The sequence below is a fragment of the Myotis yumanensis genome, unplaced genomic scaffold (genome assembly GCF_028538775.1).
Source record: "Myotis yumanensis isolate MYYU_CA2020_CCGP unplaced genomic scaffold, mMyoYum1.0.hap1 SCAF_5, whole genome shotgun sequence".
NCBI classification, from domain to species: Eukaryota; Metazoa; Chordata; class Mammalia; order Chiroptera; family Vespertilionidae; genus Myotis; species Myotis yumanensis.
The window spans coordinates 91,450,134-91,734,304 of record NW_027223756.1 but is presented as its reverse complement, the minus strand read 5'-3'; the positions used below and the strand labels follow the sequence as shown (position 1 = coordinate 91,734,304).

At 49.4% G+C, this 284,171-nt stretch overlaps 8 protein-coding genes, 1 non-coding gene and 2 pseudogenes across 21 annotated transcripts; 6 read left to right on the top strand and 5 right to left on the bottom strand.

Annotated features, from left to right (window-relative positions):
• The first annotated feature begins 28,068 nt into the window (after positions 1-28,068).
• LOC139011505 (T-cell leukemia/lymphoma protein 1A pseudogene) lies at positions 28,069-28,631 on the top strand (annotated as a pseudogene).
• A 28,190-nt stretch (positions 28,632-56,821) lies between these two features.
• LOC139011805 (U6 spliceosomal RNA) lies at positions 56,822-56,928 on the top strand. The gene has a single exon (XR_011471638.1). It is a non-coding gene; the product is annotated as a U6 spliceosomal RNA (small nuclear RNA).
• A 2,275-nt stretch (positions 56,929-59,203) lies between these two features.
• Positions 59,204-74,195, top strand: ATP13A1 (ATPase 13A1). Its single transcript, XM_070416537.1, has 26 exons — positions 59,204-59,593; positions 62,039-62,128; positions 62,231-62,421; positions 63,867-63,939; positions 64,121-64,276; positions 64,359-64,428; positions 64,505-64,611; positions 65,106-65,235; positions 65,358-65,413; positions 65,910-66,036; positions 66,112-66,249; positions 66,327-66,447; positions 66,810-66,967; positions 67,270-67,445; positions 67,526-67,636; positions 68,972-69,097; positions 69,740-69,848; positions 71,181-71,380; positions 71,455-71,551; positions 72,020-72,180; positions 72,251-72,365; positions 72,469-72,665; positions 73,090-73,232; positions 73,423-73,534; positions 73,624-73,767; positions 73,853-74,195. Exons 1-26 carry the CDS (start codon positions 59,204-59,206, stop codon positions 73,961-73,963), a joined length of 3,609 nt encoding a protein of 1,202 aa, XP_070272638.1. The 3' UTR covers positions 73,964-74,195.
• Positions 74,196-76,175: 1,980 nt separating this feature from the next.
• GMIP (GEM interacting protein) lies at positions 76,176-85,967 on the top strand. 4 transcript variants are annotated; one of them, XM_070416533.1, is made up of 21 exons: positions 76,176-76,298; positions 77,235-77,319; positions 77,714-77,789; positions 77,899-77,956; positions 78,573-78,698; positions 78,779-78,843; positions 78,950-79,057; positions 79,627-79,707; positions 79,784-79,954; positions 80,046-80,183; positions 80,551-80,747; positions 81,068-81,174; positions 81,245-81,334; positions 81,623-81,700; positions 81,774-81,928; positions 82,223-82,411; positions 82,514-82,651; positions 82,754-82,950; positions 83,244-83,631; positions 84,946-85,012; positions 85,140-85,967. In XM_070416533.1, exons 1-21 carry the CDS (start codon positions 76,280-76,282, stop codon positions 85,514-85,516), a joined length of 2,910 nt encoding a protein of 969 aa, XP_070272634.1. In that variant the 5' UTR covers positions 76,176-76,279; the 3' UTR covers positions 85,517-85,967. The 4 variants fall into 4 exon arrangements, with proteins under 4 accessions (XP_070272634.1, XP_070272637.1, XP_070272636.1 ...); XM_070416536.1 differs by having other exon boundaries at positions 77,172-77,319; XM_070416535.1 differs by having other exon boundaries at positions 76,393-77,319.
• Positions 85,968-86,475: 508 nt separating this feature from the next.
• On the top strand, positions 86,476-90,260 carry LPAR2 (lysophosphatidic acid receptor 2). 2 transcript variants are annotated; one of them, XM_070414069.1, is made up of 3 exons: positions 86,476-86,570; positions 87,962-88,703; positions 89,417-90,260. In XM_070414069.1, exons 2-3 carry the CDS (start codon positions 87,971-87,973, stop codon positions 89,728-89,730), a joined length of 1,047 nt encoding a protein of 348 aa, XP_070270170.1. In that variant the 5' UTR covers positions 86,476-86,570; positions 87,962-87,970; the 3' UTR covers positions 89,731-90,260. The 2 variants fall into 2 exon arrangements, with proteins under 2 accessions (XP_070270170.1, XP_070270169.1); XM_070414068.1 differs by lacking the exon at positions 86,476-86,570 and adding an exon at positions 86,724-86,900.
• Positions 90,261-129,809: 39,549 nt separating this feature from the next.
• On the bottom strand, positions 129,810-137,135 carry CILP2 (cartilage intermediate layer protein 2). Its single transcript, XM_070414067.1, has 8 exons — positions 137,007-137,135; positions 136,022-136,120; positions 134,966-135,238; positions 134,286-134,441; positions 133,068-133,346; positions 132,647-132,746; positions 132,297-132,454; positions 129,810-132,102 (listed from the first exon to the last, which is right to left on the bottom strand). The coding sequence occupies exons 1-8, from the start codon at positions 137,068-137,070 to the stop codon at positions 129,812-129,814; spliced, it is 3,420 nt and encodes a 1,139-aa protein (XP_070270168.1). The 5' UTR covers positions 137,071-137,135; the 3' UTR covers positions 129,810-129,811.
• A 508-nt stretch (positions 137,136-137,643) lies between these two features.
• Positions 137,644-145,750, bottom strand: YJEFN3 (YjeF N-terminal domain containing 3). Of its 2 annotated transcripts, none has more exons than XM_070416529.1 (6): positions 145,193-145,750; positions 141,325-141,433; positions 139,793-139,903; positions 139,436-139,549; positions 139,208-139,358; positions 137,644-137,904 (listed from the first exon to the last, which is right to left on the bottom strand). In XM_070416529.1, exons 1-6 carry the CDS (start codon positions 145,249-145,251, stop codon positions 137,699-137,701), a joined length of 750 nt encoding a protein of 249 aa, XP_070272630.1. In that variant the 5' UTR covers positions 145,252-145,750; the 3' UTR covers positions 137,644-137,698. The 2 variants fall into 2 exon arrangements, with proteins under 2 accessions (XP_070272630.1, XP_070272631.1); XM_070416530.1 differs by having other exon boundaries at positions 139,829-139,903.
• An 87-nt stretch (positions 145,751-145,837) lies between these two features.
• NDUFA13 (NADH:ubiquinone oxidoreductase subunit A13) lies at positions 145,838-154,554 on the bottom strand. Its single transcript, XM_070416531.1, has 5 exons — positions 154,429-154,554; positions 148,329-148,407; positions 147,086-147,157; positions 146,187-146,256; positions 145,838-146,016 (listed from the first exon to the last, which is right to left on the bottom strand). The coding sequence occupies exons 1-5, from the start codon at positions 154,520-154,522 to the stop codon at positions 145,897-145,899; spliced, it is 435 nt and encodes a 144-aa protein (XP_070272632.1). The 5' UTR covers positions 154,523-154,554; the 3' UTR covers positions 145,838-145,896.
• Positions 154,555-154,620: 66 nt separating this feature from the next.
• On the top strand, positions 154,621-156,540 carry TSSK6 (testis specific serine kinase 6). Its single transcript, XM_070416528.1, has one exon. It carries the CDS (start codon positions 155,366-155,368, stop codon positions 156,185-156,187), a length of 822 nt encoding a protein of 273 aa, XP_070272629.1. The 5' UTR covers positions 154,621-155,365; the 3' UTR covers positions 156,188-156,540.
• A 5,639-nt stretch (positions 156,541-162,179) lies between these two features.
• GATAD2A (GATA zinc finger domain containing 2A) lies at positions 162,180-271,716 on the bottom strand. Of its 8 annotated transcripts, none has more exons than XM_070416520.1 (13): positions 271,416-271,716; positions 224,104-224,191; positions 200,041-200,306; positions 175,964-176,096; positions 175,706-175,837; positions 173,725-173,814; positions 172,962-173,093; positions 172,624-172,791; positions 170,494-170,773; positions 168,379-168,677; positions 167,658-167,732; positions 167,177-167,372; positions 162,180-163,682 (listed from the first exon to the last, which is right to left on the bottom strand). In XM_070416520.1, the coding sequence occupies exons 2-13, from the start codon at positions 224,116-224,118 to the stop codon at positions 163,552-163,554; spliced, it is 1,917 nt and encodes a 638-aa protein (XP_070272621.1). In that variant the 5' UTR covers positions 224,119-224,191; positions 271,416-271,716; the 3' UTR covers positions 162,180-163,551. The 8 variants fall into 8 exon arrangements, with proteins under 8 accessions (XP_070272621.1, XP_070272620.1, XP_070272622.1 ...); XM_070416519.1 differs by lacking the exon at positions 271,416-271,716 and adding an exon at positions 255,620-256,070; XM_070416521.1 differs by lacking the exon at positions 271,416-271,716 and adding an exon at positions 255,620-256,070 and having other exon boundaries at positions 168,379-168,674.
• Positions 165,130-167,167, bottom strand: LOC139011173 (large ribosomal subunit protein eL42-like; annotated as a pseudogene).
• Positions 271,717-284,171: the final 12,455 nt, after the last annotated feature.

Sequence of the window (284,171 nt, the reverse complement as noted above, 5' to 3'; positions counted from 1 at the left end):
CATGGGAAGTAGGCAAAAGGGTATGCCAAATGGGCAGTTTACAGGTAGTGCAGTCTGGAGATTTGCAAAGGCCTTCAGGTATGCAAAGAGCTAGGGGTCTTCAAAGGATTTCTACAACAAGGTTGTTAATCTTTCCATCGTAATAGACAGCTCCCTGATGGAGAGGATGACCGTATTTCCAGGTGAGCTCCCAGGTCCCATGTGCAACTCCCAGCCAGGTTAGAATGTGCCTTCTTTAATCAGAACAAAACAATCACAGTTAATGCATGATTAATATTTCTTACAATTATAGCTGGTCTCCAATATTCTACTTCTGTCTCTATTAACATAACATATGTGTTATATTGCTCTTTCGGATTGTATTTCTTGGTTTCTGATCAGCATAAACTGGATTTCTTGTTTAACAAGAATTTGCTCGCCCTAACCGGTTTGGCTCAGCAGATAGAGCGTCAGCCTGCGGACTGAAGGGCCCCAGGTTCGATTCTGGTCAAGGGCATCTACCTTGGTTGCGGGCACATCCCCAGTGGGGAGTGTGCAGGAGGCAGCTGATCGATGTTTCTATCTCATCGATGTTTCTAGCTCTCTATCCCTCTCCCTTCCTCTCTGTAAAAAATCAATAAAGTATATTTTTAAAAATAAATAAAATAAAAAAAATTAAAAAACAAAAAGAATCTGCTCATTGTCACTTGATCATTATTTGCACTAAATTTCCAAGAAACTCAGCCTCAGGAATTACACAATGCCTCAGTTTCAATTGCAAAACTGGCAAGAGAGAAGGGAAAGAACATTTACTCCTACATGGAAATAATCCTATATAATAAAAGCCTAATATGCAAATCAACTGAACAGCAGAACGACTGGACACTATGACATGCACTGACCACGAGGGGGCAGATGCTCAACGCAGGAGCTGCCCCCAACCAGCAAGCCCCAGGCCAGCCAAAGCGGGGGCCAGTGGGAGGCCCCCGATTGCCCCGCCAGTTGCCCCACAGATCAGCCATGATTGCCTGCCAGGCCTAGGGACCCTACCCATACACGAATTTTGTGCACTGGGCCTCTAGTACTATATAACTAAAATTGCAATCAACTGCATTCTTGGCCTTCAGTATATCTGAGTGTAGTAAATACACTTGTAAATAAATAGGAGAGTGGAGTGTGTAATAATAGACACAGAAATTATCTAAATATAGAGGAGTTAACTTTAAAAATCTATAGAAATGATCAGCCAGTGTGCCACACCAACTTTTCCATAATAATTTCATTTTAACTATTTGAATCGGTGTCAATTCTGACAAACCCTACTGAGGAAATAAATGCATATTCCTTCATTAACCACTTTGTTATTTATTTTTCATTCATTTCTTTATTCGCTATACATTTATTTAAACTGTGCGAATCATGCAAAGATGAATATAATTCATTGACCCCTGTTCTTTGTTTCTGGATAGTGATATATTGACTGGAAAATCACCTGCCTTATACTGGTGTCTCTTTTCTCTCCCCTTCCCCCCAAACAAGCCAATATGCTGAACTCCCACTTAGTATACGGTATTCTCAAAGTCACCTAGGAGTTTAGGAATGTGCTGTCAAGAAGCTTTTCTCAATCTTTCTTCATTATCATTTTTTGAGGATTCCTTACAGACTGTTTTTTCCTAAAGCTCCCTACCCGCATTTCAATAGCTCAAATGTACTGCTCTTCTGTTTATGTACTTGGGCCCTTTGTAGGACCACATCCCATTCCAATATCTGAGACTGTTTCCATACCCTGAAAGCCAATGTTTGCCCCCTTGGAAGTGATATTATTCCTCCTGAGAATGCGTGGTCTGGAACCTAAACTACCACACAGTGTGATGGGTGTCTCGCTGGCTCTCACACGTTGTTCCTGGACTGAAAATCTAACTGTGCAGAAATTTCATTTCTTTATTCTAAACTTTTCTCCTTTTTTCCTTTTTGATTCAAACTAGCCTTGTCCAGCCCAGGAGCACCCTCACTCACTCATCTCCCTCTCCCTTGCACGTCCACTCATTTAATCATTAAGCCCTCAGGACAATTCAGTTCTGGCCAGCATCAAGTAATCTTAGGAACAAAGCTTTCGGTCTGTTGACCACAGAGACAGTGTTAGTCAAACTAAAGATAACATCAAGGTCTCCATTGCGTTTCAGCTCCAGACCTAGAAAAGTAGAACAACCCCACTGACCACACACTTGTGGAACCAGACAAAATGATGCCATGGCTGACATGGACCCGATGCAATGACCAACAACCCCCAACCCTAGCACTGACTAACCAATAGAGACCATGACCCTAACCACAACCCTACGTCCCTTAGTCATTGAGTTTAATGATTTTTCCCCCAATATAACCCATTCCTTAGACGCCGTCAGGGAGCCAGGTCTTAGAGCATTAGCTCACCTGTGACTCTGGATTTGGCACCATATTCTTAAATAAACTTTTACTTTCTTTGCTGCAAACTCCTGTTTGCATTTGATTGGGCTTTATAGTTCAGTAACAGAAGTAAGAGTTCCTTGAAAGTCTTCAGAAACTGCTAAGTGCTAGAGATGTATCTTTGCGCAAGAGAATTACTGTCCTTGTCCTCATGAAGTTTTACAATTTATAAATTATAAAAGTAATTTTAAACTGTAATTATGGGTCTGCGCAGGGTAGGATGTACTAAGTAGCAGGAGGTCATCTCTCTTACTAGAAAAAAAAGAAGTTAAATTAAAAAATCATAGTTTCAGCCCGGCTGGCATGGCTCACTGGTTGAGCATTGACCTATGAACCAGGAGGTTAGGGTTTGATTCCCACTTATGGCACATGCCCGGGTTGCAGGCTCGATCCCCAGTGTGGGGCATGCAGGAGGCAGCCAACCAATGATTCTCTCTCATTGATGTTTCTATCTCTCGCTCCCACTCCTTTCCTCTCTGAAATCAATAAAAATATTTTTTAAAAATCAGTGGAAAGAAATATCTTCAGGCAAGGATTAACAAAATAAAAAGTACTAACAGGAAACATAAACTGACCTAACAAGATCCTTGCTGAGGGTAGGTGTGGACAAAAAAAGGGCCGCATGCTGACCTAACTCAGGGAAGGCCTGCATGGTGGCCTTGCAAACCTATAGACCTTCAGTAACCACAAAGGATGGTCTGAAATTAAAACTTTTTAATTAAAAATCAGTTTATGGTGGGTAGTCATGTCCTAGGCCAGTATCTTCCCTGACAAAGATCAACTTTGACCTCTACTGAGCCTTTGTCTTTCTGCATCTAAGATAACATACCTGGAATATCAGGGTAACTTGCAACTTCCCTTTTTCTGGACTCCTCAGGGTTCAACAAATGGCACCAGGGTGCAGATCATAAATTCCTTCATTGTTAGTTATCTTGTTAATTGTTAACTGTTAACTATCCTGTACCCACCTACGTAAAAGAAGTATGGTCTATCATTTTACTTTTTATCCAATCCCAGAGGTTTCCTCTCCTCCTTTGCTTTCTCCTGTCTCCCTAACCCATCACCATTAGATTTCATGTAACCCACTTGTCTTCTTTGATTGTAATGTATAAAACAAGGTCAAAAACCACCATTCTCCAGAACAAATACATTGAGATTCTGCTTCCAGGCAATTGTCGACAGTTTGGCTCAAATAAACTCGCAAAAATTCTTTACAGGTTTGAATGTTTTGGTTTTTTTTTTTATGTTAACACTAGAGGCCCAATGCATGAAATCCGTGCAAAACTAGGCCTTCCTTCCCCCAGCTGCCAGCATCAGCTTCCCTCCAGAACGCTGGACCTGGGCTTCCCTATGGCCACCGGCAGGCACCAGGGACCCAGGCTTCCCTCACAGCCCTGGCTTCGTCCAGAAAGACAACCGGAAGGATGTCCAGTCTAATTAGTATATTAGGCTTTTATTATTATAGATAGGCCAGGGTGATCAGACATTACCTGGGGGATGGTGGAAGATGCGGGAACCTGATCTTATATCTGGAATAATTAGATATCAAGGAGAGGGATTCTGGCTTAGCAAGGTTGTTGCTAAAACTGTGCTCTACAGATCATGCCCAATGATGGAGCCTAGTTGAAAAAGAGCTCAGAGGAACCTGATGAGATTAGTGGAGAGAATCTTTGTCAGGGCCTTTACTGGGGGAATAGGAGCCAACAGAACTTTTGGTCGCTGAGCAGCTTGGTGTGATAAACTAGCATCTCAAACTCATGGCCGTTTCTCCAAATGGGACATTTAGTAAGTACTGGAGTGACACGGGAGACTGGGGAACCTGGGAAGCAAATACTATCTTCTGGAGTTTCATAGTGTTAACAAGAAAAGTATTCTGAGATGTTTTAAATTAAATTACAGTGAGTTGGAGAGTGAAAGAGCCTGGGGCCACCTGACAAAAGACTGCTCATATTTCTGAATGTATGTGGGAACTTTGAATCAACATCCAGACATCTACTAGCTGACCACTAAATAGGCCACTGCACCCTGCATGTGCATGAACTTTCAGGACCGCTGCCTCTATCCAATCAAAGGTGGTAAATATTTCTTCTTTGCAGACTGGGCTCCTATACTAGAATTCACCACCCCCACCCCCCAACCTTACCTCACCCCCTTTCACATTATTCCATCCCCATTATCTACAGCCAGTGTAAATTCTTTCAAAACAACTTACATCTTTTTCCCCCAAAATATAATGTATAAAAAGCGCTCCTCAACTTCAGGATAGCAGACAGCAACTCCACTTAAAGTTGCTGCTGGTGGTTTAGACTTCATGCCCCAGGACCGGTCCTTTATGGTCCAATAACCCTTTTCTTTCAAAAAGCTTTTAGCCTTAAGTTATTTGTTTAAGAGTGCTCAGGAGACAAAGCCTCCCAGCAAACACAGCAGAGGTCTTCACCTCAAGATATTTTCTAGATTTTGCATCTTTTGAGCTGGAAGAGGAGAAAAGTAAGCAAAACACCTCTGACAGGCGAAACTTATGGGACTGAGGACAGAAGAGACCTGTCAGGCTCTCAATCAAGTGTGGAGAGGTGCCATGCCCCAGGAGAAGGCTGAGCTGGACAGGCAGAGTAACAGCCTCCATCTACTAGTCCCTAGAAAACAATTTCTTTTTTTTCTTTTCTTTTTTTCATATGCCAAAACTTATTTATTTATTTATTTATTTATTTATTTATTTATTCAAATTTTGTTTTATTGCTTAAAGTATTACAAAGAGTATTACATATGTCTCCTTCCCGCCCCCCTTGACATTTCCCCGGCCTCCCCTACCCCCCCCCCCCCCCCCGTGTCTTGTGTCCATTGGTTATGTTTATATGCATGCATACAAGTCCTTCGGTTGATCTCTTACCCCCCCCCCCCCCCCCCGCAACCCTCCCCGGCCTTCCCGCTGTAGTTTGACAGTCTGTTCGATGCTGCTCTGCCTCTGTACCTATTTTTGTTCATCAGTTTAGAAGACAATTTCTTGTCTCACACATGTGGCTAGCCTCCCTGTCAAGATCTCCACTAGATTTTGAAGTTGCCTGTGTAAGAATCTAAAGAGATAAGCTCCGATGTCCAAAAGAAATCTGCCAGACTCTCAGTTAAGAATTTGAAAAAGGCAGTGTCTACGGAACAGCACAAACTAGGAGAGACGGGGTCTAACTGAAAATGTACCCTACCCCAACTCAGTTGTTTCTAGGATCCAGTTAGCAGAGGAAAGGTAAAGCCCCTTGGGGATGCTAACTTTGTCTTCCGTTTCTATGGCTCTCTTGTAAAAATGTCCTGCACACAATAACTTGTGGGAATTCCAACAGGCAGCAAAGTGTGAACAACAATCAAAAAATAAAAACATGCAAGAAATAATAATAATAAAGAAAAATAATAAATAAATACATGCAATGCAAGTACAGACCCAAAGATGATCCAAATGTTGGTGTTAGCAGATAAATACCTATCATAATTATGTTAAGAAGAACAGTACAAAACTGATGAAAAGATGGAGAATTTAACAGGACTATAAACTATAAAAAAAATCAAATGTACATTTCAGAACTTAAAATGTTCAAAGTTAAGAACTCGTTGTATAAATTTAACAGCAGTTAGATATAACAAATGGCATATTTAGTGAATTTGAACACAAGACAATAGAAAATATCAAAGCTGAAAAAATAAAAACAACAGATCAGATTATAAAATATATGTGTTTGTACAGTCTAAAAGCAAAGAGGAAATCTCAAATACAGCCAGGGGAAAATAAGACACATTATCCTCAAAAAGCAACAGTAAAACTAAAGGTTGAATTTTCAAAAGAAATTATGGCATAGAAAAAAAAATAGAAAGATCATTAAAGTGCTGAGAAAGAAAGGGAGAAAGAAAGCTGTAAAGGGCTGGGAGTGGGAACCACTATAATTGCTTATCAAGCTACTAGTCCCCTGGTAGGCACACTGCGGCTCGCGAGCCACATGCGGCTCTTTGGCCCCTTGAGTGTGGCTCTTCCTAAGCCTTAGGAGTACCCTAATTAAGTTAATAACAATGTACCTACCTATATAGTTTAAGTTTAAAAAATTTGGCTCTCAAAAGAAATTTCAATCGTACTGTTGATATTTGGCTCTGTTGACTAATGAGTTTGCCGGCCACTGGACTAGTCTGACTAAATGGAGATATGAGTAAGTAACAAAAAGAAAGCAAGCAAGAAAGAAAGATGGCATAAATAAATGAACAAGTGAAAAAACAGAGGTAAGTGCTGCTTGACCCTTAGGTCACGGGATAGATTTACATTAAACTGTGGAAGTATTGATTAATGGGCTGGGCCCCGCCATGTGCCACTCCAGATTCATTTATCCTCACCTCTATCTTCCCCAACTCTGTGTCCCCAGCTCCACTCATTTGCCCTTGTTTTCTGTGATAATAAAACGAGCAACAAGGAGAGCTCACCCTACCTGTGCTCTGGCTGTAAGGACCTATGGGGTAGATGGAAATCCCAGTAGATCCTTGGAGGACCCAGGTAACACAACCCACAACTGGGGAGGATGCAATGTGCTGTTGAGAAGACTTTGACCAAGGGGAGAGGAAAACAGGAAGGAACAGCAGATAAATTGCTCACTTTTCCTCCCCTCACCAACTGGCTACTCCTGGATGTGATGGTTTTATATCATTCTCAGGAGACATCCCGCAAGGCCAAACACCAATTTGGTCATTCCTATCACGCATCCCTTGTATTTGCTTTTCCTCTTTCCCTGCCTCACTTCCTCTTGTGCCCCTTATTCATTTTTCCCTGACATTGTATTGCCATCTCGCAATAAAGGAATAGCACATAAGCCTTTGGCTCAAGCATTGTATTGTGGAGAGCCAGCATACACCATCAGGGAATTTAACCATAAGTCTACATTCATAGCCACAGAGGTTAGTAGTTTTATATTCATTTATTAAAAGATGAGCCAAGAAAATTTCATCTTCTAGGTTTCCTACTTCTTAAATCTGAACTATGAGCAGAAATTGTACAAAATGTTTGAGACTTCAATCACCTTTCTAGCCTGTTTCTTTTAATAATGCAGATGATTATTAAAAGGCATTGTTTGTGATAAATTATTAAATCTATTCAATGCCTCGTGAGGAAAGTCCTCTTCATTTTTATATGAGATGAGAAATGATATAACTCCTAATCACTGTATTTAGAACAATATTTTTTCACTGAATTTCCTGAATGCTTAAGAGGACAACTTTCCCATTGGATGATAGCCAAGATCAGCTTTCTGCCAGTTTAACTATAGATTTAACTGAAGTAAAGAATCTTTTCAAGAACTTTGACTGTATCATTCTACAGAGCAGGAGAAAGAAGAGTAATGAGGGTCAGAAACAGATATTTAAGTAAAGTCGTGGCCCATCCTGAATCTTTAGTGACCATGTAGTGGGATCAGTCAAAGAATAACATCTGAGCACAAGATGGGAAAATTCACATAATTTTTTTCTGTTTCAGTCAAGCTTTTCACATATAAACTTAGTTAGTAGCACTTCAGTATAAAATTTCTTTCCAAAAGGATCTATTTTCTTCTATGTCAGTGAAACAGGTTGAGATCTTAAGTGAGAAGTGAGATTATCTGATATCTAGCAACAAGGCTAATTAGCATCCACCTCTCAGAGCAGTATAAGTAGCTAGGTCTGTACTTCCTTGAATGTATAATCAGAATGAATTACTATTATTACTGTTGTTGTTTATTTTGTTGTTATTGCTTATTTTTTTACAGACTAATCTCTGCATTAAAGTTATTCATTCATTCATCTTTTTATTTTTGAACAGCCAGGTTCTCTACTTCTGGTGAAAGTACCCCAAATTTTGGCCACCACCCCAATATCAGCCCATGATTGAAGAGTAGGGCTAATCCCCACTTCTAGATCTCGAAGTGGATATGGTACCCATATCTAGTCAGTTAGTATGTTCCATCCCGTTGGCTAAAGTGCTATTTTCAGGACTGGACACGTGACCCAAATCAAGCTAATGATTGTGAAGTTTGAGTGGCTGAGAAAGAGAAAAGCCCCCCTGAACAAACCCACCATCGTGGACATCAAACCAATAGACAGCAAGAGTGCAAGTCCTGGTCTAAATTTTTAGCCCTTGAGTTTGGCTTTGGATATTTCAATTTTATGAGTCAATAGATTCCATTTCATTGTTGTAGCAGACACTTGCAGCCGGTTTCTGTCACTTGTATTCCAAAGAGTCCTGACAACATAGAAGTTGGACTTGGAGGTGGAAAATTACATACAATAGAATCTAAAATGTAGACTATGCTGAGTTGATGTGCTGTGGAGGGAAGTGACTATCCCTTTGTCCCTGAGATGGAACGTTGGAAACTCTTATCATGGTGATAGAAAAGCGATTGTGTAAACTATTGCCTGTGTATCTGTGTATTCCAAATCTGTTTCTACCAAATCTGAAATCTTAAGGAAATTGGTAGAAAAAAAGAAAGTCAGGGTGTGTTTGCTACTCATTGCAACTCTCAGGAATTTTCTGCAAAAAAAACAACTACAGTTGAAGCTAGGATATTTAAAAGGAGAGATGGTAGATTAGATAGATAGATAGATAGATAGATAGATAGATAGATAGATAGATAATATGAATGTACATCTTTGCTAAGAAAGATGTTTTTGCACAGTCAGCAAACTAAAATAGATATTTCTTATTGCTAGGTTGGAAAAGCCAAAATATTTGTTTGGAGACTGTGTTAAAAGTGACAGATAAGAATAGGACTGCCCTGGCCAGGTGACTCGGTTGGTGGGAGTGATGTGTATGGGATTCCCAGTCAGGGCACATATCCAGGTTTTGGGCTTCATCCCCAGTAGGAACTGAAGAACTGATCGAAATGGATAGAAAAGACTGAGAGTCACTCTGACTGCAAACCCCACCCCTGCCACGTCACATTGCAATCAGGAGGGAACCTGCAGCTCCCTGAGGAATGAAGAGCTTGGACAACACATTTATTGCCCCAATTTTTATGGTTGCCATCCAAGGGACTGGCTTCTGGCTCACCTATATCTGGGAGCTGACGGGCCTGGCATTCACTAGTCCTCAAGGACCACTGAAATCCAAGAAGTGGTTTGTTTGTTTTTTCAATTACAGTTGACATGCAATATTACATTAGTTTCAGGTGTACAGCATAGTGGTTAGACATTTATATAACTTACAAAGTGATCCCGTTGTTCAGTCTAGAACCCACCTGCACATACATAGTTATGGGCTTCATCCCCAGAGAAGCCCATATTGTTGACTATATTCTCTGTGCTGTACTTTACATCCCTGTGACTGATTCTTAACTGCCCATTTGTACTTCTTAATCCCTTCTCCTTTTTCATCCAGCACCCCGACCCATCACTGACCAAACAACAAGCCCTCAGTCAATACTGGTTGATAACAGTCTTTCTGTGCAATATTTGAATGGGAATTGAAGAAAAAATGTTGCACAGGCAAGTATGCAGATGTACTCTGAAATTACTTGTGGTTTATGAGAACTGAAAGTCACTAGCGATCAAGCATAAAGATTTATTATTTTTTATTACTTTTATTTTGTTAAGGAAAACGAGGTACAGTGAACCATTACTATTCCATGAGAAGGTAAGGTTCAAGTCCTTGTCTTTCTCTTTATAATGTGGGGTGGGGGTGGTCATTTACCTACTCAATCTAAGCCTTCCGGTTGCTTCATCTCTAAAAATGAAATAATAATATCTGCTCTGCCTCCCCTACAAGGGTGTTGTTTTGAAATGAAGAGTGTGATGCATATCTGGGGTTCAGGGATTACTTATAGCTTCTCGATGTTGCTTCCTTCTAAAATTTGACATAATAGTATTTTGAAATGTTATATTGCTCCCCAGAAGCAAACTTGCAAAACTAATGATGAAAAATAATAACAAGAAATAAGTTGCACATCACACTTACTTAAATTAATGGTGTTTCCGAAACCATACTGACGTCTAAGTGGAAAGTGAATTCCACTTATAATTGTTCTGGCTCAGTTTGTACTATGGCAACATAAGAGCTTGTCCGAATGCCCAGAAGTTTACCTTTCAAAAGTCACAGTTCTAAGAACTGCACCAGGAAATGGCTTTGGAATCCAGAGCCCAGGGCCACTTCTCTGTGTGGGAATTTGCCAGGGAGACAAAGCATGGTGTTCAGCAGCATCCACCCCAGGGTCCTTAAATGGAGTGATTTCTGTGTGCGAATTTCCTGGAGCCTGAAGGTTTATAGGAGAGCTGTCTCTCCTGCTCTGATCCTTTTGTGTCACCTTAGAAGACGCCTTGGCTTGTATTTTCTTTAAGATGCTCTGAAGGTGTCTGCTTGGATGTTATCTGAGAATGTGAAGACTCCCCAAGGATTTGAAAGCCATTTGATGACCCCTAACGTTTGCCTCTGCTTTTTTTTTTTTTATCAGCTCAACTTCTCATGGCCAGTGGGCTGGATCTAGGTGAGAAGTGGCATTGCCTAGATTGAACTCTGTACCAGGACACTGTAGGCATGAAGGCTGTGGTTGGACATGTTGCAACATTGCTCCTCCTCCCTCTTTTGCTTTCCCTTGCAGACTAACTAGTAAAGACAAATAATCCAAACACTAAATTCCTAGAACGAACTCAACCAGGAGAGCACAGCTGGGAGGTTTTTCCTAGATAGCAGGACTACACTCCAATCCCAAATCAAATCTTTTATTTGTCTATCTGATAGATTCTTGTTGAGTGCTTATATATCCTCTAAAACTAAATATCTCTTAAATCACCTTTAAAGAGAGAGAACATGTTTGGAGAAGAAATTATTTTTTTTCTATTTTAATGTCTTTCATTTTAAATATGGTGCCATTTTTAAAAACTGAAGAATAACTGTAGTAGATGGAAACAATGTATTTTCAAGTTTTCTTCTTTTGTTTATATAAAGCAGAGTTTGCATTCAATGGAGATATGGAAATCTGTTTGAGAGGCAGTTAAAATTTTTGATTGCTGTTTTGTGTTTTGATTTTGATTTCCTGTTCTTTGATTTTTTTCAAAGAGCACTCAGATTTGGTCATTGTTTTTGCTGTACCTATGGAATCATTCTGTGTTTTGAAATATTTCATTGTGAAATGTGTGCCTGCAGAGATTTAATCAGATAGAATTCATTTTCCCAAATGCTACAAATTTGGGTTGATTTCTTTTAATTTCTTTTAATGATTTTTTTGTCTAAAAATCTGCTAACAACTGGCCATGTTTTGACTTAAGATAGGAGCTTGGATAAATGATCTTGTGAGGTCAGTGGGTATCAACCCATGTTTTGGGAAGATATGCTATAGAAAGAAGAAAAGAGTACCTGCTTTTATATTTATACTAGAGGCCCGGTGCACAAAATTCATGCACTGAAGGGGGCGGTCCCTCAGCCTGGCCTGCTTGCTCTTGCAGTCCAGGAGCCCTCGGGGGATGTCTGACTGACAGCTTAGGGGAGCGGGCCTAAGCCTGCAGTCAGATATCCTTAGTGCTGCCGCAGAGGCGGGAGAGGCTCCTGCCACCACCACTGTCCTCACCAACCATGAACCCAGCTTCTGGCTGAGCAGTGCTCCCCCTGTGGGAGCGCACTGACCACCAGGGGGCAGCTCCTGCATTGAGCATCTGCCCCCTGGTGCCGGACACAGGCTTGCTGCTTGACACAGTCGCTGCAGGAAAGAAACATCTGCACAGCATATGTTTCAAGGGACCTGGCATATGTAGCATATTGTTCTTAATATGTTTGCTCTTCTTAGTGCCATGTGTTTTAACCAAGGTCACCTCTCTGAGAAAGGTTGTTTCCCCAGGTGGGGATTTTTCCCTGAGGTTAGGGAGGGGATACAACCCCTTAATTAAGTGCCAGGCGGGTAGTTAAGCTACATAATCTTTACTCCCTGGAATGGAGATAAGAAACGCCCTAACCTTTGTAATAGAAATTGACAGGATTAAAATCGGCTGGTATAAATACGGATGTAACAAGACAATAATCATCAGATCCTCATCAATTCCTAACCAGAACTCCGACCAGCACTTTGGCTGGAGATCCTGGCTAGAGGTCCTGACTAGGCTGCTGATCAACTGAAGGCTGTCTTCGTGTCAGTCCTTCTTCGCCGACGCCGTCCACACATTTGGGGACCCCTGGACCTGCTGGGGCAGGACCCCAGCATCCTGGTGGTCAGTGAGTGTCATAGCAACTGGTCGTTCTGCCATTGAGTCAACTTGCATATTAGCCTTTTTATTATATAGGATTTGACTTCCCAGGTATCAGTTAGCAGATATATACTAGTTTACATTAGAGAGAGAGAGTGGAAGGGTTGGGGAGAGACAGACAGAGAGAAACATATCAATAAGAGACACATCAATTGGATGCCTCCCACATGTGCCCCGACCAGGGCAGGGGTTGAATCTGGGACCCTTCATTCTGTGGGCTGACGCTCTATCCACTGAGCAAAACTGGCTAGGGCCAGATATATTATTTTTGTGATATTGGTTTGGTTTTGTAGTTGGGAGTTAAAAGAATTCTTCAGTAGCATAGTAGCTCAAGATATTTAGTTTGTCTTCACTACACCAAGAGTGTAAAGAACTTATTGAGATGAGTTGTCTACATAACACCAAATATCTGGATATTTGAAAACCTATCAATAGCTTGGTAATGTTTTCCAGTTTTTAATCTAGACATAGTACTGTGTATGAACCCAAAATAGGAATCCTGCTGTATAAAGGTGATTCATTGCGAAACATGATATGTCATCACACATTTTATTTTGCATGACTGCAATCCTGGATACTATGCTTTCTTTATATACTTTGTCACTGTTTACAACTCAGCGGTTCTCAACCTGTGGGTCGCGACCCCTTTGGCAGTCGAAGGACCCTTTCACAGGGGTCGCCTAAGACCATCCTGCATATCAGATATTTACATTACGATTCATAACAGTAGCAACATTACAGTTATGAAGTAGCAATGAAAATAATTTTGTGGTTGGGTCACAACATGAGGAACTGTATTTAAAGGTCCAGAAGGTTGAGAATCACTGGTTTACATCATCATTACATAATTGCCAGAGAGAGAGAGAGAGAGAGAGAGATAAAAAAAAGTCTGGAGGAAATCTATATAATAAAAGCCTAAGGGACCTTTACGGCGGCAGAAGGACCAGAATGACCAGCGGCCATGATGCGCACTGAGCAGGCAGGAAGGCGAGCGGTTAGGGGTGATCAGGCAGGCAGGCAGGTGAGTGGTTAGGGGTTATCATACAGGCAGGCAGGTGAGCAGTTAGGGGTGATCAGGCAGGCAGGCGAGTGCTTAGGCGTGAGCAGTCCCAGACTGCGAGAGGGCGCAGGCCAGGCTGAGGACGCCCCACCCCCACCGTGCCAGTGCATGATTTCGTGCACCAGACCTCTAGTTTCAAAATAACAGTAAAGTAACTGAATCAATTCTGACTAAGCTATCTGTTCAGTTTTAGAAGTAGTCCTCTTTGTGCCATCCCAGAGTTCCAGTTACTTCTCCAGGTGCCTATTTCCTGCCTTCCCGGACTGAAAACACATGTAAGAGAAAGCCACCCTTTTTGAAGGCTCAAAAGTCTTTGACCATCTGTTTCTATTCCCACTGCCTAACCTTCTTTTTGGCACCTATTGAATTCTTCAGTTCAATTATTGCATACTTCAGCTCCAAACTTTCTGTTTTGTTCTTTTCTATGTTTTCTATCTCTTTGTTAAATTTGACATCTTTTTCTTGTATTGCTTTCTATCATTGTTTATCTGTGTTCTCTTGTAGCTCTCTGATCATTTTGAGAACAATTATTTTGAATGATTTGTCAGTTAATTTTCTATCTCCATCTCTTTGGGGTCGGTTACTGGAGGTTACAGTATTCCTTTAATGGAGTCATACTTCTGAGTCTCTCTAATTCCTGTAGCCTCATGTAGGTGGCTGCACATTTGAAAAAGCAGTCATCTCTTCCAGACTTTATAAGAAAGATTTCCACCTACAGGCGGGTGCACACTGGAGTGTTGATGTGTCCCTGGGTCTAGTGGAACAGCGTGCCAACTGAGAGATGTGTGGTGTCACGGGGCTGGGGTAGAGGGCATGATGTCTCTTCACCTCAGGCCACTGGGAGCACAGCATCGACAACTGTGTAGTCCTTGGCAAGGGCTACTGAATGTCAACAGTGGTGGCAACAGCTATCAGGTTCCTTAGCTGTGCCTCCATGTTCAGTGGTTAGGGACTGAAGGGGATGGCCAGAGCTGCTGATATACATACAATTGGCTGTGGGGACCAGCTTCATGTGCCTGTGTAGAGGTGGGGGCCAGTTGCAGGCACACATATGTAGTTGTTGGGGCCAAGATAGACAACTGCTGGAGTACTGGTAGTTTGGAGGCCCTGGCTGTCGACACATACTACATTGCTTGCTGGGTCTCGGTCCAGGGTCGAAGGTGACCTGCTTTCCAGACAAACCTGCAGTGCAGCAGGGTGAGGGTGTTGGACTGATGGCATGCAGGTGATCGGCTGTAGGGACTACAGCTCAGGGGACCACGGTGGGGCAGGCCAGTGACAGGAGACAGAGCCTTCTCTGGGCCCACAGAGGCTTTGGTAGGCATGGCTGCCAGGTGTGCCCTGCTATGACTGCAGAATCTTCCCTGGGTGTGCACACACAGTGAAAGGCTAGTGAGGGGTGTCAGGCTGGAGGGGTGCAGTTGCACAATTGGAGGGGCTAGCTAGACCCTAGCACACACACAGCTGTGGAGACAGCATTGGGGTTCTCAACTGGTATTTTGCAATCGCGAAGGCTCCAAGGCCTGGGTGGCTTCTGATGCAATTCCTGGGTTCCAAAGGTGGAAGGAGGGTGCAGGGTGGGACTCAGAGGCTGGAGTCAGTGAATGTGAATGCCCGTAGGGAAAGCTGCCAAAATCTGCAGGGAGTTTATGGCAACCGTGCTGGCCATTTGTTTCTTCCTTATTGTTGAAAGCAGCTGGTTTGTCTGTAAAGCAGGTCACTGTGAACCTCAGTCACTTCCGTGCATGGCTGCTATGGTAACCACCACTTTTCTTTATTGTTCTAGCCATCTCTCCATGTCTCCGCGTTACCGACCTGGGTAGGGTGAAATTGAAGTGGAACCCTCATGCAGTGCCCCAGAGAGCTAGGGATGCTAGTAGCTCACCCCGCTCTTCTTTCCTGGTGAGGGAAACTTTTTCTAGCGGGGGAGTTCTCTCTTGGCAATAAACAATGCTAGTTTGGGGGATGAGATGATGCAGGGAAAATAAAGCTGTATTCCTTCTCTGTTTGTGTGGTTATCCTCAGGGGTTTTTTAATCCATTGTGTGGCCGAAGTTTCTTAAATGGAATCCAGTCTCTCCCAGAGCTGTTTTCGTTCATTGAGAGCTGTCTAATTGTTGATCTTTGTCGGGGGCAGAGGCTGGAGTCTCCTATCACCATCTTGATGATGTCATGTTGGCCTCAGTAAATGCTGATGAATGTACAGATGCAGGTCTTACCACAACCCATGGTTGCCGTGTTATCATTGACAATATTTCACAAAAGTGCAAACAGCCTCTAAATCAGTGGTTCTCAACCTTCCTAATGCCGCGACCCTTTAATACAGTTCCTCATGTTGAGGTGACCCTCAACCATAAAATTATTTTGCTACTTCATAACTGTAATTTTGCTACTGTTATGAATCGTAATGTAAATATCTGATATGCAGGATGTATTTTCATTGTTACAAATTGAACATAATTAAAGCATAGTGATTAATGACAAAAACAATATGTAATTATATATGTGTTTTCCGATGGTCTTAGGGGACCCCTGTGAAAGGGTCGTTTGACCCCCAAAGGGGTCGCGACCCACAGGTTGAGAACCTCTGCACTAAATGGTCAGGATCTGCTATGTCCCATGCTTAGAAGTGTATATTTCTGATGATGATAGACCATTTTTTACCGTGTCCTCTAGCTGACTATGAGTGACACAACTTTTTATTTGGAAATTGTGTGCCACTTCTTTCAGGTCTAGAAATATACACTTCTAAGTAGAAAGGGTGGCCACCAGCTGGCCTCACAGTGCACACAAAGGGTACGCAACCTCTAGGATTTGCTCAGTGATTTATGTGGTCCATTTCCATTGGCACCTGGGATGGGGAGATACTCTATTTACTTCAGAGTTTTGTTGAGTCTCAAATAAGACAATGTGTGTGAACACTCTTTTAAAATTATAGAACACTATAGAAAATAGCATCTATACTAATAAAAAAGTAATATGCTAATTAGACCAGACATCTTCCAGATGTCCTTCCGATGTCCTTCCGGACAAAGCCATAGTGGCGGGGGCTGAGGCAGAGGCAGTTAGGGCAATCAGGCTGGCAGGGGAGAGCATTTAGGGGAGATTAGGCTGGCAGGGGAGAGCAGTTAGGGATGATCAGGCCAGCAGGGGAGAGCGGTAGGGGCAATCAGACCTGCAGGGAGAGCAGTTAGGGGCAATCAGGCCAGCAAGGGAGAGTAGTTATGGGGGTCAGGCAAGCATGCAGAGTGTTTAGGGGCAATCAGGCAAGCAGGCAAGCAGTCAGGGGTGATCAGGTCAGCGGGGAGAGCGGTTAGGGGCAACCGGGCCAGCAGGGGAGAACAGTTGGGGGGTCAGGCCAGCATGCAGAGTGGTTAGGGGCAACCAGGCAGGCAGGCAGGTGAGCAGTTAGGAGCCAGTGGTCCCAGATTGTGAGAGGGATGTCCGACTGCCAGTTTAGGCCCAATCCCTCGGGAAACCGGCAGTCAGACAACCCCCGAGGGGTCCCAGATTGCAAGAGGGTGCAGGCAGGGCTGAGGGATTCCTCCCCGCTCCCCTGTGCATGAATTTCATGCACCAGGTCTCTAGTATTATTAATAATGCTAAATAAATTATTAGGTAAATTTATCCTTATGAATCTATGCTGTCAATACTCACAGTGTGGATTATGTGTTATCAAATCTTGCTACATACTGGGCTAGGCAATTCTCTGACTTCCTTGTCTCTTAAAGAATTGAACTTTGTACATTTCCATGTTTTATAGTATTTTACTCCAGTAAACATTTACCCCTTTACTTTTCTGTTTAAGGGTTTCTTGGTTTTATGTAGTTGCTTCACGTGACTGTTAATTTTGTTTTACATTTTGGAAGAAGAGTACATATTGGGCAATTTGTCCCTTTTATTTAACCTTTTCTAACACTATTGAGAAACTATAAGAAATTGTTCTTTGATAGTTTTCACTTTTCATAGTGACTCAAGTTCTATGGGGCAAGATTTTTCTATTTTAAAATAAGTCTTTATCTTACTCAATTCACATGGGTTGCTGTTTGTCCTGATTGGCCAGACACTGGAAAACTGTAGAAGACATTTTCACAATGGCTCGGCATTTCAAAATTCATGCAGATATTAAAAACTATGAATTTTCCAGACACTCCAAATTTCAGATCAGAATTTTATTTAAAATGTTTAATGCATTAGCTATTGATATGAGATTTGGTTTATTCTAAACTCTATTCGAACATTTGTGTGCCTCTCATGTTGCAGGCAAGCAACAAATGTCCAACACGGATTGAAGCGTTTAAGGTCATGTCCTCGGGCGGGAAGAGAACCTGGAGCTCCTGCCTGACTTTCCCTGCGTCATACTGCCTACCTTGCAGAAATCTGGAGCCTTTTGCTGCAGAAAGCTGCCAACCTCAATTCTTGCTGGACTCCATCCTTGAGCATGTACCTAATCACGCTGTCTCTTAGGGGATTTGAAGCTGCGGGAATTTCTGCATCTTGTATTCATGGCCATGTATGGTAGTGTCATGTTGGCTCCAGAAAGTTTCAAAGACTAGTGCAGTGTGTGTAGTTCTGACCTGGACATCTGAAATCTACTTGAAAAAGATAGAAATTATTCTATTTGTTTTTCAAAAAAGTTACAACTTCGGTGGATTTAACCTCTTACCCATTTTTTCTTATCATTACTAATAAAAGAACCCTCATCACTTTAGATTGTTTTACAACAATGCTCAGGTCTCAGATCACAAAATGATCTGAGAAATATCTTTAGACATGGTAAATATAAAAATAGTCTTCCTTTGTAAAATTAATTACTCACAGTGACTTCATTCATTAATTGCCTCAAAATCTTGCCCTCAGTAGGAACCTCCATGTTCACAAAAAAAAAGCAGGCATGGCTGAACCAGTTTGGCTCAGTGGATAGAGCGTTGGCCTGCGGACTCAAGGATCCCAGGTTCGATTCCAGTCAAGGGCATGTACCTTGATTGCGGGTACATCCCCATTGAGGGGTGTGCAGGAAGCAGCTGATTGATCTCTCTCATCGATGTTTCTAACTCTCTGTCCCTCTCCCTTCTTCTCTGTAAAAAATCAATAAAATATATTAAAAAAAGAAAAGAAAAGCAGGCATGGAAGGGAAGCTGAGTGGGAGTAGAAGCAAAGCATGGCTCTCCCCTCTTATCCTTCATAATGTTCTGTATTTGTAAATCTTTAAGTCAAATTTTTCATACCTTTGGAGAAATCATTGAGCATTTTTTTTCTTGGGACCTTTGCTAAATTCAGTTAAAGGTAATTTTAGGAAGACTTTGTCCTCCGATATAAGCCACCCTTGTTCTAGTGGGCACCTGGTCCATCTCTGGGCGTCAGTGACTATCTGAAATGTTTCCTAATGCTGAGTCCAAATCTGTTTTCCTACTGTTATTTCTTGAGGCTGCAATGAGGTAGAGTATGACTCAGTTTAAAAAAGAATGTTTTAAGAGAGTTACTTAAAGATAAAAGTGGTAAAAATAGAAGAAATTATTCTTACATCCCTTAGGATGTTTAAGTGGTTGAAAAATCACTTATCAGAGATGTTGTAGAGTATTATACGGTAGTTGGACCACGTCATTGCTCAGCTTCTAGCATGAAAACTGATTCTACAAACATCTGTTCTTTTTGCCACATCGCTAAAACATTTCATCTGTAATTTCAGAGAATCATAGAAATCATTCTAACCTCCAAAGAAATGGTTTCTGCCTTGTGTTTAAAATCCGTTTATCTTGCTTCATTTGTTTACTCAAACTCGTCTCAAGTTTTTGTTCATTGCATTTGGACAAGTGAAAATAATGTATATCAGAACCTCTTGAAAAACTTTGATTATGCAAAATCTAAAGTGCTGTAAAGCTCTGTCAAGTCATAATCCTTGAATAGTACCACAACATTTTATTTTAACAATTTTTAATGGACCTTTGTCTAAGTTCCATTTATGCAATGGTACAGTTTTGACAGTTAAAGCATACTTTGTACTTAACTATCTTTTTATTTTTTCAGTTTACTGGAGATTTCACATTTTCTGCATGACTCAGGTTTATTGTTTAAACTATTAATTGGAGTATTGAGCTGTAATACAATTATGCTCTCAGGGCTAGAAGACTGTGTGTGTGTGTGTGTGTGTGTGTGTGTGTGTGTGTGTGTGTGTAGAGTTCCTGCTTTTCCCTGTACTCTCCATCCCCAATAGCTGTCACAGTGCACTTACCTATAGCAATATTTATATATTTTTCAATTTGTTGTGGCTTGGAAATCAGAGATATAAGCTTATTAGAACAAAGTGTCAAGCAAGGATGCATAAATTCTGAGACCCTAAGATATAAAATACATCAACTTTCATGCATGGCTCTTATGTAATGTTTATTTTTGCAGCTCCAGGTGCTTAAAAATTAACTTCTTGTTCTCTCTTCTATTGTGAAGAGGAGGGCTGAAGTTGTGAGCTACTTGAAATAATGTGAAATCTAGAAGGTATTGCTCTATTATTCACCCCATTCCTTCCCTGACCTTCACAATGGCAGCTGCATCTCCGGCAGCACGTGCTGCCTCTGGAGGGGGCCCAACAGGTACCTGGAGAGCAGCGCTCTTTTGGTATCAAAAGAGGAGCCAGGCCAGGGCATGATTCTAAACCAGATATCTTGGCTATTTTTATTAGTTCTTGATAATCATCTCATTTAGTGAATATTGTTTCACGGAAAACTGTAAAAAAAAAACAAAACGCTAGATTCAAAGAAGTCAGAAAGGAAGCAGAGGAAAGAATCTCTCCCAGCAATATCCACTCAGAACAATGGCACTGAGACATGGGAGTCCAGAAAGAGGACAGAAGGACATTTGTAAGAGGATAAAATCTCCTAGAGTCAGGAAGAACTAGCACAATTTTTCCTTGAGTACTTTGTCACAGTACTTTGTCACCGGTTTTCCAGGAGGCGTATTTGGCTCTTTGTTGCTGGTAGAAGACATGCTCCAGGATCTTGCACAGGGGCACCATCCCAGGTGTGGCACCAGGAGGACATCCTGAGGTCACTAATGTCAATGGTGAAAACTGTAACCATAAAAAGAAAGGGCTTTCTTGCCCTGGCCAGTGTGCTCAGTGGTTAGAGTGTTGGCCTGGGCACTGAGGAGTCACGTGTTCCATTTCAAGTCAAAGGCAGGTGCCTGGGTTGTGGGTTCTATCCTGGGCTGTGCTGGAGGCAACCAGTCAATGTGTCTCTCCCACATCGATGTTTCTCTCTCTCTCTCTCTCTCTCTCTCTCTCTCTCTCTCTCTCTTTCTCTCCCTCTGTATGTGTCTCTCTCTCTTCCCCTCCTCCCTCCCTCCCTTCTAATCTCTCTAAAAAGCAATAGAAAAATATCTATCCTTGGGTGAGAATTAACAAAAAAAAAAGGGAGGAGGGCTTCCTTGAATCTGCTGCTACCCTCTATCATGTATCCCAGGCAAAACCTGTTCCCTCAGCCTGCCAGAAACTGTGCTCCCAAGCTCTGAACTCAATGCCCAAATACAGTCTTAGGTAAGTGCTTGTAAACTTCAATGTGCATATAAATCACTTGGGGGTTCATATACACTTTGGTTCAGCACGTCTGGAGTGGGTCTGAGCTCCTGAACTAGCTCCTTGGTGATGCCCATGCCAATTGCCCATGAGGCACTCTTTGAGTAGCAATGTTTGAGAATTTCTCAACTCTGATTAAATTAACTAGAAGTCTTGAAATGAAAGGGAATATGCTATATAATAAAAGGCTAATATGCAAATCGACCAAATGGCAGAACGACCAGTCGCTATGATGCACACTGACCACCAGGGGGCAGATGCTCAATTCAGGTGCTTCCCCCCGGTGGTCAGTGAGCTCCCACAAGGGAAGCGCCATTCAGCCAGAAGCCAGGCTCACAGCTGGCAAGCACAGCAGCAGTGGTGGGAGCAGAGAGGCCCTGGACTGCGAGAGCCCCAGACTTCAAGAGGGATGTCCGCCTGCCAGCTTAGGCTCGATCCCATTGGAATCGAGCCCAAGTCGGCAGGCGGACATCCCCCAAGGGGTCCCAGACTATGAGAGGGCACAGGCCAAGCTGAGGGACCCCTCCCCCCCCCCCAGTGCACAAATGTCATGCACCGGGCCTCTAGTATAGTTATAAAATAAACCAGCTTCTGAACTGCACAATGTTAGTGCTAAAGAGACATAAAGAACATCCAAATATGGAGGCCTAGATAAAAAATAGAATCTTAATAAACACTTATTTCCCACATTCTGGAGGCTGGGAAGTCTAAGATCAAGGCGTTAGCAGATTCGGTGTCTAGTGAGGGCCCACTTCCTGGCTCCCTAGTGAGTGATAGACCCTGACTTCCAATCCATGCCTTTTCGGGTCTCCATGAAATGAGTTTAGAAAACACGGAAAGAGAGGGGCACTGGGACTGGTGAGGGAGTTAGGGCATGAAACGCTTACAAGTAGAATAAAATTATGCAGTAGCGTCAACAGAGGGGGAAAGCAACTAGGAAGAAAGGAAACAAGTGATAGGAGCAAAAGAAATCTGTTGGTTGGAAGAATATAAAATATCAAGGGAGGCATATTGTAAAATTAGAAGATCAAAAGGCAAGATGCTGTCAGTTCAAATTGCTCAGACATTCTCAAAGAAGCTTGAGGAATTGTTTTTTATACTTACTTCCATTATAAGTTTCCAGTCATGAAAATGACAGCTAAATTAGCAAACTTCTCTAAAATCCAGGTACTTGCCCAGCCTGGCTGACAGCTTGATTTTAGCCTCGTGAGATGGAAGCAGAAAACCCAGGCGATCTCGCCAGATCTCTGACCTATGGAATAGTTGACACTTTTATTATCTGCAATAAATGTGCTCATGTGTTTGTGGGGACTTGGTAGGCAGCAATAGGACTGTAATAATTTTAGGAAGGGTGAGTAAGGGAGTGGAGAGTGAGGAGGGAAAGGGGGAAGGGAGGAAAGTCAACTGTAAGGGAGTCTTAGAGGAGGCTGTGGTTGGGAGCAGTGGGGCTCAATTCTCCTGGGATCTCCTGAGAAGTGGGCAGAATGCCACCCAGAATTATCCATCAAAACTATAAGACCAGCCCTAGCCAGTTGCTCAGTGGTTAGAGCATTGGCCTGCATACTGAAAGGTCATGGGTTTGATTCTGGTCAAGGGCATGTACTTCAGTTGTAGGCCCGATCCCTGGCCCCAGTCAGGGCGCATGCAGAAGGCAATCAATCAATGTCTCTCTCACATCAATGTTTTTCTCTCAGTCTCTCCCCATCCCTCAGTCCAGCTCATCCACTCCTAGGGTAAGGGGGCCTTAATGACCCTGCACTTCCAAGCAGAGCTTCAACATAGTCCCAGAGTGCCCCAGGAGGAAGAGAGAAAGGCACTACAGAAAGACATACCAGGTAAGCTTCTTTTTTCATTGTATTTATATATTAGTGGCCCGGTGCACAAAATTTGTGCACATTAAAAGGGAATTAATTAGAGGAAATATTTTAATATTGCTCTTTGCCCTTTCTCTATAATAGAAGTGTCAGAGATGAAAGAAAATTAGTAAAATGTATATGAAAATCTCTCTCCTGTCAGAGTCTGGGGCGCACCGTGGTTCCTAGAATCAAGTCCCTGCCCACCACCCACACACGCTTCGAAAAATGCAAGAGACCCAGACCCAGCCGGCCCCACCCCCATTGGGTGAGACCCAGACCCGGCCGGCCCCACCCCCGTCAAGCCCCTCTGGGCAAGGGGCGGGGGCGGAGGGTGCAGCCTGAGGGCCCTTGCCCCGGCCAGGTGCCATGCAGCCCCAGGTCCCTGCTGTTTGGTCATGATGTTACAGTGTCCCGACTAATTTGCATATTCCTCTATTCTATAAATACGTTCGCTTTTTTAATTTTTCAATATTATTTTGTATTGGTTTCAGGTGTACAGCATAGTGTTAGATAATCATAAGCTTCGTACCGTGAAAGGCACTGTATAGAATGAATGTGAACTTGCACAGAATTTTCTGGCAAGTTGTGGCTAAAAATAGAGGTAGGCCAAGGTGATATGAGCGGGGTGCTTAAAATAATAAAGTAAAATAATAATAAAAATCCTGGAGTGTCAGATCTGAGACTCAGAGAAGAGAGGGCTCATGCTCAAAGGAACCAAGCCTGCAAAGCAAGGTCAAAGGAAAACTCAGTCCCCATGACCTCCAGCAGCCTCTCCACTGCTCCCAGCAAACTTAAACCCCGAACTCAAGATGAGCTGTTTATCGAATTCCTGTCTACTTTATGGGCCTCCTTCTATGTTCCACACGAGACTACAAGGTTACTTCTGGTTCATTTGATATTTAAATATGTAGTGCTTTGTACAAGCAATTATATTTGGTGTTATAGGGTATTAACAAAACAAAACCATACCCAGCTTCGTGTTGCTTATTAAAAAAAAAAAAAAAATACCAGGGTAGCTCAGAAAAGTTGAAATTGAGCTCATTACTATATTTTCACTTTGTCAACTCTCTAAAATTCATTTTAGAACCTTCTTAGCTTCTCCTAACTATAGCATGCTTTTCTTTCTCTACGGCTTCTGGACTAGGAGTGGAATTGGAAAGAAATAGACAGAGCAATAAGATCCCCAAGCTTCTTGCAGACAAAGTCTTGCATCTTGTTCCAGACTAGCAGTCATCCTCATTTACATCTATTTTAAATAATTAACCTTCTTACTTGTCCTACTGAGTGTATCATATCTTGAGCAACCGAAAATTTACCTAGCAACTGAGTAATTGACAAGGAGTTATTTTTGCACCCTAACATGAGCTTGATAAGAAGCTTTTCTGAGCTCTTAATTTTATTTTATTTAAATTTCGGTTATAAAAATTTAGAGTTGGTTTTTTAGATGCTCTAACTACTTAAATAATCTATTCACTAGACTAGGCAAACATTACATTTGAGCACCAGTCTAAGTATCTGGATTTATAACAAATGAAAACATGCAAGTATTAGTTCACAAAAGATTGAACAAAGACAGCTTAAACTAGACCTCCATTGAAATGACTTAAAACATTTTATTTACATAGAACTTTCTGCAACACATCTAAAGCACTATGTTTTGTCCACTTGAAGGCATACTTTTCTCTAATGTTTTAACAGCTGTGAAATTGGGGTGTTTGTTACCTTGCTCTAGATCAAGAAACTTTTATGATCTACTTGCTTTTGCCTGCAAATGCACCAACATCAAAAACCCTAAATCCGTGATAGAAGAGAGAGTGCACGATTGGCCCAGAGGGATGGCAAAAGGAAAGGAACATGGACTACCCTGACCCTAACCTTAACCCTAGCTCCAACCTTTACCCATAGAGTAAAACCAAGGCACATCATTACCAGTGGAGAGTAAAAGTGGACTAGAATTAATAACATCAGAAGAGTCCCAGCAGAAATACAAAATGTTGGAAAAGCCCTGCTAAGTAGAGAAAGAATAGGTGAGGCAAAGAGAGAGATGTGAGTAGGTGCAGAGGAGGCACTAAGAGAAAGCTGTCAGGTAGAGTGGGTGGATAGGCAGGTTGACAGGTGAGAGGAGAAGAGATGAATGCTGAGATTGGAGAGAAAGTGTGAGGAGAGGGCAGGGCAAGAGAGTGAGAAAAATTTAAGTGCCATCCAGGACAGGCATTGATAGCGCAATTGTATGTGAATAGCATTCAGAAACCACTGCTCCGTAAATGAGTCTTTTCTGTTGCTTCAATATCTACTTTCTAGTGTCATGTAGAGCTAGTGGAGATGGAATTAGATAAAAATCAATTTGACCTCTAATCTTACTCTTTATAATCAGTATCTGCCGGGGCTGACCAGCAGAAGCTGAGCGAGGGACGCACAGATGACTCTGACACAGGTTTCTGTGAAAGAGAGGGCTAAGGGACTCTTTTACTTCAGTAGTAAAAGCAGTCCTGTTCGCCTGCCTCGTTGGCTTTTTATTGTAACAACAGCTGGAACTCAAATTAACCTCTAGATCAGCGGTTCTCAACCTGTGGGTCGCGACCCCTTTGGGGGTCAAACAACCCTTTCACCGGGGTCGCCTAAGACCATCAGAAAACACCTATATAATTACATATCGTTTTTATGATTAACCACTATGTTTTAATTATGTTCAATTTGTAACGATGAAATTGGGGGTCACCACAACATGAGGAACTGTATGAAAGGGTCGCGGCATTGAGAAGGTTGAGAACCACTGATCTAGATACAATCACTAGGGTAAGTATCCTTGAGAAAGTATCTGTTTCTACAAGGTCAAGTCTTTAAAGACTGTCATTAAACATAGAGATTCCAGCAAGACACCCCAGGCGACCGGACTTGTTTAGAAAAGTCAAGGTAGGGGCTGCCGCCTTCAGCAAGGTCCCCTCAGAGGCCCTGACCTTTCAGAGAATCCTCCTTACAGACCTTCCAACCAAGTCTCGTGCTTCCCCACAAGTATCTATTTAGATTCTAAATTATTGTCCTAACCAATAGCATTTATACTTTCAAAATGTAATCTGTTTAATGAAATCTCAAGGTAAGTAGGTAAATAAGTAAGCTGGGATTGTGAAAATTTGCTAGTTTTCTTTGAAGGCAAATATGTATAAAAAAAGAGGGCTTAGTGAATTCATCTTCACTTTACAGAAGAAAATACGAGGATAGATTTACTGTACTCGATAAATTGATAACTTCAGTTTAGTGTATTCACGATAAAAATGTTTGAGGTTGCCTAAAAGCTATAGAAATAATTTTCTCAGTGAAGATCAGTTTAGAATTCTCATTTCTTGTGAGGAAAATTAGATGCAATTTAATGTAATCAAATGAGAGGAAAAAGCAAAGGAGGCAGGATTTCAGAAGGAAAGTTTCATTCTGACAGAAAATAGCGCCACCTGCTGCTAATCACAACTTTTTTTTCTTTAAAAAAGAATTATGACATTTTTTATTTAAAATTTTTAATTTAAAATTAAAATAGAAAAAAAGCCCCATTAAGTACATTAAAATAAAATGTAAATAAATAACACAACAAAAAACACAGTCTACAACCTCACTCTCTTCCTCTTCTCTTGCTTCAAAGAAGTAAGCACTTTCAACCTTTTTGTTGTATTTTCTTGTATTACTCTTTATACATCATTTTGGTAACAACTTTAAACTTATGCCTCTTGATTTATACATTTTAGATACTATATGCTAATTTCATGTTATTAAAAATGAATATTTAGCTTTCCTTCTTCCCTATTCCCATCATACTATTTACTCTGCAATTTTTTATTATATAAGGTCAGAATTTCCATTTTACATTATATTACAGTATTGCATTACTCTTTCCTTCTAAGTCTTCTAATATAGCATCTTTATCATCTTTCTTGTTCTCTGCTTTTCCTGGATTGCCCCTTTGTTTTTATTTGTATAACCTTTTGTTAATATCATCTTAATTTTTTCTCATTGGCTATGTCAATGCCTGTTAGTAATTTATTTCTAAATGCTTACACATATTAGATATTCTATCAGTTTCAATCTTTCCTGGAAGCATCCCTTAGGGAATCTTCACTCAGCCTCCTCAAATTGGTTTCTGTTGCTCTGAGGCCAACTCAATATCTGTCATCTTGTCATTCTTTCCTGAACCACACATTTTCCTCCTCTTTGGAATATATCATCTAACAGCTTCTTAAGAAATGGAGCATGAGACGTTAATTTTTTTAACATGCTTTTATTGATTTTGAGAGAGATGAACATCGATGTGAGAGAGAAACATCAATTGGTTGCCTCCTGTATACATCCCAAAAGGAACAGAACCCACAACCCGGGTATGTGCCCTGACCAGGAATTGAGCCAGTGACTCTTCAGTGCATGGGACAATGCTCAACCAACTGAGCCACACCGACCAGGAGAGATGTGAATTTTTTGAGCCCTCATATGAATGACTATGCACTTATTCCACCATCACGCTTGATTGATATTTTGCTGGACATAAAATTATTAGTTGAAAAAATCCCCCTCAGGATTTTAAGGGTTTATAGCATTCTCTTCTCCCCGCCCCCCACAGCATTATCCTATATAATAACAAACTTAGGCTTTAGTGCCACCTTTGGGAAAACAAAAAGGAGCTGTCAGAACCTGGAATGGTGTGTTGCAGGATCAAAAGAAGGCATACAACCTTAGGAATTCTACCATAAAAGAGAGCGAGAAGTGTGAATCCGGTGTATTCATAGATCTGAGAAGGCCTCAGAATTCTTAGCAGGGCAGATGGAAGGTATTACTCTCCCAAAAGCACTTAGGAAAGACTGGGGGCAGTGACTGCTACTTCAAAAGTTGTGACAGCAATGCAAACCTTTAATAAATGTGAAATAATGAAGAAAATAAGGCATGACCAAACAGTCACAGTAATTTTCCAATAACTGATCATAAAGATATGGAAATCGGTGATTTACCAGGTAAAGAATTCAGAATAGTTTTTTTTTTAAAAAATCAATGAATTACAGCACAAAAAGACAACTCAATTAAATCATAAATAATACTCAACAAAATGAGAAGTTTAACAGGCAGATGGAAATAATTAAAAGCACCAAACAGACAAGTGAGAGGCTTTGCGAGGCTGTGGCTCTTGCTCCCTAGAAGGCAGAGGTGTCACGAGTGAGTGCCCGTTACCGTGCAGGAGCCTGCACCCTGGCCACCTGTGGGCCTGGCGGCCAAATGTGCGTGTGGATGAGAACGAGCACACCGGGCTGGCCGTTATCATCGAGACAGAAAGCAGCCCCCAAGTCCTCATGCGTCAGATAGACATCCCCCAAGGAGAGGCTGTGCAGCACTGCCAGCTGCCCCCCAGCATGCTGCCTCTCATGTGGCACCTCTATCCTGGCAGGCGGTACCGCACTTCCAACTCCAGTTTCTGGTGCATTGTGTACCACATCGAGATCGGCGGCATCTAGAACATGGTCCTTGAGCAGCTGCCAGACCAGTAGCACACGCCATGTGGTCCTGCGGTTCCTGTCCCTTGAGCCGCAGTCCCTCTGGCCTGCAGTGAATATGTCTGTCCTGTTCACCTTTTTACCAGCCCTGTTGTTCTGTCTGCCACCCCCGGGCCAGCAGGGCATGGATGGGCAGGGGATGAGCCCTACCTAGAGCCCGTGGGAACCTGCCTGCAGCCCCCTCAGCCTACCCCCACAGATTGGCACTAGAAAGCACCCAGGGTCCGTATAGCTTCCTCTAAGTGCCCAGGCTATACCAGTGTCCCTGGTTTTCTCAGCTGCCTGATGATTTGTGGTCTCTCTCTCTCTGTTGTGTCCCTCCCTCCCAGTATCTGATGTTGTGTGTTCTACCCACAGGACTACTTCTCATTCTCTTCCCTCAGCTCTGTGCACCTCTGGCTACAAGGCAATGGGGCCTACGTGCCTGAGTCCAGACCAGGCCTCAGAGGCCCTGTGTCAGCTCTCATGCAGTGTGTGCCTGCTCATGGCCATGTCTACAAAGGTCCCACCTGCCATACAGGTTCACATACAGCTCATGGGAAGGCCTGAGAGGAGCTGTGCTCCATGCTCAGTGCTCAGAAGCCTGTTGGTCAAGGGTCCACAGCCCCTGACCTCGCAGGAGGCTAGGCAGGCAAGCCCCATGGATGGACCTTCAGGCAGCCCTCCTGTAGTGCAGAGGTTGGAAGTTCCCCCCTTTTATAGGCACCCACACTCCTGGATGTTATGAGGTTGTATATGAACACTTTGTAATAGTGATTGATTACATGTAAGATAATTAAAAAAAAAAAAAAAAAAAACCAAACAGAAATTCTGGAGCTGAAAATACAATGAATGAATTTTTTCAAATGCAATAGAGAGCATCAACATCAAAATGAATAGAGCAGAAGAAAGCATCTGTAAACTATAAGACAGAAATTTTTAAATTGTCTAATCTGAAGAAAACAAAAAAGAATGAAAATGAGTAGAGAAAGACTGTGTGATTTATGGGATAACATCCACAGAACCAATTGCAAATTATTGGAATTCCAGAATGAGAAGAGAAATGGGAAGGTGAAGAAAGCTTACTTTAAAAAATTGGCTGAGAATTACCCAAAACCGGGGAGAGATTTGGATATCCAAGTACACGAAGTTCACAAATCACAAAACAAAATCAGCTTTCACAGGTCTTCTCCAAGACATATTATAGTAAAATTGTCAAAGAATTTTTACCGTCCTGTCTTTTGTGTGGTTTATCACACTAGTTAATTTGTGTATTTAAACCATTTTTGCATTCCAGGAATAAATACAACTTGTTCATGGTATCTTTTAATGTGCCCTTTTAATTTGGTTTGCTAGTATTTTGTGGAGGATTTTTGCAATTATGTCCACTAGAGATTGGCCTGTAGATTTTCCTGAAATTAAATCAGATGACACCTGATGAGACAGCTTTTCCAAGAGATTCATATCATGCTACCTAGAAAGTCTAAAATTTGCTGAAGTGACTCTGACTTCTTATCCAATTCGTAGTCTCTGAAGTTGCAACCTACAGGCTGTATTATGATAAGACATTTGTTCTAAATTGTTTCTTTTGAAATAACAATACTAACTTATTCCTTCATGTTTATTCCTACATTTTGTCTTCCCAAAGCACTTCTTTCAGTGTACCTTTGTTGTATTCTCTGTTCTAGGATACAGACTTTAAATGGGAACTGCGCCCTGACCTGTTTGGCTCAGTGGATAGAGCGTCGGCCTGTGGACTGAAGGGTCCCGGGTTCGATTCTGGTCAAGGGCATGTACCTTGGTTTCGGGCACATCCCTGGTGGGGGGTGTGCAGGAGGCAGCTGATCGATGTTCCTCTCTCATCGATGTTTCTAAGTCTCTATCCTCCCTTCCTCTCTGTAAAAAATCAATAAAATATATTTTTAAAAAAATAAAAATAAATGGGAACTGCCTGGGAGATCGATCTCCCTCCTGCCCCTTTTTATTATGCAAATGTGACCATAACAGGTTTCCAATCTGTGTACTTTCTGTCCATCCTGGTAGATGACACTCAGGAAAGGTCCTTTCTGGCATCCAGGGACAAGTGACTCTGGAAAATCCCGACTCTTGATCAGTGATGCTTTCTGAGAAAGATCTTGATAAAAAGGAGGAAATGCAAAAATTAATAACCAGAAACCTCAAAACGGAGTCGGGAGACTAGAAGAGAGAATTCTCATGCACAGGTCACTCCGTGTGCACTACTGTCCCCAACAATAAGAGACACACCTGGCATCTCTGACGGGAAGTGATACTATTCTATGACCTTCACAGGAGGAAGAAAAGATTCCTCCTTGCCCAGTAACAGCTCAGCCAATGGAAGACTGCCAGAACCTAGCCCAGTGATGGCGAACCTTTTGAGCTCGGCGTGTCAGCATTTTGAAAAACCCTAACTTAACTCTGGTGCCGTGTCACATATAGAAATTTTTTGATATTTGCAACCATAGTAAAACATTGATTTATATTTTTGATATTTATTTTATATATTTAAATGCCATTTAACAAAGAAAAATCAACCAAAAAAATGAGTTCGCGTGTCATAGGTTCGCCATCACTGACCTAGTCTGTTCCTACCTAACCCATCCTGGGGGACTTGGCCCTGAGCCCCTTAGAGGCATTGTCTTGCTATGCAGGATTTTTCATTTCCCTTTCGGATCTGTCCTCGAGCATCCAAGGCATCCAAGTTGTTGGCCAGGGTCCACCCCCACTCACCTGGCCATGGGCTTGGGGTGATCTGGTCTCCTCACTACACCCTTCCGACAGAAGCTATCACATATGGCCCTGCTGCCCATAAAGGACTTGGGGCTTCCCTGGCAATCAGGGCTCACAGTTGTCTATCATCTGATATCTCCCCTGCTCCACCCCTAATGGCTTTTGCTACCTAGGGAGCTCGGTATCCATCTTGGAAGTGCTTTGACAACTTCTTCAGCCCATTTCTGTGGACCTCCATGCCCCTCTATTCTTCAGACCACCCTTCGCTGCCTCTGGAGCTATTCCTCAATATGCTCCTGCCCTATACACTCAAAGCAGCTGAACTTACACAGAGGGCTCCGCCATTAGTCACTTTTTCTTCAGATAGCCCAAACTTCAGTCATATTGATATGTCCACATCTTCCTAATTAAATCATTATTCCATGCTTCATAAACAGCTTCAAACCCTGTCCACATCTTTGGATTTTTAAATATCCCCAGTTTTCCCCTCACTTTCCTCAAAAGGACACTACACAGATGACTCCGATAATTTGAGGAAATTCTTCAGCTTGCTGCCATGAAATCTACAAACATTCCTGAATTTACTTGTAATCCCATAGTAAAATTGAAGAATCACTTCTACCGAATTTTTGCAATTGTATCCTTAATCTCTGCATTCTCAGGAATGTGATATAAGCTAAGTAATTCTCCACCTTAATATTAAAATATGAATACTTTAGAAGCCTCCAAATATCTTCCTTGAACATTTGCTATCAGCATAAGCACCACACTTATGTAGGTCACACTGAAGCCACAGTATATTGGTAGATTAAACCCATCCTATATAATAAAAGGCCAGCAACCATAACGACTGGAATGACTACTCAACCAGTCGCTATGAGGTGCATTGACCACCTCTCAGTCCCTCCCACTCGCAGCATGGCGAACGGGGAACCATGTGGAACTGGGTGCCTGGTGGCAGTGGCTGGAGTGAAGCAGCCTGGGGCCCGGGTGCTGGAGGGAAGCTGGTGCCGGCAGCTGGGGGAAGGAAGGCCTACTCTTGCACGAATTTTGTGCATCAGGCCTCTAGTTTGAACATAAAGACTGATCCTCTTGCTGCAAAGTCTCTGTAGTACTTCCTAGAACTTACCCAAATCCACATTGGGGCCTCTGACCAAAGGCATCAAGGTTGCTTTGGGAGGTGTTCAGAACATTAGCAGGATTAAAGGAATCACCATTTTCCTTACAGGTATCTGAACGGTCCAACCTGAGAAGGAAAAGTTTGCGATAAGGAGGCATTCCTTGATTAGCTTTAGCCATTATCTTGATCAGACCCAAGTTAAACAGGGGCTGTCCTTGGGATGATGAAGCTAATGAGGTTGTCGATTCTATAAACAGGGAGTCCACAAACAACTCTTTGCCTGTTTCTACCAAGAGAATGAAGCTCTGAGCTCAGGAGTGTGGTGACTGCATAAGGACACAAACTAGTTTTTCCATTTATTTCAGTTCTGGTGATTACTGGAGAAAATTTTCCTCGGGAGGATCCAAACTCCTTTATTGTGTGAAAGAATTTTTAATGTGAAAATGATTATTTAATCTGACTGCAGGCCTTTGGTAGCAGGCTATCTGAGAGCATGATACGTTATTTTGTACATGACATTTCTGTGGAACTCTAGTTCATGAGTAATGGTCAAAGGGAAACTTGCCTTATGATTCTACAGTTGAGTTTTCTGCAATTAGTCGAGTGGGAGATACAGGAAATAAAGGAACAAACAAAGACATAAAGATAGTAAGAGATTAGGTGAATAACCTGTGGATTCTATTAAGACAACAGGGATGGGGGAGAAGATTACTTAGGTAGTACTTTAAGAAAGGAACTCTGAGCCCTAACCGGTTTGGCTCAGTGGATAGAGCGTTTGCCTGTGAACTGAAGGGTCCCAGGTTCGATTCTGGTCAAGGGCATGTACCTTGCTTGTGGGCACATCCCCAGTAAGGAGTGTGCAGGAGGCAGCTTATCGATGTTTCTAACTCTCTATCCCTTTCCCTTCCTCTCTGTAAAAATCAATAAAATATATATTTTTAAAAAAAGACAACAGGGATGGGGGAGATTACTTAGGTAGTAATTTAAAAAAGGAACGCTGAGCCCTAACCAGTTTGGCTCAGTGGATAGAGCGTCAGCTTGCGGACTCAAGGGTCCCAGGTTTGATTCCAGTCAAGGGCATGTACCTTGGTTGCGGGCACATCCCCAGTAGGGGGTGTGCAGGAGGCAGCTGATGGATGTTTCTCTCTCATCGATGTTTCTAACTCTCTATCCCTCTCCCTTCCTCTCTGTAAAAAATCAATAAAATATATTTTTTTAAAAAGGAACTCTGAGAAATTAACATTTAAACTGAAACTGAAAGGTTACCAGTGTGGGTGGGAGTATGTATATGGATATCAGGGAGGAAATGAGCAAAGATAACACTGCTCAGTATGGAGATAAAAACAATGATTGATTGTGTTTGTGTGGTTCTGAGAGGTTGCTTAATACCTGAATAACTAGTGGAGACACTATCTCAAATGGAAGATGAAAAAAGTCATTTTTACTTTGGGAAGGAAGTTACTGGCTTGGGGTTGAAATATCGTTCACTCTTGGTGGCTTATAACACATGCAAGTAGAGATTATATCTCAGAAATGTAACGAACATGAGTTTTTTAGACATTGTCATCATAGAGAGAACAATGGAAGAAACTGCACTATTTATGAGTTTCCTAAGACCGTGTATTGTAAAGGAGAGACGAGGGCTAGGACTGAGTCTTGAGATCTTCTAATACTGTGTTTTAAGAGGGATCTCACAAAGGACACCCAGAAGCCATGACTAGAATAGTTTAAGGCACTCAGGAATTAGAGATGTCACAGAAGCCCAGGAAAAATAAAGTTCCCAAAGGAGGTTATAGTACAATTTTGCTCTGGTTCCAAGTTAAAGGCTGAAAATATTCAGAAAAATGTTCTTTTGTGACCTCCAGGATGAAGGTAATCCACCCCGTTCTGACACATTATCAGCATTTTCCCATACAGTCAGTTAATTATTAACATTGATTTAGGAAGAGCTTTACAGTTTACAAATGTTTTTATAGACATAATTGTGAAATGGAAATATGTTAGTGCCAATGCTAATTACTAAGCCAGAACTCCAGCTACCATTTCCCTAAGATTTCCCCCAAATTAAACTCTTTCATTCTGTATGTGATGAGCCTGGCTGCTCTGTGGAGATTGTGGGACCAGTGGTAAATTTATGATGCTTGTCCTCTGTTAGGATCTGGCTGGTGACACGGCTGTGAAAGAATTCACAACTAAAATAAGAGATGCAGAAAGAAAGTTTACTTTTCACGAAGGGAAAGGGCCAGGTATTGCTAATTAATACAGGACAAGAAACAAAAATCAGCTTCCCCTTTTAAAAAGTAATGGCTGCTCTGGTCAGTTGCTCAGTGGTTAGAGCAGCCATGGGCAAACTACGGCCCGTGGGCCGGATCCGGCCTGTTTGAAATGAATAAAACTGAAAAAAAAAAAAAAAAAAGACCGTACCCTTTTATGCAATGATGTTTACTTTGAATTTATATTAGTTCACACAAACACTCCATCCATGCTTTTGTTCCAGCCCTCCCGTCCAGTTTAAGAACCCATTGTGGCCCTCGAGTCAAAAAGTTTGCCCACCCCTGGAGAGCGTCAGCCCTCAGATCTTGCGGCCATCGTACAGGTATCTGAATGGTTCAACCTGAGAAGGAAAAGCCGGTGAACGGTCGCCGGTTTGATTCCTGGTCAAGGGTACCTCGGTTGAAGGCTCAATCCCTGTCCCAGTTAGAGTGCATGGGGAGGCAACCAATTGATGTGTTTTTCTCACATCCATGTTTCTCTTTCTTTCTCTCTCTCTCTCTCTCTCTCTCCCCCCATCCACTCTCTCTTAAAAAAAAAAAATCAATGGAAAAAAATCCGTTGGTGAGGATAAAAATAAATAAATAGTAATGGCTGCTGTTGCTAGATGACAAGGGATGGAGGAGAATTTGGAGCTGAATTTGAGCAGATACCAGGGGCTGTCTTAAAAAGTTAATTTGTTTGTTTTTCAGGACACAGTCCGGCAGATGTCCTAGGGAGATGTTGTGCCGCGCCAGCACAGCCAAGGGTGATCCTGAGTGGGGGTGATGAAAGGATTGAGAAAAGACAGACAAGAGAATGAAAGCTGGGTCTCGGTGGGATGCTGCTCCCTGATGAGGAGACAGCACCAACGCCCACAAGCCGTGTCTTTATTTTATAGCAGATGCCACAAGGCAAAGTAGGGGCGTGATCAAGCTGTTTACAGCATTCTCGTGAGTCTCAACCCTACTCAACTACATGCAGCTGAACTCTATCACAAGGCACGTGGGGCCACGAGTTCGGACCACAGGTTCAAGCTTACAGCTATAGCTGTTGGCTATATTTGTGCTGGGAAGGCTCTGCCCTCCAGCTGGGACTTGCACATGGCCACGAGAGGACTGTGCCCTCTCATTAGTCCGAGGCTTGAACCTGTCCAAAACACTGTAGTCGCACCCCATAGATGTTTTATCAGTATTTTCCAAGCCTTTAAAACATGCTTAGAGCAAAAGTTATGAAGAGAAAAAAAAAAAGAAAAGTTCTGAAGAGTTCTAAAGAGGCTTGTTTAAAGGAAAGGGAACTTTTCTACTAACTAGAGACACCTTGGTGCAGATTATCCCTGAGTTGTAAAAACAGCAGGGAGGAGGGGGGTGCAAGAATGTAGCCTTGAGAGTAGTCTATCTTGTCTTGCAGTTTGAACAGAGGGGCTGTTTGAATCAGAGGAGCTAATAATCTTGGGGTTTAATTACCAGGTGTTTCTCATAAATTGTGGATGGCCACAGCAAAGAAAAAGACAAGCCTTTTTTTATGCCCTTACATCTCCCTGCGTCTTTCTTTTGGGGGAGGGGGGCGTTATAGAGCCTAATGACAGTCACAAACCTTCCAACCAGACATGAGTCCTTAAATTGTTCTGCCCACCATGAAATAGATTGCAAAGTAGCCTGGCCTCGTGTCCAAGGCCATAGAGGGCAGAGCCTTTGGTGTTGTCTGAACCCCAAATGTGGAGAAGCTAAGATGACTAAGGACAAGTATATCCAGAGTAGGGACAGGGCTCAGCAGGAAGGGTCAGGGGGTGGCTCTTAAGGTCTCGGTTGGGAGTTGAAGAATAAATACTGGTGCATTTAACCAAGAATCACTAAATGAGAAGTTGTAAAGTGGTGTCCCTGCAGTGGGGACAAGACTCCCCAAGTGACCATTGTGAAGGTTTCCTGAGATTTGGTGTTAATCCTGGGAATTAAATATTAATTAAATAATAACTCTGAACAGGAGGTCTTAGTAAAACATAAAACCTATGGATATCATTTTGTTATCTGTTAAATGAGAATATTATCTTCCCTATGTGCAAAGTAGCCAAAGCTTTCTTACTTTTGACCCCAGGAGAGGAGAGGGCTCCTGTTTGCTTTAGACCACTTTTCACATGCATGAGGTTGAGCTGGAAGGGGTTCACTCCAGGTGAATGTCTGGCATAACTAGCAGAGCTTAAAAGACTGGATTCTCTTTTATACTTTCTCTGGATAAGAATAAAGAGGTGGACAGTGGTGGCTGAGTTCCAGATGTCACTGGAAAGGGACCAGGACCAAGGTGTGTCTGCCCCAGCACAGTCTGGAATGTGTGAGTTCCTGACTTCATACAGGAAAGATTTTACAAAAGAGGTCCAGGTGATTTTGAGAGTATTATTACAACTGGGGACAGTGAAACAAAGGAAGGGCTTAAAACAGAAGAGGCAAAATGACAGCAACAGAAGTGAACTTAGACTGAGTTGCCTAGACGCAGGGAAGAAAGTCACAGTAACAGAAGTGAGCCACACTGGGCTGTGTGGACTCAGGAAACAAGTTACAGAGGCAAAAGGAAGGCAAACGGAAGGCCCTGGAGACAGGTTCAGGGGGTTAGCCTGGGATAAGCCACCACTGCCCTCTGCTCCTCTGATTATAAGTCTCCTTTAGAGCTGAGGAGAAAGAAAGCCTGAAAGAAGAGGGAGGGGCCCTCACCGGTTTGGCTCAGTGGATAGAGCGTCAGCCTGCGGACTCAAGGGTCCCAGGTTCGATTCCGGTCAAGGGCATGTACCTTGGTTGCGGGCACATCCCCAGTAGGGGGTGTGCAGGAGGCAGCTGATGGATGTTTCTCTCTCGTGGATGTTTCTCTCTATCTCTCTCCCTTCCTCTCTGTAAAAAAAATCAATAAAATATATTTTTTTTAAAAAGAAGAAGGGAGAGGGGAGAACAGACATGCTCAAGGGAGGGCATGCACTGGCATCCTTCATCTTAAGAGTTTTTATCTGTTTTTTAAAAGCAGGAGTTCTAGGGGACGTCTCAGAGGAAGATCTCAACACCATATTTAACAGCTTTCTAGGCATACCCTTTGATATGCTGATGTATCAAAATGAGCACATAAGGGAGTTTGGGGTCATTCTCTGGTGAGCTTCACTGCTTTACTTTTATCTTGGATTTGCCTAGCTCTAATTGGTTTTTGTTGTTGTTGTTGTTGTTGTTTATTCCTGACTTCATCTGATTTGGGGTTGGCTGGCACTCATAGCACCAATTGGGTCTCGATTATCTCCTTGACTAGGATGATTGAAGCTACTCCCTCTCTGGTTGTGGAGGAGAGGTGTAAATCATCTGCTCCTGAGTGTTCTTGGTTAGGGAAGATAAGATTTTGCAATTAATTAGCTGGCTTTCATTGCTTGGCCTTGTTTAACTATCTGTCTCATTCCACTTGCCAAAGAATTTCCTAGCTTCTTACTAGCCCGCCTCACTGACAATGAAACAAGAGTTGAGAAAGGACTTGCTCTCACTCCTGAATTGATCCATTTTTGGCAAATGGTCAGGTTTCTTCTTTTGGCCTGCATCTTCCCAGCGCGCCCAGCAAATACTGGTGCCCATTGTGTTCACTACCCTGTGAGGCATATGGCAGCTCAGGGATTGATGTGGAAATAATCCCCACCCAACATTTGCATTCCTTTGTTCCAGCCTCCAGAAAGGCTATATGTTCTCAGGAGAGATGGGAGAGGTTTTCTTCTTATCCAGCCTATGGGCTGGGTGGAAAAATCATTCCCTCATTTTCCATGTTAGTGGTTGCAATGGCCTTAGGCATGTGGTGAACACGGGTTATAAAGATGAGTGAGAGCAGAAGTTTCTAGACCAGCAGGGAGCAGGTGTTTCCTCAGGTGAGCCCAGTGATACAGGTGCATGGGTGGAGGCTATGCAGCCTCTTGAGGGGAGGAAAGGGGATGGACAAGAGAGAACAACGAGGAATCACTATTTATTTTTCCTAGTTTTAAACATATTTAAGTTTTTATAGACTATACTTGAATGGTTGAATAGCTTCAAAATTTTAATTTCCAAACTTGTTCCCAACTCAGGTTCTCTTTTCTTCTTGTTTTCAACTTGAAAACAGAATGCAATATATGCAGTATTGCTTTTTTTATTGTGACTGTGTATTGAGGAAAAGCAATAGAGCAGACACAATAAAATGTAGGGTGTTAGTCAGCAAAATGACAGACTTCGGGAGCTCCGAGCTCTCACTTCCCCACAGTAACATTTACAGAACAAGCAGGATCTGTCGGATTCCACTGGAGCTGCCAGCCCAGGAGACTCAAGAAGTGGCAACATTGGTCTCTTTCCTGTTCCCTGCTCCCACCACTGTCAGCCCTGGAGAAGCACAATTAGCCCCCAGAATGTGTGTGTGTGTGTGTGTGTGTGTGTTTTCCTTGCACCCAGACTTACTGAGCGCTCCTCTGTTTCATGATGATGTCAACAGGGCCTGAGACCTCTGTCAGCCATGTGTCTTTGAGTGCACACGAAGTTTGTATGATGGGTCCAGTACCAAAGGTTCCTTTGTCCCCTCGGCTTGAGAAGGGAATGTACCTTCCCTTGGGAAAGCAGCCCAGGGCTCATGGAGAAAATTTCCCTGTGTCCTCAGCCTCTTCCCTCAAACCGAAGACCCTAATAATTCATCTGGCCACCCCCACTGTCCATAAGAAGCCCAGGTCTGCAGAGTCCTCTCTCTCTGGCCCCCAGGTGGCCCTGGGTCTGTGTAGAGCAGAAAGGTTGAGGGACCGGGATGCCAGCTGCCTGCCTGGGTGGGGACTGTAGTGGGCTGGGTAGAGAAGTTTCTGAAGACATTCTTCTTTATGGCTTCTGACATCAGCGTAGAGAGAAGGCTTTATTCTGGCTTCTCAAAATTGCTTTAGCGATCCGAATGTCTTTGCCTTTCCATATAAGTATTTTTTAAAGATAAATACATTTACTTCTTTTTAACCACTGAACGTTCTACAATTTGCTGTGTTCATTTACCAATTCATCATCGATATCTTTCCATGTCAATACCTACAAATGTACCTCATTTAAATATATAAACCTACATTGATAGTATTGCATTGTGTGGATGTAACAGAAATTCTTTTTACCTTTTCCTTCTTAATGGTTATTTTTCCCCAGTTTTGTTATTTTACTAAGTAATATGGATATCAATATCTTATTACACATATATTTGCAAAAAGGTTCCCAACACCTATTTGCTGCCATTTAATTTTGCTTATTGTACGTAAACACAAAGATCAATTTTGCTTCAACTTAATATGGTCAAGGTTCTCAATCATTTCCTTAATGGCTTCTGGTTTCTCTTTCTTTCCCTTCCTTCCTTCCTTCCTTCCTTCCTTCCTTCCCTCCTTCCTTCCTCCCTCCCTCCCTCCCTCCCTCCCTTCCTTTCTTCCTTTCTTTCTTTTTTAATGCTTTAGACCTCTGCTCTGGAACTGTAGCATTAAAATGATCCACCTATGCTTCCCACGAGTACTTTCATGGCTTCAGTTTTACAGTCCCCGCCAGGTCGAGTCCCGGCTTATTTTCCAAGTCCTCCCAGGAGCCCGGGGGCCGGTCGTGCCCCTCTGGGAAGCCCGGGCAGGCGCTCTGTCCAGCCCGCGTCTTCAGGACGTTTTCCCGATTCCCTCCGGAGCTCGGAGGCGGCCAGCGCCGTCATAACAGACACGAGGGGAAGCTGTAACCGCCGGCAGCCATCCCTAGAGGGAATTACACGGTCCCAAGAATCTAAATTTTTTCCAAATTCTTTTTGGCTCCCTGACCAAGAGCTCCCAGGCGGACGCCCCAGGGCCGCGCCGGACGCCCTATGCCCCTATGCCCGCCGCGGCCGAGAGATAGATCCGAGGTGGGCCGGGAGGAGGTGGGCGGCGGGACGGCCGGCGGGACGTCCTCGCCGGCCTGCGATCCCGAGCCGTCCCGCGGACGTTCGCGCCGGTAGTCGAGCGCCATCGGGCGGCCGCTTTTCTGTAGTTTCTTCCCTCCGGAGTCCGGGCGAAACCCGCAAGGGAGAGGCTTGACCGCGGTGCCCGAAAGGGCCAGGCGGCTGCCCAGTCCCGGGAGTGCCAGGGTGTCCGCGCGTCGTCCATGCGCAAGAGGCTGGGTCTGCCTGGCTGTGCACTGCGCTCCGGCGTCAAACGGCCCTTGCGGCGGATCTGGACGCGGTGCCGACGCAGAAGCGCCCAGCGAGGACCGGATCGTCTGGGTGGCGGCCCGCACGGGGCTGGGAGGTGCTCCCCGGAGGCTGGCCCTGCAGCCCTGTGGGGCGCGCCCGCCACCCATCCTCTGCTCGCCGCACTGGCGCGGCATTTGCGAGTCGACCAACACAGGAAGGTCTCCTGCGCCCCCGGGGGGCCAGCCATGGGCCCTCGTGGGATTTTCAGTCCCGGAGACAAGGAGCCGCCTCTGCGCAGGCGGTTGGCCCGGAAGGACACCCGGTCGATGAAAAGGAACCGGCGGTGGACTCCTTAGTGGCCGTGCGCTTTCGCTCGCCTGAGATCCGATCCTTCCGCTGATGTTCGCGGAGGTTGTTGGGTGTCACTGGGCGGCTGCTCCCGGATGGCCCGGATAGCGGGAAGGGTGAGAAAATGGTCAAATTAGTTCGCTGAGGGTTGCTGTTGTTGTTAAAATTAAAATTACCTATTAAAAGGTAGAGATTAGCGAGATAAGAAATCCTAAACTTTATAGTAATGAAAATTACCAGTTATTGTAATTACCATTGTTTGCAATTAAATGTAATTGTTCTTATAAAAATACTGAATAGTCCCGCTGGTGTGGCTCAGTGGTTGAGCATCGACCTATGAACCAGGAGGTACCGGGTTTGATTCCTGGTCAGGGCACATGCCTGGAATGCTGGCTTCATGCCCAGTGGGGATGCAAGTAGGCAGCTAAACAATGGTTGTCTCTCATCATTGATGTTTCTCTCTCTCTCCCTCTCCCTTCCTCTCTGAAATCAATAAAAATATATTTGTTTTAAAATAATGAATAAAGTTTCTCTATCCAGGACGAGTATCCCAGAGATTGAAGATGGAGGGGCTTTGGTCCTTGGAATTTTCTAAATCCACCTGAGAGCCTGGGTACCACTCATTCTAACCATAGAGGTCCTGACCCACAACCTGCAGCATCTGGCCTGGAAAGTCAGACCACAACCTCTGCATCATCGACCCCAAACAGTCAGGACTTGGTCAATGCGGAAGCTTTAATCATGTTTCCAATTTAGAGCCAAGTACAGGAAATCAAGTATGTTCCCTTAAGCAATCAGGTAGGATGCCTGCCTTCCCAGGGACACCCACCAATGGTGGCCAAAGAAGGGAGCTCCTGTGGGGAGAGGGTGACAAGAGGAGAGCAAGACAAGAGGAGAGGGAGAAAAGGAAAGCCAGTACAGAAGCCTACAGCACCTGGTACTCCCAGGTGGCCTCCTAACCAAGGCCTGACACTGCTTATCTCCCAAGATCAGAAGCCATGGGATACCTTCAAGGCAATATGGTCCTAGACATTGGCAGCTGCAGCCAGCAGCCTCAGAGCCAGCCCCCTCTGCAAAGTCCTGCCACACCAGGCTCCACTCACCAGTGCCTTTTGGAGCCCTGGAGTCCCCCACCTCCTGGTAAGAGGACAGGCAGCCTGCCCAGCCCAGGCTTGAAAACACAGGCACCCTGGGGAATGTGATGAGAAAACAGCTATTTTGTGTTGCTGCCTAGGCATATTACAGAATGGCCAGCCTGCTCACATCAAGAGCCTGGACATTTAGATTCCCACAAGTTTCCACTTTGCTGTTCCCAGGGCACCTTCTACAATAACCACTTAGAATTGAGCATACGAAAAAGTTAGTGACCTCCACCCAAACACCTTACAAACAATAGGGGCTTGCTAGCCTGCTTTCTGTCTCCTGCTCGCTCATGACCTGAGATAGAGGACTGCCCTTTCCCCAGCACATGGTGCCACTCCTCCCTAACCCTTTTCTGGGATCTGTAAGTAGCAAATCTTAGGGTAGGGTGGGGTGGGGCAGATGTCATAGCCATCCTTGGGGCTCAAGGATGGAGCCACTGGTGGCCTCCCTTACCAAAAGGGAGGGACCTCAGGAGGAGGAGGAGTCAAGAGGCAAGGGAGGAACTCAGTTTGAGATACATTGACTTTGGGAAGCTCAGGGGCCCAGGGCAGAGGTATCCAGGAGAAGCTGGACATAGGGGACCAAGGTGTGACAGAGGGCCAGGCTTGGAGCTTGTGACCCAATGAGTAAGAGAAGGGACAACATGGAAGGGGCCTGAGGACTTGGAGGAAGTTCATTAACTATCAAGTTGGAGACCTTTCATGTTCGCTTCACAGCCTCCTGGTGCTAACAAAGTGCAGGGACCAGGGAGGCCACTCGGTAAACATGGGCTGACTTGCCCCCAACCCACCTGTTTCCACTTTGAATCACTGGAAGGGAATTTGCTGAATTAAACAGATTGGTGACCCAGCTCAGGTTAATTACCCAGGGAGGTGATACAAGGGATTACAAACCAAAGGAAATATAGACTCGAGGCAAAACTAAGAATCCAGACTGCAAACTAAGACTCTCAACATGCAGCTCACTGAGGCCTGAGGGCCTTGGCACTTGCTGTTTTCTTGGTCTGCGATAATCTGTTTTTTGCATTGCTTGCTCCCTAAACACCTTCAGAAATTTACTCAATCATCCTTCCTGACTTTATTTTTCTCCATAGTACATAACACCACCTGACATTCTGTATATTTTACTTATTTATTTCTCTGCCTTCCCAACTGAACTGTCAGCTCATGACAAGGGAGGCCTCTGTCTGCTTCACCCACTGCTGCATCCTGGTGTCTGGAACTGGTCTGGCACACAGTAGGGCCTCAGTGAATGTACACCTGGTAAGTGAACACTGAGAGTGTAATAGGGACACCTGGGTGTCACCCAGCACTGTCCCAGATGGAGAATGAAGGAGTCAGTACAACCTGCTGAAGATCTTGTATCTCCTTCCGTCTCCCTCAGAAACTCCAGTCAGGATACCTCAGACCAGTACCCTCCACTTGGTGGGAGCAGGGGGTGAGCCGTCGATGTTTCCAGCCCAGAAAGAACTTGGTCCGCACTTCGTAACTTGGAAAACCCTCTCCTCTTCTCTCAGCCCATCTAATCCCGCGGCTCTTCAGTCCCCATGGCTCCTGGAGGGTCTCTGAGTCTTCATTCAGCAGATGAGCTCCATTAGGTGTCAGGCGCTGAGGCTTGTCCACCCAAACCACACATGACAAGTCCCTGGTCCTTGTGAGAGGAAGGGCCCGGTGTGACTCCCCAGGACTGTGGCTGAACCTCCTATCTATTTGGTGTGGTCTCAAAGGGTGGACTCTGCAACGCTGAGCCCTGATTGTGCTGCCTACCTACCCAGCCCTCCCCTCGCCAAGCTGGACAATTGCTGAGATTCTCACATTTAAGGGACTAAGCCCAAATCCTGGTGTGACCTTCAGGGCACTTTTCAACATGACCCAACCTAGCTGTGAGACAAGGGCGCCGGTCATGTCAGGTTTCTGGGATTGGGGCCGCAGGGGCACCTTGAAGTTTGGGGAAGGGAGGTGCTCCACGCTCTTGGGCCGGGGCGGGGAGGCCGAGCCAGGACCTGTAGGACGCGCCCCCTCAGGAGTGGAGTTTTCTGAAGATCCTTGAGCCGGGGCTGCGCCACCCAGACAGTCCTGGGGCGAGACGGAGTCGTGGGGACTCCGAGACACAGCTGCAGCGTGTGGAGTCGCAGGGACCTGCGCCCTTCAGGGACCCCTCTCGCCTCCTCCAATTCGCGTCGAGGAGCCGCCCGCCTAGGGGGTCTCAGGAGGAGGCTGGCGAGGACAGCGGTGACACCTCGGAGGTGCCGAGCCCCGATGCTCAGCTCAGGGGAGATCCTCTGTCATCTGAGGGAGAGGCCGGCCGTGTCGCAGGGACCAAGTTCAGGCAGCGGCGGCATCAGAGGCCCCCTGGCTGGGCGCGGAGGGGGCCGAGCGGTGAGGACGCGCAGCACAGACCAGGCGCTGCGCCAAGTACACGCGGGTCCAGTGGGCGGCCGCGAGGGGGCTGAGCCCGGCCAGCGGGAGGCCTGGCAGCGAGGCGCGGCCGCAGGTGCCCACGCCGGCTCCCGCCTCGGCCGAGAGCCGGGAGCTGCTCGAGGGCCTGTGGCTGAGCGGGCGGAACCCAACGGTCTCCGGGGCTTCGGCAGCTCTCCCAGCCCCAGGGCCCAGCGCCGGCGGCGGCAGGGCGTGTGCCTGGAGCGCGTGCACTGCTCAGCGTCCTGGAGCGCAGGGAGGATGTGCTGAGCCCGGCCCGGGTGTCTGCTGTCCCGGCCCGAGGGCCGTGGCCGTGCGCTCCACCAGCACCGAGTTGGCGCTCCTTCCTACCTGCTGATGGAGCCTCCAGAGCCAGCCGCGCCTTTGCCTGTCTTCCGGATGCCGCTTCCATTGAAGATGGCATCTTCCTAAGAGAGTAGTAGGCCCTTCTTTCTGCTTCTCCCTCTGCCCTACTGCTGGGAGTGCGACCTCTGAGGCTGGGTCCCTGCCCTGTGGACAAGACAACTTCCCTGGAATGACAGTGCATCCGGGAGAGGAGCTGCCTGGAGCAGCCCTGCCAGGCCAGGCCTGGACTCTGTGCCTCCAGGCCAAGCAGGAGAGACATGCAAACTTTTCTGTCTGCCACTCTCTTGTGGGGCCCTTTGTAACTGCAGCTGAACCTTATCCTGACCAGGACAGCAGACCTGGAGGGGACCTTTCTGTGCGGTACCCTTGGTTCAGGCTGCTCCAAGAGCCACAGCTGTCTACAATGTCCAGCCCTTACTTCCAGGGGGTGACAGCCTAGCTCAGCTGTAGCCCACTCTCCTCTCCTGGAGCTTCTCTGGACATGTAACATGTGAACACAAGCTACCGGCTACGTGAGCCTGGAGCTATACTTCCAGGGATGTCTCTTGTTCTTTCCGCCCACACTTGTGCACGCACACACCCACTCCTCCCAAAGGCACACACACACCCACTCCTCCCAAAGGCACGCACGCCCACTCCTCCCAAAGACGCAGCTCGTTTTAAAATATGCTGATTCTGCCGAAACCGGTTTGGCTCAGTGGATAGAGCGTCAGCCTGTGGACTGAAGGGTCCCAGGTTCGATTCCGGTCAAGGGCATGTACCTGGGTTGCAGGCACATCCCCAGTGGGGGATGTGCAGGAGGCAGCTGGTCGATGTTTCTCTCTCATCGATGTTTCTAACTCTCTATCTCTCTCTCCCTTCCTCTCTGTAAAAAAATCAATAAAATATATTTTAAAAAAAATATGCTGATTCTTTCCCTAATAATTTCTGTAGACTATAATTATTTTTTAAATATATTTTTATTGATTTCGGAGAGGAAGAGAGAGGGAGAGAGATAGAAACATCAATGATGACAGAGAACCACCGACCAGCTGCCTCCCACACGCCCCACACTGGGGATCTGGCCCGCAACCTGACCAGGAATCGAACCATGACCTCCTGGTTCACAGGTCGACAATCATTGAGCCACGCTGACCGGGCTATGACTCTAATTAAATAACTGAAGAAACAGGCTATCCCATGCCTGGAGTAACTTGATTATTGCTAGAAAGAGGAGTTTGGAACTGACAAGTCTCCTCTAAGCTGACAAATTTAAAAGAATAATTTCAAAGACCAACCAAATTCCACTCATACTATGAAGGCAGAGATTGGGACTTGATCAAGCCTTGGCCTGAGCTGTCAGTTTGGATAGCCACCTATTTAGGGCTCCCCGCGTGTCTCATCTTGTCCATATAATATCCTACATGCACTTTATTCTTATGGAGTCTGCAACTTCATGGGGAAAAGGTGCTCCAATAGATATTACAGTTGTGGAGGGTATTGTAAAAAGGTATATGCTTCATTTGTTCATTTGTTTGCTGTAAGGGTTTGCAAAGGAACTTGTAGGGCTGGTTTAAAATAGAATGTGTGAATAGAAAAGTTGAGGCTAAGTAGGGCCAACAGATCAGAAATGACTGCCATTGCAAAGATGGTTTGTAGGTTTCCAGAGGAGGGAGCATGCCACACCATGCAGGAAAGCATCAGGATGGCTCAAGAGGGAGAGAAGAAAACAGACATTTTTCTGCCTGGAAGGAATAAGATGGGAAGAGAAAAAGTCTCCTCCTTTTGTCTGGCTTGAACACTACGCTAATGGCTGGAGCAGAGGCAGCCATCGTGCACCCATAAGGGAGTGACACCAACATCTGTTAATGGTGAAGTAGAGAGGTGGGTGGCATCTGAGTCACTGATGCCATTGTCGGGCCACTAGACGGCCTCTGGACCTCCCATCTCTCACACATTTAAACATTAAACATTAGATGCCTTTGTAGTTTAAGCCACTCTTCGTGGGATTTTCTGTTACTTTAGCCACATATCTGATACAGCCTTCAAGTCTCCATTGAAAATGGAGATAATACCCCCAAACACAGCAGCTCAATGCAGGAAAGGCCAAGATGTTAAGTATTCCAAGCTAAGAAGTCCACACACCCATTCACTCCTCAAGCCCCCACCCCAGGCCATGCTTATGTCAGGACAGAATGACTCATACCTGGCAGGGATCAGGATACAGCTATCTAGACTCTCAGCTCAGGGCTGTGTCCAGAAACCTCAACCAATCATGGGCCTGGAAGTACTGGGGGGAAAGGACGTTGTCTGGATGAGGAAGCTGGGCTCTGGAGCTGGCCTGGCTGGGCTTCCCAGGGCTCCTCCATCCCCATCTCACTCAGCATATAGGTTAGTTATCTGAAGCAGAAGGGACTGGGCAGGTCCATGGACTGGACATGGACAACTTTGTTGGCTCCTTCTGTAGCCTGGGCCAATACCCCCTCATCAAGACACTGCAGCTGGAGCTAAGGGAGTAAGGGGCCAGGGACCAGAATTCAGGGATAGGATATGAACCCTCTTCCCTCAACGGCAGGTACTGGCTCCTTCTGAGGAAGTGACTTTGCCCCATACTATGATTTCCCAAACTTCTTGCACCCCCACCCCCTCCATGAGCTGAGGAAGTGGTTAAAATGATTCTCTTTTCATGCTCTTCTGTAGCAATGCCTGCTCAGGGTGTTGGTAACAAGGGCTTCCCTCCAGGGGCCCTCAGACTGGGAACAGCAACTGGCTTCTGTCTCCTGCACTCATCCTCTAGTGTGAGACCTCCACGGGCCCTATTATGTGGTTGGGCTTTGCAGATGGCAGATGGCCACTGACTGCCTGTTACGTGCATAGCCCCAGTGTTTAATGGTGTGGCCACTGTTTGGCTAAATGTAAACTGTGGGATGTTGAGCTGCTGCCTGCCTCGGGTTGCTGACCATGTGCATGGCCTATGGATTTGGGATCTCTTGGCTGAATCTTCAGTTTTCCCAGGTCTTCCATATTTGCATTTATCTCCGCCCTCTCCCCCTCAAGAGTGTGAAGTTCCCATATCAAGCCAGAGGTCTGAACCTGAGCATGGCCCCAGCCTTGGACAAGACACCTTCTGCCAAGGCAAACCTGACAGACTCTACCCCAACCCTCAGGACAGGTCCAGCTACTGCAGCTCTGCACAGAGACTATTCCAGCAAAGCTGCCCAAGGAGCCTGGTGTCCAGCTCCTCCTGTAAATACTGCATCTGGAGTTGAGTCCCAAAGGCCCCTTCAACCCTAGCCTCCATGCCAGAGCCTGGGAGCCCTCCACAGCCTGTCTCCCAGCTCTCCTTAGGGCCTGCAGTCTCGATCCTACAGCCTCTCTGTGGTCTGTGCATATCCAAGCTCTCTGCTCTCAGACCAGAGTTCCTTTCTGTCTGTTGCGCCTGGGTTGCCTCTTTCACGCAAAATGAATCTTCGGTTTGACTCCACTGCTCCCAGATGTGATGATTCACAGAGGCTTTCTAAGAACATTGTTAGTTCAAGAACTGTCCTTGCCCTAGCCTTAACCCTACCTCTAAACCTAACCCTAATCTTCTAACCCTAAGCCCCTAATCCTAACCCTGAAACTTTAACCATAGCCCAAACCCCAAACCCTAACCCTAACCCTAACCCTCTCACCCTTACCCTTATCCATTAACCCTTACCCTAACCCAGAACCCAGACCCTGGACCCAAACCCTAACTTCCAACCTTAACCCTAACCCCTAACACCCTATCCCCAAACCCTAAACTTCAAACCCTTAAACCCCTAAACTTCTAACATCCTAAACATAAAACATGTTACCATTTATAACATCATGCAATTAAATGAAGTACAAGAGAAACTGATGCAATCAAGAGGCAGTAAACACAGGATACATGAGCATACTGGGGCACAGCATACTGGGGCATTTTTGTTGTTTTCTGTTTTGAATTTCCTCTTTATTACAGGACTACTTAAAAAATCAGCATATTACAAATTTAAATGCACTTATTATGTGTATTTCCCTTTACCCTAAATTACAGCTGAGGTAAAAAAAAAATTACTCTAAAAATATCTTTATTTCCTTTTTAAAAAAATATATTTTATTGATTTTTTACAGAGCAGAAGGGAGAGGGATAGAGAGTTAGAAACATCGATGAGAGAGAAACATCGATCAGCTGCCTCCTGCACACCCCCCACTGGGGATGTGCCCACAACCAAGGTACATGCCCTTGACCAGAATCGAACCTGAGACCCTTGGGTCTGCAGGCCGACGCTCTATCCACTGAGCCAAACCGGTTAGGGCTCTTTATTTCCTTTTTTAAATTTATCTTTATTGTTGAGAGTATTACAGATGTCCCCCATTTTCCCCCATTGCCCCCTCCATCCCAGGCCTTCACCACACTATTGTCTGTGTCCATGGGGTGTGTATATATGCATATGTTATTTGGTTAATCTCTCCCCATCCCTCCACCCCTCTTCCCTCTGAGATATGTCAGTCTGTGCCCTGCTTCCATGCCTCTGGATCTATTTTGTTCATTAGATTCCACATATAAGTGAGATCCTGTGATACTTGTATTTCTCTGACTTGCTTATTTCGCTTAGCATAATAGTCTCCAGGTTTACAGGATGTAAAACACAGCATACTGTTTCACAGCAAACTTTTTTCTTCATAAGTAGAAAGAGTACACTCTAAACTAATGATAAAATGATAGTATGGTAAATACATGAACCAGTAACATGATCATTTATTATTATCAAGAATATTGTATCATACATAATATATCTGCTATACTTTTATACAACTGTCAACAACGTCAATATGTTTACACCAATATTACCACGAACACGTAATGCATTGTGCTACAACCAAGATGTCACTAGGTTTTCACTAGACAGCATGATGTCACTAGGGAACAGAAATTGTTCAGTTCCATTATAATCTTTATAGGACCACCATATACGTGGTCTGTCATTGATCAAAATGTCATTATGTACTACATGACTATACATATAGGTGAATGGAACTGAACTGAGAGCCCAGAAGTAAACACCCATTTATAGCCATTAATGTTGGACAAAGGCAGAAAACATTAAATTGGGAAAAGAAGAGTCATTTCAATAAATGGTGCTAGGCAACTGACTTTTCACATACAAAGGAATGAAATTGGACCCTTACCTCACACCACATATAAAAATTAACTCAAAATAGATAAAAGGCTTAAATGTAGGAGGTTAACTTATAAGCTATCAAAGAAAACATAGGGATGAATCTTCATGATCTTGGATTTAGCTATGGTTTCTTAGATCGGACACTAAAGCACAAGCAATGAAAGAAAAAATACATACATACGATTTCCTCTAGATTAAAAACTTGCATGCATCAAAAGACTATCCAGAAAATGAAAAGGCAGCCTACAGAATGGAAAAAAAATATTTGTACATTATTTATCTGATAAGTCTATTCTCCAGAATACAGAAAGAACTTTTACAACTCATCAACAAAAAGACAACTAAACTTTTGTAATGGAGTTTAAGAGAACCTTCTCCAAAGACATACAAATAGTCAATAGCACACAAAAAATATTAAACAGCATTTTTCATGATGCAAATACAAATTAAAACCACACTCACTAGCCCTAACCAGTGTAGCTCAATGGTTAGAGTGTAGGCCCTTGCGCCAAAGGATTGTAGGTTCGATCCCTGGCCCCTGTTGGGGCATGTGCAGAAGGCAGCCAGTCAGTGTCTCTCTCATATCAATGTTTCTCTTTCTCTCTCTCCCTCCCTCCCTTCCACTCTCTCTAAAAATCAATAGAAAGGGGAGGATTAACCAAAACAAAAAACAAAAAACGCACACACACTGGAATGGTTATAATGGAGAAAACCCAGACTTCTGCTGAGATCTCCTGCCCATCCCCTTCATCAAGTCTCCCGGTGTTTCAATGACATTTCCAAGGTCTTAAGAGCAGAACACTACCCAAAGATTCATATCACAAAGCAGCAGCAATGTGATTGGCAAATATCTCTAATACATTACATCTAAGGTCAAAAGATATTTTACAAATAAAGATGTTTATAGATGGATGGAGGAGGGAGAAGGGATGGAGGTGGACACAAATGGGGGTTGGACACAATTTTACACGTCTGTGTCACAAGGAACACCTTCCTGTCGGTGGATCATCTTATATTTGGTACTTGCACTGAATTTTCATTATCTTCCAAATGAAATCAAAGTAGAAAAGCAAGTAAATATCCCCTAAAGAAATTCTCTAAGGTTATAAAACATATTCCGAAGGTTAGCTACTAAAAGAAACTAGTGTCATTGTCATGAGCAGCCACACACTGCCCTCTTATGGCCAAATGAGAAATGGTACCAGTGCTACAGTTCTCATGGTTCTATCCCTAATAAAAGTCAACACCAAACTGAGACATCTCCCCCAGGCTTGCTGTTAGACCAAAATAAATTTTGTTAAGATTTAATCTCTGGGTGGGAGGTGGGGGGGGAGGTGATGTGTGTGTGTGTGAATTCCAGTAGAAGTCATTATCTTGGCATTTCTCACTGTGAGAAAAAGTAGTCCAGTTCCCAAGTACAATATTTTTAGGGAGTATTTATGGAGCACCTGAGTCAGACCCTGTGTTCCAGGACAGAAAATAGTAAAAGTATGGAAATAACTTGTCTACATCACAGCTCTGTGTGTCTGATTTTTTTAAAAAAAATAATTATATAGCTTTAGCTAGTTTGGCTCAGTGGATAGAGCGTCAGCCTGTGGACTGAAGGGTCCCGAGTTCGATCCTGGTCAAGGGCACATGCCCAGGTTGCGGGCTCATCCCCCAGTAGGGCACGTGCAGAAGGCAGCCAATCAATGATTCTCCCTCATCATTGATGTTTCTATCTCTCTCACTCTCCCTTCCTCTCTGAAATCAATAAAAATATTTTTTTTAAATCGTAATTATAATTACCGCTTCAACTTCATTAGTTGTTGGTCTATTCAGATTTTCTGATTCTTCCTGATTCCGTTTTGGAAGATTGTATGTTTCTAGGAATTTGTCCATTTTACCCAGGTTGTCCTATTTGTTGGCATATAGTTATCTGTAATGTTTTCTTACAATTCTTTGTATTGCCGTGGTGTCAGTTGTTACTTTACCTCTTTTGTTTCCTATTTTATTTATTTGGTCCTCTCTCTTTGTTTCTTGATGAGGCTGGCTAGCAGTTCATCAGTCTTATTTATCTTTTCAAAGAACCAGTTCTTGGTTTCAATGATCTTTTGTATTTTTTTCAGTCTCTATGTCATTTATTTCCACTCTGATCTTTATTATTTCCTTCCTTCTACTTACTCTGGGCTTTTCTTGTTGTTCTCTTTCTAATTCTTTTAGATGTAGGGTTAGTTTATTAGAGATTTTTCTTGTTTCTTGGGGTAGGCCTATAGTGCTATGGACTTCCCTGTCAGGACTGCTCTTCAGTAGATGAGTAGTTTAAAAAGATGCTATGCAGCTGTAAAAAAAGAAGAATCTCTTACTCTTTGAAACAGCATAGAGGGACCTGGAGAGTATTATGCTAAGCAAAAAAAAAAGCCAGTCAGAGAAAGACAAGTATCACATGATCTCACTTATATGTGGAATCTAATGAACAAAATAAACTGACAAACAAAATAGATGCAGAGATATGGAAGCATATACCAAACTGACAAATCTTGGGGGCAGGGAGAGATAAGAAGAGGTTAACCAGAGAACTTATATGCATATATGTATAACCCATGGACACAGACAATAGTTCAGTGAAGGTCTGGGGAGGAAGCAGGAATGGGGTGGAGGGGGTCAATGAGGGGGAAAAGGGTACATCTGTAATACTTTCAACAATAAAGATAAATTTTTTAAAAATTATTATATAAAACCAAAGGATATTTGTGATCTCTTTCTTGTTATTTGAATAAAACATTCTAGAAAATTAAAAAATAATAACATATCTGTATAATTTCATCTAAGTTTATATAGATTTTTTTAAATATGTTTTTATTGATTTTAGAGAGAGGAAGGGAGAGAGAAAGATAGATACATCAATGATGAGAGAGAAACATCAGTTGGCTGCCACTGCACACCCCCTACTGGGGATCAAGCCTGCAACCCAGGTATGTTCCCTGATTGTGAATCGAACCGTGACCTCCTGGTTTATGGGTCAATGCTCAACCACTGAGCCACACAGGCTGGGCTTATATAGATTTTTTGTTGTTGTAGTTCGGTCTAGTTTTACCCATGTCACTGCTTTTAGCCTGGGGTATGTGCCAGAGCTGAGTGTATCTCAGGAGATAGTGTCAGAGCTGGTTCTGGAAATGGCTCTAGCTCTATCTTGGCTCTCAATCTGGGACAGGAGCTCAAGTCAGAGCTGGTGCTGGAGCTTGCTCTAGTTCAGGAGGTGGTGCTAGGGCTCATTCTGGTGTTGGCACTAGCTCTGGAGATGGTTGCAGTTTCATAACCAATCTCTATCCTACCTCTATTGCCAGCTCTAAAGCTAGAACCTTATCCAAATCAATTCCAGGTTAAAGACAGCATCAGGTTTAGAGGAATAGCCAGCACTGGCAACAGATTCACCTTTTAAAATATTTTGTACAGCCCTAACCGGTTTGGCTCAGTGGATAGAGCATCAGCCTGCGGACTCAAGGATCCAAGGTTCGATTCTGGTCAAGGGCATGTACCTTGGTTGCGGGCACATCCCCAGTAGGGAGTGTGCAGGAGGCAGCTGATCGATGTTTCTCTCTCATCGATGTTTCTAACTCTCTATCCCTTCCCCTTCCTCTCTGTAAAAAATCAATAAAATATATTTTAAAATATATATATTTTGTACAATTTAGGACATTAACTACATTCACTATGCTGTGCACCATCACCACTATATAGTTTCAAAATATTTTTATTACCTCAAATGGGACCTCATAACCATTAAACACTTCCTCCCCAATCCCTACTCATCTTAGATTCTGGCAACCACTAATTTATTCTAAGACAGAGAAAAACAAATATGATCTCATTTATATTTGGAATCTAAAAACATGGAACTCAGAAAAAAAGTAGAATGGAGGCTGCCATGGACTGAGGGGTAAAGAAAATAGAGAGATATTGGTTAAAGTATATGAACTTCCATTTATAAGAGGAATAAGTTCTGGGGATTTAATGTTCATCATGGTTACTATCGTTAACAATATTGGATTGTATACTTGAAAGTTGCTATGAGAGTGGAACCTTAATGTTCTCATCATAATAACAATAACAAAATTGTAATTAGGTGAGGTGATGGATGTGTTAACTAACCTTATTGTAAACATTTCATAATATAGATACATATGTATCATATATCACATTGTACACATTAAACTTACACAATAGATATGTCAGTTATATCAGTAAAGCTAGGAATAACTAAATAAATATCATAAATTGCCATTAAAATAAGTGAACATGGATGTTTATAGCAGCTTTATTCATAATTGTCAAAACTTGGAAGTAACTCGATTAGGTGAGTGGATAAACTGTGGTTCATCCAGATAATGGAATATTATTCAGTGGCAAAAATAAAGGAGCTATTTGGACATGAAAAGACATGGAGGAACCTTAAACACATATTATTAAATGAATAAGACACTTGAAAAAGTTCTATATTGTATGATTCCAGCTATATAATATTCTGTAAAAGGCAATACTATAGAGACAGTAAAAAGATTGATGGTTATCAGGGGTTGGTGGGAGGAGGGATGAATAGGGAGAACAGAGGATTTTTTAGGGCAGTAACACTACTCTGTATGACACTAGAGAATGATGGACGCATTTCATCATATATTTATTTAAGTCCATAGAATGTACATCATCAAGAGTGAACCCCAGTAAAATCTAAGCCATCTCACATAGCAATATGTTTACGGATAGATCTCCTAGCAGTGGTTCTCAACCTTCCTAATGCCGTGACCCTTTAATACAGTTCCCCATGTTGTGGTAATCCCCAACCATAAAATTATTTTCATTGCTACTTCATAACTGTAATTTTGCTACTGTTATGAATCGTAATGTAAATATCTGATATGCAGGATGTGTTTTCATTGTTCGTGACCCACAGGTTGAGAACCGCTGTAGGGCAAAGGAAACTAAGGAAAAAATAAATGGGACTACATCAAAATAAAAAGCTTCTGCACAGCAAAAGAAACCACAATCAGATTGAAAAGGGAACCCACTGGATGGGAGAACATATTTGCCAATGTTGTATCTGATAAGGAGTTAATATCCAAAATATATAAAGTACTCATACAACTCAACAAAAAGAAGACAAACAATCCAATTTAAAAATGGGCAGAAGGCCCTGACTAGTTTAGCTCAGTGGCTAGAGCGTCGGCCTGTGGACTGAAGGGTCCCAGGTTCGATTCCAGTCAAGGGCATGTACCTTGGTTGCGGGCACATCCTCAGTAGGGGGTGTGCAGGAGGCAGCTGATGGATGTTTCTCTCATGGATGTTTCTAACTCTCTATCCCTTCCCCTTCCTCTGTAAAAAATCAATAAAATATATTTAATAAATAAATTAATAAATAAATAAAAATGGGCAGAAGACCTGAATAGACATTTCTACAAAAGGACAAACAAATAAATGGCCAAGAGATACATGAAAAAAATGCTCAAAGTCACTCATCATTAGAGAAATGCAAATTAAAACCACAATGGAAATCACTTCACACCTGTCAGAATGGCTATCATCAAAAAATCAACTGACAAGTGCTGAAAAGGATGTGGAGAAAAGGGAACACTATTTCACTGCTGGTGGGATGCAGACTAGTACAGCCACTATGGAAAACAGTATAGTTTCCTCAAAAAATTAAAAATGGAACTTCTATTTGACCCAGCGATCCCACTTCTGGGAATATACCCTAAAAACCCCAAAACTCCAATCAGAAAGAATATATGCACCCCTATGTTCATAACAGTGTTATTTACAATAGCTAAGATTTGTAAACAACCCAAGTGCCCATCAGTAGATGAGTGGATAAAAAAAAAATCTATGGGACATTTATACTATGGAATACTATGCAACTGTAAAAAAAAAAATGGTTCTCTTACCCTCTGGGACAGCATGAATGGACCTGGAAAATAGTATGCTAAGTGAAATAATCCAAACTGAGAAAAACCAGTATTACATGATCTCACTTATTTGTGGACTCTAATGAACAAAAGGAACTGACAAACAAAATAAGACCCAAAGCAGGGAGGCATGGAACAGATCAAGATACCTCAATGTGGGGTTCAAGAAGAGATAAACCAAATAACTTATATACTTAGATGCATAGCCCATGGATATACTCAATAGGGTGGTGAAGACTGGAGGGTGGGTAGGGTCTTGGAGGAGGGGGGGAAAGAGGAAGAAAATGGGAGACATCTGTAATACTATCAACAATAAAATACTTTTTTAAAAAGAGTGAACCCTAAATTGGTGGGGGGTACAGAAAAAGGTAAAGGAGCGTAAGAGGTGATAGAAGGAGACTTGACTTTGGGTGGTGAACACACAATGCAGATTATGTATTATAGAATTGTACATTTGAAACCTATATAAATTCTATTAACCAATGTCACCCCAATAAATTCAAAAAAATTTTTTTAAGTGTGACATTGCGTGCTCGCTTCGGCAGCACATACAGTAAAATTGGAATGATACAGAGAAAATTAGCATGGCCCCTTGGCAAGGATGACACACAAATTCATGAAGCGTTCCATATTTTTTTAAAAAATAAATTAAAATAAAATAAAGCATGACGCTGGGTGATTATGATGCGTCAATGCAGGTTGACCAATTGTAACAATGTACCACTCCGGTAGGGAATGTGATAATATGGAAGGCTATAAATGTGATATTATAGGAAACTAGAGGCCAGGTGCACAAAATTCATGCACTTGTGGGGAGGGGGGGTCCCTCAGCCCGGCCTGTGCCCTCTTGCAGTCCAGGAGCCTCAGGGGATGTCCGACTGATGGCTTAGGCCCCCTAAGCCATCAGTTGGACATCCTTAGCACTGCTATGGAGGCAGGAGAGGCTCCTGCCACCGCCACTGTACTCACCAGCTATGAGCCCAGCTTCTGGCTGAACAGAGCTACCCTGTGGGAGTGCACTGACCACCAGGGGACAGCTCCTGCATTAGCATCTGCCCCCTGGTGGTCAATGCATGTCATAGCGACCAGTCGTTCTGCTGTTTGGTCTATTTGCATATTAGCCTTTTATTATATAGGATAATTGTACCTTTCTCTCAATCTTGCTTGGAACTAAAATTGCTCTAATAAAATAAAGGGTTTTTAATTTTTTCCAGTTTTATTGAGATATAATTGGCATACATCACTATATAAGTTTAAGGCATATAGCATAAACTTACATTGACTACAGAATGATTACTACATGTTTTTAGCCTCTATCATCTCATATAGATACAATAAAAAAGTGAAAGCAAGAAAGAAAATGTCCTTGTGATGAGAACTCAGAATTTACTGTCTTAATAAGTGTCATATATATCATACAGCAATGTTAACTATAATCATGCTATTAGATGCCTAGTACTTATTAACCTTGTAACTGGTTTTTGTACCTCTTGACCACCTTTCTCCAATCCCCCTACCCCCATCATCACCAAGGATTTTCAAAGTCTGAGAGAAGAAAAATGTGCTTCTGTAATTTGGAATTGCATTGAAGATTAGAATAGAGAAAACAATTACAGTCACGCAGAAATTTACATGTTGTTTCTCCAAAATTCTTTGATGATCTTTGAAGAGGCCATAAGGAGCCCAGTCAAGGAAGAACTGACTGAGGCTAAATTGTTTGGTGTTTGACAAAAACTCACACAGAAAAAAAAGAAAAAAAGGACTCGTTTTTAAAATAAGACTGCTTCAGAATTCAAAATGTCATCATCAGAAAAGGACAGCCGAGTTAAATAGGGCATTCTCAATTTCTCTCCTAACTACTTGGATGCCAACTTTGATTTCACAATTTCAAATTACCTCTATGCTTTAAAACCGTTCTCCCCGAGAAGGTTTCCTTTATACTGTGTAATGGGGCAGAAATAAACGTCATCGTTATTTTATTAAATATAGAACAGTGTCTGTCTTGCTGCATTTAAGTTCTCCTTTACACAGTCTTACATTTATGTAACTTAAGAATATGCCACCAGATTTAAATATCCAACAAAAAGTTTAAAAAGTAGGTCAAATAAATTGCTGTATCAGAGGACACACAGAAACACTATAAAAATAATTCCACTTTTTTCTCCCATGTATTGTTTAATTAATCCTACTATAACTACTACTACTTGTCACTGTTAAGTAGTTCTATTGCGGTTTTGTTCAAATGATAGCGAGAAAGTAAATAAACACCAATTTTTCATATTTGTATATTAAAGCAGTAACTTGGTGTATTATCTTCTACATGACGGCTCCTGCCCAGGGTGGCGGTGTCCTGAGCTAGCTCCCCAACCCGCCCCACAGCCCTGCCCAGCACCCCAATAGAGAAACCCCCGGCCCCAGGCGACCTCCCTGGGCCCCGCCCCCTCAAGCCCCGCCCCCATGACAAACCCCGCCTCCCCAGCGCGTCCAGGGCCGGGAGTTCCGGGCTGGCCCCGCCCCCGCGGTGTCAGGCTCCTCCCCGGCCGGCTACCCGGCGGCCCGCTCTCCGCGCAGCTCCGAGGCGCGCCGGCCGCTTCCGCTCCAGAGGGCCCCGCTGGCGCCAGCCCTCCAAGCCTCGTCTTTTCCGGTCTCAGGCAGGCGTGGCGGGCCGGCCGGCGCCCCAGCCCCTCCATATCCTCTCTGTCATGGCGGCGCCCTGCCTCTCCTTCCGGCCAAAGCTGTCATGGCGGCGCCCTGAATCGCCCCTTCTGAACCTCCTAGGACCTACTAGCCCCTGACGATGGTCTGGCTCTCAGTACTTCCGGCTGCCATGGCGGCGCCCAGGGTTCACCGGAAGTGAAACTTCGAAAGTGAGGCGGGCCTCTGCCCGGAAGCGAGCGCGGCGCTAGGAAAGATGGCGGCGGCGGCGGGCAACGCGCTGCCTAGTGGGGCCCGGTCTGGTGCGGCCCGGCCCGGCGGACAGCCCAGGCCCGTGCCGCAGCCGCGCACGCTCCTCGCCGCCGGGCCGGCGCTCATCGCGAGCGGGGACGAGCTGGTCGCCGCCGTATGGCCGTACCGGCGCCTGGCGCTCCCGCGGCGCCTCACGGTGCTGCCGTTCGCCGGGCTGCTGTACCCGGCCTGGCTGGGCGCCGCGGCCGCCGGCTGCTGGGGCTGGGGCAGCAGCTGGGCGCAGGTCCCCGAGGCCGCGCTGCTCGTCCTCGCGACCATCTGCCTCGCGCACGCGCTCACCGTGCTCTCGGGGCACTGGTCCGTGCACGCTCACTGCGCGCTCACCTGCACCCCGGTAAGTGCGCGGCAGGAGCCCCACCTCCATCGCGTCGGGTCTCGGGGCGGGTCGCAGCCGGCGATCACGTCCATCCCCGTCCGGCCCGGGCCTCCCATCGGCTGGGCCTGGGTCCCCAGCGGCGCCCTGGACTCTGTAGCACCGGCATAATTTGGGGGGGCCGCTGCTGACTTGCTGTGCGACCCCAGCACGGGTACTTCCTTTCTTTGGGGTTCCTCCCGGTGTTGTCATTTAGATCCCGTTCGGTAATACCCGTGAGAAGCCTAGCGCAGGGCCCACCATATGTCGCTGTTGGATCGTTCCCATCCTAGCGGGCACGCGGCTGTTCCTCCCGGAAACAGCCCTGCCTTCCTCCCACCGTGGTTTGCAGAGTGTGAGGCGAGACCTGCCGGGGCGGTTTTCCTGTGTGTGAAGCCTGGTTTGGAAACTGCACGTCGGTCCTGCCGTCCAGTGCCCGGAGGCCGCTCGTGCGGCCACCAGAACGAGCTTGAAAATACAGTTCATAGCCGCGCTTAAAAGAGCTATTGGTGACCAAGTGACTTCCCTGTTTGGGGTCCCTTTCCGCCTGTCTGCAAGGTGGGGGTGCTGATGGTGTGGACTTCCGTCAGGATGCGACCCGTAGCCCCAACATGGGGATGAGGGAGAGCTGCCCTGGGTCAGCAGTCGATGTCCCCGGGCCTGCGGCAGATGACCCCGCGGGTTTGGAGCAATGGGTGGAGAGGTCAGCCTCCAGCCAGCCTCCACCTGACCCAGGTGTGTGTCTGCTGAAAGGGGAAAGGGGGCAGCACCGAGAGCTGCAGAAAGAGGCTGGAGCCCCACCTTTGACCTGACTGGAGCTGAATCTTCTTTCTCTCTGAGCATGTCATCTCCCTCATCCCACAAGCCTTATATCAGGGAGGGGGCTCAAGCTTCGGGGCCTGGTAGAGCTGAGTCAGTACCATGGAAGACCTCAGCGAGGGACAGAAAAATGGAGGGAGGTTACGGGGGGTGGGACACACACATCCGAAGGTCCAGCTGCCTTTGGGCCTGTAGCTTCAAAGCGGGACAGCCGCCTTCGGAGAACAGGGAGGAGCTAAGCAGCCATGGGGTTAGGACGGTCAGATCTGGGTTCGCATCAGAGATCGCAGACACCAGTGCTTCTGCTCTCTGGGTTTCAGTTTCCGCTTCTGTAAAGTGAGAGCCGTAACACCTGCCTCGGGATGCCACGGTGAGAAGCGTGGTGTCTGCAGAGCCCCTGGTATGGGGCCTGCGCGGGTGGTGCTTGGTACTTTTCTTCCGTGGCCTCACCAGGGTTCAGAGAGAATGTGTTGTTTTCTGCCTGCTTCCATTGCCCAGGAGCTCTCCGAGGGGCAGGGCCTTGTTCGTCATAGTCACTGCTGTGCCATCACACACACACACACACACACACACACACACACACACACGGCAGAGCGGCAGTGGGGTGGGTGCAGCTCGTGCTGAAGGAGTGCTAATTGAGCTCCATTTGCTGCTTCTGTGTCCTAAGTGCTGAGGAAACAGCAGTGAACAAAACCCATTGCCTTCATAGGGCTCGTGGGGGAGACTTGTGCTCAGCAGTCAGTGCCAAAGAGGGAAAATAGAAATGAGATAGGAACATAGTGATGGAACTTCACATGGGCATCCAAGTGTGGCCTCCTAAGAAGGTAACGTGTGAGCCAAGGCCGGGAAGCTGTGTGACCACGTGTCCTGGACAGAGAACAGCACATGCCAGCAAGTTCCTTGGTTGAATCAAGGACAAGCCTCCAACCCCATTGCTCCTCCTTCTGGAGGACACAGCAAGGATCGTAATGGGGCCCTAGCCAGTTTGGCTCAGTGGATAGAGCGTCAGCCTGTGGACCAAAGGGTCCCGGTTCGATTCCGATCAAGGGCACATACATAGGTTGCAGGTTCCTCCCCAGCCCGGTCCCTGGTTGGGGTGTGTGTAGGAGGCAACCAATCGATGTGTTTCTCTCACATCGACATTTCTCTCTGTCTTTCCCTTTCTCTTCCGCTCTCTAAAAATTAATGGGAAAATACTCTCCGGTGAGGATTTTAAAAAAGAATAGTAATGGAGCCTGGCCAGTGTTGCTCAGCGGTTGAGCATCAACCTATGAACCAGGAGTTCATGGTTCAATTCGTGGTCAGGACACATGACCAGGTTGCGGGCTCGATCCCCAGTAGGGGGCGTGCAGGAGGCAGCCAGATCAATGATTCTCTCTCATCACTGATGTTTCTGTCTCTCCCTCTCCATTCCTTTCTGAAATCAATTTAAAGTTGTTTTTAAAGAATATTAATGGGGTTGGGGACGGAAGCCAAGCAACATGAGAACGGTGAGCTGTGACAGGGCTTGGTTCATGTGGATCGAGGGTGCACCCCTTGCCGGACAGTGGTGCACTGTGCACTGCAGTGGCTGAGAAGGACTCAGCAGCATCCCTTTGCCTCTCACAGGAGTACGATCCCAGCAAAGCAACCTTCGTGAAGGTGGTCCCGACCCCCAACAATGGCTCCACTGAGCTCGTGGCCCTGCACCGAGATGAGGTAGGGACCACCTGCCAACCTGCTCAGTGCAGGTCTTGGGTGAGATTCCCAGGCACTGGCATCCCAGTGAGGGCCTCTGCCACAGACAGCCTTCTCCCACAGGGTGAAGACGGGCAGGAGGTGCTGTCCTTCGAATTCCAGAAGATCAAGTATTCCTATGACGCCCAGGAGAAGAAACGCTTCCTGCCCGTGGCCTTTCCTGTGGGAAACCCCTTCTCTTACTACCAGAGCAGCAGAGGGTTTCAGGAGGACTCGGAGATCCGCGCAGCAGAGAAGAAGTTTGGGAGTAACAAGTGAGTCCTGACATCCCATGTGCCCCTCCTGCTGACAGGACTGGACCTCTGCCTGGGTCATGGGCCTTGCACTGCCCCGGCCGGTGGCCTGTTTCTGCCCCTTTGAACTCCTGGGTTGGGGTGCAAGTCTCCCCTGAACTTGTTTGCTGACAGGAACCTCCTGGAGGGTTCTTGGGGAGGACCCCTCCTGGGGATCCTGGCCATGGGATACAAGAGTTGGTTCTTTATCCTTGTCTTGTTTTTGTAATTCCCCAATTCATTTTAAATTCTTTCTTTTTAAAAAAAATTTTTTTTTTTTATTGATTTCCAAGAGGATGGGAGAGAGAAATATAAACATCGGTGATGAGAGAGAATCCTTGATTGGCTGCCTCCCATACACCACCTACTGGGGATCGAGCCTGCTATCTGGGCATGTGCCCTGACCAGGAATTGAACCTTGACTTCCTGGTTCATAGGTTGATGCGCAATCACTGAGCCACACCTGCTGGGCTTAAATTCTTTCTTTAAATATAGTTTCTTGCCTGTCTCCTCATATCCTGGCACTTAAAGAATGGTGGTAAAAAAGAAGTTAGTGATCAGGATAGCTCTTACTTGTACCAGGTAGAATAGCAGGTGCTCTGTACACACTTTAATCTTCACCAAAACTGCCAGGGCTCACCCATGCCTGGGAGAGGGCAAAGCTGAACTTCAGAGCCCCCTCAGAACCTGGGGAATTCTCTCTGAACTTAATTGTGTACCACAACTATCAGTCTAACAGGAAGATTTTTCAGAAATGTTTACTGGTCCTCACTCCCCAACCCCACCCCCACTCCCCAGGTCCAGGCTCCCTTAAAGGCAGCAGACACAATACAGGGTGATTTTTAGTTTGTTTTTATCACTGTGGGGCCACTGTGGTCTCTTTATCATATTCCACCTTCAGGAACCCACTACATACCATGCTGCACACCCTTAGCGCCCCCCTTTGTCACATTTCTGAGGCTTTTATTCAGGGAGTTTTGGGGAAATCCTGGCTCCAGACCTCTCTCCACAGTGGGATGAGCTCAGGCCCCAGGGGCTCAGAGGCATCTGGCTGCCAGGCCTCCTCTGTGCACCTTCAGCTTCAGGGCTCCTGTTCCAATCAGAGGTTCCTTCTCCACTTGCTTTGTCTGCTGCCCAGATGATGGGTTCTCCTCTCACGGGCCCCCACTCGGATAGGGGTGCGGCATGAAGAGCTTGTTGCCAATTCAGAAGCTTCGTCTGGGCTCTGCAGAGCAGAGGGCTGGGGGTTGTCAGCATGCTGCCCCAGTGAGGGGGGAGAGCCATCCTTGAATGGAGAGTCCTGTCGTCTAGAAGTTTGCCAGGGCTTCTCATTTCCTGAGGAGGCTGCAGTGCCTCCAGGTAGAGGTGTCAGGGTGGGGCCTCCGAGGCCTCCCACGTGAACAGGGTCTGGGTCTGGTTTCTTGCAGGGCCGAGATGGTGGTGCCTGACTTCTCAGAGCTGTTCAAGGAGAGAGCCACAGCACCTTTCTTTGTGTTCCAGGTAAAACAGCAGCTCCAGCACATCGTCCCACCCATCCTTTAGGGCTTACCCAGCCAGCATGACCTGTGTCCACTTCCAAACCCGAAAACTTCCCTGTCCTAATGGGTCAGAGTGCAGGGGTGGAATGCCCTCGGTGTAGGTCCAGAGCTCAGCAGGCATCCTCCTTACGTTTCTGGGGCAGGTGTTCTGCGTGGGGCTCTGGTGCCTGGATGAGTACTGGTACTACAGCGTCTTCACGCTCTCCATGCTGGTGGCCTTCGAGGCCTCCCTGGTGCAGCAGCAGATGCGCAACATGTCGGAGATCCGGAAGATGGGCAACAAGCCCCACACAATCCAGGTGAGGCCAGCAGGGTCCCAGAGGTCTTGGCGGGCCTAGTGCAGGTGTGTTCCCAGAGCTGACCATGCCCCACCCCACTCAGGTCTACCGAAGCCGCAAGTGGAGGCCCATCGCCAGCGACGACATTGTTCCCGGGGACATTGTCTCCATTGGTGAGGCCCAGTTCTGCTCTTTCCTGGTGGCATCTTAGCCTTGGCTTCTGCCTGACCCTCTGGTGCTACCCCACAGGTCGCTCACCACAGGATAACCTGGTGCCGTGCGATGTGCTGCTGCTTCGGGGCCGCTGCATCGTGGACGAGGCCATGCTCACAGGGGAGTCAGTGCCACAGATGAAGGTGTGGGGAAGGGGAGACCTCAGTCCCCTCAGGTGTATTGTGGACCATTCTTGAAGGAGCCACCATCCAGGGGAGTGCCAGGATCTTGTCCAGGCGCCCAGGAGGAGGGATGGAATCCTGGCCAGGAGGCTGGAGGAGGCAGAGTGGGTGCAGCATCTGGGCAGAGCTGCTGATCTCAGTGCCCTGGACAAAGGGAAATTGGGTGGTGGTGGAGAGAGGAGAGGAGAGTCCCAGAGAGTTGGGACATCTAGGTGCCCTGAGATAGCAGATCGAGGTGGACTGAGAAATGGGGAGGGTGTGATTTCTGGGAGAGGCCAGGTGCAGGGTCACAGGGAATCGACAAACGTGCAACTGGAAAAAAGGTGAGATTTGCTGGGCCAGGTAAAGAGCAGGTGGGCTCCACCAGCGCCAGGGTTCAGCTCTCCAGAGACGGGGTGGGGAAGGAGGCTAAGGTGGGACTGACCATTGGCTTCACTGTCCTCCCTCCTCCCCAGGAGCCCATTGAAGACCTCAGCCCCGACCGGGTGCTGGACCTGCAGGCCGACTCCCGGCTCCACGTCATCTTCGGGGGCACCAAGGTGGTGCAGCACATCCCCCCACAGAAGGCCACAACAGGCCTGAAGCGTAGGTGCCTTGGGAGTTTCAGGGGTGTCCTGGCCCCCCCCTCCTGACCCCCTCCATGTGTGCTTGGCTATGAGGGAGTCCAGACAAAGAGACAATGGCACTGCCTCTGCTTGTTTTCACAGCTGTTGACAGTGGGTGCGTGGCCTACGTCCTAAGGACTGGATTCAACACATCTCAGGTGGGCATCTTGCCTGACTGGGGAGGGTGGGCTCCATGGCAGATGAACAGTCAAGATGGCAGTCCTTTTAGACCCCAGGACATCCACCTCACAGGCTCGCTCTGGCAGCGGGTACTAGGCCAGAGGCCATGCGGAGGAGCCCAAGATCAGGCTCGCTCTCCCCTGCTGAGGGCCTGGTGGGAAATCAGAAGACTGCCTGATAGAGACAATGGCCAGACCTCCTTCCAGTAACTCCTGCGCTATCTCGACCACTTTCTTCCCCCACCTCCAGGCCTTGGCCACTGGTCTCCTTAGCTCTTAGTCAAGTTGCAGCTGCCGATGTATCCATATGGTCCCTGGACCATCTTGTGTGGTGGATTGCAGGACTCACTGATGGGCCTGGGGCTGCTGCTCTCTGTCAGCTAAGGAAGGATCTGACCCTGATGCCCTCAAGCAGGGAGGCCACCACCCCATCCCCAAACACCCCCCAGAAAGGCCTCTGACTCCGTCCTTCCAGGGCAAGCTGCTGCGCACGATCCTCTTTGGGGTCAAGAGAGTGACTGCAAACAACCTGGAGACCTTCGTCTTCATCCTCTTTCTCCTTGTCTTTGCCATCGCGGCAGCCGCCTACGTATGGATTGAAGGTAAGCACCACGTTCCCCGCCTGTCTGCTGGGTGCCATGCCCACCACCACAGGCTGGCAGGCCCTGTCTCCATAGGCACCAAGGATCCCAGCCGGAACCGCTACAAGCTGTTTCTGGAATGCACATTGATCCTCACATCAGTCGTGCCCCCTGAGTTGCCCATTGAGCTGTCTCTGGCTGTCAACACCTCCCTCATCGCCCTGGCCAAGCTCTGTGAGTACCTGAAGCAGGGCTGGGGTGCCAAGGGGCTGGGGCCTGGCAGGACCTCTGACCCTGGCTCCACCTTTCAGACATGTACTGTACGGAGCCCTTCCGCATTCCCTTTGCTGGCAAGGTGGAGGTGTGCTGCTTCGACAAGACGGGAACCTTGACCAGCGACAGCCTGGTAGTGCGCGGTGTGGCTGGGCTCAGGTGAGCGTGGAGACCTGGGCCCAGAGGTACCCAGCCAGCAGCAGAGGGCTTTCTGAGGGCTCATGGCCTGAGTGCTGCCCACCCAGGCCCCCAAAGTAGGGCCTGTCAGAGGTCTGCTCCAGTGGGCTTCCTGTGCAGTCTCAGTATGAGTGACAGCGGCACAGGAATCATCTTAGGCTCCAAGCAGCCACATGACCTGTGGGAGCATCCGTGATACAAGTACAGATGTCACAAGGACCAAACCGACACCCCTGCTGCCCCTGAAGTGACTGGCACAGATATGGGGTCCCATCCCTCTTCCTGGCTGGCAATTCCCAGAGGGGTCCCTTCACCTTATAACCAACTATTCCCCTTCCTTGCAGAGATGGAAAGGAGGTGACCCCCGTGTCCAACATCCCTGTAGAAACACACCGAGCCCTGGCCTCATGCCACTCGCTAATGCAGCTGGATGATGGAACCTTGGTGGGTGACCCCCTGGAGAAGGCCATGCTGACAGCCGTGGACTGGACACTGACCAAAGGTGAGGGGCCAGAGTCTCAGGCCCAATGCAGACTCACCACCTGCTCTCACGCTCCCGGGAAGGCAAGCCAGACCCCTCAGGCTGGCGGGTGGGCATGCACACACTTGGTTGTCCTCCTGGGTTGGAACCCACCCCACCCAAAGCTACGGGGCAGGGTCCTCCAAGCCCAGGTCTCCCAGCTCTTATCCCCAGGAGCCCGCAGGCCCTGGATCTGGGGATGGGGGGAGGAAGGAGGGGCAGGCGGGGGCCTGGCTGCCTCTTTGGAGCTAAGGCCCTCAGGACTCGTACTTATTTGTTTCCAGATGAGAAAGTATTCCCCCGAAGTATTAAAACTCAGGGGCTGAAAATTCACCAGCGCTTTCATTTTGCCAGTGCCCTAAAGCGAATGTCCGTGCTCGCCTCCTACGAGAAGCTGGGCTCCACCGACCTCTGCTACATCGCGGCTGTGAAGGGAGCCCCTGAAACCCTGCATTCCATGGTGAGTTGGAGCACAGCCCTGGGGTTCAGAGTGGAGGTCAGTGTGAGGTAGTTGGTGACATTCCTCTGCGTTTCCTACAGTTCTCCCAGTGCCCACCCAACTATCAGCACATCCACACGGAGATTTCCCGGGAAGGAGCCCGCGTCCTGGCTCTGGGGTACAAGGAGCTGGGGCACCTCACCCACCAGCAGGTAATGGCCCAGGCCCCTCACCCATGTCCCCACACCTTGTGTCCTCACAGTGCCCCTGTGAGCAGGCACGATTTCATCTTCCTCCTCCCCAGACTCTACCTTTGGAGACTCCAGGTGGCACTCAGTCCTCAGTCCCTTCTCCACAGTGCCCTGCCTCCCTGGGACCCAGGCCCATCCTGGAACCTAGGGCTTCCTTCCCCCACATCCATGGGTCCTCATGCACCCTCAGTAAGCATCAGAAGACATCTTTTTATTCAGAGAGGAAGGGACGGGGAGAGAGAGACAGACAGACAGACAGACAGACATCAGTGATAAGATAGAATCATTGATCAGCTGCCTCCTGAATGGCCCCCTATTGGGGATCCAGCCCGCAACCCGGGCATGCTCCCTGACCAGGAATTGAACCATGACCTCCTGGTTCATAGGTCAGTGCTCAACCACTGAGCATGCTGACTGGCCCAGGAGACCATTTAGATTACCATCTCTAGTCTAGTTCTGACCCAGCCCAGTTCAGTCACCTGGTTACTGCATGCTTTGGGGACATCCCCAGCTCTCAGTCATACCCCCATGTCCCATCAGCTCTTCTCCCACCTCCACTGCCAACACTCCTTTACCTCCTTCCACCTTGGCCTTTGTCTAGGCTGTTTGCACCCAGTGGCCAAGAGATCCTTCCAGAATGCATGCCTGATCACACCCCTCCAGAGCCACTCCTGCTTAATGCCACCCCTCTTACAATCCGGGACCCCTCAGGGGATGTCAGAGACCCAGTGCACAGATTCAGCCCGATTCCCGCAGGTCAGGCTGAGGGATCCCACCAGTGCACGAATCCATGCACCAGGTGTTTAGTGTACATATAAGATCTTTGGTTAATCTCTTTCCTTCCCTCCCCCTTCCTTCTAAGATTCATCAGTCTGTTCCATGTTTCCATGCCTATACATTGAACACCTGCCCCTGGTGGTCAGTGTGCATCATAGCTGCTGGTCAAACAGTCGCTTAGGCTTTTATATATATAGATGCCTTCCCCAGTAGAAGACAAGCTTAATGAGGGTGGGCATTTTTGGTTTCTGGGATGAGGTAGAGGGTGAGCACATGCTGGGTGGTTAACAAGGAACAGTTGACAGAAGCCAAGATACAAGGTCTCTGTGGGGACATGCCATGCCCACACCAGGGAGTAGAAGCACTGGGGGCAGGGACCACCCAGCCATTGCCAAGCTGCTGTGCCACAGGGAGGACAAGCCCTTCTCTGACCTCTCCACTCAGCACATTGTTGGGGCTTGGGGAATTGCAGGGCTGGGGGATGTTATGATCGTAAGAGCGCCCCATGTTTGTCCACAGGCCCGGGAGGTCAAGCGGGAGGCATTGGAGTGTAACCTCAAATTTGTCGGCTTCATTGTGGTCTCCTGCCCGCTCAAGGCTGATTCCAAGGCTGTCATCCGGGAGATCCAGAATGCCTCCCACCGGGTATGGCTCCTGGACCCTCCACACCAGGCCCCTCAGACAGGTGGGCGGGTGGGCCTTGGCTCCTTACAGAGAGGAGGATGTGACAGCAGAGGACACTTCCACCCCCAGTGGGGCAAGTGGGTGCATCACTGGAAGGCTGAGGCTGGGTAGAGGGTGTGGGAGCAATACCCAGACGGGTCATGTCTGTCTCAGTGGCTTTAGTCTGTTCATCCTGGTGTTTGTGTTGTTTAATTTGGGACTGAGGATGCAGTTTAACATGGGAGCTAAGTGAGCAGTCTCAGAGGATGGTAGCAGGATTAGTCCCCACCTGGCGCTCAGCAGGCCTCCCAGCTCTAAGCTGGGAGGCTGGAACATGTGGTTCCCACCCACCCCACACACAGCTTCCTGGGAAGCTACCAAGCCAAAAAGGTCCACGAAAAAACTGGTTCATAATTTAACATGAAAGGCATGGGTGTTCTCAGAAAGACAAACATACATGTATTATTTTTAAAAACATCACCGGGGTGGACAGATTGTGGCCTTGGAAGCCCAGTCCTCAGGAGGGGGCCCAGACTTCTCTCTGTAGCCTTCCTTAGAGGGGACTCAGGCACTAGGTCTCCAGGCTGGCGTTCTGCCCCTCTGAGCCTTCGCCCCTCTCCCCAGGTGGTCATGATCACTGGTGACAACCCACTCACTGCCTGCCACGTGGCCCAGGAGCTACACTTCATTGAAAAGGCGCACACGCTGATCCTGCAGCCTCCCACCGAGAAAGGTGAGACCCTGAATGAACATACCCAGTGTTAGTGAGTGCCTGTGATGGTGGCAGCAGTGCGACATGGGCCTGTGGGTCACAGCCCTGCTCCTCCGGCCATCTGGCTAGAGTTTCACCCGTGTCCAGCAGCATGAGGGCAGTCACTGGCTCCAGGATCCGTGATGACATAATCTCAGGCAACCCATTGTAGTCACACCATCTCACGTTTCATATCATCACACCCACCTTGGGCCTGACGGCTGCCTGTGCACTGCATGTATACCCCGTTCCCAAGTTCAGGGACTGCTGGTGCTGGTGCTCGGCCTGGCCAGACCCTGGGCAGCGGGCTTGGTATGTGTTATCACATTGTCCCTTCGCCCTACACAGGAGGGCTTGCCGTCCCCATGCCACGTAGGAGGAAGCCATCTGGGTCAGCTGTTGTCACCCAGCTTTATAGACAATGAAATAGAAGTGAACCCACCCACCCAGGTTTCTTGGTGTCATTGTGACTAAACATTTGAACCTGGATGGCCTGGCTCCAGCAGCTGGCCACTCGGTTGGCTGCAAGTGGTACCCCAGAGTCAGACCATTCAAGGAGCCGTTCCAGCCCCAGCACTTTCTGTCTGGTAGGGTGGGGTCTGTCAGATGCTGAAGGATGGTGCCCAGTGCAGCACCTGGCTCGGGGTTGCTTCGCAAGGCTACAGGCCAGGGGAGGGTGTTGGTAAGGCCCAGCAAGGTCAGCTTCTGGCGCTTCCTGGCCTGTCTCCCAGTCTGCACTGCTGGTCCCAGAGCTCCGTCCGGCTCCAGGCACTGGGCTCCTGAGAGGCCCAGGATTATGGGTAGGCAGCCCAGAGAGGTGGCTGTCAGGGCTGTTGATTGGCAAGTGAGGCTGCTCTAATAAAAGGGCAACAACAAAAACCAGGTGGAGGTTAGTTCCCTGCCCAGCCGAGACTGTCCAGGAGGGCTGGAAAGAGGAAGTGGATAGCAAGTGTCTGGCCAGAGGAAGTGACTCCAGTGCCCCAGCCCCGGGAAAATGGGGTTTCAGGCAGGCCACAAGGGTGGGGCTAATTAAGTAATAGGTTTAGGGTATGCCTGGGTTGGAATTTGGCCACTTCACGTGGTCTCAGGCCCTGGGTTCTGGGATTCCTCATTTGTATTGGAGGGTTCTGAACAATCTCTATTGGACGGTCACCAGTCCAAGGCACAAGTAGGTGTGGATGCGGCTTGAAGGAAGGGTGAGGGTCAAAATGGTGCTCCAGAGAGGAGAGACTAGGACTAGGCATGTTGAGTCCAAGTCAGGGGTCGTCCTGGGTGACTAAGCCCTGTCCCTGACTCTGGGCACTGGCCCTGCAGGTCGATCCTGCGAGTGGTGCTCCATCGACGGCAGTGTCGTGCTACCCCTGGCCCAAGGCTCCCCAAAGGCGCTGGCCCGGGAGCATGCCCTGTGCCTCACGGGCGATGGCTTGGCCCACCTGCAGGCCGAGGACCCCCAGCTGCTGCTGCGCCTCATCCCCCATGTGCAAGTGTTTGCCCGTGTGGCCCCCAAACAGAAGGTGAGCGCAGAGGTGGTAGGCGGGCGAGGTCCTAAAGTGGCACACAGCCCTCACTTGTTCCTTTGCCCGTGTAGGAGTTTGTTATCACCAGCCTGAAGGAGCTGGGCTACGTGACCCTCATGTGTGGCGACGGCACCAATGACGTGGGTGCCCTGAAGCACGCCGACGTGGGTGAGCCCCCCGCCCCCCGGCTTACTGTTCAGCCAGCCAGGGCTCAGCATAAAGGACACCTCCCCGAGCATGAGGAGGCTGTGAGGATAGGGCGGGGCCAATAGGGTCAGGGATCCACGGGCAGAAGGACACAGTGTCTAAGGAACAGTGTGGCTGAAACCACCAGAGCCATGGGGAAAGTTTGGGGAGCCAGGGAAGCTCTGTGAGAGAACCCGGGACCCTTTGGTCCGCAGGCTGACACTCTGTCCATTGAGCCAAACTGGCTAGGGCTTGTTTTTATTTTTAAGTCGTTGTAGAAAGTAAGATAAAATGCTCTCTGAGGGTACTCCTTGGGGAGGTCCAGTGAAATGGGGAGGTTTGGCTCTGAGGCCCATGGCTCCATCTAGGCATTGAGCTGACACACTCTGGCTTGGGGCCAGTGGGCTCCCCTGGATCCTGACACATATCCTTCCCTCTCCCCCACCCCAGGTGTGGCACTCCTGGCCAATGCCCCAGAGCGGGTTGTCGAGCGGAAGCGGCGGCCCCGTGACAGCCCTGTCCTGAGCAACAGTGGTGTCAGGGCCACCTCCAGGGCATCCAAGCAGAGGTTGGGGCTCCCACCCTCAGAGGAGCAGTCCACCTCCCAGAGGGTGAGTCTTGGGAGGGGGGCGCCGGCACCCCCTTGTGTCCAGGTCTCACCCACCGCCACCCACCCCACAGGACCGCCTGAGCCAGGTGCTGCGGGACCTCGAGGATGAGAGCACGCCCATCGTGAAGCTGGGGGATGCCAGCATCGCGGCGCCCTTCACCTCCAAGCTCTCATCCATTCAGTGCAGTGAGTCCTGCCACCTGCCCTGTCCCCCTACCAGCCCTGCCTGGCACCCATGCCCATGCCTGCATGCACCCATGCTCACACCTACCTCCCCCAATCCTTGTAGTCTGTCACGTGATCAAGCAGGGCCGATGCACACTCGTGACCACGCTGCAGATGTTCAAGATCCTGGCCCTCAATGCCCTCATCCTGGCCTACAGTCAGAGTGTCCTCTACCTGGAGGGCGTCAAGTTCAGCGACTTCCAGGCCACACTACAGGGGTTGCTGCTGGCTGGCTGCTTCCTCTTCATCTCCCGCTCCAAGGTGGGCTGAGACCCCAGGCAAAGCAATGGCTCCTGCCCTACCCACAGGCACCTCCGCCCTGGAGGTGCTGAGAGGCTTCAGTGATGCACGGCAAGGAACACTTGGGCCTGTCAGAGGTGCTTCCGGGCGGATGTCATCTCTTCTTCCTCACAGCAGCCCTCGGGGAAGCTGTCATCCCCGTGTTACAGATGGGGAGTGGGAGGGAGGGGGCGAGCCCACTGAGCTCTTCCCAGTAGCACAGCTCGGGCCCCAGCACTGTCCACAGGCAAGCAGGGCTCTGGAGGCTGGTGCCAACCCATGGTCCCAGGATGCGGTGACTGCTCTCTGCACCATGCTGCAGGAGGCGAGGGTGGGTGGGTGGGTGGGTGGCCCAGGGCACTCTGGGCCTTGACACTCACCATGTATTCAACCCCCAATACTGCAGCCCCTCAAGACCCTATCCCGGGAGCGGCCCCTGCCCAACATCTTCAACCTGTACACCATCCTCACGGTCCTGCTCCAGTTCTGCGTGCACTTCCTAAGTCTTATCTACCTATACAGCGAGGCCCAGGCCCGAAGCCCTGAAAAGTGAGTGCCACCCTAGTAGTGGGTGCACAGGGCACCCACAGGAGGCAGCGTCCCTGTGGTGGGAGGTGGAAGGCGGATGCAGATGCAGGTGCAGACGTTGGCCTGGGGCAACCAGGACCAGGCAGAGAGCCCTGGTTATGTGCAGGGGAGTGGGAGCCACAGAACAGTCCTCACCCCCTGCATCCTGCAGGCAGGAGCAGTTTGTGGACCTGTATAAGGAGTTTGAGCCAACCCTGGTCAACAGCACTGTGTACATCATGGCCATGGCCATGCAAATGGCCACCTTTGCCATCAACTACAAGGTGAGCTCCAGCCCTAACCCAAGCATGCCCTCCTCACCCCACCCCCCCACCCCCCACAACACACACTATTCGTCTCTCTGTCCCCACAGGGCCCGCCCTTCATGGAGAGCCTGCCTGAGAACAAGCCTCTGGTGTGGAGCCTGGTGGTGTCACTCCTAGCTATTGTGGGCTTGCTCCTCGGTTCCTCGCCTGACTTCAACAGCCAGTTTGGGCTTGTGGACATCCCCGTGGAGGTGAGTATCCCTGTGGGTGTGGCCCCAGGACTTGACCTGGGCCCATCGGCAGGCATCCAGCTCATCATCGCTCCCTCCCCTGCAGTTCAAGCTGGTCATCGCCCAGGTCCTGATCCTTGACTTCTGCCTGGCACTCCTGGCCGACCGCGTCCTGCAGTTCTTCCTGGGGACCCCGAAGCTGAAAGTGCCTTCCTGAGACAGCAGTGCCAGCACCCACTGCCCACCCTGCTACCACCGGGCAGGGACCCCATGTGGGCCCCAGGAGGGAACACTGCCCCCACGGCAAGGCTAGAGCAGCCTTGCCCATTAAGACTGAGTTGGGGCCGCCCCTCTCACCCCCCCCACATGGCCGTCCTTGGGCCTGGCTGGCAGAACCAGCCCCCAGCCAGCACCTTTGGTAAATAAAGCAGCATCCACAATTTTAAGAAGCCCTGCCTTCACCTCTGCCTGTACCACACAAGGGGTCGCTGGGAGGCTGGTGTTCTCCGAGGAAGGTCCTGGCACCCATCCAGAGGACTGTGTGAGGTTAAGGACACCCTCTGCAACAGTCGGGGCTTGGGTAGGGCGACCATCCAGCCCAGAGCTCTGCATATTCCCTGGTTTAATAAGCACCCCCATATGTCAGCTTCGTATTTTCACACCTCAGGCACTCGGGGGAGGCTTAGGATCTATGGCTTTTCCCCCTTTTCAGTTATATGCAAAATGGCAGCATGCCTTCTCTCCATGGTGTCTTATATGTGAGGAAGTTCAGTCCACACCATTAGAATGCTGACTCAGGCTGGGGTCCTGAGGCATTTGGGTGCTGTTACCATTTCAGTCACAGCCAGGCTGACCCAGCAGCCTGGCTCTGCCCTCACAATGACTGTCCTTCCTTTCAAAGGGCGCTCAATGCAATCGGCAATGTCAGAGCAGGCAGCACGAGAGCAGCTGGTTGGAGATAACAGCGAAAAACTTTAGGAAGCAAAGTTACAAACATGAAGTCTAATTACAGCCAGAAATTCCACTGAGTTAAGAGTGGGTGCATTTTTGTAACAGAAGCTGCTTGTGACCACCTCAGGCCAGGGGACCCAGACTCAGACTTCTGGGCCGCCTGCCCACCGATGCTAATTGGAGAGCTCAGTCCTTTCCTGCCCTCGGTCATCCTCAGTAGCCCACCCCCGTCTGCTTCCCCAGTGAGTGGAGTGTAGCCTGCAGTCCTTAGAAGGCCTTGGGAAGCAGCAGGGGCCAGCCGTGGATACCTGTGAGCATCATGAGCACTGGCTGGACAAGGTCCCAGGGGGTAGTGGCCCCAGACCGCAGCCTGCAGAGGGTTGCTGTGGTCATTGGAATGCAGAGGGAGGCCAGATCCCTGCGACTACTTGAGGCGACTCAGGAGAGCAGTCTGGCATTGGGTTTGCCAGGGATGATTGGGGGCTCAGGGGAGTGTCTCTGTGCCGCCCTCATCACTACCCCATCCCACCCCAGGTCTGAAAAGAACTGAGGGCTACGCTGTAATTGGCCCTCAAGAGCCTGATCTAGCTTTGAGGGTCACTGGGAGTCCCCCGGGCCAGGAGTTTCTGGCCACAAAGTGTTAGGTGACTTCTGACTCGCCTGTAATTGGGCAGGACTTCGGGCTTTCACATGGGGCTCCATGTCTCTAGTCCAGCTGGACGGGTTCGGGGTCCACGGAGCCCTGAACAGGATGTCACTGGGTGTGTGGAAGGGTCGAAAACCGGTGGACTCTGGGGTCACCCCTGGGAGAGTGTGCTGGCGCTTTGGGACTGCGCAAAGATCTGGGAAGGAGGATGTGAGGGCGATCGGGCTGCGACATCTGCCACCCCATTGATCGCCAGGGTTGATTCGGCTGATCTGGCTGACTAAGCGGGTGTCCCCCTCCTCCCTCACCGATCCATGTGCGTCCCTCCCGAAGCTGCGCGCTCGGTCAAAGAGGACGACCTTCCCCGCGAGGAGAGGACCGGTCTTTGGTCAAAGGTATACGAGTAGCTGCGCTCCCCTGCTAGAACCTCCAAACAAGCTCTCAAGGTACATCTGTAGGAGAACATAGGGTAGTCAAGCTTCCAAGACTCCAGACACATCCAAATGAGGCGCTGCACGTGGCAGTCTGCCTTCCTTTAAAAAAAAAAAAAAAATCTGGGAAGGAGAACCCTGGCCAGGATGGAGTCCTGGGGTGCCCAGGTCTGGGGTGGTCGCCCAGGAGGCACTGGCCTTGGAGCATCTCTGCCCTTGAGCAGGGGGCTCCTTCCGTGCTTCCGAGCCTGGGGGCGTGGCCTCAGGCAAGGGCGTGTTTAGCTTGATAAGGTGGGGCGTGGCCTCGGGCAAGGGCGTGTCTAGCTTGAAGTGGGGGCGTGGCCTCCGACAAGGGCGTGTCTAGCTTGATGAAGTGGGGGCGTGGCCTGCCGTGGGGCGGGGAGACGCGGAAGCTGGTGGTAGCCGGAGCAGAAAATCTGGGCTAGGCCCAGCCGGCGCGGTTCCATCATCTCAGTCCCTGTCCCCACCGAGCAGCCCGTAGGCCATGGACGCAGCAGAGCCGGGTAAGCGGTCCGGGATTCGGGATCAAGAGGGGCATCAGCCATACCCGCTTCCTAAATTGAGGGCCTATGGTTGTCCCTCTCTGTCCTAGAGCAGGGGAAGGAGTTCCTGAATGGGGAGGACGCCGGGGATCCTCCATTGTGGGCACCGTCCCCCCCCAAGCCGAGAGGAGCCCGGGACACCAGTCCCTGACCCCCTCCCCCTTGGAGTCTTCACCCCGGATGCCTTGTTGAAGGGGCCCAGGAAGGGGAAGTGGCTGCTTCTGCTTTTGATATTTGTGATGGGGGCAGGGTGCAACAACCGCGGATGGAGAGGGGCGAGGGCGACAGCGCAGCAGGATCCCCACCCGCTGCTCCGCAGCCCAGCCCAGGGAGGAGCAACGCTGATGGGGCCCCCAGGAGAAGGGCGGGAGAAGCTGTTGCAGAAATGTAGCAAGTTTCCGCTTGTTTGGGGGGCTGTCGTTTGTGTCTCTCTGTGCATGTTGAGTGTCAGTCATCAGTCTTTATGGCCGATGGTTCAGTCTGCCAGTGTTTCTGCCACAGCTCTCTGCCTGTCTGTCCCATGTGTATTTCCATCTGTCTGGCCTGAGTTGCATGTGGCTCCATTGCCAGGCTGGCTCTCGCCCCTGGGGACAGTGTGACTGCATCTGGAGCGTCTGTTTTGTCTCTTTGCCTCTGAGCCCGTGTGTTTGTGGCTGTCTCTGCTCTCTGTGTTGGGCTGTGCCTGAGTCCATCTGCTTGGCGAAGTCAGCCCCACCACCCAAGCCCACCCTCCCTCCATTCCAACTCAGACACCCACCCCATCCCACACTCCCTACAGAACCAGAACTTTCTGTCTTGCTCCTCTTTCTTTCTCTCTCTCCACCCTCCAAACAGCCAGCCGAGGTGCTATTGACTGAAGGAGGCCTCGTGTACCTATATATGACCCCCTGCTTTCAGGGCTTCCCCCGGCTCCTGAGAGCAGGAAGAGGTACAGTGACATCTTTCGGAGCCTGGACAACCTTGAAATTTCACTGGGGAACGCGTGAGTCTGAGACGACTGGGTCGCCCCCAAAACCTGCCAAAATCTCCAAAACACCCAAAATTCACACCCCCCCAAATCCACTGGAAATCCCTATAGTGGTCCTAGAACCCCCACATATCCTGGTGACCCCTTAAAACATTTGAGACCCCTATAATCCCACTCTCTGAATCCCAAAGTTACCTGTAACCTGTCAAACTCTGTCTCATGTCTCATAAAAAAGCTCACCTGGTTGTCCCCCCAAACCCCATCCCTTAGACCTCCCAGATACAAGACATGTCACTGGGGGGGGGGAGGGGGGGTATCAGGACCATTTGCCAAAATTCCCTGGGACCCTCAGTACCCTGAGCAGGACAGCCTGGGTGGTGGGTGGTATCCTGATACCCTTACCTCCCAGGACCCTTGAGATGCTGGCTGGAGACCCTATGCTTTCAGGAGACCCAGAGCCTGACAAGACCCCCACGGCCACTGTGGTGAGAGGGAGAGCCAAGGGGGCAGGAAGGAGGGGCCTCCAGGAGGAGGGGCTTTAAGGAGGGGTCCCCTGCCCTGCATGTCCCTGAATGCTGTCTCCCTCCCCCTCAGACCAGTGAAACCAGCCATTGGAGTGGCCCCTCCCCAGAGGGTCCTGCACCCCTTACAGGTAGGGGGTTTGAAGGCAGGAGGTGGGGGCAAAAAGTTCTTCCCTTAAGTCAGCGGTTCTCAACCTGTGGGTCGCGACCCCTTTGTAAGTCGAACGACCCTTTCACAGGGGTCGCCTAAGACCATCAGAAAACACATATATAATTACATATTGTTTTTGTGATTAATCACTATGCTTTAATTATGTTCAATTTGTAACAATGCAAATACATCCTGCATATCAGATATTTACATGACGATTCATAACAGTAGCAAGATTACAGTTATGAAGTAGCCACGAAAATAATTTTATGGTTGGGGGTCACCTCAACATGAGGAACTGTTTTAAAGGGTCGCAGCATTAGGAAGGTTGAGAACCACTGCCTTAAGTCATCACCGACTGCCTGTCCTGTGCACCTGGGACACTGCAGTGCACAGAGCGGATGTGAGCCCCTGCCTTCAGGGAGCCCCAGTCTGGGTGGAGAATCCGCATAAAATTGCAAGTCATTGTAAAGGGCATTTTGGGGAGTCATAGGGTGTAGAATAAAGGTCACTGGTCAGGTCTAGAGCCTCAAGTGAGGTTAGGGTTTCAAGGGAGTTTAGGATTCAGTGGCCAGAGGTCCACCTGTCTGCCCCAGGGGAGGAACTGGACTTGCGGCTCATTCGGACCAAGGGTGGTGTGGACGCAGCCCTGGAATATGCTAAGACCTGGAGCCGCTATGCGAAGGAGCTGCTGGCCTGGACTGAGAAGAGAGCCAGCCTTGGTGAGGGTCCTTCCACCGGCCCCAGGCTCCAGGCAGCTCCCCCTCCCTGCCCAGCTCAGACCCTTGCTGTCTCCCCCCAGAGCTAGATTTTACCAAAAGCATTATGAAGATCGCCGAGGCTGGCAAGGTGTCAATCCAACAGCAGGTAACCATGACCAGCCCCCTCCCTCCCCCAAGAGCCCAAACCCTTCGGAAAGAACCACAGCCCAACCCCATCCCTAGATCCTCAGCATCTTCCATCCCCACCCCAGAGCCACATGCCACTGCAGTACATCTACACCCTGTTTCTGGAGCACGACCTCAGCCTGGGAGCCCTGGCCATGGAGACAGTGGCCCAGCAGAAAAGAGACTACTACCAGGTGAGGGAGCCATGCTGCCCATGCCCCATTCCATTCACTCCACGCAGCGGGAGGGCGCCGGCACCATCAGTGCTATTTTGTTGGTGAGGAAGCTAAGGCCCATGCATGCTGAGGAACTTGACCAAGGTTACCCAGCAGAGATTCAAACCAGGCTCCCTGTGCAATTGCAAAACTGCATTTGTTTGTTGGTGGGGCACAAGGTGAGGTGCTGAGTGTTCCCAGGAAGAGTCTCTTGGCATCTCTGGATCAAAGCAGAAAGGATGAGGTGACCACTAAGTCTTCTTGTTGGGACACGGCGTGGGGGTGACAGTGTCACCGGGGGGTGGCTGGTCAGGGTCACCCTGGGGGCAGGACCCCGCAGGAGTGGGACCTAGGCAGAGGTACATTCAGGGTCTGAGGCAGGGACTGGCTCTCCGTGGAGATGGAGTGAGTCCTGGTACCCTGGGTGAGAAGACCCTCTGGGAGACTGCAGACCCTGAAAAGGATCCAGAGGGTGACAGGCACCTGGCCTCAGGGAACGGAAGGACCAGTGGTCCTGAGGCAGCATCTCCGTCCCCCATCATTGCCAGCCCCTGGCCTCCAAACGGACTGAGATTGAGAAGTGGCGGAAGGAGTTCAAGGAGCAGTGGATGAAAGAGCAGAAGCGGATGGTGAGGCCCAGGTGGGTGAGGATGAGCGAGGGGACGGGAGGACGGGGCACTGACTGTGCTCCTGCCCTTCCCCCAGAACGAAGCGGTGCAGGCACTGCGGAGAGCCCAGCTCCATTACCTGCATCGCAGCGAGGACCTGCAGGTGCGCGCCCAGGCATCCTCCGAGGACCCAGCCCCCCAGGCCTCACCGGGACACAGCAAACAGCAAGAGCGGCGGCGGCGCTCCCGAGAGGAGGCCCAGGCCAAGGTGGTGACCCTGCCCCCTCGGCCCCCTAGTGCTTCGGTGCTCCGCACCCCATGCTGTCTCCCACCTGTACCCCCGGCCTTGCTTTCTCCAGGTGCAGGAGGCAGAGGCGTTGTACCAGGCCTGTGTCCGTGAGGCCAATGCGAGGCAGCAGGACTTAGAGGCCACCAAACAGCGAATCGTGTCACACATACGCAAGCTGGTGCTGCAGGGGGACGAAGTGATGAAGCGGGTGAGACCCTACCCCAAGCCGAGCGCCCCTCCCTCCTGGCATCTCTGGATCAAGGCAGAAAGGATGAAGTGACCACTAAGTCTTCTTGTTGGGACACGAAGTGGGGGTGACGGTGTCACCGGGGGGTGGCTGGTCAGATCCTAAACTGCCTCCAGGGTACCAGGACCCACTCCATCTCCATGGATGGCCAGTCCCTGCCTCAGACCCTCGATGTACCTCTGCCTAGGTTCCACTCCTGTGGGGTCCTGCCCCCAGGATGACCCTGACCGGCCACCCCCCGGTGACACCCTCATCCCTAGGCTGCCTCCCACTGTCTGACTCCACGCCCCCTCTCTCATGTGTGGTCTCCGTGGTCTCCACCTGGCAGGTGACCCTGGGACTGTTCCGGCTTCGAGGGGCACAAGCAGAGCGTGGTCCCCGCGCCTTTACCGCCCTGGCCGAGTGCTGTGCGCCCTTCGAGCCTGGCCAGCGCTACCAGGAGTTCGTGCGGACACTGCAGCCAGAGGCCCCGCCACCCCCACCACCTGCCTTCTCTTTCCAGGAGTTTGTTCCTACCCCGCACAGGTGGGCCCCTGGGAGCAGAGTCAGGAAGGAGCCCCAGATATGGTGCGGGCTGTTGGCGTCTTGGGCTGAGAACTTGGGGTCAAAGAACTCAAAGCCTCAGCACTTGGATTTAGTACCCAAGGCTCTCTCTTATCCGGGAAGCGGGGGTTGTCCCAGTCCTGGGAGGGTCGGGACTTTAAGATCGCTGCACTGGCCACATGCTCACACACCTCAGGGCTTGCAGACCCAAGTACTTGGAGTTGGATCCAAGATGCGGACCCTGGGTGCTATCGCCTTGGCCAGTGTCCTGGTTCTCAGAGCGCTGAAACCTGTCCCCTCAGCTCCCCTCTAGACACAAAGAAAAAGCTCTCCGGCCCCCCACCTCCTCGGTTGGATGAGAGTGTAGCTGAGCCAGGCCCTGGGGAGGACACAGGCGCCGTCTGGCAGGGTGAGTGCAGTGAGGGTTGGGGAGCAGCAGTGCTGGGGAGGGCCGTCCTCACTGACCTCTCTCCTCCTAGGGACTCCGGGCCCCACTCCAGGCAGCGATGTGGACAGCGTGGGCGGGAGCAGCGAGTCTCGATCCGTGGACTCTCCCACTTCCAGCCCAGGTGGGGCCAGGACCTGGCCCTGACCCACTCCTAACTCTGACCCTCCTCCAGCCCTGGCCAGGCTTTCACCTTTAATCTCTAACCAACCCTTTGACCTTTAACCTACCCACACTCCTGACCTATTTCTTCAGCCTCTGACCTATCTGACCCCCCACATACACACCTTCAACCCTTTCCCCAAGGCTATCTGTGGGTGGTTCTGAAAGGCCTGAAAACTAGGAAAGTCTGCTTAGCTTTGGAACTTCCCCATGACCCCTTTGACCCCAACCTCGGACCCTCCGACTCCAGGCCCTGGTACGAGGCGGCTGGTGAAGGTCTCATCCACAGGCACTGAGTCTTCAGATGACTTTGAGGAGCGAGACCCCGGTAAGGCTGGAAGCAGGTGGGGCAGGACGGGGGCAGGGATGGACCAGGCCCCCCTCACCCTACTTTCCCACAGACCTGGGAGACGGGCTTGAGAACGGGTCCGGCAGCCCCTTCAGGAAGTGGACGCTCTCCAACGCAGCCCAGACTCACCGGCTGCGGCGACTGAGGGGCCCAGCCAAGTGCCGCGAGTGTGAGGCCTTCATGGTCAGCGGGACCGAATGTGAGGAGGTGTGGCCCGGGCCGATGACCCAGTGCTCCCTGCTGACCCCACTGACCTCCCTGAGCCCCAGGCACCTCCATGACCTGATATTCCTGTGACCTTCCTGCCCCTGGGACCAGCCCTGATGGAATGATTGCCCAGGAGCTTCCCGTTCCCTAAGGATCCTTCCAACCTTCACTTCTGCTGCCCCCCAATGACCTCCCTGACCTTTTTTTAGGAAACTGTTCTTTATTTATGCAAAACATTTTCTAAATTCATTTTTATTTGCTACCAATGAATTTGCTCCCACCCCCACCCCCCAGTGCTTTCTGACCTGCCACAAGCGCTGCCTTGAGACTCTGCTGATCCTCTGTGGACACAGGCGGCTCCCAGCCCGGACACCCCTCTTCGGGGTCAACTTCCTGCAGCTGCCCAGGGACTTCCCGGAGGAGGTGCCCTTTGTCGTCACCAAGTGCACGGCTGAGATAGAACAGCGCGCTCTGGGTGTGCAGGTGCTACCTTGACCCTTGACCTTTGACCATCCCCAGCAATGGCCTGGCCCTCTCCATGGCTGGATTACTACCCAGGTGTTTCTTTCCCACCCTACCCTACAGGGCATTTATCGGGTCAGCGGGTCCCGGGTCCGTGTAGAACGACTGTGTCAGGCTTTCGAGAACGGCCGAGCGTTGGTGGACCTGTCTGGGAACTCACCTCATGATGTCTCAACTGTGCTCAAGCGATTCCTCCAGGAGGTGGGTGCTCAGGGGACAGGGCAGGGCCAGCTGGGCAGGCTGAGGCTAAGGACCCTCTGCAGCCTACCCACACCCATGTTCCCTCTGCCATTCCACCCCCAGCTCACTGACCCCGTGGTCCCCTCCCACTTCTACGATGCCTTCATCTCTCTGGCTAAAACCCTGCATGCAAACCCCGGGCACGACTCTGAGACCCCAAGTCCCAGTCCTGAGGTTATTCGCTTGCTGAAGACCCTCTTGATGCAGCTGCCTGACTCTAACTACAACACCCTGCGGCATCTGGTGGCTCATCTGTTCAGGTGTGCACTGTCCCTGACCTTGAAGTGATCTGTGACTACTGGACATGTGACTACTGACCCCTGACACTGACCTCTGACCTTTGCATGTGTTTTCTGAGCTCTGAGCCTTAATACATGACTTCTGACTTTTGGTGCCTACTCCTGCACCCCTTGGCCTGGCATAGAGCTGCTGGTCTCCAACTGTGACCAGGGCACTGACCATGACTTGGGCAAGTCACCACTAGTCCTGCTTCCAGGTCCCACCCGATAAGTGACAACTGTGCATTCTGTGCCTTTCCTTCTCCGCACCCCAGGGTGGCTGCACAGTTTGAGGAAAACAAGATGTCTGCCAACAACTTGGGCATTGTGTTTGGACCCACGCTGCTGCGGCCACCGGACGATCCTGGGGCAGCTGCCACCGGCTCTGTTACCTGCCTCCTGGACTTCGGGCACCAGGCCCAGCTTGTCGAGTTCCTCATAGTGCACTATGAGCAGATCTTTGGGATGGACGAGCTCCCCCTGGCCACTGAGCTCCCACCTCAAGACCCCAGCCCAGCCCCTGGGCCTCTCACAACCAGCCCCCAGCCAGCACCCCCATACCTTGCCCCAGATCACCTGCCCCCAACCTTACCCTCAGATTCAGACCCAGGCCCTGAGCCCCACAGTACCCTGGAGAAGCATCCCGAGGTCATGCCCTCCGAGGTAGGAACCAGCAGGGCCCACAGACATGGGGAGGGTCCTTTCTCCATTTCATCTTCTCATTCGCTCTCTCCCCTCCCTTCCTTTCCCTTTAAAATGTTCTCTTTCACTCCTTCCTTATGTACCCTGTGCTCATTCTAGAAGGAAAAGTGAGGAGTGGAATTGGGGAGGGGAGGGAGTGTTAATAATGGAGTGACAACAGGATACAGCCCTGCAGAGGGTGATCATTTATCCCTTCAACAGAATACTTATTTAACACCTACTATGTGCCAAGCATTGCTTTAGGCATTACATATACATCAGTGAGCAGAATATTCAAAGACCCTATTCTCTTGGTGCCTGCATTCTCATGGGAAAGAAACCAGCAATAAACAAGAAATATGATACAGAGTTAGTTATATAGGATGTTACATGGTGACAAGTACTATAGAGGAAAGAAAGAGTAGCATAAGGTAAAGGATATCAGGGACAGGAGGTGAGAGGTGATGGACAGTTTGTAGCAGTAAGTAGGATGGTGGGGGCAGGTCTCTTGGAGAAGGTGGATTTGAACAAAGACTGGGAGGATGTGAAGGAGAAATAAGCCAGGGAAGGGCAGGGCATTCCAGGCAAAGGGAATGGCCAATGCAAAGGCCCTGAGGTGGGAGCATGCCTGGTGTGTTCAAGGCACAGCTCCATGGTGTAATGAATGAAGGGAAGGCGAGGCCAAAGAGGTCACCTACTATACGTGAGCACTTTACAGGCTCCTGTCATTCTCACCACAGCCCAGAGCGGTAGATACTGTTAGTGAAAACCATTTACAGATGAGACCCCTTGGGAGGCTTCCTGGTCCCTTAGGTTCTGCTACACCTGCCACTCCTGAGCGTGCAGACCTCCACTGTAGTCCCAAGGGTTGCTGGTAAGCGGTAGGACTCTGAGAGCTGGAATGACTCAAAGTGCTCAGGAGGGTTCTGACTCATAGAAAGAACTCCGGCCGCTATTAGCATTCAGCTAAAGGCAGAATAGGGAGACTATACAGCTAACCGGGCGTAAGGTTGCAGAGAACAGAACAGGAAGGAGCATCACCCCAACCTAGTGTGGAGATGAGTAAGTCACAGCCTGATTGGCTTCTGCTGAACCCGGGCGGCCCAGCCCTCAGAGCCCACAGTGGAGACCAGTAACATTGCTCTGCACAGCAGGACAGTTAAGGGCACCACGTCTTCCCAGACACCAAAACTACACAGGAACTTGCATGTCCAGGAACAAACTCTCGGTTCTCCAAGAGTCTCAGAGAACTGGGATTTTATTGTGGGGGTCTTGGTCTTGGGTTTCTCCCTACAGATTCCAACTCCACAGAGTGACCAGAGAGAGGAAGTGGCCCAAGACACCAAAGAGGAGAGAGGGGAAGGTGAGTGTGTTGGGAGTAAACCAGGAGTTCTGGGGGTACCTGCCCAGGTAGCTCGGCGGAGAGATGACTCCCGGGAGGGATATCCAGAGGACGAGTGATGCTCAGCAGTGACCACCCCGTTCCACAGTGTCCAGCCAAGGCCCCGAGGACTCACTCCTGGGGACACAGTCCCGTGGCTACTTCAGCCGCCAGCCAGTGAAGTATCACCGGGGGGGCGTGCGGCCTGTCACCCACCAGCTGTCCAGCTTGGCCCTGGTGGCTTACAAAATTGACGAGGAGACTCCTGTCACATCAGAGCCTCAAGGGAGCTTGCGGGGGAGGGGGCCAGGCCCTGCTACGGCCTCCCCTGAGGGCACTCCACCGCGACGCACCCCGCTGCCCAAGCACTTTGAGATCACCCAGGAGACAGCCCGGCTGCTCTCCAAGCTGCACAGAGAGGAGGTGCCCACGGCCACCTGCTGCCCGGACCCTCCGCCTGAGGATGAGGAAGTCGAGCGTCTCTGACCAGCCCAGCCCTCTGACCAAGTGGCCCAGGATTGAGAACATAGACTCACTTCTCCCCAGTTCAATGTTGGGGGATCTGGAGAGTTCCTATAAGGAAAAACTACAGGCCTGGGGGAAGACTAAAACCTTTTGGGGACAGTGTACCAGGATCCCCCCACGAGACGGGTTACTGCCAAGCATCAGGGCCACTCAGGTTCAGAGGTCACTCAGGGTCAATACTCAGGTCCAATACAGGTCACAGGATCCTTGGGGTCCACCCTAGTCTCTGACCCCTTGGGCAGGGGTACCTTTGGCTACTTTGGTCGTGGCCACTTCCCCACCTCAGCCCACCTCCTTCGCTGACCCCAAGTGACCTGCTTCTGGAGTGGGGGGAGTGACAGCCAGATGCATCCCGGTCGGTCGGTGGTCGTGCCTGGGGTCTGACGGCCCCTGAATAAACTGTGTCCTTATGCCCGTGGGTGTCTTTCTTTGCCAGGTGAGGGCAGCAGCCTTTGGCCCCGTTTTACCACCAGGGAAACCAAGGCCGCCTTTCTCTGCGCACCTATAGGCGGTCAGGCTGGACGGGGCACCGAGCTGAGTCATGCCACCCGGCCCTGCGGGAGCTCCCGGCCCGTCCTGCATAATCAAATATAACAAAGTGAAGATAACCCGGACAATGGAGCTGTGTGCTCTGGGCCGGGCTGCGGGAGCCCAGGGCCCGGGCAGGGGGCAGCGCCGCCGGGGCGGGGAGGCGCGGGGGCGGGATTTCGAGAAACGAGTGCGGCGGGACCGGACCGCCGGCCGAGGAGGTCCGCGGAGTGCGGGGGCCGCGGCGCGGGCATCTCCCGCCGGGAGCCCGCGGTGGGGCGGGGGTCCGGGCGGTGGGGCCCGGTCGGATCAGGGCGGGGCCTGGAGCTCGGCGGCGGATTGGACGCGAGGGAGCGGGGCTGGGCCGGGACGGGGTGCGGGCCCTGGGACCCCCGGAGCTGAGCCCGGGCGGCGCGAGGTCACGGCGGGAGTTCTCCAGCCGCGAGTGACTCAGCCGCCCCGAGGCCCGAAACTGCGGGCGCGCGAGGTGCGCGGGGACGGGCGGGGGTCCCGCGCCGGAAGTGGAGAGGGGCCTCGAGGCGGGAGGAAATGGGGGACCGCGGTTCCGGGCGACCCTGTCCTCCTCGGGCGGCGGGGGGCGGGGCGGGGCGCCCCCAGGGGCGGGGGCGGGGCGCCGGGGCTGGGCCGGGACCGGCTGGGACAGGACCGGGAGGGCGGCACCGCCTCCCGCGCTGTGTGCCGCCCGCGCTGAGCGCACTCACACTTGCGCTCCCTGCGCGCTCGCTGGGCCATGGGTGCCCGGCCCGGCCCTCCCCCCTGCGAGGCCGCCCGGTCTGCGGCGTGAAGGACCGCCTAGGTGAGGCCGGCACGGACGGGGCGGGTGGGCGCGGGTCCCCGGGAGGGTGTGGCGCCTGCCCGCGGGGCCCAGGTGCCGCCCCTCCTCCCCTCGCCCTCCTCCCAAGCCCGGGCGCTCGGAAAGCCCTGCCGGCTGCGCCCTTCGCGGAGGCCACCAGAGCCCGCGTCCCCCGGAGCGGCCTGATCCCCGCCCGCACCGGCAGCGCTCTCGTCCGAAGCCCGTCGCCCAACTCCTGGGCTGTCCACTCGGGCCCCCGTCACCCCCAGGCCCCGGCACCACCGCCTGCAGGGCCCCAGCAGAGGCCCCACCGCGCGCACATGCCCCCGGGCTCTGCTCTCTGCAGTGGCCCCGACACGGAGCTTACCCTCCCTTCCCTACTCACACCCCTTTGTCCTGCCCTAACCAACCCTCCCCGACCAGAACAGATTGGTGGAACTAGGCAGATGGATTTTGTTTGTTCCTTTAGGTTACAAAACAAAACCAACTGGGGGGCGGGGGGGGGGGGGGGGGGGGGAGAGGGGGGTGCGGGAGACAAACAAATAAACCCAACCAGTCAGTTGTTTGATTTGGGAGGTAACTTCTGTAAGAGTCTTTTTCTTTATTTCTTTTTTTGTTGTTAACTCTCATCCGAGGATATTTTTCAAGAGTGTAAGGGAGGGAGAGAGACAGAGAGAGAAACATTGATGAGAGAGGCACATCAGTTGGCTGCCTCTGGCTCACACTCTGATCAGGGATCGAGCCTGCACCCTCGGTGCGGACCCTTGACCAGAATCAAACCCAGGACCCTTCGGTCCACAGGCCGATGCTCTATCCAGTGAGCTAAGCCAGCTAAGGCTGTAAGAATCTTATTTGTAAATAAGCAACAACTGTCCCACCAGCACCCCACAACCCATGGAGCTTGCTTTTCTAGGTCACTCTGGTCCCCCAAACACCACTCTGCCCTGAGGCCTTTGAGTTTGAGAGCTTTGGCCTTCTTGTCCTGATCCTACCCTCTGTGTGAGGCTCCTTTCTGCGTCCTTCCAACACGTGCCGCCCGCATTGACCGTTTCCTCTGCCCCCAGGTGGTCACCATGGGCCAGTGCTACTACAATGAGACCATCGGCTTCTTCTACAACAACAGTGGCAAGGAGCTGAGCTCCCACTGGCGGCCGAAGGATGTGGTGGTGGTGGCTCTGGGCCTGACAGTCAGTGTGCTGGTGCTGCTGACCAACCTGTTGATCATCGCAGCCATCGCCTCGAACCGTCGCTTCCACCAGCCCATTTACTACCTGCTTGGCAACCTGGCCGCTGCTGACCTCTTTGCCGGTGTGGCCTACCTCTTCCTCATGTTTCACACTGGCCCGCGCACAGCCCGGCTCTCGCTCCAGGGCTGGTTCGTGCGGCAGGGTCTGCTGGACACAAGCCTGACGGCCTCGGTGGCCACGCTGCTGGCCATCGCCGTGGAGCGGCACCGCAGCGTGATGGCCGTGCAGCTGCACAGCCGCCTGCCGCGTGGCCGCGTTGTCATGCTCATTGTGGGAGTGTGGGTGGCTGCGCTGGGCCTGGGGCTGCTGCCCGCCCACTCCTGGCACTGCCTCTGTGCCCTGGACAGATGCTCACGCATGGCCCCCCTGCTCAGCCGCTCCTACCTGGCGGTCTGGGCCCTGTCCAGCCTGCTCGTCTTCCTGCTCATGGTGGCTGTCTACACCCGCATATTCTTCTACGTTCGTCGGCGGGTGCAGCGCATGGCGGAGCATGTCAGCTGCCACCCCCGGTACCGCGAGACCACGCTCAGCCTGGTCAAGACTGTTGTCATCATCCTGGGTGAGTGGGACCCCACTTTCCCCCAACTCCTTCAAGACCTGATGGAGGAATGTGATGGGAGGAGATGATTTGGGTGGGGAAGGTTCTCCAAGGAGGTGATATCTGAGCAGAGATCTAATTGCTAGAGAAGGGAAAAGAGTTCCTGGCAGAAGGACAGAGAGCCCCAGGCAGGACCAGGCAGCAATTCCAGAGAAGAGAGCAGGTCAGCACAGCCTCGGAGGGCAGAGATAGGAGTCAGATTTTGTTCTGAATTCCTTAAGGGAGTAACATGGTCACTGGCTGTTGCAATGTAGGATGGTCTGGGTGGCGGAGGCAGCAAGAGGCCTTCCCATTAGGATATACCCGCCCCCCCCCTCCCACCCCCCACCCACACACACACACACAAGAACAAGAACAAGGAGTGACTCTTCCAATGGTCTCCTTCCCCCCACGGAGTAACTGGCCTGTCCCACAGTGATGTCTTTTCCCCACAGAACAGATCTTCATGTGGAAATGCCCAGGGCTCTGGCCACAGTGCACCAACTCAGAAAGGTGTCCCTTGTGGCAGATAAGTCAGAGTAAAGAGACCCTTCTTAGCAATTCTGCCCCCTCACCCTGCCAAGCCGGCAAGACAAGCCTCCCTTGCACTGCAAACCACAGCTGTCGTCCAAGCTCTGGACACCCCTCCAGGCCTGAGCTTGGAGCTGTGGGTCACCTTGGGCTCCATCCCGCAGGGGCGTTCGTGGTTTGTTGGACGCCAGGCCAGGTGGTGCTGCTCCTGGACGGTCTGGACTGCAAGTCCTGCAACGTCCTGGCCGTGGAGAAGTATTTCCTCCTCTTGGCCGAGGCCAACTCCCTGGTCAACGCCGTGGTGTACTCCTGCCGCGACGCCGAGATGCGCCGCACCTTCCGCCGCCTCCTCTGCTGTCAGTGCCTCCGCCGGTCCGCCCAGGAGTCTGCCCACTACACATCCTCCACCCGAGCAGGCGCCAGCACGCGCATCATGCTTCCTGAGAATGGCCACCCCCTGATGGATTCCACCCTTTAGCCAACCTTGGACTTCAGCGGGAGGCAGCACGTGCCCGCTCGCACCCCTGACCACTTGTGGATGTGCCCGGTTCAGCCCAATTTGAAGGACAGAATTAAAGGCAGACCCTCGGTCTGGATGCCAGACCTCCACAGACACACACTACTCTGCCTGCTCCAGGGCCTGGGGGTACGTGGTCATCTCCAGGTGCCCGGGACAGTGTCAGATGGGGTACCGGAACTGGCTCTTCAATCATCTCAGGTTTGGGGTTTTTAACAGACATGTTCCTGTTTTACTGCACATCCCTGGTAAACCCTGTGGACTGCTTCCTTGTCCGTGGTGGTGTGTGTTAAAGGTCGGAGAGATGAGGACTCTCAGGCCACAATGCGCAAAGTCACAAGGACGGATCATGGGTACACCATGTGCCGAGGCTGATTCTTCAGGGGCCCAGAGTTTGTGGCCCCGTGAAGCCTCCGGGCTTGCCCGTCCCCGTTAGACTTGAGGGTACCCACAAGGAGGACATATTAAGGAGTAAACTTTTATTTTTCCTCTGAGGTCTCCCAAGCACTTTCTGTCATCAGCTCAGCCTGTCACTATGTCCCAGAACTGTCCATCTCCGCGGTAGCCTGGCAGGCCTCCTTCCACATGGCATCTCCACAGCCCTGTTCTCGTTCCCCTTCAGTCTCTGGCTGGCTGTTACTCCATCTCTCTTGGAGACTTAGATCTGTTCCCTCTTATCTGTCTTCTCCACTTGTTCCCTTGCCTCCACCTTGCCAACTGCCTGTCTTCATCCTCTGGAGCTGAGTAGTTCATGGACCCTGTGAGTCCTCTCTTTCCCGCCCGCCCTTTTGTCCCAGCCCAGGTTAACAGTCATGCGTGTCCATCCCATTGCACACTGCACACCCACAGGCAGGGTAGTGGGATCCATGGAGCAGGGTGCAAGATTTGAGTGTTGCCATTTCTCAAGCTCCCCTGATGTCTGGCACACTGAGAAGCACTTCCGGTGCATCATTTAACCATCACCTGCAGGTATTACACTTATTTTCAGGTGAGGACAGTGGCTTTGAGAGGTTGAGATCTGGCCCATGATTCCACAGCTTTGAAAGGACACAGAGATGCATGCGGGGACTAGAGAGGCCCCTGGGGAAGGAGCTTCTGGTTCCCACAAAGTGTGAAATTGGTCACAAGCTCAGCCTGGCTTTTCCCACCTCACCCCACAGCCCCCCAAAGGCTTCAGACACACCAGACTCCTGATGAGGAGCCCCGTCTCAGATGTTCATAGAAGCACCTGCTAGGATAGTGTCGACCAGGATCTGGATGCTCTGCTTCCACTTAAGGAGGAGCTGGGTTATGTCCCTGCTTCAGGTTCACACACAGAACAACAGCCGATTCTGAAAGCAGGCCTCCCATCAGAGGCCCAGTTCTTTTTTTTTTTTTTTTTTAATATATATTTATTGATTTCAGAGAGGAAGGGAGAAGGAGAGAGAGAGAGAGAAACATCCATGATGAGAGAGAATCATTGATCGACTGCCTCCTGCACGCCCCCCACTGGGGGTCAAGCCCGCAACCCAGGCATGTGCCCTTGGCCGGAATCGAACCTGGGGCCCTTCAGTCCACAGGCCGATGCTCTATCCACTGAGCCAAGCCGGCTAGGGCTGAGGCCCAGTTCTTAAGCTACTAAGGTACGCATTGCCAAGGAACCAAAAACATCTAGGTCAGCGGTTCTCAACCTGTGGGTCGCGACCCCTTTGGCGATTGAACGACCCTTTCACAGGGGTCGCCTAAGACCATCCTGCATATCAGATATTTACATTACGATTCATAACAGTAGCAACATTACAGTTATGAAGTAGCAACGAAAATAATTTTATGGTTGGGTCACAACATGAGGAACTGTATTTAAAGGGCCAGAAGGTTGAGAACCACTGCTCTAGGTCCTTCTACATGACATGGGGCTGGGCTTCCCTTTGGGGAAACTCCCAGCCCTAAGGCAGCTTTGTGAGGAGGCAGGAATGAACTGGGGTGCTGGGTACTTCTTCAGAGTCCAAAGTGGGCAGCATGGCTCCTGGGGCCTGGGGCCTGCAACTCCAGAGGTGATGACCCAGGATGGCAGCTTCCACCAGGTGCCTGGGCACCTGCCCATGAAAGGTGCCGTCTTTGCCTCCACGGAGCTCTGGGCTTGTTGGGTGGACGTGTCATTTTGGGGGCCGAGGCAGCCGACCAATTCCTAGGACCTCCAAACGACAGCTCTGTGCTCACCGGCTGAGCATCCTCCAGGTTCTAACAGTCCTGGACTCCTTTGGGGTTTCGTCCCACCGGTTTTCCCTCTCTTGCAGGTCTCTATTCTCTACCGGGTGACTTCAAGTTTTTGTCTGCTGGTTTTTTTGTTTTTGGGTTTTTTTTTTAATATATATTTTATTGATTTTCTACAGAGATGAAGGGAGAGGAATAGAGAGTTAGAAACATCGATCAGCTGCCTCCTGCACACCCCCTATTGGGGATGTGCCCGCAACCAAGATACATGCCCTTGACCGGAATCGAACCTGGGACCCTTCAGTCCGCAGGCTGATGCTCTATCCACTGAACCAAACCGGTTAGGGCTCTGCTGGTCTTTGAAGCTTTCAAACACCCATCCCATTCTCTAACGGACACCAGAGTTGCCCACTATCTTCAGGCCGCCTGTGCAAGAACTGTGCTAGCAGCTGACCTTCCTCTGCAGGGCTTTCGCTCTCCATGGCGCCCACGGCCTAGTACTTCCTGTTATTGGGGCCAAGTGTCAGCTCTCATCAGGAAGCTTTTGAGGCTGTTCTTACACTGGCCCACATCACTCATTTCCATTCCCTGCTGTCTCTTGAGGGAGAGGGGGGGTCCCTAATCCAATCGCGCCAGGTGGTTACTGCATCTCCTCTCCAGCAGCAGTGGGAACCCTGCCCCGGGGAGTGGCAGCCAGGCTGAGCCTGCATCTGGGGGCCCTCAGAGCGAACAGGCTCCAGGCCGTCCACGAAGTTGTGTAAGTAACCCTTGTCCAGTCTGTTCCTCTTCTCTCGCACGAGGAGCGGTCTCCTGGAAGTATCCATCCATTAACCGTGTGGCAGCGTTTTCTGGACCTGGAATGCTGCAGAGCAAGAGGATGAATAAACAAGAGAGTGGTCACGCTCAAGGCAGACCTTGAAAGGTGAACAGAACTCACTTCTACAGGGAAATTCTGAGCAGGAAGGCGTGGCTGGGGGGACGGTGGGCTGCTCTGAGCTGTGTGGGACCCTGAGGAACAAGAGGCTCAGATATGAAGGCCTCTGAGGAGGAGGGCAAGCGGCGGAGATGTGGGGTGAGGGCCACTGAAGCCGCCATCGCCCTCCGGGGCTAGAGGAGGATGGGGCGGGGGCGGGGGGGGGGACCGCCTTTACAACCCCGCGCCCTCCCGGCCGGGGCGCGGGCTGGGATGCCCGTGGGCGGCGCGCGGCGGCTGGGAGGGTCCGGGCGCGGCTCACGTGCAGCAGCTCTTGGCCGCCGGCCCACGCGAGTGCTCCCGGCTCGGCGCCTCCTCCTCGCGCCCTCCGGGCCCGCCGCCAGGCCCCGCCGGCCCAGCTCGGAGACCCCTGCGGCCGATCACGGCCTCGCCGGGAGGGCCGAGCCTGGAGGAGGCGCGGGCCAGGTGCTGGGGGCTCCGCTGGGGCCGGAGCCACCGAAGTCCGGCCCAGGAAGGGGCGGGCCCCCGGCGGGGTGGCTGGGCGACAGCACGGGGTGCGTGTCTAAGCAGGGAGGGCAGGTGTGGGGGGCTTGAGGAGGACGAAAGGGGGTTTATGGGGTTAAAATGTAACGGATTGAAAAGCTTATGGGACTAAGCGGGGGCGGGGGGATTAGGAGATCGTCCCGGGGCGAGAGGGATGGGCTTAAGGGGAGGCCTACGGTGAAAGGGGGTTAGAGAATTGTGCGGGGGTAAGAGGCATGTTGGGGGGTGAACAGATGGGTTAGTGGGATTGATGAAGTGGGGATTTTGAGTGCAGGTCATGGAGAGCTGTGGAGAATGGGACTTGGGAGTAAAGGGATGGGTCACTGAGCAGGTGTGGGAACCGTCAGGAAAAATGGTTACTCAGGGAGCTGGGTGGAAACAAAGGACCCCCCGCTTTTTTATTAATTTGGCAAATATTTATTAGATACTGTGTGCAGAGATACTGGCTTCTGGCACAGTCCCAGTTCTCAAGCTCATGGTTTGAGAGAGAAAATAAGAGCAAAAAAACTTAGTGTAGCCCAGCCGGTGTGGCTCAGTGGTTGAGCGTGGATGCATTCACCAAGAGGTCACCTGTTCAAGTCCCAGCTGGCGCACATGCCCAGGTTGTGGGCTCCATTCCCAGTGGGGGGCGTGCAAGAGGCAGCCAGTCACCAATGTTTCTCCCCCTCTCCCTTCCTCTCTAAAATCAATAAGAACGTTTAAGAAAAAAACAGTATAAATTGTGAGAAAAGCTGTAAGGAAAGGGAGGGCACGCTGTGGGGGGCCAGGGGGAGCGGGCACAGCACCTTCAGAGGCCCTGAGGTGGGAAACGGGACAGAACGCGGTCAGGGACTGAAGTTCCCAGTTGAGTTTGGAGAGAGGCTGGAACCGGATCGCACTAGGCCTACGTCTCAGAGTTGGGGTTTTGTTTCAGTTGTGAGGGTGAAATAACAGCAATTACAAGACCACCGTCCCACTACCCCCACCACCAGCCAGCCAGGATGGGTAAAGCCTCCTTCACAAGGCAGCCCATTGTGTTTGGGTTCTGCCCAAATTATTAGAAACGGGAAGGACCAAAGTCCGTTTGGAGGTGGAGAAGGATGGGCCCCCGGGGAGGGAACCAAGGTCTGGTGGTATGGGCCACAGTCAGTCACTGGAGCCTTCTATTGAAGAGGGTTTACAAAGCCAGCTGACAGCAGCCCTGGGCAGTTTCATAACCTCTATCTGGAAAATTAGGGGTGTTACCCACCACCACTACCACCGCCACCGCGTTTATTCCACTTGTTGACGCATTGTGCGAGGTGCTAGAGAAACTGAGACAGCTAAGATATTCTCTGCCCTCTTGGAGCTCGCTGAAAAGCAGAGTGTGTGGGAGACTAATTTATAAATAGTTTTCATATCCGCGATATGCTGAGTAGACGTAATTCCTGGCGCAAAAGACTGAGCTGGGAGAGGGTGCCTTTGTGTGATGCCGTATTTGCTAGACTAGTCTGAGAGCAGGGACCTGGTTGTACTTTCCTTTGTATTCCCAGGGCCTGGCACCCAGCATGCATAGCGTTTTGTGGCACTTAGATTCTGGAAGGATGAGCAGGAGCTGGGGGGCCGGGGGAGGGGGGGGCTGGGGAATGGGCTCTTCACGGGCAGGAACCACCGAGGCAGTGCTCTGCGTGTTTGTGGAGCTACCTGAGTTCCTTTGCTTCTAGGTGGAGAGTTGTGTGAGGCGTGAGCTCTGCCCACAAACTGTCACCCACTACAGCCCCGGGCTGCTGGCTTTTCTCTTGTAGCAGTCTTTCCAGACTCCCTCAGATAGGCTCCAGAATAAAATAAAATGTATCTGTCACCTCTTCTTGCTCTTCTTGAAGACAGCTCTTTCTCTCTTCAGGCTAAGAAAATGAAGAGTGGGATGTTATACATGCTTGACAACATGACTCTTCGATAACTGGCTCCTGGTTTCTTTCTGTGGTAGAAAGACACCTGGGCTTTCACTTGTGGTTCTCAACCTTCCTAATGCCGCGACCCTTTAATACAGTTCCTCATGTTGTGACCCCCAACCATAAAATTTTTTTCGTTGCTACTTCATAACTGTAATGTTGCTACTGTTATGAATTGTCATGTAAATATCTGATATGCAGGATGTATTTTCAGCGGTCGCGACCCACAGGTTGAGAACCGCTGGTAGGTGAACACAAGGCCCTAAAAGTCACCCAAGTCCAGACAATAATCTTTAATCCTCAGGTGAGCCACGCACTCCGCTCTCGAGGAAACAGCTTGAGTGGGTCTTCCCCTCTAAGTCAGCTCCGCAGCCTGGCGGATGGTGTCTCTCCTGGTCAGCTGACTGCGTAAGTGACCCCCTGCAAGCCTTCCTGACCCTGCCCTCTCCCAGGGTGCCTGCCGACCCCTTTATGGTACCTGGAGTCAGTTTAGCTCAACTGGTTAGCAAGAAAGAATTTCTCATCTCAGCTGTGAGGCCCTCTCAACCTGTTTTGTCACCGTCAACGTGTTTAAAAAAGGAAAGCAGAAAAACTGTACTATTTCTGTCTTCCGGTCAAGATGGCGGCGTAGGTAAATGCAGCATTGGCGTCCTCCCACAACCGCATCAAAATTACATCTAAACCACAAACAACCATCGTTCAGACCTGCCTGGAGTCTGGCTGAGTGGACGTCCTACAACTAGAGAATTAAAGAAGAAGCCAAACTGAGACTAGTAGGAAGGGCGGAGGTGAGGAAGAGGCTGGTCCCATACCCACATGTGGCATTTTTTAAAAATATATTTTATTGATTTTTTTACAGAGAGGAAGGGAGAGGGATAGAGAGTTAGAAACATCGATGAGAGAGAAACATCGATCAGCTGCCTCCTGCACACTCCCCACTGGGGATGTGCCCGCAACCAAGATACATGCCCTTGACCGGAATTGAACCTGGGACCCTTGAGTCCGCAGGCCGACGCTCTATCCACTGAGCCAAACCGGTTAGAGCAACATGTGGCATTTTTTTAATCGGGAGGGATATCTTGGCTTCGGAGGTCTATGTGAGGAGCAAGGGTCCCAGCCCCACACCAGACCCCTCTGTCCAGGGTTCCTGTGGCAGGAAGAGAAGTCCCCATAACTTCAGGCTGTAAAAACCAATGGGGATTGTGGTTGAGTGACATGTAGGCTTCTGGAGTCCCAGGTGTTCCTCTTAAAGGGCTAGAGCACAGAATTACTCAGACTCACTCCCTCTGAGCTCCAGTGCTGGGGCAGTAGCTTGAAAGGATCCGGGGACATACAGGAGGAACAAAATTGTCTGGCATCAAGGCAAGAACTGGGGGGCAGCTTTCTCCCAGACAAAAATGCTGGCGAAGGTCCTTGTTCCTAGGCTAAGACCTCCTCTGCCAAAGAGCCAACTGGCAGGCACCATATCCGAGTTTCCATCAACCTGACTCACACTGTTCACCTAACCCTGGTGATTCCCCGAGACCTCGCCCCACGCAATTTGCAGCCCCACCCAAGCTGTTTGCAGTGGTCTTTCCATATGAATAGCCTGTCCTGGCTTAAGCTTCAGTCTTTTCTAAAATCTTTCAAACAAGCAGCAGCTGACCTCAGCATGCCCTATAATGAGAGGCCTCAGGCTCAGTACTAGCAGCAGCTTGCCTTGGTTCACAGCTTGGCCTCTCCGGGGCACCCCTAAGCAGCCATCTGCAGATCACCCTGTAGCTCATTCTAGCTAAATAGTCTTAGGACAGGGAACTGTGTGTTGTTCTTGCTTCTGACTACACAGATAATGGAAGGACATTGGGAACTTTGGGATGTACCATCTTAGTTTAGATTCAGCCCAAGTCAGCTGGAGACTTCCTGTGTGAAGGGTGATCAGTCTCCTTGAATGATCTTCTGACCTTCTTAGGCCATACCCTGAGCTCTTCCTGGAAAAGAGATAGTTCCACATCTTCTGATTTGAACCTTTTACTGATCATGTTCTTATTCATTTCTTGTATGGGACCAGTAAAGCAGAAATTGTAATCTCATTTGCCAAGGATTGTCTGAATATTTTGCTCTTATATGCATAGACTTTTAAAAATTATTGATTGGTCTACAACTAGGAGGAACCGAGAATCAGAGGAGGTGCAGTGCTGAAGTAAAATACTAAGGTTCGGAGTGCGCGCGGCGCGGGCTGGTGGCTGAGGGCACGGTTGTCTGTTTCAATCCGGAGGGAGCCTCAGACTCTGAGCTCCAGATCCGGGCGAGTCTCTAGGGACCCAGACTCAAACGGGAGAAGCAGGACTGTCTGGCTACGGTCCCTCCGGGAGAAGCAGGACTGTCTGGCTACGGTCCCTCCGAGGTTTGCAGCGGTTGCTGGGACAGAGAGGCAGAGCCCCTGGGGACAGACTAAGAGCAGCCATAACTGCTCCCTCCTCCACCCTGTTGATCCCCTGGGACCCGCCCCGCCCAAGCCCTGCACAGAGGCATTTGCCGGATAGCCTCAGGCAAAGGCTAGATTAGCACCTCCCTAGAGGACACAAGTTCTTCCACTGCAGACACAGCTGATTATCATAGCCAGTCGGCCTGGAGGTCAAATCCCTCTAGTATTAACTACAACAATCAAGGCTTAACTACAACAAGACTGCGCACAAAGACTACTAGGGGGTGTACCAAGAAAGCGTAAAAAATGGGGAGACAAAGAAACAGGACAAAACTATCAAGGGAGGATATTGAGTTCAGAACCACACTTTTGAGGTCTCTCAAGAGGCTTCTAGAGTCTGTCGATAAACTTGATGAGATGTACAGGAAATCTAATGAGACCCTCGATGGTGTGATAAAGGACCATCTAGAAAGTAAGCATACACTGACTGAAATAAAGAATATTATACAGACTCCCAACAGCAGACCAGAGGAGCGCAAGAATCAAGTCAAAGATTTGAAATGCGAAGAAGCGAGAAACACCCAACCAGAAAAGCAAAATGAAAAAAGAACCCAAAAATATGAAGATAGTGTAAGGAGCCTCTGGGACAGCTTCAAACGTACCAACATCCGAATTATAGGGGTACCAGAAGATGAGAGAGAGCAAGATATTGAAAACCTATTTGAAGAAATAATGACAGAAAACTTCCCCCACCTGGTGAAAGAAATAGACTTACAGGTCCAGGAAGCGCAGAGAACCCCAAACAAAAGGAATCCAAAGAGGACCACACCAAGACACATCATAATTAAAATGCCAAGAGCAAAAGACAAAGAGAGAATCTTAAAAGCAGCAAGAGAAAGAAACTCAGTTACCTACAAGGGAATACCCATACGACTGTCAGCTGATTTCTCAACAGAAACTTTGCAGGCCAGAAGGGAGTGGCAAGAAATATTCAAAGTGATGAATAGCAAGAACCTACCACCAAGATTACTTTATCCAGCAAAGCTATCATTCAGAATTGAAGGTCAGATAAAGAGCTTCACAGATAAGGAAAAGCTAAAGGAGTTCATCACCACCAAACCAGTATATGAAATGCTGAAAGGTATTCTTTAAGAAGAGGAAGAAGAAGAAAAAGGTAAAGATACAAATTATGAACAACAAATATGCATCTATCAACAAGTGAATCTAAGAATCAAGTGAATAAATAACCTGAAGTACAGAATGAACTGGTGATTATAATAGAATCAGGGACATAGAAAGGGAATGGACTGACTATTCTTGGGGGGGAAAGGGGTGTGGGAGATGTGGGAAGAGACTGGACAAAAATCGTGCACCTATGGATGAACACAGTGGGTGGGGAGTGAGGGTGGAGGGTGGGGTGGGAGCTGGAAGGAGGGGAGCTATGGGGGGGAAAAAAGAGGAACAAATGTAATCTGAACAATAAAGATTTAATAAAAAAATAAAAATTATCGATTGATTGATTTGAGAGAGAGTTGTTGTTCCACTTGTTTATGCACTCACTGGTTGGTTCTTATATGTGTCCTGATGGGAGATTGAACCTGCAACCTTGGCATATCAGGACAATGCTCCAACCAGCTGAGCTACCCAGCCTGGGCACCTTAGTTTTTTATAATAATAAGTTTTACAACCTTTTACAGTTTACATAGTTATTTCATTGGCTTCTCTCAACCACCTCTATGAGGGGTATATGAGGGTTATCAGACTGGGATTGAGAGCTCCTCTGTTAGGATTGTCAAACTCCAAAGTCCTTCCCTCCTCTCAGGGTCCTTGGCCAATGTTTGAGTCATGGGCCCTTTTATCTTTGTTTGTCAATCGTCATCTGAAATTATTTTTCCATTGATTTTTAGAGAGAGTGCAAGGAAGGGGGAGAGACAGAAAGAGAGAGGGAAACATCGATGTGAGAGGAGACACATCCATTGGTTGCCTCCCGCATGCGCCCCGACGAGGGCCAGGGCCTGCAACCGAGGTATGTGCCCTTGCCTGGAATCGAACCCACAACCCTTCCGTCAACGGGCTGACACTCTATCCACTGAGCCAAACCAGCTAGGACAAATCATGGACCCTTTGAAAATGTGTAGCAAGCTCTGGGCCCTTGCCCATTCCCTCAGCAGCCTGCCAGTTTACTACGCTCTCGGGGGTCCTCGAGCCTCAGGTGCCCTGGAGCCTGGACTGCTTTTTGTCTAGTAGTGAGATTCCTAAGCAGTCAATATGAAAACTCTAAAGTTAGGAATGGCTGAGGGGTGAGTTTTGGAAACCAGATCAAAAAAGGAAGCAGAGCCTAGCTGGTTTAGCTCAGTGGATAGAGTGTCGGCCTGCGGACTAAAGGATCCCAGGTTCAATTCCGGTCACAGGCGTGTACCTTGGTTACAGGCTCCATCCCCGGCCCCAGTCGGGGCAGGTGTGGGAGGCAACCAATTGATGTCTCTCTCACATCGATGTTTCTGTCTCTCCCCCTCCCTTCCACTCTCTCTCTCTAAAAAAAACAAACAAACAAAAAAACAAATAAAAAAGGAAGCAGAATGGTCAGCAGCATCATTTTGAAGACCCAAGCTCCATACAATGCTCTGGCAGAAGCAGCTGAAGAGGACTTACCCTCCTGCAAGTCGTTCTGCATGTTAAAAGGATGGGCGGGGCGGGGGCGGGGGGGGGGGGGGGGTTGCTGGGTTGGTAGATTTGGCTGGAGTGGTTACTTCTTTTTTAAAAAAAATATATTTTATTGATTTTTTACAGAGAGGAAGGGAGTGGGATAGAGAGTTAGAAACATCAATGAGAGAGAAACATCAATCAGCTGCCTCCTGCACACCTCCTACTGGGGATGTGCCCACAACCAAGGTACATGCCCTTGACCGGAATCGAACCTGGGACCTTCCAGTCCACAGGCCGACGTTCTATCCACTGAGCCAAACCGGTTAGGGCTGGAGTGGTTACTTCTTGACCCTTTGCTTGCAGGTGCACACAGATATACTAGAGCAGTGGTTCTCAACCTTCTGGCCCTTTAAATACAGCTCCTCATGTTGTGACCCAACCATAAAATTATTTTTGTTGCTACTTCATAACTGTAATGTTGCTACTGTTATGAATCATAATGTAAATATCTGATATGCAGGATGGTCTTGGGCGACCCCTGTGAAAGGGTCGGTCGACCGCCAAAGGGGTCGCGACCCACAGGTTGAGAACCGCTGCACTAGAGCGTTACACTGTTTAAGGTGGTAGCCACTCACCATGTGTCTTTTTAAATGAAAATGAATCAAAATGAAATATATTAAACATTCAGTTCCCCAATTGCATAGTTACATTTCAGGTGCTCAATAGCCTTGTGTGGCTAGTGGCTGCCCTATTACCTCAGATGGAGAACATTTCCGTCATCGCAGAAAAGGCATCTGGACAGTGGCATTCGAGAACAGCGCTGCTCCACATGCAGCACATCTGTGGGGATCTTCCTGCAGCGCAAGTTGTGCTATGGTAGGTCTTCGGGGGCAAGAGCCCACATTTCTAACAAGCTCCCAAGGGTACCACCGTTGCTGATCCCAGACCACACTTGGAGGTCAGGCTCTCAAGAGTGGAGATGAGCCCTGACCGGTTTGGCTCAGTGGATAGAGCGTCGGCCTGTGGACTCAAGGGTCCCGGGTTCGATTCCAGTCAAGGGCATGTACCTTGGTTTCAGGCACATCCCCAGTGGGGAGTATGCAGGAGGCAGCTGATTGATGTTTCTCACTCTCTATCCCTCTCCCTTCCTCTCTGTAAAAAATCAATAAAATATATATTTTTTAAAAGAATGGAGATGATAAAGTCCCATTTACTTCAGTTTTCATAAATCGGTTTACCTGGTAGATGGTTAATCTGACAAATCTTGAGCCTGAGTTTGATTTGTGGACATCATGGATTTTAAATTGATCACAAGGGTCACATAGTGGCATTGTTTTGCCTACTTATTCAGAAAGTAGTTTTGTGGGGGTTTTTTCTCTAAATGAAACACTTGGCCTGGGGCCCGATTGTTTACATTTTTCAATCTAAGAAAATCAGGTTTTAAAGGTTCCAGGTTGTGTCAACTCAAATTTGTGTTCATTTGTGGAACTTGAGTATAACAGAAAATGACCATTGGGGGATGGTATTAAGGATTTGGGGGCAAAAATATCTTTACAGATAGTGAATAAAAGCATGTTAGAGAATAGTCACTGTCTTACATGTTTTAGGAGTAATATGGCATATGGGGTGGTGTGCCTGAAACCAAAAATATTCTATTTAGAAATTGGCTTTTAGACAATATAATAGGTATTACAATTATGGCCTTCATAGCATTTCTTAGGAAGAAAACTCGCTCAAGTTTTTTGGGTTTTTACACATACTTCTTAAGTGTCTTCTACCAGTAGAAATTTGCAGGACTTTTTTTTTTCCAAATTATAAGAGAAAGTTTATTTAGAAAGTTACAGGGGTAGAAGAAGTGAGCCAGCTGAGCTGGGCTGCGTAGGCTCAGGAAATAAGTGACAGAAGCTAAAGAAGGACCCTTGGAGCTTAGGAGAGAGAAAGGCAAAGGTAAGGGGCTTGGGAGGGAGAGGAGGGGGAGGGCAAGGCGCCAGTGTGCCCAGAGAGGGAGGGGCCGGGTTCCTCCTCGTAAAGGTTTTAAAGACGGGCGGGGTGTTAGGCGAGGCCCTAGGGGAGGATCGCAATAGAATATGCGTCAGCTTTATGCTGATGTGCCAAAAAGACATTTATTCCCCCGACTTCATCTGCATGACTTTCTTTTTTTTTTTTTTAATTGATTTTTTTACAGAGAGGAAGGGAGAGGGATAGAGAGTTAGAAACATCAATGAGAGAGAAACATCAATCAGCTGCCTCCTGCACACCCTCTACTGGGGATGTGCCCAGAACCAAGGTACATGCCCTTGACCGGAATCGAACCCAGGACTCCTCAGTCCGCAGGCCGATGCTCTATCCATTGAGCCAAACTGGTTAGGGCTGCATGACTTTCTTGATTTGTCCAGTGTTTCTGCAGATGGACTTTGCTTATAACATGGATTAAGTTCTAATAATTATTAAAGGGAGGTGATGTAGTGTTTACTATCCTTACAACTTACCCAAAAGGCAAGGCATAAACTGTCCACCTAGCAATGTGCCCCTGCTCTCGATACTTCTGGAATACTACATAAGGGGCTATAGACCTTCAGAAGTATGTCAGCCTCTGCTTTCAGCATGTGCATTCAAAGAATTCACGGGGTCAGAGGAGGAATGTATGGTGTGGAATTCCCCAAAGCCAGATAGCATTATCATGAGAGAAGTAGACTTTCGGTGTGGAAATTTTCTGTTTCACCATTCTTGAAGAGCTGCCTTCGATACCAGTCAGCTTAGTGCCCGCAGTCTTTGCTCCTGGCCTGCTGACAGGTTTTAGCTGGACTCTTAGGGTCACATGCTTACCTTGGCTTGGCCAAGTGCCAAAGGAGTCTTGATGTCCTAGAGGACTTGGAGTTTAATTTTTGTGGTTTTAAAACAACTTCCTGAAACTCTCTACAACCTAGGGTCACAGTAAAATCCTTTTTGACGTGATCTCATAGGCTGCTTCAGAAAAGTTCCGCAGATGAGCAGGTACCACTCACTCATTTAAGTGACAGTTACTGAGTGCCTCGGTCTGAACACAAACCCCCCCAAAATCCTAGGCAGTGAGTGGTTTCTCAGTGAGCCTCTTCCTGAGGAAGTGGTCCTGGGTGAGAACTTGCCTGAGGTCAGCAGTTAGAGGGTGGTTGGGTGGAGATTTGGCTTTCTTCTCTTGAACTCTGCTACTGCCCTACAGCCTCCTGTCTTCTCTGGCAGCTCACAAGAATATGACATCACTTCCTGCTTCAAGTACTAGATCGTACTGGTGGCCTGAGTCTCCAGAGGAGCAGAGAGAGGGTGATGAGGAATTAACTAGGGCAAGAAAGGCCACCTGTCAGCAAGACGAGAGCCTGCGAAGCAGGATGCGACCCTCGAATCCAGCTGAAGTCAGGCTGGAGCTCGGGAGCCTGCCCCAGGGAGGTGACCGTGATCTGGGTGTGAGCCTTTTCGCCCAGCAGAGAAAGGAGGCCCCGCGTTCCGGGCTCGGGGCAAGCACGCGTGCGTGCGGGGAGGGCCAGGGCGAGAAAGCAGGCAGTCTGGTTCCCTCCGGCCTGAGTGGAGGGCATGGCCTTCGAAGGGGGACTCGCTCGGGTAGGGTGACGCCTTCGCTGCTGCTCAGCCAAGCATGGCCTTGAACTCCTTGCCAAGCAAGGAGTGAGCATGCAGTGTGTTGTGTTCCTTGTTCCTTCTCAAAGTGCTCTGACCTTTCTAAAGTATTTGTCTTGGATCAGAAGAAGTAGTCGTCACATCTGTTTCTCTAACCACCGCTGGGAGAGTCTGTGCACTTTTTACGGCTGAGAGCACGATTAGATTCGGGTCCGTTTGCATAACTCGAGTTGATTTCCCCACCTCAACATCCTTACCCTTAGTCACATCTGTATTGCTTTCGCTTGTAAGATAACCTGTTCACATGTCTGAGGACAGCACCCAGGCACCTTTGGAGGCATTCTTCTGCCAACCACAGTTCCCACTACAGGCAAACAAGAGCCAGAGTCGGCCCCCCGTGTTTCTCTGACTTTACCACGTGGCTCTCTCACTCACCTCTGACCTCACAGCATCCTGGTTTCTTAAAATGCCAAGTGTGTTCTCACTCAGGGCCTTTGCACTGGCTGTTTCCTCTGCCTAAACTATGACTCTCTCCAGCCCTTTTCCTGCCTGACTTCTCCTTGTCATTCCAATCTTGGCTTTGGTGTCACCTCAGAGATATAGAAATTCCAATAAACTTCTAGTCATCACTCCAGTTGAAGTTGTCACAAAGCACCAGCCATGGCTGATGGTTTTCTTGTCTGTGTGTCCATTCGGTGTCTCTCCCTCCCTCCATCTCAACTGCCACATGGGTCGGAAACTTGTCTGTCTGTGTCTTTGTGACACTGGAATGGTGTGTGGCACATAGTAGGTGCTCAGTAAACATCTGCTAAGACTAGCAGCGGTTCTCAACCTGTGGGTCGCGACCTCTTTGAGGGTTGAACGACCCTTTCACAGGGGTCGCCTAAATACATTCTGCATATCAGATATTTACATTACGATTCATAACAGTAGCAACATTAGAGTTATGAAGTAGCAACAAAAATAATTTTATGGCTGGGGGTCACCACAACATGAGGAACTGTATTAAAGGGTCGCGGCATTAGGAAAGCTGAGAACCACTGTGCTAAGTTATCGCATGGCCCTGGGTAGGATGGCTGGGGTTTCTGCTCCTGCATCGAAGTGTGCTACTACAGGGCAATAGTGAGAGCACAGCTTCCAAATCACTGCACCTTGAAACGGATAGTTCTTGATGTGTCGTCGCATTGTTTGTATTGTTTAAATTCTATGTGTAAAGGGAAATGTTTTGTATATTGTTGTGTCGCTCTATTTACACTTTGTACAAATTGAATTCGTATGAAATGCTATGGTATGTACCTTGCTAAGGGGTTTTCAAAGGAACTGGGCCACTCAGTATGAAGGACCTCAACTCTGAAGGACAGAATGACACCCTCTTTCTCATACACTTCTCTGTCCCTTCCCTTTCAGAAAGCGTGCCCTGAACGTAACAGGGACTCTCTACGATGGAAGGCTGCTCTCCTAAGGGATCAGGGCTTTCGGGAACATGGGAGGCAGGGCAGCAGGTCAGGAGCCCAACAATTGGAAACGAAAGTTGTAGGAAGCGTTTTCCGTCCGGGGCTACGGAGATAAGGCTGGCTAAGTCCGGAGGGATTGGTTTCAGAGAGTGGAGTCCATCTGTCTGAGCGGAGTCAGTCCCTGGTTCCAGCGCCTAGCCATCTCTACAGCCGTGGTTAGTCTGCCCTCAGGATATGGGGTATAACTCTCCAGCCGGGTGGCACCTGGATGCCAGGAGATCCCTGTGGACTGGAGTCCACCTGACTGAGCAGAGGGAGTCCACCCTCCGGGTGACTGGCCATCATGGTAGACCAGGTGGCTGGTAGTATCCAAGGTCAAACCCCATGCCCCGGGTTGGTATTTCCCAGGTGGAAAGGGACCCATGCTTCTGTGGCACTCCGACCACAGGATGATGGCCCAGCACAGCCCAGAGGCTAGCTGGGGTGCCTCTCACGTGCAGCTGGGAGTTCTTATCTGTCTCTCCGTGGATGGGGAACCAGCCCACCGTTCAGTTTGTACTTTTTAATCCTTTGGGTGAAACTTGACCCTGAATCCCTCAAGCTTCTTTTGCAGCATAGCCTGGCCCCCACTATAAAGTGGACAATGGAGAAGTTTGGTCAGTTAATGACACCCTTAAGTTTAATACTATCCTGAAGTTAAACCAGTTTTCCCATTCTCAGGGAAGTGAATGGAGAATGAGGCCTCCGTAGATCAATGTGTCTTTTCCATTCATACAGAGGCGATGGCTCGCTGAAATGACCCTCAGCTATATGCTACCTATAAACTCTATAATTGCTACAAAGTCTGAGAGAAAAATATACACAAGTGGAAAGAAACATCCCAAAAATGGATAAGTGAATTTGTCTTTTGCCAACATTTGCCAATCCTTGAGGTATTAAAAACGACTGTCCTTGCCCTAACCGGTTTGGCTCAGTGGATAGAGCGTCGGCCTGCGGACTCAAGGGTCCCAGGTTCCTGCGGACTCAAGGGTCCCAGGTTCGATTCCGGTCAAGGGCATGTACCTTGGTTGTGAGCACATGCCCAGTAGAGGGTGTGCAGGAGGCAGCTGATCGATGTTTCTCTCTCATCGATGTTTCCAACTCTCTATTCCTCTCCCTTCCTCCCTGTAAAAAATCAATAAAATACATTTTTTGAAAAGAGAGAGAGAGAAAACGACTGTCCTTGTTTTACAAATAAAGTCTTTACAAAGAAAAAAAAAGCATGCCCTTACTTGCCATCTTATGAAACCTGTGTTCCTCGTGTGCTGTGTGAAATCCGGAAAAGGAAAGTAGGCCATTGAGAAGACACTTCCTGTGGATCCAGGACCACAGCAACCATGTCTCTGGTCTTGGCTAAGCGTGAACCGTGGGCCTTCCTGCCCGTCACACCTCTCTCTGGCGGTGGATGGTTCACTCCTGTCCTGTCAGAGCCCTGCTTTCTGGTGTTCACATCCATTGACTTTACAGTTTACAGCTGGAGCAAGACCGTTGCCAATGAGTAACCAGCAGCTGCACGTCTTAAGCAAGACCCAAGAGGCACTGTGGCATTCAGCTGTTTTCGAAAAGGGAAGATGACAGAATTTAAAAAGTAGAACAACAACAATTTCATTTTGTTTTGTTTTTTTCTTTTCTTTTAAATTTATTTTTTATTACTGACAATATTACAGATGTCCCCCATTTTTCCTCCCTTTGGCCTCCTCCACCCAGCCCCCACCCCACCCCAGGCCTTCACCACACTATTGTCTGTGTTCATGGGCTCTGCATAGAAGTTCTTTGGTTAACCTCTTCCCGCCCACCCACCCACTCCCGCAATTTGTACTTTTTTTAAAAAATATATTTTTTTATTGATTTCAGAGAGGAAGGGAGAGGGACAGAGAGATAGAAACATCAATGATGAGAACCACCGATCGGCTGCCTCCTGCATGCCCCCCACTGGGGATCAAGCCCACAACCCAGGCATGTGCCCCTGGCCAGAATCGAACCTGGGACCCTTCAGTCCACAGGCCAATGCTCTATCCACTGAGCCAAACCGGCTAGGGCCACAATTTGTACTTTTTAATCCCTTCACCTTTTTCACCATTCTCCCCAATACCCCTCCCACCTGGCAACTTTCAAAATGTTCTCTGTATCTATGAGTCTATTTTTCTCCTGCTGTATTTTTTAAAAATATACTTTATTGATTCTTCACAGAGAGGAAGGGAGAGGGACAGAGAGCCAGAAACATCGATGAGAGAGAAACATCGATCAGCCGCCTCCTGCACACTCCCTACTGGGCATGTGCCCGCAACCAAGGCACATGCCCCTGACCAGAATCGAACCTGGGACCCTCGAGTCCACAGGCCGACACTCCACCCACCGAGCCAAACTGGCCAGGGCTGTATTTTGTTTTTTAGATTCAATTGTTGATAGATATGTATTTATTGCCATTTTATTGTACATATTTTTATGATTATTAAAATTGTTTGCAAAAGTTTATTCTTTCTTTTTTTAATATGTTTTTTATTGATTTCAGAGAAGAAGGGAGAGAGAGAGAGAGAGAGAGAGAGAGAGAGAGAGATAGAAACATCAATGATGAGAGAGAATCTTGGATCTGCTGCCTCCTGCATGGCCCCCACTGGGGATCAAGCCTGCAACCTGGGCATGTGCCCTGACAGAGAATCAAACCATTACCTCTTGGTTCATATGTTGATGCTCAACCACTGAGCCATGCTGTCTGAGCCAAAAGTTTATTCTTAAATATACAACAGGCTCCAAGACAACACTTCATTCTAGCTATAATTGGCAAGACATGTTATGACAGGGAATCCAGATGTTGAAACAGAAATGGAATTAAGGATCACCATTGCCCCAGGCACAGGAACAGCTAGCTCACTTTTTGCCAGATTTCTAAATCCCACCTGTGGCCAGGGGGCCCCTCCCCACGGCATTTAACTCAAGTTTCTTCAGCTCCTCTTTTTGCTTCTGCTTGAATGCCTTATCTTCCTTGGCCTGCTTCTTGGGCTACTTCAGGGACTTCTTCTTGCCACCTTTGTGGCCAGACATGACTCCTTGATTGTTCATATTTTTATCGTTTTTTTTCTACTTTTTAAAGAAAACCCTTTAACATCTCATGTAATACTGATTTGGTGGTGATGAACTCCTTTAGCTTTTTCTTGTCTGGGAAGCTCTTTTTATCTGTCCTTCCATTCTAAATGACAGTTTTGGGGGATAGAGTAATTTTGGTTGTAAGTGATTGCTTTTCATCACTTTGGATATTTCTTGCCATTCCCCTCTGGCCTGCAAAGTTCCTGTTGAGAAATCTGATGGTCTTATGGGAGCTCCCTATACCAGTAGATAACTAACTGCTTTTCTCTTGCTGCTTTTAAGATTCTCTTTGCCCTGGCTGGTGTGGCTCAGTTGGTTATGCATCGTCTTGTGCACCAAAAGGTTACTGGTTTGAACCTCGGTCAAGGGTGCGTATGGGAGGCAACCGATCAATGTTTCTCTCGAATCAATGCTTCTTTTTCTCTTTCCCTCTCCCTTCTTCTCTCTCTCTTAAATCAATAAAAACATTTTTAAATATATTTTTATTGATGTCAGAGAGGAAGGGAGAGGAAGAGATAGAAATATCAATGATGACAGAGAATTACTGATCAGCTGCCTCCTGCACACCCCACACTGGTCATCGAGCCTGCAACCCAGCCATATGCCCCAACCAGGAATCAAACCTTGACCTCTTGGTTCACAGGTTGACACTCAACCACTGAGCCACAACAGCTGGGCAAAACATTTTTTTTTAAAGTGTCTCTTTTTTTCTTTAACCTTTTGCATTTTAATTATGATGTGTCGTGGTGAGGTCCTCTTTTGGTTCATCTTGTTTTGGACTTTATGTGTTTCCTGGACTTGTATGTCTATTTCCTTCACTAGGTTAAGGAAGTTTTCTGTCATTATTTTTTCAAACAGGTTTTCAATTTCTCCTTTCTCTCATACCCCTATGATGCAAATGTTGGAATGCTTGAAGTTGACTCAGAGACTTCCTACGTTATCTTCATTTTTTTAAAAAATTTTTTTTATTGATTTCAGAGAGGAAGGGGGAGGGAGAGAGAGAGAGAGAGAAACATCAATGAGAGAGAAACACTGATCGGCTGCCTCCTGCTGCCCCCTATTGGGGATAAGTCTGCATGAGCCCTGGCTGGGAATCGAACCGGCAACCTCTTGGTGCATGGGTCAATGCTGAACCACTGGCCACACTGGCCAGGCTGTTCTAATTCTTTTCCCTTCTAGAGCACTTCATAACCCGGAATGTTATCTTCCTTTTGGCTTACAAATCATTGCAGCTTGAGTCCACATTTGTTCTCATAGGTTTGTTTGTGTATATTTAACTTTTTATTTTTTTAACTTTTTATTTTGAAGTAATCACAGATTCACAGAAATGCTCATTAAATTGTCCATGTACACATCAGTATAGACTCATGGAGTCTTATTTTATCATGATCATTTACTATCATTCATTTTGATGCTCAAATTGTCCCAGATTTGGATAGAAGGAGTCTCTTCCAAGTAGCCTTGAGTCTGGCGTGGCGCCATCATGTTTTGAGTATTTCCTTACTTGTGGCTAAAAGGTTCCATCCCCATTTCCAATGTGTTGGCCGGAGGTTCCCCAACACCGGCAAGTAATTCTTGGACACCAGCTGGGTGTCCTACAAGTCAACTCAATTCTGAAACTACCTCTAGGTAATCATCAGATTCTACAGGTTAAGGGCTCCGTCTCCTAAGACTGCACACTCCCGCCTCCCATGTCAGATACCCAGGTTCTCTATCACCTATGCTTCTGACACTGGCTGTAGATGGGAGGTTCCAACGGCCCCCTCTTTGGGTTTGATTAATCTGCTAGGATGACTCACAGAACTTGGAAACATTTCACTTGCTAGATTCCTGGTTTATTATAAAAGGATGTAACTCAGGTACAACCGGATGAAAAATGCATAAGGCAAGGCATGGGGAAGGGGCACAGAGCTTCCCTGTACTGTGAGCCCACACTCTCCCCCGTCTCCAGTCGTCCAACAACCCAGAGCTCTCTGAACACTCCCCTTTGGGGATTTTTTGGCGGCTTCATTACATAGGCATGATTGATTATGTCACTGGCCATTGTTGACCTGTTCAACCCCAGCTCCTCTCTGCTCCCTGGGGGTCTGGAGATTGGGGTGGGTCCCTGGCAACCAGCTTCCACCCTTAGGTGCTGTTCCAAAGTCACCTCATTTACAAACAAAAGACACCTTCTCCTAGAGCTTTAGGAGTTCTAGGCCAGAAACGGGGACAAGACCAAGTACTGTATATATTTCTTATTGTAAATCACAATATCACAGCCACCAGAACATGGTCTGGGCTCATATCCTACTCCCTTTGCTTCAGCCAGAATCAGTCATTTCTCCAAGAAACCCTGGCTCCACTGGGAGTCGGTTTTGGCCCTGGGCGTGCTTTTTGCTATTGAGGTGTTACTGCTCTGGCTGCTCTCAGGAACCAGAGCTAAAGCATATTTGCGGGTGATACACATTCACATCTAGTTTTCCTGTATCTGTATATATTGCAAACCATGAGTCCATCCCAATGTATTCAATTCTAGTTCAACACCACAGAGTTCATTCTGTTTTTCCTCTTCACGGATTTGTATCTCCTTTTTCTGATAGTAAGAATCCTGCCCTGATTCGCCTCAGTACTTTCACTTATTTAATCAGTCGTTCCCTCCTACATACCGTCCACCTCCCCCACTCTCCTCTCCTGACCCACTGCTGCCGGCTCCCCCATGATGCCCTCCTCACCTTTCTTGGGCTCCCCCACCCAAGGCTGCGTCCCCTCCTCCAGAGACACGGCCTCCCTCTGCAGGGCTGTGAGGACCTGTGCTGAACCCTCCGCTCAGGTGCCTCACGGTGTCTGATTGGCTAATGGTCTGGCCTCATCTGTTCCTTGTTTAAATTATGGGGAGCAGATATTGCGGCTTCCAGTGAATGGAAGCACAAAGCTCGGCTTTTGTGAGGGTTAAACAAGTTCGCCCTCAACTCCTGGCAGCATTCCAGCGTTTTGGGCGAACTGGGTAAGCAGCATTCCTGCACCCGGTACCTGCGGGCTGGGAGAAACCGACCCGAGACACAGCAGCCTCCATCCCCTGAGTCGCTGGCTCCTTAATGCCATTGAGTTGTGTGATGTTGATCGCCCTGACAGGGACGCCCCTCGGCCTTGGAGTGGGTCGGTGTCCCAGCCTCACCGTGCTGGTCTGTCCCTCCCAGGCACCTGAGGACGAGCCCCGCAGAGGCAGGCAGGGTCTCCACGAGTCTGCCTGTTACCAGATCTGGTTAAGGAGGCTTCTCTCTATTCCTGGTTTGTAAGGGTTTTTTATCATTAATATTTTACTTGGTTCTATTTTTGCATCTTTTAAATATATATATTTTTATTGGTTTCAGGGAAGAAGGGAGAGGGAGAGATAGAAACATCTATGATGAGAGAGAATCATTGATCGGCTGCCTCTCACACCCCCGCCCCTCCCCAGTGGAGATCCAGCCCTCAACCCGGGCATGTGCCCTGACCAGGACTCAAACTGTGACCTCCTGGTTCATAGGCTGATGCTCAACCACGGAGCCACACCAGCGGGCTGTTTATGCATCTTCTGAGTTAGGGTTTTCCCCTTTAGGTGACTACGGTGATTCACACTGAAAGATTTTCATTTCCATTGATTCTCGTTGACGTTGACTGACTCTGACAGGTTTGAAAGTACCTGTGTGCAGAGATAAAGCCTCTTGCTGATGATTCATATGCGCCCACGTGGCTGCTGTTGGCTTCAGTGTGCTGGTCGTTCGTGTAGCCATTTCCGCTCTCTCCATGGATGGCCGTGCCTTCCTGATGGAGCACCGTCCATTTCTTTGTATGATGAGTGGGTGACTTTTCTTTTCCTTTTCTTTTTTTAATATATTTTTATTGATTTCAGAGGGAGAGAGAGAGAGAAACATCAATAATGAGAGAGAGTCATTGATCAGCTGCCTCCTGCATGCTGCACGCCCCCTACTGGGGATCGAGCTCGCAACTCAGGCATGTGCCCTTGACTGGAATCGAACCTGGGACCCTTCAGTCTGCAGACCGATGCTCTATCCACCAATCCAAACCACCTAGGGCTGAGTAGCTTTTCTTGAGTGTCTTCTCTGAAGCAGTTTGTTGGGAAAAGGGGCTCCCTCTTCCTGGAGGGCCTGAGAGTGCTGGTCCACAGAATGTCCCCATGGCCTCTGGGAGAACTTAGCACAAACCCCGTTTCTGGAGCGTGATTCTGCAAGGCCAGGCGCTACCTGGGCCTGGCAAGCAGGTAGTGCCACACGGCAAGAATAGAGGGACGTGTGCCTCCGGGGCCTTGCGGGGGTGCTGGGGGCATTCCTGGGCCCCAACCATGATCTGAGGGGTTTTTCACAGCAGCAGCAGCCCCCAGGTACCCAGGTGCGGGGTGTGGGCAGCAGTGTGCCCCATGCTTCCCTGGGGATCTCGTTGAATCCTCATGTGTGAGATTCCCAAATTAAAGACACAGGAACTAGGGTCCAGAGACTGCCCAGTCCCAGTGACACCAGAACTGACTGAGTCTGAATCACACTCTTTCCCTGACAATAAGCCTCTGCTCTGCAGCCTTTGCCAGCTCCCCGAGCCCCCGGGGCAGGGGGCTGCAGCAGTTTCATGGCTCCCTGGTGAGTCTGGAATTGGTTTGGGAGACCTCTAACCTATTGGATGAAATGACCCCGAGAGCGCCCCCAACCCCCACAAGCTTCTGAGTCCGTTTGAAATGAATAAAACTAAAAAAAAGACCGTACCCTTTTATGTAATGATGTTTACTTTGAATTTATATTAGTTCACACAAACACTCCATCCATGCTTTTGTTCCAGCCCTCCGGTCCAGTTTAAGAACCCATTGTGGCCCTCGAGTCAAAAAGTTTGCCCACCCCTGCCCTAACCGGTTTGGCTCAGTAGATAGAGCAGCGTCAGCCCGTGGACTGAAAGGTCCCAGGTTCGATTCCGGTCAAGGGCATGTACCTTGGTTGCGGGAACATCCCCAGTAGGGAGTGTGCAGGAGGCAGCTGATTGATGTTTCTCTCTCATCAATGTTTCTAACTCTCTATCCCTCTCCCTTCTTCTCTGTAAAAAATCAATAAAAAATATTTTTTAAAAAGAAAGAAAAAGGAAATGAGTGAATTTCTGAAAACATTAGAATGATTTTTATTTAGGGCCTTGCTGTCCACCCGAGCGAAGAGCTTTGAGGAGCCTTGACAGTGCTCCGGCTCTGGGAAAGTGGGGGCACTGGTGGGGAGTCAGTGCGTCTGGTGCAGTGGCCGGCAAACCGCAGCTCGCGAGCCACATGCGGCTCTTTGGCCCCTTGAGTGTGGCTCTTCCACAAAATACCACGTGCGGGCGCGCACGTACAGTGCGAAGTTGACTTAGAACTTTAAGTAAAGTTTATTAAGTTAATTTTAGGGAACGTTGTGGAGTGAAAGAAGATGTAGTGTCGAAGACTGAGAAAGGTATGTTGAGATGGTTTGGACGCATAGAGAGGATGAACGAAAGGAGACAGACGAAACAAGTATACAAGACAAGTGTGGATGGGAGAGTTGGAAGGGGTCGACCTCAGCGAACGTACCTCAATCAGATTGAGGACGTTTTTAGCAAAGGCCAGCTTAGGAGTACCCTAATTAAGTTAATAACAATGTACCTACCTATATAGTTTAAGTTTTAAAAATTTGGCTCTCAGAAGAAATTTAATCGTTGTACTGTTGACATTTGGCTCCGTTGACTAATGAGTTTGCCGACCACTGGCCTAGTGCATTCGAAGCTGCAGTGCTGGCACATGCCATGTAATGAGGCACAGTTTTACCGAATGAAAGCGAGGAACAGAGAAATGAGGTTGAGTTGCCCTGCCCCCTGGTGTCAGGATTTTTAACTACAGTCTGGAAACAAACGACTTCACACTGAGGTGATTTTTTTTATCCTCACTCAAGGATTTTCCCATTGATTTTTAGAGAGAGTGCAAGGGAGGGGGCGGGAGAGGGAGAGAAACATCAGTGTGAGAGAGACGCATCGACTGGTTGCCTCCTGCACGCGCCCGGATTGAACCTGCAACACAGGTGCAAGCCCCTGACTGGGAATCAAATCCGAGACCCTTCAGGCCGCAGGCTGACGCTAACCACTGAGCTCCAGCCAGGGCTTGGAGGTGACGTTGATCAGGATGTAGAAATAACAGGCACCGTTTCCTGTGATTATTGATCTTTAGTGTTGAAACTGTGTGGGTCACACACCTGATCCATCCCCCGTGGTTTGTGCCTTGTACCTTCGTAAGAGATTTTAGGAAAGTTCTTTCTGTGTTTTCTTAGTTACTAATTATGGTCGGTAAGCACCCTCGCCCTTCCTCAGTCCCTTCCCAGCCGAGGGCTGCGGGTGACAGGGTGGGAAAGGGGCTGGTTGGAGGGGCCAGCCCGGGCATCTGACGTCTCTGGCGCTCACTGGTGGCTTAGACTTCCTCCTGGGCCGTCGGGAGGTCCTGGGTGGCTCCCCCGACACACACCCTGGCACAGGGAGAGCTGGAGCACCCTAGTGGGGCAGGTGGCAGTGTGGGGGGAGTCAGGGCGGAGGAGGCTTTCCCTCTGAGCCTTCTCCCCCCCACCCCACCCCCCCTCAAATAGCCACGCCTTCGTACCATGAGTAGAGAAAGGAAAAACGATGGGGTCATGTTCCTGTCTTGGTCTGCTCAGGCTGCCATAGCAAAACACACAGGATTGGGCGGCTCAGATACAGACATTTACTCCCTGACTGTTGTGGAGGCTGCGAGTCCTCGATCAAGGAGGTGTGGGTGGGGGAGAGGGCTCGCTTGTTAGAAGGGCACCGTCCTGCGGTTCAGAGCCCACCCTGACGACCTCATTTGACCTTGATCACTTCCTCGCAGGCCCTGTCTCCACGTACAGTCCTGCTGGGGGTTAGGGCTTCCACGTGTGACTGGGGGGGGGCGGGCACAATTCAGTCCATAGCAGCTCTATATTGTTTCTTACAAAAAAACATCATGTATCGATAGTCACACTTTTATCTTACGTCATTGTTGCTCCACTGGGAGTTTTTATCCCCCTCGGTAAGCTGGGAACAGAAGACATCCGGCAGTTTGGGGTGGGTGCCTTTATTTCAGCCCCCACCTCTTCTGAGTGCCTCCAGCAGATGGTGGCCCTGAGCTGAGCTCCTGTCCCCAAGGCCTCCTGCCTGCCAGTCGGGGGGTTGGCCCCGGGGGGCTGAGGAGCAGGTCTGAGATGTCCGGAGCAGCACTGGACGTGAGCCAGCAATGGACGGCAACGAAGGTCTAATGAGCGTAATTAGGCCAGTGACCGTGCACGGGGGACAGACACGCCATGGGAGGGAGAGGCGGGCCTGCACGGGAGGGGCTCATGGAGGGAAAGACACTTTGCAAGCAGGTAGAGTGAAGCCCAAACACACGTGCTTGGCGTGGCCTCGTCCACAGCTGGGACTGGCAGTGGTGGCCGAGGCACCAGGTAACGTTTTCGGTAAGCTGGGCTTTTACTCATGCATGTTGCAGAAAGGCACGGCCTTAAAGTCATAAAGGTTGCCCTGGCCAGTGTGGCTCAGTTGGTTGGGTGTCGTCCCGTGCACCAAAACGTTGCCAGTTCAATTCCCTGTCAGGGCTCATGTCCAGGTTGTGGGCTCCATCCCCAGTGGAGGTGCGTAAGGGAGGCAACCGATCGATGTTTCTTTCTCTCTCCCTCTCCCTTCCTCTCTCTCTAAAAAAATCAATAAGAACATGTTTAAAAATAAGTAAGTAAAGCTGGTAGCGTGGTTGTTTGTCGTCACAGCACCTCAAGGCATACGCCTGGTTAACACCGTAGGCGTGATAGGCGAGTTGTCGCCTCAGTCATAGACGTCTGGGCAGCTTCCGTTTTTCACAATTATAAACAGCGTCGTGTGCATCCTGTAAATGCAACCTTCACCGGGGTCCGCCTTCCGATGAGATAAACTCTCAGCACAGGAGTTTGGAGACCAAAGGACACACACTTTTCAATATTGATTAGCATTTCAGAACTGTCCTCCCCAAAAGGCTGCACCAGTGCACATACCCTGGGAAGAGAAATAAGAAAAGCCTCGGGCCTAGCCGGTGTGGCTCCGTGGATAGAGCGTCGACCTGCGGACTCAAGGGTCCCAGGTTCGATTCCGGTCAAGGGCACATGCCCAGGTTGTGGGCTCAATCCCCAGTGGGGAGCGTGCAGGAGGCAGCCGATCAATGGTTCTCTCTCATCATTGATGTTTCTATCTCTCTCTCCCTCTTCCTTCCTCCCTGAAATTATTAAAAATATATATTTTTAAAAAGCCTTGGGTATTGTCTTCATTATTTAGAGTTTTCATTTTGAGAACAGTAAATTCCTTGGTGTGTTTTTGTTGTGTGTGTGTGTGTGTGTGGTTCCTGGCTGTGGTGGGGTCTCAGAGGCTTGCTGTTGCATAAATAAAAGAATGAGCCCTGACTGGTTTGGCTCAGTGGATAGAGCATCGGCCTGCGGACTGAAGGGTCCCAGGTTCGATTCCCATCAGGGGCATGTACCTTGGTTGCGGGCACATCCCCAGTGGGAGGTGTGCAGGAGGCAGCTGATTGATGTTTCTCTTCTATTGATGTTTCTGGCTCTCTATCCCTCTCCCTTCCTCTCTGTAAAAAATCAGCAGAACCGGTTTGGCTCAGTGGATAGAGCGTCGGCCTGCGGACTCAAGGGTCCTGGGTTCGATTCCGGTCAAGGGCATGTGCTTTGGTTGCAGGCACATCCCCAGTGGGGGGTGTGCAGGAGGCAGCTGATCGATCTCTCTCATCGATGTTCCTAACTCTCTATCCCTCTCCCTTCTTCTCTGTAAAAAATCAATAAAATATTTTTTAAAAATCAATACAATATATTAAAAAAAAAAAGAATGAAAGACAGATGCCAGGCCCCACAGCAGCCCACATCACAGGTGCACACCCACACCCTTCACTAAGCTGCCCGTTCCCACCTGAACCACTCCTTTCTCCAGTTCACTTGGAGCTGGGAGTCAGAACCCTAACCGGTTTGGCTCAGTGGATAGAGCCTCGGCCTGCGGACTGAAAGGTCCCAGGTTCGATTCCGGCCAAGGGCATGTACCTTGGTTGTGGGCACATCCCCAGTAGGGGGTGTGCAGGAGGCAGCTGATCGATGTTTCTCTCCCTTCCTCTCTGTGAAAAATTAATGAAATATATTTTTAAAAAACTTTAAAAAATGTTAAAACATATTAAAAAAATCCTTAAGAGAATGGTGAAAGGAGGGAAGCCGGAGCCCTTGACACTGATCACTCCCCTCAGCCAGTCATGCTCATTATCCCCCCACAACCTGAAGCTTGGAAGTGGGTGATCAGCGGTTTCACCTGAGAGGGGGCCCACCTGGAAGGGGAATTGGAGGCCGCAGCGCAGAGAGATCAGGATTTCCGCGGCCTAAACCAGGGTAGCTCAGCCGCTGTGTCCGAACACGAGCACCAGGGGTCGCTGTGGCCCATAAATCCTGCCGAGAGCACAGAGTTGGAGACACTGGAGTCCTGGACTGGGGCCCCAAGGTTGTAAGACCCCCTCCTCACCTTCATCATAACTGTTACGCTCAACACGTCCCTTGGGATGTGTCTGACAACCTCCACCCCAGACCCAGCCCCCCTCCTTCAAGTTATACAGTATTTGCATATCATTTGCATAGCTTTTATAGATTTGTCTTGATTTTGTGAGCCAGTTTGGTGGGAGACAGAGGCTGGGGAACCAGGTCCTGGGCCACCTTTGCATGTGGGTGGACACTGTGGCCCCCACTCTCCCGGTTCCATGAAACCACGTCCCCACTTGCCCGGTCGGGAGCCCTAGGAAGGCATGCTCTGTCCTCTTAGGGCCCCACGGATTCACTGAGGCAGAGGCCACCGGAACCCAACAGGGTCCCAGGCAGTGGGACCCAAGACCGATTGGGAGTCACCCAGCCATGGGGGCTACCCTGAGGGATCTAGGCCAGGGCCCCTCAGATGGTCACTCAGGTTAAATGCAGGTGCTGGCCAGGTGTCTGGGCGGAAGGGCTGCTAATATTCTTCCCAATCCACACATGTTAACCTCACTCTCCTTACTACAGAAGAAAGCCTAATGTTCATCATGCGAATTAATTAGCAAAGTATCTGGGGTTGGTTGGCAATTTTTAAAAGGCTGGGCTTTAGGTTAGAGTTTTTCAAGTGGGGACTGAATACCTGGAGTGTGTGGTCCTGGCTGGGTAATCACACTGCCTGGGCGGGGCCCACACATACACCCACGCTTGGGGCCGGCTGAGCCCGAGCGGCTGTCAGAGTCCTAGGGGTCCTTATTTTGGAACTAGAGGCCCAGTGCATGAAATTCATGCACTGAGGGGGATGGGGGAGTCCTGTACCCTCTTGCAGTCCAGGAGCCCTCGGGGGATGTCTGTCAGCTTAGTCAGATATCCTTAGTGCTCCGCTATGCTTGCCAGCCGTGAGCCTGGTTTCTGGCTGAGTGGCACTCCCCCTGTGGGAGCACACTGGCCACAGGGGGGCAGCTCCTGCATTGAGCGTCTGCCCCCTGGTGGTCAGTGTGCGTCATAGCGGCCCATAGCTCTGCCGTTCAGTTGATTTGCCTTTTATTATGTAAGATAGGGAGAATTTAGAAAGAGAGGGATGGCACTCCAACTCAGAACACACAGCCAAATGGAGCCAGAGGTTGGGGAGCCGGAGGACCTGAATTTTAAAGTAAATTACAGACACAGGGTCATCTTATCCCCATTCTGCTGACTGGGGACACCTAGACAGGAAGACAGGAGGCCGGTCATCTGACTGAGATCTGCAGTATTAAAGGGGCTCCCACTGGCCCATGGTGCACCCGTTAATGCAGGAATCGCCAGCAGGAACCAAAAACAGCGAAGGTAAGTTTGAGGAGGGTGTTGGTGCATTCTCACTCACCTCCCGAAACCAAAAGTCAGGGCCCTAGCTGGTTTGGCTCAGTGGATAGAGCATGGGCCCTCGGACTGAAGGGTCCCGGGTTTGATTCCAGTCAAGGGCATGTACCTTGGTTGCAGGCTCAATCCCCAGCCCCCATTGGGGGGGTCTCACATCCTTGTTTCTCTCTATGTGTCTCTCTTCCTCCTTCCACTCTCTCTAAAAATCAATGGAAAAAATATCCTCAGGTGAGGATTAACAAAGAAAATGAATGAGGGAAACGGAGGCACAGGGAAGGAGCCCCACATTCTGTACTCCCCACCCTGCCCTCCTTCCTGTGGCCCTCGGGGCCCTTAGAGCCTCCTCCAGCTCCTGACCCTGGTCCAGCTGCCTGGCCAAGGCCTCCTTACCCCAGGGACACCCTGTCAGAAGGGCTAGCCCCCCACCAGGGGCCAGCCTGTCCGCCAGAGCCCATTCTGCGTCCTGCCTCTGCCTCCCACGTGCGGCCCTCCCTGAGCCTCCATGCCCACTCTGTGAAGTGGAAATAGCAGTAGCTCCGCCTGTAGGGCTCCGTGGGAACCTCCTGAGCACGTCCCGTCCCGGAAAGCGCTGAGGGTGGTGTCCACGCTCACGGAGAGCCCGGGGTACATTGCCCCCATTTTGTCAAGGAGGTACCAAGACAGGAGGCGTTGTCAGACCAAGGCCAACCTCCCTGATGATTCTCCGGGGGCTGCCCAGGGGCAATCTTACAACGATCCTGTTTATTGATTGGGCCCTGGTTGCCCTTCCTCTGAATCCAATCCCCGCTCCGCCTCCCCTCCAAGCCCTCCAGGAGCCATCTATTTTTTTAACTTAATAAAAGTTTATTTTCACAATGTTTGAGAAGGATCCGTCTTTAACACCTCTCTCTCTTCACCAGCCCCTCACTCTTCCTCCCGTAAGTACGTTCCCACCCCAGGGACTTTGCACTGGTCTTCCCTCTGCCTGAGGACCTTCTCTTCCCTCCTTTGCCTGGCTAACGGCCTTGCCCCGACCCAGACCCTTCTCTGCCCCCCAACATCTCCAGCCCTGGCCCCGCCCAGCTTTCTTCTCCCCGAGTCCCTCCCTACTCACTGGCCAGCCAGCTGTCCTGGGACCTCAGCCCAGGGCTAGGGGCAGGTGAGGGGCTGGAGGCGATGTCAGAAGGGCTGTTTCTCCACCTGACACCTTGTTCTCTCCTGGAGCAGAGATGAGGCGACTCCAGCAGCTGCTGTCCTGGCTCCTGCTGATCTCCCTCAAGGCCTCCGATTGCAGCCCAGTGACACGCAGGGGCCTGGGCTGTGTGTCCTAGAGACAAGTCTGTCCCTCTCTGGTTCTCAGCCTTACACCTGCCTGGCCAATGAGCCCTGGGAAGGGTTGAGAAGTGAGGAGAGCTGTGGTCTGGGGCGGGGGTAGAGGGGGGGCGGGGGGGGGGGGAGTCTGTGAGTTAGTTGGTTGTCAAAGTTTCCCCAAAGCTTCTGGTTTAAATTCTTGGGGCAGCCACACATTCTGGTCCACCTGGACCCCGCCCCTCACCTGATCCCCTCCCTCTGTGGAACCTCCCTGCATCCCCTCCCGCTCCAGGACCCTGACTCTGGTCCCGCCCCTCATCTGACATCTGATCCCACCGAGCCCTGGCTCCACACCTTAGTGGGGGCTTTGGCTCCACCTATTCTCACCTAAAGCTACTGCACCCTGCACTGCTGCTTCCGCCCTGAGCCTTCTCCATCTCGAGTCCCTCAGAGTCCCCGGGGGCAGGGGCAGGGGCAGAGATTGGAGTTATGTACGTGGTGAGGTTGGCTACTGTCCCTGGGCCCTGGACCTCCTTCCCAGTCCCTGGGGTTAGAGGGGCTCATGTGCAAGCCCCTTACAGGGTTTCCTCCAACCCTCTCTGCACCTCAGTCTCCCACCTCCAAGAATGGCCACAACCTCCCATCCTCCCAGGGCCACTGATAAGGGTGTGAACCTCGAAATGGGAGTTTTGAGGCTCCCCGCATGGGAATTTGGAGGCTTCCCCTGTCCAAGCCCTAGTGGAAGTTTTCAGATCCCCCGGGCCAGGGCATGGGAAGATTTAGGGTTCCAGAAGTATGTCCAGGCCAAAGTTAGGTTGGCTGTGGCAGCTTCAAGTTCCCCCCACATGCAGTTTCAAGAGCCCCACTTGCAGTTTCAAGGTTCCCCACATCAAATTTCAAGATGGAAATTCCAAAGGGCCTCTTAATCGGTGCCTGGTGAGACCCCATACCCAACCCCTGGTAAAGATCCCTATTCCACAGACTCCAGGAGGCGTCTCCAGATCTACCACAACAGACCCTGGAGGGAGTCTGGAGGCCCTCCGAACTGGTAGGGAAATGGAGGCCCTGATTTAGGTGCTTTGGGAAGTTTTAATACCCCTCACCCAGCACTACTGCAAAGCGCAGGGAGGAGGCAATGACTGAGGCAGGGGACCTGGGGCTGCCTGGGACACCACGACTTCCATGCCCGAGCCTCTCCTGTGTGTTACTGAGCACCCCTGCATGCCAGCTAGCATTCTCCGGGACCTGAGGGAGAGGCAGCTGTTGGTCCCGTCCTCTGCAAGGGAAACTGAGGCTGTGAGGTTGACTGGGGGCAGGGCCCGGTTTAACGCAAGAAGCTAGATTTTGTGCTCAGGGATCTCTGGTGGCCCAGCAAGGGTTCACCCAGAGACCTTCCCCCACTGAGGACCCATGGGAGCCATGCAGGGTGTGTGCAGGGGTGTGACCAGAGCTTGTGGGAAGCCAGAGACACCTAGGCCCACCAGTGTGGCTCCAGCTGCAGCTCTGCCTTTGGCCTCTAGGGGCTTCCCCAGCCCAAAAGACAAGGCCCCTATCCTGGCGTCAGCAGGGTACTGGGTCCTACATCCAGAATCAGGTCCTGCTACCCCAGGACACCAAGTGAGCCCTCTGAGCCTCAATTTCCCCATCTGTATAGTGGGGGCAATTGCAGGAACAGCCTCACTGGGAGGGATCAGTGAAGAGATGAAGCAAGGTGCTTCAGCATCCAGTAGTCTCAGTGAATGTGTGAGCCACCTGCCCAGCCATGGCTCAGGGCAGGTGGACAGAAGGATGGTGCTGAAACCCGGCCATGGGGCAAGGAGCACTTCTGGGGAGAGACACTGGGGTCCACTTGGAACACATGAACCCAAGAAGCCTGGGGAGGTCCAGAGGCCCAGAAGGGGGTCAGACCCACAGAGGGGTCTGGGGTGGGTGTCCTCAGCCTGCCCTGACCTCCCTTCATGGGGTCAAGGGAGCCAGAGCTTCCTGTGGAACATCAGCCCGGTTATAGGCGCCTGGCTATGGGGTCTGACAGCTGTAAAGGGGTGAGCTCCCTGTTTTCAGGAGCATGCAAGCAGACAAGGGATCTCCAACAGCAGCTGGTCCAGGGGACCAAGCCAAGGGGCCTGATTCTCCAAGGACACACTCGGAGGCAGGTCACAGCCTGCTGACAGGAGACCGAGGGTGGTACCGCCAGGGGCTGGATTCCCTGGTCTGACAACAGGCTCCAAAGCGCTAGAGCACGAACATTCCTCAGCGCTGGGCATCGGCAGGCCACTCCTGCCTGATGAAATGTAAGCTGGCCTGGCCCCGTGGACTGTGTGTTTTTCCAGTGGCTTCTTCAGCCACGACCTGACCACAACCTAGATTCCGTTGGGTTGGCCATTTCCAAGTGTTTGTTTTCAGCTGGGCCAGACAGTGGGTGCGGACCAAGGCCAGGGGCCCAGGCCTCCCAGAAGGCCTGGAGAGGCGCCCCCAGGCTCCCACTTGAACCTCCCTCTCCCTAGAAGCCCCTCGTTAACTACACTCAGCAGCCCTGGCTGGCATGGCTCAGTAGCTGGAGCAGCAGCCCAAGCACCAAAGTGTCAAGGGTTGGATTCCTGGTCAAGGACACTTACTTGGGTTGCAGGTTCGATCCCCGGCCCCAGTCGGGGCCTGGGCAGGAGGCTACTAGTTGATGTGTCTCTCCCACATTGGTGCTCCCTTCTCTCTCTCTCTCTCTCTCTCTCTCTCTCTCTCTCTCTCTCCCTCCTCACTCTCTAAAAGTCAATGGAAAAATATCCTCGGGTGAGGACTAACCAAAAATAAATAAATAAAGCACTGAAAATATAATTAGATCTTTCCGCTCACCTTTCTTTGATACTATTTCTTTAGGAAAAAAACAAACCAAAACAAAACACTCAGCAGTCAGATGCCAAGGGATGGGGGACGACCTTGCTGAAGAGGCCTGAGGGGAGCGTGTGTGTCCCATGCAGAGGGGTCTCCATCCCCAGCCAGGACCCCAGGTGCCAAGACACGACCCTGGGCAAAGCTGACTTACTTGAGCCTTCCCGTCCTGTCCCTCAGACTGCAGGGTCAGCATTGAGACCAGGCGGCCACAGCTGCAGGTCAGAGCCCAGGGTTATGTGTGAACCTCCCTGTGGGACCCCAGGCAAGGGACTTCCTCTCTTAGCCTTGGTTTCCTCGGCTACAAAATGGGGGTGATAATGGAACCTGCCTGAAAGCGTGGTTGACAGAATACAACCCAGTGCATAGCAGGTGCTTCATAAACCTGAGGTCTCCCCTGGGTCTAGCTCCGCCCCCACATCTGATTGACAGCCCCTGAGCGCAGAGGCTGGTAGTGAACTGTGGTTTGTGTGATTGTGTCCCTCCCCCCTGCACACCCCCCCCCCCCCGCCCCCGCCAGCTCGAAACCCTCAGAGGCAAAAGGTAAACTCCCCAGCAGTATTCAGGACCTTCGGACATCTGATCTTGGTTTGGCAAATTCCTCTCTATCCTCCAAAGCCCACATCAAATGCACTCTCCTGCCGAAAGCCTTCCCTGGGCCCATTCGGGGCTTTCCCAGCCCCTGGCCCTCCTGCTGACCCAGCCCTGACCCTCTAGGCGGGGGTGTCGCTGCCTTGCTCTGCAGAATGGGGCTCTGTGAGAGCCAGTCCAGAGCTGGGCATCAAGCATATGTGTAGCCACAGGTCTGCGTGTAGCCATCACATGGGCGCACACGTGTGTCTGTCTGTCTGTTCCTGTCCCTATGCCAGGCCCCAGGACAGGCAGCCAGGCCAACCCCCCAGACCACCTGAGAAAGGGGTGTCTTTAGAAGAGCGGGCTGAGCAGGACCCCTTCCTGGCTCAGCCGGGAAGAACTGGGGGTGCGAGCCGCCAGCCTCGGCCTCCTGCTCCCCATTAAAGCACAAGCTCCATCTGGGGGGGAGGGCGGGTCCCAGGGAAGAGCTGAGTCCTGAGTGGGAGCTCCCCGCCCCCGCCTTGGTGGAGGCCCTGCAGGCAGCCTTTGAGGACATACCTGAGGTTTGGCAGCCCCGCTGGCCGGCCCCAGGGCTGAATCAGCAGGAGGAGATGCAGGACTTCCCAGGAAAAGCAGCTGGAACGAGCTCCCCCGCCCCCTTCCAGCCCACGCCGCCGGCTGTAGGGCCCCCGAGAGGGTGGGAGGCTCACGTGCCCCTGGCTGTGGCCCAGTGTGCCGGGGGGACAGGATTGTGGGGGGTTGTGAGGGCTAGAATCGTCCTTACTAGGGCATTCTGGACATCTAGGTGTCAGGGGGGCCCCACATGTGGGGAGAAAGCAGGGTGACCATGGGTGTGTCGGTGCCCTGTGCCACCACATGACCCTTCGTCACGGGCCTGCCTGTGGGGGTGCATCTGCCTGTGCGGCTGCGAAGGTGGGACAGTGTCCGGCGCGTCCCCTGTGTCCAGCGTGCTGGGCGAGTCGAGCCATGTGCACCTTGGGCGGGCGACTGCGTGTGGGGCTGCAAGTGGGAGTGTCGAGCAGCTAAAGGGGTAGCAAGGCTCTGGGAGGGAGTGTCTGACAGGGGAGGACGGGGACAGAGCATGACAAGGACAGTGTGACCTTGGGAGTGAAGACAGGGCGCCTGGCTCCATGTGCCATACCCACTGTGCTACACAGTGGCTGTGACTCTGGGTGGGGTCGTGTATGTGCCCCCACATCCATCCCCAAATGTCTGTGCCTGTTGTCCCCTCATCCCTGAGTTCCCACCCTCCCGCCTGCCCAGACCTCCCACCCCCCACCCCAGACCCTGGGGCCTGGCCTCAGCTCCTGCCCAGGAGGGGTCAGCACAGTTGCCTAGACTGCTCTTTCTCGGCCGTCGCCCTGCCTCTGTTTCCACCACGAAAGCCAAGCCTTCCCCCGACCCGACCGAAGCCAGGTCTCCCCGCCAGGCTGGCTCCAGTCTTTGGGGTCTGAGACTGGGTCAGACCCAAGTCCGAGGGCTGATGAGAGAGACAGACAGGGCTGGGGAAGTGGTGGGTGGCCACGCCAGGTCCACGAGGCCCGATGGAGGAGCCAGGAACGTTCAGCCAGAACAGGAGGCCGGAGGGGAGGGGGTGCTGGGCGGCCACGTGGAAGGGGGCAGACCCCAGCTCCATAAAGACACACTTTGCCACAAGCTGAACCCTGCACCGACTCCAGGGGAGTCTTTGTGATGAGAAACTGTGCAAACTCCCCTGCTCTGGCACCTTCTGCAGCTTGCACTCACCTGCCAGAGACAACTCAGGGCGCCCTCCGCACTCGGAGCCCTGTGCACCTCCCTGGGTGTCGCCCTCCCGCAGCTGCGCTCCATGCCCGCCTCACGTTTTCCTCCGCCGGCCTTCACATCTACCTTCGCAGCTACCTGGAATGCCCTTCCTGCTTTGCTACCTGGCAAACTCCTACACATCCTTCAAGACCCAGTGCCTATGTTCCCTGCTCTGGGGAACATTGTCCTTCTTCCCGGGCCACAGTGTCCCTATTTGCTGTGTGACCCGGGGCAAGGCCGTCCAGCTGTGAGGTGGAGGTGTGTGTGTGAAAATCACCCCCCTGAAAGCCTGTTTTGAGTCCCAAGACAATAAATAAACATTAGATGCTCTTAAAGTACGTTAGACCTTGGGGGAGCAGGGGAGTGTGCATCCAGTCAGTGCTCAATGTGTGTTCATTTTTATCTTCCTCTTCTGGGGTTCTGTGGTTTTAAGACTCTCTTGTTTTAAACATTGTTCCAAGATTTTTCTCCCACTCACGGTGCTAGGAATTTTAAAACCCCTGGTTCTAAAATTATAAAAGTCTGAAATGCTGTGGGCGGGACTGAGGGACTCCTTGTGCCCTGAGCTGACCCCAGGGTGGCTCAGGAGCCTGGGTCTCTGGGGGCCCTCACACCCTCCTCTCCCCCTAGGCTGAGGGGTGTGGTCTGGCAGCCCTAGCTGTGGGGAGAGCAATGGGTTTACCACGAGGCTGAAGGCCAACTTTCCGGCGGAGGTGGGGACTCCTGGCTCAGCTGCTCGAATGGGGTCATAAGGCAGCGGCCAGAGGCACAGGGCTGGCGGCTTAGGGCGATGGCTTTTTTTCTCTTGGAGGCTCAGGGTTTTTGTTGTTGTTGCTTTTTAAAATGTATTTTTATTGATTTCAGAGAGGAAGGGAGAGGGAAAGTGAGATAGAAACAACAATGATGAGAGAGAGTCATTGATCGGCTGCCTCCTGCATACCCTCTACTGGGGATTGAGCCCGCAATCGGGGCATGTGCCCTTGACCAGAATCAAACCCGGGATCCTTCAGTCCACAGGCCGATGCTCTATCCACTGAGCCAAACCGGTTAGGGAAAGGCTCAGTTTTCTCATCTGGGAACTGGGGCCAGGTGCTGCCCTCCTGATGAGTTGTCAGCAGGACAGGAGGTGCTGGGGCTGCAGTCCCCGCCTGGTGCCAAGCATTGGCTTGGGCTGGGCCTTCCGCCCGGTCCACGTCCCTCCAGAAGCCCCTGCTCAGTCCTGGCCCAGCCATGGCAGCTGAGGAAGGGGCTTCAGGATGATGCCCACCCACCTCTGCCCCACCCCAGGGAAGGAGGGACAGACATCTGCCCCAAACCCGCCTGCCCCAGGCCGGGCATTGGCCGCGGACCCAACACTTTCTCAATGAAAGGTATTTGGCTATGGAGCCTGACACCTCATTACCCTTGGCCTGAACGCCAGCTTCGTCTGCTGGCTGCAAAGGGAGCCCCCTCTCACTCCTGCTGCTCCCCAGGACCCCGGCAGGCAGCCCTGAGCAGGCTCTGGAGCCGGCAGACTCAGAGTTTCGTTGTCTTGGGCAGGGGGCCTGCCCATCTGAGTCTCCCCGTCAGCTGGGGGCACACACACAGTAGGTGTGGATAAATGCACGTCTCCTGGCTCCGGAGGGGCCTCAAAGCTTCTCTCCTCTCCTGTCCATCACAGCCCATCCAGTTCAAGGCTGGGCTGCCAGCAGCTGGGGTGTCCCAAACCTTGACTCCAGCAGAGTCTTGGGGTACACCCTCAGAGACTGGGGCTGATGCCCTTGGGTTTAGGCCTTCTTCCTGACATTCCAGACCCCATGTCCACCAACTAGGCAGGGGCACGTGTTCCCACGAAGGGAATGGCCTAAGCCCGTGGTTGGCAAACCGCGGCTTGCGGGCCACATGCGGCTCTTTGGCCCCTTGAGTGTGGCTCTTCCACAAAATACCACGTGCGGGCGCACACATACAGTGTGATTGAAATTTCGTGGCCCATGCGCAGAAGTCAGTATTTTGTGGAAGAGCCACACTCAAGGAGCCAAAGAGCCGCATGTGGCTCACGAGCCATGGTTTGCCGAGCCGCAGTTTGCCGACCACTGGCTAAGCAAAGGTGAGAGGGTGTCAGAGGCTGGGAGTTGTCAGATGGAGAAGAGCCGGCAGGATGTGTTGGGGTCTGCATGTGAGCCTACCTCCCCAGGGCTAGGCCCTCTCCAAGGCCCTGGTGTTCACACAGATATGACACCTCCAAATGCTGAACAGGCAGATGGCGGGGTGGTCGGGAGCAGGTGTGAGCAGGTAGGTGGCTGAGTGGGTGGGTGGGTGATAGAAGGGGAAAGGGGAGGGTGCAGAAGTCACAAACATGCCCTGGGCTCCCTTCCATTCCTGCTTCCCCAGGTGACCAGCCAGGCACAATGCCTCCCACGCCAGGTCCTCAGTAATGCCACTCTGATGCCTTCCAGGAGCCAACATCTCCAGGCTGAGGAAGTCTCACTCGTGTGCTCAGGGAGCTGCTGGGTCACCAAGGGGGCCCCCATCCCTGTGGGATTCACTCCAGGGTCCAGGCAGCCCTTTGTCTCTCCTTTTGGGGGTCTCTGTCTGGAAAGTGGGGGTGTGGTCAGAACAGTGCCTGCCCCAGGGGGTGCCAAGAGGATTCATCCAGCCATGTGGACAGAATGAGAGCAAGTGATGTTTCTGCCACCTCCAGACTGAGGGTCCGGGTCCCAGTGAGGTCAGAGGGTCCAGGACCATGGCACAGAACGAATGGTACCACTTGGCCAAGGTGTAGGGCCTAGGGTTGGGCAGCTGTGGCCGCGGCTTAGGAATCCACAGTGGCTTCAATTCCAACCACCTGGGGCATGCAACCCTGTCAGGGCCCCTCCCTGCCCACTGCAGCCGCAGGCACACAGCCAGGCACCGAGGAGGCAAGGGCAGCAGCTACTACTGTGTTCAGCGGTCAGGGCTGCACAGGTTCCGGCCACTCACGAGTCAGCTCTGCACACACGTGTCTCAGACACACTTCTGCATGCCTCATCCTGGGAGGGGGGGGGGGGCACATGCCTATGAGAGGCACATCCAGGGCCTTGTGGGGACACCTGAGCTGTTTGCACATGAACGTCCTTGTGTCCTGGGGGTTATGTTTCTGCCAAGCTTGTCTGAGTCTGGCAGCCGTAGCCTCCATCCTTTGCTCCCTGAGAATGACACCGTGAGTTGGAAATGAAGCATCTTTAATTGATTCCCTGCCTCAACCCCCTGAGGGTCTCCAAGCACCAAACATGAGAATTGTGCCCCCCAACCCCAGAACCAAGAAGCCCGTTTCCCAGACCTTCACTGGGCCTGGACTCCCCACACACCCCCATGATCAACCCACAGGCTTTGTTTCAATAAATAACTCCCAGAACAAAGCTTGAGGCAGAGGACCCGATAAAGCACCTTGTTCAGTGACACACAGGGGTCTTGAGGCGGAAGGTCAGAAATCCCAAGGGGGCAGAATATTTGAAATCAGAGTCAAAATATAATTGAAATCAGAGCATGTGATCTGGGAGCCATTCCCTCCAGCCTGGACGGTCTCCGGGATGCTGGCTCCCACGGTCAGGACGAACTGGAGCTCCATTTAGCATCTCTCAGCAATAATCACCTTCTTGGCATTTCCACCATTGCCCCTGACTCTGGATCCTGAGCAGCGGGCATCTGGAGAAGGGGGTGAGACTCCCCAGGGACAGAGAAGTCCGGAGCAAGGCAGAGGAGCAAGGCTGGGGCCCAGGTCACTGCCAGGCCCCTCCTTGGAGGGTACGGAGGAGACCCTCAGCTCAGGCCTGTGCCTGGGCCACCTCACTCATCTCCCTGCGGATGTCACCAAGCGCTGTTGCCGGGGACTCCAGCAGCCTCTGGAAGAGGCTGGGCCGACCCGCCACTGGTTCCCGGCACTGGAATGTGACAGCTGTGCCTGCATCAGCCTTCATCTCCCTGGAGAAGCCGTCAGAGGAGCCATCGAAGCAACGGCCAATGGCGATCTCCTTCGCCAGCCTCGGGCTCTGGTCAGTGACCGTGTAGACGCCGTAGTTGTGACCCAGAGGGTCCAGCGGGGCCAGCATGGCAAAGGTGGCTGGGTCATCAGCGGGAGCGGATGGGGGGTGCCGGGCCAAGTAATCCTGAAGGAGCCCGTTGACGGCCACGCGACGACAGCTACCCTGGGGTATGATAGTCACCAGCGTCCTGTCCACCTGTCGCTGGTCGAACAGCATCCCGCTGCACTTGAACTCCACGCAGGCAGCAGACGTTCCAGGGCGCTGGGGGTCTCTCACGCTGCGGGCATCCCGCAGCCCATAGAGCTGGCCCTGGGTGCGTGGGTGGCTGCCCCCCGCGTTGTGGGAGCGGATCATGTACTCCTGCGGGCCCTGGACCTTCACCTTGAGGAAGCAGGCCCGGAACTCCTGTGGGTTGGGCCACCAGGCCAGGAGGTCTCCGGTCCAGGAGGCCGGCGCGCCCTCCCGGAAAGGGACCACGTTGTACTCGTACTTGTCGGCCTCCATGCGCGCGAAGCGGAAGTGGCTAGCGGTCACCGGGGCCTCCTGGCACTCCCGCAGGCTGCGCCACGGGTACACCGGGCCTTTAGCTTCGGTGGGGTCCCCAGGCCTGGGTTTGGCGAGGTTGATGCGGAAGCCGTTGCGTTTCAGGGCAGGGTCGTCGTGGTCGGTGCGGCGGTACCCGAGCTTGTCCAGGTAGGGCTGCGCCACGCCCACGGTGGCGGGCAGCGCGCGTGGCCGGGACGGCGGGGGCTCCAGCTCCTCTCCGCCCAGGGTGGCCGTCACCAGGGCTGTGTAGGCATCCGCTTGGTCCGCGTCGCAGAAGGCGGGGAGACAGGCTCCGTTGGGGCCCGTGACCGCGCTGTCGAAGCGGCCCCAGGCGCGGGGGTTGGCGGAGTAGCCAGGCGCTGGCTCCAGGTTGACCAGCGTGACCACCACGCCCTCCACCTGCTCGCTGGGGGCGAACTTGTCGCTCGCGTAGGCACGCACCTTCACGAAGCAGCGGCGGCGCTCGGGCACGTCCAGGTTGAACAGACGCCGCTCTCGGATCTCCACGTTGCCCACAAGGAAGGCGCGCTCCTCCCGGCGGACCCGGGGAGCCGCCGAGCCCTCGCGCTGGAAGCCGCTCTCCTCCTCCCACAAGCCTGTGTCGGGGTTCAACGACCAGAGCTGGAGGGCCTCCACATGGCCCGCCATGCGGATCTGGCCGGCGGCCACACGCACAGCCAGGGGCCCGGCCTGCAGCTGCTTGGCGGAGCCGGCGGCCCGGAGGTCCACCGCGAACATGCCGTAGGTGCGCAGTGGGGCCAGCTCGCCATCACTGTCCACAAAGCGCAGGTCACTGGGGGCGGCAGCCGCCGAGGTGAGATCTCGGGGATCCACGAAGGTCACCCGGGCCTCCACGGGCCCGGAGTAGGGCTCTCCGTCGGCCGTGCGGAAGGCTCCAGGTGGGAGGACCAGCTCGCCCACAGGAGGCGCGTCTTCCAGCTCCCCCAGGGGGAGCGTGTTGCTCTGGCTCGCATCTAAGATAACGGGGGATTTCTTCCGCATGGCCTTGACCTCGTGGTACACACCAGCGCCTCGAGGGTCGAAAGGCAGGACCCTGACAACGTCCACAAAATCGCCACTGGGTTCCACGAAAGTCACCACCAGGCGCTGGGTAGAGCGGGGCACCTCGATGGTGAAGTCGCCCTGGTAGGAGGTAAAGCCGATGGGCTCGAGACCCAGCAGGATCTGGGCAAATCGCAGGGGCTCCCCTGTGTCAGCAGCCACCACACGGCCCCGGACCAGCCCGCGAGGCGGCAGACATTTCTGGCAGCCACACTCGGCCACCACCTTGACAGGAAGGACGTAGCTGGAGCAGTGGATCTGCCTGCTTTCCAGGCGGCGCACGGAGCAGCACCGGGAGCCTGCATCCCCACACCTGAGGCCAGAGCCTGCTGGGCCGGGGCAGAGGGTGTCAGGGCAGAGGCCCACATCCAGATAGGCGGGGCCACTGCCCGGCTGACTGCAGTCGTCGGGGAGTTTGATCAGGTGCTCACGAGGCTGCGGGTCACAGGCTGGCTGTCCCGGAGCTGGAGAGCGAGAAACGAACCAGATCAGGGGAAGGGGAAGACTCCATTAGAGGCCAAGGGTGGGGGCTTGGACTGGGGTCAGGGGATCAGTGGGGCCTTGGGATCAGACTCAGCAAGGTCCAAAATCAGTTTGCCATTGGGGCTCCGTCTGAGGTTGAGTTAGGACTGGCTGGGGGAGGTGGCAGGGCGCTCACCAAGCACGATGAGCTCAGCAGCACCAGAGAGCACAGAGCCCGCGTCATTCCACGCTTTGCAGTGGTAGGTGCCTGCCTGGTCTGGATGCAGTCCCCGAAGCTCCAGGTGCGCCCCATACCTGTGCTCTCGCCTGTCCAGCAGGGTCCCGTTGTGAAACCTGGGTGGCGGGTGGGCAACACCATGGGGGCCCTTGGCACAGGTGTGGGCCTACACCGTCCCCACCCAGAACACAGCCCAGGGAGGAGGCAGAACAGCTCCCTCCTGATCTCTGAGGCACCAGATACCATGAGAAATCCAATCCAATACCAAAGCTGGCACGGGGCCCCTGAGCACGGGTCAGGGCACTCACCAGGAGTATTTCTTGGTGCCTGAGGCTTTGCAGCAGAAGGTCACATTCTGGCCTGCCTCTCGCACTCGGGACTCGGGGTGCTTCACCAGGTGGGGCTTCTCTGAGGGCAAAGGTGGCAAAGGTCAGGGCACTGCCCCATCCCAACTCCTCCCAATGACACTTCCCAAGAGTAGGGTCCATCCTCTCCTTCTAGGGACGCCCTATTCCCCCAAGTCAAGTTCACCCCACTCTGCTCAACATGATGCCCCATCTTAATGCTTCTCTGCAATTTATGTCTTACCCTGAGCCTTCAATGACTGCATCACATCTCATTTCTTCCCCCAGCAACCTTGACCTATCACACCGCCCCAATCCCGAGTCCTTGGCGTCACCCAGAACTTCCTCCCCAGTTTCTTGATCCCCTTTGCCACAAGGCACTTACCTAACTTATCAAGAACAATAGTGACCACAGCAGATATGGAGCTGTTGGCCTGGGCCTGGGCCGTACCAGCAGAGAAGCCATCCACTTGGGCACTGACGTTGGTCTGGCTGCTGGCACAGACTCCAGGCATCCGGAAGGTTCCATGGGCATCGCTGGTGGCCACAGTGCCAGGCCAGTCTCTCAGGGAGACCTTGGCCCCTGGTAGCGGCCGGCCAGATGGAGTGACCACCGAGCCCAGGAGGATGTGATTGGGGCATCCACACGTTTTGGGGCTGCACCCTGGAGGACACAGGGAGGCAGAGGGGGAGAAGGGCCTACACAGCAAAGGTGCCTCCGCATAGCCCTGCTTAGAGCAGCCCCTAGTGTGAAGGGTGGGATGGGGCTGAGTGGTCAGGGCCGGACAGGGGGAGGGATCTGAGGTCCAGAGGAGTGAGGAAGATGCCCTGGGAGGGAACAGGAGAGGTAACTCCTTCCAGCATGAGAGAAAACGTCCAGGCGGGGGCTGGGGGCCCGGCAAGGGGCTGGGTCTTGAGCCCAGAAGATCTCCCTCCCCTCCCAACACCGCGGTTTCTCCACCAAATGGAAAATTCCACTGGAAACTTCAGGGCAGAGACGCCACAGGGAGAGCAGAGCCAGGCGGGTAGGGTGGGGACCCCACCACCCCATTGGCCATCATGCTCCCCCACCCGACTGCGGGCTCTGCCGGCACAGTCTCCAGAGCGTGTTTGTGAAGCCCAGGCCGGATCGGAATTTCCAGTCGCCTCCTGGCTGGCCTGGTGTCTGGCTCTGGGAAGGCCTGGTATCGTGTCTGCCAGGGTGTGAGCACGTGCCCATGTGGGCGTGTGGGAAGGCAGGGGCTGCGAATGCCGCGTGCGTAGCCCCCAAGTGCGTCTGTGTGTGTCCGTGTCCACAGGGACATCCCCACACTCGGCCGTGCGCACAGGGGAAGCGCCCCCTCAGATGGGCCCAGGCCTGAACACGACCCGGGGATGCTCACCTGTCTACATTCACCACTGGTTCTCGAGAGGAGGAGCCAAAAGGAATGGCAGGGCCAATCTCCTCGTGAACCGAGTCCGCCGGTCCTCCAGGCCCCGCCCCCTTTCCCAGGCCCCGCCTCTCTTCTCCAGGCTCCGCCTATTTAATCCTGGTCCCGCCCACCAGGCTCCACCAAACGAGCCCCTCCCAGGTTCGTCCCTCTACCGGCCCTGCCCCTCCTACCTGGACACCGAGGCCGCACACACTTCTGTGCCTCCAGGGGACGCCCGGGACATGCGTCCCCAGTGGGGCTTGGGCAGCGGCGGCGGCGCAAACGACGACCTGGCCCGCAGCTCCCTGAACAGGGACCCCACGGGCCCCACGCTCCCCACGAGGCCTCTGCAGGAAGGGCGATGGGGAGGGTCAGGCGGCCGCCCACCCCAGGGACTGCATCGTGAACAGCTGTTGACAGTGTGGGACCGGAAGACTCCCCCGCCACGTGCACCCAACGGCAGTGCTCCGAACAGAAGCCCTGCCCAGTGCTCCCCGCAAGGCTCCCCGAGGCGCACTGTCGAAGGTGCAGTTGAGGTACCTCCCCCCCCCCCCCCTCCCCGAGGTTAACCTGCTGTTCCACCTGCGTCTCAAACACACTGTGGGCTCAAAACACTCCGGCACAGGACGGAGCTGGACAAACGAAGGCAGCGAGAGAGAGATGTGCTCCTCGGGGCGCCTTCCTGCCCGCGACCTGGGGCCCAAGCTAAACCCAGCCTCTCCCTGCAGAAGCTCCGCCCCATCAGGTCCTGCCCTGTGCCAGGGCCCAGCTGCTGAAGGACCCGCCCCTCCCCAGCCGCAAGGCCTAAATCCACAAAAACCTGGGACCCCCTCCCACCCCTCTTCCCCGCCCCTCGGAGCCCCGCCCTCACCGCGAGGGCAGCGGAAGCGCACGTGGTAGTTGGAGCAGCGGCGGCCGCGCGGCTGCTCGCGGTTGAGGCACCAGAAACCGCGCGTGGGGTTCAAGTGCACACGCTCGCCGACTGTGGACGGCAGGGCCCAGTCCGTGGTGCGCGCCTCGAGCGCCAAAGGCCGCGGGCACACGCGCGCCGGCCCGTAATAGAAGCGGATGGCAGCCAGGCTCTCGAAGTCGCCCTCGCCGCCCGGGTGATCCACGTTGAACCAGGACGTCCACTCGCTGGCCTCTGTGGGCACCATAGGCACTTGGACCCGGGCTGAGGCCAGTCGGGCCCCATCTGCCTGCTACGGGCCTCACGTGCTAAGTGGGAGTCCTCCCCTCCCACCCCAATGAGCGAGCAGCGCCGGGCTAGCCCCACTCACCCCGGCCCCACCCTGATGCAGAGCCCTCCAAAGCAGAAGGAGCTGTGAAGGGGTCGCCGGAAGGCTGCCCGGTGCCTGAGCTGGCGCATCAGTGCACGCAGAGATCTTGCCACTGTCTCACCTGTCTTCACCCTCAGAATTCAGAACACGTGAGGCGAGACATGAAGGCCGCTGGAGAGGCCTGCCTGACACCTGCCCGAGCTGTAGCTTTCCACTACCTGGCAGCTTCTTGTTAGTGCCAGCCGGGGCCTTGCTCACTGTCTAGCTGAACCCCACAGGTGGGAAGGGGCTGGCCTCCCATATCAACCCCCCAGAATCCTTTTCTGGTTCAAGAGGATCAAATAGAACTTTCCTGGCCTGGGAACTGGAGACCCAGGTTCCAGAACTCCTGCTTTCCTGTATGGCCTGGGCAGGTGGTCCCACCATCCTACCACCATCCCTCTTCAGTTTCCTCCTTGACAAACAACCCGATTCTCACCTCCCTGCTCCTAACACAGATCTCTTGGGGCACCACTTCCAGGGGTTGTCATGTCCAGAATGGCACTGGGCTCTTCACCCAGCTCATGTCCCCTCCTCATATGTCCCACCAGCCAGAGCCTACACAACAGTCCACAGCAGAGCCAGGGCTTGGACCCTGGCTAACTCACCTTCCCAGTCCTCCAGGGCTGGCGAGGGCTGGCCAGGGTGCAGCGATGGACCTTCGAGGCCCCACATGGTCTCCGTGGGCTCCTCAATAAGGGTAGTGCCTGTGGAAGAGATGAGGAGTGGGAGGAAGCAAGGAACGTTGACGGGAATCCCTGTAAGCTCCTTTTATGCAAGGTGCTGCCATGATCATCCCCATTTCACAGGGGAGAAAACCGAGGCTCTTAGAAGCCAGAGCCCAGCTCTGGCTGACCCCAAGGACTGCAGCACCCCGGCCTCCAGGAGGCCTCCTCTGACCCAAAGCCCCAGGCCCATAGGCCTTGGAAGTCTGTCCACGCTCCTCCCCAGACCAAGTTCTCCCCCTAGATGTGTTCTGCCCTCGGGGCTGAGCCGCATTCCCCTTTGTGCATTTGCCTGTTGGAAGTTGCTCCCTCACTCTACCTTCCATTTGCACTTGGGCCCATGCTGCCAGCAGGAGGTCTTTGGAATTGAGCCTGGCTTCTCAGGCCTCGAGTTGGGCTGGGCAGTGACCTCAGGCAAGTCCCTATCCTGTTGAAGCCTCAGTCTCAATGGGCCCCATTCCCCCTCCACCGAGTGTTGCAGAGATGAGACTTTCTTTTCTGAATGGGAGTTGTGTGTGGAAGAAGGGAGGGGGTGGATAAGAGAGGCCAGGACCAGATGATCCAGGGTCCAGGCGCTGGGGCTGAGGTTGAGATAGGTACCCACGGTCACCGGGACCCAGAAAAGCCTAGAGTTCATATCCACATTCCGAGCGCCCCTGCCGTCTCTTAGAGGAGAGAAGAAAGTGGGGAAGGTCTGTTCGCCCAGGCGGTCCTGGGCTCGTCTCCCAGGTGCCCTCTCACTCCCCCCACCCCCGGGTTGGGAAGCGAGGGTCCCTGGGTTCTCTCTCCAGACGCGGGGGGTATGCCAGGCCCCCTGCCAGACGTTCAGGCGCCTGTGGGGCTGGGCTGGGGACTGGGGACGCCTCACCTCGGGCCCCCGCCAGGTGCGCGGCGGCGACACAGAGGCAGAGCAGGGGTGGCAGTGATGCCATGGCCGGGTCCGAGAGTCCGAGGGAGGGTCCGGGCTCCGCCGCGCGCTCAGGTCGGACTCCCGCTGGTCTGGCGGCCGCGGGGGCTGAAGGTGGGGGCGGGACGCGACCGCAGGCCCCGCCCCTCCCCGCCCAGGCCCCGCCCCGCCCCGGCCAAACTTTGCCCCGGGTGATGTGTGTGAGCAACCGCTCCGGGTCACCCGCCTCGGTGCGTTCGGCTGCGCCTCCGCCTTCGGAATGGCCTGCGCCCCCTGTCGCCGGCTGGAAGTCCCTCCCTCCACCCCCCTCCATTCTCCACGTTGGGTCCCCAGCTGCCGGTGGGCAGTACGTCTTGGAATCGGGCCTGGAGCTACCCGAACCTTCACGCTTTGGGCGGCCAGAAACCCTCCTTGGAGTCCAACTTCGATCCAGTGGCCTTAGGCCATCGGAGCTGCTGGAAGTCCCAGAATCTCCCCTTTACGGCGGTCAGCGGGAAGTCCCACTCCCCGTCCGCCCTCCGCCCCTTCCGCCTGGGGCCGCTCCGAGTCTGCCCCCCCCCCCCCCCCCACGGCGCACAGAGGAGGCGAGGCCAGGAGGTGGTGGGATGTGTGTTTATTGGGGCCCGTCCAGGCCGCGTGGGCACGCGCAGCGGTCAGAGCGCCGCCACGCAGTCGGTGCCCGTGTAGCCCGGCAGACGCAGCGCGAACTTTCGGCGCACGTCGTCGGGCACGAACCTGCCAGCCACGAAGTGGTGGCGCCCGGAGAAGCGGCCAGCGCAGCGCTTGGGCGCACCCAGTGACACCAGCACGTCGGGCCGCAGGCCGTCCTCGGAGTCTTCGCCGGTCTCCGCATCCCAGCCTGAGGGAGGAGGGGAGGGAAAGGAGGTCAGGAGCTGGGAAGGGTGCTCACCCTCAGAGGAGAGTCCCAGCTTCTGCTTTCTGACAGTGTCTTGATCAGACCTGCCTCCCCAAAGAATGGAGCCTCCACCCTCAGACCAGTCTCCTTCCCTCCTTGGAGATGTTTTCCCTCCCCCTCTGGCCAGAGCCCTCATACTTTTCTGCCCCTCCTCCCACCCTGCTACCCAATCGTCCTCCTCCATCTGATTCAGCCTCTGCCTGCAGACTGCATCATTTCCACCTGCTGCCCTTTCCTGGTCAGACCCGTGCCTCTTCTGGCGTCTATCCCCACACCTCCCTTCCTGTCAATCCTGAGCTTCCCCGCTTAGACTAGAACCTCTTCCCACCCAGACTTCCCAGGCAGCCTCCACTCTCTGGCCAGATCCCCACTCAAAGGACAGACTTTCCTCCATCCACAAGCAATTCTCTCCTATGTGACCTCCTTGCCCCAGGTTCTTGCCTCTGACAGGAAGTGCCTCCTTCCCCACCCAACTTGAGCACTGATCCTCCTCCCTCTGCCCAGTACTCCTCCCTCTGATCTGACACCTCTGCCTCACCCTCATGCTGTATCTTGCCTTTTTACTTGGCAAGACCACACCACCTCACTCATTGGTTCACAGCCTCTGCCACCTCTGAAATGACCCTCCACCTTCAGACTAGGAGCTTTGCCTCCCCTCCTGCCTCTGACTGGAGTCTGGAACCATTAACTAAAAGCCTCTCCTCTCTGACTTGAATCTTTGCTTCTATGATCCTAGCCTCCACCCTCATACCAGACAGCCCACCTCCTCATGCCACCCCACCCCACCCCTGCTCTTCAGCACCCTGCTGAGATGGCCCTGAGGGCTTGCAAGCCAGGGGATGTCCCTCTGAGTTCGGCCACCCCCTGTGAAGGGTCCGGCTGGCCAGCGGCTGTTTGTTCCGTCTGCCCGTGGCCTAATGGCTCCAACAGGCATAGGGCGGCGGCCAGGACGGGCGAGGCCTTTGCTGAGTGAGCTCATGTCTGCCTGGTGACTGGGCTAGGGTGGGCATTGGGCACATTGGGCTGAGCGTGGTGGGGAGGGGATGCAGGATCACCTGGGCAACAACCTCAGGGTCCCCATCTGAGGGATGGACATGGCCCTCTGCCATACCCAGGGTGCACAATCCATCCCCAAGGAAACTGAGGCTCAGAGTATGCAGACAAACTGGGTAACAAAAGCTGGAGAACAGGGCCCCCCCAGGTCTCCCAGGCCCTGACGCCGCCCCCCCCCCTCCACCTGGCATGCCTGAGGGAATGTCCAGGCTCACGAGGGGGATGGACAGCAGCTTGAGTGTGGCCAGCGCACGCGTGCAGGGGCCCCCGACCTCACGGGGCTCCACGCCAGGGCCCAGCACAGCATCCACCACCAGCCCGTAGGCATCATTGATGAGCTGGACCTGGGAGGGAAGGCAAGGTGAGGGGCAGCCTTGGAGCACCATCCCCCACCTGCCCCTTATTGTCAAGGAGTGCTGACCTCTGTGGGCAGATAGGATAGGAAGGGGATGTCCATCTTCTCACACTGGGTGGTCAGGTCCTGGTGCAGCGGGTCCAGTGAACGTGTGGGGTAGAAGATGGTCGGTTCATACTCCTGGGGGGGGGGGGGCAGAGGGGGCAGGAAAGGGTCAGTGTGGGGGCTGCCCAAGCTTTTACGGGCTCTGTCAAGCCTCCAGACCTGGTACTAGGCAGCAGCACCTGGGGCAAGCACTGGGCTTATTCTGTAACTTGTCCAGTCTCAATGTTCCCCTGGAACACTACCAAGAGGAGGAAGTGACTTCTTCAGGGACAGAATGGGGAGTGACCCTGGGACACCAAGGGGGTCCTTGCTACTCACAAACACCCGCAGGTGCCGGGCACAGACCAGCCCTACCGCCCCATTCTGCTCCGGTCCGCACACGACCAGCACCGTCTTCTGCTTCCGGGAGAGAGCAGGCAAGGGGAACACCTGGTGGGGGCACAGCAAAGGCAAAGGCACGGAGCTTGGAATCCCTCCTTGATCGGGTGGGGAAATTGAGGTCCCGGGGAGAGGAAGGGACAGGGCTTGGGAGCAATATGGGTGAGGGGCTGGGCCACTTGGGGCCTCAGTTTCCTCCCTGGAGATGCAGAGGATCTGCCCTCAGGATCTGCCAAGCCAGAACAGGAAAGCATGTCTCCAGCCACCATTGAGAGCCCGAGAGCCTGGACTGTGGTTTGTTTATTCTCGGCCTGAGTTGCAGACATTCTTCCACCTTTTTCCACTGCAGTGGCTTCCTCTCCCCCACCCGTTTTCCAGGTCCTCCCAGAGGCCCCTTAGTTGGTGGGGAGGTACTTTTCCAACCTGCCATGCCCTGTCTCTCTCCCCCTGTCTCCTTCCACTGGCCTATCTTCACCTCCCTGTCTCTCAGTATCTCTCAGACTCTCTCCGTGTCTTTCTGTCTCTTTCTGTCTTTCTCCTTGTCTCAGTCTCTCTCTCTCTCTCTCTCTCTCTCTCTCTCTCTCTCTCTCTCTCAGACTCTGTCTTTGTGGGCCTGTGCATCCCTCTCTCTTTCTCTCTTTAATACAGCAGTTAAGCATGCTGGTGGTAGAGTCCCAGCCTACCTTGACTCTGTCACTCGGCCCCCTCTCCTCTCCCAGCCTCGGTTTGCCTCCATTATATGGAAGCTCTGACAGTCTCATGGGGCCTCTCCCTGACTCCACCGGGCCTGGCCATACTCTAACCTTCAACCACACAGAAGGGAAATTATTCCATTTTTTAGTCTCCTCCCCAAGGTCTGAGGTCCTGACTGACACTGACCAGGCCTGCAACCCATAACACCAGAGTCAGGGAGGGTGACACTGGCTGAGACCAAGGGGCTTCTGGATGTACTTGGGGCTTTCAGGGCAAAAATGAGACGAGTTTACTACACTGGCTTTGCTTCTGTGGCTTAGATTTTCTCCATTTCTTTCTCTTTTGGGCACCTCACTCAGGATATGTTTCATTTGGAAATAAAAACATTTAAGTAAAAAAAAAAAATTGAGCTCACTTAGAGAAAAATATTGAGTTTTTAAAAAGTATACAGTGGTAATAAGAAGAGAAAAAGGGGAGGAAGAGAAGAAGGATTATATACTGGAGCCCTGACTATTGGGCATTTTTCTAAGGAGTTTGTTTATTAACTGGTGTCAGTTTATTATTCTTGTTCAGAGGTAACTTGGGGCAAAGCACCGGATACTAGTATTATCGTTGCTATAATTTGCCAGTTCGTTGCAGACACCTCAAGTGTTTGCCCCAGAGCCAGACACAGCTATGCTTCCCAATCCCTGGGCCATGGGGGTCATGCAGCTAGATCTTGGCTCTGGTAGGCTGGCCATCTGGCTGGGGGTCAAGGTCAAGGGGCAGGGGTTAGGTACCTTGGTCACAGCCACAGCACTAGCATGGCCACATAACTCCACCAGCTGCTGCCGCCCAAAACGATAATCCTCCAGCAGCTCCCGTTCCAGAGCAGCTGCCTCCTCCGTGCTGGGGGACAGAGTTGGGAGAGACGCTTAGAGACACAGAGAGATGGAGGCGGAGGCTCAGATGGAGTCAGAAATGTCCCACCAATGTCTGGAGCCAGTCTCTGATGCCCCTCCTCCCCCAACCCCAGTCTGTTTCCCCATCCGATGCGCAAGCGATTGAATGGAACCTGGCAGGCAGCTGGAGGTTTGAACCGAAGCCTGGTGCGCCGGCGCCCTCTGGTGGGCGAGGAAGCACGTGGTGGCGCATGTTGGTTCTGTTCTTCCTACGCGCGGAAGACTGAGTCCCACCCAGAGGCCCCCAGCCCCCAAGGTGGGAGGAGCCCAGGAGGAGGCAGGGAGCCTGAAGGACTGTGATGGGGGCGATGGGTGGATTGCAAGCAGAGGAAGTCACTGACTGAGCTCCAGGACACTGGAGGGTACTGACTGGACTGGGAGCGGGGGACGGGGTACTGAGGGAGGTGTGTGAAGGCTGCAGAGGCGTTTGACAGCTCACTTAGGGAGGTGGGATGTGACCCTCTTCAAAGATAGTTGTATAACTCAAATAATTGTGCCTAGGGAGATGGAGCCAACTCGCTTGAGACAAAACTCTACTACGGAGTTGGCTTGCTGGAGTGACTGGGGTCTATTTCATCTTCCCAAGCCTTGCTTCCTCTGCAAAAGTGAAGGTGGGATGGGCTCGATTAATTTTGAGGGCCAATTCAAAATGCAAATGTGGGGCCCCTTGTTCAAAATTAAGAATTTCAAGATGGTGATGGCAGAGTGTTAAACCAAGCGTTGGGCACTTCTAACAGCAGGGACCAAGGTGGCTGGCCCTTGCTTAAGGGCCTTCCGAAGGGCCTGGACTTGGTGGTGGCAGAGAGGGGGAGCTGGCTTTGAAGACCAGGTGTTCCTCACTCCAGAATCTGGTTGGGCAGCTGGCAGGACCTTCCTGCTGGGGAGTAGCATCTACCCCCAGTTCAGCACACCCTAGAGAGGGTAATAATAACAATAATAGAACTAGGCCCTACCGGGTTTGGCTCAGTGGATAGAGCCTCGGCCTGTGGACAGAAGGGTCCCGGGTTCGATTCCAGTCAAGGGCACATGTCCCAGTTGCAGGCTCAGTCCCCAGTAGGGGGCGTGCAGGAGGCAGTCAATCAATGATTCTCTCTCATCATTGATGTTCCAAACTCTCTCTCCCTCTCTCTTCCTCTCTGAAATCAATAAAAACATATCTAAAAAAATAAGAAAAATAAAAAGCACATGCAATTAAAATAATAATAATAATAGCAATAGGACTAGGCCCAGAGAGTTGGAAAAACAACTCAGAGAAGCCAAGTGGGTGGCCCAGGGTCATGCCAGAAGAGTGGGGAAACAGACTTCCACCTTAGGTGTCTGTCTTCAGAGCCACAAACAGAGTGTGAACAAAGCAGCAGCAGAAGATCTACACATGGGGCAGAAGTTTGGGGTGAATCCTAGATTTCCTCCTTCAGTTCCGTGAGTAGGAACACCACAACCTTCCAGCCAATTTTGCAGTGTGATTAGGCCAAGCAGCAGGCGGGGCAGAGGTGGGAAATGAGGACTGCTGTGGATGGGGAGTCAGGGAAGGCTTCCTGGAGGAGCTGGCCTGGTGCACGATGGTAGATAATACAGGTGGCAAGAACAGCAAGGGCCAAGGCCTCTTGGTGGAAGAGCTTGGCAGGTTCGAGGGACAGAAGAGAGACCAGTGTGGCTGGAGCAGTGAGAGAAACAGAATACATACTTTGGGGACCCATGTAGATGGGGGAGATGAAGGCTGAGGGCAGGGAGGTCACATGCCCTGAGATGGCAGCAGAGCCAGATTCAACCCCTAACTTGTCTTCAGCCAATGTCAGATGAGGTTGAAGTACCAGGTGGGAAAAGGAGCTCACGGTGGGGCTAAATAAGAGCAAACCCATCCCTCCCCCATCCCTGGCATGGAAGGCCAGCCCAGCTCCTGGGAAGGTTGTTTGGGAACGTGGCTTATTTCTCCACCTTCATCTTGTGACAGCTCTGCCTGCAGCCCTCACAGGAGAGTGGGAGAGTGGGATGAGAAGGGTGGAGGATCACCCATTCCTCTTCTTCCTCTGTCCCAAAGCTTTGATCTCATCACCATTTGGAAAATTATCTTCCTGGCTCACCGGTCATTAGAGTGATAATGGGGAGTCCATAGGAAGAGGGTGGTCTAGGCTAGGATCCTGAGGTGGAGGCTATGGGTAGGGTATGAGTGGGAATCAGGGCAGAGCCATGTGGGACCAGGGGTAGGGGGAGGCACCTGTTATCAGAGTTCCTCTTGTCCCCCCAGCCTACCCGCCAGATGAGAAGGGCTTCGAGGCCCAGGATTTCCCCGCCAGCCCCAGAAGGGCTGAGGTGACCTGGTTTCAAAGGGAACTTCCAAAATGCTTCCAGAAGGGGGCCCTTTTGTTTCTTGTTTTTTTGTTTTTAAAAACATTGGTTTCTTTCTTTCTTTTAATATATTTTATTGATTTCAGAGAGGAAGGAAGGAGAGAGAGAAACATCAATGATGAGAATCACTGATCAGCTGCCTCCTATACCCACCACACTGGGAATGGAACTGTGACCTCTGGGTTCATAGGTTGATGCTCAATCCCTGAGCCGCGCCAGCCAGGCTGGAGGGGTCTCTTTTGGAGGTGAAGCCACGAGGCCAGGATGACCATGCCAGATCCTCCCTGTGCTCTGGGCTCTGTCTTTTTCTCTCCACCCTCATGTCTCTTCTCACCAGCTGCCACTACTGCCCACCAGGCTGCCAACAGCAGTCTCATGCCCCGCCCCCCCCCCGCCCCCGCCCCAAACTCCACACCACCTAAGACGGGGGCTTTGAAAATTTGAATGCCAGATCATATCATGCCGTTGCAAACCTTCTTAAGGCTCCCCAGTATTCAGAGAATATTTAAATTCCTCATCATACCTACATGCCCCCCATTATGTCTCTAAACTCATTGCCTCCTCTCCCCTAGTTCACTAGATTCTACTCCCACCCACCCCACAGAGCCCCATCACTCTTCAATTGGCATTTGAGGTGCTCCACTGTCCCCCATGCCAGATGAGGCCATTGCTTGTATCTGGAACATTCATCTCCCCCTGCCTGGGATGTGTTGGGTGTTTCAGCTGAATCTGGATAGCAGCCAGAATCTGGACATCTGACAATATCTGCCCTGAGAAGAGAAACTGATCAGACAGTGGGCAGACTTCTGAGAAACGAATCTGGCTTTCTCCAGCCCTGCTTGGTGTCCCCTGTCACACAGGATGACTCAGAACAAGGTGTGAGACTGCCATAGTTGCTGGCTCCAGAACCCCGACAAGTGGCCCAGGTGTTCAAAAATCGCCCTAGCCTTGGCTCAGGCAGTGGCTCCCCTCCCGAGACCTGTTTCCTCGTCTAGACAAGGTGGTAATAGCAGGGGGATCACCATGGGGGTGTGTAAGCATTTGAGGAGCTGAGAGTAAGAGCTGAGATGGGGGCTCCAGGGTACCTGGGAAATGGAAAGGGGAGGTGGGCCCGGGTGGGGTAAAGGGTTATGGAGGAGCGAGTAGCAGTGATGATGAATAATTGATGGAGCGGGTTTGCTGCGACTGTCGTTTCCCTGGCAATGCAGCGTCAAAGGCGGGAAGCGGCGGGCTGTCTGCAGTGAAAGGCGGGGTGGGCCTCGGATCCCCCCGGCCCCCTCCCAGCCATGCTCCTTTCCCCATTATCGCCCTTGGCCGTGCCCCTTCCCCACAGAGTCCCGGTATCCCTATCCCCGCTGACCTGAGGAAACGCCGATCCTTGGGCGCCTCCACCGGGTCTCGGCTGGCCGCACCAATCATGGCCAAGGTGAGCCTGTGCGGGCAGCGGCAGCCGGGGAAGCAACGTTTTTAAAGCCTATCCCTGAGCAGGCCCCGCCCACTCCCACCCGCCAATCAAGAGGCGCCAAGAAGGCGCTTTGCTAGGGCACTGGTCGCTGGTCGCAGGCGGATTTAACTCTTTTGTGGCAGAAGCACAGCTGCTGGCGGATGTAAGGACACCCAGATGCCCCTACTGGCCAGGAAACGAAGTCTGGAGGGCCAGAGTTGGGTCGTGATGGGTCAGTCACACCTGCTATGGGGTCCTGGCCTGGGAGTAAGGGGACAGCCTCTGCCGCCTGCCCCTGCCATTGCTCCTCTCCAGGCGCCTATCCATCCCTGGAGGGGTGGGCTGCAGTCAAGCAGAATTTCAGCAGAGGTAGGGCAGTCAAGGCATATTTTGGAATCCAGGGCTGGTAGTGGATCCAGGGGCAGCTTATGTGTGTTTTTTAAGGTCACCCAGCTTGGCGTTTTCTGCTGAATTTCCAGGCCTAGTCCCTGAGTCCCCACATGGAGTGTGACCCAGTGGGGCCCCCCCTCCCCCAGTCACTCAGTCCTTGGGACACAGACAGGCAGGTCTCCAGAACATTTATTCACTCCACGGGCAGGGGCGAGGTCCAGCGGCATTCCCTACGTGTACCAGACGAAGCCATAGGTGGAGTTGACAATCTCCTCATTGGTGCGCAGTCCATACAGCTCACCCATTATGGGGGGCACCCAGCGCATTGTGTGGAACACAGACTCGCCCACCTGAGGGGAAAGCAGGTACAGGTGCGGGTACTGGCCACTGTGTCAGAAGCTGCTGCCTTCCTCACCTCAATCCCAGCACCCACTGCCTCTCTCGGCTTCAAAGAGGTTTTCTGTGGAAGGTTGCACTTCTGCAGTGGCCTAGACCCTTGCCCTCCCTACAGGGGACCCACCTTCCAGTTGGGCACATCCTTCATGATGATGGCTTCCTCCTCCAGGTTCTCCCGAAGCATCTGCAGAACCCTGTAAGGATGGAGTGGGAGGTGGGGACAGGCCTGAGTACCCCAAGGGACCCCTGCCTAATGCACCTATCAGACCACCCCCTCTTACTCCCCCTCCAATCATCTCCTGCCACTTCCAACCCTGCACACACTGACCTCTTTCTTTCCTTTCCTCTCCCTGGCAAACTTTTTTTTTTTTAAATATATTCTTACTAGAGGCCCTATGCACGAAATTCGTGCATGGGTAGGGTCCCTAGGCCTGGCCGGCAATCAGGGCCAATCTGCAGGGCAATGGGGGGGCCCCCGCTGGCACCTGCCTTGGCTGGCCTGGGGCCTGCAGGCTGGGGTCAGCTCCTGCATTGAGTGTCTGCCCCCTGGTGGTCATTGGGCATCAAAGTGACCGGTCATTCCGCCATCCAGTAGATTTGCATATTAGGCTTTTATTATATAGGATTGATTTCAGAGAGGAAGGGAGAAGGAGAGAGAGATAGAAACATCGATGATGAGAGAAATCATCGATCAGCTGCCTCCTGCATGCCCCACACTGGGGATCAAGTCCACAACCTGGGCATATGCACTGATAGGAAATTGATGCTCAACCACTGAACCACGCCAGCCTGACTCCCTGGAAAACTCTTACTATTCTCCTGCCCAGCCCCAACACCCCCTTCTTGGAGAAAAGCATTCCCGTTCTCCCCCTTGGTCTCCACTTTGTCTAGGGCCCTCTCCAAGGATGACAGCAGTTTGTGTGCAAGGATGCAGCTGCCAGTCCCCATGTGCATTTTGGCTGTGTCCCCGAACTGCAAGCTGGGGCACTCAGGCCTATGACCTCCGGACCCTGGCGGTCTCACCTTCGGTCCTTCTCTGCCTGCAACAGCGGCATCAGTGCGATGCGGGCCTCAAAGTCCTCGATCTGCAAGCGCCTGTGGAACCCCAAAACCAATACTTGGGTCAGATTAGGGTGGGCAGGGAGGGAGGCAGATGATGTGGCCCCTGGACATTCAGGGTGATGCACGGGGATGGTGGTTGGGGGAGAGGCGAGCAAGCAGGATAGAGCTTGGGCACTAGGCTCCGTCCACCAGGAGCCCGAGATGGGGAATCCAGTGAGCGCAGGCGTTGGTCCACAAGACTGCTGGCTTCACATTTTCTTTTCAATTAAAAAACTTTTTTTTTAAATCCTAAAAATAGCCCAAGTCTGTAACTGCAGTGAAGGAAGGGAAGTGTTCATTATGGCGCTCTGGGCCTTACAAAACCATGTCCCCTTCATCTCAAAATAACATTGGGGCATTTTTCTTCCCCCTGCTCTTCAGCATCTTCCAAGCCCCAGCCCTGCCTGTGCTAGGGGGTGGGGAGAGCGAGCCATATTGTGTCCCAGGGAGTAGCCTCTGGCCATATCCCCTCATCACCAGAAATCTTACAGAGGCACAAGAAAGGGGTAGATGAACTTCAACCCCTCTCCTGGCCCCAATCCCCAGGCTACTGCCCCCATCACAGCCACACTGTGGTCACTACTGTGTCCCCCTAGGAGGCTGGGCCTGGTCTTGCCTGTCCAACACAGGGGCCCTAGCATCCAGCACCCATCAGGTGCTCCTGAGTATACTCAATAATGTGGAGCACCCTCCACAAGCTGAGCCTTCTCTAGCACCATCCTCAGAGATTCCTGGCCAAGTGGGGGATGCTAAGGACATATGACAGAGCCCAGCCAGTCAGAGGCTAATGACAAGGAGCCACCTGGCAGGGAATCAGATGAGCTCAGAGGTGACTGGAGTCTGAACTGAGGCCATGGTAGGTCTTGGTCCCTCAGGCCCTGCATGGCTGGCATGGCCACTGTCTTGCATGATCTGCTTTCCATGCCCCGATATCATCATTGCCTGGTTACCATGGACAACCTGGACACCCTCGAGTCCCCAGTGGCAGAGGCTGAAGGAGTGCCTGGTGAACACCTGGAGGCAAGCTCTTTGCTTACTAGTCAATCATTAAAGGTAAAATTTAAAAATGGATTTGCTGGGTCCCCAAGACCTGGGGGTTGATGAGGGGCCCCAGTGTATACCAAGTCCACAGGCATATGCCCACCCTCACCTGCACGGTGCCTACCTGCGTTCACGATTCCACTTCATCATGCTCCAGTGCCCAAAGATCATGGCCCCAATGCCCAGCGCGAACATGCTGTAGCCTGTGAGGAGAGGAGCACCAGCTCAGCATCTGCATGCTGAACAGGCCACCCTGGTCATTTCTTCTCATGAGGCATATCCACTCGCTATACAAATAACCCCAGAAATACAGACGATGGAGAAGGTGAGAGTGCCCCTCCCCCCTCCCGGAGATGGCTCGCATTTCTTCAGACTATTTTTTTCTCTGTGGAATGTCCACTTGCCCGCTTCCTAGGACACCCCCTCTTCCACAGCTGCAGACCACTCTCTATCATGTTTGCCCCTCTGCAGGCAGGGGACACCAAAGAAGCCTCAGCTTCTCTCTCATAGGCAAGACTGTGGCAGCAGCACCACCTCTGCCCCCATGCTGGGGTTTCTGGAAGGTATAGATTGGGCAGGGACTGCAGGAGGACTCAAAGGTCTAGATGCTTATGGTTGGATGGCCCTGGCAGCGCAATCTTCCTGGAGATTGTTTGGTTCCCAGTCAGCCAGCCAGCCCCTCAAAGATGGTTGATGCCCATGGCTGGGTTCCAGCCCCATGGTAGCTCCCAGCTGCCTGGGCCACCTCCTTGCATGCTGCTCACAGGGCCTTCCTCGTGAACGCAGCCCCTGTGCGAGGCTGTCAGAGGCAGGCTGTGCCCTTCAGGGGTTGCCACCACCCCCTGGCCTCCTGGGTGCTGCTCCTGGCCCAGCAGGGTAGACACCCACCCCCTGTCCAAACCCAGGGGAACAGGCTGCCATGAATATTTACTGAGCTCCAGCAGGCATCCACTGTAATCCTGACTGACAGCTTGTGGGCCTGCTAGGGTCCTCAGGGAGTCCCAGACACCTGGGGCCTGGCTGGCCCTGCACCCCCTCATCTTTCGAGCATGGTCTCTTCTCTGGCCAGGCCTCCAGGTTGCTGTGACAAATGGACAAGCTCAGCTAGGTCAATCTCCAGTCAACACCTAGTAAAGGTCTAGTAAGCAAAGGACGATGCCGCTCCCTGGGCCTCATGGGGAGAAAAGGGGGGGTGTCTTTTTCACCTCAGTTGGGACATAAGCCATATCAGACACCTCTGCTGGACCTGGAGATACATGAGAAACTGGCTCCATATCCCCCCCCCCCCTCTATTTCAACTCGTTAAAAACACCAGCTCAGGTCAGCGAGGCACTCCAGAGCAGCGGTTGCCAACCTTTCAGACCTCTCGGACCACCAGGTCCGCGGACCACTGGTTGGCGACCCCTAGCTCTAGAGACAGGACCCCTCCCAGCACACACAACAGTTGGCCACCAGTGTAGGGCGTTTCATCAAAGCTGCCTCATTCTTTTTAATAGCTGCAGAGAGGCCCAGCGGCCTCCCCTTCTGACCCCACCCCAAGGGACAGACCTAGACAGTCTTTGTGAAAATCCTTTGCCACCATACCTGGCACCCAAGTGTGAGTCCATCTGCAAGATAAATTCCAGGACTCAGGATGCCTTTATGATGATGCAGCTCTAACTCATCTCTTCCTCACTAAGGGCTACAAGGCCCAGACCCCAGGCCCTGGGCAGGTGATGTCTGTGCTTCTGGAGCTGCCAGTATGATGGGAAAGGCCAAGGAGTGGCATACCCGGAAGGGTGTGTGGACCATGAGCAACCAAGATTTAAATAAATGGAAACACATCCTGTGTTTATGGATCAGAACTTAATTTAACATTTTGTTCAGATGGCAGCACTCTCCAAAATGAGGTAGATTCAACACAGGCCTCCTCAGAATCCCAACCCATCCCCCACAATCTGACAGAAACTGACTAGCATCGTGAAATTCATATGGAAATGCAAGGGAACAGAATAACCAAAACAATTCTGAAAAAGAAGAACAAAATATGAGGACTCACACTTCACAATTTCAAAACTTATCACACAGCTGTGTGTACTGAACAGCGTGGCACTGGCATAAGGACAGACATGTATATCGCTGGCAAAGAGCTGAGAGTCCAGAAATAAACCCTCACATTTATGGTCAATTGAATTTGTCCAAGGGTGCCAAGACAACTCAATGGGGAAAGAATAGTCTTTTCAGCAAATTGGACAACTGGATAGCCACATGCAAAAGAATAGTGTGCTCCTTCCTACTCCCATCCACACAAAAAAAATAACTCAAAATTGATCAAAGACCTCGATGTAAAAAACTAAAACGATAAAACTCAGAAAACAGAGGAGTCAGTCTCTGTGACCTTGGATGAGACAATGGTTTCTTAGATGAAACACCAGAAGCACAAGAGACAAAAGAAAAAAATTGATGAATTGGACTTCACTGAAATAAAAAACTTCTGTGCTGCAAATGAGACTATTAATGAGCTGAAAAGGCAACCCACAGAATGGGAGGAAGTATTTGCAAATCATATAGCTGATAAAGCAGTGGTTCTCAACCTGTGGGTCGCGACCCCTTTGGAGGTCGAATGACCCTTTCACAGGGGTCATCTAAGACCATCCTGCATATCAGATATTTACATTACGATTCATAACAGCAGCAACATTATAGTTATGAAGTAGCAACGAAAATAATTTTATGGTTGGATCACAACATGAGGAACTGTATTTAAAGGGCCAGAAGGTTGAGAACCACTGTGATAAAGGAATGGTATCCAAAATATATAAAGAACCATGAAATCTCAACTATAGCCCAGCGTGCTCAGTGGTTCAAACGGATGAACCAGGAGATTCCGGTTTGATTCCTTGTCAGGGGTCAGGAGTCAGGGTTCGATCCCCAGTGTGGGGCATGCAAGAGGCAGCCCATCAATGATTCTCTCTCATCATTGATGTTTCTCTCTCTCTCTCTCCCCTCTCTTTTCCTCTCTGAAATCAGCAAAAATATATTTATTAAAAAACCACACTCAATAATAAAAAGATAACCCAATTTTAAAATGTGTAAATGATTTAGACATTTCTCTAAGAAAGCTATACAAATGGCCAGTAAAACAAGAAAAATGCTCAATACTATTAGTCACCAAGGAAATGCAAATTAAAACCACAATGAAATACCATCTGGGATGGTGAGACTCAAAAAAATAATAAATAATTAGTGTTGTTCAGATGTGAAGAAATTTGAACTCCCAGATACCGCAGATGGGAACATAAAATGGTATAGCCAAAGTGGAAAACAGTTTGGTAGTTCCTTAAAATGTTAAATGTGGAGTCACCATAACCCAGCAATGACATTCCCAGGTGAAATTTCACCGAAGAGAAATGAAACATATGCCACATAGACATGTTTACACACATGTTCATAGCAGCACTGTTCACAACAGGAGAAAGGTAGGAACAACTGAAGAGTGCCTCAAGTGGGAAAGGAAACACAAATGTGGCCCATCAATACAAGATTATTACTCATCCATAAAAAGGAACAAAGCACAGACACATGCTACATGATCATTAAAAACACCATGCTGAGAGAAACTGCAGGGGGAGAGAGAGTGGTGAGTTTGGGGAGGGAGAGTGGGGCGGCGGGGCCCTTCTGAGTTCTGGCCTCTCCTGAGGCCCTGAGTTGTGCAGCCACCCCAGTATCCCCCTCCCCTCAAAAAACACACCAGGCTGAAAGAAACCAGACACAAAAGGATACATTGTGAATGATTCCATTAATATGAAATGTCCAGAAGAGGCAAATCCATAAAGACAGAAAGCAGATTAGTGGTTGTCAGGGTAATGGAGAGAGGACCTAGGTGTGAGAGATGAGGAGATGTGGGGGTAGCTGTCACTTTAGGAGCAACAGGGATTAAAGGCAGCCTGAGCCAGCTTGGCATGCTCTGGGATGCTGGTGGTGAGTGGTCCAGGGAAAGAGGTGCCAGGCTTGGGGCCACAGTGCCAGGCTCAAAAGAGGCAAGGCTAGAAGAGGCCCATGACAACAGAGGATGAGGGTGGGTACAGGACAGAGCACAGGGTCTTTGCACTTGCTGTTCCATCCATCTGAGGAACTCCTCCTCAGAGAGGTCACTCAGGCCCTTCCTAGCTAAAGCAGGTCTTGGTTAGCCCAGGCCCCACCACTCAGTACAACAGGAAATTCAGGCGTGACATGACAGTGAATTCAAGACGAGGCCCACAGCCACGCGCACACTCAACAGTTAATGAATGAATGCAAGAGCATAAGCAAAGACCACACCAACGGAAGGGGTAGCTTCCTCACACCTCTGCAGCCAGGAAATACTGGGGTGGGTTTGTATGTGTTACAATGAAAGTCATGTAAAAGGGATGTGATTAGGAGACCCAACTCCAGGCAATGGCATTTAGAGCCCGCTGCACTATGAATAGGAAGAGGATTACTATAAAGGTATAAAGCAGTGGTTCTCAACTTTCCTAATGCCGCGACCCTTTAATACAGTTCCTCATGTTGTGGTGACCCCCAATTTCATTGTTACAAATTGAACATAATTAAAGCATAGCGATTAATCACAAAAACAATATGTAATTATATATGTGTTTTAAAATTGGTCTTAGGCGACCCCTGTCAAAGGGTCGTTCGACTCCCAAAGGGGTCAAGACCCACAGGTTGAGAACCGCTGGTATAAAGGGTGTGTTTATAGGTAAAAAAAAAAAAAAAAAAGATGCCGAGTGGGGAGGGCCCAAGGAGACCCAAGGGCTGGTCACACAGACCTTATGCAGCACACCTGAGGGGTGCCCTGGCCTGGTTGTTATGACTCAGATTCGTTCAATGTGCTCTAGGATGAGTTGAGTGCCCATGTGGTGTCAAATCTATCTTTAACCTATTTTTGTATGGCCCTCCGGCTAAGAACACTTTTAGATTTGTTAACAGCTGTTTTTTAAAAAAAAAAGCAGCAGCAGTGGATACAGACAATCTGGCCAATAAAGCATAAAAATATTTATCTGGCTCTTTATAGAAAAAGTTTGCCAACCTCTGTTCTGGGATACATAAAAGCCAAGGGGAGAGGAAGGGCTTGAATTATCAATAGACAACTTTTCTACCGCCTGAATTATTTTTTTACTATGCCCATTAATTTTTTTATTAAAGCATAATTTGCAGATTTTAAAAAATATTTTTATTGATTTCAGAGAGGAAGGGAGAGAGATAGAAACATCACTGATGAGAGATAATCATTGATTGGCTGCCTCCTGCATGCCCGCACTGGGATGGAGCCCCAACCTGGACACGTGCCCTTGACCAGAATCGAACCTGGGACCCTTCAGTCCACAGGCCAACGGTCTATCCATTGAGCCAAACCAGCTAGGACTATATGCATATTTTAATGTATTTACAATTGACTTGTTTTAAAATTCTTTGTATTTCTTTGTTAATCTTGGGTGTGAAGTATGGGCATCTTTTACTTTCTCTCTTACGTTCTCCTGTGATGAACCCAACAACAAAATTTAAAAAAAAATTTTTTTTATTGATTTCAGAGAGGAAGGGAGAGGGAGAAAGAAATATCAATGATGACAGAGAATCATTCACTGGCGGCCTCCTGAACGCCCCACACTGGGGACCCAGCCGCAACCCTGGCCTGTGCCCTGACCCGAATCGAACTGCGACCTCCTGGTTAATGGGTCGACTGCTCAACCACTAGTGACACTGGCCAGGCACGAATTTTAAAATGTTACTTAAGAATACATATTCCTGGGACATCCTACGAGTGAGGAGCACCAGCGAGGAACCACCACAAAGAACATCTTTTAAATTCCTTCGGTGTCCCGGGTTTTGACCCCAGCTCTTTTCTGGGCGGCCCTGCGAGTGAGGTCGCAGCCTCTCTCGGGCCTCAGTTTTTCCACCTGTAAAACAGAAGCGTGGCCCAGGGCTAGGGGTTCAGGCTAAACTAACCTCAATTTAACCTACTGTGAAAAGGAAATAATTAACAGGACCGACTTCTGGGCTGTTCGGAGGGGAAATTAAAGGAATTAGTAATCGCTCGACAAATTACAGCAGTTATCGTTACCACGGACGCTAGGTGTACACCCAGACTCCGCCTCTCCTCACACCGCAGGTAGACTGAGGCCTGTCAGCCTCCCCAGCGCCCCGCCCCCGCTGCGGCGCTCCGGAGGTCCCGACCTGACACCACGGCGCAGACGGACACTGACCCGACAGTCCCCGACGCGGAAGGTTCCGTTTGTAGTCGATGGGGCCGTAGCCCCCCGGCGGGGGCATGTCCTGCTTCACCTTCGAGGCCGCCATGGTCGCAGTGCCTTGTACTTCCGGTCGCGGACGGAAGTGACGTAGTCGGCGGTCGCCGCCATGATGAATGTGGCGGAAGCCGTCGCGCAGATCCCGGGTGGGGCCAGGGAACCCCGGACGCTAGGGTAGCGATCCTACTGCGCGGGAGAACTCGGGCTACGACGCCCGGCTGCAGCCGAGGAATCCGCATTTCTTCTCCCCGACGAGGCGTGGCTCAGCCGATGTGGACGGCTGGAGCCTGTGGGGTCGCCCAGGTTCTTGCATCAAAGGACTTCCCTTTCACCTTCCCTCTGGGACGATGCGCAGAGTACTCAAGCCCCGGAGGGAGACAGGTCATCGAGCTAAGCCCCCTTACCCGTTTTTCCCCCCTCTGGGTCTGTGCGGGCAACCCAGGGCTCCACATATTCAAGGCTTGGTACAAGTAGTTGGGTGGGGGCGGCGGCGGCTCAAATTTGGACTCGCAAGGAGCCACCCACCCCAACCAACCCCTGGCACAGATTCTGCTCCTTGGCGGGGGTCGGGAGCCCTTGGAAGTAGTAGCCTCTCATCAGGAACTGATTATGAGTCATAAAGCCCTAGGGCCTTGGGGGGGGGGTCCATCCCGAGGCGGGGTGACGCCCGCGGGGGCCCCCACCCCGAGGTAGGGTGACGCCCACAGTCACTTCACAAGGCAGAAATTGTTACCTGGGTAATAAAAGGCACCGCGGCAGCGGGAACCCGGGAGTGGGCACATGGGGGTGCGGGTGTGCAGGTGCCAAGCGCCATGGGTTAGGCCCGAGATCGGAGTCCGGCCGCCCCCCGACAGCAGCCGCCTCCTGCTCCCCGTGCGCCCCAGGCGCCACCATGTCGGGCGACAAACTCCTGAGCGAACTCGGCTATAAGCTGGGTCGCACGATAGGTGAGGGCAGTTACTCCAAGGTGAAGGTGGCCACGTCCAAGAAGTACAAGGGAACGGTGGCCATCAAGGTGGTGGACCGGCGGCGCGCACCGCCTGACTTCGTCAACAAGTTCCTGCCCCGCGAGCTGTCCATCCTTCGAGGCGTGCGGCACCCGCATATTGTGCACGTCTTCGAGTTCATCGAGGTGTGCAACGGGAAGCTGTACATCGTGATGGAGGCAGCCGCCACGGATCTGCTCCAGGCCGTGCAGCGCAACGGGCGCATCCCCGGGGGGCAGGCCCGCGACCTCTTCGCACAAATCGCTGGCGCCGTGCGCTACCTGCACGACCACCACCTGGTGCACCGCGACCTCAAGTGCGAAAACGTGCTGCTGAGCCCTGACGAGCGCCGTGTCAAGCTCACCGACTTTGGCTTCGGCCGCCAGGCTCACGGCTACCCTGACCTGAGCACCACCTACTGCGGCTCAGCAGCCTACGCATCGCCGGAGGTTCTCCTGGGCATCCCCTATGACCCCAAGAAGTACGACGTGTGGAGCCTAGGCGTCGTGCTCTACGTCATGGTCACCGGGTGCATGCCCTTCGATGACTCAGACATCGCTGGCCTGCCCCGGCGCCAGAAGCGCGGCGTCCTCTACCCCGACGGCCTCGAGCTGTCCGAGCGCTGCAAGTCACTGATCACTGAATTGCTGCAGTTCAGCCCGTCGGCCAGACCCTCGGCGGGCCAGATAGCGCGCAACGGCTGGCTGCGCAACGGGGACTCCGGCTAAACCCGGAATTCCCACATACTCGCCGCCCCTAGCACTGCGCAAGCGCGGCCACACGCGAGAAGCGCGCTTCCAGAGTCCCGCGAAGCCGCCGCGCACCAATGCGCATGCGTCCTTTCCCCTTTCCTTCTTTCTCCACGGCGGGGGCCACAGTTGCCCCTGTTTGGAATCTAGTTCCTCCTCCACGAACCGGAGAGCGCATGCGCGTCCTCGATTCCCCCGCAAGAAGGCCCCGGGAGGGGGCGAGACCAGAGGATGCTGAAGCACTGCGCCTGCGCGGACTGAGCGACTGCTCTGGGGTCGGAGGAGGCTGCCAGGTAGAGCTGCCCACTAGGGGACGCACGCTGAGTGCATCCGTTCCCAGCCTGCCGCGCAGGCCGCCGCGGGACGGCGCGCCCCGGGGCGCCACCCGCGTTGTAATTTGCAATAAACTCGCTCTACCTCGCACCTGGTTCTACTAGTAATGCAGCCCTTTTACAGAGCGGGGAAAGCGGGTCGCTCCCCGGAAGGCGGGCGCGGGCGCCCCTTTTTAGAGAAAGGTTAAGGTTCTTGCTCCAGTTCTCAAAAGGGAGTTGTGGGATTCGTTCCCGTACATTTGGGGCTTCCCCAGACTGGGAAGAGTCGAAGGGACTTTGAGGTCGTTCCCAGGGTCGTGATGGTCCTGGGAATAGAGATGTTGGGGTAGGGAGCAAAGACCCAGCACCCTTCACATGTTTTAAGAAGGGAATGGCCTGGGTAGGTGGGGAGACCCTGTCTCGAAATCAACTGAGCATTTACAGATAAGGAAATTGATGCCCACACAGATGTCACTGCCCATGAACACAGCTGGGATTTGAACCCAGATTTAGCTGAAGTAGGATAGGGAGGTGGTGGAAGCTCTCCTTAGTGAGGGCCCCTTTCTTAGTGAGGGTAAGAGTCTGGAGGGAAAGTCAAGGGTGGGGCTTAAGTCCACTGGACCAGCTGATTTGTTCAATTCTCTTAATTCATGCATTTATTGAACTCCTCCTGTATACCAAGCTTTGGGACTCAAGAAAGAAGCTTAGATCCATTCCTGCCCTCAGTGAAGAGGCAAAAAGTCAAGTAAAAAAATTGCATGGAAATCTCTTAAAAATTGTAAGTTGTGCTAAATGCTGGGGCGGGGGGTGGGGTGGAGGATGCCTGAGTGTTTGAAGGAGATATATGAACTGAACCCTGAAGGAATCAGACACTGGAAATAGTGGAGTGTTTCACGAGTTCCCAAAAAGGATGGAGCTGGTGTGTTTAAGTAATGCCAGGAAGCCCCTGTGGCTGGAGTGGAGAGGAGGTGGAGAGGTAAAGGTGTATGTCTGGAGAGGGGACCCCATATAGCCTGGGGGAGTTTGAGGGTTATTTTGTTATGAAGTTACTGGTATGGAAAACATCTCCCTAAACCAGTGATGGCGAACCTTTTGAGCTCGGCGTGTCAGCATTTTGAAAAACCCTAACTTAACTCTGGTGCCGTGTCATATATAGAAATTTTTTTGATATTTGAAACCATAGTAAAACAAAGACTAATATTTTTGATATTTATTTTATATATTTAAATGCCATTTAACAAAGAAAAATCAACCAAAAAAATGAGTTTGCGTGTCACCTCTGACACGAGTGTCATAGGTTAGCCATCACTGCCCTAAACCTTAATCCTGCCTGCTTCCATCTGAAGCCCATGACCAGTTTAAGGAGACTATGCCCCAACCCTGCTCATTCACTCTCCATGGCTCTCAGGTGCCCTGGGGATTAAGTGCCAGCTCTCCTCTCACCCCCTTGAAATAGGCTGTGATCCCAACCCCTCGTTTTGCAGATGAGGAAACAGGCTAAGAGAGGGGAAGTGCCTTGCCTCCATCTGGCTTTTTCATATCTGAATTGAGACAGAAAAACCAACGTTTTGGTTTACACTAGAAGGGTGCCTTTCCTTACCTGGACCATATCTCAGGCTCTGCACCTGGAAAATGGGGGCAGAAACACATCCTTGGGGTTGTTGGAAAGGGCCGTGGTTTACTGGAGGACTGCACCTCGATCCTTCTCAAAGCTCCCACTTCAGTCAGAATAAAACCCACATCCTCACCCATCTTCCTCACTTGCAGCCACACCTGAGACTTTTCACTGGCTGTTCCCACTCCCAGCAATACTTTCCCCCTTTTCATTCAAGACTTGGCCTACAAGTTCACCTCCTTCTTGTCATTCCATTCTTTTCCCTCTTTGCCAGTCATAGGTTCAATCCCATTGCCTGGGGTGTGGCACATGCCTTTTTCTGTTCCTCACTGATGAATCTGCATGAGCAATGGGCCAAGGTATTCTTCCACCCCATGGCCATAGAGCCAGCTTAGTTTAGAAGGGACAAAATCTCAGGGAACCCGGTGGGTGTACCATTTGTTAGCTGGAGGAACAGATTCACCCCTGGGTCCGCTGAGGAGCCTGTGGCTAATCCAGCAGACTCACTTGAGGGCTGAGTGCAGAGCCCCTAAGAAAGCACTTCATAAGTGCATTTCCCACAGCCAGTATTAGAGCATGGGGCATCAGTAAGGATGTCACAGGTAGACTGTCTAGGTTTGGGTTTAATTTCTGTTACCAGTCATGCCTGCCCAGGTGAAACTGAGCTGGCTGTTGGGGAGGGCAATTAGCACCCACCACCAGAGGCAGGGATGCTTCAACAACAAAAACAAGAACCAGCAAAAAAAAAAAAAAAAAAAGGAAGCACCTAGGAAAACACTGGTAACAGATTACCCAAGTGATCACAGGTCTCAGATAGTATGAAAAACTTGAAACAGTGTGAACCTCTAAAAACAAATTTTCACAAGCAATTGTTCATTTCAGGGCCTGGCTGGGTGGTTCCATCTGTACTTAAAACCTGCATCTCTAACACTGTGTCCTGCAGCAAAGACTTAAGTGGAGCCAAGCCTGAAAAGCACTCTGGAAAAACCATTCAGGGTGGCAACTGGAAGGGGCTAAGAGCCAGTCCAAAGGGAAAAACCCATTGGAGTCTCAGCCACTCCCCCAGGCCACAAAGCTCCTGGTTTTGGTGGAGACAGAGGCTCAGAGGTGAGAGCACAGTGCCCAGTTGGGGAGGACTCCCCCCACATGGGAAGTGAAGTCCGAAGGAAGCCCAAGAAGCAGATCTCTTATCCTTTGCTTCCACCTTAACAAAGGGTCACTCTGCTGCACTTACCCAGTTTCTAACCTGCCCCATACATGGACTAAACAAAGCAGGAAAACCAGAGCGGAGGGACAAAAGAAAAATATAGCCAACACATCATTTCTTTATTGTGCTTCAGATCTAAAACTTCCTTGTGACATCATGTATAGCCATTTATTCCAGCCTCTGTTTATGGAACTTCTATTCTCGTTTGGTGGTCAACTTTTTGGTTTTACATTATCAAAGATTTAGTCAAAGTAAATAGAAGTGACCCACCTCCCCAAATCTACCTCCCTGCACTAGTGTAACTGTTTATTATACTTTGCTAAAGATTATAAAACTTTAGCTGTCATTTAAAAAATATCTATTTTTTTCATTTATTTCAGAGAGGAAGGGAGAGGGAAAGATAGAAACATCAATAATGAGAGAGAATAATAGATAAGCTATCTCTTGGACACACCCCACTGGGGATCGAGCCTGCAACCCAATCATGTGCCCTTGACTAGAATCGAACCCAGGACCCTTCAGTTCGCAGGCTGATGCTCTATCCATTGAGCCAAACCAGCTAGGGCATAGCTGTCATTTTAATAAAAGCTCGGTTGGAGTTCTTTAGGCAAATGTCATGTGCAGCATATAACCTGGCATAAAACAAACACACACACACACAAAACCCTATGGTGCAACAGCAAAGACCATTCCCATTACTTACACCCCTGTGATGAGAATGCTTATATTACTTATACAGAAAACTCCTCCCTGTGTCTCTGCTCATAGGAGAGATGTGTGGGACACAGAGCAGGGCAGGGCTGTACTCAATAGCCTTTCATTTTCTCTGCACCTTTTGCTTCAGGATCTTGGGAAGAGAGTGAATCAGAGGCCCCTGGAGAAGGGCCATTCTCTGCCTTGTCAAAGGTGTGGTCCTGACTTCACAGTTGGGACAATGAGGACCAGAGGCCCCATGACATGGTCAGAATGGCCAAAGCCATGAGCAGCTCCAAGGGGGCATGCATGTCTGTGAACATACACATATGTACTTGGCCATTTCAAACCTGCTTCTCCACTAAAATGGGGAATAAGCTTTGTGAACCCCACACCCCAGTCCACAGAATGACTGACATTTTTAAGTTTCTAGTTGCTGTCAGAGGTCTGTGTCCCAGATAACTAGGGACCGTTAAAATTGTCATTTGAGCCTAGGGGCTCCTACATTCTCACTGCTTCTGGAAACCAGGTCTTCTCAGCTCCGACACTTCTGGGGGAAACCAGGACCCCAGCACCGTGGCAGATTTTTCAGGGGGTGAACTTTGCTGCTGAGAGAACTCACTGTTAACATCCTTTCCTAGTATATTCAAACCCCACACCCAGAGAGGTATTTAACAATGCCTTGTCTGAAACATCTTAAAGTCCATCACATAAATACCCATTTAGGGCTTATCATAGATGTTACAATGCAAAGTGGGAAACTGAAGAAAAAGGGGGTAGGGCGTGGAATTTTAAAATGGTAGAAATGAACTAAAGACTAAAGCAAGCATGTCAAAGGCCGCAAGTTTGACATGCTTGGATTAAAGCCTCTCACGTTCTTGCCCTTTTAAAAAAAATTTTAAAAGCAGTTCAGTCCTTTATTACCATCCTGTAGATGGCCAAAAAAATTTTTTAAACATATTTTTATTGATTTCTTTAAAGAAAATTTTTTTTATTGATTTCAGAGAGGAAGAGTGAGAGAAACATCAGTGATGAGAGAGAATCACCGATCGGCTGCCTCCTGCACATCCCCAACTGGGGATCAAGCCCGCATCCCGGGCATGTGCCCCTGAATGGAATCGAACCTGGGACCCTTCAGTCCGCAGGCTGACGTTCCATCCACTGAGCCAAATCGGCTAGGGCTATTGATTTCAGAGAGGAAGGGAGAGGAAGAGATAGAAACATCAATGATGAGAGAATAATTGATAGGCTTCCACCTGCACCCCCCGCCCCCACTAGAGATTGAGCCCACAACCTGGGCATGTGCACTGACCAGTAATTGAACTGTGATCTCCTGATTCATAGGTTGACACTCAACCACTAAGCCACACCAGCGGGGCCTGCCCCCTTTTTAAAAAGTTACATTTCCATCATAGTAAGTTGTCCTTGATGGGAATGTGCCTGGGGATGCTGGGCTGGGTGGAGAAGGCAAAGCTAGGGCCTGGCTGTCCTGTCCTCCGCCTGAGGTGGTCTGGCCCAGCAAGGTGAGGTAAGAAGTGGTTCCTGAGCGCGGTTGAGCCAAGTTCTGATGGGGCTGGGGATCAACATATGCCTCAAGTCACAGACCCAGTCAACCTGGATGGGAAGGTGGTGGCAACTTTAGCTGTCATTTTAATAAAATGCACCCCCCTCTAGTGCATGAGTGACTTTGGCCCAGACACCTGATTCAGTTACTGCATAGAACTGAGGTCTGTCTGTTGGGAGTGGCCAGCCCAGTGCTCCTTGTTGGACGATTTGGAGTTTGGCCCATGTAACTGAACAGAGAGAGCTAATAGCTCAGGGTAGTATATAAGACAGGTATTTATTTACCAGGCACACACACACACGCAAGAAATAGAAATGCTTGCATACTCTGAGTTTTTGGTGTATAAGCACATCCTTTCCCCACATTCCTGAATGTTAATTTCCCTTTCTCCCCCAATCCCTGCATCTTGTTATGAAAGCCACACTTCCCTGCCCTCCCCTCCCCTCCTTCAGCCCATGTACTCAAAACAAAAATTAATGAGAAATTTAGGGTTCTATAGAAAAAATTAGAACATTTTGCAAAACTAGGTCTTCGACCACATGTTAAAAATGTTTTCTAAACACTGATATTCACACATGAGAGGGGGTTAAATGAGCCTTTATTAGAATGTTGAAGCAATGTGTTCAAAGGCAGCCCTATAAAATAAGGATTTTAAGTTAAGTCCCTAACTGCACGGACAGGAAAACCAGGGCAGGAGCTGAAGTGGGGAGCGACGTACCCCGTCTCCACGTCAACACATGCATGTGCACACACACGGGACACCCTCACATGTGCTTGGAGCTGGTGCTGTGTGCAACTCACACATGACATCTGCCTTTCCTCATGGAACTGATTTTTAAGGAGCGGGAGAAACTGAAATGAAACATGACTAAGAGCAGACCTGATCCTTTGTAAGACATTTCTGTAGACTCCAAAGAAGGTTAAAAAAAAAAAAAGCCTGGAGGCGAACACTGGCAGCACGGCCTCCTTTACGGGAAGGTTCTAAACTAGACCCAAACGGAAACCCTAAAGTCTGTGAGGGGCAGGGGCATCTCCCCACCTGACACACCTGATGGGAGCACAAGCCAGGGCAGCTTGGGATGTTGTCTATCAAAATAAGTAGGAAAAGAAAAGGAAAAATTTAATAAAATAAACCACAACAACAACAAAAAAAACACAACAGCCCGCCCCTCCAACTTCCTGCTCAGGCTCTGTATGTTGCTGCCATTTCCCTACTCCCTTCTCCAAGGGCAGCAGTGTGGCTTTCAGGATCCCAGGCACTCTGGCTGGGTCTGGGTTGCAGTTTGTTCTTCTGCTAAGTGTGGGAGGTTGGGGGTCTCCAGAACGAGCAGCAGTACAGGCCTTCTGCTGGAGCAAACGAGGGCTGGTCAGTCAGCGGCCCATCCTCTGGGGCATGGGGGCCGTGCTCGGCAGGAACCCCTGGGTCTGCATGGTTTACTTTAAACTCCATCATCATGAGGTGATTAAAAAAAACTTGTCAACCTAGAGATTGCCGTGAAGGAAGGCAGTCAAAGATTGGGAGGCTAAGGTGGGGAAAAAGCAAAAACAAAACAACGGTCCACTCAACTTCAGAAGCCCCGAGCTCCGGTCTTGCCCGAGTGTGTCACAGTGTCCAGGCTGCCCATGTGCCCTGAGGGGGCTGAAGAGGAGGGCGGGAGCAGAAACAGCCCCCGAGGTCCAATTTTCTGCTGGTGTTGGGCAAACTAAAGGCAAAGAAAGGAGGAAAGCCCATGGGAAAGGTCCCCCAGTAATAATAATCCTCATCCACCTGTGAAGCGGCCCTCCAGCCACAAGACTTTGCAGCCAAGAATGAAGGGAGCTCTTGCTTCTGCAGTGTGGCAGACACTCGCTTGCTCGCTCTCTTGGGGAGCAGGATGTCTTCCCCAGCGAGCAGAGGGTGGCGGGCCAGGTGGGAAGGAAGAGGGAGCCTGTTCTCCACAAGGCCGGCTCACACTATTTCCACGTGGCCGACTGGGGGATGGAGCGTGGCGGGATCATGTCCAGGAGGTACTCCCGCTGGCGGTCCACAGCCGAGGAGGTCTTGTGCACTGTCAAGCTGGGGCTGACAAACGCAAGCGCCCCACCTGCAACAGAACAGAGCAACAGGCTGAGATGGTCCCAGTCAGGGGTAGGCTCCCAGGAGGACACCTGAGTGGGCCAACCGAGCCTGGGCAGTCAAAATCCCGCCTCAGAACTGAAGAGAATTTAAGAAATAACTTGCCCAGCTAATTTGGCTCAGTGGATAGAGTGTCGGCCTGCGGACCAAAGGGTTCCAGGTTTGATTCTGGTCAGGGGTCGTGCAGAAGGCAACCAATTGATTTGTTTCTTTCACATCAATGTTTCTGTCTCTCCCTCTCTCCCTCAAAAAAAAAAAAAAATCAATGGAAAATTATCCTCGGTGAGGATTAACAAAAAAAAAGAAAAAGAAAAAACTCAATCTCCTTTACAATGTCCCCAGCCTCTGCCACAGTAACAGATATTCCATAGGCTATTTGAGAGCTCTGTTAACTGAGGTGGTTACCACAGTGCTATTTAGAACTGAAAAATAACAAATGACTGAATGAGGCATCTGGGAAATTAGTATGATGGAATACCATGCAGCCATCAAAAAAGATAGGGTAACATTCTCTAAACCATTCAGAGGTGCACGGAATGGCACACAAAGCATAATCCCTTTGTAGGACACTCACGTGTAGGACACGTGAACGAAGAGGCAGACTGAGGAAGGCCTCCAAGTGCTGCATTTGTTCTCCTGGAGTAGAAAATACCAGCCATTGCCATCATCTTCCTTTTTCATATTCTCTAAATATTCCCAAAGTATCACTTTTACAATTGGAAAATGAAGAAATGATACACATACACACCAGCACGCAGGTTTTTGGCTGGCCTGGCCTAAGGACTGCCCTGGATCCCCAGCTACAGCAGCAGGGCTCTCCCAAGAGTATTTTTGGTGGAGGTTAATAGACTTTGTGGAACAAGGATTCTGAGGTCAAATGCACTAGAGTCCTTTCTGCATAGTCAAGGCAGCACCACCAACTAGATCCCACCCAGTTTCTCTCAAACCACCACCTAGAAACCCAGGGTAATCTGGAGCTTTGGCAGAACTCTCCTGGGAAATGTGGCTTCTAAGCCTTGACACTTTTATCTCTAATCTGACTGTTGAACACAGCAACTATTTATTCCTTCATATTCCCTTTCAAACATCACCCTTAAGTGCACACACGGGTTCACACGATTGCTATCACAGTGTATACATCAGTGATGGCAAACCTATGACATGTGTGTTAGAGGTGACACGCGAACTCATTTTTTTGGTTGATTTTTCTTTGTTAAATGGCATTTAAATATATAAAATAAATATCAAAAATATAAGTCTTTGTTTTACTATGGTTTCAAATATCAAAAAATTTCTATATGTGACACGGCACCAGAGTTAAGTTAGGGTTTTTCAAAATGCTGACACGCCGAGCTCAAAAGGTTCGCCATCACTGGTATACATTCATATACTCATACTTGACTTTTCCCATTTCATATACTTACAAATTTCCCACAAAAAGAATTTCTAACTAGCTTGTGAGTTCTTAGCTGTATGTATCTTATACATGCTGAGCAAAAGTATCTTTGCCTAGTATTTACAAATGCTCTTTGCTTTCCAGGAGGTCCAAATTCTTCTACGGTCAGATGAATGTCTTTCTTCTTCTAAGCTCCTTTCCTATGAGAGACTCTGGCCAGCTGCATGTACAGTGGGCTCCTGTGTTTCCATTGCACAAACAGCCCTACTTTCCCAGGTCTAACTAGGGTTCCTCTATGATGGTGTTTCTTCTTCCTACAGGGGTGTGGCATGTGCTCACTCCCACACATGAGCGCTCTCACCCATCTCCTTCACTCAGCCTTTTGTGTCTACCGTTCACTTACCCGTTTTGCTGTGTGTTTTTAGTATTTTTTTTGTAAATATTTTTTTATTGACTTCAGAGAGGGAGAGGGGGACGAGAGATAGAAACATCAATTATGCGAAAGAATCATTGATTGGATGCCTCCTACACGCCCCCTACTGGGGATTGAGCCGGCAACCTGGGCATGTACCCTGATCTGGAACAGAATCATGACCTGCTAGTTCATAAGTCAACTCTCAACCATTGAACCATACCCAGCCTTGACTTTAATGTTTTTATTATTGATTTTAAAGAGAGGAAGGGAGAGGGAGAGAGAGAGAGAAACATCAATGTGAAAGGGTAACATTGATCGGCTACCTCCTGCACATCCACTGGGAGTCAAGCCCACAACCCAGGCACGTGCTCTCACCGGACATTGAACTGGCACCCTCTCTGTGTATGGGACAATGCTCAACCAACTGAGCCACACCGGCTGGGCTCACTTTTTCATTTTTTTTAAACATATCAAGATTTTATTGTCATATAATAAAACAAAATATGAAGCTTAGAACTGGATCACTTGACCCTTTCTCTTCTTATCTCCTCCCAGTTCAAAATGCTTGCATCTCTTAATAGCCAGCATTCTCTTAGATCTGCAGTTAGGCTCAATGCATTCAAGCCTCAGCACAATCTTCTTTGTAGTTTTAGCCTTTTTTCAGAAAATCGGCTTAGTCTGCCCACCATAGCCACTCTGCTTCCTGTCATAATGCTGCTTTCCCTGCACACACAGAGAATCCTTGCCCTTCTTGTACTATGTTACTTTGTGGGGTTGATGCTGACCACACACTTCTTACAGAAAGTTCGGCAGGTTTTAGGAATGTTCGCCATGTTTGCGAGCGCTATCAGCAGGGAAAGTCACTTTTTCATTTTTGATCGACAGAAATATTTAACATTCATCTTAATGCTAGCAAATAAATAAGAAATATTAAAAATAGGATGACCCAGGATGGCAGGACTGAGGGAGATTAAAAAATAGCTGCCTGAGCGCCTCCTCATCCCCTGGGTTGTTCTTAAAATGTTGTCTCCTCAGGAGTTTGGGCGACTGGTTGAACATGCAAGGTGCCTCCCACTTCAGTTAAACTCCCAGCCCTCACCCCAGAGTCCCTCTCCTCGCCCCTACACTCTTGTTCTATTTTGTACTTTGCACCACCTGATCTGTCCAAGCCAGAAGAAGGTGGGAAGAATGGCCCACAGATCAGGAAATAAAAGACACTATCTGGGTGAGCAAAAAATAGTACAGCAGAAAAGGCACAAGTTAACAGTAAAAACAGGTGTTCCCTTTGCCAGGGGCCAGATAAGCATCCGTGCTGCCAGGAGTCTACTGGATAGTGGGCGTGACTGCCTGAACTGGGCCTGTCCCACATTTTGAGTGAAGGGCTAAGAGTTTGGGTACAGAGTGTGGAGACATCGAGGGCTACTTAGTATCTACTCAGGGCTGCCACTTGTTGAGGTCATCCTAGTTAGTGAACAAGAGAGATTCAGCCAAAGAATTGGGAGGCAGCTGTTCTCAGGGAGCAGGTCTGGGGTTCAGGGCCCTTTGTACCATTTCCCTTCACCATGTGTAAGTCTTTGCTAAAATAAGAAAGCGATGGACCCAACCACAGCAAGGTCCCTACTTTGAGCTCCTTAGGGGCTTGCCCACCTACCTGTACTCAGGGGTGCCTTCTTCCAGTTGGAGGTGGCATTGCCCTTGCCAGAACTAACGGCTCTCTCGGAATGTTTGCCGGTCCTGCTGACAAGAGCTGTGGCTGACGCTGCATTCTGCAGTTTGGGTGACTGGCTGAACGTGTGCAGGACGCCTCGGGGTGTTGTAGCCGAGCCCCGGGACAGCTGGCTGGAGGCCTGCAGTGGAAAGAGGGTGCAATGGCTCATGTGGGAAAGGAAAAGGTAGAGGGTGAGGTGGTCAGTGCAGCCTTTCCTTGCTGTGGCCGACCTCTTCCCACCCACACGGGATCCCTAAAGTCCAAAATCAGGAGACCAGGTAAGTTACACCAAGGGGACAGGGGAAGGAAAGAGGGAGAGAGAGAAACAGAGAGACAGACGCAGGCAGCTGACGTGGTCACGGTCTGGGGCGTGAGGACTGGTTGGTGGCGCAATGCAGGGGGCTCCCAGCACTGCAGTTCTGACCTGTAGCACAGCCCCGTTACTCCAGTCGCGGGCCTCTCCTGAGCGGAACGCCAACTTACGCCGGGGCTTTATGACCTACACAAATGGGGGTTGAAATCAAGATCAGCACCATCCACAGGCCGGCCCAGGGTGACCTAGAGTGACCAAAGGGCAGCAGCTGTGGCCATATGAGGCCTAGTCCCCATATGACAGGCCATTTCCCGAGGACAGTGTGGCCTCCCACTATTATAGGGACCTTGAGAAGATGTGGTCATTAGTGAATTACAAATGACTTCCAAGGATACAAAAAACTGCCAACACAAAGCTTTGGATCTATACGGGGTAGAAAGCAAAGCATTAAAAAAAGCAGCCAAGAAAACTTCTTTTTCTCCTTAATTTAGCTAGAACATTTCTTCAGAACGCCTCTTTTGTATCTGAATGTGGCTTTCAGAAAAGTCCTTATAGACAAGAAGTACTTGTCAGCAGCACAATGAATGTGAAAGCTACAAAATCTAAAAAAACTGCAAATTAGTATTTTCACCACCAAACACTACCATTAAACACAATTTAGACGCAGTTGACAATCAGGCAGATGCTTGCTGAGTGTGGACAGAACACCAGGACATTTTGCGTGCTAGCGACAACTTCCCTGCCAGAGAACAGCATCTCTTCTGGAGGATGAGGCCCCAGTCAAGTTCCCAGACCTCCAGGTCACAACTCTGGCTCCTAGACAAGAACTCACCTGCTTCAGAGTGGGATGTGGGGCGGTGGAGGGCTCAGCTTTGGCCTGCACAGGAGCTGTACCCTGCTGCAGAAGGCGCTGCTCGATCTCCTGCTCCTGCTGCAGTGCCTTCACAAAGGCAGCCTTCAGCCTGCTTGTGTGCTCCACCTTGAGCGCCTTCTTCTGGTTGGATGCCATGCAGTTCTCACACATGATGGCACCGCCCTTCTCCTCCCGCCAGCGGCATGTGAAGTCCGTCTTGCACTGTGCACACATGTAGGGCTCCCGGGACAGTACAACGGCAGCTGACATCCTGCCTGCTGTAGGGCAGACGGGTGGGCTCACATCAAAGGAACAAGATGCCAGTCAGAACCCCAACTACCCAGCATGCAGGACAGAAGAGGGCAGCACCCCAAGCCAGGTGGCTCAATGGCTATCAGAAAACCAAAGCCTCAGTAGATGCCGACTGTGTACAGGTACTGGGCCAGCCTCAGGGAAGCCTTTCAGGCTGAAGCTTTGGAAATGCTGTGGGTCAGGAATTCTTGGCACCAACTCTCAAAAACATTACGTAGTGCCATCAGCTTGGCTTCTCCCAATGGCCTTGCCCAGTCACAGCATAGGACAGGGAAGCATCTCGTCCTGACTTGGCCTACTGCCTGTCCTTCCCATACTAGACTAGCCTTGCAGCAGCAGGTTTGTAAAAAATCCTCACCCAAGGGTATTTTTTCCATTGATTTCTAAAGAGAGTGAAAGGAAGGGATGGAGAGAGGAGGGGAGGGGAGGGGAGGGAAGGGAAGAGGGGAGGGAAGAGGGGAGGGGAAGGGAGGGGAGAGGGGGAGAGAGAGAGAGAGAGAGAGAGAGAGAGAGAGAGAGAGAGAGAGAGAGAGATGATTGGTTGTCTCTCACACCAGCCGACTGGGGCCCAGGGAAACCAACTCAGGCATGTGGCCTTGACCAGGAATTGAACCAGCAACACTTCGCTGCGTGGGCCAACCGAAGCTCTATCACTGAGCCACACCAGCCAGGGCTCGCAGCAGCTTTTGCTAATATTACCATTATTCATTATTCATTATAAAGAAGACACCAAAGGGAGTCAGACATATATCCAGGCCATGTCAGAGCCTGCGCCCCTCTCTGGGGTCCCTCAAGGTAACCTGACAGGTGGAGCCAGCCTGTCAGCCTCTCCTCTGTTCCCCTGGACAAGTTATGACTATGCCTTCTCCTCAGTATAAGCATCTGAAAAGATCACACAGAAAAGGGTTCAGGCTGGCTGCCCAATTCATGTCACTATTAGCTCTATCTCAGGCCACAAGTGTCCCCAGTAAAATGGCTGGTGGAGACCCCTTAAGGGTTAACATGGCCTCCATTTTCAATATTGTTTTTGCTCACTATTCTGTTTATGCTCTTTTATTCCTAAAATCTCCTACCACACAGGTGCATTTTCCAAATTGTTTACAAGGAGGGTGATTTAGTGAATCTGGCTTAAGTGTAGGTACCCTCTCCCATCTTGAGTGCTCTGAAAACTCAAAGCTCCGGAAAGTTTCACCTCTGTGTTGACTTCCTGTTTGGAAGCAAAGCCTGTCATGTCAGTCTTCAGCAGGCATTCCTCCTCACTGCCCACACCAACATCACAGTGCTGCTGCTTGGCAACCTGACCACCCTTGGCACCCTTGAGCTTCACCAGGGCCTGGCTCTCAGGAGGCCCTAACAGGAAAGGTGCCTGCAATGTGTTTATGAAGCTGTTGAACCTCTGCCCTGGCCGGGTGGAGCATTGTCCAGTATACTAAAAGGTTGCAAGTTTTATTCCTGGTCAGGGCAAAAACCTAGGTTCCAGGCTCAATCCCCGGTTGGGGAGCACATGGAAGTCAATCGATTGATGTTTCTCTCTCTCATTCTCCCTTCCTCTCTCACTAAAATCTAAACATGTCCTTGGTGAGGATTAAAAAAAAAAAGAAGCTATTAAACCTCACAAACTGATGATGCAATGTTACTCATAGCATCCAAAATACCCAATCTTTAAGACAGCTCTGGGTACACCACAGGTGCACAGACAGGTGCTGTACGTTGAAAAAAATCTATGTTATAGAAACTTCAGTGGGAAGAGGTGAAAACAACCCTAGCTCAGGGCCCACTCACCTTGCGTCTCCAGCAGGTTCTGTACCACCTCCTCCAGGCCAACCAGGTAGATAAATTCATTATTGGCAGCGCTGGGCAGGAAGTTCATCTCTGGGGCAGGGGGCTTAGGTGGGGGGATTTCAAGCAGCGTCTTCTCCAGCTGTTTGCGCAGTGCGAGCTTGGCGGCCGCCTGCCGGCTGGCTGGAGAATCACCAGATGTGACCACGGAAGTCACGCTGGTGGGGGTGGAGTTGCCCTGAGCAGAGGTGACTGTCGTTCCTTTCAGTGAGGCTGGGGATGGCTTTTGGGAAACAACAACCTGGTCAGAGTGCTAGGAGCAACCTGCACTGAGGCAGGCCCTATCACTGCACCCACAGCCCAGGTCAGCAGCATTAGTTGCACTAATTCCGAGCTGCTTGATACCTGTGAGCAGCAGATAGAGTAGCATTAAACCATTCACCCTATGAGATGACCAATCTTGTACACCCACTGTTGAGGCTTAGCTGATATCCAATAAACTACACACATTAAAAAATCTGTAATTTGCTGTATTTTGCCAGGAGGATATCCATAAAGCAACCCGTCACTATAACCAAGGCAGTGGGCACCCCCTTTGCAATGTCCCCACAGCACCAACCCAAACAGCATGGCCACTGTCCCAGCTCTATGGCCTGACCCTCCTCTCAGCACAGGTCTGGGCAGCCTCCTTCCTCACAGGGGTGCAATGGTGGCTCAAGTGGCATCTGTGGCATTTCCCTTGAGAGCATCTTTGTGTGTGCTTATCTGGAGATACTAATGTCTTTATCAGGGTTGTAGTAGAGAGCAGTTCCTGCACCAACCCCTCGCCCTGAGGTCACACCGCACCACCCCACTGTGCCTCAACCCTTGCTATTCCTGCACTACCTTATCGTCTTTGTCTAAACCCCAGTGACCAATGCTCCATCGTCTCCTTGCTCCAGTTCACTCACCCCCAACACTGTCAAGTGCTCTCCCCCAAACCTGGAACTGATCACGATAGTGCCCTTAGTTAGCTTCATAAGGTAGAGGACCCTTTTGGAAATCTGCAGGAAAGCTGCATACACCATCCCCCCCCCTCCCCCCCCCCCCCCCGCCCCAGGAAATGCACAACCTGATAACTTGCCTGCAATACATCACAGGTTTTAGGAAGCACAGATGCTTTCCCAGGACCCTTACCCCTACAGAAGGTCTCAGAACCAAAGAGACTCCTCAATACAGAGGACGCCATCACAGCATCTTGACCTAGCCAATGCCCCATTGACCAACCAGCCAGTTCTCCCCGATCCTCCTTGGGTTCCCCACCCCACTGGCAACAGAACCCTTTGGCCCGCTTTCTGCCATCCTCCCTGCACAATGAGCTGAGAACAGGGTCTGGCACCTGGGAGGGATCCAGATCAAGGTTTATGGGGTAAACTGCTTGTATAGGTCAAGCTTTTGTTTTGCCAGGACATCCCTATGTGGTAGCAGGACTGCACTTGATCCTGACCTAGAGAAGGCAGGCAAGAATGTATTAGGCCAATGGAGGCAGAGAAGGTAACATGCCCATCAGCAAAAGCCGCTGCATACCCAATCATTTTATTTGTCAATGAGGCTTTGCTTCTAGCCTATTGGCCCCCCATCCCATCTTCCTGGCTCTATTGGGTGGGGACAAACCAACCCCATCTCAGAGGCTTTGTCCAGAGTTGAAAGGACTTGTGAATAAGAATAGGTACACTGGTGCCATGAGGACATTTGCAGACACATGCTCCTCATGTGCTTGTGCCTACAGGGGGAAAGGGTGGGAAAGGCTCTAGTGCCCCCAGCCATCTCCAGGCCCACCAAACACCTTAGCTGGCCCGATCTAGCCCCCAAACTTGCCTTTCCCAAGACCTCAAACTCCCACCTCAGCTCAGGTCTGCACCCCTCACCCTCTCAGCAACTCTCCACCTCTGTCACGTGGCAGATCAAAATATCTGCCTGTGACCTTCATGCCTGACAGGCCCAGAGGAGCTCGAGTACAAACCACAAGGGGTGTCCGAAGCCTCACTTGGCTCTGAGGTCACACTGCACCACCCCACTGTGCCTCAGGACTGTGGGCCCTCTTGGGGGCAGCTGCATGGCACACTCCCTATGTCAGCCCAGCACGGCACTCACCTGTGGGATATTGACGAGCAGACTGGTGTTGGGGACATTGGCAACACGGATAAGGCCTTGCTGGATGATCCTCTGTCCCTGGATTTGCACATTGGGCACAGACGCCCGGGGGGCCAGGAGGAGTGGAGGCGGCCCCGTGCTGGAATGTTGTCTGATGTTGTGGATTTGCTGTGGGGTGGGGTGGGAACAAGACAATGAGGAACAATGGAGGGAGGGAGGGGGAAAGGCTGGGCTCCAAAGCCCCAGCCTGAGAACCGGAAACGGTTATTTATGTGAGGTAAACCATTGCTGGGAGCTGCCTGGCCATATTCCTGTCCCAAGGATGCACCCCTGCTCACCTGAGCCCCCCTGACAAGCGGGGGCATGACGACCTGTGAGCTTGCCTGCGGCCCCAGCTTTGAGGACATCTGCTGCCCACCACGGACCAGGGGTGGAGGGATGACACTACCAGGCATTCGAGTCGAAGAGGTCTGTCAAAAGATACCCATCCCCATATCTTAACATGTGTTTTTTTAAAAAAATAAACAGGTTTATTACTATTTTTGTAAAAGCACATACTTATTAACCAAAAAAGGAGGTAATAGAAAACACATAAAAGCAACAAGGAACATAGACTCCAACAAGAGACTTGTAAACGTGGGCTCAGTCAAGACACAGGCCCCACCAGAGCAAGAGTCCAGCCAACCAGGACAGCCACCTGCCACCTGCTGGTGTGAGCTGGGGGCTCAGGCTTGTTTGAGGGGAGCTGGGCCCCTGTCCAGACCTCAGTCCTATAGCTGGGAGGGAGAATCCTTTGAGCAGAGGCGGCCAGGAGCCTTGCTGGGTCAAGGCCCCCCCTGCCATTGGGAGACTCCGAATGAAGGGAGCCCAATATGTTTAGGTAGGATCTTAGTTCTCTCTCCAATCTCAAAAGGGGTGGTCATGGGAGGGGCCTCCCATCTGCCGGTGTGATTTGTTTATGATGTCAATGGTGGCTTAGTTTGGGAATTTAAGCATGATTTATTTTGGGGCCGCCAGCAGGAAAACCTCACCCAGTCTAATCAGAAGGAACAGGCAGCCTTTTACAGGGCTCCTGAAGAGCCTAATGAGGAAGGAACTGACCTGAAGTGATGGCTTCCCGGAAGGAATGTTCTGGGTGCCCCGCACGAGCGGGGGAGGGGTGGTCACGGTGCTCCCAGTGGAGCCTGTGGGCTGCAAGAAAGCAGGATACTCGGTAGATGAGACAGCCATCAGTTCTGCCCACCCCATAATCCTGATGGAGGAGGATTGATTTTCTTCCTATTCCAAAGGGTACTAAGTTTGCAAAGGTTTTGCTTCCAGCCTGGTAAATGACACCTGCCTATCTGCAACAGGAATTGACATATACAAAAATGGGCAGAGAAGAGCTTTTCCAGCACCACTCCAACCCCTGGGACTCCTGCCATCACTCTGTGGCTCTGCCTGTCAGGGGGCAGGAAAGGCAGGCAATGAGAAAGGACCCAGGTCCTAGACAGGTTAATACCAACCTTAGGATTCTTTTAACATTTTTTAAAATATGTTTTTATTTATTTCAGAGTAAGAGAGGGAGAGGGAGAGTTGGAAACATCAATGAGGAGAGAGAATCATCGATCAGCAGCCTCCTGCATTCCCGTTACTAGGGATAGAGACTGCAACCCAGGCAAGGGCCCTGACCAGGAATTGAACCGTGACCTCCTGGTTCATGGGTCGATACTCAATGACTGACCCACACCAGCCGGGCCCAACCTTGGGATTCTTAAGTAACATTCCACTAGGGAAGGGACAGTGACAGACTTGGGTCACTTTACCTTATCTTCAACAACTGACAAGGAAACAATAGACAGGTCCACCAGGAGATTAACTGACGTCAGTCAGGCCACATCCACTTGCTGACTGAGTGGGGTGGGAACTCAAATAAGCCCCCAAATCAGACCAGTGAGTGTCTTTCTTCTGTGCCTCTCTCTTAGGGAATATGAGTTTTACACATTCTGTCAGCCATGTAATCACTTTCCTGATTTAGTAGTAATGGTCAATTTTTAAAAATATATATTTTTATTGATTTCAGGGAGGAAGAGAGAGGAAGAGAGAGACAGAAATAACAATGATGAGAGGGAATCATTGATTGGTTGCCTCCTGCAGGCCCTCTACTGGGGACCGAGCCCGCAACCTGGCAATGTGCCCCTGACCAGAATCGAACCTGGAATCCTTGAGTCCACAGGCCGATGCTTTATCCACTGAGCCAAACCAGCTAGGGTAAGATAGTTGTTATGGTTATGATAAGGGCAGCTGCATAACCAAACATAAACCTTCCCAGAAATCCAACAAAACATGAACTTGCCCCACATGGTGAGCTCATAGCAGAACCACAAAGAACCTCAGGCACTGGGACAGCAGCCTCTCCAGGCCAGCACAGCCACCGGCAGGGCAGGAGGCCTTTCTAAAAACAAACTCAGGACAGAGCTCTGAACCTTGAAGTGTGCTTCCAGAGGCTTCATACATCTATCTGTTTTCTACTCCCTTGATGCTTTTACAGGAAGTGAGTTTTACGTACTCAGATCTGAAACATTCTAGACCAGTGGTTCTCAACCTTCCTAATGCCGAGACCCTTTAATACAGGTCCTCATGTTGTGGTGACCCCCAACCGTAAAATTATTTTCGTTGCTACTTCATAACTGTAATTTTGCTACTGTTATGAATTGTAATGTAAATATCTGATATGCAGGATGTATTTTCATTATTACAAATTGCACATAATTAAAGCATAGTGATTGATCACAAAAACAATATGTAATTATATATGTGTTTTCCAATGGTCTTAGTCGACCCCTGTGAAAGGGTCATTCAACCCCCAAAGGGGTCGTGACCCACAGGTTGAGAACCGCTGTTCTAGACCAAGCAGGACTCTAATATCCTCTCACTGACATCCTTTTAGCTAAATACAAAAATAGAACCTTTTGTATTTAGTTAAAGTTTCTATTCAGACCCTCATACCCCTGAGGAAACCTGTCCCCCATGACCAGCCTTTCCGACCCCAGCTCTGAATGGCTTCCACTGGCCCTTGAGGAAGAAACAGACGTGCACAAACCTTCTGGGTGGTGGTTTCCTTTTGTATTTGACTCTGCCGCAACTTTTTCAATAAAACGAGCTTTGCTTCTTCTAACCGTAACTCTTCTTTCAGCTGCTTAATCATCCTTTCTCGTTCTTCAGGACTGCTTTTCTGTAAGCACAAGAGAACAGGGTTGAGAGGGAGGCCCAGCACCCAGGAGCACAGGCCCCACTGTCACCAGCTATATTCAGGGATGCTGTTCAGTGGAGTAGTCCCTAGCAAGGGGACAAGACTCACCATAAGGTCCTCAGTGCTGGTCTCCTGCAAGGCCTCTTTCGGAAGCCCATTCACCCTCGGGCTCATGGGCTGCTCATTGTCGGAGAGCACAATCACATCAGGCGAAGGGGCTCTCTTTTCGGACTTCATGTCACTGTGGAGCAGGGACAGCGGGTTGTTACCAGAGCACACTGACTGTGCTGGACTCTGTTCCCCAGAATCCCACGTGAACACCCTCCAGATGCCCAGATTAAAACACAGACAAAGCAAGGAGATGGCAAGCACATTGCCCCACTGGTGGCAACATCTCTCCTTGTGTCCTCCCTGATAGTCTCTCTGTCACTCATCTAGGCTGCCTTCTCTCATTGTACTCACCATGCAGTACCCAAACCCACATGTTTATGGCTGGACCCCTCCCAGTTCCAGTTGGGACTGTTCTTGGTTCCTGCCTTTGTGTCCCCAGGGATGAGGACATCTATATGCTGAGGGTGACACAGACATTTTGGAAAACATCACTCACCACCACTCCTTTCTCTACCATGTGGCTAGGTGTTGAATTAAAAATGTCAGTGGTTAACCACTGAGCAACTCCGGCCAGGGCTAGAGTGTTGGCCCACACACCAAAAGGTCACAGGTTCAGTTCCCAGTCAAGGGCACATATCTGGGTTGTGGGCATGCTCCCCACCTCTGGTTGGGACACATGCGGGAGCAACCAGTTGATGTGTCTCTCACATCACATCCATGTTTCTCTCTCTCCCCCACTCCCTCCTTTCCACTCTCTCTGAAAAGCAATGGAAACAAATATCCTCAGGTTAACAACAAAAAAGAAAACAAGCAAACAAACATAAATGTCAGTGGTTAGAGCCTCGGCCAATGCACTGAAGAGTCATGGGTTCGATTCCTGGTCAAGGGCACGTACCTGGGTTGCAGGTTCGAACCCCAGACCCGGTCAGAGGGTGTGCAGGAGGCAACCATTCAATGTGTCTCTCACATCAATGTTTCCCCGCCCCCCCCCCCCACCCGCCCCGCCTTTCTCCCTTCCCCTCTCTCTAAAAATATCAATGGGAAAAATATCCTTGGGTGAGGATTAATATAAAACAAACAAACAAACACATGGCCCTGGATACTGGCTGAGGTCCTTCCTGGACCACATGTGGCCCCTTCAACCTCCCAGTGGCAACGTGACTACATGTTTTGAAATAGACTAGAATACAGAACACATTTTATCTTGCAAATCTGGGTGCTGCTCACCTACCTAATCTGCTCACAAACTGGTTTCCAGCAACCTCTATCCACCATGCTCTAACAGTGGGTGAAGTGTTCTGGTGCCAAGGCTACCCCTGCCATTACTCTCGCCCTCTTACCCAAACCCTGTCCACACCCAAGTCTCCTAAGACATATACGCACATCTGAGCCTCTGCTATGGTGTCACTGACCTTATACACAGGATCAAAGGGTCCCAGAGATGGCACTTTGCCCCCAACTAAGCGGCTCCATTTGCTGAGGGCACAATGTAAACATTCCCTTCAGGTCTGGCTTCAAGTCTTGTTGAAAGTATCAAATCTTTCCCTCAGCAGCAAAATCAACCAAGCACCAAACTCGTCCGCTAGGTGGCACTGTTGCCCAGAGAACAAACTTGATAAAGTTAACTGAGTAACAGCTCGAAGTTGTCCCACTCCTTCCACTACATCCCAGCAAAGCAGGGGCAGAGTTACAGAGAACTGCTGCTTAATAGCCCATTAAACCACCTTTGCTGTCCCTGGTGTGAGCTACACATTCACAGAGGACTAGACGCTGAGGATTCACTGACTCTCCTGATCCTGGACCCTAGGTGGCTGCAGGCAGGCGGGGCAGCAGCCCAGGCAGAACCACAGCTACAGTTACAGACTACAGGCACTTTCTAAGGAAGTGTGTGCTGAGATGAGGGTGATATAAAGGGATTTATCTCTTTTTATCATCTCAGTGAGGGTGTGCACTTCTTCGGAGGGTGAGATGTAAAAAAAAAAAGAAAGAAAGAAATTAGCCTGAGGGAAGAGGACAGGGTGAGGGAACCAGACCATCTGGAAGCTGCAGCTCCAAGATGGCCACTCTGACCACAGCACTCCTAGGTCCCATCTTAGACTGACATTAATCAATAACTCATCCAAGAGATGACATCACCTCCCATCAAAGATCACTTAGCATCCTAGCAGGAAGTGAACTTCCTGTATGCTAATCAGGCCACCAAAAAGTCATGTGACAACGGCATTTCCCTCCTTGGTCACATGACCCGTTAACTGTGCCTTCCCTGTGAAAACCATGGCAACAGCCAGTTCTAACCAGTTTGTGACAAGCAGCCTTCATTTTGAGAAGTGAGGTAGGGTTCAGGTGTTTTTCAGAAAATGGAGGTGCCCAGTTCACCCTGGAGCTGCCAGGCCGGCGGGCACTTCCTGTGTGGTGTCCACCCCCGGAGACTATGGTATGTTACAGAGACCGGGTCACTTCCAAACACAGAGGGGCCACCAGCCCCTCTAGTTTCCAACATGAAAAACCTTCCTAAGCTCCATCTTTAAAACAAGGGTGCTTCACGCCTCTCAGTTCCTTCCCGAAGAGTTCTTTTAATTCAGGAAAAAGAATGCCTCTTTGATACAGAATCAAATTTAACATGGACGTTCTTTTTTTTTTTTTTTAATTGTTTTAAATTATAGAACCATTTAGACCAGGGGAACAAAAGCAGAATCTAGCTAGCCCAACATGCTAGAGCAGTGGTTCTCAACCTTCCTAATGCTGTGACCCTTTAATACAGTTCCTCATGTTGTGGTGACCCCCAATTTCATTGTTACAAATTGAACACAATTAAAGCATAGTGATTAATCACAAAAACAATATGTAATTATATATGTGTTTTCTGATGGTCTTAGGCGACCTCTGTGAAAGGGTCGTTCGACCCCCAAAGGGGTCTCGACCCACAGGTTGAGAACCGCTGTGCTAGAGGGACGGTGGCATGACCAGGTATACTGCTTCAGTCCAAGGCAGTCACCTGTGCACCGAGTTTATTTGGAAGCTACAAGACTTCAGGGCAAATCCAATAAGCCCATCCTGCCCATCTTGGGAACCCTTATGTAAAATATTGTGATCAAGAGATTTTATATGACCTATTAAAAATCACTGGACGCAGGTCAGGCTGTAATCAGAGAAAATGGTCTCATTACCTCATCCCCCTTGGGCAGTCTCTGGCAAAACACATAACCCCCTCAAGTTTTCTGGAGGTAAGACCGGGATTGTAAACTTAACTTACAACAGGATCCTGCGTCCACAACGCCAGGCTACTGTCGCAGGTGTTCACCAGCCAGAGGTCAGTGTGAGGTTAATATTTAGTGTACTCTGCCCCCCCACCCCCACCCTACTTGTGCCAGGGGAAGCAGTCTCATAGAGGGAATGGAGAAACAGTCCTCACAAACTCTGACCTTTGTTCTCTGAATGAAGCTGCCTGATGTTGGGGAAAGAGTGCTTCATCTACACTCGTGCATTTATCCATTCAGTCATTCAACTCTTTTTTGCTGAACGCTCACCTAAGAAGTAGGTGTAGTGCCAAGCAGTGAGGATAAACCCCTGGATAAAAAGGTGGTTCTGTCCTTAGGATCTACCAAGAGGGACAGGACCACTACCCACTTCAGCTCAGGAGCAGCTGGGCAGCTTCTCCAGGGCTTATAGAAATGTAGCATCTTGCTGCCCTACAGCTTGCTCAATCTAAGCCTGCATTTTAACAAGACCCCTGAGATTCCCGCACACACTAGGGGAGCTGGGAATGACTGGGCCCAATAAGGCCTCAGGACAACAAATTCCTCCTTAGGGCCAGTGGCAACCAGCCATTCCCTGCCAGAACCTTCTTCTCTGCAACTCTCTGGCCCAGCAGCTGGGTCCAGAAGCAGGTGGCTGCTAGTTGTGGTTAAAGGTGGGGTGAGGAGTTGCTAGATCAGCACCAGCCTCACCTGCTCCTTCTGCAAAACCCCAACCTGGGCATTCCTCCCACTGGAACCCATTCACACCTCCCAGGCCAAGCCAATTCTTATCCACCCCAACCAGTCCCACCAGTCTCTATACCATGGGATCATCCTGTCTTGAGCTCTGACCTTCACCACCATTCCTTTCACCACACCCCTCAAGTCCTCCTTCACAAGATGCACTTCAAACCTTTTGTGCCCTCAAAGGTCCCTGGGTTGTCCCACCCCAAGCTAGGGCTACAGATAGTCACAGAACAGTGGCCAGGGCCCTATGGCTCTACTTGTAGCCTGTCTCTAGAAGGCCCGGGTACTGGATGTTCCCAGGATGACCCAACAAGCAAAAGGCAAAACAAGAGTCCAGTCCTGATGTGATTCTATGGACTCAGAAGAGGGGGTGAGGCTCCCCTCCTCCCTAGAGCCAGAAGAGCAGGAATCTTCTCCTAGTGCCACACGGACCACAGGCCCTCCTCCCAGAGCCCATGGCCATGCTCACAAAGGCCTACCATGAGTGGGCACTGTGCACCAAGCTTGCACACTGGGGAAGGGGGCAAGTGTTGCTGTCATTCTCCCATAAAACCACCTGTGGTCTCACTTGATCCTGCCTCTTGTAAGTGGAGGAGCCTAGGGCAAGATACTTCCCTCCCTTCTGTGCCTCCTACAAGGACAGGACGAGGGGTTTCAGCTCAGCTGCCCCTCAGAGTTGCTCAGATAACTTAGGAAACTGTCAGGAAATCAGAGTCCAGACCTTTCCTGAAGCATTAAGAGGCTGCTCACTGTGAATGCAAGCTTAGCACACAATGGGCTACTGAGGTAACTAGCATTCAAATATTCTCAAACCTGCGAGGGCAGGAATTGTGTCTGTTCTGTGAGCAACTGTCCCAGCAGCTACAATATGGTCTGACATAGTGGATTTTCAGGTAACAGGATTGACACACGCCCATTTCCTCCTCTTCCCTGGCACCTGGTTCCAGGATGGGGTCTTTAAGTCCACAAGAAACTCAGCAGTACCTGTAGAGTGACTAATGATCTTGCACAGGTGGGTGACTATGTCCACAGGCACAATCAATGCTGTGTTGCTAAAGGATGTGCAAATTCACTTAAAAGGATTTCTGAATTCTGGGTTATGTGTCTGTTCAGGACACAGGCCCTGGAAGTCCAACCTCTAGCCTGTGAGTCCAGGATTCTGGTGGATGTTAAGAGGAAGCCCCAATACTCGTGGTTGACAAAACCCTGTGCAGAGAACCAGCGCTCCACCCTGATGAAGTCATCAGCCCAGCCTTGACAGCCCCATGAAGGCGCTCATTCCAGCTGACCCTTGACTGTGCTCACACTCCATCTAGTCCTATTCCCATGACCTGGGCTGGTTTTGTGACTTGCTCTCTCTAAAGGAACGTGGAGGAAGCAACATTGCAAGCTTTTGAGGCAAGGCCACAGGAACCTTGCAGCTCCTACTTGGGCCCCTAGAGTGAGCCCACGAAGGCCCAGGTACTGCAGCTCCCGAGACCACCCTGGTGTAGGATGCTGAGCTAGCTTCATGGAAAGAGGGTCTCTGAGGGTCAGAGACAGCCATGGAGATGAGCCTAGCCATCCCATGTGAGTGACAAAGCCACCAGTCATCCAGCTCAGCTAACGTGGACTGCAAGAACAAGAGCCCAAGAAGCAGTGCCCTGCTGGGACCAGCCAACCAGGAGACCCAAGAGACCATTACAAACCAATACATCATTACTTTAAACCATTAAGATAATGGGGCCAACAGGAAGTTAGCCCACACCACGGTAACTCCTTGTCCCCCCTCAGACTGTCCCCAACAGAGGCCATCTATCCTAGACATTACCCTGGGATAGAGTAGGGAGAGACAAAGGGGGGTTCCTAGTAGCCACCCCTGCTGACTCTCAAAGCCCCCCAAAGGGACTAGTGCAATTCTCCACACATGTATCTCCTGTGGCAGATACAGAACTTGGAATAAGATAGACATGGAGTTCCAGGAAGACCGAGCAAGAGATCAGAGCTGCCCAGCAAAGAGGGTGAGGAGAAAGTCCCACAGAAAAGGAGGGGCCATCCTCAAGCCTATGAGCCACCACCTTCAGATACAACCTGGAGTGATATCTGAGTCACAGCCAAAAGCAATTCCATGCTTAATCCAATGAGCACCCCTCCACCCCCACAATTCCAGAAACACTTCTAGAAAAGTCCTACGAGAAAATAAGAGGTATCACCAGTTCCTGGGTAGTCCTAACATCTGGCACCATCTTACTGGCAGGCCCTTGAGAACTGGGTGTCTTGACAGACACACATTTCTGGGGCCTTTCATGGCCACCTGGACATGGAGGCTGCTCACTGGAACCCCACCCTCCTTTTCCAAGGGATGCCATTCACTCAGAAACATTTGATGTGATTAGATAGGAAGCTCTGCTGCCCAGACACAGATTGTGCCCCACAGTCCACGTCCTGCCTGCCCCATAGGGGGAGGGGTGCCTGGTCCCCTCCCCAGACCCTTATAGCCCTGGAGCCCACCAGCCTGCTTCTCACCCCTCTGCTTGAATCCCTTCTTGGCATCCACTGCTACTTCTCCCAGCACTGTAACTTGACACCCTGTTGGCTGGGATGTCAAGAGAAAAGCCTGCTTTGTGGGGGCCTGGAAGTCAGAACACATTTTGCTTCTTGGCCACAAAGGCCATGGAGGTAAGCAGCTGCAATGGGATTTTTGAAACCTAGCCATCATTCTTCCTGGAGACTTCAGGTCTGACTATCACTCTGGGATGCCATTACAGTGCACCTGCCCTGCCACAGCTACAGCTGAACATATCAGAAGAGGAGGGAGCATGTGTGGCCAGGCTCTGGCCTGTGAGCCCAATCCCCCCCTTTAGGATCCCCAGCACAGAGATGGGCAATCCCAGGGCACATGGCAGGAGCAGAGGAGCACTATGCCATCAGCAAGGTCAGGAGACATTCAGCCTATCTTGTGGGGGCTCCTTTTAGGAACAAAGGAACCCCTGAAAGTTACAAATCCTGGCCAGGAAAGCTAAGAAGACCTCACTGTGACTGGAAGCAGTGATAGGGGCCAGTTTCCGGGTGTGAAGAGTCGCCGAGAGATGTACAAACAAGCCAAAGAGAGGACCTCCTGAGCCAACAGCTGGCAGTGGCCCCATGGAAAGACCCCAACACCAGATAGTAACAAGGTAGCCTGCAGGGCCAGCTCCCACCCAAGGAGTCACTTCAGCACGATCCTGACCGGTCCAGCCAGGATTCAACACCACCAGGAAGATTAAATCCAGTTCAGCACACTCTGTTCAAAAATTCAGGAAGAGACACTTATTGGAAATGACCAGTCACAGAACTGAAAAGCTGATATATGTAAGGTTTGGAAAAATCGCCCAGGACATATACTGATCCCTTATAATGGCCAGCCCTGTGCCAACCATCAAGATGCACACTTCCATGTAATCCTCACAGCTGTTCGACTGTTACACCCGTCCACAAGTGAATAGCAGTCTGAATGGAATGATTTTCCCAGGTCACATGCCTGTGACCTGCAGAGAGTACTAGTATAAGGTGGGAGAGGATGGGTCCCATGTGACTTTCAACTCTGACGTCTCTACCTTGAGTTACCAAACACAATTTTTATACTAGATTAAAGGGGGAAGTGTTTTTATTCATACTTGAAGGATCCCAGACAGCCAGCAGCATCTGCATATAAAGTCCCTGAAGTAACATAGAAATAACTGTGAGGACATAGACAGGGTCTCAAACTTGACTAAGAAACAACTCTCACTACACATGGATACCATCTGCCTGATGAAACTAGGTAGGATTTTGGCACTTGGGAATCCAGGCTCCCAAAGGGCCAGGACCTTGGAAGAGTAAAAGAAAAACAAACGTCAAACACAGACTGTTGGCCACAGCATCAATGCTAGTGTCCACTCTTTCCTTTGTTCCCTAACCACATGTTAGGCCAATCTTCCACCAAGGAGGACATAAAGAGAACCCAGGAGCACTCTCCAGCTCAGAGGGACTCCAGACATCAGATGAACCCAAACCCACATTTTGGGATGCCGGCTTCCTCACCAACATATAGCAAGAGAAGGGTCACTTATGTGCAGGTGAAAACCACACATGAGCAACAAGCACGGCTTCCTAGTTTGTACTAACCACAAACTTTTGTGATAAATGGAAAGCACACACTTTGCCTCCCTTTAAATACCTAATTCAAACTGCTGGATCCTTCCTCACCTTCCACAGGCAAATCCTTTCAGGCTCACCTGTTCCCCAACCCCCACCTGCTCAGACCTGCTCCAGCTACTCTGAGCCCAGCAGCCAAGAGACTCCACACAGGTCAGCCACCCAGGTCATACAGGAGGACCAGGGGGGGCCAGGTGTACCTCTCTGGCTGTGGGAACCTGGCCCCAAACCTCAATGAACCTTGCTTTCTTCATCTTCAGAATGAATGCTGCTGACTTCAAGGGGGTGTCATAAAATGTAAAAGATACAAAAAAAAAAAAAAAAAAAAGCACCTAGTCAAAAGACAGTGACTCTGCCTTTCTTCCAGATCCTCGCAGAATGCAATGTGCACACTTGAGGCAACCCCATCACTTTCTCTGCTCTGAACTGACTCATCTGATCACCCGCCCTGCAACTGGAGGTCCCTAGGGACAAGGTCTCAGGCTGAGGGTTTGTTTCTCTTCCTTCCACTGTCTGACCCCCGGCAGGCCATCAACCATTGTGCTGATGGAGACATAAGCACAGACCCTGCTGGGCATCCTGACTCTGCCCACGCTGGACAGCCAGCAACGATTTGCCTGTGCTCCTCTGCACAACACTGGGCTACTAGCAGTTCCCCAAATTGGTCCTTGGGACCCCTCCTGGGGCTCTGCCAGGTTGTAACACCGAACAACATCTGCTTTTTTCTCCAAGGTGAGACAGCAGTGCCAAACTATGCCAGGAGTCAGTGTTGTCACGCTATGGGCAATGCCCTTATGAAGAACCATTGATTGGCTGCCTTCTGCATGCCCCCCCGCTGGGGATCAAGTCCAAAGCCTGGGCATGTGCCCTGACAGGGAACGGAACCGTGACCTCCTGGTTCACAGGTCAATGTTCAACCACCCCAGCCCTCGAGTTAGAGTCTTTTTAATATTCTGTGACAAGATAGAATTTTGAAAAACTAGTGTTTGCCTCTATGAGCCCAACAGCTTCCCAACATATCAGAGATGAACTAATCTGATTCTGCAATACTGAAAATGAAATGTGTCAGTAGAGTTGACCCTTGAACAACTCAGGGGTTAGGAGCACTGACCCCTGCACAATAAAAAATCCACATGTAACTTTTGACTTCCTAAAACTTTAACTACTAATAAATAACCTACTGTTGACTGGATGTCATACAGATAGCCAATTAACACATATTTTATATGTTATATGTATCATATACTATATTCTTACAATAAAGTAAGCTAGAGTAAAAATCAAGAAGATCATAAAAAAAGACATTTACAGTACTGTATGTTAATGAAAAACATCTATGTATAAGTGGACTCACACAGTGAAAACCCATGTTATTCAAGGGTCAACTGTATCTGAAAGATCTCAACAAGCAAGTAAACCAGTATTTTCTAATGTTCAATGATACAACAAAAATCAAACAGAATAAAAATATCATTCAGGAGAAGAGACATATTTCCCAGGCAGAGGAATATCAAGTAATCTATGCAGATGCTGCAACCTTGAAGAGGGGGAATGGTTACTATGGGCTGTAAATAGTGACTTCCTTCCAAAGTGGATAACACACAAAAAGGCAAGAGAGAAGCTTTACATGGGAGACACCTGACAGACACCACCTCCACCAGGGGTCAAGGTCAACATCAGTGAAAAGTCACATTCTCTTGGCTGGCGTGGCTCAGTGGTTGAGCGTCAACCTATGAACCTGGAGATCACAGTTCAATTCCCAGTCAGGGCACATGCCCGGGTTTCGGGCTTGATCCCTAGTTGGGGGCATGCAGGAGGCAGCTAATCAATGATTCTCTCTCATCACTGATGTTTCTATCTCTCTCTCCCTCTCCAAAACAAATTTTTTAAAAAAGTCACATTGATGGTATGTGCCCCAGACACAATGTACAGAGAAGGGTGCCTCACCTCTGTGGTCTTCCTCACCCTCCACATACCCATCACCCCAGTCCAACCATAAGAAAAACATAAGAAAACACAAATCCCAATTGAGGGCATCCTACAAAATACCTCAATGGTACTCAAAACTGTCCAGATCATCAAATCAGGAAAGGCTGAGCCCAACTGGCGTGCATTGACCTATGAACCAGGAAGTCACAGTTTGATTCCAAGTCAGGGCACATGCCCTGTTGTGGTCTCGATCCCCAGTGGGGGCATGCAGGAGGCAGCCTATGGATGATTCTGTCTCATCATTGATGTTTCTATCTCCTCTCTGAAATCAATAAAAATATATATTTTTAAAAAAAGGGGGGGGGGGAGAGTCTGAGAAACTGTCTCAGCCCAGAGGAGCCTAAGGAAACTAAATGTAACAAGGATCCTGGGACAGAAAAGGTAAAAAAGAAAGGAAATCTGAATAGATTATAGACTTTAGTTAATAGCAATATGTGGGTGTTCGGTTCCACAGTAACCTATTAACAATGGGGAGACTGGGACAGGGTGAGCAGAATCTTTGCAACCTTTCTGTAAATCTAAAATGATCCTAAAATTAGGATGTACTTTTTAAAAAAAAAATATTATTCTGTTCAAAATGCAACAAAGACTGGTGGACTATAATGTAACCAAGTACAGGAAGTTCACTAAAAAGGTTTAAGAGTCTATAATGCAACTAACTGTTAGGGCAGTAGTTCTCAACCTTTCTAATGCCGCGACTCTTTAATACAGTTCCTCATGTTGAGGTGACCCCCAACCATAAAATTATTTTCGTTGCTACTTCATAACTGTAATTTTGCTACTGTTATGAATCGTAATGTAAATATCTGATATGCAGGATGTATTTGCATTGTTACAAATTGAACATAATTAAAGCATAGTGATTAATCACAAAAACAATATGTAATTATATATGTGTTTTCTGATGGTCTCAGGCGACCCCTGTGAAAGGTTCATTTGACCCACAGGTTGAGAACTGCTGTGTTAGGGAGAGGCCACTTTGTGTTTTAGTGTTGCACTAAAGGAAAAAACACACAATTATCTAAAAAGACTAACCAAATACCTCAGTGCCCCAAATGTTCTGTGTGAAAGTGGGTTTTTTTTCACAGGCTTTAACCCTAACAACATATCACAAGAAATTCGTCGCAGAAGAGATATGAGAATCTAGCTGTCTACTTACTAAGCAAAGTAATTAAACTTGCAGAATAGTTATTTCTCATAAAAAAAATTTTATGCTGCCATGTAATAATGGGTCATCTTTATTAATGAATAACATTGTCATCTTTATTAAATGAATTAATATTGTCAACAGATATTTTCTTTTTTAAAAAATATATTTTTATTGATTTCAAAGAAGAAGAAGAAGAGAGAGAGAGAGAGAGAGAGAGAGAGAAACATCAATGATGAAGAGTCATTACGCCCCCTACTGGGGGTTGAGCCCACAACCCGGGCATGTGCCCTTGACCGCAATCAAACCCAGGACTGCTCAGTCCACAGGCTGACGCTCTATCCACTAAGCCAAACCAGCTAGGGCATCAACAGATATTTTCAACACCAATGTTCTCTGGGTACTAGAGATGGTAAAGGGGCTGTGCCAGTGCTTGTGGCAAAGGGTTTCCCATCCCTGTGGCAGATGTCAGTCTGAGCAAAGGCTCCTGAGTGAGGGCCTCCTGACACATGGACTTTTTCTTGAAGTTATATTTTGAAAAGAGAGAGAGACTAAAAATTTAATAGGACTCACCCCACAGATACACTGTAATTTCTCTATAAAATCTACTCAATTATAAGGCAACAAAACTTGGTAACCCTGTTCTTGTGGCCTTTAAAGCAGCGACTGTACAGGCCCCGCCGTTACTCAATGCACAGATACTGGCATTTCCCAGGGCAGCTCCGCTCTGACACTGTGCGCCTGCAGATTGGGAGACCAAGCACAGACTGCCCAGTGGCTGTCCCAAGTTCCCAATGCTAGTACACTACCCTGCACCTGATGCCCCACTCTCCACAGACTGCTACTTTCCAGGCAAAGGTATTTTCTCTCTTTCCCAACAGGTCCACCTCCATCCTCAAATCCAGGTGCTCCTCAGCTCTACCCAGGCCCAGAACACCACCTCTTCCCCCTCCAGAGGGCACTACAGGGCCTGACCTTCCCAGCCAGACAGCCACCCTACTCCCACTACCCTGGGCATTCTCAGCCCCCAACTCTGACCAAACCCAAAGGCTCCAGGGACCTGAAACCCTAAGTACCCCAATTTCTGGGCTGTAAGCTCCCCAGACAGTGCCACCAAGACTGCTCTGTTCCACAATGACCATAGGCACTGCCAAGTGTTCCTGAAGGAAGAAAATGCGGTATGCCTGAACTGGTCATTCTCCTTAGAGTATCATTGTGTTGACGTTTTTTTCCGAGAGCTGTCAAGGCTCTGCTTTGAGGAACACTACAAGCTACCAGGTCTCAGTCCCACTAAGACCTGAAGCTTTGCAATGTGGTTATATCACAACTATTTTTAAGATTAAATTCTAAAAATAAGCAGTACTATGGCTTGGGACCCAAGGAAGAGGAAATGCAGCAAGGGCTGGGTTTTTTTCTCTCCTTGATATATTTTTATTGATTTCAGAGAGAGGAAGGGAGAGGGAGAGACAGAAACATTGATAAGATCAGCTGCCTCCTGCATGCCCTCTACTGGGGATTGTGCCCTGACTGAGAATCGAACCGTGATCTCCTGGTTCATAGATCAACCACTGAGTCACAACTGGCCGAGCAGCAAGGGCTGGTTTATCTCTCCCGCCTCTCCACCCCTCGCACACTCCTCACCTCCTCACTCATCCTGCCCCCTGTGGGCCCCTCCATGGTGCCAGCACTGAGACTGCCTTGACTAAAGGGAACTCAGCAAGTTCAAAGGCAGCTGATGCCTGGCTGTGCATGTCACCCACCTTACTCCCACAGGTGCCTGTGGCCATTTACCTATACTCCCCTCTCTCACTCTTGGACACCCATGAATCCCATGGCTCCTTCCCATAAGCACTGTGACAAACCTTACTGAATGACACTGGGAGCTTCTAAGGCTCACGAATGACCAACCTTGTCCGGCTGGCGTGGCTCAGTGGTTGAGTGACCTATGAACCAGGAGGTCATGGTTGATTCCCAGTCAGGGCAAATGCCCAGTGGGGGGGCATACAGGAGGCAGCCAATCAATGATTATCTCTTACCATTGATATTTCTCTTTCTCCTTTCCTCTCTGAAATCAATAAAAAATAAATAAAAATTAAAAAAAAGACCAGCCTCGATTCAGAGATGGTGGGTTCTAAGGATGGGGTAAACTGTCCTGGGCCACATGGGGGTGAGTGGAATCAGGCAGAAAGACACCCTCATTCTCTTTCCACCACCTGCTGGTACCACCCTCAGGCCCACAAATTACAATTCATATGTTAATCTTCTCAAGGGAAAAAGCTTGGCAATCTCTTGCAAACAGGCCAGCTCTCCTTTTCCTTCAGGGCACTGAGAAAATGCTTCTCTCCTAGTGTGTCCCCTGTTTGTCCCACCTGGGGTCACACACACCTTTGGGAGGTCCCAGGAATAACTCCTGTTCCCACCTGCTCTACACATAGTCCTCCCCTTCATTTTGTTCCTTTACCAGATTAGGTGGCTGTGAAGGACACAGTGGGATCCCTCGGTCCCAGTGCTCTGGCCAGTGCACTTGCCACCCCCCGCATCACAGGATGCAAGATAAAAAGCCGTGCATATTAAGAGCAGCTTTAGCCAGCCCAGTAGAGGACTGGCTGGTCAGAGACGTTCCCTCACATATCCCTGCAAGTAGAACGTTTAAATGACCCAACTAACAGGGTGAGGAGCCTGTCAACATGTGACAAAACACGAGCAGGAATATGTGCTATGAGGAGATATCAGGAACTGCATTGCAGAATTACACCAAAGAACTTCAAAATAATTTGCAAATCTGCTTAATTCACACATGTGTGAAGAGAAGCATTCCTGACTGCTGAAGGATAAGCACTTAAGAGTGTTTACCTTGATGACCATGAACAAGGGCTACCACACAGGACATCTCCAGAAGGCTTACACTGTCCAGTGAGAAACCATGCCCTCCATGGCCAGAGGAGGGTGCCATAAAGGCAATAGAAAGTGACAACCCATGGTGCTCCTTACCTGTTACCAGGCAGGCTCACACTATGCCCAGAGTGACACTATGTCACTCTGATATCCCAAAATAATCTAATAACTTTTAGAAGCATAGGTGAACCCCTCAAATGTCTATTATTTCAAACCTGGAATAAGGTATGGTCAGAGAGAGAACTGGGATGAGAAGCCCGAAGGGAAGGGGTGAGGCAGAGAATGAGAAGATGGAGAGAGGCCACAAAAGTTTGGAGGTGGCAGTGACGCAGAGGAGAGAGCATGGAACCAGGAACTGATTTCCGAAGAAACATACCTCTCAGTTCCCATGTTCTGAACACAATAAAAAACACAAGCAGGCCCTAACCGGTTTGGTTCAGTGGATAGAGCGTCGGCCTGCAGACTCAAGGGTCCCAGGTTTGATTCTGGTCAAAGGCATGTACCCTGGTTGTGGGCACATACCCAGTAGGTAGTGTGCAGGAGTCAGCTGATCAATGTTTCTCTCTCATCAATGTTTCTAACTCTCTATCCCTCTCCCTTCCTCTATGTAAAAAATCAATAAAATGTATTTTTTAAAATTAAAAATAAATAATAAAAAATAAAAAACACAAGCAGGCTAAGATTTCCAGTTGGAGCTGATGGAGTAGCTTTCTGAGACCTGGGCTTTCCTGGAAGTTGTCCAGAAGCAGAGAAAGAATCAGCAGTGAAAGGGAGCAGCCAACCCACAACAGGTGCTGGGAGGGAGCTGAGCTTCAAAGGGTCTCCCAGAGTGCTGGAGCCCCAACTCAGAGAAGTGATGGTCAGAAGGAACGAACAGGTTTCTGGATGCAGGACTTCCAAAGCTCTCACATAAGACAGGGAGGTCAATCCCTGTGAGGAAGACTGCGGATGAACCAGGGTGAGGGCCACACCTACTTGGCTATGTGAAAACCAGGACCCTTTCCCAAGCCATCACGCCCACAGCTGTGTCACATTCGCCCAACTCACTCAAGGATACACATTCCAGTAGACAGCTGGCCAGCAGGCCAGGCACAGCTGCAGTGCCACATGGTCCTGAGAACACAGTGGGTAGGGGCTCAGGTTTGTACATGGCCAGTGAGCACTCCTACCCATCACCAGACAGGCAGCCAGTGCAGCAACAATCATCCTTCTGTTATCAAGGGCAAAAGTCATACAAGCAGGCCAGGACCCGGACCCATACCGCTCTGGAAACCCATTGGCTAAGATTGTAAAGACTTCGGCGGCCTGTTTTACTCAGTGATTAGAGTGTCAACCCTTGGATGGTCTCAGGTTTGATTCCCGGTCAAGGGCACATACCTCAGTTGCAGGCTTGGTTGCATGCTGGAGGCAACCAGTTGATGTCTCTCCCCGCTGCCCCCCCCCCCCCACTACTCTCTAAAAATCAATTAAAAAATATCATAAGACTGAAGATACCATCATCCTGTACACCAAAAAGGTGGCAGGTTCAATTCCTGGTCAGGGTGCATGCGGGAGGCAACCAATTGATGTTTCTCTAAAAATCCTATCCTATATAATAAAAGGCTAATATGCAAATTGACCTAATGGCAGAACGACCAGTCACTATGACATGCACTGACCACCAGGGGGCAGATGCTCAACGCAGGAGCTACTCCCTGGTGGTCAGTGTGCTCCCACAGGCGGAGTGCCATTCATCCAGAAGCCCTGAGCTGGGTTCACGGCTGGCGAGCGCAGCAGCCCTCCCGCCTCCGGGACATCCCCCAAAGGCTCCCGGACTTCGAGAGGGCACAGGCCAGGCAGAGGGGGAACACACCCGCCCCCCGCCAGTGCACGAATTTCATGCACTGGGCCTCTAGTATAAAAATAAAAATAAAAAAGACTGAAGACACCAAGTGAAAATGAAGTGGCCAGTCCCCCACACCTACCAGAGTAAAATGGCCTAGACATTTTGGGGGAAATGGTAGTTTCTTTAAAACAACACACACCAAGAGAAATGAGCATCAATGTCCATGTAAAGACCTGCAGGAATGATCATGGCAGCTGTGCTTACCAGCCCTGGCAGTCTATGGACAGGTGAGTGGATAACTCTGACATCCATGCAGGAGTCGCTCAGCAAAATGCTGATACGCACCATGAATGAATCTAAAGCACACAGAGAGAAGCCAGAATCCACCAAACACATACTGCATGACGTCATTTGTAGGAAGTCTGAGAAGAGGAGAGGTTATGTCTAGCGTGGGACAGTGCATCCAGTCAGGGAGGCCAGGAAATGCACGGAGGGCTTGAGGGAATTTCATAGGGTGAGGACAAGGTTCTGTACTCTGCTAAGGCTTTGGACTACATAGGTGGATGCATGTATGCAAACTGTACCAGGAGAGGCTCACATGGTGTGCAACTGTTACCTCTTGCCAGGGCAGGCAGCCCCAGTGTTTACTTTATCTTTCCCCTCAAGAGGCCACTTACAAAGAATGTCACCCAAACAACAAACACTACCTATGACCCATGCATTGAGTCATCTTAGGTGATGTAAACCTTTTCCTTCAGACCCCATTTCTACACAGAACAGAACAGGCTATCACACACACTCACATTACAGACAAATGGCTGCACTACCGTGTTACTTTCAGATTCATTTTTGCGTTGGAAGAAGACCTGGGTGTTAACGTGTACGTGGATGATGTGCCCACCTACACACTACCACTGTGGGCCATCAAGCCCTGTCTTAATTACAAATGACCAGCCAATGAGATTCCTGGGCACAAAGAGGTGACTGGTCTCTACACAGATGTGTCACCCCCAACTACTCCCTTGGTAAATGCCAAAGTCTCAAAAGAAAGATGAGACAGTGATTCTGTTATCAAGGATACCAGCTTCAACAAACGTGCCCTGCTTTGCAGACCCAGAAAACAGACAGTACTTTTGTACATGCTACAGTCTGTTATAACTTTTAAATGCCTGACCAGGGAGGTAGAAAGCCAGAAAAACTAAAAGGCAGTAACACCTCTAGGGGCTCTGGATGCTACTGCCAGCTCCCAGTAGGCTCTCGGTGGGTACAGTAGCCCCTCCTACCACATAAGGGGCAAGCCCTTGGTCCAAGTGAAGTCCCATCCCTGGGCTAAAGAGATCATGACTCAATGGGGGAAGGGGAGAGAAGAGGGAGATACAAGGCTGCCTCAAGGCCACACCCCCCAACAGAAGCCAGTATAGGCAATCACCAAGACACCTGTGACACATCCAAGGTCCACGTAGCAGGCTATTGAGAAGAAGAAACGGGGCTCTTGGTCTGCCCCTGCCCTGTGTTTTCTTCCAGGTAAAATGAGAGAAGTAGAGATGGTCTGCGTAGGTACCCAATGACTTCGACCCCCTTCTCCCATGAGCCATACTCTCAAACAGTCCCTAAGGCCTCTGCATGTTGTTTCATAATATGGTACCCCAGAAAGTAGCATGATGAATTCATTTCTGTCCCCAGGACAAGGCCATCACAGAGATGGTGCCTCAGAAAAAGGCACACACGCCCTGGCTGGTTTGGCTCAGTGAACAGAGCGTCTGCCTGTGGACTGAAGGGTCCAGGGTTCGATCCCCAGTAGAGGACATGTAGGAGGCAGCTGATCAATGATTCTCTCTCATCACTGATATTTCTCTCTCTCTCTCTCCCTTCCTCTCTGAAATCAATAAAATATACATACATCTACACTAATAAAAGAGAAACATGATAATTGGCGTACGACCGCTACCCTTTTCATTGGCTAATCAGTGAGTATATGCAAATTAACTGTCAGCCAAGATGGCGGCCGACAGCCAGGCAGCTGGAAGCGAACATGAGGCTTGCTTGCTGCGGACTCCAACGTTTCCCGCCTGCCTTGCCGGCCTCTGAGCCGGCAGTTTGAAACATTCTAACAAATATAGAAGCTAAACAAACGGCTGGGATCTCAGAGCTGAAGTTATACATTGTTTCGATTATAGAACGCAAACAAACCAGCGGAAGCCTCAGAGCTAGAGCCAGAGCTAAAGCTGTCCCAGAATAAAAAGAAAAAAGGAAAAAAGAAAAAAAGGAGCGGTTGGGAGCTTCAGTTAATCACCAGCCTTAAGGCAGCCCTCAGCCCCTCACCCAGATTGGCCAGGCACCCCAGTGGGGACCCTCACCCTGATCCAGGACACCCTTCAGGGAAAACCAGCCGGCCCCCAGGCCTCTATCCTATATAGTAAAAGGGTAATATGCCTCCCAGCACTGGGATCAGCAGAGCCGCGAGGCCTCCTGGCACAGGATCAGCGTGACAGAGGGCAGCGCCCAAACCCCCTGATCGCCCTGCGGCTCCGTGTGTGACAGGGGACGGAGCCACAACCTCCCTATCCGCCCTGCTCTGTTCGTGACAGGGGAAGGCGCCCCAACCCCCTGATCAGCCCTGCTCTGTGCCTGATAGGGGGGAGCTCCCCAACCCCCTGATCGCCCTGCAGCTCTGTGTGTGACAGGGTGCGGCACACCAACCCCCTGATCGGCCCTGCTCTGTGTGTGACAGGGTGCGGTGCCCCAACCCCCCACTCCCCACGGGCCCTGCTGTGTGTGTGACAGGGTAGAGCCATAACCTCTCCAGCGGCTCTGCCCTGAGTGTGACAGTGGCGGCGCCCCAACCCCCTGATTGGCCCTGCTCTGTGGGTGATAGAGGGTGGCGCCCCAACCCCCCTCCACGGGCCTTGCTCTGTGTGTGACAGGGTAGAGCCATAACCTCCCCATTGGCCCTGCCCTAAGTGTGACAGGGTGCAGCACCCCAACCCCCTGATCCGCCCTGCTCTGTGTGTGACAGGGGGCGGTGCTCCAGCTCCCCTATCGGCCCTACTCTGTGATTGACGGGGGGAGCTCCCCAACCCCCTGATCGACCCTGCTCTGTGCGTGACAGGGTACGGAGCCCCAACCCCCCTGATGGGCCCTGCTCTGTGACAGGGGGCAGCGCCCCAACCCCCTGATTGGCCCTGCTCTGTGCGTGACAGGGGGTGGCACTGCAACCTCTCCATAGACCCTGCCTTGAGTGTGACAGGGGGCGGTGCCCCAACCCCCCAATCGGCCCTACCCTGAGCGTGACTGAGGGTGGCATCATAACCTCCCGATCCGCCCTGCTCTGTGCATGACGGGGTGGCGCCCCAACTCCCCAATCAGCCCTGCTCTGAGCCTGACCAGGGGCTGCACCTAGGGATTGGGCCTGCCCTCTGCCACCTGGGAGCAGGCCTAAGCCAGCAGGTCGTTATCTTCCGAGGGGTCCCAGACTGCGCGAGGGCACAGGCCGGGCTGGGGGAACCGCCCCCCCCCCCCCCCCAGTGCACAAATTTTTGTGCACCGGGCCTCTAGTATATATATAAAGGAAAGAAAAAGGCACACACAAAAATACATTTTCAGTGAAACATGGAGGTGACTGTTCATGGAACCCCCACCCCACATAGGCTCAGGTTGACAAGGGACGTAGTCCTTACGTTTCAGGTGCAGAACTAAAGAAGAAGTTCATGTTTCCTGTTCTTGTAGTTATTGTTGTTTTTAATACATTTTTTATTGATTTCAGAGAGGAAGGGAGAGGGAGAGATAGAAACTGATGTTTCTATAATGAGAGAGAATCATCAACTGGCTGCCTCCTACACCGCCCGCCCCCTCCTGGGGATCAAGCCTGCAACTTAGGCATATGCCCTGACTGAATCGAACTGCAACTGTGGACGCTCAACCACTGAGCCACGCCAGCCAGGCAAGGTTCATGTTTTACTGAGTTTGAATGCTCCTTGACCCAAGGGAAAGGGGGGGTGACAGGGAGTTGTTCTCACTTGTGTGTGTCCCAGATTATTTCTGAAGATCAACAATTTGTGACAGAAAGACTCTCCTCTAGAAGGAGTAGATTCTACTTATCACAAAAACAAAACAAAGAACCCAATGCTATCCCAGCTTCAGCCTTATCTAATAGTCCTGATTTGAGGTGGGGGGAGGGTGGCCTATGCCCAACCTTTGGGTTGGTCTCGCAAGACCAACAGGCTCACGACTTCCACCTCTGTGATTTTTGTTTTTCTGAGAGCACACTTGTGGATGCCAGAACAAAAACCAAACTATTTTTAACCTCACTTGTATTTTTTTAAAACATTCATATTAAGGTATAATTTATATACCACAAAAGTCATCTGTTGTAAGAGTACAATATAATGATTTTTAATAAATTTAAGAGTTGTGCAACCATCACCACAATCCAATTTTAGAACACTTCCATCACCCCGAAAAGTACCCTTGTGACCATGAGCTGTTAATCATTGCTACCACCCACCCCTGCCATACCCCATGGAGCCACTAATTTCTCTCCTCTCTACACTATTTGCTTTTTTGGACACTCCCCGTAGATTCAATTCTACAATATGTAGAGTCTGGGTTGGGAGTCTCTCCCTTGGCATGACAAGCCTGACATTCATCCATGTTGTAGCATGTATTGATAATTTGTGCTGTTCATTTCTGAATAGTCATCTACTATGCAAATTTAGCATATCTTGTTCACCCAAGAATATGTGGACTGTTTCCATGTTTTAGCTATTACAAATCATGCTGCTTTGGACATCCAAGTACCTGCCTTTGTGTAGACATATGTTTTCATTTCTCCTGGGTACGTTCCTTGGACAGATTGCTAAATCATGTGGTAAGTTCATGTCTAACTTTGTAAGAAATTATCAAACTATTTGTCATTTTACATTCCCACCATGTATCAGGGTTCCTTACTCTACATCCTCACCAACATTTGCTATTATGTAATCATTTTTTGGGGGGTGGGGTTGGGGGGAGAGAAGATATCAATCTGTTGCCTCCCATATGTGCCCCAACGGGAATAGAACCTGCAACCTAGATATGTGTCCTGATTAGGAATCGAACCCACAACTTTTTGGTGTATGGGATGATGCTCCAACCAAATGAGCCACCCAGCCAGGGCTTATCTGTCTTTTTTTTATTACAGCCATCCTTGAGACTTATTTTATGGCCTAGCACATGGTCTACCCTGAGAATGTTCAATGTGCTTGTGAGAAGAGGTATTCTGCAGTCACTAAGTGGAGTGTTCTATAGATGCCCTTTAGCCAAATGGGCCAACAGTGCTCAAGTCTTTTAGAGCCATGCTGATTTTGTTTAGTTATTCTACCAATTATTGAGAGTGGAGTATTGAAATCTTTATAACTGATGAACTGTCTATTTCTACTAACAATACTATCAGCTTATGCCGCAGGTATTTTGGGGTTCTATTGTTATGTGCATATACATTTATGACTATTATTGTATCTTCCTGATATATTGTTATAAAATGCCCCTCTTGTCTTAAAGTGTATTTTATCTAATAAAATCTGGTCACTCTAGCTTTCTTATGTTTACTTATGGTATATATTTCCCCATCTTTTACCTAAGGATCTAAGTGTTTCTTGTAGACAACATATAATTAAGCTGGATTGCTTTTTGTTCTACTCTGACAATTTGTGCCTTTGATTCAGGTGTTTAGACCATTCCCACTTAATGCAATTATTGATTGGATTTACATTTGTTAGTTTGCACTTCCTTGGATTCTAGATCCTAGAACCAATCCCCCCTGGATACCAAGGGACAACTAAGTTTTGAGGGAGTCAAAAGTTATACACGAGTTTTTGACTGCGCAAGGGATTGATGCCCCTAGACACCCCTCCCCCCAACAGTTCAAGGGTCAAGTGTGTGTGTGTGTGTGTGTGTGTGTGTGTGTGTGTGTGTTCCCAAGGGGATGTCCAAAGCCAGATACCCTCAACGAGGATCCAAAGACTGCCTGCATCTAACACAAAAACTGTGGCCACTCACTCCAGAATGAATTACAGTTTTAGAATGGCTCTGGGCTGAACTTGATCTTATGATTCTGTCAAAAGCCCCAACTGTATTTCTCTAAGAATTAGATAAAACATTCTGTGTGGGAAGTCGGGGAAATACTGCTCCACATGTGACATCTTGTTTTCAGCGAAGCCTAGGACTGAAGGACAGTTGGTGCCAACACTTTTTCCCTCACCACATGCCGTACACCAGGGCTGATTCTGGGTACATACATATCTGTCACCCATCAACCTGCAAGGCAGAGACCATTTTACAAATAAAAAAGCACAGGAGAAGATCACCTGCTCAAGGTCAGTCAGGGAGTGTGATCTGACCCCCACTCTTCTTGCTGGCCTCCAAAGCCGGGCTCTTTCCACACTCACACAGGTTCACAATGCCCTGGGGTGTCTCTCGTCCTGAAGGAGGACCCTGCCCTATGTGCCTGGGTTAATCTCTGTCCCCTGCTCCTTTGCATCTGCTATGTGTTATAAAGATGCCACAACCATCAACTTCGGAAAACGTCATCTCATCTAAGTGCCCTTGGGTTGGAAGCCAATGGATAGTGGGGAAAATCTGGGACCAAGAGGCCCAGAGACCAACTGCAGCCCAGGCTTCGGATCAGAAAGACCTGAGTTTGAGTTCCAGCTCATTCCAACTTAACCTCTCCCTCACAATTGACTGGCCTGCCCTGCAGGGGAGCATAGTGATTACAGGAAAAAAATGTACAGCAGGAGCTCAGGAATGCAAGGGACCCAACAGATCTCCACAAACAACAAGCTCCTCCTTATCCTCACAATCTGAGACATTGCTGAGAACCAAGTCAGAGACAGGGAAAGGAGTAATAATTTTATTTCTGAAACTTTAAGAGAGGCCTCCGCTTTAGAATAGGAGCTGCAGAAAGCAGAACCAGACAGAAAAGGCCTTTCTGGGTAGCAGAAACACAAAGTACACACTATCCCTCCAGCCTGTGATGCTTTCTCAATAAGAGGAGATTGGATTTTCCCACTTATCTATCTCAAGGAGATAAGAACTTTCAATGAGACGTGCCAGGCCAGACGATCTCCTTAAGATGCCAACAGTCTGGATTCCAAAATGGATTTAACACAAAGACCACAGGCTGAGGCCCCTCTGGAGTATAAGCTGACACTCACTAGAAGGCAAAGAGCCCCAAGCTTCCCCAGCTCTCTACCTTCCTACCCTCCACCGCTACTTGAGCAAAGAGATGTGAAGGGGAGTTTTCAAGGGAAGCAGCGAGGGAGACAAAGGATAGATCACAGAGGGACTGCAGAGCTGGCTGGGATGCCATGGCCACACCCACATGTCCAAGGTGAAACATCATGAGACATGTGGGTGTGAACATTCTGGAGAGAACTACTCTCACCAGAGCTCCCTGGAGAGGGGGTGACAGAAGGAGCAGAGCTGGGCCTAAATTTCTCTTTACAGGGAGAAAAGGTTTCTGAGGGAACACAGAGTGATACATTGAGTCGTATTTCTTCAAAGCTTTTTCCTTAAGAGCCTTACAAAAGTGGAGGATCAGGAAAGTTACTCTTGAAGTAATCAGTATCGACTAAGGAGAAACCAACAGATCACACCACAGACCACCTCTCCTCAGTGTGTTCCCTCCTCCAAGAGGAGCAATGAGAGGTACCCTGGGCTGGGCTCCTGACTCTGCCAGCAGCCAAATGATCCAGGCAGAGCATAGCATCCCTGGCTTCCTAAGTCTCAGATCTGAAAAGCAGGAAGGCATGACCAAATGAAAAACTCAAGTTTTCCTACAAACTAAAAGTACCAAGTTGAACAAATAGCAGGGGAACAGACAGGGGATACTACTCCCCCTCCTGAGACCCATATCCCATGCTACTGATGTCCAGGTTTCTCCGCCAGGATGGCACAACGATGCCAGGGCTGGGTCCCACAGCCATCTACATGATAACCTACCAAAACCTGCTTTCTGCAGGCTGAGGAACTGCTAGAGCCTTGAGCCCACATCCTCACATCTGGGCCTGACCTGATTCCCGTCCCCTCTCCTCCTACTCACCTGTGTGAGGTGCGCATGTCCACAGGCCCATCACCTGCCTGCTCTTCGCCTCTGCCCATGGCCGTCGCCTCAGCCCCACTCAGCAATCCTGGGGCTGGGCCTCCTGGCTCGGGTGTCACCCTCATGTCTCCATCAGTGTTTAAATCTGAAGCCAACAATCCTCTCTCCATTTTTATTTTCTTGTTCTCCACATCCTCCTCCGCTGGATCCTGTTCAAGCGCTCGTTTCTGACTCCGTGTCCGGCATGCTTCTTCGGTCATTCTGAACTTTGGGTAAGGAGAAAATGAGACATTTAAACTTGGCACAATGGAGTTGCTACCTTCTTAGTAACTTTTCAGTGTCAGCTTGGAGTATTTTTCTGGCCATGTGACAGTGACAGAAGTAGGTACACAAACGCAGGGCCCACAAAGTGTGCCCAGGACATTTCTTCACTGCCCTGGGGAAGGCTGGGACAAGAGTGATGGGGCATCTGGGGAGCTGAGACCTCAGGGACCTGGACAGAAACAATGGAAGGAGGCTGTTTATCAGAAAGAAGGAGAATTCTTGGTGCTTCAGACTCAAAGCAAATAGAAGAAAAGTGAACTCCCTAGAGGTGTCCAGAATCCAGGAAAGGGACCATGCTGTGCCAAGAGCAAGGTACTACCCAGGTCCAGGCCTACCTGCAAAAAATCGGGCTGACTCTTGACCCTTCTCCCCTTCAGTGAGGGTGGCCCTCATCTCAGGGGGATAACTTTTAATCCTATGACTGCTGGTGAGGTAAACTTTAGAGTGAATTCTGGCCCATCACCATGCCAGCGCCTGTACCTGAAACACACATGTCTTGATATAAAGAAAGAGAAGAAGAATAAAACAGCTGAGTCAGTTTCTGATCCCATGACATCACTGGGCTCCACATGACCCTTCCCAGGATTCAGTCTGAGAGACAAAGCACTTTCTAGAAAACTAGTCTGAACCGGTTCCAGACAACAAGCTGAAGTGCTGTTAACCCTCACACAGACAGGAGGGAGGACAGGCAGTGATGTCTGCAGGGAGGCTGCAGGCATTCCATAGCTAAGTCTGGGACAAGGGCACCCGCTCTTACAGGGGCCACTCTGAGCCCAGCCTCGATGTTCCAAACAGGGCAGGGCACCAGAAACAAGACTGTGAGAGTTCACCAGGGGTCAGAAAGGAATTTAGCTGCTAGGCTAAAGCAGAATTCCCAAAGTGCCTGTACTCCTCAGGACAGTCAGAAGCCATGTCCACCAATACCTGGCCAGGGGGAGGAGTACATCTGTGAACCCCTCAGAGCCCCAATTCACACCTGTGGTATGCCTACATGCAAGGCCTCCCAGCGCCTCAGTTTCCTCACCAGTGAACACCCTGGGAGGCCTGTTCTGGACAGGGCTGGGTAGACCCAGTCCTGAAACCCACCTTCTGGGAGGCTGGGGACAGCACAAAGCTACAAAGGGGCCAAATCATCATATATGGGACACGTTCCAGAGCTGACTCAGTTACAACATCCTTAAAGGAGGCCCGACCCCAACGGGTTCTACTGTGGACTTAGACTGGAAGGAAGGAAAGGACAGCTGCTTCTTGCTCCTCCCAAAGGAGGCAGAGCAGCCCCTCTGCACATGTATTAGACCACCATGGCACCGACATCTGCTTTTACAGTCAGTCCAAAAGGGTTGAACAGAGCAGGTCTCCCCATCGCCGTGTCACCCCCAGGATGCTCTCCACTCCATCTAGATGGAGGGCAGAGCTACTAGTTATAGCTCAGCATCTATCTGCCCCCAACCCCTCCTTGTCATCCCAGCCTGCTCCTGCAGCAACTGCTCAGCTTCAGCCGCCCCTATACAACCCCCATCCCTCTGCTCTTGCCCAGATCTCCCCATTCCCTCATCCACCTCCCTGTCATCTCTTCACTGTCCCACAGGGAAGCGAGGAATGCTCCCATTTGCCTCTTAGTCTAAAGTGCTAGGTTTCTTTTTCCAACATGCCTTGACCCCAAACCCCATCAGCCTGCTCACAGAGTCTGTCCATCCTGTCTCTCTACAAGTCACTGTCCTGAGTATCTGTCATTGTGGGAAGGGTGAATCATTTTTCCTTCGGGCACAGTCTGAAACAGAAGTTCCTCAAACATCTGAAAATTGGGACAAGAGGAGCAATTCTGAGGCCACCTTGGCTGGCAGGTATATGTGCCCCCAGGACTGGGAGAAGCCTATCTGGATAGAAGATGAGGGGATACCAGGATCTCAGGCAAGGAGGGATCTCAATGGAGTCCGAGGAAATTCTGCCCAAGGAAGAAGTTCCCATTCTGGCCTGGTGCCCAACTGGGGATGAAGGGTATCCCAGGTAGACAAGGAGAACATATTCCTACTGCATATCACTGTGTCCCCTAATCCTGCTCTCAGAGCACCCATGCTTCTCCATTCTATCTTTGCTCCAGCCCAGAGGGGCTCCCCATAGCATAAGTCCCGAGATCTTACCTATGAAGCTCATATAAACCCCAGAACCTGTGTAAAATCGTTCCTCCAATCTGCCCACAGATAAGGGGGCAGGCAACAAGATCGCTGTGTGCCAGGTGACCAGACTGGTGTGGTGGTGCCAAGTGGCCTCACTTCATCATCACTGGTGTAAAACAAACAGATCATGAGGTGCCAGAGCAGAGCCTCACACCCACAGGGCTACTCCCGCCAGCCCCGGTAGGGCCCAGGAACCCATCAGCTCATGCTGTGTCAGGGCAACTCATTCTGCAGCCCAGGGGCTGAAATGCTGCCAACACAGACCAAGAACCAAGGGCCTGGCCTGTGCCTCTGGCAGGCCACTCTGGAGAGACATGCTGAAACCCTCCCCCACCACAGGAAGGACAACCACAGCTGGAGGGAGCAGGGCCTGCAGTGGGGGATGATGCCTCCTACACAGCCAGGAAGTTGCCGTAGGGCCCGATGGGGCTTGCTATGGCCAATCCCTGGCCCCTGGCCTGACTCCTGGGCAGGGCAGGGCAGGGCAGGTGCTGGTAAGTAGTTGCTGCTCCTCTCAAGGGGAAAGGACAGTGCCCCAGCACGTCAGGGCTGGCGGCCATAGCCCTGCAGGCGCAGACCCAGGGATGGTGACAAAGTTTCAGGAAGAAACCCTCCTTGTGGAATGAAGCATGACTGCAGATTTCTGCAAAAAGCAGTGAGGAGGTACATTAGAATACTTTCTAAAGAGGAGGTGAAGAGGCTGGATTGCCCAGCTGGCAAATTCTAATCAGCTTCAGAATTCCTGGAGAGTGAGGAAAGGAAAATAAAGGGGCAGCAAGGACCGCAGAAGTTTCACCACAGGCCCATTCATTCAGGAAATGCGGGGCCCACAAAGAACACCGGCCTTGGTGGGATTCTGTGCTGGCTGCTGCCAGAAGGGCAGATCCAGACAACAGCATGCCCAATATGCAGATGAGGCCACCAGGGCTCAAGGCTGCCTGAGGCATAGACTGCTTGCTACATAGGGAATGGCTGGAAACTAGGTGGCCTCAACTCCTCCTCCTCACACTCCAGACACAACCCTACTCTGGTAAGTCCTGTCCTGGGCCAGCGGGAGGTGGCAGGACACAGCCCAGGTTTGCCTGGGCAGGTTTCAGCCACACTAGAGGCTACAAAGGCATAGCACAAACTGAACCCAGGATGATGGGGCCACTAAGTACGGGGCAGAATGCTGACATAGGGATTTGGGTCAAATGCAAATTTCAACTGCCTCTACCAAAAGCTGCTTTATTTTAGTAAAATCCCACCATCCAACTGGTCTGAGAACCTCAGGAGGAAAACCTGTTTTAAAACAACTCCAAAGGGTGGCAGAAACCAGAATTTTTAAACAGGACGTGGGAGACCAACAGAAAATAAATGGCATAGGTCGGGCACACAGGCCAGTAAGAAAAAAAGTAAATAGACATAAGCCATAGAGCTATAACTCTGAAGCATTATCATTAATACTATCTGGACTATTTATACTACTGTTACTAACATACCAGCAAGATTACTAGAGTCATACTCTTGTTTCACACACCAGGAAAGCAAGGCTTAGTAATATGTGCTTGGGAGAAGTGACAGAGCTAATGAGCTATAAAGTGGACTTGGGGTGATTTTCCCAGAGCCCAGAGAAGGGAGTTTGCATGAGGAGCTGGGGGAAAGAGGGTGCTGAGTGTGGACTGATCTCAGGGGGAGCACAGGGAGATATAATTTGTTCTAAAGGATCATCTGGCTGATTTGGGGACAGATTGGGGGCTTCTGTATCTTGTGGCCCAGGACAGGAAGAGGACGGAGTGGTAGGGAGATGACCAAATGCTGGACTGTACTTTAGAGCAGAGGTTGCCAACGGGTGGTCCGCGAGGTCCGAAAAGTTGGCAACTGCTGCTTTAGAGGATAAGAACATCACAACATGCCAACAGCTGCACATGAGGCAAGAGAGGTTTGCTCTGTTTTGTTGGGTTTTGCCTGAGAAACTGGAAAGAAGAAATTTGTTTTCTGAAATAGGGAAGGAGCAGTTCTGGGAAAAGAAGGTTAGGAGTGGAGGTACTTTGGACATGCTGAGCATGAGCTGTCTACCAGACCCACACAAGCTGAGGAGCATCTGCTGACAGGTGAAGGCCTGCACATGGGGCAATTACTGTCCTCAGGGTAGTGTAGGGCACCCTTCCTGTCAGGAAGGGCCTGTGAAGCAATGGACACTAGGTTTGGATGATGGGATCCAGACGCTAACTTTACCAGCCACTGGCCAAGCTCTAGTCTCAACACACAGCACAGGTGGGTTTCTGCGCCCTAGCAGTCTTGGGATTGGGGCTGTGCCACCTCTCTCTGCATGGCCTCCCTAATCTCCTGCTTAGACCCAGGACCCCCACTCACCCCCCCAAGTCAACAGCCTGAGGAAGCTTCCAAAGCTATGTGGGTCTGCACACCCTCCACAGGCTCCCCAAGTTCTTGAGAGTCGAACACAGGCACTGGGGAGGGGTCAGGGGAGAATAGCTAAACTGCACTTTGGTCTTCCCTTCCAGAACAGGCCCTACTCTGCTCCAGGTCTGAACCACTTCCTGACACCTATCTCTGAGTGACACAGCAGAGATGCAGCGGTTGTGTTCTGGAAGGAACTCACACCAAAAAGTCAGCTCTCGAGTTTTAAACTATGTCAAGGCCTGATAAAGCTGAGTGCAGGAATGTAATTTAACTTGGGAATCACAAAGATATCGGCAGCTAGTCTGCTCCACTGGCTACAGCAGAGAAGAGGCAGAATCTCAGGGAGCAACTTGGTGGTGGGGGGGGGGGGGGGACGGGGGACTTGTCACTCTGAGTCTCGGTTTCCCCATCTGTACCTCACAGGCATGCTATGTGAAAAGACACAGTGACTTTAGAAATAACTTGAATGAAAAAATCAAGTTGCACAATAGTACAATACTATTCACACGGTTTAAAAGTACTTACAAGCTGCAGAAAAATAATATTGAAAATTTATTAAAATTGAAACTGAAAGAAATGAGGCTAAATCCACAGCACTCATTTCTTAAGAGTGAATTAAGAAACTTTCACTTTCTGTATTAAATCATAGTCTCTTAACAGTGTCTCTGTATCAGTCTTGTATTAAAAGAAAACAAAGATAAAAAGGAAAGCTAGATCAAATAACACTGTCACCTTCGAGGATGAGAATTGAAAGGACACAACTGTCAGTGGGGTGCAGCAAGGGGAGAAGGCCGTGCAGGGAGGGAGGTGCTGTCCTCCATGGCTCTTGGCCAGGAGGGCGCCTATGATACAGGGAAGACACTTGGCTGGCTCCTGCATTGGGTGGAACCAAGAACACAAGAGGAACACAGAACCAAAGTGGGCTGAAAGGGGACGCTGCTGCTATTGACACTTGTTATTGGCGAATGTCTACACAGCTTAAAAGTCCACCTTCTCTGTCAGTTATTACAATGACTCCCAAACTCAAAGCAGTAAACCCAATCCTCTCAGTTTATCCGCATAGCACACCTTCTACCTGGGCCACTAGCTGTCCCAAGGGGCCACCAGGACACACTGTCATTGTGGGCTCACTCTGACAGAGACCATGTTCCATACAGTCCCTCATCAGGACTGTCTATGGAAACAACCTCCACCCAACTCAATGGCTTCATCTCTCCTCATGCTAAACTCTTCCATGGCAGAAACTTCTTTTTGCCATTAATCTTCATTTTCAGTGTGGAGCAAACAGTATTTGTTTAGTATGTGTTATTTTAGTTAAACTACATTTCTGTAAATTAGTGTCATAAAGTATATGGTTCCTGGGTTGCCCTATGGGGCAAAACAAAGCAAACAAATTGTGTGCTTTCATTAAGAACACCTGCATTCTGACTGTAAGGCAAGTATACTGAGATGGAGACCCACAGACTAAGGCTGAGGTAGGAACAGGAATGTGGGGAGATGGTCCAGATAGGGGAACAGCATGGGCCAAGCTGTTGAACAGAGAGGGCGGCTCTTACTGAAGCAGCCACAGCAAGTCCTATGCTAAAGGTTTGCTCAAAAGGAGAACTAAATCTTACTACTCACTGAATGAAGATGGGATCTTAACCCTTAGTGGTCTGAAAACTTAAGATACTCCATAAATACGGCATTTTCTTTCGTTTACATCATCAGGAAGGTCACAGGCCCAGATACCTGGCTAGGAGCTTCCTGAGCCTTCAAAAACACAGACTAAGAAAATGTTGGGGAGACTCTCCCTGGAGGAGGAGCACACCCACACACTCTGGAGGTGACAGCTGTTACTTACCCAGAGCCTCTGAGTGTTGACAACGGGATGCAGAGGCCACCCCACAAGGTGGGGAAATCCAAGTCTAGATGGGCTAAGGATCTGGGCCTGGAACCCAGTTCTGCACTCCTATTTCTACCTGGCATTCTCACAAGCTGCCCACTGTGACCCATTCCACTATATCGTGTAAAGGCCTTTTGTTAACTATGTTTAAATAGTTTGATTTCATCTGGAGTGACAATCACATGGAGGGACTAAAATAATGCACATGCCAGTGAGGAGGATGGAACAGCTATCCTGAAATGCCTGCAAGGGCAGCCATGCCTGAGAGAATTAAGATTTGCCCTCCATGGGAAGGTCTGAGCCCTCCAAGCCCATAATCAGATATTATTACCACCCACCAGGGTAACAGGCAGCAGGATGTCAGCATCAATGTTCCTGGTCCCTACTCCTAGAAAAGTACTGGCCACACAGTAGATGCACAGCAAACATCTGATGAACAAATGAATGTTTTACAGAGAGAGCTCGGAAAGCAGGGTGCCTGGACCAGACACTTTACATAATCCTCACAACCTTCTGCAAGGTGCTATTATCAGTCACTGTTTTACAGTGGGGAAACTGAGGCAGGTGGAGGTCACACAGCAAGTGGGTGGGACAGTGCTGGGTACTAAAGGCCATGCTCCTCCAGGCAGTGTCCATAGAAACATCCCATTGACCACCAGTCAGACTCAATGTTTCCAAAGGACACTGGGACCTCCTTGCAAGGGGAGTGGGCTTCACCTCTCACCATAAATATTAAGTGATTACAGCCTTAGAGTGTCATAAGTGAGACCATACCTTTTGCTGTTTGCTTTTAAAGTACAGTAAGTTCTGCTGGAGCACAACAGATGCATTTTAAACCGTAACGTGTTGCAAAATAATGCAAAAGAAACATAGGCCTTATGGGAACAATGGGGTTAGGTACACAGCAATCCAAATCACCATCAGTCACATAAAAAAAGACAAGAACCTGATTTTTAAATGGCAGCATGTTAAAACAGCCAAGAAATACACAAATGCTACCTGAAGCCTGATGCCTCCCCTGGGGAAGACCTGAGTGTGCTATGGCAGCGGTGGGTGGGGTTGGGGGCTGCAGTTTCTGAATTACTGTGACAAGCTGGCAGGAGGCTACCTGACTCCAGACAGAAGAAGAGTGTGACCGAGGGGGGTTGGTGCATCTGAGGTGTATACATTTTGATTCTGTGTACCAGCAGATACTCTTTTGACTGGGAACAATATTCTGGATTCATCTGGTACAGGAGTCAGCAACCTTTTTCTTAAAGGGACACAGTAAATATTTTCAGTTCTTTGGGCCATTCCGTCTCTGTCCCAATTATTCAGTTCTGACAGTATGTCCTCAAATGGGCATAGCTGTGTCCTACACAAACTTTATTTATCAAAACAGGCCACCGGCTAATTTAGCATTTCTCCTAGACAAAATCACACATAACCAAATACAACATGTGTGCTATGTTTCAACGGTGCCATAATATATCAATAGTGTTAAATAAATCTGCTTTTCCAAAACAAGCATTATAGCAGAACTACAGAGAAAAATATGTTTCAAAACAAGGACTTGAAGATGTAAATTCAATCTGAGCCCATGACTCATGGTTAACCCTTTTGACAAATCAGAAGAAATCTGGTTTCAAAAAGTACCTAGTGTACACTGCTCACTGGAGGGTCAGCCTGTTTCACTACCTGTCAATTTTATACCATCCTAAAAGCCCTACACACTCTCAAGATAAATAGGTCCCTTGCAGAAGGAAATTACAAGCTAAAAACTCAATTACTGCAGCACATGAAACTTTAACCCAGTTAAAGAAAGAAGCAGTTCCTTACCACACATGCCAGAGCTCTAAGGAGAAGCACAGGGACTGAGAAGAGAACCTGATGGGTGAAGTGCCCAGTGGGGGAGGGCAGGAGAAACCTCACTGAGAGAAATTAAAGCAGGTATGGAAAGTGTGAATCAAGCATACTGGGCCAAGTCACTAAAGATCCTGCAAAGCCCCACTTCTCCTGGTAACTTGAGGGCTGGGGAGAAAGGGGTCATTTGTGCTAGGGAAACGCTGAGACGGGTGCTTTACCTGGTGTGAAAGGGATAACCATATAGGAGGATGCAGGTCCACACCAAATTGCCCTAACTACACCATTCCAGGGCAGCAAGGCAGCACCATCATAGCCCTGCACCCCTTTGTCCTATCCCACAGATTGACAGAGATCTCTAAACAATCACAATTTGCACCCAGTGCATTCTGCCTGTGGCTGAAGCTCCACAGCCCTTGAGGACTGCCTGGGGCTCAGCCTCAGCCTGGTCAGCACCTCGGTCTTACAATTCTGCCAAACCCTTACGTTAACAATAGATCTGACTGGTGAGCACATCACTTCACCCCCAACCTAGTGATGTCCTGTCGGTCTTACTGAGGCTCCTTGAACCTAGGGACTTGATACAGATTTTCTGCCTCTTAAAAGAAGCCAATGCAACCCACTAAGTGGACAGCCACTTTACAAAAATGAGACATGTGACAAAGAAATTCTCTTGTCCTGATGAAGGACCTCAGCTGCTCTTCTAAAAAGGCTTCTCATGAGGTGGGCAATATCATGGTCAGCTCCAACACCCATGGTCCTAGGGCTCCAGGTTCTGAGGAGGCGAAGGCCAGTGAGCAGAGAGGAAAAGGTACAAGAAACATGGCACGCAAACTTGGAAGCAACTGATCCCACTCAGTGGACACCTACTGGCATAGGACAAACACAGGAAATTGGGTCATTGACAGACACCTCCCTATTCCCCAAAGGTACAGCATACCAGGCTAGGTCAGTGGTCGGCAAACTGCGGCTCGCGAGCCACATGCGGCTCTTTGGCCCCTTGAATGTGGCTCTTCCACAAAATACCACGTGCGGGCGCGCATGTACAGTGAGATTGAAACTTCATGGGCCATGCGCAGAAGTCGATATTTTGTGGAAGAGCCACACTCAAGGGGCCAAAGAGCCGCATGTGGCTCGCAAGCCGCAGTTTGCCGACCACTGGGCTAGGTGAACACCAAGCAATCATGCACAACACACACAAATAGACACACTTGTGTACCCACTCATGCATGCTACAGATACATGCACCAACACACGCATGCACAGCATTCACACATTCAGTTTTCATCCCATTCTCTCACTTCTGAATCTTGCCCAATTAGCTCAGAAAAGAACTTTTTTTTTTAATTTTTAAAAAAATTTATTGATTTTAGAGAGAGGAAGGGAGAAGGAGGGGGAAGAGAGAGAGAAAGAAACATCAATTTGTTGTTCCACTTATTTATGCATTCATTGGTTGTTTTTTACTAACTGGAGTTCGACCAGCAACCTTGGCACATCAACAACCTTGGCGCATCAGGACACTCTAACCAACTGAGCTACCTGGCCACAGCAAAAAGGTCTTTCTTATCTGTTCAATTCTGAACAAAGAATAGCAGTTCTTATGGGTGACTAGTGTCCAACTAGCTCCATATCCACCTGTCTCAATAAGGAGGAAAACTAATAAGTATGAACATGAGATTAGACCAGAGGCCAGGATCACCAACTTCTAAAGCACTAGAAGGAGCCCAGAGCCCTGCAGGGTCTGGCATGGATCCCTGTGCACCTCCATCACTTTAACCCACAAATAATTTTGCACCTGGCTGGAGCAGCAGAGGTTTTGAAATCACTCGCACTGCAACCACACTCATTTCTACGACTCTTCACTCACACACAAGGTAATTTAAGCTTCCAGAGAAGGCAAAGAAGTTTTGCTGTTGTTTATCTGAGTGATGGGTGAACCCAGAAGGGAACTTCTGCAGCACAAGATGCCTGTTATTTAGGGTCTGGGACACCCCATTTCCAAGTTCATGGCCCACCTGGCCCAGCAGGATAAGAACACCAGTGGGCTTCTGAAAAATACTGATCCTTTGCCCAATGGTGACCTCCAAGGAGCCAGTGACCTTAGGGCATCTCCTCTGTGGACAGCTAGAGGAGCAGCTCAGGGTCCCTGCCTTCATGGGAGCAGAGACCCAGTAAGGGCTGTGAGATATGTGTGCCAATCACCATTTTATTACAACACGAGAAAATGAGTCCACCTTCTGGTTTAGAGGAGGAAGAGAAGAATAGAATCTGAATTTGTAGAGAGAAAAGAGGGAAGAAATGGTAGCAGAAAAGGTCAAGTGGCAGAAATATACTGGCACATGAAAACCCATCTCCGAGAAAATGAAACCAAATAAAAGGATCCTTGAACAAAAAGTTTTAACAACTGTTTTTTAAATGGAATAAGGTTGCTTGGAAGGATAAAACACCCCTGTTATAGAGAAGCCACAAGCCACCTGTATTCATTGTGAGAGGCTAATAGTGATGACCAGTTCTCCCATGGGCTTTCCTGGGCTCCGGGTGCCCTTATGAATTAAGAAGTCCAGGGACTGGGGAGGGAGTGGGGTCCTGACTGGCCATAAGTTTGTGAGTGAAGAGAACTGGAACCTTTCACTGGGTCCTGAAGGACAGAGGAGGAGAGCACTGAGAGCTGTGAGATGACACAGAGCACACTCCAAAAAGACTCATGTATGCACACAACTTAAATGAAGTGCCTCCAGTCACTCTATCAAATAAGTCCTTCTGAAAACTGGTGTGCTACTCAGGGCACCTCTCTGCCCCCAGCCCCACAGGTGCTCTCTACTAAATCCTTCCAGGAAGCAAGACCACTTTCAAGTGTGGTACTCAGCTCGGAAGCAGGAGTCAAAAAGGAAGGTTAAATAAATTCAGGAGCAGCTCAGCCTCCTCCCTCAAAGATGCACTTCTAACATCCCAGTTGTGCCCAAACATTGCACACCATCTGAAATGCCGATGAGCCATCTAAAATAATAAAAGTGTAATATGCTAATTAGACTGGATGAAGCCCGGGTCCCAGAGGGAAGCCTGGGTCCTGGGTGTCAGAGGGAAGCCGGTGCTAGCAGCTGGGGAAAGGAAGGCCTACTTTTGAACAAATTTTGTGCATCGGGCCTCTAGTCCTATATAATAAAATCCTAATACGCAAATTGACCAAACAGGGGAACAACCGGTCGCTATGGAGTGCACTGACCACCAGGGGGAAGACACTCAATGCAGGAGTTGCTCCCAGGTGGTCAGTGCGCTCCCACAGGGGGAGCGCTGCTCAGCCAGAAGCCCTGAGCCAGGCTCACAGCTGGTGAACACAGGGGCGGTGGCGGCAGCACTAAGGATCCCTTGGCAGACATCCCCCGAAGGGTCCCAGACTGCAAGAGGGCACAGGCCAGGATGAGGGACCCTCCCTCCACCCCAGGGCACGAACGTCGTGCACTGGGCCTCTAGTCAAACATAAGCCCATCACCACGGGGTTGGGGGTTGAGGGAAGTCATACCCAAGGTACAGTCAGACCAAGACATCCATTTTATCCTGGTCACCTTCAGTCCTAGGTTCAAGAAACACCCAGCAATGCAGGTCATTAAGACTGAAGAAAGGTATAAAAAAAAAAAAAAAAAAAGAGAGAGACACCACCTCCGGCATTCACATTTACAAATAAACACACTTTATAATCTGATTTTTTTTAAGGTGGAAGACTTGTAAATAATGCCCTGAATTAATGCTTTTTAAAAATCCATTTAACAAAATTAACCTGGAGAGCAATTTAACATATTCAAGTAGTGACCATCAACATTTTCAGAGGAGATTGTCTGTTTTGAGGGGGAGATAACATGGAACAACACTGACTGATCAATGAGGCAGCTGATCAATGATTCTCTCTCAACATCACTGATGTTTCTCTCTCTTCCTTCCTCCCTGAAATCAATAAAAATATATTTTTTTAAAAAGAGAAATAGGAAAAACCTCTTCAGATTCTTCAATGCAAATCCCATATAGACTGCACAGTGGAGGAAACACCAGGAGCATCGCACCCCAATAGTGTGTGGGAACAAAACCAGTTTCAAGACAAGTAATCTCCAGGAAACCTGAAGTCACACCTTGGTGAGGCTCATGCCATAGTAACCACCAGTCCTGGGATGGTGTACCTGGCTGCCCAAATTCACCCTGGGACAGCCCAACCTCCCTCCCTGGAGTCATGAGGGGAAAAAACTGGAGAAAGAGTAGCTCTTCCTGGGGTAGGGTACAGGGGTATGCTTTTATCTTCTTCGCAGGGCACAATGACTACACAAGCCACGTGGATCCCACACAGCTCCATCTGCAGTGTAGCCCAATACATTGGCCTCTGAGTGCCCTTCCCAGTGACATGAGACAAAAGCCTGTCTTCATCTCCAAGTTGTGGCATTCAGTAAAAGAAAGCACACTTATACTGATCACATCTTAAGAGGGGGAGAGACTGCTAGCAAGTGTCTTTAAAATTGTCACTAGCTCTCCCCAGGCTCACACTGGAGATAAGGACTTAGCTATAGTGTTTGTCATCTCAGAGGTGCTCAGTAAGCACCCAATGCCACCCACTTGGGGCCACTTCCAGGTGGCCATCTGAGCTTCCGACCCCAGCTGGGCTGTGGCCAAATCCTTACTCTGTATCCCCAGAGGGAGAAACAGATGCTGCTGGAGCAGCAGACAACACAGAAAAAAATGTGTCACCTGTAAAGGGGAACCTGAGTAATATTAAATGTCCATAGGGAAATGGTGACCAGGAATTATCCTCCTGCAGAATGTCACTGTGAGAGCTAGCTGGCGGAATTTCCCACCCATGGGAAAAGACCAGCACTCTGTCCCCTCCCAGCTGCTTCCTGGGCTATGAGCCTTGCAGCCCACAAAGGGTTACACCTGCCATTTCCACAACATTGCAATGTGCCATCGGTGTCACATCACAAAATGGGAGGCTCTAACCCTTTCAGGGCAGACTCCCTCAGGGCCCCGTGGAGATGCAGCCCTAGCCACCAGCTCCATTGAGGCCTGTGGCTGGACATGGCAAAGAGGTTTTGCACAGAAAATTCCAAGAAGAGCCATAAAGGCCTTCTCCATTCCAAGGAGGAGACATGACTGTAAAGTGAGGGAACAAGTACACATCTATTGTCATTTTCATCAGGAAGCCCAGCAATATTGTAACTCGACTGCCCAGAGGCCTTGCCTGGGCTTCTTTTGTCAAACTCCCCCTCCACACACGTCCTTTTTTGGTGTCAGGGCTCTCAGCTGCCCCAGGAGAATTGGAGCCAGTAGGGAAAGCTACTTTTAGGACTAAAGCAAGTTTTTGGTCTCAATGAAGCCCATGGGCCTAAGAAACAGTTCTCACAGCACTTTCTGCACTGTAAGAGCTGGAACAGAAACCCCACCTCTTCTCTCTAAGTGGAAATCTTCCCATTAGGCAGGGGTTGTGCTGGTTTTGGACACCTATACCAACATCCAGGAAATTGCCAAGCTCAGCTAGAGGGTATATCCCATTAGTGGTCCTTTTGTAAAACATGCTACTAAAAGTAAAAGGTCCCAACTCAGCATCAAGATCCTATTGGCCTCTCTCCCACCATACCATTCCCCCTCCATCCTCAACCCCATTCTCTCAGCTCTGGCCACACTTACATCCTGGCTGCTCCTCTGACAGCCAAGTTCACTCCAACCCCAGGGCCTTTGCACACTTCCTGTTTCCTCTACCTGGAAGGGTCCTCCCCCAAGTCTCTGTACAAACTTTCTTTCTCAGGTCTCAGCTGAGACAACAAAATGAGATGAATCTCCCCTCCACACATGCCCCTTGATGGGTCTCTACCCCTTTTCCCACTACTTGACATTTTATTTACTCATCTGTTTCTGTGTCCCCCATCCCCAACAAGAACCTCTTTGTTCAGTGCTACCATCTCAGGGCCCACAAGAGAATGGTGCTCAATACATATTTGTTAAAAAGATGGGGCGGGGGGGAGGAGGGGGGAGGCAGATGAGAAAAGGTACTTCCAGAACTCCCAGCTATGGCCCTCCCATTCCTAGTTAAATAAGCCAAAATGTCTTCATACCCATAGAAAAAATGATAAAAAACAAAACCCTACTTCACACCACATATTATAATTAACCCAAAATAGACTAAGACTTAAATATGAAATGCTAAACCTAGTATAAAACTCTTAGAAGAAAATACTAAAGTGTAAATCATGACCTTGAATTTGGCAACAGATTCTTAAATATGACATCAAAAGCACAATATTTACAAAAGAAAAAAGTTAAATTGGATTTCATCAAAATTCAAATACTTGGTGCAACAAGAAAGTGAAAAAACAACTCTCAGAATAAGAGGAAATATGTACAAACCATATATCTGATAAGAGTTTAGTGCAGCGGTTCTCAACCTGTGGGTCACGACCCCTTCGGGGGTCGAACGACCCTTTCACAGGGGTCACCTAAGACTATCGGAAAACACATATATAATTACATATTGTTTTTGTGATTAATCACTATGCTTTAATTATGTTCAATTTGTAACAATGATATTGGGGGTCACCACAACATGAGGAACTGTATTAAAGGGTCGCGGCATTAGGAAGGTTGAGAACCACTGGTCTAGTGCCAGGGACCATGGCCTGGTGGCTCAGCTGGTTGGAGCATCGCCCCCGTACACCAAAAGGTTTCAGGTTTGATCCCTGGTCAGGGCACATAGGAGAGGCAACCAATCGATATCTCTCAAAAGTCAATAAAAACATATCCTCAGGTGAGGATTTAAAAAAATCAAGAATAGTCTAGTATCAGAAATATATAAAAAACTCTTACAACTCAACAATAAAGAGAACCCAATTCAAAAATGGGCAAAGGACATATATAGATATTTCTCCAATGATACACAAATAGCCAATAAGCACATAGGTAAGATGTTCAACATCACTAATCATCAGGGAAATGCAAATCAAACCACAATGAGATACCACCTCACACCTACTAGGAAGGCTATAAGAAAAAAATAATTGTTAATCCTCATTCAAGCATATTTTTCCATTGATTTTAGATAGAGTGGATGGGAAGGGGGGAATAGAGGGAGGGAGGAAGGAAGGAAGGGAGGGGGAGACCCAGTTACATGCACGTGACTGGGAATCGAACCCTAAACCCTTCAGTGCATGGGGCAATGCTCCAAACACTGAGCACACTGACCAGTGCAAGAAAAAATTTAACTGAAAAATAAGTATTGGTGAGGATATAGATAAATTGGAACCCTTATAGATTGCTGGAGGGAATATAAAATGGTGTAATGAGCACTAGCCACTTGGCTCAGTGGCTAGAGCATCGGCCCAAGGAGTGAAGCATCCCGGGATCAATTCCAGTCAAGGGCCCATACCTTGGTTGCAGGCTCGATCCCCAGCCCTGTTTGGAGCATGCAGAAGGCAACCAATCAATGTCTCTCTCTCACATTGATGTTTCTGTCTCTCCCCCTCCCTTCTACTCTAAAAAAAGCAATGGGAAAATATCCTTGGGTGAAGATTAACAACAACAAAATGGTGTAATGATATGGAAAAGTCTGGCAGTTCCTCAAAAAGTTAAATACAGAATTACCACATGACCCAGAAATTCCAGCTAGGTATTTAGTCAAGGGATGTGAAAACAGGTATTCAAAGAAAAACTTGTACATGAATGTTAAAAGCAGCACTATTCACAGTAGCCAATAAGTAAAAATGACCCTACTGTTCATCAACAAATAAATACATAAACAAAATGTGATCCAGCCACACAATGGAATATTATTTAGCCATAAAAAGGAATGAAGTTCTGTTTCATGTCACAACATGAATGATGAAAACATGCTAAATGAGAAAAGCCAGACACAAAAGGCCACATAGTATATGTGAAATGCCCAGGCAAATCCATAGAAACAGAAAGTAGATTAGAGGTTGCTAGGGCTCTGGGAAGTACAGAGGTGGGGAGGGAGGGGGAAGTAAAAAGTGACTACTAACAGGATATAGGTTTCTTTTGGGGGTGATGAAAATGTTCTGGAATTAGAGGTGATGGTTGCACAATGTTGTGAATGTATTAAGATGCCAATAAATTCACACTTTAAAATGTTTGAAAGAGTGAATTTTATGTTATGTGAATTTTACCTTCATATTTTTAAAAAGGCAGGATTAAAAAAAAAAAAAACAGCCCGGCTAGTGTGGCTCAGTGGTTGAGCATCAACCTATGAACCAAGAGGTCTCAGTTTGATTCCCGGTCAGGGCACATGCCCGGATTGTGGACTCGATCCCCAGTGTGAGGCATGCAGGAAGCAGCCGATCAATGATTCTCTCTCATCATGATGTTTCTTTCTCTCTCCCTCTCCTTTCCTCTCTAAAGGCAATTAAAAAATTTGTTTGTTTATTTATTTATTTATTGTTGTTAATGTTCACCCTAGGATATTTTTCCATTGAATTTTTAGGGAGAGTGAAAGAGAGAGAGAGAGAAAGACAGAGAGAAACACATCAACTGATTGCCTCCTGCAAGAGCCCAGGCCAGGGAGGAGCCTGCAATCAAGGTACAGGCCCTTGACCAGAATCAAACCCAGGACCCTTTGGTCTGCAGGCCGACGCTCTATCCACTGAGCCAAACTGGCTAGGGCAAAAATACATTTAAAAAAAAAGAGAGAGAGAACCATCTCCCAGAAAAGGAGCCATTGCCTTGGAGTGTGAACATGTAGGGCACACAATATACTGACAGAGAGCCAATGTGGAGAGAGGATCACAGGCAGAGCTCTATTCAAGTAAAGCCCATCACAGGCTTCACTGTGAGTGTGCCATCCATTTCAACCTCACAGGTATTTCACCCATTCGTTCTTCCAAACATGGGCTTACTTTCTACCAGGGACCAGGGCTAATTGGGTCCCATGGTCACCCTTGGGGATTTCCAACAAAAAGCCTCCCACCGAGAGTAGCACAGGCCCAGGAAGCCTTAGGAGAACACACACAAAGCTGGGGGTAGACAGTGGACACAGAGCAGGTGGACGATGCAGGGTGAGGTCCCTCCCACAATGGGAGGTACAGTGATCTCTGGATGGCACAGGCTCAAGCTTGTAAAGCACTCTTTTTTCATAAGACAAAGTCATGTTGAAAACCAGCTAACCACCTACTTTATCCATTCTAATGGCTACAGTTGCTATGGATGGCCAACAATGCAGAAGTGAGACTGGTCGCTAATCAAGACTATATTAACTTAGGTCTGAAAACAACAGTATATGGCAGTGGTTCTCAACCTGTGGGTTGCGACCCCTTTGGGGGTTGAACGATCCTTTCACAGGGGTCGCCTAAGACCATCGGAAAACACATATATAATTACATATTGTTTTTGTGATTAACCACTATGCTTTAATTATGTTCAATTTGTAAAAATGAAATTGGGGGTCACTACAACATGAGGAACTGTATTAAAGGATCGCAGCATTAGGAAGGTTGAGAACCACTGGTATATGGGCTATCACAGAATCAAAGTACCAAAGTGAAAAAGTACAGATGATAATAAGAAGCGCTCCAAGGCGAGGGGAGGCGGGGAGCAGGAGAAAGGCTCATGGAACAGAAGGTACCACCAGGCACAAAATGATGCCTGGTTCATCTTCACATGCCTCAGCTTCCTTAACTGTGAAATGGGAACAGAACCTGCCTACTTTATCACTAATGTTCTCCAAGGGCTCCACAAACGGGAGCTGTGAGTGTTATTACAGAAAATATGAACACTATATTGGGAAGTTGTCCCACCTGACAGGCCACTGGCTACAGCTCCTCACAGCAATTCCAGAATCTCTGCTGAAGGTTTTCTACTTGAATTTAAACTAACCACAAGTGGCCATCATCCGCACTTCGTAAATGGCTGTTTTCCCTGCTCTGGGTGATGTGCGTCATAATGCTCCCTGAGGGAATACCTGGATCAAGCCTGTTTTGTAAACTTTGATTATAGAAAATTGCAAACATATCCACAGAAGTAAAGAAAGCAGCATGATTAACTGCATCCAACACCTATGGTCTTTAGGTGGCCAACCTTGGTCTCCCACACCCCACTAGCTTCTGTGAAGCAAATCCTACCCAACGTGCATTTACAAATGACAGGTCAGTATTCATCATCATCCCACAATCATGATCTTCAAAATTTAACAAGCATTTCTTCATCTATCACAGTCACACTGCTTGAAATCTATAGGCTCCCCACCACACTCTTTTCCTTTCAATCATACATTGAAGAAATTAGGTCATTTATCCTGTTTCCCACAGATAGGTTTTGCTGGTGGTATCCCTGTGGTATAAAACACATCCAATTTCTCAAAAACCAGGTTTTGAGGCCTAACTAAGCAAGTATGCCCTCCTTGGGGGATGGCCAGTGAGGATGCTCGCTGTTGGGACCCACCATTTCATTAGGTGTCTGAAAACTTATAATTCATAATTCCATCAATTAGCCAGAATATATCAATAGCTGTGTTGTCCATCAGCCAGATGAGGTCATTTAATTAAATTTAAATTAAATTAAATTAAATTAAAAGGTGACTTCCTCAAACTATTCCAGGTATGGATTCAGAGCATACCAGAAAGTTCTGTGGGGCAGCACTGAGCTGTGAGGGAAAGTTGCCCTCACCCACTATTTCACATATAAGAGGTAGATATGCTTGCTTCTTTTCCTCTACCAGTTTTCAAAATGAGCCGATTCCCTACTGGCAAAGTGTCTTCCTTTCCTTTGCGTGCCAACATAAACATAGATTTTTTTTTTTACCCCTTTGGTGCAGCAATTCAGGGACTCCTTGTTCTCTCTCCTGCTCACCTGCCCACCCTTGACCATGGGAGGCCCTGTGGGTTCTTCTGGCACAACCCCAGGACTGTCTGATGCAACAGGGATATTCCAATGCAGATTCAGAATTAAACCATTTTAACCTAAATGCTTTGATTTTATATTTACACTTTTATTTCATGCTGAAATTTTTGGTTCTTAAAGACATTAGTGACTTATTTTCTTCTATAACATATAATACTAAGACTATTGGTATTATTAACCTGAAACCAAAAATATGATTTCTAAAAACAGTTAAAGATTTTTAAAATTTTTCATTTTGCCTTTATGCTGTACCTCACTAAAATATTTACAAACTATTGTATTTAAAAGTCATGTAAATACATGCATCTAGATTCATTTATTTCATTTTCCATTGGTTTTTAAGGATTGCCACATGCCCTTTGACATACTTTTATAACTAGGGCCCCAGTGCACGAATTCGTGCACCTTGAAAGGAACTGTGGGCCACGAGGCTGCAGTAGGCCCAGGGGCAGGTCTCGGCCCATCCTCCGTGCCCCCGCCTGGCCCCTTCCATCATGGCCCTGGTCCCATCTGCTGGCAGCCCCTCTCTGCTGCTGCCGCTCCCACAGCTAACAGTGCTGGCCCAGCTCAAACCTGCTGAAAGTGCGGAGCAATTGGGGCCGGTGCCAGCAGCAGGTGCAAGTGGCGGCTGCTGCCCTGATCACCCCTCAGGAGCAGCGGGAGGTAGAGAAGTCCTCAGGGGTGATCAGGGCCAGCAGCCGCCGCTGATGGTAATGAGTGATCGGGACTGGCACTGGGCACCGGCAGTGGGTGCAAGCGGTGGCTCCAGCACCAGCAGCAGGTGCGAGCGCCGGGCAGGACTGCGGTGCGGTGCACGGGAGCAAAGAATTTTCAGTAACCACCAGAGGCTCGGCCCCCATGACAGCGACCGGTGCCCACCTTGGTCTGGCACCCCCGCTCACCTGCTCCACCATCCCAACTCAGCCAACACCCACCATGTTCCACACATGCCCTCTGGTGGTCAGTGCACATCATAGCGACCAGTTGTTCTGCCGTTTGGTCTATTTGCATATTAGCCTTTTATTATATAGGATAATGTAAAAGACACACCCAGTGCTACACAGAAAAAAACCCAGGTAAGTCTCCAGTAACCCTGTCCCCTCTTATTCCTCCTCAGAGGAATGTGGTTCACTTATCCTATATAATAAAAGCCTAATATGCTAAGTGTCCGGTCATCCAGTCGTCCGCTCAACCAATCAAAGTGTAATATGCTAATGATATGCTAAGGCCGCTCAACTGCTCCCTATGGCGTGCACTGACCACCAGCGGGCAGACGCTCCAACTGGTAGGTTAGCTTGCTGCTAGGGTTCGGCTGATTGGGACTGAGCAAGGCGGGCCAGACACACCCTAGAGCCCTTCCTCATCCCTCCCTGGCCCCGATCGTGCACCAGTGGGGTCCCTCGGCCTGGCCTGCGCCCTCTCACAATTCAAGACCCCTTGGGGGATGTCGGAGAGCCGATTTCAGCCCAATCCTGCAGCCAGGCAGAGGGACCCCACTGGTGCATGAATTCGTGCACCAAGCCTCTAGTACAGTGGTTCTCAGCCTTCCTAATGCCGTGACCCTTTAATACAGTTCCTCATGTTGTGGTGACCCCAACCATAAAATTATTTTCGTTGCTACTTCATAACTGCAATTTTGCTACTGTTATGAATCGTAATGTAAGTATCTGTTATGCAGGATGTATTTTCATTGTTACAAATTGAACATAATTAAAGCATAGTGATTAATCACAAAAACAATATGTAATTATATATGTGTTTTCCGATGGTCTTAGGCAACCCCTGTGAAAGGGTCGTTCGACCCCCAAAGGGGTCATGACCCACAGGTTGAGAACCGCTGCTCTAGTAGGTTATACTTCCATTTTTTAAAAATTAAATATAAGCAAATACATATACATCCATATCCCCCCCACCTTTCCTTGGATAAAAGTGAACACACTACATCTCTTTATCCTTTACCTTGTTCTTTTTTCCAGTTGTCACTTCACTCTTAATATTCCATCACCATGACATGTAGATCTCATCCTTCATTCACCGAGGGGCTAGGGTCCACCCTATCAGTCCCCAGCCCCAACTGACAAACACCTAAATCATTTCCAGTTTTGTTACTTCAGAATGTTTTAATGAATAACCCTATCACAATCCTTTTTTTAAAATATATTTTTATTGATTTCAGAGAGAAAGGGAGAGGGGAGAGAGACAGAAACATCAATGATGAGAGAGAATCACTGACTGACTGCCTCCTGCATGCCCCAGCACTGGGGATCAAGCCCACAACCCGGGCATGTGCCCTGAACGGGAATCGAACCATGACCTCCTAGTTCATAGATAGATGCTCAACTACTGAGCCATGCCAGCTGGGCCACAATCCTTCTTTTTAACAGTGTATCTTTGGGATAAATTTATAGAGGTAGAATTGCTGGAGCAAAGGGTAAGCAATTCCCACTCAGAGGAGTTATAACCCCCCACCGCCCCCAAGAAATGTATGGTGGAGTCTGATTCCCACCAACAGAACGGAGTCCACCTCTGTGGGAAAAGGTCAGAAATGTTGTTTTGATGAAGCTCCAACAACCATTGTTAGTATCAGAGAAACTAAGTATTTTCCATACCTTGGTTGGTTAAGGGCCATCTGCATTACTCTTTCTGTGAACTGTCTGTATTTCTATAAGTCACACCCATTTTTGATCCTGAACACCCAGCACAAATTGCATACACAAATGTTCTTTATTTTTTTTAATCCTCACCCAAGGATATTTTTCTATTGATTTTTAAAGATAGTGGAAGAGAGAGGGAAAGACAGAAAAATATCAATGTGAGAGAAACTTATCGATTGGTTGCCTTCTGCACTCACCCCGACCAGGGCCCGGGCCGGGAAGGAACCTGCAACAGAGGTACATGCCCTTGACTGGAATCAAACCCAGGACCCTTCAGTCTGCAGGCCGATGCTCTATCCACTAAGCCAAATCGGCCAGTCACAAATCGCCAAAAGGTGCAAACAGCCCAAATTCATCCCAGATGAACATAGGTAAACAAAATGTGATCCATCTCTGCAATGATATATCACACAGCCATAAAAATGGATGAGGTGAGATTCATGCTACAAAGAGGATGAACCTCAAAAACATTACACAGAGTAAGAGAAATCAAACACACAAGGTCATATGTTATGATTTTGTTGATATGAAATCTACATCACAGGCAAATCCATAGACACAGCAAGTAGATTAGTGGTTGCCAGGTTAGTGGCTGCGAGAGGGGAATGGAGAGTGACTGCTAATGTGGATGGGGTTTCTTTCAGTGGTTTGGAATCAGAGAGAGGTAATGGTTGCACCACTCCTGAATATACACCCCAAAAATTAAAAATCACTGAAATATATACTATAATTGGTGAGTTGTGTGGTATGAACATTATATTTCAATTTAAAAAATTCTTTTTAAACACCAGTAAAATTTGGTTTTGTTAGAATACTCTGGGCCTTGCCTAGGTAGCTCAGTTGGTTAGAGCATTGTCCCAATACACCAAGGTTGTAGGTTCCATTCCCAGTCAGGGCACATAAAAGAATCAACCAATGAATGCATAAATAAATGGAACAACAAATCAATGTTTCTCTCTCTCTCCACCCCCATTCCTTCCTCTCTTTCTCTAAAAGCAATTTTAAATTAAAAAAAAAGAAAAGAATATTCTGTAAATGTTTTCCTAACACAAGTACTTGACCATGCCCATGTTTTCTTGCTATAGGTAGATAAGAGCTGAAACCTAACAAAACTGACCCCTATACCCTCGTCAAATACCACACTCAGCCCAGCAGGCAATCTGAGCAGCTGTGATGCAGGTTAGGACATGTACTCCTTGATAAGTCACCTGCCAGCTGGACTAGGAGGAAGCAGTTGACTGACCCAGGAGGTCTCCACACTGCCTCCAAGTCCTATGATAACTCTGGGTTCTTTATTCTTCTCCAGATAGGCAGCATTAGGTCAAAACGTTGCTGGCCAGGCCCTGATAGCAACAGACAAAATCCCACCTGGATGGAGGGATCTGCCTGCTGGGTCTTGAGAGTCCTTGACACAGCCTGCACTTGACAGCTCTAAGCAGTGGGGGCGTGGCTCAGTTTCCCCACAGACACGAAGCAAGATAAGGGCAACCAGCTCCAAGCACCAGTACAAGGCCCTGCACTGCTGACAATGGTTAAGGGAAAATTCTACCAGTTTTGGTCAGCATTGGGAAATCACAGAAATGGCCAGAAGGCCAAGGACACCTGGCCAGGATTATCCTTGGCCTCTGATCCTCACAGAGGATCGGCTCATCCTATTTAGGCCAGAGCTTTTCAAATGAGTGATCCCTGAGACATGAGAGGAGAGCAAATGGAGGCCAGCAGGGTCTGGGTAGCCCCGTGGAGATAGTCTTATCACACAATCCTGTAGAGAGGACTTGACTCCTTCCATTTCCTCTAAGAGGTGGCCATCAGTTTCTGAAGCAGCACTCAGTTTCAAATGTTCAAAGACCTGAATGAGTCAGAGCCTTCATTACACAGATACCAGAACCCAAGCACTCACCTGGCTTCTGGGCATGGGACTCTGGTCCTACCAGCTGGCCATGGCAGTAGCTATGTAAAAGGCAACTTGCATCAACGTGCTTACCAACCTAAAGTGAAGGACAGAGAAAGAAACCTGAGTTTTCAAGGAAAGTTTCTAGAACATTCTGGCAGTTTTAAATGCCTCCAACCCGTGATTACATAGGGAAATTTTAGATTTCAACCATAGGTCTATCTCAGCCATCTTCCACAGAGGGGCAGCTGAGGAAATAAATTTCTATCAGTCTCTCACCTATAAACACTAGCATGGCAGATGCTGTCTTCAACAACATGATAGAGATGAGACTGTACACAGCCAAACACCAATGTGCCAAACACCCAGAAAATGGTTCAAGGTTTGACTATAACAGTAATGACATTAACAGTAATACCCAGCATTTAATAGGTGTTTAACAGTAGTTCCAGGTACTGTGTCAAAAATCTCAGTATTTCTATGAATTCCCAGGACAACTTTAGGGGCAGATTACAGAATCATACCCATTTACAGAAAAAGAATCTGATGTGCCCAATACTCAGGAATTTGGTCACCTAGGTCTCCCTCTCCAGGTGCATATTCCCTGGCACAGACCACAGAGAAACTACCCATTGTTCCAGCAGTACAAGGTTTGCTCTCAAGAAGTTGAGAGTGCAATGTGTCTGGGGCCAAGCACACTTCACCTCCCAAATGAAGGTGGCTTCACCTTTGAGGGACAACTCACAGTTTTACCCCAGGAATCATCTCCAGAGATAATACTGCCCAGGGAAGAAGGTGCTGCCTGTTTTACAGACAGGAAAACTAAGTTTAAAAAATATTCGGGAACTTTCCTGAGATCACAGAGACAGTAGACATCCAGGGCTTTAGGCGCATAGGCTAAAACACAGTGAACCAGCCAAATCCTGGACTCCTGGGCAGTGCTGTCAGTTTTACCTTGCTGAGTGTTATCATTCTTTGTGCCCAAAGAATGTTTGCTCTGATATGAAACCTTTATTTTTAAACTGAGATCACAGCAATTCACAGCTCATGGACGGTGAGAAACACTCCCACAGGAGAACTTGTAAAATAAGCAAGTATCAGTGATATTTGGGCACCAAGGAGCACACAGTGTTCTCCTCAGCGAGGTCTAGGGCAGGAAACACAGTGGATACAGTTAATCCTAGTTCTTTCATATACCCAAGCAGTGGCCCCTCTCTGCTATGGAGGGTGAAGCTTCAGAAATAGGGGCCCATGGGCTTTCCAGGCACCTGCTCTCTTCAGGATCAAGGTCAGTCAATACACAAAAGTCAACAGTACTGCCTGGCCAGTGTTGCTTAGTGGTTGAGAATCGACCTATGAAGCAGCAGGTCATGGTTCGATTCTGGTCAGGCAAGTGCCCGGGTTGCAGGCTCAATCCTCAGTTGATCAAAGATTCTCTCTCATCATTGATGTTTCTATCTCTCTCTCCCTCTCCCTTTCTCTTTGAAATCAATAAAAATTAAAAGTTAACGGTATTTCTACATAATGGCAACCAATAAACGGAAAGCATTTTTAAAAATCCATTTACAAGAGCATAAATGTGAGTTAAGGATAAATTCGATTTTTTAAAATGTGCAAGACCTACAAACTGAAAACTATAACAATACATCCTTGAGAAAAATAAAAGAAAAACTAAATAAATAGGTCTTGTCCATGGGTCAGAGGTATCAATTCTCCCTCCCAAATTGGACCACAGATTCAACGCTGTCCCAATAAAAAATTCCTATCATGCTTTTTTGTAGAAAAAACAAGCTGATTCTAAAATTTATATGAAAATGCCAAGGACCTGGAATAGTGAAAACAACACTGAAAAGGAGGAACAAATTTGAAGGGCTTACCCTACCATAAAGCTACAATAAACAAGTCTGTAATATGGACATAAAGACAAACATGTAGATGGGTGACCAGAATATACCCATGCCCATGTGGATAACTGATTTTCAACAAAGATCCAAGTATTCTATTCTATGAGACCATAAGACACTGAACAACATTTCCTGGAGGGTTAACTGGCAAGAAGGTAGGTCATTTTTTTTTCTTTTTTTAATTGATTTTTTTAGGGGGTGGGGGGCAGGCAGAGAGAGAGAAACATTAATGTGAGCGTGAAACATGAATCGGCTGTCTCCTGTACACCCCCCATCAGGGATTGAGCCTGCAACCTGGCATGTGTCCTGACCAGGAATTGAACCAGCAACCTTTTGGTGCATGGGACAGTGCTCAACCTACTGGGCCACACTGGCCAAGGTGAGGAAGGTTATCTTAACAATCTGTTATTACAACACACACATTGCATCATGGGTAGAGTGCAATATGCAAGAAGTTTTAAGGTCACCATGCTCCACCATGGCTTTCCCCATCTTAGCTCATGGCACATCCACAGTCTACTAGCTGCTCAGATTAAAATGTGGAATTGCCGTCTTAATCTGAATATCCCACTATCCAGTCCATCTGGAAATCCTGTTGATTCTGTCATCAAACATACCTGGGGTCCAACCAGTTCTCACACCTCCACTGGCCACACCATCCTCTCTGCTATGATGGAGGCCAGAAAACTAGGCCCCCTGCTTTCAATCCTCAGCTTGAAACCCTTTGAAGGTCCTGCATTCACTTAGAATGAAGCTTGAGTTCAGACAGTATGGCTCAGTGGTTGAGCATCAACTCACACACCAAGAGGTCACAGGCTCGATTCCCATTCCCGGCACATGCCAGGATTCGAGCTCAATCCCCAGTAGGGGGGCGTGTAGGAGGCAGCCAACTGATGTTCTCTCTCATTGATGTTTCTATCTTTCTCTCCCTTCCTCACTCTCTAAAAATCAATTTTAAAAGGTGGTTTTTTTTAATAATAAAAGAATGAAGCTCGAGTCTCTCCTATATTTTGAGGCCTACCCACTGACCAGTTGTTTATCCTGCTCCATCCTTGCTGGCTCCCTGGCCATGACTCCAATACACCAGGCACCCTCCCACCTGGGGGTCTTTTTATGTTTTAAATAAAATCCCAGACACTTTATCATTTTAACAATTAATTCTTCAATTTGCAACCCAAATTAAAAAGGACCTTTGAAAATATAACTACCATGGCCCAGCTGGTGTGGCCCAGTGGTTGAGCATCGATCTATGAACCAGGAGGTCACGGTTCAATTCCCAGTCAGGGCAGTTGCCCAGATTGCAGGCTCCATCCCCAGTGAGGGGCCTGCAGGAGGCAGCCGATCAATTATTCTTTCTCATTATTGATGTATCTCTCTCTCTCTCTCCCTCTCCCTTCCCTTCTGAAATATATGAAATGCCATATAAAAATTCCTCAATGTCAACAAATGCCTAGTCCATATTCACAAAACTTCTCAGAAATGCCTGTATACAGCCTGTTCTAACAATAGTTGCCAGAGCATTTGTATTAGCTGTTCCCTCTGTCTTGATCACTTCCCCCCTCCCAATGGCTGACCCCAAGTTGATACTCAAATGTTTCCCCCTCAAAGGCCCACCTGCTGCTCTCCCACAGGCCTGGCCTCTCTGCAAGCTCCACACAGGCAGCTATTGTGTTTATGGACTTTCTTACCCAACAAAAACATAAATGCCACAAGGAAAGGGATGTCTGATACCTGTTTTATTCCAAGCACCTAGGACAGTGTCAGAAACACATACCAGGTGCCTGATATATATTTATGGAATGAATGAACAGGGATGGTTTAACATTGAAGGAACCAATCTGAGGAGCAGAAGCTCTCAGATACAATTAGTGTGAAAGTTGAAAAGGAGCTGAAACCAAGCAGAGACCACTTAGCACCATGAGATTTGGGAGCATTTCTCTAAAACAAAATATAATCGCTTTTCGCTGATACAACATTTAAACTGTTTTGCCATCTACCCACACTAGATGGGTTTAGAGAGCTTTCAGTTTTTATTTCCAACCCATACATTTAAAACAGTATCAAGTAACCCTTAAGTACATAATTACCAACTCATAAGAGGCTCTTCAGTTCCCTTGATAAATCATTATGGTTTGGCTTTGACCCTGCACCTGGGTACTCCACTTACACACACACACACGCCCCACTCTGAGACAACCCCCCAACACAATGATTTCCCAGTTTGAGAGAGATCACACTTGGTGAGATGGCAGCCATGGTGATTTACATGAAATCAAGTCACTGCTTTGGGCAACAGAAGTCCTTCATAACCATTTCATCCCCTGGAGCTCAAGCAAGTAAAGTCAGCTCCCTTTTGACTTGAGGGGAGGAGCCCCAGCCAGACACTGGCTGCTGCTGGCTAGGGAGCTCCAGTTCCAAGGAGACGCTCAGGTTGCAGCACCCGTGGCCAGCCCAGTGCAGGGACTGGTCTCTGGGGGCCATGGGCACCTGACTGGGAAGCCTGGGCTCTCCAAGGCAGCCACAGAGGGCCCATCATCCCTACCAGAGGCCCAGCCCTTATGAAAGCTGCACACTTCTGGTATCCTGCACTAACCAAACACTTGTGCTATCCTAAAATTCTTTAACTATCTACAACCAAGTATTTACCACCACCCTGGCTCAAATCCAGTCTTGGGAACATGACATTAGACAAAAAAACTCTGAGGTGAAACCCAACAATATATTCCACCTTCTCCCATCTATAGGTCCACAAAGTCCGCTTTTTCCATGCAATCCAAGTGCTTCTGAAAGACAAGGGTTACCTAGACCCTCTCTGTCAACAGTCTTAGCAACAAATGCACTGCCAAACTATTAGGAAGGGAACTCCCTGGCCAGCCCTATCAGAAAGGAAGAAACTAAAGCAGAGCAATTGTGCAGCATGTCAAGATTCACTTGAGCCGACAATTCAGTTTTCTCATCTGGGATCAGCAAACTACTGTCTGGGCCTGATGTGGTAAACGGGTTTCCTGGGACACAACCATGCCCACCCAAATGTGCACTACCTACAGCTGCTGCTCCTGCAACAGTGGTTCTCAACCTGTGGTTTGCGACCCCTTTGGCGGTCAAACAACCCTTTCAGAGGGGTCGCCTAAGACCATCCTGCATATCAGATATTTACATTACAATTCATAACAGTAGCAACATTACAGTTATGAAGTAGCAACGAAAAAAATTTTATGGTTGGGTCACAACATGAGGAACTGTATTTAAAGGGCCAGAAGGTTGAGAACCACTGTCCTACAAAGTAGAGCTAAATAGGAGCAACAGAGACAGTACAACCCCAAAAGCCAAAAATATTGACTTCCTGCAGTCCTGACAGGCTGTGCCAAGTATTAAAGGAACAGAGGTGACCCAGCCACAGTGGCATGCCTGAAACAAAAAGGACAGAGGCATAAGAAGGAAGTGCGCTGGCTCCATGTTGGCCCCAGAGGACAAAGCAGTACCTGCTCTCCTCCTGGGATGGAGACTTATTAACCTGCAGAGCAGAAGAGAGCATGACTTGGCACACTAAATGCGAAGAACCAGTCCCATGAGGGCCACGGAGCCAACAGCAAGGCCACACAAGCCCATCCTTGGCAACAGAGTTGGCCTGTCTTCACTGTCAAGCCGAGGTGTCCACTGAGGTAACAGCCAGTATGTGCTTTCCAGGGCCCTGGTTTGCCCCTGCCTGTCCTCCCTCAGCCACAGTAACCACAATCTCACTGAGAGAGAGATGGTCCATTCCCTGCACTGCGCCAATGAGGCCATTCCTAAAGTCCCTTAAAAACCCCAATGCTAGCAACATCTCACCATGGATGTTAAGGCTCTGCATGCTTTAGGCCCAGATGACCCTATGGAAGTCATCTGGCACACACATTTGTATGTGTACACACCCACACACAGACATACCCCATGCTCGTCTCAATTCTTCACACCCACATCTGCCTGCCTCTACCACCAGACCTTTGCACATGTTGTTCCCACCACTGGGAAAGCCCTTCCTCCCACTCATCCTTCAGACACAAGCACCTGTTATTCAGGCCCACCCTGCCTGACCAGCTCTTACCCCATCAACCCTTCCATCCCAAAGGACTAAAGCCCCATCACTTGGCACAGCTGAAATTTGACATCTGGCATCAAACATCCCCAAATGCTCCTCAAGAGAAAAGGTTCTCACTCATCTCCTTATCCAATGCCCAACGAGACACACAGGAGAAAATAGGGAAATGGAATCGTCCCTGAGTTATAAATACCCAATCACTGTTTCCACCATGGACTTGAGTAAACCTAACAATATAAACTCTATCCAGGAACAAGCAACATGGAGATAGGCAAGAACACAGCCCAGGAGGTCAGTTTGATTTCCTGTCAGAGCACATGCTTGGGTTGTGGGGTGTGCAGGAGGCAGCCGATCAATGATTCTCTCTCATCATTGATGTTTCTATCGCTCTAACCCTCTCCCTAACTCTCTGAAATCGAACATATATGTATGTATACACACACACATACAAATAGAAATAGACTGAGATACAGAGAACAAACTGATGGTTGCCAGACAGGAAGTGGGGGAGTGAGGGGCTAGGTGAAAAAGGGGACGGGAGTAAGAAATACAATTGGCAGTTACAAAATAGTCATGGGGATATAGAGTACAGCATAGGGAATATGGTAAACGATTTTTCGGACCTCTTTTTAACAGACTCCAGACTTAATGAACAAAATTTCCAGTCCATATGTCATATGGGAAAATAAACACCCTGTTAATTTTAAAATGCTTTTAACCAAGATTTGCTTATAATTAAATTAACAGGTTATTTTGTTGTTGTTGTTGTTAAACTCACTGTTATTTTTAACAAATTTTAGCGGATGGGTCATACGTTAGAAAAAACTGTAGTAATTTCACTCACATAAATATTACATATCTATAACTGTAGTCTACATATTTAAATCCAAGAATCACTACTCACAAACAATGTGCAGCAAATGATTAGCACATAATCACACCACATCTCACATAGTAATTGCTTCTGCTGTCCAGTGGCCTGACTTTCTGCAGCAGTTTTTTGTTTGTTTGTTTGTTTGTTTTTAACCTATCTCCATTGATCTCAGAGATGAAGGGAGAGGGAGAGAGAGAGAATCACTGATCGGCTGCCTCCCGCACGCACCCCACTAGGGACCGAGCCCACAACCCGGGCACACGCCCCAGGCCAGAATTGAACCCGGGACCCTCAACCCACAGACTGATGTTCTATCCACTGAGCCAAACTGGCCAGGGCTGCAGCAGTTTTAATGCCTGCCAGTCCAAATTCCAAGGAACATTAAGCCACACCCCAGCCGTGTGCATTTGTTTACTCATGGTAACTGGTGAATGCATGCATTTACTAGAGCTATTTCAGTATAAATTTAAAATTACTATAATACATATAGAAAACATTTCTGTGAAATTAAACTTTTCATACATAATTTTAATTACACAAATGTGTTTACATAAGTAAAAATAGGTAAACTTAACTAATGTGTCAATTTTTTAACATAAGAATTCAGAAAACCTACATTATTATATAACGAACTTTCAGCTTTAATGGACACTCATCCTTGCTCAAATTAGTCCATTATATTAAGGTTTTACTGTATAGTCAATAATACTGTAATAACTATATGATGCCGGATAAATACCGACTTATCAGGGGAATCACTTCTTATATTGTCTAACCACTACACAGTACACCTAAAACTAATCTATATACAGTGGGGCCTTGACTTACGAGTGTCCCGACTAACGAGTTTTTCGAGATACAAGCCGTCTCTCGGCAGATTTTTTGCTTTGAGTTGCGAGGTAAAATTCGGGTTATGAGCCAGCTTCAGATACCCCACCGCTAGTTGGTGCAGCGAACGTCACAGTGAACGCCACATCAGCCCAGCATCACGTGTCTCACTCGTTCACTTTAAGATTTGACATACGAGTAATTTGAGTTACGAGGTCCGTCACGGAACGAATTAAACTCGTAAGTCAAGGCCCCACTGTATATAAAAACCAAGCTACCGCAACAATGGATGACTCGCACTGCAGTGGCCACCTCCCGCCCCCGCCCCTCAACCAGCCCAACCTGATTGGCCCCCAATCCAGGTGGGCGGCCAGACCCCACCTGTGAACAAATATGTGCACCAGGCCTCTAGTACAAAATAATAATGGATGTCACCTAACCGGTGTGGCTCAGCTGTTGAGTGTTGACCCAAGGAGTCATTGGTTCAATTCTCAGTCAGGGCACATGTCCAGGGTTGTGGGCTTGATCCCCAGTAGAGGGCGTACAAGAGGAAAATGATTGATATTTCTCTCTGTTTCTATCTCTCTATTCCTCTCCCTTCCTCCCTCTCTCTCTCTCTAAAACAAAAAAAAAATCAATAAAAACATTAATAATAATGGTGAACGACAACTATAATTGAGAAATAAAATAAATTTCAGATAGACCCATATTTAAAGTGTCCAGGAATCCAGAAATCAAATGTCAACATCTAAACTAATCTGAGACTTTGGGAAGTGTTGAAGTGTTTAGCGCTGAGGATGTGTGGTGCGTTACAATATTAAAGGACATCCTAGCCGAAACCGGTTTGGCTCAGTGGATAGAGCGTCGGCCTGCGGACTGGAGGGTCCCAGGTTCGATTCCAGTCAGGGGCATGTACCTGGGTTGTGGGCACATCCCCGGTGGGAGATGTGCAGGAGGCAGCTGATCGATGTCTCTCTCATCGATGTTTCTAACTCTCTATCTCTCTCCCTTCCTCTCTGTAAAAAATCAATAACATATATTAAAAAAAAAAAAAGGACATCCTAAAGAAAATGTCCCAAAAACACAAGAGGGCCGAAACCGGTTTGGCTCAGTGGATAGAGCGTCGGCCTGTGGACTGAAGGGTCCCAGGTTCGATTCCGGTCAAGGGCATGTACCTGGGTTGCAAGCACATCCCCAGTAGGAGATGAGCAGGAGGCAGCCGATCGATGTTTCTCTCTCATCGATGTTTCTAACTATCTCTCTCCCTTCCTCTCTGTAAAAAATCAATAAAATATATTAAAAAAAAAAAAAAAAACACAAGAGGAAATGACTTCTCTGTTAATAACAAGGACCTAGGAACCGGTGTTTTCCACTCAGTGTAAATGCTGTATTAAGGAAATTCTGTGACAAACAGCCACATGAAAAAAAGGAATACCTTTGATCTCTGAGCTGAGCACTAGAGCAGAGACGACCTCAGATGTTCCCGGACTCTGCTCTCCAAAGTCCTCTGAAGACACCAGGAATCCTGTGTGACCCCACCAAGCTAGAAGTACATCCAGGCCTCACCCCTCTAGGGACCAAAGAATACTCACGGAATCTCTATGTTCCAACACTCCCAAGATGATGTTACAATGAACCTTCTAGAACCACACATATCCTTTTTTCTTAAAACCCACAATATGGCCAAAACCGGTTTGGCTCAGTGGATAGAGCGTTGGCCTGCGGACTGAGGGGTCCCAGGTTCGATTCCGGTCAAGGGCATGTACCTGGGTTGTGGGCACATCCCCGATGGGAGATGTGCAGGAGGCGACTGATCGATGTTTCTCTCTCATCGATGTTTCTAGCTCTCTATCTCTCTCCTTTCCTCTCTGTAAAAAATCAATAAAATATATTTAAAAAAAAACAAAAAACAAACAAACAAAAAAAACCCACAATATGTAGCACAAGGTAAGCCATCAAAATACGAATGCCTTAGTTCCTTTCTCCCTAAGCTATCTCTTGGAGTATAAAATGATGCTCTCATAGGAGATGTAGGATATTTCTGAATTCAAAAAGGTTCAATGTTTTTATTGTGTTAAAACATACTTAACATACTCATAGACACAGGCAACAGTATGGTGGTGCCCAGAGGCAAATAGGGGTAGAGGAGTAGTAAAGGATAAAGTCAGTCAAATATATGGTGACAGAAAGAGATTTTACTTTGTTTGGGTGGTAAACACACAATGCAATATTCATTGTCAACTGTAATTGAAAAATAAAATATTCAGATCATGTTTCATAGAAATCTACACTTGAAACCTATATATTTTGTTGACCAATGCCACACTGATAAATTTTAAAATATACATAAAATTTATCATCTTAACCCTGTGTGGCTCAGTCAGTTCAGCATCATCCCATGCACCAAAGGGTCGTCAGTTCAATTCCCGGTCAGGGCACATATCCAGGTTGTGGGTTTGATCCCCGGCTGGGGTGCATGCAGGAGGCAACCAATTGACATTTCTCTCTCTCAGCGATATTTCTCTCTCTCTCCCCCCATCTTTAAAATCAATTTTAAAATATTTTTTATAAAAGGAATTAAAAAATTTTTACCATCTTAGCCATTTTAAGTGCATAGTTCAGTGATGTTAAGTTCATTCACAATGTTGTGCAACCATCCCCACCATTCAACTCCAGAACTTTTTCATCTTGCAAAACTGAAACTGTCCCCATTAACACTAACTCCCCAACCCCCCAGCCCCAGCCTCTGGCACTCTACATTCCACTTTCTGCCTCTATGAATTTGACTACCTTAGAACCGCATATAAGTGGGATCACATAGTATCTGTCCCTTTGTGTTTAGCTTATTTCATTTAGTACAATATCTCGTCAAGGTAGAACCACACACATTTTAATCCTTTGGGGCCAAAGTATGTACAGAACAAAGCCCATGGAAAAAGCCCTGGTATACCCACAGCCAAAATGGTTCTAGAATCCTGCTTCCCAGACTAGCCATGTCCCTAACATCCTCCACTATCAACCAGTGCTTCCCACCACTCCCCAAATAAATTGCACAAGACAGTGACACTAAAAAGACTTAGAATGGTGAGACAGACCAACGCCAAATGTTATGCCTTGAATGCACTGCAAGTGCGCCTGTCTCACCCCAGCTCTTACATCCCACAGCACTGTGTGTCCCTCTTACAGCCATAAACCAGGGATTTAAAAAGTACTCGTCAGGTGGACAGTAAAGATGACAAACTTGTCTTGTGCACAAACTTTTCCTAAAAGTGGAAGCCAGAGACATCACAGTTCAACCCAAACCTATTCCCTGGAGCACCTGGGCTAGACATGGGACCCTATACAGGTCCACCAGGGAATTGAGCCCTGAACTTACAACATGTAAACTCTAAACAAGAGAGAGCTAGACAACTAGCCCAAATGGCCCACCTACCAATCCGTATCACTGAAAAGGAAAACACTGCATTAACAACTAGATGCATTAACAGCTAGATCCCCTGTACAATCTCATACCTCTGGCAGGTGCTCCCCACATACTTTTCAGAATATTTCTCTTTGAAAGGTAGCACCAAGCCCACCTATCTTGTGAGGCAGAACCAAGCCCAAGGATGCTGCACCAAAAACAGTAACACCAAGGGACCCCACACAAGGTATCCACTCACAAAGGAAGGGCATTTCATTGCTCTTCAAACAGGAAAGCCCACAGCACCCCAATTACCTCTGACCAACTGCTCCTGAAGAAAATAAGAATAAGAGAGCAAAAATGGCTGAAACCGGTTTGGCTCAGTGGATAGAGCGTCGACCTGCGGACTGAAAGGTCCCAGGTTCGATTCCGGTCAAGGGCATGTACCTGGGTTGTAGGCACATCCCCAGTGGGAGATGTGCAGGAGGTGGTTGATCGATGCTTCTCTCTCATTGATGTTTCTAACTCTCTCTCTCCCTTCTTCTCTGTAAAAAATCAATAAAATATATTTTTTAAAAAAAGAGAGCAAAAATGGCCCTAGTGGGTTTGGCTCAGTGGATAGAGCATCGGCCTGCAGACTGAAGGGTCCCGGGTTCGATTCCCTCTCAGGGCACATGTCGGGGTTGTAGGCTCGAGCCCCAGTGGGGGGCGTGCAGGAGGCAGCCGATGCATGATTCTCTCTCATCATGGATGTTTCTATCTCTCTCTTTCTCCCTCTCCCTTCCTCTCTTTCTAAATATCAATAAAAAAAATAATATTTAAGAGCGCAAAAATGATAGTCTGGGGTTCCCTGCCTAGTTTGATTTGGGCAAGCAAGCGGTCTCCTTTGCAAACATACATGTCCCTGAATGACCTGTGACTGCAAAACATGCCAAGAGCCCTCCTGAGACAACTAACAAGGGAAGAGGGGAGGCTGGGGAGGGAGTAGCCGAGTCTCCAGGACTAGTCGAAACAGAAAAGTTTGGGAGGATCACAAAAAGCCCCACCTGCAGAAAACGCCTCCAGTGTAGCCTGTGGCCAACAGGAGGTTCCAACGGCATCCAGACTCCCTCCAAAAAGACACCATCCAGGGGACCTCCATGTTGTATGGCATCTCATAGCTTCATAGCTGGTTATGCTTATTTTCATGTCAAGAAATAAGTCTTGCCCTAACCGGTTTGGCTCAGTGGATAGAGCGTCGGCCTTCGGACTGAAGAGTCCTAGGTTTGATTCTGGTCAAGGGCATGTACCTTGGTTGCAGGCACATCCCCAGTAGGGGGTGTGCAGGAGGCAGCTGATCGATGTTTCTCTCTCATCGATGTTTCTAACTCTATATTCCTCTCCCTTCCTCTCTGTAAAAAAAATCAATAAAAATATATTATAAAAAAGAAAGAAATGTCTTCCAGCCATTCTATTCTTGTGGCAAGTTTTCTTGAGTTTGTTTTTAAAAAAGCAACACCTTATCACACAGATAACCTCCTGTAAAGGCAAGAATCCTTCTTTTACCAATGGACAGGGTGTCCTACGCTGCCTCTACGGCCTTGGCCATAAGTGCCATTTGCTGCCTCAACCAGATTCACGCAGCCACAGGGCTATGTGTGCCATGAGAGCAGAAGCAAAGCTATACCACCTGAACATCTCCATGCAGTAAAAACAGCATCCATTAAGCAGGTCACTTTCTCATTTGTTGACAGTAAGGGACGAAACCTGATCTGCATATTCTTGAGGGGGCAAAGACCAAGGAATCCCCAAAGTCTTCTGAGGAGCAGCATGGAGACCATTGCTAAGCCATCTTCAAACAGGCAGTCCTGGTGCATAAACAGCTAGATCCAGCACGCAATCTTGTACCTCCGGTAGGTGCTCCCCACATTCTTTCCAGAATATTTTTCTTCAGAAAGGAAAAGAGAAAACTGTTTGTTGTTCAAGAGCACCCAGAGAGAGCAGCATTCTGGGACAGCCCCATTGTATACAAATGAAGACCGCCAACTTAAGCTAGAGAGAAAAAAAACTTCATGGTCCTGGAATACAAACAAAATCTACCCAGAGTAGTTCACAGAATTTATCCCAGCAATATCAAGATAAGATTATTGTGATCAGTTAGCAATAGCAGACAGGAAGGCAAAAATCTCTCTGAAGAAAGGTAAACAGGGAGTACCTCCAGGTCTCACCTCTAACCCTGGAAAGATCTAGAGCCTCTGCCTTCATCTCAAAGAAAGATCCCATCCTCCAGGCTGGTAACAGGAGACCGGGAATGAGTGACTGAGGTCTATTGAAGCTGGTAGTTTCTGGAACACTAAAGGATCTGCCTAGCCCAGGGGTGGGCAAACTTTTTGACTCTAGGGCCACAATGGGTTCTTAAACTGGACCGGAGGGCCGGAACAAAAGCATGGATGGAGTGTTTGTGTGAACTAATATAAATTCAAAGTAAACATCATTACATAAAAGGGTACGGTCTTTTTTTTTTAGTTTTATTCATTTCAAACGGGCCGGATCCGGCCCGTGGGCCGTAGTTTGCCCACAGCTGGCTTAGATCCAAATCCAGACCAGCTAGTGGGCACCCAGGTAGATAGCAGAGTCAGTGTCATCTACCTACAAACTTTCCAGATGCCCCGGAGCCAAGTTTTGAACAGGAGCAAGGACTTGGTAGAATTCTAGAAATCCAGTCTGACACTGGGCCTTCAAATAATAACCTATAACCATCTGACCAACCAAGCTTCCCTAAGAAGCAGAATTCAGTTTCTTTGACCATTTAGGGGCCAGGTCAAATAGTCAACACCATCTGTTAATTTCTCAGTTGTGGCAGGAGCTGTCCACCAAACACACCACAGCCCAAGGGGTCCCGAGGCCTCACTGCAAGGTCCAGGCCAACAAGCTGGTTCCAAGACCCAGAGGCTTCATTACTACTGCAAACTGATGAAGCACAACAGTAATGACAAAAACCATGTGACCGACTAAAATGCTGCAGAGTGTAAAGAGATCATTAACAAATGGCAACATCCATGAGTAAAATCATGGCTTATTCTTACACACACTAAGGACTGAGAAACGATATAAACAGATATCATAATTTCCCGACAATAAAAACATCAGAAGGTACCAGAAAGAGGTGTTCCTCGGGGAGGGTGTTCACAAAACCTCCAACTGTGCCCATCACCCCCAGCCCCCAGAGTAAAATGAGGCCCAGATGGAGGTGAAAATGGGCTACACCTGGCTTCTCTCAGCTGTTAGAACTTTCCAAAACTCTGCATGGACACTTCCCATCATGTAACCCTCAGAGGAGGTGCCAGACAGACCCAGGGCTCTGTCAGCTGGAGGGAGTTTTGCTTGATGTGTCCAAAGAGCCAGCATCTAAGAAGCACACAGGAAGGAAACTTCGCTAGGGATCAAACCCCTGGAGAACGCTGGTCTAAGAGGAGCAAGACAGCAAAAAGCAAACTTCCCCAACGAAGCTTTAGGAGAGTGAAGGGCCTGCCTCCCAGGATGCGATGGCAAGGAGATGAGAGTCTTGCAACTTGCTTGTTGCTTCTCCCTCAAGTCAGGAGTTTACCTTGCTGGTAGGAGGTCTTAGTACGAAAACTCTGATGTGTTATGAGATGCAATGCAAAGGTCATTTGAATCTGTGCCTTAAAATAAGACCTGAAGAAATCTGCAAGGGCCATGCAGGCCTGGGCTATGACCTCAGTGGGACTTGGCCTGCATGGCCCCCAAAACTAGGGGCCCCCACAAAAGGCAGAACTTGGCCACACAAAGTCCACATCCAACACAAACTAGAATGTTGTTCGTCCGTGTGCACACACCAGAGTGACTGCACAGGTCAGGCTCTTCTCCAGCAGGCAGGACCAGCACACACATGCACAAGCACGTTTACATATGCATATACAACACACACAGGGCCAGCAGATACTTTGTCTTCCGTGCAAAGGTGCACTTCTAAGCTGTCGGTTGTTGAGAACACAGACTGCATATCTCAGAGAAACACTGTCTTAAGTGGGGTCAAGTTTCCAAGCAGCCCACAAAGTCCACTTCACTCCAGTGTCTCTAAAGCACAATCCTACCAAGACAACCCAATCTCAAGACATCTCCTGGGAAGTCACCCAGGGTCCCAGGCCACCAGCCCTTCCTACACAGAGGCTGCAAGACAGGTAGGGGCCAGGAGGGGAGAGGCCATGAGGGGGACAAAGCAGGGGCGTTCACTCACCTAAGTCTTTACTGGGCCAGCCTTGATATTGACCCTCATGCCTCCTCCCAGGCCCACCCCACTGCTCTGCTCTGCCTTCAGCAGCCTCACACAGACCCAAGATCCAGCCTGAGAGACCCAGGCCCTGCAGGCCTGTCTCCAACACCCCATGACACTACTGCCAGGGAGGGAGCTCTGCTCTCTCCATGGTCCAGGACTCCTCCTGAGTGCTCATCATATTTTGGTGGGGCTGGAAGGGGAATTCCTGACTCTTTGTTGAGAAAGCTACCACTGGGCACACAAATTCAAACTGCTACAGAAAAAGCACACTGAGGACAACTTTGGGGACATCAAGAGAATCATCTTTATTTAACATGATGAAAAAGAATTGGTTCCCAAGAAAAGTTTAACAGTGCTAACAATTACTGAATTCTTTATTTGGTGTCAGGCACCATGCCAGCACTTTACATGCCTGATTTCACTTAATCCCCATAACCACAGAACAGGTACTGCCAATGTTACCCACACTTCACATGGGGTACTACCAATGTCACCCACATTTAACACAAGGGACTGCCCCTGTCACTCACACTTCAGACAAGTGACTGCCACTGTTACCCACACTTCACACAAAGGACTGTCACTGATGCCCACACTTGACAGGTAAAAAAGCTGGGGCTGAGAGGTCAAGGTAATTGGACAAGGTCACATGGTTAAAAAGTAAAATGGGGATTCAGACTCAGGTCCGCCATCTCTCAGGCCCAGACTCAAATCTGAACTACTGTAACTCTAGAACAGTCTGACACTGAGACCATCCTTGGGCTGAATCCTTCCCAATGCTCTAGGGAAAACTTCCTAGAACAAAGATCAGCATGCCCCTCTCACCCCCCATTCCTTTCCTGAGAGCACACTAACTTAATCCTTTACTGAATTGCTGGGAAACCTTCTAGGGCAGTGGTGGTTCTAAACCTTCCTAATGCCGCGACCCTTTAATACAGGTCCTCATGTTGTGGTGACCCCCAACCATAAAATTATTTTTGTTGCTACTTCATAACTGTAATTTTGCTACTATGATGAATCGTAATGTAAATATCTGATATTCAGGATGTATTTTCATTGTTACAAATTAAACATAATTAAAGCATAGTGATTAATCACAAAAACAATATGTAATTATATATGTGTTTTCCGATGGTCTTAAGCGACCCACAGGTTGAGAACTGCTGTTCTAGGGCAATGGTCGCCAACCAGTGGTCCACGGACCACTGGTGGTCCATGAGGTCCGAAAAGTTGGCAACCGCTGTTCTAGGGGACTGAGCCTCATTGTAAAAGCCAGCATCCAGTGGACTTCCTTTCTTCTGTCCAAACAGCACAGCCTTCACCCATGTAAGGCAGTGAACAGAGCAGACATAGACCAATGGGAAGGGGACTGGTTCCCCTGGTCACTAACAAAACAAGGGGAGTTTGAGGATGGCAGAGGACACAGGGACCAGGGGACAGCCCAGGCCCCACAGGCAGGGCTTCCAGGTGGGCATCTAGATTAGGCAGGGCAAATTCCAGCCCTCCCAGCTTGCATATGGGACACCAGGCTGCTGCCCTTACCCAACTCATCCTATTCCTTACTGCCACCCTCAAGTCCAAAATCAAGACCCCGATGACATCATGGTCATCACCAGCCAGGTGCCACTCTCCAACCCAAGTCATTTTTCTCCCAATTGCCAAATTTCCAAGGCCCCTTTCCTTCCTTTGACCACGACCCCTTCCCACTCTCAAAACCGGTGTCATCACTTGGCAAGACACTCACCTATCTTCTCCCCTGGACTCTGCCAAAAGAGCCCAAGATTTGAAAACATTTGAGCAACGTGTGAAACAAGAAAAATTTCTCAAACCAGGAAGCATCAGCTATTGGAATAATTCATGTGGATATTTCAGGGAAGCATCTTAATCACTCTTGGTCTTTCTGGAAAAGTACAAAATCTCAAGCTGGAAAATCCTCAGAATCTAGAAAATGTGGGTTACCAACTAGTTCCCAGGGCACTGGAATCATATCAAGCTTCTTCCTGGTCCCTTTAATTGCTACAAAGCTCTTTATCAGACTATGTTAAGGGTTGTGTCCCTCTAATTTCCATTCATTCATCATACTTCACTCCTGGGAGCAGAGCATAGAACAAACTCTTTCTACATATAAGAGATAGTCTCTTGGATATATTTTTTTTTTATTGATTTTTTTACAGAGAGGAAGGGATAAGGATAGAGAGTTAGAAACATCGATGAGAGAGAAACATCGATCAGCTGCCTCCTGCACACTCCCTACTGGGGATGTACCTACAACCAAGGTACATGCCCTTGACCGGAATCGAACCTGGGACCCTTGAGTCCGCAGGCCAACGCTCTATCCACTGAGCCAAAGTAGCTAGGGCAGTCTCTTGGATATTTTATTCTCTCACCTACCTATCATTTATTGCCCTCTCACCTAACGCAAAGCACTTAGTTTGGGGAGATAATAATACAAGGACAGGTCAAGTTCTGCATCTGGCCCCAGAGCCCACAGCTATCCAGCAGGATCACAGATATGCCCCTAACAGACATGCCCTAAGAGTCCTGACAATCACACAAGGCCTCCACACCTCCAACCACTATGTGCTCCCAACCCAGAGAAGCAGAGAGTGGACATGCAGGGCCACAAGCTGGGCTGCCTTACCAACAAACCCTTTTTCCATGCAGTAGTAGACACAACCTAGAACCACCCTCTCCAGAACCCAGCTCACCTCACCTTTACTCAAATTCAGTACCGTTGAAATCAAAGACCCACAATCTAGGGGCTCTGTATCACTCAGCTGCCACCTCTCAGATGTTTTCCTGCCCACCCTCCCTCTCTCTCACAGCACCCTATATTGTCTCTCCATGTGGCCTTAGATCCCCAAGGACAGGAAAAGGCCATCTCACCCATCACTGGACCCCAGAAGCACAGAACGGCGTAAGCAGGAAGGCTACCCCAGTTATTGAATAAACAGATGACCTGGCCCCAGCCGGTTTGGCTTAGTGGATAGAGCGTCGGCCTGCGGACTGAAGGGTCCCGGGTTTGATTCTGGTCAAGGGCACATGCCTGGGTTGCGGGCTCAATCCCCAGTGTAGGGCATGCAGGAGGCAGCCGATCAGTGATTCTCTCTCATCATTGATGTTTCTATCTTTCGCTCCCTCTCCCTTCCTCTCTGAAATCAATAAAAATATATTAAAAAACACAAAAACACACAGATGACCTGTCCTCATCCCCTGGTATCCAATTAATCCCCACTCAATCTACCTACACAGTGTCTCCAGCACCTGTTCCTATTTTTATTCCTCGCCAGACAAATTCAAGACTGTATTAGCTTATACCTGCCTTTTATCAATGCCTTTTTTTCCTGACTGGCTTCCCTGGCCAATTCAAGTTGACATTCTTCTCTCCAGAAACCTGTCAGGACTTTCCATGCTTTTAGGATGAAGTGTAAACAGCTTTCCATTTAAGATCAACAATAATCAGAACAACCTGCATTCTGCAACTTTCTTTCCCACTAGACTTTCTATAAACCTGGTGTCTGGAAGGGTGATCTGCCATCTTTACCCTTCCATGAACGGTCTAGTCCAGTGTCATGCACCTTCTCCATAAGAGCAGTAAACCCCCTAGGTCCATGGTGGGCAAACTGCGGCTCGAGAGCCACATGCGGCTCTTTGGCCCCTTGAGTGTGGCTCTTCCTAAGCCTTAGGAGTACCCTAATTAAGTTAGTAACAATGTACCTACCTATATAGTTTAAGTTTAAAAAATTTGGCTCTCAAAAGAAATTTCAATCGTTGTACTGTTGATATTTGGCTCTGTTGACCAATGAGTTTGCCGACCACTGCCCTAGGTCCAAGAAAATCCTATGTCTTCTCAGAACAGTGGGGGTGGGAGGAGATGATGGATGGGACAGGGAACAGACACAGATCAGATGTCCATTTGTCTCACATCATGGCATGTAACACATATGGTATTTGCACGACACAATGGAGTAAAACAAGGCTACTCACAGGCTCAAGGACTGGGGCCACCTGGCTTCAAGGATATTTCTGCACCACTCCCATCCCAGCCTACAGACTAAGAAGCTCTGAATTAGAGAATCCCACTACCAGCAACACATCTGCTCTGGTAATTTCACCATGTAGTGATGAGAAGCCAGCACTGCATTTCACTCCCTGGGGTACTGACCAAAGTAGCTTATGCTCTAAATGTCAACAGTTAACTTTCTTTTTTCTTTTCTTTTCTTTTTTGGAAAGAAAGGGAAAGGGAGAAACATTGATTTATTCCACTTATTTATGCATTCACTGGTTGATTCTTGTATGTAACCTAAGCTGGGACAAAACCCGGAACCTTGTTTGTATCAGGACCACAATCCAACCAACTGAGCTACTGGGCCAGGGCTTTAACTTTTTAAAATTACTTAAAAAAACAACAGTGGTTCACAGACTCAGCAGGCTGGTTAAACAAATCAAAGTAACCCTAGTTTTTCTAAGCAATCTGCTTCCTTTTCCCTTCTGTAATTAACCAAGGCAACAAAATGAACAAGCTCCTGCCATCTCAAACTTCACAGAAGTTGAGTGCGAGTCTCTGAGCTGTTCATCCAATGCCGAGTTCCTACCCCAGGTAATGACCTGTTTACTTCTGTTGCCTTTTGTGGCAGGGTCACTTAATATTATCTCTGGAAAGTAACAGGAACCCCTTCCACACTCCCTGAGGGGGTGAGCAGGTGCATGATGGCTCCAGCAACAGGAAAAGCCTTCCATTCAATCCTGAGCTGAGATCCTGACTCACCAACGGGCCTCCTGGAAACTCTAGCCATCCCTCACCCCGAATCGTCTCTCCTCCAAACAAAACATTTTCAACCCCTCTAATCAGTCCTGCTGACAGGGTTTAAAGACCACTCCAGCAGCCAGAACAGACTCCCACAGATATAAAGGATATGCAGCAAATAATCTTCCTGAAAACGCTTTTTAGCAGGGAGGTTGCACTGTTCTAGAATCAGCCAGTATCCTTTGCAGAGCAACAAAGCCCTCTTTCCTACTTTTAAGGATTTTGAAATGGCCACCAGCATATCACCTGAAGGATGTCTATCCAAGTAACTGCCATTACTTTTTTTTTTAATAGACAGGAAAAGCAGTTTTTTGCTCTTAAAATGGAAAGCCATCACCCAGTCAATTCCAAAAAAAAGCAGCCAAGTTCTTCCTCCCTGTGTCCCATCCCCTCCTCACACTATGACGACTTGGGCTCAAAAAGGAAACCTGCCAATGGACCTACATAAATAAAGGGAAGAGGAACCTAAAACAAAACTAACCAATCCATGAAGAAAAGATGACAGGTCAGACCAGGGCAGCTTCAGGAGGGAGCAGAGAACTATCTATGCTCCCCTCCCTTCTGCAAGTCAGCAAAGAAAGGCCACTTCTCTCGAGAACCTGTTTCCAGTGTGTGTATCAAGGACTCCCCCGCTCATCTTGAACGAAGTCTGTGTGCTGCATGGTGGGCACACAGCATAACTGCACACAGAAGCAAGCTAGTCAAGGTGAATCCTAAAGTTGTTGCTGCCCAAGGACCAAAAATAGTTACATTTCTAACAGCCTGCCTGACAAATACAAATTGGCAGTAAGGCCACAATTACATTTCAATCCAGATTCAGTACATTAATATCTTTACCCAAGAAAACGTCAAAAGCAGACCAGGCAACTCCTTACCACTGACACCCGACGCTCTCCACCTCCTCCCCAAAATTCAGCATCAAGAACTGTCACTTGGGTTAGAAAGAACTGGGGAAAAACACACACCTCAATAGTAACAGGAACTGTAAAGGATTGGGGAGACAGATGACCATGACCCACAAACAAACTGCTGAGGTCAGTCAGTTCAAACAAAAGTGTTAAGGAAAACACTAATCAAACCCTAAAATCTCCCAGGGTTTCAGTGGGTATAGGTCTAGAGCAGGGGTGGGCAAACTTTTTGACTTGAGGGCCACAATGGGTTCTTAAACTGGGCCGGAGGGCTGGAACAAAAGCATGGATGGAGTGTTTGTGTGAACTAATATAAATTCAAAGTAAACATCATTACATAAAAGGGTACGGTCTTTTTTTTTTTTTTTTTTTACTTTTATTCATTGCAAATGGGCCGGATGCGGCCCGTGGGCCCTAGTTTGCCCACGGCTGGTCTAGAGCATCATCCTGATATGCCAAGATTGTGGGTTCAATTCCCAGTCAGGGCACATATAAGAATCAACCAATTAATGCATAACTAAGTGGAATAAATCAATGTTTCTCTCCCTAATCAATTTTTTTAATGTTTAAAAAGAATGTGTTGAGTAGAGTTTAACGCCACGGACTCAAGGTCTCATTGCACAGAACAATTAGAACTGAAGGAAATGTTATGCTGAATTATATGCAAGTTTAAGGCCATGAGGTTTTTCACATTATTTTGAGGTAATATGACAACTTTTTATTTATTCTTTTTTTTTTAAATACATTTTATTGATTTTTTACAGAGAGGAAGGGAGAGGGATAGAGAGTTAGAAACATCAATGAAAGAGAAACATCGATCAGCTGCCTCCTGCACACCCCCCACTGGGGATGCGCCAGCAACCAAAGTACATGCCCTTGACTGGAATCGAACCCGGGACCCTTCAGTCTGAAGGCTGATGCTCTATCCACTGAGCCAAACCGGTCAGGGCTATTCTTTTTTAAATATATATTTTATTGATTTTTTACAGAGAGGAAGGGAGAGGGATAGAGAGTTAGAATCATCAATGAAAGAGAAACATTGATCAGTTGCCCCCTGCATACCCCATACTGGGGATGTGCTGCAACCAAGGTACATGCCCTTGATCGGAATCGAACCTGGGACCCTTCAGTCTGCAGGCCGACGCTCCATCCACTCAGCCAAACCGGCTAGGGCATATGACAACTTTTTAGATAAGATCTCCTTGCAATGAGCTCCCAACACCTCCAAATTGTTAGGTTGTTAGGATTTTTTTTTTTTTAAATATATTTTATTGATTTTTTACAGAGAGGAAGGGAGAGAGATAGAGAGCTAGAAACATCGATGGGAGAGAAACATCCATCAGCCGCCTCCTGCACATCTCCTACTGGGGATGTGCCCGCAACCCAGGTACATGCCCTTGACCGGAATCGAACCAGGGACCCTTCAGTCCGCAGGCCGACGCTCTATCCACTGAGCCAAACCGGTTTCGGCAGGTTGTTAGGATTTTTTTATGAAGAAAATCTAGCTCCTCTAATCTGTTTCATTGTGCATAACTAAGCTGTGGTCACTGAGTAGTTGTCACTTGGGAAGAGAAGGATTTTGTCTCAGAGGTGAATGGAGGAGAAGGGGTTTGGATACCCCCGACTACTTATCCTCATAGTCTTCCTATGAGGTGGTAGATACAGTCCCCATCTGAAGTCAGATGGCCAGGAGGCCCGCCCAAGGCTGAAGAGTGGTAAGCTGTAGTTAGTGACAAATCTGTTCATTCCCCAAGCCAGCTAGAGAGCTGGACAGGATGTAGGCAGGAACCTCCCATTTGCCACTGCATACACCATCAGGCAACCCATTTCCCATCCCTGATGAGAATCCACTCAGGGATAAAGCCAGAGATGTAGGGGCCCCTCTTGGTTCTCAAAGGCAAGACCCCCATGACAGATATGCCCAGCAAACATTTTCCCATGTCACAGATGGAGGAGCTGTCTCTGAAAGCCAGAAGTGGGGTTCAGCAAGCACAGAGCCATGAAAGGACTGCCTCCTTTCCCCTGGGGAAGCTCCACAAACCCAGTAATTCTGTATATCTTTAGGGAAGCGCTGAGGCTAGCAGGAAAAACATGCAAAGTCTGAAATCAGAAAGGCTGGAGACAAGTCCCAGCTATAAAATAACAAACAAGATGACACTGGCAATGTCACCCTCTGTAGGGGACTATGCCTTCTTCCATCTTGAAGGTGGACAGGCTGTGGCTCCAAGGGTACACAGCAGAGTGACAGTTTGTCCCACGAGTTTGAAGATGCTCCATATGAGAGAAACAGAGTGGTCCTTAATGCTTTTGTGTTCTCTTCCTCATCTGTTCTAGTCATAATGATACACTCACTAAACTCCAATTTCTTGAGCAGGTGCACACACTAGGCACTATGCTAAGCCCTTCCATTTATTAGCTCACCCCAACTCAGCCATTCAAGGTAGACAATACCATCCCCTTTTTTGAAATGGGAGAGGACAAGGTTCAGCAAGGTCACATCACTAGGAAGTGGCTGAGCGAAGCTCACACCCAACCTCTCTGAGGCAAAGCCAGAGCTAGCCTAGTATGCTGCTACAGGGACTTGCTGCCTGGGAAGAGGCCCAAAGCCTCACCTGGCAAACAGCAGGCAGCACTGTTCATGAGAGGTATCCCTGGCACCAGGACCTGGTTGGCCACTATATTACAGCAGTACTTTTTTCTTTTTCTTTTTTATCCTCACCTGAGGATATTTTTCCATTGATTTTCAGACAGAGTAGAAGAGAGGGAAAGACAGAGAAATACTGCTGTGAGCAAAACACATCAATTGGTTGCCTCCTGCACCCACCCCCGACCAAGGCCCGGGTTGGGAAAGAGCTTGCAACCAAGGTACATGCCCTTGACCGGAATCAAACCCGGGACCCTTGGGTCCACAGGCCGATGCTCTATCCACTGAGCCAAACTGGCTATGGCCACAGTAGTACTTTTTAAAGTGTGCTCAAAGGCATCACCCCATTTAGGCTAAATTAAGTTTGAAGGTTGAACCAAAAGATCTGATCAGCAAAGCAGGTCAGGTGAAGAGAGCTCTGGAGAGAGCTGCAGAAGTACCAGGTGAAGGATTCTTCAACCTCAAACAAGTGGAGACTTTCTCTCCAATCCAGTGCTTCTGCCCCCTCCTGAACCCCAGCTACAGTTGCACTAAGTAGCCATAAAGTTCTACAACCTCAAACATTCCCCCAAACTCCTGCCTCAACTTGCTGGGAGTCCCCTTTGGGGTACTGGCCACCCCCTGCCAGTTCCTTCTATCTCAAATGTTAGCTTTTCTGTATCTCGGATATCAAGTCTCTGTCCTTTCAGATAATCCCAAGAATTGGGTATCACGAGAACAGGAAAGCAAGGTGCCTGACAAATTCACTTGTGAAACAGGGGTACCTTTATGAGGATGGAGAAAGTGGGTGCAGGGCACTGAGAAGTTGCAAGGATCCTTTTCCCCACTTTGAAGGATTCTCAATCACTTCCAAAGGCTACCTGCAGATACTCTATTAAATTCCTTTGTCTTTTGAAAAACTAACCTACATTTTCATCAGACAAAGAGGTTACAAATACAGTCTAGAAAGAGAGAAGGGCAATAACCCCATGGTTTGACATTCCTCTTGACTGAAAAGTCCTGGATCGCCCAGCCAGCATGGCTCAGTGGTTGAGCGTTGACCTTAGAACCAGGAGGTCATAGTTCAATTCCTGGGCACATGCCAGGGTTGCAGCTCGATCCCCAGTGAGGGGTGTGCAGGAGGCAGCTGATCAATGATTCTCTCAACACTGATGTTTCTATTTCTCTCTCCCTCTCCCTTCCTCTCTGAAATCAAGAAAAATTATCTACACTAATAAAAGAGAAATATGGTAATTAGCGTACGACCGCTACCCTTCCCATTGGCTAATCAGCATATCCTTATGCAAATTAACTGTCAGCCAAGATGGCGGCCGGCAGCCAGGCAGCTGGAAGCGAACATGAGGCTTGCTTGCTCCAGTGACTGCAGACTCCAACGTTTCCCGCCTGCCTTGCCGACCTCTGAGCTGGCAGTTTGAAACATTCTAAAAAATATAGAAGCTAAACAAAACCCCAGAAAACAGCTTTCAGCCAGCCGGGATCTCAGAGCTGGAGTTATACATTGTTTCGATTATAGAACGCAAACAATGCTTTCAGCAGCGGAAGCCTCAGAGCTAGAGCCAGAGCTAAAGCTGGCCCAGAATAAAAAAAAAAGAAAAAGAAAAAAAGGAGCGGTTGGGAGCTTCAGTCAACAACCGCCAGCCTGAAAGCAGCCCTCAGCCCCTCACCCAGGCTGGCCAGGCACCCCAGTGGGGACCCCCACCCTGAAGGGTGTGTGACCAGCTGCAAACAGCCATCATCACCTCATCCAGGCTGGCCAGGCACCCCAGTGGGGACCCCCACCCTGATCCAGGACACCCTTCAGGGCAAACCAGCCGGCCCCCAGGCCTCTATCCTATATAGTAAAAGGGTAATATGCCTCCCAGCACCGGGATCAGCGGAGCCGCAAGGCCTCCTGGCACCGGATCAATGTGACGGGGGCAGCGCCCAAACCCCCTGATCGCCCTGCGGCTCTGTGTGTGACAGGGTGCGGCACCCCATCCCCGCCCCCCCAACAGGCCCTGCTCTGTGTGTGACAGGGTAGAGCCATAACCTCCCCATCGGCCCTGCCCTGAGTGTGACAGTGGCGGCGCCCCAACCCCCTGATCGGCCCTGCTCCGTGGGTGATAGAGGGCGGTGCCCCAACCCCCTGATCCGCCCTGCTCTGTGTGTGACAGGGGGTGGTGCCCTAACTCCCCTATCGGCCCTACTCTGTGCGTGACAGGGGGGAGCTACCCAACCCCCTGATGGGCCCTGCTCTGTGCATGACAGGGGGCAGCGCCAAAACCCCTGATGGCCCCTGCTCTGTGCGTGACGGGGCAGCGCCCCAACCCCCTGATTGACCCTGCAGGGTACGGAGCCCCAACACCCCTGATGGGCCCTGCTCTGTGCGTCACGGGGTGGCGCCGCAACCTCCCCATCGACCCTGCCTTGAGTGTGACGGAGCGGTGCCCCAACCCCCCAATCAGCCCTACCCTGAGCATGACTGAGGGTGGCATCGCAACCTCCCAATCCGCCCTGCTCTGTGCATGACAGGGGGCGGTGCCCCAACTCCCCATTCAGCCCTGCTTTGAGCCCGACCAGGGGCTGCACCTAGGGATTGGGCCTGCCCTCTGCCACCCAGGAGCAGGCCTAAGCCAGCAGGTCGTTATCTCCCAAGGGGTCCCAGACTGCGAGAGGGCACAGGCCGAGCTGAGGGGCCCCCCTTACCCCCCGCCCCCGAGTGCACAAATTTTTGTGCACCGGGCCTCTAGTATCCTATATAATAAAGCCTAATATGCAAATTGTCCCCTCTGGGGGGAGTTTGACCGCTCGCTATGACGTACGCTGACCACCAGGGGGCGGCGCGGAACATGGTGGGAGTGGGCGACGCGCTGCGACCTCACCAGCTACCTGGGGGCGGGGTGACAGGGACAAAGGTGCAGTGAGAATGCAGGATGTCTGCTGAGCTCACTCTCACTCCCCTTGCTACCCTCCACCTGGGAGGGCAGGGCTCGCCGGGGGGGGCCCCCACGCTCAGGTGCCAGGCGTCCACAAGAGCCCACCCCACATCTATGCAGCCTCTTCCGGGCGAGCCAGGCCACAGCCACCAGGACCACAGAGGGTCAGGCTTCCCATGGGTTTGGGTTCACACAGGAGCTGGTCGCAGGAGCTGGTCGGTGTGTGAAGCCAGCCAGGAGAGAGCATGTTGCCCGCCTGGCTTCCATGCAGCACCACTGAGCGGCCCAGAGGCCCACGGTGTCCAGCCACGCTCACCACATCTCCGCGTGAGGACATGTGCTCCGTGACTCAGGCAGAGGGGGACACGCGGGGGCCCAAGTGCTGCCCTTCCACACCAGACGCTCGCGCTTCAATAGCTGGCCAGGCCTAGGGACCACACCCATGCACGTATTTTGTGCACTGGGCCTCTAGTATACTTAAAAAAACACACAAAGAAAAAACCACTGAATCACATTTGTCAGAACCCACGTGTGTGCAGGGTTATGTCCCCATCTGGTAACTTTTATTTCCAAGAACACTTACTACTTTCACCTCACTGCCACCACTTCAGGTCCTCTGTCTTTTTAAATTTCTAGCTTCTCAACACTCTGCCTTCCTAATTCAAGTCAGAGATGTAGCTTTGCACAGTTAGCACAAATAAATTTCATTAGCCCTGGCCAGCGTGACTCAGTGGTTAGAGAACTGGCCTGTGCATCAAAGTGTTGCTAGTTGGATTCCTGGTCAAACCAGGGCCACGTATTGAACTTGCAACCGAGGTATGTGTTGTTAGGAAGCATGTTAAGAAGCTAGAGATTCGATATGTCTCTCTCACATTGATGTTTCTCTCTCACTTCTCTCCCCCCCTTCCTTTTTTCCTCCACTCTCTCTGAAAATCAATAGAAAAAATATCCTCAGGTAAGGATTAACAAAAAATAAAATAAAATAAAGCCCTAGCTGGTTTGGTTCAGTAGATAGAGCATCGGCCTGTGAACTGAAGGGTCCCCGGTTCAATTCAGGTCAAGGGCACATGCCCGGTTTGTGGGCTCAATCCCCAGTGGGAAGTGTACAGAAGGCAGCCAATCAATGATTCTGTCTCATCACTGATGTTTCTATCTCTCTCACACCCTCTCCCTTCCTCTCTGAAATCAATAAAAATGTATTTTTAAATAAATAAATAAAATAAAAATAAGTACCATTACACCTCAAAGAATAACAATCTAAGACCAGATGGTCTAACCTCCTAAAAAGAGTTCAGATAACTCAAGAGCATCCATTCTAACAATCAACCACATTAGCAGGCAGCACAATTCTGTAAGCCTCAAACTATAACACTACCAACTCGTTCTTCTGGTTCTGCTGCACTTCCCGACCCGACATAACAAGGAAATCCCAGAGATGCTCTATTACCCAGGACAACTTGCCTGTTTTATAATCTTCCTAGTTTTCTACAACGAGCATAAATTAACTCAATTACCAGGGAGAAAACCATCTATGGAAAATAGCCTTGGCCATTTCAATTGATGACACAGAAACACCTGAAGTCCAAGCAGGCATTTCTCCAGAAAAGCACTTGAGTTGCCTCTTTTAGAGGTTAGCACAAAGAAAATCCTTAACTTAATTCAGTGGCAAGGTCATTTACATTTTTGTTTCTGTTGAGAATTAATATATTCAAGACCCTGCAAGTCATTCTAAATTTTCTCCCAAGAAAAATGCCAACTTTCATAATGGTTTTGTTACCTTCCCACTCATGTCATTCAGGAGCATCCTTCAGTTGTCTGCTGTTTAAGGCCCAATGAGGTCCTGGTTGTGAGACTCACCGTACCACATGGCCCTTCGGTCCCTCCTTATCCTCTTCAATGAGGTTTCACTAGTCTCAAGGTAAATCCCAGACCCACTCAGCCCCAAGGCTGCCCATCCCATATCCCTCACGTGTGTGTGTGTGTGTGTGTGTGTGTCAAACTCTTTTTCTCTGCTTCAATCACACAATCTTCCTTCAGTCCCCCTGACAGAAATGCTCCCCCTTTTTCTCTTCACCTACTTATTAGCTCCTTGTCCTGATCCCAGTTGAAGAAAGGACCCTTCGAGTCTTGTTCACCAGATCATGGAGTCTTCTCCTTGGCCCTTGTAAGTTTCCCCACATTCATGAGATTAATTATGATTCCTCTCCCACTTATCTCACCATAAACTCCACTAAGCAAGGATTCTTAGCACAGTGCTGGAGCAGAGTACATACTCCAATATTTATTGAATAAGTCAACCCAGAAATCACTACTTGAAATGCCAGAAATTCAGAAAATGATGCAAAACAAATGAGAGGAGCTACTGAAGAGTTGAAAATTGTTGTGTGTGTTTTTTTTTTTAATATATTTCTTTATTGATTTCAGAGAGGAAGGAAGAGGGAGAGACAGAAACATCAATGATGAGAGAGAATCATTGATCGGCTGCCTCCTGCACGCCCCCCACTGGGGATCGAGCCTGCAACCCAGGCACATGCCCTTGGCTGGAATCGAACCTGGGACCCTTCAGTCCAAAGGCCGACACTCTATCCACTGAGCCAAACCAGCTAGGGCTGAAAATTGTTTTATTACTCAAAAGATGTTCCTTATTTTTTCTTTTTAGATGTTCCTTATTTTATTCTAAAAAAAAAAAAAAATTATAAAAAATACCAAAAATTTTTTTAAAAAACTAACCCTAATCAAGAGATTTTGTTGTTGACTTTTTGGTACAAATCCTTACAGATTTCTACCAAGAGTAGTAGTATTTCTTTCCTCACTATCAAAATATAAGAATGTAGGATCTCCCAACTGATACTGCATTAATAGAGATGACTTGACATTTAAAAAAATGATGTCATCTGAGTGGGAATAATAATGCATCCAAATCAGTAATAAAGAAACATCCATTCTCTATACAACAACCAAGATGAGAGACAGTCCTCTATAAAAACTAGCTTCAGAATCTTGGGGGGAAAATAAAGGATGAAAGATAAAGGACTGGGAGGGAGTAAGTGAGATGAGAGTCTAGCAAATCACTCTCAAAATTCTCATTCTAAACTGCTTCCTTTAGAAAAGAGCCACCTTTCCTGAGCTGGAAGCTGAGGAAGCGAATGCAAAGAGGTGGCTCTTCCGTTTAGCTCCTTAAAGACCAGGTGGTAACTCTGAGGACAAAGCATGACTAAAATGGTGTAACAAGTCATCCCATATCTCCAAGTAGGGGCGCACTGGAGCCTGGACAAGTAAATGAACTTGTGTTTTAGAAGCTCTCAGGAAATGCTCACACACTGGATTTGCAAATAAAACATTCCTGGGTTCTGGCGCCCCACACAGCAAGTTCGAGCCCAGCTCTGCCTTTCCACCACTCAAGGGAGCTTCAGTTTCCTCATCTGTAAAGAGAGGACTATACTACCCCCTCCTCATCAGATTGTTACAGGTACTGAATATGTCTGTACACTGACCTCGGCATACAGTAGGCACTCAAATCTGGGGGCTAGTGTTATCTATTAGCGCTCCCCCATAGCTTGCTGTCAGGTCTAACAAGCTACTGATCTTACCATATGAATCACACTAATACTGATCAGGTGCCAGCAAACATTATTTCACATAATCTAACTTAAAAGAAAATTTATAACCGCTACCACAAGAAAGAAGAAAAAGAATATCAGCAAGACTGAAGCAAAAGCACAGAAGTCTGTCCATCGGTCAGGTTCTCTGTGCTGCCACAGCCAGAAGGTGTCACTGTGGGAAACAGACATACAGAAAGAGACTTAATAAGCACTGTGAACTCCAAGAAAACTTAAAGAACTAAAAGGTTGAGGAACAGAGAAAAAGGCTCAAGTGACTCACCAGGACTTTGATCTAAAGAATCCAAAGCTTTTAAGATAAGGATGAACTACACACCTAAAGACCTTGGGTCAGATACACAAAATCAAGCAATCCCTGAAAAATTACCAGGATAGAGCAGAAACATGCACTCGAGGGTTGTCGTTCAGTTATCTAAGGAGGGGTTCCCATTCATTTCTGGGTCCCTGTGTGCTCACACATCAAGTTACGCTCTAGGCTGAGGCCCTGCCCATAAGCCCTTCCTTGTTGAAGTGATCAATTCCGATTCTTGGCAATAATCCCTTTAAAAGGACAGCTGCTGCTGTCTAGTCACTGATGCAGACCCATTCCAGGTGGGGGAAAAAGGACTCAATACCACCACTGCCTATGGTGAGGCAAATTTAAAGAGTAGGGCCCGGTGAAAGGCTGAAGCAGAGAGGGGGAAGGATCCTGCAACTCCCGGGGGTCAGGCAGGAAGGGCGAGAGCGGAGGGGGGGAGGGTTGAGGGCCAGCCCTGCAGGCGTGGGCGCGCGGGGACTCTTATTCTGACACGGGATCCGCCGCCGTCGCCGCCACGGGGTCCAGCGCCGCGGTCGGGCCCAGCCAGCCTGGGACCCCCAAGGCCCGCCCGTCCCCCGCCCCTCGCCCCCACGTGCCTCCCGCCTGCCTCCCCAACCAACCCGCCAGTCCGAGCAGCTCAGAAGCAGCGCCTCGCGGCCCGGCCTCTCCCTGGCTCCGGTGAAAACGCAAGAGGCACAGGGGCAACACCACGATTTGCCCAGACCCCCGCCCGGCCCCCACGTGCCCGAGCGGCGACAGGGCGCGGAACTTTCCAGGGCAGCACGAGAAAGACGCTCCCGGAATACAAGTAGAACTCACTCGCCCTCACTTTTTCACGCTCACGCGGGGGTCTCTCACGACCCCCAGATCCTGTCTGCTGCGCGCGGTCCCCACCGCTCCAGACTCCCCTGGGCGCCCCTGGTCCCGGCCCCCAACCCCCGGTCCCCAGCAAGTTTGGTTCTGAACTTACCGGGCCGCGGGCCGGCCCGGCCCTAGGGCAGCGCGCAGGTTCGCGGGACCGTGGGGCCGAGAGGCGGGGGCGCCCGCGGGGCTGGGCGGGCGAGGGACCGGGGGCGCCGGGCCACGCGCTCTCGTTCCGCCTGTAGAGCTGCCCTGGCCCGCGGCGCACGCTCCGCCGGTCCGACCGCCCGCGCCGCCGGCCAGATAATGCGCCCCTCGGCCGCACACATGGAGCCCGGCGCCGGCGTCACCGCCCGGGACATGCGCACCAGGTCAGCGCGCCCGGCCCGCGGCCCCCAAAACACCGGGGAGCTCTTAAAGGCGACGCCGCCCGCCCGCGCCCGGCTGGGCGGGGCTAAGCGACCAGGGGCGGGGTCTGGGTAAAGGGCGTGGTCGGGAGGCGGGGTAATGCTGGCCCCACCCCCGGAAGCACCGACCTCTGGACCGCGCTCAGGGGTTGGGTTTCCCACGCGGGCCCCGGCAGACTCCCAGTGCAGGACCGAGGGGTTGCGGCTAGTTCACCCACCGCAGAGCCAGCCGGCCGCGCCCAGGGCTGACTCACGACGCGCTCGCGACGCGCTCACGGCTGACCTCACTCCAGCTGAGCTGCGCGACCTCCAGCAACTCTGCTACTTCTGAAAACCGAGTTCAGAATGCCTCTCCTGCGGAGTCGTCACAAAGAAGCTACCCTCTAGGGCAGTGGTTCTCAACCTTCCTAATGCCGCGACCCTTTAATACAGTTCCTCATGTTGTGGTGACCCCCAACTGTAAAATTATTTTCGTTGCTACTTCATAACTGTAATTTTGCTACTGTTATGAATCGTAATGTAAATATCTGATATGCAGGATGTATTTTCATTGTTACAAACTGAACATAATTAAAGCATAGTGATTAATCACAAAAACAATATGTAATTATATATTCAATATGTGTTTTCGGATGGTCTTAGGCGACCCCTGTGAAAGGGTTGTTTAACCCCCAAAGGGGTCGCGACCCACAGGTTGAGAACCGCTGCTCTAGGGGATCGACTAAAGCATCACTTTCCATCGCAGTGAATTGAGTTGTACAAGTAAGCTCCAGACCCATCCACTTCTAGACACTTGGGATGGCTGCGCTCCCTTCTCCGGTTACCTCTCAATATGCCCCAGTGCCTTTGGGAGAAGGTTACCCCCGCCCCCCCAAGAAAGCAAATCTGCACCCTTCCCTCTCAGTGACATGAAGGAAACACGTGAAACACAGGTGAACCTGAAAGAGCAGGGCCTTTGGAGATATTAAACTACATAAAGCAGAACATAATTTCAATAGGGAAAATAAAATATTACAAGAAGCCTCTCAATGTCAAGATCAGGTTCTAAAGAACTGCCAAAAAAGCCAGGCCCTTTTCATGTTTTTTTCCCACGTTAAAACAAATAGTTTATGATGAGACATCTAGACTCCTGAATAATGTTTTTTTTTGTAATACATCCTAACATTCATACAATTAAAACAAGTTTCACCAACTAAACCTTTACCACTTGCAATATACTCTGACATTTTTTAAAATATATGTTTATGTCATTTTTAAAATTGATCTTTAAAAAGGAAGAGGGAGAGAGAGAGAGAGAGAGAAAGAGAGAGATATAGATCGTTGCCTCATGTAGGCTTCCCTGACTGGGAATCTAATGGGAGACCTTCCCATGCATGGCAGGATGATCAACCAACTGAACTACATGGATCAGGGTGTACTCTGATATTTTCTATTCTATTTCATTTTTTAAAAGAGAATCAATATAATTCTAACCCATAATTGCTCTTGACCTCAAACTTGAAAAACACTTAATGTAGAACAAGTTTTAGAAATAAAATTGTTTTTCTACTATGTGCTTCTCCCCATCAAGTTCAAAACAGTCCATCTTAATTTTGTGTTAAGTAATTGGCAACTATTTTTTTATTGATTTTAGAGAGAAGAAAGAAGAGAGAGAACATCTGTTAGTTGTTCCACTTATTCATGCATTTATTGGTTGATTCTCCCCACTCCTCCCCCCACATTGGTTGATTCTTGTATGTGCCCTGACCAGGGAATAAGCCCACAACCTTGGCATATGGGATGACCAACTGACCTACCCATCCAGGGCCATAATTGGCAACTTTTTTCTGTTGATCCCACCACCCCAACCCCAAAACCTTCCAACTGCTTAATACAATATCTGACACAACCTCCCCTGGGAGAAAAGAGAAGCATTCTTCAAATCTGAAAAAATGATACAAAATACAAAGTGTTGACCCCCAAAGGCATACCCTGGACCAGTTTTGTCAGCAACTTGCTTTGCTACAAAGCAATTCAAATTCAAAAACCTAACTGTCTTATTCTCAAACGGGTGACTTGGTATAGGAATGCAGAAAGCTCCCTGATCCCATGTGCAAGGATAGGTTAAAGCAAATATCCAGAATTTTCACTGTAATTCAGTATCTGTATATTTTGAGAAATGTTTTATGAAAATTAATCAGATTATGTATATTAAAGCAATACAAGCAAAATATTACCTTACTGTTCCTCACCTGGGTCTTGATTAATGCTAACTTAATTAACTACAAACAGCAAAGTGTGGTAAGGTGGGAGACCTGAGACTTGAGATAGATGTAGGGATTCCAGAGCCTGAGCTGGCAAGCTCTGTGTGAGTCACCAAGGCGACAATCACCGTTTTAAGAGGGAGGCATCAGCTGCAACATATTAATGACACACCCCTGTGGACTGAGGTGTGCACTGGTGACAGGTGGGCTGCTCCAGAGGGCGTGTCAACTTCTCCAGCAGGGAAAGCAGGAGTGGGGGTGGGGTGACACCATTACAAGGTTTATTTTTGAGATAGGAAGAGAGAACCAGGTATATAAATGGAAAAGGCAACAGTGAATCCAGACCTGTTTGGGGTCCTTGATGTTCAAGCTGGTGAATGCTGAGGCTGCTTGTAGTAAAGCAGCAGTGGGGAATCTTTTTTCTGCCAAGGGCCATTTGGATATTTAAAACATCATTCAAGGGCCATACAAAATTATCAACTTAAAAATTAGCCTGCTGCCGAAACTGGTTTGGCTCAGTGGATAGAGCGTCAGCCTGCGGACTGAAAGGTCCCAGGTTCAATTCCAGTCAAGGGCATGTCCTGGGTTGCGGGCACATCCCCAGTAGGGGGTGTGCAGGAGGCAGCTAATCGATGTTTCTCTCTCATCGATGTTTCTGACTCTCTATCTCTCTCCCTTCCTCTCTGTAAAAAATCAATAAAATATATTTTAAAAAATTAGCCTGCTATATTTGATCAAACATTTAATTAACTCACCCGTAATACCTTGGCAGGGCCAGACCAAATGATTTTGCAGGTCTTATATGGCCCTCAGTCTGGATGTTCCTCACCCATGGACTAAAGGCTGCCTCTGTGTCTATCTACTACTGGACTAAACAGCAAATAGTTCAGCTGGGTAATTATGAAATATGATGCAATCACCTTCAGATGCCATTGTAAAGCTGAAGAAACTCTAACAGACAACTATGGTTAGAACCATATTTTTCTTGAAGTTTTTCCTCTATCCTAAGAATAAGATAGTCAATACAGATACCAGTTAATATAATATTTTAAAAACACTTGTTAGCTCGGCTGCTGTGGCTTAGTAATCAAATATCGACCTACGAACCAGGATGTCATGGTTCAATTCCTGGTTGGGGCACATGCCCAGGTTGTTATGGGCTCAGCTCCCAGTGGGGGCATATGGGAAGCAGCCAATCAATGATTCTCTCTCATTACTGATGTTTCTATCTCTCTCCCCCTCTTCCTCCCTCTCTGAAATCAATAAAAAAAAATATATTTTTTCAAAACTTGCTATTGCCTGGCTGGTGTGGCTCAGTGGTTGAGCGTCAACCTATGAGTCAGGATGTCACGATTCAATTCCTGGTCAGAGCACATGCCCAGGTTTCGGGCTCCGTCCCCAATGTGGAGCATGCAGGAGGCAGCCAATCAATGATTCTCTCTCATCATTGATGTTTCTATCTCTCTTCCCTCTCCCTTCCGCTCTGAAATCAATAAAAATTTAAAAAACAAACAAAACAAAAAAACATAGTTAAACAAAATTTTCTTCCAAATTCACTTTAAATTTCATATCCTTCATAGGCCAGATCCTTGCTAATAATAGCTAAGCCTCCTTCTTCCACCCTAGCCACTACAAAAATATTCTAATTATCTTTCTAATGTACTTATTAGATAAATTTCTAAGCACCATCTGAGCCTATTTTTGCACAACAGAGTGACTAAAGAAAAGAAATTTGGGCCAAAATCCAAGTTCCTGTCCTCTTTTATAACAGAAATTGATCAAAGGCTTCACATGGTGTGAAACTGACTGAAAAGGAGTAACATCACCTACTGAATGTTTAAGGTACTGTACTTTTTTGTTTCTAATAAGGAAATTTCTTTAAAATTTCTGAGGGACTGCCGAAACCGGTTTGGCTCAGTAGATAGAGTGTTGGCCTGCGGACTGAAAGGTCCCAGGTTTGATTCCGGTCAAGGGCATGTACCTGAGTTGCGGGCACATCCCCAGTAGGGAATGTGCAGGAGGCGGCTGATCGATGTTTCTAACTCTCTATCTCTCTCCCTTCCTCTCTGTAAAAAATCAATAAAATATATTTTTAAAAATTTTTTTTTCAAATATATTTTATTGATTCTCCACAGAGAGGAAGGGAGAGAGACAGAGAGCCAGAAACATCGATGAGAGAGAAACATCTATCAGCCGCCTCCTGCACACCCCCCACTGGGGATGTGCCCGAAACCCAAGTACATGCCCCTGACCGGAATCGAACCCGGGACCCTTCAGTCCGCAGGCCGACGCTCTATCCACTGAGCCAAACCGGTTCTGGCAATAAAATATATTTTTTTAAAAATTTCTGAGGGACAAAATTTAAGATGTCTTATATGATAAACTCTAATAGACAAGAACTGTCTAAGAGACTACTCATCCCAATTTTAGCAGGATGAGGAGCCTACTGGCACCAGCTCCAGAAGTTCACAGGCTGATGGCACATAAGGACACAGAATGATTTCAATGCAGAAAAGACATTCATAGGAAAAGATTGAGGAAAAGGTTGTTCCTCTGCCTCGGGAAGGGTCCAGCAAATCTTTGTGGATATGACATTTGAGCCAGCTTTAACAGATGAGCATCCAAGGCATCCAGAACGACAGAAGCAAAGGCAAAGGCCAGAGCTGACTACACCTGAAGTGGAGGGGCTTTGGGGCAGAAAGAGCTGAAAAGAGATAGACTCATTATATTTTAAACTTTCTAGATGCCATTCTCTCTTAAAACAGAATGAACTCTTTACTACTTGCTTAAATTCACAAGCTAAGCAGACCTACTTGTTTTCTGAGAAGCTCTCTAAAGAATAAAGTGTATACATTCAAAAGTGTACTGAGTTGTTTTTTTAAGTACCCTTATGAACAAGAGCACTAACCACTTTCCATACTTTGCATATTTAGTACTCTAAAGTCTGAAACTGTTTTCACTGAGTTTCAGGACAAGATAACCACAATCTCTAAGAAAGAATTGTTTTTAAGTTTCTTATTTCACCCCAAATTCATGCTTACATGGTGATATTACAAAGCAATTGGTTGGAAAGAAAAGGAAAAGATTCATGTTTGTGTGATTTGATTTTCTCAGTACTTTGATGCTTCATGAAAAATACAATACTCTTGACAGATTACAGCTACTACAAAAAATGTTTTTATTTATTTATTTTTAAATATAATATTTATTGATTTCAGAGGGAATGGGAGAGGGAGAGACAGAAACATCAATGATAAAGAATTATCAATCGGCTGCCTCCTGCACACCCCCTACTGGGGATCAAGCCCACAACCGGGGCATGTGCCCTGACCGAGAATCCAACCTGGTTCATAGGTTGATGCTCAATCACTGAGCCACAGTGGCCAGGCAACAAATGTCATTTTTTAAGTCACAACATTCTTACACTAGATGAGGAATTTATGGGAAACAGATTAATACCATTTGCCTCATTCCTGTCATGTATGCTGAAAAGTTATCTGAAAGACAGCTTTCTAGATATGGGCCACTTTGTCAACATGTGTGTGCTTTGTTCTGAGTGTCATTTCTAACCACAATTCTGAACCACTTTGTGTCTGTGCAATGTGGGGTTCAGGCTCCTTCTGCAGTTAGTCTCTGTGTGGCCCTGATGTCCCACTTTTACAGAGTTCTGAGCACAAATGGTTTCCTAAAGAGTTAAATACAAACAGCTCAGAAGTATCATCATGAACATAAGTGTATCTTCCACTCTGTCTTCATCTGCATGTGTCACCAGTTGGCAAGGAATATCTCTTTTTTGTCTATACATAGCTTACCAAAAAAATGCCTAAGTCTTTGAGGTTACTAAGTAAACCATGTTTTCTATGAATTCAAGAATTAAAAAGGAAAAACAATCAGAAAACTACCAGAAAAAGAAAGGCTATATGACAGTTTTAAGTCTAGAGATCAACCTATTCAAACCTGCTGGGCAAAGAAAGAGTGTTAGTCACATCATCAGTCTGCTAATAAACATCTTTGATTTAGACATGAAGAAAAACATGTTTTAAAAACTTGATATCCACATCACGCCCCCTACTCCCTAGTTGTTAAATGGCTGATCTTCCAACTTAACATAAGAAGGAGGGAAAACATTCCTCCCAAAGGTTTTCCTAATAGGATGGGTACTCTCCCTCCTTCCCTGGTGCCCAGCATTTCACAATAGAAAAATACAGGTGGTGGGTCTACTTAGTTTTCTCCTTCACAGCTTGATAACAAACACCCGGCCCTCTTTGCATGCTGACCTAGTCAGGCCTACATTTTACCAACTCATGGTTTGGGAAGAGTAAGATCTATTTCAAATTCAGGGCAAAAGTCAACCTTTAATAGGGATACTCTGAGAAGTAAAATATAAAGCTTGAAGCTCTATAAATATACATATAAGCTAAAACCTTGAAATGCCATGTAAGTTAAAAAAATAAATAAAACTTGTGCTATGTTAAGAATTTTAGACCATCTTAAATGATGAAAATTCTCAAAGGAAAAAAATTCAGAAGCAGCCCCCAATTCTGTTCTCTTGAAGCTCCTTAAGAGATTAAACTCTATGTAGACTGCATACCATTACAAAGAAGTCTAGATGATCTGATTTCATTAAGCCATCATTGGTTTCTGATTTAAAAATGCCTATTGAGAGCTCAATTTAGATATGATTTTAATTTGAGTTTCATCTTAAATCCTACTATGGCACATTTTATAAGACTTCTACATTTTTTCAAAATATATTTTTATTGATTTCAGAGAGGAAGGGAGAGGGGAGAGAGAGAAACATCAACGATGAGAGAGAATCATCCATTGGTTGCCTCTTGCCAACCCAGGCATGTGCCCTGACTGGGGAATTGAACCATAACCTCCTGTTTCCGATGCTCAACCACTGAGCCACGCCAGCCAGGCAAGACTTCCTACCTTTGAAGGTAACATTGGGCTTTATTTATTAAAGGTACCCAGTTCAGCCCGGCCAGTGTGGCTCAGTTGGTTGAGCGTTGTCCTATGCACCAGGTCACCAGTTCAATTCCCCAGTTAGGGAACATGCCCTGGTTACTGGCTCGATACCCAGTAAGGGGCATGCAGGGGAGCAGCCGATAGATGATGTTTCTCTCTCAACAATGTTTCTATTTCTCTCTCTCTCTCTCCCTTCTTCTCTCTAAAATCAATAAATATATTTAAAGGTACCCAGATCAAACTCTGACTTTTAGAGGAGCATAACTTCCACAGGTCAAGGGAACGCACCAGGCTATTTTTCACTTCCAGGCACTTGCCTGTACCCATGCTATTCCTCTCCTTAGAATGTCAAGTCACCTACTTACTAACAAGTAGCTCTCTCCATCACCCCTTCCTTTGCTGACCCTCTAAATAGCCCCCTCCTTCCCTGATACTACTGCACTTCACTAAACTTGCTAGTCAATGTGCCTGTGTTTTCCTAGCACCCTATGAGCTCCTATGTCCAGCCAGGTGTCTGACCCTTAGCAAGTTAAATGAATATTTCCATCACCCGCAAAGGTGAGGCTTTTGCTAGCACATACGGCAGCCACATGGAATATAGGTTTGAGTCGTTTGCCTAGTTACCTTGTTATGCTTCAGGAGGCACTGCAAGTCCTTATGGCAAGAACTGTACACCCAGTGTAAGACTACAATAAACTGAGGGAACTCAATAAGAAAAATCAGCCAACCCAGGAACGTGTAGTTCACAGGCCTTGGTCATACACAGCAGCCTGTGACCCCAATGTGAACTGGTTTGATCTTAAGCAGTATTAACTGCCATAGATAGCTGTCCAAACTTGGGTGCCAACCTGGAGAGAAAGTCAGCCTTGATACGATTCTGTAACAACCCATTTATAAGGCGTCTATAATAATGTGATTGCTGATTTCATGCTTACCATCCATGCCCCACAAATAAGGAGACTGAGGCTCAAAGAGTTTAGGCCACTTGCAGTTAGGTCACTTTCCTGAGGTAACAGAGCCAGCAAGTGGTGAAATCTGGATACAGACCGAAGGCTTTCTAACTCTAAAGCTTCTACTGTACACAGGGCCTCCTGTGGTACTTTTACAAAGCAGCGAAGGCAAATAACAGTAAACCATTCTTCGAGAGCACACTCTTGCAGAAGTACCTATCTACTGTCTGCTTCCTTAAGTTCTATACGCATCTCTAGAGCATCCCTCTACAAGCAAGCTTCTGCAGGGAACGCTGTGATAATGCAACAGGAAATCATCCTGTTGGCCACCCTGCCAGAGTTCTGAGTTTGTGAGTACATTAGCTGAGCCCTAGAACTGCCAAGTGCTCCCAACTCTGATAAATCAGCTTTCCAAGGAAAAAGTGGTATTTTCTATGCTCAAATTGGGGCCCAAGAACTCAGACTGGAGGGCTAGGGAACAGGAAGTGAGGAGGGAGCAAGCATCCACTTTCCAAGGACAGCAGAACCCAGAGGTGGGAGCCTAGTCACATGCACAGTTGTATTACTTGTTCACGCCCACTTCCGGCCTGGGCCTTCCTCTTCACCTCCAGAATCAGTACTTGGTGGAAGGTAAGAAGAAGAAAACAGACTAACCAAAAACACTCCTTATAATACCCTGCTTCTCTCCCGGGGAACCTGCACCCCAAATGAGTATCCACCCTCCTCCTGGCTCCCTCACTTACCTAAGAAAAGCACCTGTCACATTACTGACCTATGTGAACTAACATCAAATCTGGTCACAACACGGGAAAGTCAAAACAGCACTTCCCCAAACCCAGTGTAAGAGGGAACCCTAGGACAGAAGGAACTCCATGCACCATGAACCTACCAATACATAACAAAGCAATCTATTTGAAATCTCACTTTTCCTATGTCATAAATAACAGCCAAGCACTTCCCTTGTCTGAATTTTTTTTAAGTTTTCAAACAAGGCAGGAAGGGCTTTTAGAGCTGTTTATCTCTGCATAATATGCACTGCCATGAAGAAATGCCACAGGATTCCAAAACACGCTGCCACCAACTTCAAGAAAAGCAAAGCTGAAAGTGCTCCTGACCAGGACCATCCCAGACTCTCTCTAGTTACTCCAAAATTACAGCCACAATCATCCTGGATCAACCAGTGCCAACAGCCAATAATCAACTGGGAAAATGCCATAATTTCTGCCTTGTTATAGAGGGAGGAAACAGAAGCAAGGAGCCCGGTGAGGAAATTCGAAGAGTAGTGAGGTTTCACTTTTAAACACCCAAGAAACTCCACCCCAAGCTTCCAACATCCATGGATATTCCCAAAGAAGCTCTATGATATTCTTTCATTCATTCATTTACTTGTCTGCTACTGGGATGTAAACTCCTTGAGAGCCTACTGCATCTGTCCTGCTCAGGTGTCCAGCATGGCTCATGGCAGGCACACACACAAACATTGCTGAATTATTTGCTGGCATAAGAAATTACATGAGCCAAAATATTTAACACTTTCTTTTTTAAAAAATATTTCTTTATTGATTTCAGAGAGGAAAGGAGAGGGAGAGAGAGATAGGAACATCAATGATGAGAGAGAATCTTTGATTGGCTGCCTCCTGAATAGGTCCCACACTGGGGATTGAGCCCAAAACTGGGCATATGCCCTGACCGGGAATCAAACCCTCATGACCTCCTGGTTCATAGGTCGACACTCAACTACTGAACCACACCAGCCAGCCTTAACACTTTCTATATTTCAATCCAATTGAAGTTGCACTTAAAAAAAAGGAAAACCTACCTATGACCACATAGGAAAATCTGTGGTAAATATAGCCCTTACTTGAGAGTTCAAACGTCCCTTGTAGGTCAGTTTGAAGGGATAAATTCGTATTAAACAAAGGCAGCCAGGCTGCAGAGAGGATAGAGCCAAGCTTAATACCAAAAATAACACCATCCATTCATTTGGATGGAACGACTTGATACACTAGTTATTTCCCAGTTCCAAGAGTTCAGCTTCTTTCTTATCATCAAGATCCCACGGGATTTAATGCCCCCTGTGCTGTCTCCAACAGGAAGGAAACCCTGACTTCCCTAGCTATTTCAGTTATATAAATCAACAGTTTATTGTCCAGAGTTAGAAGCTGGGCAATGTTGGGACACACATGCCTTTTAGAGCCGCCCACCAATGGGTAACCATATTACATTACATCTAATAAATGTACCTAGATCAATATCATTTCTAATTATCCAAGGTTTTTATTGCTGTAAGGATTTTTCAATTTTAAAAAAAAGTTTAAAAAACTTCCTGTTAGATAAAAGAGACTTGGTGGTGGCGCCACCATCCACCAGAGTGAAGTCTGTGGCACAAGAGGCATAGCATAATTTCAAAAGGGATAATGATCCCTTTTAAAGTTGTTTACCTTAGTTTGTATATGTTAATAATAATAAACTTTGCTCCTTTCAAATAGAATGTTATAACTGTCCTTTAACAAATTAAGAGAAATTTAAGATTGGTGGATATTTCTTGGACTCAATATAAAGTCACTTTATGTGTGTGTGTGAGAAAGACACATGAAGGGAAGGAATGGGGATATTTCAAGCGGAGGAAACACCCCTTTTCCTCAAATTTGGGAGAAGCCCAATGGGGACCTAGCTCAGATTTTCACCCATTATTTCCCCCTGGGTTTTAACTCTCTGGGGTATGTGCCATCTGAACCCACACTAAGAAGTGAAAAAGGCCGAAACCGGTTTGGCTCAGTGGATAGAGCGTCGGCCTGTGGACTGAGGGGTCCCGGGTTCGATTCCGGTCAAGGGCATGTACCTGTGTTGCGGGCACATCCCCAGTGGGAGATGTGCAGGAGGCAGCTGGTCGATGTTTCTCTCTCATCGATGTTTCTAACTCTCTCTCTCCCTTCCTCTCTGTAAAATATCAATAAAATATATTTTAAAAAAAAAAAAGAAGTGAAAAAGGCTGGGCCCCAACTCATGGCCATGATTTTAGGGCTTTCACTAATTGCTAAGAAAGAATCCTCTAAAAAAACAGACAAAAAAAAACTGTCCTGCCCACCCCAGCCCTCACCCCCACCCCCACAGCTCTCTCTATCCTGGGAGCTCAAGGTGAATTCTGATCTCCTCATGGGCACTAAGCCACACACTGGCCCTCTCAATGTACTATTATTGTGTCGTGTCAAATGCTTTTATACATCTCTTTCCCAGTCTTTTGTCCCCAAATCTGATCCATTACCCTAAAAAAACAGTTCTTATTTCAAGGTTCTAATGTTTAAAAGACCACTCACCAGGTAACTGCTGCACTTCACTCATTCAAGCAGTCCCAAAATATGGATATGATCCTTTAGGTTTATGGTACTCCTACTATCTTTGTCCCACAATTCCTCAAGTTCATTATAATCTATCTTGCCTATGGCCCAATTACAGTAATACATCTTCCTACTTCCCCTTAACTCATAAATTACCCCTGCCCTAGCTGGTTTGGCTCAGTGGATAGAACATCAGCCCGTGGACTGAAGGGTCCCGGGTTTGATTCCGATCCTTGGTTGGGCTGCAGGCTCCTTCCAGGCCCAGGCCCTGGTCAGGGCAAGTGCAGGAGGCAATCAATCAATGTGTTTCTCTCACATCCATATTTCTCTCTGTCTTTCCCTCTCTCTTCCACTCTCTCTACAAATCAGTGGAAAAATATCCTTGGGTGAGGATTAAAAAAAAAAAAAGATAAGTTACCCCATTTTACAGAGGGAGAAGACAAGGTCAAGGCAAATACAAACGTCTGCCACACAGCAAATCTGCCTCACATCTGCTATCTGAACACATAAAATTTCTACAAAACCCGGGGGGAGGGGCGGGAAGGGGCAATGGGTTTTGCAAGGGACATACCAAGTTTCTTTCTCTTCGGGCATATTTAGCCTGGCAGAATGTCAAGTGCTTCCTGGCCTGGGAGTGTAGGACAAACCCTAATCTCCTGAGCACAACAACCAACCTCTACTGCACAGCAACCATGAGTGAGGCACTGTGCTGGCCATGCCCCACTCATTATCTCAGATTCATTCATTCATTCATTCATAGCATTCATACGTCTAGGAAGCACTTCCCATCTGTAAGCATCTTCACACACATTTACAGAGATGTGACCCCTTAAATATTTAGTAACATGCCAATTTTGTGTCATAACTTGTCCAAAGCCACACTACTAGGGAGGACAGACCCAGAATCTGATTCAGGTCCTTCTGACTTCAAAGCTCCCCCTTCCCTAACACCCTATATTGCTGGTCCTATGGGTTTCATTTAAAATAATAAACGTGTCAGCACTTCTCTGCCCTGTCTCAGGACACCCTAAACCCTGAGCTTCCCACCATCTTTCCCCTGCCTTTCAGGGCAGTACCTACAGCTGACCAGGAAAAGGCAGTAAAAGAGCAACCAGCTCTGTAGCACCTTCTTGCCTGGACTTGACTACTCCAGGAGCAGAGGGCCCAGGAAACTCCAAACACTTCTCCACAGAAGAAAATAGCTCGAGTTGAAACTTGTGTCCACATGGTCCATCGACAGATTTAGAACTCAAATTATAGCCTCCGCAGGAGTCTTCACAAAGAACTCAAATTAAGCAAGACCCAGATGGAAACGAAGAGGAGAGGGACAGCCTTAAGTCAAACTGTAAAGTGAACTGCAGTTATAGCAAAGTCAGAGTGTAGAACTCGTTGAAATGCTAAACCAAACAGGAGTTCAGCCTATATTTCAAAACTCCACTTCAGGAACGGTCTCTCCACTTTTTTAGCCTGAAACTTGTGCATGGACACAAAGTGACTGCAAGTTACTCAGGTTTCAAACTGAGTTCATTCCCGTCCTTTGGACCATCTCTCAATGCCAGCATTCATCTACTTGGGCTCCAGAGAGTGCTGAGTTTGGCAAAGCAGATAAAATTAGCTACTGGAGTGAACTTGGAATCTAGGGTGGGCCATTAAAAAAAGTACACATGAGATTTGTATAGCCACGTAAAAACTTCCTTTGGCCAACCTGAAGTCATCTAAAACTTAGAGAAATTAAGTCAAAACCCCTGTCCCTTGCCTCTATTCCACCCTTCCTGGATCTAAGGTGACCCATTTCCTGCTTCTTGCCTTGCCTTTCAAATCAGAGTGGCCCACAAACTGAGGAGCCTCTAGAGATCAAGGGGTAAGTCAGAGAGTCTAGGAAGAGAAAAAATGCAGCTGAAAGACATAAAGGAGCATTTTTTTTTTCTCCCTGCTACTCCCTACGCAGAGGGAGGACTAAGGCATGGGACAGGAAGTGGATCAGTCCCACAACTTGACAGTGTGATAATGGACAAACAATGTTCCAGTCCTGTCCCTCCTGCCTCTATACTGGCCTGACACCATGGCTCAAAAACAGAGTAACCAAGGTGGTCATCTGGAAACATCGCTTGCTCCCCCCAAATTTAGCAGGTCCTAAGGGACAAGAAAACAGTGATGTGTGTTTTTATTTGTTTTGTTTTTTGCCTCTCTGTCTCCCAATTTCCCTTCCAGCCAAAATCTCTTTGGCCTCTGGAACCTAAAGTAAAAGTTCAGAGAAGACCACCCAATCTGGCAAGAAAGAAGAGTGAAGGGAAGGCACATTTCTCCTTCCAGAATGGAGGGAAGTGGGTGCCACAAAGAGAAATAAGGGGATCTTGAAGTTCCAAGAAGAAATGAGGAGACAGTTTATCCCTTAAAGAATCAGGAGGGGGAAAAATAAATCTAAAATAAATAAACAAAGAAACAACTTTTTTTAAAAAGAGAATCATGAGGGAAACCTCAGGCAAGTGGGAGGGGAACCCTTCTGAATGCAATAGGACCCCCTCAGTGAAGTGAAAAAATTTACCATGTCTCTCATCAGAAAAGAGGAATCTTAAAAAAGTGGAGACACACTTCAGAGATGTGTGGAGCCCATAGGAATAAGACATATCATATTAGGGGGAGGGGAACCTCTGGAGAAGCCAGTGGGCCCCTTCAAACATTATAAGATGCATAGATTAGTAGGGAACCCAAAAGAAATGGCAAATAATTTTTGAAAAGTTAGTTTTTTGTTTTTCAGAAAACTAAGCATCCAGTCAGATGTATGGGCATTTCAGAGTAATGGAGGACCTCTCGGGAAAATGGAGGCACTCATCAAAAAGCAGAGTATCCTGCCCTGGCCAGTGTGGTTCAGTTGGTTAGAGCAACATCAGGATATACCAAGGTTGTGGGTTCAATCTCCTGTGAGGGCACATACAAGAAGCAACCAATGAATGCATAAATAAATGGAACAAAAAATCGATGTTCTTCTCTCTCTCTTTTCTTTCCTCTCTCTAAAATTAATACAATAAAAAAAATAAGAAAAAAAAGCAGGGTTCCCATCAAAAGTGGGGATAGCTCAGAAAAGTAGAAAACACCTTCAAGAAGGATTCTGACAGACGCAGGAACAACTCAGATTAGTTTAAGGATGTTTGATAGAAGAAGGAGGTCACCCAAACAAGTGGGGACAGAAAAAAGCAACTCAGGAAAGTAGAGGGAAAGGGGACCTACAAAAAGTGGGAGACACCATAGAAAAGTGGGACAACAGCCTAGGGGCCTGGCTCAGTGGCCGACCTATGAACCAGGAGGTCATGGGTTCAATTCCTGGTAAGGGTACATGCCCAGTTACTGACTCGATCACCAGTGTGGGACTTGCAGGAGGCAGCCGATCAATGATTCTCTCTCGTCATTTATGTTTCTATCTCTCCCTCCCTCTCCCTTTCTCTGAAATCAATACAAATATATTAAAAGAAAAAAAGAAAAGAAAAGTGGGACAACAGCTCAGAGAAGCTGAGATCTCCTCAGAAAATCATTGGGGGTTGGGGGATCCATGGAAAAGTCGGGTGGTCTCAGAAAGGTGGGGATCCCCATAGAAGTGGAGGGATCCCTAGAAGCAGGAGTGTCTCCTGGGGGGAGCGGGATCCCTCAGGGAAGCAGAGGATCCTTAGGAAGACAGGTAGTCCCAGAGAGGTGGGGAGCTGCCCTCAGAGAGGCGAGGCCCCTCAGAAAAGTGGAGAGTCCATGAGAGAAGGGGGCTCCCCTCAGAAAAAGGAGTCTATGGGGTCCCTCACAGAAGAGAGGTCCCTCAGAGAAGGAGAATCCCTTGGAAAGGCGGGGGGTCTCCCACAGAAGTGGGGGATTCCTTCACAGAAGCGAGTCCCCGCAGACAAGAAGGTCCGCACACTGGAGGCGGTCCCCTCGCAGAAGCGGAAGCCCCAGAGAAGCCCGGGGCACCGGAAGCCGGGGACCCGCCACCAGCGGCGCTGGCCCCTCACTCACCGAAGTTGCTCGGCGTCCCCACAGGCGGCTGCTAGGTCCCGGGCGGCCTCGAGCTGCGGAGTCGGGTCCAGTCCGCTCGGGTCCCAAAGCGGCAGCTCCCTCAGGTGGGTCCGCGGTGGCGGCAGCGACAGGACGACGGACGGCGGACCGACCGACTGCGCGGGCGACGCGAGGCGCGCTCGGGCGGCAGGGGTGCGCGTGCGCGCGCCGGGGCGCTGACCCCGGGCGGGAGGAGCCGCCGCGCTGCGCTCGGAGCCGCGGCTCGGTCTCGCCGCTCTGTCTCACACTGAAATTGCCCGCTTCGCAGCCCGGCTTCCCCGGTTGCTAGGCAGATTTCGCCTCGCACACTTCCGGGTTGAGACGCGTCTTGCCGAGTGGCGGCGCCGCAGGCCAATGAGGTCCGGGCGGGGCTCCAGGGATCCGCGCCCCACAGAGGGCGTGTCCTGCCTCACGACGGACAGCGACCGGTGGCCAATGAGCACGCGGGCCGGCTCGCTCTCGGGATTGCGCCGGAGGCCTGGGCGGGCTCAAGGAGGTGGCACAGAGTAACTGACAGGTGGCCTGCCAATGGTAAAGTAGAGCGGGCCTCAGGACCAGTCAGAGCCCTGTTAGGGCGGGGCGTGGGTTTGGGGGCGGAACACCGGGAAGGGCAGGGCCTGGGAGACGCGTCAATCCGTAGCCGGCTCGTTCGGACCCTGGAAGGCGGTTCGACTGGGCTGCGGGGCGGCCAACAACTGACTGGGCAGGGGGTTCCCTGCAGTGCTCAGCAGGGGCGCCCCACCCACAATGCACTGGAGGCAGCCTGGGCCGGCCGGGCAGGCGAGGAACCGGTGGTGGGCGGGGTCGCGTAAGGCGCGCTCTGAGGAGACTGGGCGAGCTGCGGCCCCGCCTTGTTCTCGAGGATGGATTCATTGCCCCGGTGCTCTTTTCTGACCAGACTTGTGGGTCCGACCCGCTTCGGAGGAGAATCTTTGAGGATTCTTGCCCCTGGCCTCTGTTCTGAGGAGAATCTTCGGGATTCTTTGCCTGGCCCCAGTTCTGAGGAGAAGCTTCAAAAATCTTGCCCGTGGCTCCTCTCCTGAACAGAAACTTGCAAGTTCTTGCCCTGCCACTTTTTCTCAGGAGAATTGCCAGGAGAGGGCTGATTTTGTAGATTCGAAACCCCAGCTCTCTTTTCTAAGAAAACTTGAGGGGCCTCGGGCTCCTGCTCCCTTTACTCACCGGTTTGGCTCAGCGGATAGAGCGTCGGCCTGCGGACTCGAGGGTCCCGGGTTCGATTCCAGTCAAGGACATGTGCCTTGGTTGCGGGCACATACCCAGTGGCGAGTGTGCAGGAGGCAGCTGATCGATGGTTCTCTTTCATCGATGTTTCTAACTCTCTATCCCTCTCCCTTCCTCTCTGTAAAAAATCAATAAAATATATTTTTTAAAAAAAAGAATTTGTAGAATTCAGGTCCCTAAATTCACTGCCTTTCCCAAGTAGTACATACCCTCTTCTGGGCATTATTGGGGGCCACTGGTCCTCTTCCTCCGTTGTCTGAAGAGCAATGGGGGCTTTCTGCCCCTGGCCTTCCTATCGGAAGATAACGGTAAGTTTCTACCTTGTGGGACCCTCACCCAAACAGGAGAAATTTGGAACCTCAAGCACCCCTTCTCTAAACAGCAGAAATACAGATCGATGCCTCCTCACTCCTTTTACTAAAGAAATGCCATGAAGTTGTGCTCCCTGAGCTTTTTCTAAGCAGTGTCTTTCAGGAAAGGTTCCATTTTTCCTAACTATTGTGACCATTTGAATCCTCTTCCCTAGAAAGTTGTGGGGACTTACAGTTCCTTTTTTGGAAAAACTACCCACTTAGCCCTCTTTCCCTTTTTTTGAGGCGAGTTTTTCTGTGCAGCTGTCTACTCTTTCCCAAGGGTCAAATCTGTGGCCCTTCCTGATTCTGTCCCCCGTCTCCCAGTTTCCTCTACTGGGTGGGGCCCTTCCAAGAAGCAGTTTTGCTTTCCACCAACCCCCAGACAAAACCAATCAGTTGCTCAGTGCCACGCCTACCAGGTGTTAGAGGCCTTCACCTATGTCTTCTCTGAGTTGGTCTGAACTCCTTGCCTGGTTCCCCCTCACCCCCCGAGAATCCAGCTTTGCCCTTAGTAGGGAACCAACTGTCCATTGAATTGAAGGGGTAAAGAAGTCGGCAATGAAAAAGACCCACAATAGAAAAAAATTTTAAAAATTTTTCAAAAAAAAAAAAAAAGACCCACAACACTGTGAGGATTTAATATGGCAAACTTTTATCATTCCCCCTTTTTGCACAGAAGTGTGCAAGATACTGAGATACCTGAATTATAGGACAGAACTTGCGAGCCAAGATGAACACAACAAAGGAAAATAGGCCTGTTCGGCAAGGCGGAATGTTACACTAAAGAGATACCAAGAAAATGTAGGAATGGAGAGGAGGAAATGATTAAGTGAGATAATGAATGTGAAAGTGCTTTGTAAACCATGAAGCAGTGTATTCGTGTGGAAAGGGTTATTGTTATTGTTACAAGTAGGCTGACATTCCTACAAGGAAAGTAAAGAATAAAATCTGAGAGATACAGGGATGGGAGGTTGGCAGGGAGCCCTGTGAGGCCTGCCTCCCTGAGTGAGTTGAACCTAGAGCCAGTGGCAAGACTGACAAGAGTCCTTGGCTAGGGAAGGACGTTACTGGAAACATGAAGGCAGCATGTTTCCAAAGCACCTTGTTTGCACCTGTGGTGTAGCATCACATTCTGCAAGTGTCTGAGACAGTCTGCGTGAACAATAAACACTTGACCTTTGGTGGCTGACAGAGCTGGGGTCAAACCCACATCTGCCACTCTCTAGCTAGGCCAGTAACTTTCCTCAACAATATCAGAGGTAAGAATACCTGTCTCCAAAGGTTGCAATAAGGGTGGTGAGCTCAAAGTGCATTGCACCACATGCCTGATGCACAGAAGGCCTCAGGAGCTTCTCCTTTCATTCCAGTCACTAACCAGGATGCTTTCTGAGAACATGAATCCCAGCCTTATTCATTTAAGTAATACCTCAGTGCTTGTATAGTTATTGAATTGAACTGGCATCAAAGAGCAGCTCATTGTCCAACCCCTTCATTTTATACATGAGAAACTGAGAAGTCCAGAGGGCAAGGTGACTGGTTCCTATCCCACTGCTGAAACTTTATGGCTGGATCCTAAGCTTGCATTATCTTAATCTCACTTTGAACCTATGTGCAGGAAAGGGGCAAAGGGGGACCTGTGCCCTTGAGTCCTTGTGCAAAGCAGAGCCTTGTTGAGAACCTAACTCTCCCTGTGTCTTATCTCTCAGGCAAGTTGTGGGAAGGTTCTGGAAATAGGCCTAATAGAGTCTCCAAACTCAAGAGAAAAGGACAAGTGGGGGCCCTGACCCAGGTCAGGACCATCTAAATTAACTTTGTCAAAGGGAAATTGCAAATGAATTGAGGTTATTTCAGGTTTATCCTGTGTAATTTCCAGACTGATCCCTGGAAATGTCAAGACCTATAACTAACTACATCTTATCTTTTTATTTTATTTTTTAAAATATATTTTATTGATTTTTTACAGAGAGGAAGGGAGAGGGAGAAGGATAGGGAAATGGACTTTGACACATCAATGAGAGAGAAACATCAATCAGCTGCCTCCTGCACACTCCCTACTGGGGATGTGCCCCCAACCAAGGTACATGCCCTTGACCAGAATTGAACCTGGGACCTTAGAGTCCGTAGGCTTTCACTCTATCCACTGAGCCAAACCAGTTAGGGCCTTACCTTTTTATTTTAGGAATGCACAGAATTTCTTTGATTCTCTGGAGAAGGGTATGACCTAGAGGCAGAGATGTTGGATTAAGGTATGTTCCTGAAGTCTGGAATCCTAAGCATAAGCAAGTGTCTCATTTGGCTGGAAAATTTTATCCTCAAAGAATCTAAGGCAGGCCCTGGCTGGTTTTTCTCAGTGGATAGAGCATCAGCCTGTGGACTTAAGGGTCCTGGGTTGATTCCCGTCAAGGGCACATGCCCAGGTTTCGGGCTTGATCCCCAGTGGGGGATGTGCAGGAGGCAGCCGATCGATGTTTCTCTCTCATTATTGATGTTTCTCTCTCCCTCTTCCTCTCTGGAATCAATAAAAATTAAAAAAAAAAAAAAAAAAAAAAGAATCCAAGGCAGGCCAGTCGGCATAGCTCAGTGGTTGAGCATTGACCTATGAACCAGGAGGTCATGGTTCGATTCCAGGTGAGGGCACATACCTGGGTTAAAGGCTCACTCCCCAGTGGGGGGCATGCAGGAGGCAGCTGATTAATGATTCTCTCTCATCATTTATGTTTCTCTCTCTCCCTCTCCCTTTTTCTCTGAAATCAACAAAAATATATTAAAAAATAAAAAGAATCCAAGGCAAATGAGCATTTGTCAGGGCAAGTGAAAAGCCCCACCAAAATGGATGACATGAGCACAGCTTCTGACATAAAAAAAACATGACCCACACCAAGGATGGGCTTTCCTTTCCACAGTGGTAGCAGCGATTGCATCTCTCTGCACAAGGTGTGTCCCTTCATGGGTCTGAGAAATCATGTGGGCAAACTGGCTAAGTGACATTCACAATCAAATAGGAAAACGGGCGCTGAGCCAGGTGACTGACTACACAGGCAGCAAGGAAGGCAGGGCCTCAATGGTAGAAAAATGAGGGCATGATGGGTGCCAACCTGCAGAGACCTCCTGTTGGTGTTGTGGTCTTGGACAAGGAAGAGTGCCCACTGACAATGAAAAATGAAAGCTAGTTAATAACAGCGAAGGGTACTAAGCACAAAGTTAAAGCCCTCTGGTGTCACTCAGTGACAGTGGCAGTTCAAGTGCACATAGCAAAGTGCTCCCTCCATCATTGCCTCCTAAGATTCTTGGACTAGCCCTAGCCTGTTTGCTCAGTGGTTAGAGTGTTGGCCTGCAGACTGAAGGGCCATGGGTTCAATTCCAGTCAAGGGCGCATACCTTGGTTGCAGGTTCGATCCCTGGCCCAGGTCAGGGGCGCGTGTAGGAGGCAGCCAGTCAGTGTGTCTCTCTCACATTGCTGTTTCTTTCTCTCTGTCTCTCCCCTTCCCTCCCACTCTCTCTAAGAAAAATCAATGGAAAAAAAATATCCTTGGGTGAGGATTAACAAAAATAAATAAAGATTCTCGGGCTACATAATTCATTTGGGTTGAAATGGCCTTGGTTCTCTCAGGAAAAGGGTAGTAAAAAGTCAGAGTCTGTTTCTATGTTGAGGCCTCCAGGCTCGCTACCTTTGCCTGCCACCCAGACTGGGCCAGGCTTGTCCTTGCGGCTGCTCGGCCTCTAACACATCTGTTCACCAAAACTCTGGTCCTCTTTATGATAATTTTCTCCTGGATTGCTACTGAAGCATAGACAAGAGAGGCAGGAGAGAGAGACTTGCCCCCAGACATATAGAAAGTATAGAATACTGTTTGGTCAGCACAGATTCTCCCTTCTTCCTCCCCTGTGGGTGGGCATTGGGCTGGCACTGGGTGGTGGCAGGGTGAGCACTGAGAGGGTAGGCCTGGAGTGAAAAAAAATACCTAGTGCTTCCATTTTATTTATTCTTTTGGACAAGTAACCTTTAGAGAGTTTATTCATTCATTTCTATAGTTGGTATCTGAAGGTTCCTCATCCCCTCGCCCACAGGCAGCTGCTGTCACTAGTCTCTCTCTCTTGCATGTCTCTCCAGAGTGGTTCTGTTCCACACACAGAGGCCCACTTTGATTTTGTGCATACCTGGGAGCACAGTACGCATGCTCTGATTTTTTATTTTCATTTTATTTTGTTTTTATTGATTTCAGAGAGGAAGGGAAAGGGAGAGAGAGAGAAACATCAATGATGGGAGAGAATCATTGATTGGCTGCCTCCTGCACTCCCTCTACCGCAGATGGAGCCCGCACTCAGGGCATGTGTCCTTGCCCAGAATCAAACCTTCAGTCTGCAGGCCAATGCTCTATCCACTGAGCCAAATTGGCTAGGGCTGCTCTGATATTTTAAATGGAAAGCAAGTGTTCTGATGGGGGAATCCTTACTACGGGTGGGGGCAACACCCTCAATCAGTGACTCAGGACTGTCCTTTGGGATTTGGTTCTAGTCTCTAGACCAGTGATGGCGAACCTATGACACTCATTTTTTTGGTTGATTTTTCTTTGTTAAATGGCATTTAAATACATAAAATAAATATCAAAAATATAAATCTTTGTTTTACTATGGTTGCAAATATCAAGAAATTTCTATATGTGACACGGCACCAGAGTTAAGTTAGGGTTTTTCAAAATGCTGACATGCCGAGCTCAAAAGGTTCGCCATCACTGCTCTAGACTATTCCTGAGAACTGAGCATCTGCAGCCCCACGTTGTGGTCCACCCTTCCTTGGGGCCTAAAAAGGAGAAAGGTCCTAGGATCCTTGGGGCAGGGCTATTTCCACATGTCAGGGGTTATGAAAGGCCATCACCTTTTGCCCACATCTAGAGACTAACTGGCCCTACCCAGTTTGGCCCAGTGGATAGAGCATGGGCCTACAGACAGGAGGGTCTTGAGTTCGATTCCGGTCAAGGGCAAACACCTTGGTTGCAAGCTTCTCCTCAGCCCAGGCCCTGGTCAGGACGTGTGCAGGAGGCAGCCGATTGATGTGTTCCTCTCACATCGAGATACTTCTCTCTTCCCCTCTCTCTTCCACTCTCTCTAAAAATCAATGGAAAAATATCCTTGGATGAGGACTAAAAAAAAAAAATTAGAGACTAACTCATCTTCTTATTAGTGCAGGAGTCACTAGGACCCTCTCGTCTGGAAACCTTTCCTTTGCTCCAGGTGAGAGCCAGGCGGTTGCAGCTTAGTTGCAGGTTGGGTGCAAAGGCCCAGGTTCCCCTTTTGGAACTGTCACCCATGGCTATTCAGAGGCCCATGTTACATCCTGGATGCTGTGGTAAACAAGTCAAGGGGGGCCGGCTGGTGTGGCTCAGTGGTTGAGCATTGACCTATGAACCAGAAGGTCATGGTTCGATTCTTGGTCAGGGCACATGGGCCCAGGTTGCAGGCTCAATCCCCAGAAGGGGGCGTGCTGGAGGCAACCAATTGATAATGTTTCTCATTGATGTTTCTATCTTTCTCTCTATATTTTTTAAAAAGTCAAGGTTTGGGGACAGGCTGCCGGGAGAGTGAACAAGGTGATTTCAACTAATGATGATGAAGAAGAGTAGCCTCGGGGCATGACACTGACCAAGAGACCTCCAGCCAGGGACAGATATTGGAGGTTTGTGAACAGGTAGATTTGAGGAGAGACCTGAATCTTAGCAAGGACTCAGCCTGGGGATGAGCATTCTGGGCAAAGGAGACAGCTGATACTACAGTCCTGAGGTGGCTGTGAGCACAGAGCCAACTGACATAGGGGCCTGGGAGGAGGTGGGATTTTATTCTGAGGGGAAGAAGAGAGAAGTGTGCTGCAAAATTCTGTGAGCTCCGTTTTCCCTGAGTCTTGTTTGGACTCAGTAATCTTCCAGCTCTCTGATTTCATTCCTACGTTCCTTTATTCAATGTTTTTCAGCCCCTAGGGGTGGCTAGACTTAGCAAATGAAAGCACAGGGCACCCAGTTAGATTTGAAATACTCCTTTAGTGTAAGTATATCTCAGAGTGTCAGAGCTTCTTCCATGTGCTGAGCCCCTGCTAAGAGTCAGCCTGGGTTTGAATAATCCACTTCACAGGACCCCACAGCCTGGTGCCTTTGGAGGAATTGGCCAAATGTGAAAATCAGAGTCTAGTGAGGCTTGGGAGAGAGAGATGAACCAGCTTCAAAAATCTACTTTGGCCCCACATTGTGACCTTGAGCTGGTGATTTCTTTGGGCGCCCCAACTCTTGTTAGATGCTCGCACTGCATTGATAAAAATGCCTTTGGCATCCCCCACATCAAAGATGTGTCATGTTGTGTGGACATAGAGCCAGACTTAGCTTCTGGTCCTTTTCACGGGAGTTAAGAGCAGGATGGGAGTATGTTCAGCACTTGTGCCCCCCTGCCCCCATCCTCACTGGCTGTGAGCACCAGATAAGGTGTAAAGTTTGGAAGATTCTGGAGAGAGATGATGTGGCCATGGGCCACTGGTCCTGTCACAGGGACTGAGCTGACACAGCCATGGGCTCTGTCTTTGTGAAAAGTTCACCCTAACCCTGCCCTCCACAGCCAGGCCAAACCTGGGTGTGGCCTGGGCCATTCCCAAATATAGCCAGGAAGGGACAAATGATCCCTGAAAAATAATCTGCTGAAGTCAAGGCTTTCAGCCTGAGGAGAACTAGATGCTGAGAGAGAAACAGATCCTGTGAAAGAGGGATTTGGGTGTGGCCCAGCTGGGACTTCCCTCTGTCCCAGCCAGAGGACAGAGGAACTTTCCGGAGGCAGGAAAACTTCCTCTGGAGATGAAGTCCCCTTTCCTGGGGATGAGGTGGCTCAGGAAACAGCATGGTGGCTGCTGGTCAGGGGGTTATGGGCCCTCAGATTGGGCATCTGGCTCTGAGGCATCTGGTTCGTAGTTGGGGCCAAGTTGAGCCACTGCCCTGACCAATGTCAGAAATGCCCTCGTCTCTGGGTACCTGCTATTGAATTCCATGTTATAGGTGGGTCAGCGACCCTGTCTTTGTCAATATCACTATCTGACCCATGCCTCTGCCAACATTCAGTCCTACATAGTGCTGGCAGCCCCAGGCTCAGATAGTTGGCCTTGAAGAAGTGGGCACCTCAGAAACCCATCTTGGTGGCCATGTAGCAGATGTTAGAAACATCCAGCTCTGCAGCCTGGCCAGGGGAGGTTTCCTCTCTGTCCTGTCACCAGATTGCCCACACGCCCCTTGGTTACCCCTCCTTACAGTGCTCACTCCTTTTTGAGGCCCATTGTCAGGCTCCTGGTAGAATGTCCACTCCCTGAGGGCAGGGACTTTGATGTGGTTCCTGCCCTGTCCCTAGCACTCTCTAGGTGCCAGATAAGTATTTGGCGAGTAAATGAGGAAATGGTGTAGCCCTGACACCAGGAGAACCCTAGAACCTGCATCTTCCACCCCAAGAGTTACAGGTGAGGAACTAAGAGGCCCTGAGTGCAGGTCATCCCACATCCCTGCAGATAAAGACAGTCTGGTCACAGTGAGGTCTGACCATGTCCTGCCCTCTGTCCCTGGTGCGGACACTGCATGGACTGCCGGCACCCCCTGGTGGCCACGCCTGGAGCAGGCCAGGTCGCTGACAGCAACTGGTGAAACAAGCAGAGGAAGACAGTGTGGGAGATACACTTCCGGTTCAACATGACACTTGTGAGCAGTTTTGTACTTAACCCTTGAGGGAGCATTTGCGCTCAGAACTGTGTAGTAGCAGGACCTCTTCAGGGCCACACAGACATTCGCTCTGGACAGAGCACACCTAACTGCAGGTGGAGTCTGAACTCCACATTGCACAGACACTAAGTGTAGGGGTAGGGGTTAGAAATGACACTTAGAACAAAGCTAACACACAACTGACAAAGTAGCACATCTCCAGAGAGCTGTGTGGCTGAGAGCTTTTCAGCATACAGGACAGGGATGGGACAAAGGGGCACTGGCCTGTTTTCCACAAGTTAAAAAGGTCATGTTTTTAAAAATGACATTTGTTGTAGTAGCCATAGTATTTTTCATGAAGCATCACTGTAACAGTCCCTTTAACTACTTTCTGGTCCTTGAAAAAAGTGTTAAAAATATCAAAGTACTGAGGAAATCAAATTCATATAGAAACAAATCATTTCCTTTCCTCTCCAAACCAATTGTATTATAATCTTACCATGTAAGCATGAATTTGGGTGAAATAGACATTTAAATTTGTCAGCAATCCTCCTCCTCCTCCTCTCTGCCTCCCTGGGGACCATTGCAGCCCCCTCCTAGCGGGTGGGTGGATGGGGATGCATAGTAGGGCTTCCCGGGCCATCAGGATCCAGCTCCCTTGTCCCAGGTGGGGTGGGCATCCCACCCTCTCACTCCAGCAGCACCTCTCCTCCCGTGACGAGTCCAAACTCTGAGCTAACTGGGGTTGTGTTGGGAGAAGAGGCTGGTGAAGTTCAAATCAAGGAAGTGATGTCAGATGTTAAACAGACTGGACCACAGAGGCAGGACTACCTGCCTTTCCCTGAATAGCTTTCTTTGTGGGGATATATAAACCCAAAGCTCAAAGAGGCCAAAGGATGAAGCCAATACATATCATAAACATTGTCTTTATTTTTTTTCTCTTTTTCATGGACATTTTCAATTTCCAGACCCCCTGGAGCCTATCAGCCCAGGGTGTGAGTGAGGTCTCGGCTCCCTTGCAAAACAGCAAGGTCCTGTTGGTACTTCTGGAGGGAGCCTGGCTACCGTGGCTGGGTTTGCTGATGCAGCTCGGACAGTTGTCCACGTGGCATCTGCTGACCCTGCCTGGAGTTGGGCCATGTGCTCTTTCCTGGGCTTCCCCATGGACCCGCCCACCATTTGCCAGGCCTTGGCCAGGGTGTTCCAGGTGATGCTGAGCAGCTACAGGGAGAGTACCCCTGACAGGGGACAGGTGGGAGGGAGCACAGAATGTTCTCTGACTATTCAGGAAATAGGCTGGACGACATCCAGGTAGGAGATATGACTGGGGCTAAGGGAGGGGTGTCAGAGATGGCCACAAATGGGCAGGGTAACCAGCAGATTTCTGAGGACTGGGGTTTGTAGGTGTCAAAGACGAATAATGATCCCCGTCCCAGCCATTTGATGCTCTGCTAGCTGCTCTGGCTACCTCCTGGCCTCTGTGAGGCCCACTCCTGTCCTCCTCCCAGTCCCATGGCCACCTCCTGTCATCCACTTCCCAAGTCTGTCCTGCAGATACCAAGGACTTCTCTGAACAGTGTCCCTTTGTGCTGACCAGTCCTGCCAGAAAGAACCTGTTTGGAATTACTAGAGGTTCCCAAAACTCTGCGACCACAGCAGCTATTCCTTGTTCACCAACATCTGGTATTTTGTGGAAACTTCTTTGGCAACTACTGGTTAATTGGAAGAGGTCCTGCCTCCTCAGCAGCATTCCAGGGCATTGTCCTGCTGCCCCCACCTGAGCCCAACTGCTTGGCCACAATAGGCAGGTTTCTTGGCATGTGGGCCTATCCTGTCTGGTTCCTTCTCACCATCCTCTTGCATCTCCTGCCTCAGGACCTTCCCTGAATGTCATCCTGATGGCTTCTGCCTGAGTTCCTCACACATGTCCCCCACGTGTATGAGCAATGGGGGTCCGGACTTAGTCATGCTTTTGTCAGCAGACCTGGCTGGCAACAGGCTTTTCGATGTTGTCTGCGAGGCCTGCTTGGAGACATGAGGTGGCCACTAGGAATCTTCTTACCAAAACATCTTCTCAGGTGCTGAGTTCCTGAAACTACATGGACAATGGGAGTGAGATGACTTTGGAGGCTCTCTATGGGGAAGTCACTCACTTTCATGTGTTGGTGAGGTTCCCAGGTCCCTAGCTGGCCAGGGCCAAGGTGGCTTCTTGTGTCAAGGACCACTTCTTGTAACAGCAGCCATCTCAGGACCAGCCTGCCGGTTCCACTATGGGCTTATGGCAATGTTCTGGTTGACTGAGCTCAGGACACACTTTCTGCATAGGGGTTGTGAGGCTTACAGGGAGGAAATGACATCCAGCCGACAGGGAGAGCCTACCCCAAGTGAAGAAGTTGCCTGACCAGGTTGGCAGATCTCAATGGTGGGGATGGCAGGGTTACTGTGCTGGGGTGAATCACCCACACATCCACTGGCCAGCAGTTTGGCCCCAGGATCATGGCCTAAAGGAGTCCTCAGATGTGCCCCCGGGAGCAAGCAGTTTAGGCCACCTGGGCACCACCTCAGAGTGCAGGAATGACTGGAGGGCTTCAATGCAGCAGAGGTGGCAGCTCAGCACCATCCCTGCAAGTTAAAATGATGGCACAGCTCTGGCTGGATGGCTCAGTTGCTTGGAGAATCCTTCTATGCACCAAAAGGTTGCAGGTTCAATTCCCAGTCAGGACACATATCTAGGTTGCAGGTTTGATCCCCTGTCAATCAATGTTTCTCTCTCTCTCTCTCTCTCTCAAATCAGTAAACAAAACATATCCTTTGCTGAGGATTGGAAAAAACAAACAAACATGGCACAAGCCAAGAGAATCGAAAACACTTGTTTTAACAAAAATGTACAACACACCCACAGCAGCACTACTCACATTTGCCACAAGAGGGAAGTAGCCAAACACCCATTGATAGATGAAAGATGAACAAAATGTCCACCCACACAAGGAATATTACTCAGTCATAAAAAGGAATGAAGCACTGATTCACTGCAATGTGGATAAACCTAGAAAATATGCTGAGGGAAGCCAAACACAAAAGGCCAACTGTTACATGATCCTATTTATTTTTAAGATATATATTTTTTATTGATATTAGGGAGAGGAAGAGATGGAAACATCAATGATAGAGAATCATTGATCGGCTGCCTCTTGTATGCCCCCTATGCGGGGTACAGCCTGTAACCTGGGCATGTGCCCTTGACTGGAATTGAACCTGGGTCCCCTCAGTCCACAGGCGGATGTTTTATCCACTGAGCCAAACCAGCTAGGGCTATATGATCCCATTTATATGAAATGCTCAGAACAGGCAAATCCATAAACAGCAGATTAGTGGTTATCAGGGGTGGGAGAGGGAATGGGGATTGA

What these genes read in the sequence shown, in the direction of transcription:
- ATP13A1 (XM_070416537.1), top strand. Translation starts at nt 59,204, where the DNA reads ATGGCGGCGGCGGCGGGCAACGCGCTGCCTAGTGGGGCCCGGTCTGGT. An exon ending in AGTCAGTGCCACAGATGAAG is followed by an intron (nt 64,612 to 65,105) that starts GTGTGGGGAAGG and finishes CCTCCTCCCCAG; the next exon opens with GAGCCCATTGAAGACCTCAG. An exon ending in CCTGAAGCACGCCGACGTGG is followed by an intron (nt 71,552 to 72,019) that starts GTGAGCCCCCCG and finishes CCCCCACCCCAG; the next exon opens with GTGTGGCACTCCTGGCCAAT.
- CILP2 (XM_070414067.1), bottom strand. Translation starts at nt 137,070, where the DNA reads ATGGCATCACTGCCACCCCTGCTCTGCCTCTGTGTCGCCGCCGCGCAC. An exon ending in TATTGTTCTTGATAAGTTAG is followed by an intron (nt 132,747 to 133,067) that starts GTAAGTGCCTTG and finishes CTTTGCCCTCAG; the next exon opens with AGAAGCCCCACCTGGTGAAG. An exon ending in GGCACCAAGAAATACTCCTG is followed by an intron (nt 132,455 to 132,646) that starts GTGAGTGCCCTG and finishes CCCGCCACCCAG; the next exon opens with GTTTCACAACGGGACCCTGC.
- GMIP (XM_070416533.1), top strand. An exon ending in AGGTGTCAATCCAACAGCAG is followed by an intron (nt 78,844 to 78,949) that starts GTAACCATGACC and finishes TCCCCACCCCAG; the next exon opens with AGCCACATGCCACTGCAGTA. An exon ending in CACAGGCGCCGTCTGGCAGG is followed by an intron (nt 81,175 to 81,244) that starts GTGAGTGCAGTG and finishes CTCTCCTCCTAG; the next exon opens with GGACTCCGGGCCCCACTCCA.
- LPAR2 (XM_070414069.1), top strand. Translation starts at nt 87,971, where the DNA reads ATGGGCCAGTGCTACTACAATGAGACCATCGGCTTCTTCTACAACAAC. An exon ending in GACTGTTGTCATCATCCTGG is followed by an intron (nt 88,704 to 89,416) that starts GTGAGTGGGACC and finishes TCCATCCCGCAG; the next exon opens with GGGCGTTCGTGGTTTGTTGG.
- NDUFA13 (XM_070416531.1), bottom strand. Translation starts at nt 154,522, where the DNA reads ATGGCGGCCTCGAAGGTGAAGCAGGACATGCCCCCGCCGGGGGGCTAC. An exon ending in TCCGCGTCGGGGACTGTCGG is followed by an intron (nt 148,408 to 154,428) that starts GTCAGTGTCCGT and finishes CTCTCCTCACAG; the next exon opens with GCTACAGCATGTTCGCGCTG. An exon ending in AGGATGTGCCCAACTGGAAG is followed by an intron (nt 146,017 to 146,186) that starts GTGGGTCCCCTG and finishes CTTTCCCCTCAG; the next exon opens with GTGGGCGAGTCTGTGTTCCA.
- YJEFN3 (XM_070416529.1), bottom strand. Translation starts at nt 145,251, where the DNA reads ATGATTGGTGCGGCCAGCCGAGACCCGGTGGAGGCGCCCAAGGATCGG. An exon ending in CCCGGCACCTGCGGGTGTTT is followed by an intron (nt 139,550 to 139,792) that starts GTGAGTAGCAAG and finishes CCCCCCCCCCAG; the next exon opens with GAGTATGAACCGACCATCTT. An exon ending in GAGCCTGGACATTCCCTCAG is followed by an intron (nt 137,905 to 139,207) that starts GCATGCCAGGTG and finishes CTCCTCCCTCAG; the next exon opens with GCTGGGATGCGGAGACCGGC.
- TSSK6 (XM_070416528.1), top strand. Translation starts at nt 155,366, where the DNA reads ATGTCGGGCGACAAACTCCTGAGCGAACTCGGCTATAAGCTGGGTCGC.
- GATAD2A (XM_070416520.1), bottom strand. An exon ending in CCAGCACTGAGGACCTTATG is followed by an intron (nt 175,838 to 175,963) that starts GTGAGTCTTGTC and finishes TTGTGCTTACAG; the next exon opens with AAAAGCAGTCCTGAAGAACG. An exon ending in GAACCTGCTGGAGACGCAAG is followed by an intron (nt 168,678 to 170,493) that starts GTGAGTGGGCCC and finishes TCTGCCCTACAG; the next exon opens with CAGGCAGGATGTCAGCTGCC.